General features: G+C 45.1%; 3 protein-coding genes and 3 pseudogenes across 6 annotated transcripts; 3 read left to right on the top strand and 3 right to left on the bottom strand.

Annotated features, from left to right (window-relative positions):
• Nucleotides 1-28792: 28792 nt before the first annotated feature.
• Nucleotides 28793-62388, top strand: LOC308519326 (zinc finger protein ZPR1-like; annotated as a pseudogene). The gene is made up of 3 exons: nt 28793-29022; nt 46885-48229; nt 62209-62388. The product of its transcript is annotated as a zinc finger protein ZPR1-like (transcript).
• SNAP47 (synaptosome associated protein 47) lies at nt 61916-155209 on the bottom strand. The gene is made up of 5 exons (XM_081091955.1): nt 154990-155209; nt 135942-136485; nt 81204-81694; nt 75165-75289; nt 61916-62582 (listed from the first exon to the last, which is right to left on the bottom strand). The coding sequence occupies exons 2-5, from the start codon at nt 136439-136441 to the stop codon at nt 62436-62438; spliced, it is 1263 nt and encodes a 420-aa protein (XP_080948081.1). The 5' UTR covers nt 136442-136485; nt 154990-155209; the 3' UTR covers nt 61916-62435.
• On the top strand, nt 145543-147305 carry LOC308519327 (beta-1,3-galactosyl-O-glycosyl-glycoprotein beta-1,6-N-acetylglucosaminyltransferase 3-like; annotated as a pseudogene). The gene is made up of 2 exons: nt 145543-146796; nt 147278-147305. The product of its transcript is annotated as a beta-1,3-galactosyl-O-glycosyl-glycoprotein beta-1,6-N-acetylglucosaminyltransferase 3-like (transcript).
• A 178-nt stretch (nt 155210-155387) lies between the features above and the next one.
• JMJD4 (jumonji domain containing 4) lies at nt 155388-160376 on the top strand. Its single transcript, XM_081093252.1, has 6 exons — nt 155388-155947; nt 156201-156366; nt 158260-158385; nt 158729-158975; nt 159495-159641; nt 159964-160376. The coding sequence occupies exons 1-6, from the start codon at nt 155683-155685 to the stop codon at nt 160261-160263; spliced, it is 1251 nt and encodes a 416-aa protein (XP_080949378.1). The 5' UTR covers nt 155388-155682; the 3' UTR covers nt 160264-160376.
• Nucleotides 160377-192831: 32455 nt separating this feature from the next.
• ZNF496 (zinc finger protein 496) lies at nt 192832-250109 on the bottom strand (the record flags this gene model as incomplete). The annotated part of the gene is made up of 7 exons (XM_081092070.1): nt 192832-195113; nt 198335-198448; nt 199460-199567; nt 200016-200148; nt 245952-246028; nt 249166-249349; nt 249720-250109. 7 exons carry the CDS (start codon nt 250107-250109, stop codon nt 194356-194358), a joined length of 1764 nt encoding a protein of 587 aa, XP_080948196.1. The 3' UTR covers nt 192832-194355.
• On the bottom strand, nt 201211-203612 carry LOC308519807 (polyadenylate-binding protein 4-like; annotated as a pseudogene). Its single transcript has 4 exons — nt 203513-203612; nt 202639-203232; nt 201787-202406; nt 201211-201651 (listed from the first exon to the last, which is right to left on the bottom strand). The product of its transcript is annotated as a polyadenylate-binding protein 4-like (transcript).
• Nucleotides 250110-288358: the final 38249 nt, after the last annotated feature.

A 288358-nucleotide genomic window follows, 5' to 3' on the forward strand; every position in this document is an offset into this window, starting at 1 on the left:
ATATATATTTTTTGTTCTGACCCTAAACAGGCAGGCGGACATACCTCTCACAATTCAGGACTGCTGGCTTCCAACCGCTTGCCTGCCTGCCTATCTGATTGCCCCTAATTGCTCCCCTGCCAGCCTGATAGATGCCTAACTGTTCCCCTGCTGGCCTGATCACCCCCAACAGCCCTCCCCTGCCAGCCTGGTCACCCCAACTGCCCTCCCCTGCAGGCCTAGTCACATATGAGGATCTGGGAAGTTGCACTCCATCCTAACAAGTTAAATGCTGTACAAACTTAAAATCAACAACTCTTCTTTGATCCTTTAGAGAAATGAGGGCATAGGGCAAACCCACAAAACTAGAGAGACAAAGGTGAATCTAGAGAATCACAACTTACCAGAGAGAAACCCATGAGCAGAAACATCCTGGGAAACCAGTGCTGGGGCAGGAAACCCTGAACTATCCTATATAATAAAAGCCTAATATGCTAAGTGTCCAGTTGTCCAGTAATCTGTTCAACTAATCAAAGCGTAGTATGCTAATGATATGCTAAGGCCACTCAACCACTCGCTATGATGTGCACTGACCACCAGAGGGCAGACGCTCTGACCCGTAGGTTAGCTTGCTGCTGGGGTCCAGCTAATCAGGACTGAGTGAGATGGGTTGGACACGCCCTGGAGCCCTCCCGTGTCCCCTCCCCAGCTGGCCAACCTCCCGCATCTCTCCCTGGCCCCGATCATACACTGGTGGGGTCCCTCAGCCTGGCCTGCACCCTCTCACAATCCGGGACTTCTTGGGGGATGTCGGAGAGCTGGTTTTGGCCCAATCCCGCAGGCCAGGTTGAGGGACCCCACTGGTGCATGAATTCATGCACCGGGCTTCTAGTAACAGATAAATGCTGGAGGCTCAGTGTGAATAAGACTGAGTGCAAAACTCTAGGAGAGCCTGCACTTTTATGAGTTTTAACTCCAGGAGCCACATCAAGTTCTCACACTGAAGATGAGAGAAAAATCCTTTACTCCTTCAGGTGGAGTGCTGGGGGAAATAGTCATTGTGAGTACACCAGAACATCTGTTCTTCTAACAAGGGTAACCCTGAGGAGAAATCATTCCACCAGAGCCTGACCACCTTGGGGGAGGGAAATGCCCACCCCAGTCCCTTTATCTTTCTTATCCCACCTAAGAGGGGCTGAGGAACACATGTGAAGGTCACAGCTCAAGGTACAGGCCCACAAATACTGAGATCTGCTCATAGCAGGAAAGTAAGAAACTAGAAAAATCCCTGGGCTATTGGAATGGGGAAATGGAGACAAGAAGATTAAACAAGGCCAAACAGATTGGGCAGCTTGCAGCCAGCTTGGGAATCACAAGAACTTATCCTCCCAAACCAAGGACACTTGAGAGCAAATGGTTTATACCTTTCTCCCTAACCAGAAAATACATAGCTTAAATCACCCTGGCTGGGGAAAAAGAGAACAATGACCCAACTAATGTGATTTGTGCCAGCTAAACCCAGGGACAGATGAAGTTGGGGAACAAATAGCAATAACCCCATTAAAGCCAGACAGACCCTGGACAAAAGCAAAACAGCCCAAAGAATAACCCAAAACTCCCCTATACACTCATTTTGATGCATCAGCATATTTAAAATGCAGCTGAAAAACTGATAAATAGGAGAAAAAAATGGCGACTAGCAGGAAGGTAGGGAGGGAGAGAGTGTGAGAGCGCAAGGAAGTGATAGAGGAGTGTGTGGACGCGTGTGGTGTGTGTGTATGAGCTAGGGACAGTTAGATTCTGCAGGTCTTCTAAGGGGCTGCTAAACCGGGCAGTCTTAGGCGGCAGCATCCCGCTCCCTGCACGGACACTCCTGGGCGGCCAGCACAGGCACAGCGACCACGCCATCTTGGGAAACAGAGCTGCTTGAGACTAGGATCCTGGCCTCAGCACCACCCAGTCAGATCTCAGACGCATACCAGGACCCTGCAGCCACTGGGGACAGAGACCAGTGACCACAGCTACAGACCTGCGGACACCAAAAGTTCAGAAATCCCCACGGCAGATCCGTGAGTAACAGAGCCCATCCCCCCTTCCCGCAGGCTCGTGGGCAGTGCCAGAGTAACTAACAGATAGACCCACCCCTTGCCAGGGCCTCAGCACTGCAGGAACTTTGGCCTGGAAGTGCGGGAGCACCTTGGAACTGATCCCGCCTAGGGCCGGGTTCAGGAGTCCTGGGCTGGGAGCAAATGCGCGAACCCCAGGAACTGAGCCTACACGCACTGCCAGCTTCTGAGCCCTGGGCTGGGAGAAATTGCGCGAACACCGGGAATTTGTCCCGCTTAGCACAGGCCCAGGGACCCCGATTCTCTGGGCAGGAGGCAGCACCAAGCACCAGTGACTTGACTGTGTTTCTTATCACCTGCACCTGAGATCCTGATTCCCTGTGCATTCATACTAAGAGCCAGTGACTCCAATTCCTGGTGCAAGGGCACACAGGGAACCTGATTCTCAAGGCGAGATCGTGAGAAGCAACAGAGACTCTGATACTGGATTCTTGGGGAACTCTGACTCCTGGCACACGCTAGGGGGCTCTGGTTTTCAACACGCTCCAGGGGGTTCTCTGTTTCAGCATGGTGCAGGCAGGGTCCCTGATTCTAAGGGCACATATGAGACCACATTGAGCGCTGACTACACTGACTCTGAGCGAGCCTGGTTCCCACCAACCCACAACAACCACACATCTTAGTGTCAGAGCTCTTCAGTGACACTAGGGTGGTGGGAGGCTCCCACTGCACATGGCCCAGGCCCACGCAACTCGACGTTTGAACCATTGGGGGATAATCAGAATGAAGAGACGACACAACACCCAGAGAAAAGACAATGAGGAGTGGTCAAGAAAGGAAATTAATGAAGTTGAAGCATGCAACATGACAGAAAAAGAATTCAGAATAATGGTTGTACAATTCATTCACTGGATGGATGAGAAAATCAACAACCTATGCAAGAATCAGGAAGAAATGAAAAGTGATATAGCTACAATCAAAAACACCATGGAAAGTTTCAACAGCAGACTAGAAGAAGCAGAGGACCGAATTAGTGAGTTAGAAGATAAGGCAGAGAAACAAGCTCAATCTGAACAGCAACTGGAGAAAAAAATTAAAAAGCAGGAGGAGAGCCTAAGGGAGCTTCGGGACATGAAACGGAGTAATATATGCAAAATAGGGCTGCAAGAAGGACAAGAAGAGCAGCAAGGATTAGAAAATCTATTTGAAGAAATAATGTCAGAAAACTTCCCGGATATGGGAAAGAAAAAAGTTACACAAGTACAGAGAGTCCCAGGCAAGATGAACCCCAAAAGACCCACACCAAGACACATCATAATAATGATGGCAAATGTACAAAACAAAGAGAGAATCTTAAAGGCTGCAAGAGAGAACAGAGAGTTACCTACAAAGGATCCCCCATCAGATTATCAAATGATTTCTCAACAGAAACACATCAGGCCAGAAAAGAATAGACAGAAATTTACAAAGTGTTGCAAAGCAAAGGACTGAATCCAAGAATACTCTATCCAGCAAGGCTATCATTCAAAATTGAAGGGGAAATAAGAAGCTTCACAGACAAAAAAAGGCTAAGGGAGTTTATCACCACCAAGCCAGCAATGCAAGAAATGCTAAAGGGACTGGTGTAAAAAGAAGAACTAAAAAGCCCAGAAAGAAAACAGCCACAAAAAAATAGAAATGGCTACAAACAAGTACCTTTCAATAATAACTTTAAACGTAAATGGACTAAACGCTCCAATCAAAACACATTGAGTGGCTGAATGGATAAAAAAAACATGACCCATATATTTGCTGTCTACAAGAGACCCACCTCATTAGAAGGGACTCACACAGACTGAAAGTGAAGGGATGGAAAAATATCTTTCAGGCAAATAGGAAGGAAAAGAAAGCTGGGGTAGCAATACTTATATTGGACAAAATAGACCTCAAAGTGAAGGCCATAACAAGAGATAAGGAAGGCCACTGCATAATACTAAAGGGATCAATACAACAAGAGGATATAACCCTGATAAACATATATGCACCCAATGCAGGAGCACCCAAATACATAAGAAAACTCCTGGAAGATATCAGGGGAGAGATCAATAACAATACAATCACAGTAGGGGACTTTAATACACCACTGACATCACTGGATAAATCCGCTAGACAAAAATTCAGCAAAGAAACAGCAATCCTAAATGACTCACTAGATCAGATGAACTTAATAGACATCTTCAGAACACTTCACTCCAAAGCCACAAAATATACATTCTTCTCAAGTGCTCATGGGACATCTTCAAAAATAGACCACATATTGGGTCACACACAAAGTCTCCCCAAATTCAAGAAGATTGAAATCATACCAAGAATCTTCTCAGACCACAAGGGCATAATATTAGAAATAAACTACAATAAAAACAACCCAAAATACTCAAACACTTGGAAGCTGAATAGCATGTTATTAAATATTGATTGGGTTACCAATGAGATCAAAGAAGAAATTAAAAACATCCTGGAAACTAATGACAATGAAAACACAACAATCCAAAACCTTTGGGACACAATGAAAGCAGTCCTGAGAGGGAAGTTTATAGCTCTACAGGCCTATCTCAAAAAACAAGAAAAAATGGTAGTAAATCATCTAAATCTACAGCTCAAAGAATTAGAAAGAGAGCAACAAGAAAAGCCCAGAGTGAGCAGACGGAAGGAGATAATAAAGATTAGAGCAGAAATAAATGACATAGAGACCAAAAAAACAATACAGAAAATCAGTGAAACCAAGAGCTGGTTCTTTGAAAGGATAAACAAGATTGACAGACCTCTAGCCAGGCTCACCAAGAAGCAAAGAGAGAGGACCCAAATAAACAAAATCAGAAACGATAGAGGCGAAATAACAACAGACCCCACAGAAATACAAATGATTGTTAAAAAATACTATGGACAACTCTACTCCAACAAACTAGACAACCTGGAGGAAATGGACATATTCCCAGAAAAATACAACATTCCAAAACTCAATCAGGAAGAATCTAAAAATCTCAACAGGCCAATAACTATGGAAGAAATTGAAGCAGTCATCAAAAAGCTTCCAGCAAACAAAAGCCCAGGACCAGACGGCTTCACAGGGGAGTTTTACCAAACATTCAAGGAAGAACTAAAACCTATCCTTCTCAGACTACTACAAAAAATCCAAGAGGAAGGAACACTTCCAAGCTCATTCTATGAAGCCAGCATCACCCTAATATCAAAACCAGGTAAAGACAACACAATGAAAGAGAATTACAGGCCAATATCCCTCATGAACATAGTTGCCAAAATCCTCAACAAAACCTTAGCAAATCGGATCCAGCAGTACATCAGAAAGATCATACACCACGACCAAGTATGATTTAACCCAGGGATGCAAGGATGGTACAATATCCGCAACTCAATAAACGTGATACATCACATAAACAAATTGAAAGAAAAAACCACATAGTTATATCAATTGATGCAGAAAAAGCATTTGACAAAATCCAACACCCATATTTGATAAAAACTCTCAGCAAGGTGGGAATAAAAGGATCATACCTCAACATAATAAAAGCCATATATGACAAACCCACAGCCAACATCATACTTAATGGACAACAACTAACACCATTTCCCCTAAGAACAGGAACAAGACAGGGATGCCCACTCTCACCACTCCTGTTCGACATAGTACTGGAAGTATTAGCCATTGCAATTAGACAAGAAGAAGAAATAAAAGGCATCCAAATTGGAAAATAAAAAGTAAAACTGTCCTTATTTGCAGATGACATGATATTATACTTAAAAAACTCTAAACACTCCATCAAAAAACTATTAGACTTAATAAAAGAATTTGGCAATGTAGCAGGATACAAAATTAACGCCAAGAAATCTATGGCATTTCTATACACCAATAGTGAACTTGCAGAAAGAGAGACTAAAAAAGCCATCCCATTTACCATCGCACCAAAAAAATTAAGCTACCTAGGAATAAACTTAAGTAAAGAGGTAAAAGACCTCTACTCAGAAAACTACAGGACGTTGAAAAAAGAGATAGAGGAAGACATAAACAGATGGAAGAGCATACCATGTTCTTGGATTGGTAGAATAAACATTATTAAAATGTCCATACTGCCCAAAGCAATCTATAAATTCAACGCACTTCCCATTAAAATACCAATGGCATATTTCACAGATCTAGAACGAACTCTCCAAAAATTCATCTGGAATAAAAAACAACCCCGAATAGCTGCAGCGATTCTGAGAAAGAACAAAGTAGGTGGGATCTCAATACCAGATATCAAGCTGTATTACAAAGCCACTGTTCTCAAAACTGCCTGCTACTGGCACAACAACAGACATATAGATCAATGGAATAGAATAGAGAACCCAGAAATCAGCCCCAACCAATACGCTCAATTAATATTTGATAAAGGAGGCAAGAACATACAGTGGAGTCAAGATAGTCTCTTCAATAAATGGTGTTGGGAAAATTGGACAGATACATGCAAGAAAATGAAACTAGACCACCAACTTACACCATACACAAAAAAACTCAAAATGGATAAAGGACTTAAATATACGATGGGAAACCATAAAAATACTAGAAGAATCCAGAGGCAACAAAATCTCAGACATATGCCGAAGCAATTTCTTCACTGATACAGATCCTAGGGCATTGGAAACTAAAGAGAAAATAAACAAATGGGACTACATAAAAATAAGTTTCTGCACAGCAAAAGAAACCATCAATAAAACAAGAAAGCCCACTACATGGGAGAACATATTTGCCAATGCTATCACTGATAAGGGTTTAACCTCCAACATTTATAGGGAACTCATACAACTCAACAAAAGGAAGATAAACAATCCAATCAAAAAATGGGCAAAGGACCTAAATAGACACCTTTCAAAAGAGGACATTCAGAAAGCCAACAGACATATGAAAACATGCTCAAAGTCACTAATCATCCGAGAGATGCAAATCAAAACTACAATGAGGTACCATCTCACACCTGTCAGAATGGCTATCATCAACAAATCAACAAACGACAAGCGCTGGAGAGGATGTGGAGAAAAAGGAAAACTTGTGCACTGCTGGTGGGAATGCAGACTGGTGCAGCCACTATGGAAGACAGTATGGAGTTTCCTCAAAAAACTACAAATGGAACTCCCATTTGACCCTGAGATCCCACTTCTAGGAATATATCCCAAGCAACCAGAAACGACAATCAGAAAGGATATATGCACCCCTATGTTCATAGCAGCACAATTCACCATAGCTAAGATCTGGAAACAGCCTAAGTGCCCATCTGTAGATGAATGGATTAGAAAACTGTGGTACATCTATACGATGGAATACTATGCTGCTGTAAAAAAGAAGGAACTCTTACCATTTGCAACAGCATGGGTGGAACTGGAGAGCATTATGCTAAGTGAAATAAGCCAGTCAATGAAGGAAAAATACCACATGATCTCACTCATTCATGGATAATAGAGACCATTATAAACTTATGAGCAAAAATAGATACAGAGGCAGAGCTGCCTCGAACAGACTGTCAAACTACAGCAGGAAGGCCAGGGAGGATGGGGGGGGGGTAGGGAGGGGGTAAGAAATCAACTGAAGGACTTGTATGCATCCATATAAGCATAACCAATGGATATAAGACACTGGGGGTAGGGGAGGCCAGGGGATTGTCAAGGGTGGGGGAAAAAAAAGGAGACATATGTAATACTCTTTGTAATACTTTAAGCAATAAAAAAACCACAAAAAAACTGATGAATATTCTACAGAAACCCTCCCCTGAGATTCTCCCCTACAGAAAAAAAAAAGAATAGAAAGCCCTCAGGATAAAGATTCAAGGTGGGCTCACTCTAGAGCACCTCCATACCCCTACCCAGGCATAAATTTTTTATTTCTTCCTTAATTCTAAGGGTCCCCATGAGACTTGCAGCTAGGGAAGCAGTGAGCAGTGGCAACTTGACCCAGGCTCACCCCTGATCCTGTCTCCAAGGTCCTCTTTTTCTCTGACGTCCCATTGAGCTAAAGCAGCCCCACCCAGGCTCACTCTGTTACTGCGACCTTTCCTTTCCAGTGAGCCAACAGCAGCCCTGCCCAGGCTCACTGCTTTCCTAGAGCATTTCTAAGGAGCCAGAGCAGAGCACCTCCTATGCTCTCCTGCTGCTTCTACCCTAAGTGCTTCCTTTGTTTCACTATCCCCAGAATTAAAAAACACACACTCAAACCCATCTGACTCCTGATGCAAAATCTTTTCTACACAAAGTCAGAAATCTGCATACTACAGGCTGGCCTGAGGTAGACCTGCTCAGGGCCGGCCTCTGTCCGGTAGCAATAGAATTATGGAATGCTCTCCTGTCCCACACCTCACCACCACATTGAAATGACCCCCGGGTAATAATAGAAATACAATTTTTAAAACTATGTTTCTCAGACAATACTTAAGTCTCTGGGGAATCTCATAGATCAAAGAGGATAAGGGAGACAAAACAAGGACAGCACAGGAAAGTTTGTCCTCTGACAAGACAGCTACAGCATCCAAAACCTCATACAAACCTCACACAAAATTGTTTTTACCTCAGTTCCTTTTACTTGTGCATCTTGTCAGTTTTAACAAAAAAGTATAAGGCATACTAAAGGGCAAAAACACAGTTTGAAGAGACAAAGCAAGCATCAGAACCAGACTTAGATATGGCACAGATGTTGGAATTATGAGATAAGGAATTTTAAAACTACTGTGATTAATATGCTAAGGCCTCTAATGAGTAAAGTAGACAGCATACAAGAACGAATGGGAAATATAGGTAGAGATGGAAATTCTAAGATAGAATTAAAAGAAAATGGAAGTGAAGACTGTTTTTGATGAGCTCATTAGTAAACTGAACACGTCCAAGGGAATAATCATGAGCCTGAAGATATACCAATAGAAACTTCTAAAACTGACATTGTAATAGAAACAAGGAAAAGAAACAGAATACCCCAGAACTGTGGGACAATCAGAAAGGTGCAACACAGCCATGACCAGCGTTTCTCAGTGGTTAAAGCATCAGCCTGCACACCAAAGGGTCTTGGGTATGATTTCTGGTCAGGGAACCTACATAGGTTGCAGGGTCGCTCCTTGTCTCTAGTACGGGTGCATGTGAGAGGTAACCAATTGATGTGTCTCTCTCACATCAATGTTTCTCTCTCTCTTCCTCCCTCCCTTCCACTCTGAAAAAGCAATGGAAAAAATATCCTCAGGTGAGGAGTAACAAAAAAAAAACACACTTTTTTTTTTAAAGATGCAACATACACATAATGGGAATATCAGGAGGAAAGAAAAGAGAGAAAACAACAGAAGAAATAATTGAAGCAACAATGTCTGAGAATTTTCCAAAATTAATGATAGGCCCAAACCACAGATCCAGGAACCCCAGAGAACATCAAACAGGATGAATACCAAAAAAGTCTACAACTAGCCATTCAATACCGCAGAAAATTAAAGACAAAGTCTTGAAATAAGTCAGAGGGGAAAAGCTCTACCTATAGAGGAGCAAGGGTAAGAATTATATCAGACTTTGCCTCAAAACCAAGCAAACAAGAGGAGTGGAGGAACATATTTTTTAAAATATATTTTATTGATTTTTTTACAGAGAGGAAGGGAGAGGGATAGAGAGTTAGAAACATAGATGAGAGAGAAGCATCAATCAGTTGCCTCCAGCATATCCCCTACTGGGGATGTGCCTGCAATCAAGGTACATGCCCTTGACTGGAATCCAACCTGGGACCCTTTTCTATCCACTGAGCCAAACTGGTTAGGGCAAAATATTTAAAACGTGGAAAGAAGAAATCTCACTAATCTAGAATTCTATATTCAATGAAATTATACTTCAAAAGTGAAACAGAAATAAAGACTTCCTCAGGAAAACAAAAATTAAGGAATTTTGTCACCAGTAGACCTAACTTGCAAGAAATATTACAAGAAACTTTTCAGGAAAACAGGGAAAATTATATAGATGAGATACTTGGATCTACATAAAGAAACACTGGAGAAGGAGTAAATGAAGGCAAAATAAAACATACCAAACATTATTCATAGTAGCCAATAATGGTAGCTAGAAGGCAGTGAATAAAATATTCAAAGTGCTAAGAGAAAAAAAAAAACTATTAACCAAGAATCTATATCCAACAAAGCTATCTTATCTAATAAAAGAGAAACATGGTAATTAGCCGTAACTTCGCTACCCTTCCCATTGGCTAATCAGCGAGATATGCAAATTAACTGCCAACCATGATGGCGGCCGGCAGCCAGGCAGCTGACGCGAACAGGGAGGCTTGCTTGCTCCAGTGATGGAGGAAGCCAGGTTCCCCGCCTGCTCCTGCCGGCCTCTCAGCTGCTCTCTAAGAAACATTGTTACAAATATAGAAGCTAAACAAAACCCCAGAAACCTGCTTTCAGTCAGCCGGGATCTCAGCTGGAGTCGCAACAAAGTTTCAAATACAGAAGGTAAAGTCCAGAAACCTGCTTTCAGCAGCCGAGGTCTCTGAGTTGGAGCCGAGCCTCAGAGCTAAAGATAGCTCTCAGCTCCAGTGACAGCCATAGAAGGTAAATAAAATCCCAGAATAAAAAAGAAAAAAGAAATAAAAGAGAGGTTGGGAGCTTCAGTCACCCGCCAGCCTGAAAACGGGCCTCAGCCCCTCACCCAGACTGGCCAGGCACCCCAGTGGGGACCCCCACCCTGAAAGGGCTGTGACCAGCTGCAAACAGCCATCATCCCCTCATCCAGACTGGCCAGGGACCCAAGTGGGACCCCCACCCTGATCTGGGACACCCTTCAGGGCAAACCAGCCGGTCCCCACACATGCACCAGGCCTCTATCCTATATAGTAAAAGGGTAATATGCCTCCCAGCACCGGGATCAGCGGAGCAGCGAGGCCTCCTGAACCTGGGATCAGTGGAGCCATGAGGCCTCCCGAACCCGGGATCAGCAGAGCAGCGAGGCCTCACTGCCCCTGTGTCAAGCGGAGCCATGAGGACTCCCAGCACTGGGATCGGCGGAGCTGCGAGGCCTCCTGGCCCCTGAAGCAGCATGACAGGGGGCAGCGCCCAAACCCCCTGATCGGCCCTGCTCTGTGTGTGACAGGGTGGAGCCGCAACCTCCCCATTGGCCCTGCCTTGAGTGTGACAGGGGGTGGCGGCCCAACCCCCCAATCGGCCCTACCTTGAGCGTGACTTAGGGTGGCATCACAACTTCCTGATCTGCCCTGCTCTGTGCATGGCAGGGGGGATCCCAACCCCCTGATCGGCTCTGCTCTGTGGGTGACAGGGGGGAGCTCCCCAGCCCCTTGATCAACTCTGCTCTGTGTGTGACAGTGTATGGAGCCCCAACCCCCCTGATGGGCCCTGCTCTGTGCGTGACAGGGGTGGCGCCACAACCCCCTGATCTGCCTTTCTCTGTGTGTGACAGGCGGTGGCGCTGCAACCTCCCCATCGACCCTGCCTTGAGTGTGACAGGAGGCGGCACCCCAACCCCCCAATCGGCCCTACCCTGAGCGTGACTGAGGGTGGCATTGCAACCTCCTGATCCGCCCTGCTCTGTGCATGACAGGGGGTGGTGCCCCAACTCCCCAATCGGCCCTGCTCTGAGCCCGACCAGGGGCTGCGGGGAAGGCACCTAGGGATTGGGCCTGCCCTCTGCCACCCGGGAGCAGGCCTAAGCCAGCAGGTTGTTATCTCCCGAGGGGTTCCAGACTGTGAGAGGGCACAAGTGGGGCTGAGGGACACACACACCCCTCCCACGCCAGTCACAAATTTTTGTGCACCGGGCCTCTAGTCTATAATAATAAAAGTCTAATATGCGAATTAGACTGGACAGCTGAACAACCTTCTGGACGTCATTCCAGACGACCTTCTGGACGAAGCCTCTTTCGTGTTAGTGAATTTTATTGTCAATTGCCTTAACAGTAAAATATACATTGCAGTAAAATACACATCACATAGCATTTACTATTTTGACAATCTTTTTAAGTGTTCAATTCAGTGGCATTAAGTGCATTCTCAATGCTGTGCAACCATCACCACCATCCATTTCCAGAAGTTTTTCATATTTCTAAATAGAAATTGTGTGCCTATTGTTAACTCTTGCTACCCCCTACCGAAGCCCCTGGAAACTTCTATTCCACTTTTGTTTCTACTAGAGGCTCGGTGCACGACATTTGTGCACTAGGGGGGTGGGAGTGGAAGGGAGGGGTCCCTCAGCCCAGCCTGTGCCCTCTTGCAGTCCAGGACCCCTCAGGGGATGTCCAACTGCCAGCAGGGAGTGGGCCTAAGCCAGCAGGCGGACATCCCCTGAGGGGTCCTTAGTGCTGCGCGGAGGCAGGAGACGCTTCCGCCACCATGGCTGCACTCACCAGCCGTGAGCCCGGCTTTCCCTGTGAGAGTTCCACTCAGCCAGAAGCTGGCTCGCTGCTCCTTAGTGCTGCCTTGGAGGTGAGAGAGGCTCCTGCCACTGCTGCTGTGCTTGCCAGCCATGAGCCCGGCTTCTGGCTGAGCAGCACTCCCCCTTTGGGCCCACTGACCACCAGAGCACTCCTGCATTGAGCATATGCCTCCTGGTGGTCAGTGCATGTTATAGCTACTGATCATTCCACCATTTGGTCGATTTGCATATTACCCTTTTATTACATAGGATAATTTCCCTATTCTAGAAACTCCATATAAGGGGGATGGTACAATAGTTGATTTTTTGTGTCTGCCTTATTCCATTTACCACAGTGTCTTCAAGGTCCATCCAAGCTATAGCAGGTGTCAGAATTTCCTTCCTTTTTAAAGCTAGGTAACATTCCATTGTATGGATAGACCACATTTTGCTTATCAATTCATTTGTCCATAGGCACTTGGGTTGTTTCCATGTTTCATATTGTGATTAATGCTTTCATGAACATGGGTGTACAAATACATGTACACCCTGCTTTCATTCTCTTGAATATATCATAGAATTGTTGGATCATACGATAATTCTAAGTTTAAATTTTTGAGGAACCACCAACCTTTCCACAGCACCATTTTTCACTCCCAGCAACAATGTACAAGAGTTCCAATTGTCCACATCCTAGCCAGTACTTGTTAATTTCATTTTCTTTTTTCCTTTTTATTGACTTTATTGGAGTGGCACTGGTTAAAAAAATTATATAGGTTTCAGGTGCACAATTCCACAACACATTCTCTGTATATTGTATTGTCTGTTTATCACTCAAGTCAAGGCTTATTCCATCACCATTTATCCCCCCATACCCTCCTCCACTTGCCCCCACCCACTCTCCTCCTGGCAATCACCACATTGTTGTCCAAGTCCATGAGTTTTTTCTCTCTCTTTTTTCCTCTCAGTTCCATCACCCGGCTCCAGCCCCTTAACCTCTCCCTTACAGGTGTCAGCCAGCTCTCTATCTATGAGTCTGTCTCTATTTTGCTTGTTAGTTCAGTTTGTTCATTAGATTCCACATATGAGTGAAATCATATGATACTCTGACTAACTAATTTCACTTAACATAAAGCTCTCCAGGTCCATCTATGCTGTTGCAAAGGGTAATTTTTTCTTCATTTTACAGCCAAGTAGTATTCCATTTGTAAATGTACCACAGCTTTTTTATTCATTCATCTACTGATGGACACTCAGGCTGTTTCCAAATCTTGGCTATTGTAAATAATGCTGCAATGAAGATAGAGGTGCATATATTATTTTGAATTAGTGTTTCAAGTTTCTTTGGATAAATTCCCAGAAGTAGAATTGCTGGGTCATAAGGCAGTTCCATTTTTAATTTTTTGAGGTAACTCCATACCACTTTCCACAGTGGTTGTACCAATCTGCATTCCCACCAACAGTGCACAGGGGTTCCTTTTTCTTTACATCCTCACAATATTTGTTGTTTATTTATTGATTACTAGTGGCCTGGTGCATGGATGTGTGCACAGTGAAAGGAAATTAATTAGAAGAAATATTTTAATATTGCTATAAAATGAGATTTAGTCTCATCCCATAATTTCGACATAGCAAAACACATGTGTGTGAGAGCTTTATATATGGTGCATGCACAAGTCAATGTTTATTTTTAAATGTTGTGCGCATTATATGCACTGGCTGGTCGGTCAGTCAGATGGTCGGACGGATGTACAGTCGTTCACAGCTTTTTATAGATAGATAGATGATAGATAGATAGATAGATAGCACTCTGACAGGTGTGGGGTGATATTGTGGTTTTAATTTGCATCTCTGTGATGATTAGTGATGTTGAGCATCTTTTCATATGTCTATTGGCCATCTGTATGTCCTCTTTGAAGAAGGGTCTATTCAAGTCCCTTTTCCAAATTAGATTGTTTTTTGGTGTTGAGTTTTATAGGTTCCTTATAAATTTCAGATATTAATCCCTTATCAGATGTATCATTGGTGAATATGTTCTATCTTCAGTGGGTTGTCTTTTCATTTTGTTGATGGTTTCCTTTGCTGTCCAAAACATTTTTATTTTTGTGTAGTCCCATTTGTCTTTTTTTTTTCTTTTACTCGCCCAAGGAGATATATCAGAAACAATATTGCTATGAGAAATGTCCGAGATTTTAGTGCGTATGTTTTCTTCTAGGATGTTTATGGTTTTGAGTCTAACATTAAGTTCCTATTCCATTTTGAGCTTATGCTTGTGTGTGGTATAAGAAGGTGGGTGGCTGACCTTCCCCTGGTGTATTTACCACTAGACTCTAGTAAGGCTGCTGGGGCTGACCAGAAGCCCCTGAACAATGGATGAATGGATTACTCCAACAGTTTCACTGTGAAAGAGAAGGCTATGGGACAGCTGGCAGAGGAAGCCAGGCAGCCTCAATTGCCTGCATCGTTAGCCTTTTATTGTAACAGCAGTTTGAGATAAAGTTTATCTTTTAGATACAATCAGCAGGGTAAGTAATATTGGGAGGACACATGTGTTTGTAGTGTCTTTAAAGCAAGGACACCCAAAAGATTAAGCATAAGGATTCCAGTAAACACCCGGGGGTCTACACCTGCACAGACTTGTTTGGAAAGGTCAAGGAATAATGAGGGGCACGCCTTCAGCACTCCCATAAGTCTCCCCTAAGTCAGGATTCCAATAAACAGGGCAGGAATCCGCACACTTCCCTTTTCTCAGAATGTCCTCCTTACAAACTTTCCAACCAAGTCTTGTGTGCTCCCCAACACAGGGCCTTTACTCGGCCTGGGGGGCAGGACCTAGACAGCGGTGAAAACAAGACCCCATGGCCACAGTGTAATTGCAAGGGCAGCTTCCACTTTGGGGGATGAAGGCCCTCTGCTGGCAGAGGGGCCAGAGGTCCTTGCACTTGTCCAACCGCAAGCCTGGACTCCTGCATGCTGCGCCCAGAATGCCCACCTGGCTATAAGGAGTATCAGTGACCACTGTCCCCTGGGAGCCACATGGCCCGTGCACCAGCAGATGGGAGCTCCTCTGTGCAGGGTCTGGCTCCCCTCCCCGAGTCTCTGAAGGCAGGGGCAGTGCCACCCCATCTCCCGACAGTGCTCAGGGGTGAGGAACGGCCTTGGCCTGGTCAGGTGTGTGCTGACCTGAGCTGCGCTCTGCTCCCTGTGGGCAGCTGGTCTGCCACAGGTCTGGCGTGGCTGTGCCTGGGGGCCGGCAGCGGTGTTGGCGGATGTTCCCTTAATCTGTTCCCTACATAGCCAGGACGGCTCAGCCCAGGTGTGTTCACTCCAGCACCACAGCCACACAGCCAAGACTGTCCAGGCTCCTCCAGGATGTGTGACCAGGGTGAGGCCCCACAAACCCACCCCATGGAGGAGGGTGGTTATGTGCAGACACAGATGAAATTGGGTGAGAAACCCCTCAACACACAGGGGGATGCTCTGCAAAACCGGCACACCCTTTTACAGATGTCAAGTATCTCAACAACTTTCCACTGTATAGATCATGCCCCATTCTGCACACCAACACATATTACTTTGGGATGCATTTTTTAAATACATTGGCTTATGGGAGTGTCTGCATAGATAGAGCTTGATGGACAGATTCCCCTAAAAAGGCTGTACAAGCGTCAACCAGCAGACTGAAGGGTCTCGAGTTTGATTCTGGGTCAAGGGCATGTAGCTGGGTTGCAGGCTCAATTCCTGGGGCACCCGTGTGGGAGGCAATCAATCGATGTGTCTCTCTCACATCAATGTTTCTCTCTGTGTGTGTGTTTCTACCCCTCCCTTCCACTCTCTAAAAATCAATGGGGAAAATATTCTAGAGTAAGGGATTAAAGGAGAAAAGGCCGTACTAGCTTAAACTCCCACCCCATAGGCCAGCTCCTTCCAAAACCAAACTGTTCCTAGTACCTGTTCCTTGCTCCCTATGACCCCTCCTATACCAAAACTGTCCTCAACTGACCTGCTCCTTCTACACCCATGTCCCTCCTCCACCCCACGTGTCCCCATAGACCTGCTCCTTCAACCCTATATATACTCCTGTATCCAAACTGTCCCCAAGGGTCTGCTCCATGTACCCCATATCCCTTCTATACCCCAGCTGCCCTACAAGCCTGATCTTCCACCTTTATGTCCCCTTCTGTACACACTTGTCCCCCACTAACCTGTTCCTTCAACACTAGGTCGCCTCCTGTCACCCATCTAACCTTATAGCCTGGCTCCTTTCATCCCCACATCTTCTGTTCTATCCTACTTGTCCCTGAACACCTAGTCCTTCCACCTTTATGTCCCCTTCTGTATCTCATTTATCCCTCACTGGCCTGCTTATTCCACCTTCATGTCCCCACCTGTACCCAACCTTTTCCCCATTGGCCAGTTATTTTCACCCACGTGTCCTTTCCTGGATGTGCTGCATGGGTAGCTGTCACTCCCCACACGGTCCTCTCTGGTCCTTCCCAGAAACCGCCCTCAGCTCATGGGCCAGGTACAAAGCCTGTGTCCCTGGGAGACCTGGGGTGGGAGAATTATTCCTCCTGAGAGCAGGTAGATGGAGCAGGCTGAGAGCAGTTGTGACTGTACCAAAGTGGGGGTACCTGCTAGGGAGGCCTCACGGGCTCAGGGACCAGATGGGTGGCCCTGCACAGGGAAAGCCAGGTGGAGGAGCAGTTTTCCTTGGCCTGAGGACAGGCCTCTGGGCAGTGATCGTGAAGCCACCACTGGCCCAAGGAGCCCTAGACATGGTCTTCAATTACTGCAGCTGTAGAGCTACCCAGGTCTTCCCTGGGAGATGATGTGAGCATGGAGACATGGCCTGCTCCCGTCTAGACAGCATTCCTCCCACAGCTGGTTCCCATCAGAGCAGGGCTCAGCTGCCCACCCCACCCCACAAGTGAACTTGTCAGGCAAATGTAAAAACCCCCAATAGTCATCTCCTTTACCACATTCCAACCCTGGGAGCAGGAAGAGCAGCACTCCTGTGTCCCCAGCTAGTCCTTGGAGACCTTCACTGTCCACTGGCTCCAGAGGGAAGGGCTCCAGAGAGAGGAGCTGGGATGTGGCCCACTCCATTGGAGGAGCAATAGGAGCTCCCCCATCCCCCTTCCCCCCAATGTCTTTGGGCTGTGACTTTGGGCAGGGAAGGGTTGCTTGCCCACCCCCCCCTTTCAGGGCTAGACCAGTCCATCCTCTGATGCTGGTGGGTGGGGCTCCAACGCATCAAAGAGATGCTCCCATCCCCTTGCCCTTTGAGGACCCACCAGCGTGAAGGACAGAAGCTGCCCCTGACTCCCAGTAGTTTACTCTGCTTATGCCCCTGGGGCCATAACCCGAGAGCTGCTGCATCCCCACTTCTTCACCTGCCTCAGCCAGTTTCTCTCCCCACTCACTGGCCTGGCAGCGTCTGCCCTTGGCCTGGCACAGCCCTGGGGCACAGTCTCCTGTCTAAGCTGGAGCTGGAGTGATGGGAACCCAGTGTTCTTCATTGCTATAGAGCTTCTGCCTGGGGTGCTGTGTGCTCCCTACCCCAGGGGCTCCTTGGCATTATATAGACAAAGGTTAAAGAGACAGTAAGGACTGTCCCCCAGGCAAACTGGTTGAGACCATGACCATACTATACATGTGTGTGTGAGCCATGATGTGTGCTGTGCACACCTGTGTGGGTGCCATATGTTGTATGGGTGCATAGGTCTGGTTCTCAGCCCTGATCTGGTCCTGGGGAGGGTAGCAAATACGGGCATGTTCCTCTGGAGAACAGAGGCCTCAGCCCGACTCCCCAGGGCCATGAGGGGAGCTGCCCTGACTCTACTCTATAGATCAGGAAATGATGCTTACCCCTGGCTGGACATACTGCTCCCTTTCTGGACCCTGTGGCCTCTCAGTGAGCCCTACTGGGAGAAGGTGGGCTAGGGGAGTGGGGGGAGCACGGGGTTCCTCAACCCCCTCCTGCCTGGGGCACATCTCCCAGGACTCCCTAATCAGAGGCCTGCAGGGTGGCACTGGGCCTGGCTGATGAAAAAGCTAGAGATGGATCCAGGTCCTGGGGATTCTCTGCCTTCAGGTCCTGGGACTCCCGCTGTTGGTGGGTGGCTGGTGGAGTGGAGGGTCCCAGTCATGGACTGAGGGGCCTGGGGACAAGTGTCAGCCAAATTGCTGGAAAAGTGGCCCAACCCCAAGGAAGACCAACAGACACTCGGGAGCTGGTACTGGACTCCACCTACCCTGCTTTACACTCTGGGAGCCAGCCAGGACCCCTCCCTAGTGGGGTTCTCTGGGCCCAGGTCCAGCCTGGCCCTGGGTTCTGTGATTCCAGCATACCTGGAGTCTGGAGTGACGGGTCTCTTGCCCCCAGATCCTATCCCTCTCATCCCTTAGCTAAAGGTCACCACTGCCCAGAGATTCTGCCCAAACACCCACCTTTCCATCTGTTCCATCTGCTCTGGGCTTGTCCCCCTTACTGCCTGGTCCATGGCCCTTCAGCCTCCATCTAACCCTGCTCCCCACCGCCAGAGGCCTGCCTTCAGCATGCTTTGCAGTTCTGCTCCGTCCCCTGGCAGGCATCACTGCAGCTGCAGGACAGCCACCTTGAGGGTGTTGCTAGACCCCTGCCCTCTGTCAGCTATCCAAGGCATCAGTCCACACCAGACACACAGGCAGGCATGCTGGAACATACAATCTCACACATGCACACATGTAATCACACACTTGCAGGCATGCAATCACAGATGAGCCCTGGCATACATGCACGCATGCACTTGTGCGTATGCATGTGTGTACACTGCATATAGATGCATATTTGCATATGCACTGGCACATTGGTACTCATGCTGTATAGAAGTAGATGGGGACAAAGCCAACTCCATCTTTGTGTCCCAGATTTCATTTCATGTGTTAGTTTCATGTTGTCACCTCTGACCAACCTCACTGTCCTCAGTGAGCATATCAGAGCTTTCTATTTGATGATTATCTGTGTTCCTTTAAATGCAGCCATGAATATTTTGTTAGCAACAGCCAGAATGGCATGACAACCAACATAAATATCAAAGTGGTGATAGTATTGATTATAAACAATCACTTACCACAGGCCACCAGGAAATGGCTCTTGCATTACTGCATTCTTTGTGTTTTCCTGTCAGTGCCCGAGTTGTGCTATATATAAAAAAAACAAACAAACAAAAAAACAACAACAACAACAACAAAAAAAACGGTACAGTAACAGGGGTTTGTGAGCTGAGATAATCTGCGCAGAACTGCTGGGTCAGTGCCCTGTCTGACCCAATCTTCCCACGTGAATAGATCATCCTGTAATAAATACCATTATACTTGTGGAGTTGCCTGCTTTGTTCGTTTGTCTGAAAATACCTTCTTGTTATGGTGGCCATTAAACTTTTGCCCCACCATTGGACACATGCAGTCGCACACATGCACATGCTCTGGCACGCGTGCACACATGTGACATTCATGGCACTCATGCACACATGTGCTCTGGCCACACCAGCCAGGCCCACTTTCACTCTCTCCTTCTCTGGACTTTGAGTTTCAGCTGTCCCCCTGCCTGGTCAGCTTATTGTCAGCACTCAGCGTCCACCTCACATGAATTTCCTCTGTGTAGCATCCAGCCCGCAGGTGAACCCCGGGGCAGTGGTCATCTTGAGGGCAAGAGTGCTCCAGACGCACACACCCCTCCAGCAAATGCCTGCCCAGCTGGGTGGACATGACTCATCCTGACTGCTGTCATCCTGAGGCTTCAGGGTTCATACTCAGGAGGGAGCAGGAAAGACAAGCTCAATCCCTCACAGCACTAGGTCACCCTCCACTATAAGGGCAGGTGGCTACTGGCCCAGGGTCAGGGCACAGAAGCAGGTGAGCTGGGATGTGAGCCCAGGGGTGCAGGTGTTGGAGCTAGACCAGCCGTGGGCAAACTACGACCCACGGGCCAGATCAAGCCCATTTGAAATGAATAAAACTAAAAAAAAAAAAAGACCGTACCCTTTTATGTAATGATGTTTACTTTGAATTTATATTAGTTCACACAAACACTCCATCCATGCTTTTGTTCCGGCCCTCCGGTCCAGTTTAAGAACCCATTGTGGCCCTCGAGTCAAAAAGTTTGCCCACCCCTGAGCTAGAACTTCACACCTGCACATTCTGGCTGGGAGGATGCTGTATGCTGGGAACTGGGCTGCCTGATGGCCCCAGAGCTTGACGGGGCCACACTCTTGGCCAGGACAGTCCCTGGATGAGGGATGCTGGACCAACACTCTGGGTCATGAGGATGGAGCAGGAGCCCATGTCCAGCCCACCTCAGGAAAGGTTCATCTCAGTTTTGCATGGTGACAGAGGGAGGGCAGGAAGATGAGAAGGAGCCAGTGGTCTCCCCACGAGTGGGGTCGCCTCCATGATGGACATAGGTCACACTAGTGGAGAAGGGCCAGTGCCAACACCTGCAGGCTGCTACTAAAGTGGCCTTAGAGCAGGGGTGGAAAAACTCTTTTACTCGAGGGCCACAATGGGTTCTTAAACTGGACCGGAGGGCCGGAACAAAAGCATGGATGGAGTGTTTGTGTGAACTAATATAAATTCAAAGTAAACACCATTACATAAAAGGGTACGGTCTTTTTTTTTTTTTTTTTTTTAGTTTTATTCATTTCAAACGGGCCAGATCTGGCCCACGGGCCGTAGTTTGCCCACGGCTGCCTTTAGAGTGAAGTATTTGTAACATACCCCGCCCCTCCCTCCATCCTGCAGATGGAGAGACTGAGGCCCAGGCTGGGATAGTGAATCAGAGATAAAGCTGGGGAGGGGCCTGGGACGCAGATACCTGGGAAAATGGGAGCTCTGGTGAGAATGAGGGAACAGCAGTGGCTCAAGTGCAGGGGCAGGTCCTGGCATAGGGACAGACATAGGAACAATAAGATGAAACTGGGAGTCCAAAAACACACCAGGCAACTACGGTCAATGGATTTAGCCAGGATTGCCAAGTCCATTCAGGGAGAAAGAATTGTCTCATCAACAAATGGTGCTGGGACAACCGGATAGCCACATGCAGAGGATGGGACTCCGGCTGCACCTCAACACCCAAATCAGCCAAAATAGATCAGGGGGTTAAAACTATAAAATGTTGCCAAAACCGGTTTGGCTCAGTGGATAGAGGGTCAGCCTGCGGACTGAAAGGTCCCAGGTTCGATTCCAGTCAAGGGCATGTACCTGGGTTGCGGGCACATTCCCAGTAGGAGATGTGCAGGAGGCAGCTGATCGATGTTTCTCTCTCATCGATGTTTCTAACTCTCTATCTCTCTCCCTTCCTCTCTGTAAGAAATCAATAAAATATGTTTTAAAAAAACACTATAAAATGTTTAGAAGAAAACACAGGGCAAATCATCATGGCCTAGGATTTGGCAATTAATTCTTAGATATGACACCAAAACACAAGCAATAAATTAAAAATAGATTAGTTGATATTCATCAACATTAAGCACTTTTGTAAATCAGAGGACATTATTAAGCAAGTGAAAAGACACTGTACAAAATGGAAGAAAATATTTATGTCATATATCTGAAAAGAATCTAGTATGCATCACATATAACGAATTATTTACAATTCAACAAGAAAAAGACAAACAACCCAGTTAAAATGGGCAAAGGACTTCAACAGACATGTCAAACAGACGCACAAACAGCCAGCAAGCACATAAAAAATGCCCGCCATTACCAGTCAGTCAATAGGGATGTGCAAATCAAAACCATAACAAAGTATCACATCTAGTATCACATCTAGATGGCTAGAATAAAACATAAAACTAACAAAAATAACCACACACACACACAACAAAACCCAGAAAATAACAGGTGTCAGTAAGTACAGAAATTGGAATCCAGGTGTCATGCAGGTGGGAATACAAAAGAGTACATTCATTATGGAAAATAGAATGATGATTTCTAAGAAAGTTAAACATGGAATTACCATGTAATCCAGCAATCTTACTCCTAGGGAATGGAGTTTCTAGAACTGAAAACGGACTCAAGTAAACACACATACCCATGCTGACAGCAGCATTATTCACAATCGCCAAAAGGTAGAAACAGCCCCGTGTCCACCAATGGTGAACAGGTTAACTCGTGTCAAAGAAAAATTATAAATGGAGCCACTTTAAAATGGAGTTAGAGCTGCCATCCCAGAGGAACTGCCTTTCAAGTCTTATGCTTCAAATCTTTGGGATGTTAAAACAGGGCAGTACAACCTTTGAACTGAGCCTAAGCAACATTGTGTCCCAAAGAACTGCTTGCAAGGATAGTAAGAAAGCAGATATTATGACTATTGGACTGATGGCCGCTTACTGAAAATTAAAAACATTGTTTAAAACTAGCGGCACTATGTTGGTTTATCTGCACCAATACAAATGCCTCCTTCCACTGAGGTAATTGTTCCCCTTCTTCTTCTCATAAACACCCTTTGCCTTTGTCTCCTAATCAGGACACTCTCTGGGCTTCTGCCTGAATCCGTGTCTCACAGCTTTTCTTATGATTTCAATAAATGTGTGTTGCATTTTTAAAAAATCCTCACCCAGGGATGTTTTTTCCCTTTGATTTTCAGACAGAGTGGAAGGGAGGGAGGAGGGGGGAGAGAGAGAGAGAGAGAGAGAGAGAGAGAGAGAGAGAGAGAGAGAGAAATATCAACATGAGAGAGACATCAATTGGTTGCCTCCTGCACAAGCCCCAACTGGGGCTGGGGATTGAACCCACAACTGAGGTACGTGCCCTTGACCAGGAATCGAAACCACAACCCTTTGGTCCGAGGGCTGATGCTCTAACCACTGAGAAAGCTAGCCAGGACTGTTGCCTTTTTCTGAAAGGCCTTTTATTTTTAGGTTAACACACAGAATATCATACAGCCACAAAAAAGAGCGAAGCCCTGACACAAGCTTCAATATGGATGAACCCTGAAAATATCATGCTCAGTGACACAAGCCAGACCCAAAAGGCCACATTTTGTGTGATCCCACTTATATGAAACTAGGGGCCCGGTGCACGAAATTCGTGCACTGGGTGTGGGGGGGGGCGGGGAGAGTGTCCCTCAGCCCAGCCTGCCCCCTCTCACATACTGGGAGCCCTCAGGCGTTGACCCCCATCACCCTCCAATCGCCTGATCGGCCCCTTGCCCAGGCCTGACGCCTCCACCAGAGGTGTCAGGCTTGGACAGGGGACCCCCATCTCCCCCCGATCACTGGCTCTGGCCCCCGCCCAGGCCTGAGGCCTCTGGCCCAGGAATCATGCCTGGGCAGGGGACCCCCATCTCCCTCTGATCGCTTGCTCCACCCCGCGCCCAAGCCTGATGCCTCTGACCCAGGCTTCAGGCCTGGGCAAGGGGACCATCATATCCCCCCAATCCCCGGCTCCGCCCCCCGCCCAGGCCTGATGCCTCGGCCAGAGGAGTTGACCCTCATCACCCTCCGATCACCAATCACCAGATCGGCCCCTTGACCAGGCCTGAGGCCTCCGGCAGAGGTGTCAGGCCTGGGCAGGGGACCCCCAGCTCCCCGCGGTTGCAGGCTCCGCCCCTGCCCAGGCCTAACGCCTCTGGCCTAGGTGTCCGGCCCAGGCAGCGGGGACCTGCAGTGGCAGTGGGGGGCGCCGCGATCGTGGGCTTCGCTTTAGGCCCAGGCAAGGAACCCCTAGCTCCTGGGACTGCCAGCTTCGACCGTGCCCAGCTCCCATCGCTGGCTCCACCCCTACTTCCTTCTATCACTGGCCAGGGCAGCAAAGGCGCCTGATTCTCCGATCATGGCTGGGGGGCAGGGCAAAGGTGGCCCCAGGGCAGCCTTTGCCCTGCCCCCCAGCTCTTAGCTCCCCCCTGGGTTTCCGATCACTGTCAGTGGCAGGGGGCTTCTTCCTGCTTTCCCTTTCGCCTCCCTGCATTGTGCCTACATATGCAAATTAACCGCCATCTTGTTGGCAGTTAACTGCCAATCTTAGTTGGCAGTTAATTGCCAATCTTAGTTGGCAGTTAATTTGCATATAGCCCTGATTAGCCAATGAAAACGGTATCGCCGTACACCAATTACCATTTTTCTCTTTTATTAGTGTAGATGTCCAGAGTAGACAAATCCATAGACACAGAAAGCAGGTTGGTGATACCAGGGACCAGGGAAGGGATGGGGAGAAACTGCTTATTAGATACGGGTCTTAATTTGGGGTAATAAAAATATCCTGGAACTAGACAGAGGTGATGGCTTCCCAACACTGTGAACGTGCCAAATACTACTGAATTGTTCACTTAAATGTGGTTAATTTCCTGTTATGTGAATTTCACTCTGTCCTGTAGCAGCATCAGTGGTCTTTTCAGAGACTGCTGACAGCCCACCCAGAGTGAACCCTGGCCTTCCTCCAAGCCACCTCCAGCCTCACTCACACCTTTGCATACCTGACCCCTACCTTGACCCCAGGAAGGGTAAGAGGCTGGTGAAGAGTCAGACAGGACCAGGCCATTTCTATCTAGGGCAGATAGCCATGGGGCGGGGGCGGGGCAAAGCCTTCCTGGGACATTGTCTTCCCACTTGGCCTGAAGGTGGGGCTGAGGCTTTGGCAGCCCTTGTGGGCTGGGTTCCCCAGGCCCAGTGCCATCAGCCACCCATGGCAGTCCAGCTTGTCCTGCAAGCTCAGTGATACCCATCTCAGTGGCTCTAGCAACCCCTCAGGGGAGCTTCAGAGCTGTCCACAGTTGCCAGCATCCCAAGCAACCCTTCTCTGAGAGCCATGGGCCACACCTTCAAGACCCTGCCACAGGGAGTCCTCCTGCCTGCGGTGCCCTGACCCCCGCCAGAGAGCCCTCAGCCCGAGCCTATACAGCCACGACAGGTGGCCACTTCCTGGGTGTGCAGGTCCTGTGGGAAAGGAACATTTCTGTCCCTTTTCAGGGGAAGGGGCTTAGTAACAGGTATGGTCTCTTTTGGAAAAAGGAGTTCACAGGTCTACAAGCTTTAGGGTGTAGAAAAGGGTGTTCATCAGGCTACAGATTCAGATCCCTGGGTTCTCCGGGGTTCTGGGCCCGGGAATCTGTGTGTACCTCTCAGCCCAGATGAAGTGGTGAGGGGTCAGAGTCCCACAGACCCTGAGTGAGTGGGCGGAGAAGCTGGGGGACCACACTCTCCAGCCCCCCCTTCAGTGACCCGGGACTCCTGCAATGTGTTGGGTGCACCAGCCTTCAGAGAGGATGATACACAGAAAGCACCTCTGGCCTGCAGATGCAGACTGGGGCTCTGTGGGACCTGGAAGACCATCCTGCTAGGCAGACCCCTCACACTGAAGCACAGTATGAGGATGCTTTGCATCCCTCGCATTTAGTGCATTTTTTAAGTGAGAAATATTTTTTAAAGGAGTTATCCAAGTTTACTTTGGAAATCAGTAATTTCAATTTAGCAGCTTTCTTTGTATATTTAAAGGCCAATATATGTGGAGGGTCTCAGACATCCTAGCAGGTTTTAGGAAAGGCTGCAGGTCCCAGCACTGGGAGGCAGGGCCTGACCTGGCAAGTACCATACACCCCTGATCTCCAAGAAGCTTTGCAAGTGGGTTGAAACACATTCATCTGCAGACTCATATGTGTGTGTGTCCATGCACACACATGCACACACACAGAGAAACACACATATGTCCATGCACACACGTAGAGACTTGCACACATAGATCTATGCACACATACACATTTAGGTCCATGCACAGAGACCAACACCAATGGTTGTTGGTGCTAATTCGACATCAAGAGGAATCCTTAATTTGGGGTGTGGTGAGAAGGGAAATTATTTAGTGCAAAACAGTTTGTGATACAGCGTGGCTGTAAATACAGGATGGCTGTGGAGACAGCAGGGCTATGGAAAAGCTCAACTGGGATACAGCAAAGCTGCAGGACAGGTCTGGGGCCAGGCAGCCCTGGGCCAGGCTCCTCTCCAGCTATACAGTCTGCTGTGCTACAGCCCTCCTGATGCTCTGCTCCATGCTGGTCTGCTTTGTGCTGCACTGGTTTGCTCTCAAGAGACACCTTGAGTGCTTCTGCTCACCAGGGACACACAGCCTTCCCCCTTCAGTGGAAAAGGAAAGTGTGCTCTCCCAACCCAAGGGGAGCTGATTTACATGGACAGAAGTCCCCACCCAGGGTCCCTGATTGGTCCTTTTTCAGGCAAATGAGGACTCCAAATCCTTGCAGTTTGATTGGTCTAAAGGGACACTGTCTTGATTAGTCAAAATAGAGCTGCTCTGATTGGGTGGAGAAAGCCTCAGTCCTATTGGTTGAAATAGGATTTTAGGAACTCCTTTATAAGGGCTGGCTCAGGTGGCAGAAACAGTGCAGGCAGACACAGTGCAGGCATATCTGTGAAGTGTGATTTGCTTGAGAGGCCCTGTGCAGGGATGGCTGCTAGGCTCTGTTTTTGTTTTGTTTTATTTTGTTTTTAGCCAAGTTAGCCACCAGGGTTCAGAATACACACATGATTTTAGATGGTCACTGTCCTTGAGCTGGTGCGTGGGGTGGGAGAAAAATGTGAGAAGCTTAGCCTCAGAAAGCCCACACTCACAGCACTGAGACAGGCTCACCCCACAGAAGGAAGGAAGCAAAGAGCCTGGCTGCTCCTGCACTTGACGCTTGTTGGGGGAGTTTGAAATCACCTACTTTGAGGACCCTACCATTTACAACTTTGGGGAACGTTCAAGCAACAATGCAGAGCCAGGAGCAGCAACTCTGGGTGAAAGCCAGGGCACTAGCCCGCCTCTTTCTATTCCTTCTGAAGGATGGGACCTGGGGCCACGTAGCTGGGTGGCTCTGTGGAGGAGCCTGAAAGAAGGAACTGACCAGGTGGGCTGCGGTCTGGTCCAAGCATGGACAGCAGGAGAGGGCAGCAGCCAGAGCCCCTGCCTAGGAGAGCGTCTCTAGAGAGTTAGGGTAGAGGCAGGGGGGACTGGTGGGTTTCTAGTACTTGGGGTAGGGAGTCTAAGGGAGGGAGGGCAGAGCCTGGGGTAACATGATGGGCAAGCAGGGGCTGCATACCTACCTGGGCAGAAAAGCCAGATGCTGGGGACACCTGGGAGACCCCAGCCCATGGCTGCCCCAGTCCCGTTCAGGCCTCTCTCCTGCCTGTACAGTGGGAGTTTTTTATTCATTCACACAGCACTTACTCCTCAGTTTGGGAGGCTGATCCCTGTGCAGAGAGAGCACAGCCAGCCTGGGGTGGGGGATGTGAACTGCTCTAAGAGCAAGGGGCAGGTTAAAGGGAATGATGGGGTGTGTCAGGCCTGAGCAGCTGAGAAGTCATCTAAACAGGAGGAAAACCCCCACAGCAATCCAAGGCCTGACTGCTCAGAACAAATCATGTCCCTGGGGCCCAGGACCTGGCAACCCAAGGAGGGCTGACTGTTGACCCTTGGCCCTCTTGTGAGTGACCTCATATGGCCCCCATGGTCCCACCCCACCAAGGGGTATAGGGGGTGCAGGAGGGCGGCTCCACCCTTCCTGGAAGCAGCATGTCAGTCCCCTCTGGTGAGACCACACATATTCTCTAAAGTACATTCCAGGGCCCATCAATGGCCCGAAACCCTCTCCTGCCATTCCACCCTGTGGGGCCCATAGTGCCCCTCGGCATCTAGGGGCCTGAGTCTACATTTCCCCAAGAGAAACAGGATTCACAGTGGCCTCCTGCCTTTTGTTGGGACTGAGAAAGGGTGTGCAGCCAAGAGATGGTTCCAGCTGTGTAGCCACATGGCCACAGCTTCCCTCCCTCTCCAGGACTGGCCTTGCTGCCACCTCTATCCAGGAAGCTCCAGCATGTCCTCTAGAAAAAGGACCTCTCAGCCAGCTCCAGCATGTCTCAGCTTCATCAATGCTCCATGGACACCTGGGATGGCTCCCTCTCACATGGCTGCTCACCTCACACAGCTGTTATACCTCACCCAGCTGCTCCTTCTCTCCTAGGCTGCTCCCTCTCTCCCAGGCTGCTCCCTCTCACCAGACTGCTCCCTCCCACCAGGGTGCTCCCTCCCACCCAGATGGCTAAAGATGGGAAGGGCCTGGAGAGAGAGGGAAATGCTTGTGGCCATATGGCTGCACAACTGGAACCATCTTTTGGACGTCCACCTTACCTCTGTCTCAACAAAGGACAGAGAGATGGTGACATAAGGGTGTGTCCAAACCTGTCTCCAGCCTGTCCTCAGAGTACCCTCTCTGATCCCCAAACAACACTCAGCTCGAAAAGACAGCCCCTCACGACCCAGCAATGGCCCTTTTCAATTCCAAAGCCACCGCATTCATCTGGAGCATGGAGGACACTGACAGCACAGCAACCTCAGGTGGAAGGCCTGTCCTGTCACTAATAGGCACCAACGTGTACCAGGTACGCCTGGTGCTGGTCATCAACATCGCTGAGAGCAGCTCCTGCCGGAAGGTTCTGCACTTCACCTGGGGACAGCATCAAAAGATGCAGAACAGGCTCCCGGGCCTGCAGATCCTCACCTGTGACATGTGGAACAGTTATACCCATCAGCTCAGGTGCATGAGGACTGATTCAGGAACCTGGCTATCACCACATTGTCATCACTGTGTCTCTGCTTTCATTCCCAGCTCTATGTGACATCACTGTCCTTTCTCCCATTTTCTTTCTTGTAACTAATCTATTTTCAGAGAAATTCTGTGTCCTTTATGAGCTGTTCTAAGATCTTTCAGAACAAGGTGCACTGAGTATATGCTGTGTATGCCTATCTGCATGTCCCCATGAGCCTACCTATTTTCATGTGGGCCTCCATTCTTCTGTGCATCTTTGTGTTTCCTTCCAGGTGGGTCTGTGAATTTCCATGTGTTTCAAGTTTTTATGTGTCTGCCTGTCTTCATGTGGGTCTGCAGGGCCCCTAGTGTTTGTGTAATTTCAGATCAGTCCATTGATGCATTCAGCCCTGTCTGTGTGTTGACACTGGCCCATTCACGGAGGTGGCAGGGAGGAGGTCACGTCTTCATCAATCTCAGCAGTTTATTTCTGTGGTCGGACAGTAAATTCAATGGTGTGTTTTTTAAACTTGCCTTGCAATATCAGGACACATTTTAACTATGCTAATCCAGAAGCTCAGAAGGAAGAGAGAAGGGAAACAAGGCTTAACATGGCTGTTTGCATTTCTGCTTACAGAAAAATAAAAATCAGCCAGGAGCACCAGCACTTACAAGACCCTGGAGTCCTCCCTAATCTAATAGATGTTCAGTTCCAACATTTTCAGATTACAGAGGCAACTGGCAGCTTCCAGGACAAGAGTGTGGGGCACTTGCCCCAATCCCCCCTCAAAGATCAGCCCTGGCAGCTCAGGGGGATGAGGCTTCTGGAGAGAGCCTGCTTCTCTGGGACCACTGCAGTGGCTCACGTCCCTCCAGGGCCATCACACACCCGCTCATGTGGCCTCCACCCAGGGACTCCGGAGAGACTCCCCCAGGTGTCTCTGCCCCCTTTCCTGGTCTGTCTCCTCAACAAGAGGGTGAGAGCTCCCTAAGCCCTAATCCAGTTTTCAGTGTTGCATAGATGTTTCATTGTAAGCCAGCATGATCCTTTGTGAGAGGAATGGAGCACAAACCATTAATTAGTCCATAATGTATTTATTAATCATAGTAGAGCCTCGTCATTTGAAGATTCTGTATCAGTGAATTTTCCTCCTTTTTAATTTAGACTTCCTTCAGCTTTTTGAAACTTGTTTGGCCTCTTTCAGTGATGACCCAGAAATACAGGACTGGAGTTGAGGAGAAAGGCCTGCCCTGCTGAGCCGATCTGCACTGCCCAGAGAGCCGCTCTGAGCCCGTTTTCTGCTCTCGCCTCCGCAGGGGTGCGGTGGGGCCTGGGGCTCACTCCCTCCTGTCTGTAGGTGATGGGGAGTAAATCAAGGATCTCTCCTCATATCCCTCCCGCAGCTTCTCCCTCAGGGAAAAGATGTGCGGGCTTGGGAAAGTTCAGAACACTCTCCCACTGGCCCCTTTGCCAGGGAACCAGACTGACCCTCCCTCTGTCCCCTCACACTGCTGTCCCACTGTTCCTGTGGACCGTGCCAGGCATGTGTTCCCTAACCAAACATAGCTCTGGAGTCAGCAGGGAAAAGGCCAGCCCTAGGTAGGGCTCCTGGTTAGTCTCCTGTGCAAATCCTGGTGGCCAAAGCCCAAGGAGCCAGAGGTCAGGGATCAAGCAGGCCATAGATCTGGTCAGAAGTTGGCATCCTCAGCAAGGGCCCAGGAGCCTTCTGATGCCCTCCTAGGCTGTGGGCAGCCTGTCTGCAGACATGTTTGTGGAGGACCCTACAGTGTGGGCAGGTACCACTGTCACCTCCTAAGCTCATTCGTCGGGGTTCCACCGGTCTCCCTGCCGAGGCTTGGCACTTGGAAGGTGTGGGTCCTTTGCTCCCCTCGCCCATGCTTACTGAAGGCCTGCCTCATAAAGATGGCTCAGCATCCACCCCTCCCTCTTCCACACACTCTGGGTTCCAGCTGCAGTGAGATAGCACCAAGCTCTGCACTCCCCTCTGTCCCCTACCGCCTTTGCCTGGATGCCCTCCCTCTGCCCGGGTCCAAATCCCTGGGGTAGGCCACTCCATCCTTCTGCCCCACTGTGGCCATCAGCTGGCTCTTACCTCCTGGGGACTGGTCAGAGAGCAGGGCATAGACGTGCTCACACTTGCAGGTGAGTGTGCTCAGCAAGCGAATGAGTGAAATACTTCCTGCTGCACAGAATCTATCCAGTCTTTTCAGCACCATGTGGACAGCAGGGCCTCAGTCTGCACCTCCTTCTATCAGACTCTGAACATAAGGAAATAATTGAGTTGAAGGGGGTATCATTTCCAATCTAAGCAGATTTCTGTTTTGGAACCTTCTCCTTTGAAATTCACAGAAAGCCATTCCTGACAGGAATGCTTTCTTCTGAAATTGCAGAGTAATTTGTTTATTTGTTCAGGCTATGCACTCAATGGGATGGCATCTGGAGATAAACATCTGCTTTTGATGAGAGTCTGCCATTTAGTCATGTCCCGCACACTGTGACTTTGGCCACACAAATGCAGAGTGCCCAGCCCTCTTTCTGAAATAAGAGACAGGTCAGAGTCAGGCCAGGCATGGGGTCTTCCACAGGACAGCTGATTGCAGAAGGGACCTTGGACCATTCATCCTCCTCTCCCCAGGACCCTGCTCCGAACCTTCACCTTTCTGCTTGTCCGCCCCCCTCCAACCCAGTCACCTCACCCACCAGGCAGAAAGCAAGGATGGTCTCATCCCCACGGCCACAGCCCTCACGATGGGCTTCATCTGTTCCTTCTGTCTCTTCAAGTGCACGAGAGAGAGTAAGGGGATTCCCAGGACCACAGAACTAAGGGACTCCTGGGACAGGAGCGGCGTCACTGTCTCCCACTTCCTGGAGCCCCAGGAGGACACCGATGATAGCAGAGGCGGTGCAGTCTGGGCCAGGGGTTCTGCCTGGTTGTGACGCTGGGTCTTCAGGATCCCCACACTGCAGCTGCAGAAATGGATGTTCAGAGGCAGGATGTAACTTTCTGAGGCCCTACAGATGGAGAGGAGAGCCAGCATCAAGGCTCAAGCATCTATTCCCTGTGGGTAAGGGAGGAGTGAGGGTGGACCCCGGCTGTCCTTGGGTGGAACAGAGAGGAGCAGATCTTAAGAGGCCCTGACATTCCTGTCTGGTGCACACAACTTCTCCCAGTTATCCAATCAAATGCTAATTAGGTGCTGCCATCAGCTTCTGCAGATGGAGTCATGGTCCCTGATCAGTGGGGCGGACGATCACTCCCCTGGTGGGCCTGACCTGATAGCAGGGCCCTTTAAAAATCAGAGTTTTCCCTGGCTGATTGCAGAAGGAAGTCCAGGAGTCACAGTGTGAGAAGGACGTTACTGCTGCTGTGGTGTGAAGACAGAGGGGCCACAGGCTGAGGAATGTGTGTGACCTCTGGGAGCTCAGCGCAGCCCAGCTGAAGGCCAAGAGGAAATGGGGATCTGGATCCCACTGCCACAGGAGCTAAAACCTGCCAACAACCAGGACGAGCTCAGAAGAGCCCAGACCAGGCCAGATGAGGGCCAGATGAGGACGCAGCCCGGCCAACACCCTCCCTAATTTCAGAATTCCAGCCTCCAGAACTGTGGGGGGAATAAATTTCTGTTTTTTTCAAGCCTCCCAGTTTGTGAAACTCTGTTATAGCAGCCCCAGGAAACAAATACAAATCCTGTCACCTGGATGCAGCAAATACCTGAAAATGTAGAAGTGCTTTGGAATTCAGCAATGGCTTGAAATTTTTGAGACAGAGGATGGAAAAGGCCTGGACTGGCTTGAATAGACTGTTGGTGGAAATACGGACATTGGCGACACTGCCAGTGAGTGCGCAGAAGGGAGGGAGGGACACGGCACTGCAGACTGGAGGGAACTGGTTATAAAGTGGAGAGAACTTGGGTGAAAAGTGAAAAGCAGAACTTGTAAATAATAAACCTGAGAAGATTTCTAAGCAAAATGTTGAAAATGCAGCCTGATTTCTCCTTGTGTATAGTAAAATGTGAGAGGAAAGAGATAAATTGAGGAAGAAATTGTCAAGCAAAAATGAACCAGCACCTGATGGGGGTAATTCTCAGTATGTCCAAATAGCAAAAGATGCTCAAATTAGGATATTGTGTTTGGGAAAGTGTGCATTGCACAAAAAGCCAACAATGTGGCTGGAGAAATTAAGTGTGTGACTTGTGTTTGCGCTCAACCATCTCGGCAGAAGCCGGGAATGGGATGGGCTTGCCCAGGAAAGATCTGTGGAGGACCCTCTTCTCTGATGGTGTGCATCCCCTTGACAACCACGGGAGACACACAGGTATTTGAGAATGTTGTATCAGCAGAAAACTCATGTTTAGACTGAAAGGGAGAAAGTGAAAAAGGGCAGTGGTTGGACTGCCAACATTCTACAGGCAGGAAATAGGCAAAGAGAGCTACTGAGCTGCAAATATGTTCTACACTTCAAGAAAATGGAGTGATTCCAAGAGGGGAGTCATGGGTGCAGAAGGTAAGGCCTTAGACCACAGGGATTCTACTCAGATCTTGAGACCTAATGGAATCTGCCTGCTGGGCTTGGATATCCTTCTTTTACCTCCATCCTTTCCTTCCCTCATTAATTTTAAGTACACTTTTTTTTTAAAGAGCAGTTTTAGGTTCACAGCAAAATTGAATGGAAGGTACAGAGACTTCCCATGTACTCCTGTCCCCACATACAAGAAGCATCTACCACTGTCACCATTCCACATGGAAGAGTTACATTTGTTACAGTAGGTGAGCCCACACTGACACATCATTATCACCCAAAGTCCATAGTTTACATTAGGTCCACTCTTGATGTTGTACGTTCTATGGGTTTGAGACAAATGCATTCACCATTACAGTATCACACAGAGTAGTTTCACTACCCTGAGAATCCTCTGTGCTCCACCAATTCATCCTCTTTGCCCCCAGCCCTGGCAACCACTGATTCTTCCACTGTCTCCATAGTTTTGCCTTTTCCAGACTGTCATACAGTTGGAATACGATATGTGGCCTTTTCAGATTGGCTTCTTTCACTTATTAATATGCATTAAGGTTCCTCCATGTCTTTTCATGGCTCAACAGCCAATTTCTTTTTAGAACTATATAATATTCCATCGTATGAATGTAGCACGATTTATTTATCCATTCAGTCCTTTGGATAACAGTCCTTTATCTGATGTGTCATTTGCAAATATTTTCTCCCAGTCTGTGGCTTGTCTTCTCATTCTCTTAACAGTATCTTTAGGAGTGCAGAATATTTAAATTTTAATTTAGTTCAGTTTGTGCCTTTAGTGTTCTATCTAAAAAGTCATTACCACACCAGAGTTTTATAGTTCTGTGTTTTACATTTAGGCCTATGATCCATTTTGAGTTAATTTTTGTGAAGGGTTGTGCCTAGATTATTATTTATTTATTTATTTATTTATTTATTTATTATTTATTTTTGTTGTTAACCCTCACCTGAGGATATTTTTCATTGATTTTTAGAGACAGTGGAAGGGAAAGGGAGAGACAGAGAGATAGAAACATCTATGTGAGAGAGACACATCCACTGGTTGCCTCCTGCATGTGCCCCGACCAGGGCTGGGAATCAAGCCTGCAACTGAGGTACATGCCCTTGACCAGAATCAAACCCATGATGCCGCAGTCCACAGGCTGACACTCTATCCACAAAGCCAAAACAGCTAGGGATTCATTCATTCATTCATTCATTCATTTACATGTGGATGTCCAGTTGTTTTAGCACCATTTTTTTTCTTTTCTTTTTTTTTATTGCTTTAAGTATTACAAAGAGTATTACATATGTCTCCTTTCCCTCCCCCCCCCCCGCCCTTGACAATCCCCTGGCCTCCCCTACCCCCCAGTGTCTTATATCCATTTGTTATGCTTATATGGATGCATACAAGTCCTTCGGTTGATCTCTTACCCACTCCCCTCCTGCCCTCCCACCCTCCCCGGCCTTCCTGCTGTAGTTTGACAGTCTGTTCGAGGCAGCTCTGCCTCTGTATCTATTTTTGTTCATAAGTTTATAATGGTCTTTATTATCCAGAAATGAGTGACATCATGTGGTATTTTTCCTTCATTGACTGGCTTATTTCACTTAGCATAATGCTCTCCAGTTCCATCCATGCTGTTGCAAATGGTAAGAGTTCCTTCTTTTTTATAGCAGCATAGTATTCCATTGTGTAGATGTACCACAGTTTTCTAATCTATTCATCTACAGATGGGCACTTAGGCTGTTTCCAGATCTTAGCTATAGTGAATTGTTAGCACCATTTTTTGAAAAGACTATCTTTACTCCATTGTATTGCCTTTGCCACTTTGTCAAAGATCAGTTGACTATATTTATGCGGGTCTATTTCTGGCTTTCTATTCTGTTCATTGACCTATTTGTCTATTCTTTCACCAGTACCACACTGTATTGATTACTATAGCTCTGCAGTAGTGTCAGTTCTCCAACTCTGTTATTCTTGTTCAATATTGAGTTGCCTATTCTGCTTCTTTTGCCTCTTCATATAAACTTTAGAATCACTTTGTTGGTATCCACAGGAAAACTTTCTGGAATTTTGACAGGGATTGCATTCAATCTATAGATCAAGTTGAGAAAAACAGATAATATTGAGTCTTTGGGGATCCAAGATGGCTGCCAATGGGATGGAAGGCTGCAAGATAGTGTGTGAGTGAGAGAACGGAAGGAGAGTGCGTGGACGTGTATTTGTGAGAGAAGGACAGCTATATTCCACAGGACTGCTGTGGACTGGCGGACCAGGCTCCCCTGGATGGGCAGCCTCTACTGCTGCTGAAATCTCTCCCGGAGCACCGGCTCTGCCATAGAGATCATGCCATCTTAAAGGGGAGACCAGCTGTGATCAAAAGCCCAGCCTTACCTTCAACTGGGGAGACCTCAGATACCTCCCGAAACCCTACAACCACAATGTCCAGGGACCAGCTGCCTCAGCTGCGAACCCACGAACACCAGGACTCCAGCCTCCCCGACTGCAGGCACCAAGAAAGTCTGTCCAGGGGACTGAATATGCGGACAGGCCCTGCACCTTCTCACAGAGCAAATAGAAGGAACAGCTGAATCAAACAACACCCACCTGGAATTGGCGAATTAAACATAGCTGGTGAGGCAACTGGTGGATGGAAAGGTCAGATATCACCTAGAGAAAGGTAAGATCTGGGATCCAGGCTGGAGGGAGAAATGCGCCCAGCGGGGACTAGTCTCAGAGGAAGACTGCGCTCCACAAAATCCGCGGCCAGCCGTTGGGGTCAGTGTAGCTCTCAAATGTGGAAGGGGGTCCACAGGGCTGCTGGCAGAAGGGGACTCTAGATATTAGCCCACAGCTGGGCTGGGCCCAGAAAGGCAGCCTGAATTTCTATACCAGCTGCACAGTGCCAGGGGAGTCGGTGCACTTCCTTTGGCTTTTTTCCTTTTTAACTCCTTGCTTTTGCTTGCTAAGTCCAGTACATAGGATCTTCCAATTAAAAATACTCACCGAGACTGCAGGGGAAAGTTGTTTTTATGGAAACTGGGGATCAGAATAAGGAGAGATGAGCAGGAAACCAGCTCTAGGGCAGTCCGTCCCTCCAACCAAATATTAAGTGCAGCAGAGAAAGAAAAATCTAAACACTGGGTAGAGGGGACTTTTAGCCCTGGCTATTAACACAGAAACACTGCCACCCAGGGGTTGTATCAGAAATTGACTCTTGTGTAAATACAACTAAAGGCAGGCTGAGAAACAAAGGGAGCAGAGAGATCCTGCCTGCTTGAAAATAGGGTTGTGGCTTATGACACAGAGGAACGGTTGATCGAAGGGAACTTCAATACTGTGCTGACTACCTGATAGGAAACAGATGTGCCAAGCAGAACAGTAGAGGAAGTAAACAACCTTACTACTTCACTTTTTTATTTTTTATCTTTTACTTAAGAAACCAAAATGTTTTTCTCACTTAATTTTACTTTTATATTATATTTTTATTTTTAATTATTATTATTATTACTACTATTACTTTACCTTTTTAAAGTTTTATTTTATTTTTTCTTTATTTTATTTTATTTTATTTTAGGATTAGTGTTCTACATTTCATTTTTATTTTTTAGGATTATTTTACTCTATCTGAATTTTTTCTTTATGCCAACACTCTCTTCCTCACTTTTCCCCTTTATCACCCTGTTTCTCTTACCCTGTTCCTGCTTTAGTTTTTCTCTATCCTTTCTTTTTACTCCCTGTTAAAAATTGATTTTATTCATATATCTAATTTCCTCTCCCCTGCTCCAAGTCCATGCACACTTCTCTCTTCTCTTTCTTCACTATCCAAAATATTTTTCTTCCTCTTTTTTTTTCTTTTTCTTTCTTTCTGTCTTGTTGGTGTTGTTTCTTTAATGGTTGGTTAGTTAGTTTGTTTGTTTTTTACTTCAGTTTTTCCTCTCCTCACTTGTTCTCTTCTTCTACTAATAGCTGAATTAATTTCAATCACCACCTCAGACCTATTGTTTTCTAATAGTAAATGAATACATACATAGACAGATTAAAGGAAGGGGAAAATTATATATATATTCTTTTATATATATTTTTATACATAGTTTCTTTTAAATATTTTTTTATTTTATTGTATTTTGTTTTTTACTTTTCTTCTTACACTCTCATTCTCTTTCTACCTCCTCTATACTGAATTGTGGCTATTTCCCCATTCATTCAATTCCTTGACCATACCTTCTGGAAATAAGCTCTGCCTTCTCAGATTCATCTGGGTGTTTGTTGTTTGGGTGTCTGTTGTTTGCATTTTTTGGATTAGTTGTTGTTTTATTGGAGTTTTCTCCCCATATACATATATTTTTCCCTTCTTTTTTCTTCACTTTATTCTCTCTCTTACATTTTTTCCTTTTCTCAATATCATTTTTGCACTCCTTTCTTTTCCCTACTTCTCTTTTCTCTGATGGTCACCTTTATTTGGGATTATTAGTATTGTGAACACATTTGTGTTTGGTGCCCTGTACGTTGTGTCTTGTTGTGTTGTATTTTGTGCCTTTAAGTCAACACAGGAGAGAGCTACATAACCAGACACACTGAGAGAGCAATCATGGGGAGACAAAGAAACAGCCTGCATATGAAAGAAAAGGAGGAATCACCAGAAAAGAAAGTAAATGAAATTGAAGCAAGCAATATGACAGAGAAAGAATTCAGAGCAATGGTCATAAGGTCACTGAAAAGGATGGAAGACAAATTCACCAATGTAAGAACCAAGAGGAAATGAAAAATGCTGGGGTCCAACCCCAGCAGGTCCAGGGGTCCCCAAAGGTGTAGACGGAGTCAGCAAAGAAGGAATGACATGGAGACAGCGTTCAGTTGATCAGCAGCCTAGCCAGGATCTCTAGCCAGGATCTCCAGCCAAGTTCTGGTCTGGATCTCCAGCCAAGTTCTGTTCAGGATCTCCAGCGAAGTTCTGGTTAGGATCTCCAGCCAGGTTCTGTGTCCATGTTCCCTCACTAGGTTCTCCAGCCAGATTCAGTCACCAGGTTCTAGTCAGGTTCTCTTGCCATGTTCTATCCAGGTTCTGTAGCCAGGTTCTGTCTCTAGGTTCTTCAGCCAGGTTCTATCGCTAGGTTCTGTCTCTAGGTTCTGTGGCCAGTTTCTGTCCAGGATCTTTTGCCATGTTCTCTCCAGTGAAGTTCTTCTGTCTCTAGGTTCTTTGTAGGTTCTGTGTCTAGGTTTTGTGTTCTGTTGTCTTGTTACATCTGTATTTATACCAGTTGATTCCAATCCTATCAATCTCTATTCCAAAGGTTAGGGTGTTTCTTATCTCCATTCCAGGGAGTAAAGATTATGTAGCTTAAGCATGATTGTTCGTAGATAAAGTGATTAATTACCCGCCTGGCACTTAGTTAAGGGGTTTTATTCCCTCCCTAACTTCAGGGGAAAATCCCTACCTGGGAAACAACCTTTCTCAGAGAGGTGACCTTGGTTAAAACACATAGTGCCAAGAAGGTGAGCAAACATATTAAGAACAGTATGCCATATATGCCAGGTCCCTTGAAACAGCAAGGATGGACTGGCTCCCAGCAGAAAAAGAACCAAGAAGAAATGAAAAATGATATCACTGCAATAAAGAACTCAGTAGAAAGCATCAACAGTAGACTAGAAGAAGCGGAGGACCACATAAGTGAACTAGAAGACAAGGTAAGCAAAAATACCCAACCAGAGCAGCATCTAGAAAAAAAAAGTTAAAAAACCTGAGGGGAGCCTAAGGGAACTTTGGGACAACACGAAACGAAACAACATCCACTTAATAGGAGTGAGAGAAGGAGAGGAAATTGAGCAAGGAATAGAAAACTTGTTTGAAAAAGTATTGACAGAAAACTTTCCTGATATAGGGAAGAAAAAATTCACACAAGTACAAGAAGCTCACAGAGTCCCAAACAAGATAAATCCCAAAAGACTGACACCAAGACACATTATAATTAAATTGGCAAACACCAATGACAAAGTAAGAATCTTAACGGCTGCCAGAGAGAGACAGAAATTTAGGTACAAAGGATCTCCCATCAGACTATCAACTGATTCCTCAACAGAAACACATCAGGCCAGAAGGGAATGGAATGAAATATACGAAGTCGTGCAAAGCAAGGGTCTGATTCCAAGAATATTGTACCCAGCAAGACTATCAATAAAAATTGAGGGTAAAATCAGGAACTTCACAGATAAAAAGGACTAAGGGAGTTTATTACCACCAAATCAGCAATGCAATAAATGCGAAAGGGTCTGCTATAAAAAGAAGAAATAGGAAGGGAAGAAGGAACACTGGCATAAAGAATGAAAATGGTGGCAAACAAGTACCTATCAATAATAACTTTAAATGTAAATGGATTAAATGCCCCAATCAAAAGACATTGGGTAGGTAAGTGGACAAGGAAACATGACCCCTACATCTGCTGTCTACAGGAAACCCACCTCAGAACAAAGGCCTCGCACAGACTGATGGTGAAGGGATGGAAAAAGGTTTTTCAGGCGAATGGAAATGAAAAAAAGCTGGGGTAGCAATACTTATATATATGAAAAATTAGACCTCAAAGTGAAGGTCATAACAAGAGATAAGGAAGGCCACTTCATAATACTAATGGGAGCAATTCAAGAAGAAAATATAACACTGGTAAACATATATTCATCCAATACAGAAGCACCTAAGTACATAAAAAAAAATTCTGGATGATATCAAGGGAGAGATTGACAGCAATAAAGTCATAGTAGGAGACTTTAATACCCCATTAACACCACTGGACAAATCCTCTAAACAAAAAATCAGCAAAGAAATATCAATCCTAAATGACTAACCAGATCAGGTAAAATTAATTGACATCTTCAGAACATTTCACCCCAAAGCCAAAGAATATACATTCTTCTCATGTGCACATGAGTCATTTTCAAAGACAGACCACATATTGGGACACAGGCAAAGTCTCTTCAAATTTAAGAAGATAAAAATCGTATCAAGCATCTTCTCAGATCACAACAGCATAAAACTAGAAATCAACTACAATAAAAACAATTTTAAAAAATCAAACACCTGAAGGTTAAATAGCATGTTATTGAACAATGATTGGGTTACCTCAGAGATCAAAGAAGAAATAAAAAGCATCATGGCAACAAATGACAATGAAAACACAACAATACAAAATCTATGGGACACAGTGAAAGCAGTCTTGAGAGGGAAGTTCATAGCTCTACAGGCCTACCTCAAAAAACAAGAAAAATGGTAATAAATTATCTAACCCTACAATTCAAAGAGTTATAAAGAGAGCAACAAGAAAAGCCCAGTGTAAGCAGAAGGAAGGAAATAATAAAGATCAGAGCGGAGATAAACGACATCCAGACCAAAAAATCAATACAAAAGATCAACAAAACCAAGAGCTGGTTCTTTGAAAGGAATAACAAGATTGATGAACCTCTAGCCAGGCTCACCAAGAAGTAAAGAGAGAGGACCCAAATAAACAAAATCAGAAATGAAGGAGGTGAAGTAACAACTGATCCCACAGAAATACAAACAATTATGAAATTACTATGAACAACTCTATTGCAACAAAATGGACAACCTAGATTAAATGGAAATATTATTAGAAAAATACAAGCTCCCAAAACTCAATCAAGAAGAATAAAAAAACCTGAATAGGCCAATAACTACCAAAGAAATTGAAGCAGCAATCAAAAATCTTCCAGCAAACAAAAGCCCTGGTCCTGACGGCTTTACTGGGGAGTTCTACCAAGCATTCAAAGAAGAACTAAAAACCTATCCTCCTCAGACTATTTCAAAAAATTCAAGAGGAAGGCACACTTCCAAGCTCTTTCTATGAAGCCAGCATTACCCTAATCCCAAAACCAGATAGACACCACAAAAAAAAGTGAACTACATGCCAATATCCTAGATCAGGGGTAGGCAACCTTTTTGTGAGTGCGTGCCAAAACCAGCAAAATCTCTGACTCAAAATTCTTTTGCGTGCCAACCCAAATTTTTTGAGAACATGTTACGCCTACTTGATATCTCTTACGGTGTTCGTATGTGAAGAAACTTGAAGAAATAATAAAATTCATTCGAGCGACAAAAACACAGTATATGATGATGAAAAATACATTCATTTTTTAATGTACACTGATAGTCTGACAGAAAACTTTATGACTCCGTTTGATATTATCAGTGGGACTTTTGCTGCTGCATCACTGATGACAGAGATTTTACATCAAGTTTATATTTCGTGACCTTCAGAGATATGCATGAGCTACTACTTTTATCCGTCAGGCTACTCCTATTGCGAGACTTAACAAAATTCATCACTGAGAACAAAGATTCACAATTGTAAATGGAAGATTATAAGAGAAGGTTTTGGGTGCCAGCAAAAGACTGGTGTGCCATGTTTGGCATGCGTGCCAGGTGTTGCCCACCCCTCTCCTAGATGAACATAAATGCTAAAATCCTCAACAAAATTCTAGAAAATCGAATTCAGTATTACATTAAAAAGATCATACACCATGACCAAGTGGGATTTATTCTGGGGATGCAAGGATGGTACAATATCTGCAAATCAATACATGTGATACATCACATAAACAAACTGAGAGACATAGGTCACATAATCATATTAAGAGATGCAGAAAAAGCATTTGACAAAATCCAACACCCTTTCTTGATAAAAACTCTCAGCAAAGTGGGAAGAGAGGGATCATACCTCAACATAATAAAAACCTTATATGACAAACGTATAGCCAAAATCATACTCAATGGGCAAAAACTAAACTCGTTTCCCCTAAGAACAGGAACAAGACAGGGATGCCCACTTTCATCACTCCTGTTCAATATAGTACTAGAAGTGCTAGCCATAGCGATCAGACAAGTAGAAGAAATAAAAGGCATCCAAATTGGAAAAGAAGAAGTAAAACAGTCCTTATTCGCAGATGACATGATACTATACATAGAAAACCTCAAAGACCCCATCAAAAACCTACTAGACCTAATAAATGAATTTGGCAATGTAGCAGGATACAAAATTAACATCCAGAAATCTATGGCCTTTTAGTACACCAATAATGAGCTCACAGATAGAGAAACGAAATAAAACAAAAACAAAAAACAACAACAACCACAATCCCATTTATCATGGCACACAAAAAATTAAGATACTTGGGAATAAACTTAAGTAAGGAGGTAAAAGACCTGTACTCAGAAAACTACAGGACATTGAAAAAAGAGATAGAGGAAGACATAAACAAGTGGAAGAACATACCATGTTCATGGATTGGTAGAATCAACATCATTAAAATGTCCATACTACCCAAAGCAATCTACAGATTCAGTGCAATCCCCATTAAAATACAAATGGCATATTTCAAAGATATAGAATGAACTCTCCAAAAATTCATCTGGAATAAAAAAAAGACCTCGAATAGTCACAGAAATCCTGAGATAGAAGAACAAAGTTGGAGGGATCACAATACCAGGTATCAAGCTATATTACCAAGCCACGGTTCTCAATACTGCCTGGTACTGGCACAAGAACAGATATATAGACCAATGAAACAGAACAGAGGAACCCAAAAATTGACCCAAGCCATTATGCTCAATTAATATTTGACAAAGGAGGCAAGAGCATACAATGGACTCAAGAGAGTCTCTTCAGTATATGGTGCTGGGAAATTTGGTCAGATACATGCAAAAAAAATGAAACTAGATCACCAACTTACAACATACACAAAAACAAACTCAAAATAGCCAAAGGACTTAAATGTAAGACAGGAAACCATAAAAATCCTACAAGACTCCATAGGCAGTAAAATAGCAGACATATGTCGTAGCAATATCTTCACAGACACAGCTCCTAGGGCATTGGAGACTAAGGAGAAAATAAACAAATGGGACTACATCAACATAAAAAGCTTCTGCACAACAAAAGAAACCATCAACAAAACAACAAGAAGCCCCACTGCATGGGAGAACATATTTGCCAATGTTATCTGCGATAAGGGTTTAATCTCCAAAATTTATAGGGAACTCATATAACTTAACAAAAGGAAGATAAACAATCCAATCACAAAATGGGCAAAGGACCTATATAGACACTTTTCAAAAGAGGACATGCAGAAGGCCAAGAGATATATGAAAACATGCTAAAGTCACAATCATCCAAGAAATGCAAATCAAAACAACAAAGAGGTACCATATCACACCTGTCAGAATGGCTATCATCAACAAATCAACAACGACAAGTGCTGGCAAGGATGTGGAGAAAAAGGAACCCTCGTGCACTGCTGGCGGGAATGCAGACTGGTGCAGGCACTGTGGAAAATACTATGGCGTTTCCTCAAAAAATTAAGAATGGAATTTCCATTTAACCCAGTAATCCCACTTCTAGGAATATATCCCAAGAAACTAGAAACACCAATCAGGAAGGACATATGCACCCCTATGTTCATAGCAGCACAATTTACAATAGCTAAGATTTGGAAACAGCCTAAGTGCCCATCAGCAGATGAGTGGATTAGAAAACTGTGGTACATCTACACAATGGAATACTATGCTGCTGTAAAAAAGAAGGAATTCTTACCATTTGCAACAACCTGGGTGGAACTGGAGTACATCATGCTAAGCGAAATAAGCCAGTCAGAGAAAGATAAATATCACATGATCTCACTCATTTGTGGAATATAATGAACAATATAAAGTGATGACAAAAATAGAACCAGTCACAGAAACATTGAACAGACTGTCCAACCTATGAGGGAAGGTGAGGGGTGAGGGGGTAAGAGATCAACTAAAGGACTTGTATGCATGCATATGAGCATAACCAATGGACACAGACTGGGTCAGGGAGGGAGGGAGGGCATGTGCGGGGGGAGGGGGCAGCTGGGTAGAGGTTAATGGGGGAAAGGGAGACTTATGTAATACTTTAAAGTTTAACTGAGTTAAACAATAATGTTTTTTTAAAGTATGATGCTAGACAGACTTTTTGTAGATTTCTTTATGAAGTTGAAGAAGTTCTCTCTGTTCCTAGTTTTCTGGGAGTTGTCATTATGCACAGGCATTGGATTTTGTCAAATGCTTTTTCTGCATACATTGATGTCATCATGTAATTTTTCTTCCTTAATTTGTTAATAAAGTGGGGTTATATTGATTTTTTTTTAATAATTTTTATTTCTTGAAGTATTACAAAGAGTATTACATATGTCTCCTTTTTTCCCCCCATTGACATTCCCCCGGCCCCTACCCCCTAGTATCTTGTGTCCATTGGTTATTCTTATATGCATGCATATAAGTCCTTCGGTTGATCTCTTAACCCCCTCCCCCCCCCGCCCCACCAAACCCTCCCCAGGCTTCCCACTGTAGTTTGACAGTCCGTTCAATGCTGCTCTGCCTCTGCATCCACCCCTGTTCATCAGTCTATACTGTTCCCCATTATCTGTCCCAACCTCACTGGAGCCCTCCCAACCTCACCGGGGCCATCTTGGCCTCACCGGGGCTGTTTCAACCTCACCGGGGCTGTCTCGACCTCACCGGGGCCATTCCGACTTCACTGGGGCCGTTTCGGCCTCACCGGGGCTGTCCCAGCCTCACCGGGGCCGTCCTGACCTCACCGGGGCCATTTCAACCTCACTGGGGCCATCCCAACCTCACCAGGGCCATTTCAACCTCACTGGGGCCGTCCCGACTATTGATTGATTTTTGAATGCTGAACTTGCCTTGCATTCCTGGGATAAACCTACTAGGTCATTATGGGTAATTACTTTATACATTGGTGATTTGCTAATATTTTGTTGAGCATTTTTGCATCTATGGTCTGTAGTTTCCTTTTCTTGTAATGTCTTTGTCTGGTTTTGAATTAGAGAAATGCTGGCCTCATAGAATGAGTTTGGAAGAATTCCCTCTCCTTCTATCTTCTGGAAGAGATTATAAAGAATTAATATGAATTCTTCATTACATGTTTGGTAAAATTCACCAACAAACCCACCTAGCCTGGTGCTTTCTGTTTGAGGGAGTTATTAATTATTGATTCAATGTATTAACAGATATAGGCCTATTCAGATTGTCTATTTCTTTTTATGCGAGTTTTAGCAGATTCTATACTTCAAGAAATTGGACATTTCCTCTAGACCAGCAATCGCCAACCTTTTGGACCTCACGGACCACCAGTGGTCCGCGGACCACCGGTTGGCGACCGCTGCAGACTATCAAATTTGTGGGCATAGAGTTGTTCATAATATTTCTTTACTATCATTTTAGTGTCTACAGGCAAATAAGGTGATTTTTCCCCCCCTTTGGATCCTTCCAAGATTTTTTCTTTATCTTCGAGTTTTTGAAGTTTGAATATGCCTAGGTATAGTTTTTTGGTTTTGTTTTGGCATTTATCCTGCTTGTTCTATTCTGAGGTTTCTGGATCTGTAATTTGTTGTCTGATATTAATTTGGGGGAAATTTTAAGTCATTATTTCCTCAAATAGTCCTTCTGGTTCTTTCTGTCTTGCTTCTCCTCCTGGTCTTCCCAATAATTACACTTATATGTCACCTTTTGTAGATGTCTCATCCTTGGGTATTCTGTTCTGGTGTGTGCGTGTGTGTGTGTGTGTGTGTGTGTGTGTTTCAGTCTTGTTTCTCTTTGCTCTTCCATTTTGGAAGTTTCTGTTGACATGTCCTCAGGCTCACTGATTGTTCAATGCCATGTCCAGTCTACTAAATGAGCCCAACAAAAGCTCTCTTCATTTTTGTTACAGTGTTTTGATCTCTAGCATTCATTTCTGATTCTCTCTTAGAATTCCCGTCTCTGCTTATATTGCCTATGGGTTTTTTCATGCTATCTACTTTATCCATTAGAGCTGGATATTAACAACAATTGTTTTAAGTTCCAGCATCCTTGCATATCTAATTCTGATGCTTGCTCTGTCTCTGCAGACTACTTTTTGTCTTTTGGAATGCCTTGTAGTTTTTTCTTGATAGTCAGAAATGTGTTGGATAAAAGGAACTGCAGTAAACAGACCTTCAGTGATGTGGTGATGAGATATAGGGATGGGGCATTTGATTATGCCCCATATTTGTGAGTCTGTTGCCTGGGCTGTGGCCTTTACATATGCTCCTCAGCCCTCCTTAGGTAGTACAAGAAAGATAAAGGAGCAGGATGGGCATTTCTCTCCCCCAGGTGGTCAGGATCTGATGGAATGATTGCTCCTGAGGGCAGGCCTTGTTAGAACACATGATCTGGTGTATTCACAATAGCTACTTCCTCCCCACACCCAGCCTGAAGCAGGAGGGGATTTTTCTCCTGTCCTCAGTGTGAGAATCTGGTGTGGCTTCTAGAAGTAAAACTCACAAAAGTGGGGGCTACAGCTGTGTCCTCGCCCACCTCGGCCCCAGCGGCCTGTTTTTCCAGCCCATCAGCGCTGAGGACGAGGGCCAGCAGCCCAAGGAGATCGAGTCACTGTGCAAGAACAGCTATGGGATGGTGTGACGCGCATGCTGTTCATCACGATCCCCTTCTTCAGAGAAGTGATCCGTCAGCTCCTTTTCCTGCGAGCACTGCAGCTAGAATAACATGGAGGTCCAGTCACTGGGCAGCATCCAGGGCCAGGGAGTGCACTACACTCTGACGGTCAGGGCAGTTGGAGGACATGAACCGAGAAGTAGTGAAGACTGATTGCCAGCCACCACAAGGATTCTAGAGTTAGATTTTGAAATTCCTGCCTTTAGCCAGAAGGGAGCTTTGAACACTGTTGAAGGATTGATCAGCCGTGCTATCTCTGGCCTGGACAGGATCAGCCCACACGAAAGGCAAATGAAGGAGCTATAGCTGAAAAACTTGATGAGTTCATTGTCAAACTGAAAGAGCTAAAGCAGGTGGCCTCTCCTTTCACCATGATCATTGATGACCCCTCAGGGAACAGCTTGATGGAAAACTCGCATGCTCCCCAGAAAGATGATGCCTTGCTGATCACATATTATATCCAGACTCCGCATCAAAAGGAGATGCTGGAGCTCCAGGCAGAAGCACCAGAAGAGAAGCCACAAGAGGAAGATCTCAGAAACAAAGTACTGCAGTTCAACACAAAATGCAATGCTCCAGCTCAGACCAACATGAAGCTAGTTCAAATCTCCCACTTTAAGAAGGTTATCATCATGGCTACCAACTGCCAGTACTGTGGTCATCCAACCAATGAGGTAAAGTCTGGAGGAGCAGTAGAGCCGTTGAGCACCAGGCTCACTCTCCATATCACAGATCCCTCAGATATGACCAGAGACCTGCTCAAGCCTGGGACATGCAATGTGGAAATCCCAGAACTGGAATTTGAATTGGGAATGGCTGTTTCTGGGGGCAAGTTCACAACACTGGAGGGGCTGCTGAAAGACATCTGGGACCCGGTGACCAAGAACACTTTCACACTGTGTGACAGTTCCAATCCTGGCCAGATGGACAAACTGCAGGAGTTTAGCCAGAAGTTGGACCAGAGAATAGAGTAAAATGAAGGCCCACTTTATTATAAATGATCCAGCAATAAACAGCTATTTGCAGAATGTGTATGTATCTGAAAATGATCTAGAGATGAAGGTGGGATGTTAGAAGTGCACGTTTGACCAAAATGAGGAGCTAGGGCTCAATGACATCAAGATGGAGGGCTATGAGAAAGGCCTGGCCCCACAGTGGATGGTTTCCCGGCCAACCTCCTGTGCTGCTCAGATCACAAGCATATTTATTACTATTGTAAAAGTGGGAGTGACCTCCTCACCTGCTCATGTGGGGAGGGCACCTGGTCTGAATCAAAGATACTGGCACACTTTTTAAAATGTGTGGTGCAAGTGCACACCTGTTGGGTTATTTGACTTTATTTTGGAGGTTGTGAGTTAGCTTGGGAGGAGACCTGGAAGTGAACTATGAGGAATGTCACTATCACTTTTTCCCACAAGTCTTCACCCTCTGTCCACAATGTGCTCTCCTCTAGAGCTGGAACTCTGAAGTTGAGGAAGGTGGAAGACAGCTGCAGCTGGAGTTTAGGTGTTGGTTTTGGATGTACAAAATACTGATTTCCACACAAAGGAAGTCTTCTGAGGAAGGAAGTCCAGCACAGGTGAAGAAGTTCTCATTAAAATGATGTCTGTCAAACTGCACTGGCAAGGAATTCACTGTCTTTATTTGATATGCTGTTAGACTCTACCTCCTGAAGAAAAATTTCCCCAATGTGGCCACTGTAATTTGGAGATTGGAGCTGGCATTTCATTCATTCCTTCACAGATGTGCCAAGCACTCACTGAACAGTGAACAAAACAAGGCGCTGCTGTCACAAAGCTTGAAGTCTAGTGGGGAAAATTGACAATGGGGATGGATTGATAATAAACCAATTAAGTTAAAAAAAAGAAAAAGAAAAGAAAGTATTACATAGGTTGCCCCTTTCCCCCCATTGATTCCCTCTAGCTTGCCAATGGCCCCAACCCCAGGCCTTCACCACCGTATTGTCCGTGTCCATGGGTTATGCATACAGAGTCTTTGGTTGATTAGTTCCCACCCACCCACGTGTCCCCGCTTTCCTTTGAGATTCTGCACTCTGTTCCATGCTTCCATGTCTCTTGATCCACAACATTCATCAGTTTATTTTGCTACTTAGATTCCACATATGAGTGAGATCATGTGATGCTTGTCTTTCTCTATTTCGCTTAGCATGATGCTCTCCAGGTCCCTCCATGCTATCTCAAACAGTAAGAGATTCTTCTTTTTCACTGTTGCAGAGTATTCTATGGTATAAATGTACCACAACTTTTTTATGCAGTCATCGACTGATAGGCACTTGGGCTATTCCAGATCTTAGCTACTGTAATTGTGCTGCTATAAACACAGGGGTTCATACATTCTTTCTGATGGGTGTTTCAGATTTCTTAGGATATATTCCTAGAAGTGAGAGCACTGGGTCAAATGGCAGTTGCATATTTAATTTTTTGAGGAAACTTCATACTGTTTTCCATAATGGCTGCACCAGTCTGCATTCCCACCAGCAGTGTACTAGGGTTCCCCTTTCTCCACATCCTCGCCAGCACTTGTCATTTTGTTGATGACAGCCATTCTGACAGGTGTGAGGTGATATCTCATTGAAGTTTTAATTTGCATCAATCTGGTGATTGGTGACTTTGAGTATTTTTTCATATGTCTCTTGGCCACCTGTATGTCCATTTTGGAGAAGTGTCTATTTAGTTCCTTTTCACATTTTTTATTTGAGTTGTCTTCCTGTTGTTAAATTGTATGAGTTCCTTATATATTTTGGATATCAACCCTTTATCAGATGTATCATTGCCAAGTATGTTCTCCCAGACAATGGGCTCCCTTTTCATCTTGTTGATGGTTTCTTTTGCTGCACAGAAGCTTTTTATTTTGATGTAGTCCCATTTGTTTATTTTGTCCTTATTTTTCTTTAACTTAGATATACCTGTAAACATATTGCTGAGATGTCTGAGATTTTGCTGCCTATGGTTTCTTCTAGGATTTTTATGGTTTCACAATTTATATTTAAGTTGTTTATTCATTCTGAGTTTATTCTTGTATATGGTGTAAGTTGGTGGTCTAGTTTCATTTTTTTTTTGCATGTATATATCTAATTTTCCCAATACCTTTTACTGAAGAGACTGTCTTGACTCCAATGTATGTTCTTGCCTCTGTTGTCAAATATTGAGAGCAATAGCTTGGGTTGGTTTCTGGGGTCTCTGCTCTGTTCCATTGATCTATATACTTGTTCTTGTGGCAGTTCCAGGCTGTTTTGATCATGGTAGTTTTGTAGTATAACTTGAAATCTGGTATTATGATCCCTCCTACTTTCTCAGGATTGCTGCGGATATTCGGGTCTTTCTTGATTCCATATAAATTTTTGTGGTATTTGTTCTAGATCTGTGAAATATGCCATTGGTATGTTAATAGGGATTGCATTGAATCTATAGATTGCCTTGGGTAGTATAGACATTTTCATGATGTTGATTCTACCAATCCATGAACACTGCAGGTATGTTCCTGCAGTTAATTTATATCTTCTTCTATCTCTTTTATTCAACATCCTGTAGTTTTCCGAGGACAGGTCTTTGCCTACTCGATTTATTCCTAAGTATCTTAATTTTTTTGTTGCAATGGTAAATGAGATTGTTTGTTTAGTTTCTCTTTCTGAGAATTCATTATTGGTGTATAAAAAAGCCATTGATTTTTGGGTATTGATTTTGTACCTTGCTACATTGCCAAATTCATTTATTAAATCTAGTAGTTTTTTGGTGGAGTGTTAGGATTTTCTATGTACAATATTATGTCATCTGCAAATAATGAGAGTTTTACTTCCTCCTTTCCCATTTGGATGCCTTTTATTTCTTCTTGTCTGATGGCTATGGCTAGGAATTCCAGTACTATCTATACTAATAAAAGGGTAATATGCTAATTAGACTGGACATCCTTCCGGACAAAGCCATGGTGGTAGGGCCAAGGCAGAGGCAGTTAGGGATGATCAGGCCGGCATGGGAGAGCACTTAGGGGGATCAGGCTGGCAGGCAGGCGAGAGGTTAGGAACCAGCGGTCCCGGATTGTGAGACATCCCACAAGGGGTCCTGGATTACAGAGGGTGCACGCTGGGCTGAGGGACACCCCACTCCCATGCATGAATTTCATGTACCGAGCCTCTAGTCTATAATAATAAAGGTGTAATATGCTAATTAGACTGGGACGTCCTTCCAGATGACCTTCTGGACAAAGCCAGGGCTGGAAGGAAGCCCAGATCCTGGGTGCCTGCTGGTGGCCAGAGGGAAGCCCAAGTCTTGGGTGCTAGATGGAAGCTGGTGCTGGCAGCCAGGGGAAGGAAGGCCTACTTCTGCACAAATTTCATGCATCAGGCCTCTAGTGTTGAATTAACAGTGTTGAAAACGGACATTCTTTTCTTGTTCCTGTTCTTAGGGAAAATGGTTTTTGTTTTTGCCCATTGAGTATGATGTTGGCTGTAGGTTTGTCATATTTGGTCTTTATCATGTTGAGATATGCTCCCTCTATTCTCACATTGCTAAGAGTTTTTATCAAAAATGGGTGTTGGACTTTGTTGAATGCTTTTTCTGTGTCTATTTATATGACCATGTGATTTTTGTCTTTCAGTTTATGTGATGTATCACGTTTATTGACTTGTGAATATTGTAACAACCTTGCATCTCTGGAATGAATCCCACTTGGTAATGATATATGATCTTTTAATATATTGCTGGATCCGATTTGCTAATATTTTGTTGAGGATTTTAGCATTTATGTTAATCAGAGATATTAGCCTGTAATTCTCTTTATTTGTAGTGTCTTTATCTGGTTTTGGAATGAGGATAATGCTGTCCTCATAAAAAGAGTTTGGAAGTGTTCCTTCCTCTTGGATTTTCTGGAATGTTTTGAGGCGTATAGGTGTTAGTTATTTTTTGTGTGTTTGGTAAAACTCACCAGTGAAGCAGCCTGGACCTGGGCTTTAGTTTGCTGGGAGTATTTTGATGACTGCTTCTATTTCGTCAGTTGTTATTGGCTAATTCAAGTTTTCTGATTCTTCCTGATTCAGTTTTGGGAGATTGCATTTTTCTAACAATTTGTCCATTTCATCTACATTGTCTGGCTTGTTGGCATATAGTTGTTCATAGTATTTTCTTACAATCCTTTGTATTTCTCTGGTGTCAGTGGTCATTTCTCCACTTTCCTTTCTGATTTTATTTATTTGGGATCTCTCTCTTAGTTTCTTGATGAGTCTGGCTAATGGTTCATCAATCTTGTTTATCCTTCCAAAGAACCAGCTCTTGGTTTTATTGATTTTTTATATTGTTTTTTAGTCTCTATGTCATTTATTTCTGCTCTCATCTTTTTTTATTTTCTTCTTTCTACTTACTCTGGGCTTTTCTTGTTGTTCTGTTTCTAGTTCATTAAGTTGTAGGATTAAATAGTTTATTGTTAATTTTTCTTGTTTTTTGAGGTAGGCCTGTAGTGCTATGAACTTCCTTCTCAGGGCTGCTTTTGCTGTGTCCCAGAAATTGTGTGATGTTGTGTATTCATTTTTATTTGTTTCCAGGAAGTTCTTGATTCCTTTTTTTTTTTTTCAATCTCACTGGTAACCCATTCATTGCTTAATAACATACTATTAACCTCCATTTGTTTGAATATTTTTGGGTGTTTTTACTGTACTTGATTTCTAATTTCATTCCACTGTGATCTGAGAAGATGCTTGATATGATTTCAATCTCCTTGAACTTGTACAGACTTGTTGTGTCCTAACATGTAGTCTACCTTTGTGAATGACCCAAGTGCACTTGAGAAGAAATGTATATTCTGCAGATTTGGGGTGAAATCTACACTAATAAAAGAGAAACATGCAAATTGGTGTCACTCCACTATGCCCACCAGCCAATTGGATGAGTATACAAATTAACCCAACAAAGATGGCGGTTAATTTGCATACACAGGTGCAGAGCAAACACTGAAGGCTCCGGCCAGACTGAAGACCGAAGAGGCTTGCCTTCTCCGCTGCAGCCAGACCAAAGGCCTGGGTCCCAGGTGCCGGAGGATTATCGGTGCCGGCAGCCAGGGGAAGGAAGGCCTATTGCACGTATCACTTCGTGCAACAAGCCTCTAGTATTCTGTAAATGTCAATTAAATCCATCTGATCCAGTGTGTCATTTAGAGTCACTGTTTTCTTGTTAAGTTTTTGTCTGGAAGGTCTATCCAGTGAAGTCAGTGGGGTTGTTAAAGTCTCCTACTATGACTCTTCCAAGTCCTGTAGAAGTGTTTTTTTATATTTAAGTACTCCTGTATTGGGTGCATGTATGTTTACCAGGGTTATATCCTCTTCTTGGATTGATCCTTTTAGTATTAGGTAGTGACCTTTATTGTCTCTTGTAATGGCCTTCACTTTGAATTCTGTTTTTTCAGAAATAAGTATTGTTACTCCAATTTTTTTCCCATTCGCATGGAAAAATTATTTTCCATTCCTTTACTCTCATCTTGTATCTGTCTTTTGTCCTGAGGTAGGACTCTTGCAGACAGCATATAATTGGGTCATGTTTTTGTATCCATTCAGCAACCCTATGTCTTTTAATTTGAGCATTTAATCCATTTACATTTATTATTGACTAGTGGCCCTGTGCACAAAATTTGTGCACATTAAAAGGAAATTAGAGGAAATATTTTAATATTGCTATTTGCCCTTTCTCTATAGTAGAAGTGTCAGAGATGAAAGAAAATTAGTAAAATGTATATGAAAATCTTCCTCCTGTCAGAGTCTGGGGCACACCACGGGACCCAGAGTCAAGTCCCCGCCCACCCATGTGCACCTCGAAATAGCGGGCAAGATCCAGACCCGGCCGGCCCCACCCCCATCAAGCTCCGCTGGGTAGGGGGCACAGCCTCAGGTCCCCCATCAAACCCCACTGGGTGGAGGGCGCAGCCGCAGTTCCCCCATCAAGCCCTGCTGGGTTGGGGGCTGTGGCCTGAGGTCCCCCTTCAAGCCCCGCCTGGCAGGGGTATGGCCTGAGGTCCCCTGTCAAGCCCTGCTGAGCAGGGTGGGCGCAGCCTCAGGTCTTCTGCCCCAGCCCGGTGCCACGCAGCCTCATGTCTCTGCCGATGGCTCGTTAAGGCTCATTATGGGAACCCTGCCTCCTCTGTGGGTGCAGCCCACATCTTATGATGGTATGCCAGAGTGAGGGTCAATTTGCATATTGCCTATTATATAGGATAAGTACTTATTTATTGCCATTTTAATTCTGTATGCATAGGTTTCTGTCTCTATTTCTTCTTCTCATTACAGCAGTCCTGTTAGCATTTCTTGTAATGCTGGCTTGGTTGTGATGTACTCCTATAGCCCCCCCCCCCTTTTTTTTTTTTGGTCCGGGAAGCTCTTAATTTCACTATTTTGAATGATAGCCTTGCTGGATATGGTAATCTTGGTCTCAGATCCTTGCTTTCCATTACCTTGAGTACTTCATGCCATTCTCTTCTGGCCTGTAGAGTTTCTGATGAGAAATCAGGTATCAGCCTTATTGGAGCTCCTTTGTAGGTAACAGTTTGCTTTTCTGTTGATGCCTTTAAGATTCTTTGTCTTTAATTTTTGGCATTTTAATTATGATATGTGTGGGTGTGGGCCTGCTTAGGTTCTTCTTGCTTGGAACTCTCTGACTCCTGAATTTGTGTGATAGCAAATGTCTGCATGAGAAAGATGACCTCTGCAGCATGAGGGAATGACTCAACACAGGATACTGGGGTGTCTGCTTTCTGAGCTCTAACCCTTGAGCACCCCATTCTGGCTTCTTCTCACACATCTTCAGTCCACTCTGCCCTCCTTCTGCTGGAGCACAAGGTGAGTGGCTGCACAGGGAATGTTGTGTGTTGGCCCTTTAAGAGGGTTCCTGCATTTCCAGCTGTCTCTCCCTGGTGGACAGTAAACCTCACTGCTCTTCACAGCCAAATGTGGGTATCCTTCTCAGTTCTGGTGCCTCTGCTGGAGGCCCTGGCTTGGGGATTAGACCCCAGATTTCTCAGTGGGAACCCCCCACAGTTGAGATAGCTCTTTGGAATTTCAGTTCTGTCTGTGGAAGCCAGCCATCCCTTTCACACCTCCACCCCTCCTACCAGGCTCTATGCTGTCTCCACTTTCTGTTTTTGGTTATCAAGTTCTTTGTAGCAAGTCTTCCATTGATTATTCAGAAACTTTTTCTGTATTTTGGTTGTAATTGCAGTTTGGCCCTGGGAGCATGTCTTGAAGCACATAACTCTACCCCTATTTTTAAACCCTCTCTCTCCTAGAGTTTTGCACTCAGTCTTGTCCACACTGAGCCTCTAGCATTTATCAGTTCTGGTTCAGGGCTTCCTGCCCCAGCACTGGTTCCCCAGGATGTTTCTGCTCATGGATTTCTCTCTGGTAAGTTGTGATTTTATAGATTCACCTCTGTCTCTCTAGTTTTGGAGGTTTGCCCTATGCCAGCCGTGGGCAAACTACGGCCCGCGGGCCGTATCCGGCCCGTTTGAAATGAATAAAACGAAAAAAAACAAAAAAGACCGTACCCTTTTATGTAATGATGTTTACTTTGAATTTATATTAGTTCACACAAACACTCCATCCATGCTTTTGTTCCGGCCCTCCGGCCCAGTTTAAGAACCCATTGTGGCCCTCGAGTCAAAAAGTTTGCCCACCTCTGCCCTATGCCCTCATTTCTCTAAATGATCAAAGAAGAGTTGTTGATTTTCAGTTTGTACAGCTTTTAACTTGTTAGGATGGAGTCCAATTTCCCAGATTCTCACATGTCAGAACGAAACAGGAACTCTGGTGCCCTTTCTAATTTTCGTATTTTTTCTCTTTGAAGTAGGAGCACCCACCTCTATATCTAGAAATTGCTCATTTTTCTGACTTCACAAAGTTGGAGAGGAATTCTGCCCCAGGATGGACTGTACTATCACCCATATTGGACTTAGAGATTAAAGCAGATGATATATAGGTGAGATTTTTGGACAAAGATCTGATGTGTAATAGTTGAAAATTTTGGAGATGTTGGGATGGAATAAATATATTTCATATGTGGGATAAATGTAAATTTGGAAGGGATAGAGTATCATAGGTGGAATTGTGCTCCCCAAAATATATATGTCCAAGCCCTAATTCTAGGAACCTGCAATTTGGTATTACTTTGAAAAGGTGTCTCTGCAGATGCACTAAGGTTAAGGTTCTTGAGATGAACAGATCATGAGGAATTATCTGTTGGAAAGGAAGATCCTGAAGTCAGTGGAGAGTGAAGAGCCAGGAGATAGGGCGACCCCACCATGATGTAGGGTCTGTGCACAGTGAGGGCTGGGTTACAGGGAGACCCAACATGCTGTGGGGTCTGTGCACAGTGAGGGCTGGGTTACAGGGAGACCCAACATGCTGTGGGGTCTGTGCACAGTGAAGACTAGGTGACAGGGAGACCTCATCCATGGTGATGTTCCTGTGTTGGGCAGCAAGATAAAGCGGAGCTGGGCAGGCAGTAGGCTGAAGGCAGCCTTAGGCCAGTCTGAGATACCCAATAGGCAGAGTCTATTTTGCATGATCCAGAGGTGAGAGCTTGGATGAGATCCTATCACACACAGCTGCTGCCCTAAGGTACCAGCACTGTAGGTGATATGATGTGATAGGATGTGTGATAGGATGGCAGCCACAGCTTTAGAATGCATGCCCACATCCGCAGGAGCCCGGGATATGCAGTGGTCTTTCCTCATGACCGCACACTCCAGCAATGCACACAGTGATGAGGCTGCTGGTTCAGGTATTTCTCTGATTTTGGTTTGTGCTGGAGAGACCAAGACACCCTGTACCTTCGAGGGCATCTTAATCCACCCACCCACCAATCCACCATACTGCTCCTACCTTGCCGGGGCCATGTCCCACATGGATAAGATCACTGGAAAGAAAGGCATTGTGTGAGTTCAGCAGGCAGCTCCCACCTCTGGTAGGAAACTAGTTTACTCTGAGATGGTCCTTGAATAGGTGGGTTTGCATCTGTAGACTCTGGTATGTATGTGCACCCTGAGCAGCTTTGGCCTGTTCTGGCCATATCTCACAACCTGGGACCCTTTTCCTTCTCACCACTGTCCACCCTGCAGGCTTGCTCTCCTGAGCAGTTGGGACCTAGCGTGTAGAGAAGACAGAAGCTGCCAGAGACTCAAGCACGGACCCTCGGCGGATGCAACTGTCTGTCCCCTCACCTATACGAGGAGTAAACAGACCTTCCTACTGGGGACCCTCTGAGCACTGGAGCAGACATGAACATCTGATTTTCAGAGGAAGCACTTACTGGGTACTAGGAATGGGCCCTGTCTGACCCGCTCCCATCATCCTCTTTTCTAATCTTCACTCCCAGTGGAGGGTCTCAATGTTGTCCCACATTCATAACCAAACCACCCTCTGGAGCAGCGGTGGCCAACCGGTGGTCCGTGAGGTCCGAAAGGTTGGTGACCGCTGCTCTGGCACATCACTTCCACTGGAAAATGCAGCCTAAGGCCCAAGCTACTGTATCCCAGGGACCTCATGAGGCTGTGCTTTGTGTTTGTCCTCACCCCCATGGTGCAGGAGCCCAGCAATGGCTGCTCCCCCTTTTCCAGGGCATCTTCCCCAGAGCCTCTGGGACATGGACTGGCCTCATTAAATTTCCAGCAGCAGCTGCATGGCCGAACATGGAACAAAAGGATCGCTGAGGCAGTGGGGCAGTTGAGAGTATGCCAAGGAGGAGACCCCCCAAGACAGCAGCCTCAAGCCATTGGTGCACATCCAGGGACACCCACCAGGCCCAAACCCTCCTTTGCATCCAGCTGGGCTTCTGCAAACATACCATGGGCGAGAGCCCTGTACTCATCTAGGAAACATGACCCTGCTTGAGCAGAAGGGACACTTCCCTCCCCAGGATTTTACCAGGTCAGGGAAGTTTTCTGCCATTATTTCTTCAAACATGTTCTCTGTCTCTTTCTGCCTTTCTGCCTCTTCGGGCAAACCTGCTATTCGAATTTCACATTGTTCTACAGCTCCCTTAAGCTCTCCTCCTGTTTTTTGTTTATTCTTTATGGTTCTCTGATTTTTTTCAATCCTGTCTTCTAATTCACTGATTTGATCCTCATCTTCCCTTAGTCTATTGTGTATTCCTTCCAATGTGTTCTTTATTTGTGCTATGTCGTTCTTTGTTTTCATAGTTAATAATTTTTTTTCTCATGCTGTTGAGCATCTTTACCACCATTACTTTAAACTCTATATCAGATACATTTCTTATCTCCATTTCATTTAGCTCTTCTTCTGGAGAATTCTCTTGTTCTCTCATTTGCGGGTTCTCTGTCTCCTCCTTTTGGCTGCCTGTTGGGTTTGTGACTATGTATTTTACATAGACCTTCTCCTCTCAATATCTACTTCAGGACAGTGTAAAACACTGTTTCTGACTAATTAGATCAGGCAAAGCCTCAAAGCCTCCAGAGACCACCTCTACCTACAGACTGATAGGAAGGAACAGAGGTGGGGATAAGAGATGGTGAATAAAATTCAAGGGCCCTGAGGAGCAGGTGCTGCTTAAGACTCAATGGGAGACTGTGCTAGAGGAGCCTGTGGTACTGGTACCTTAGGGTAGCAGCTGTGTGTGACAGGATGGCAGCCACAGCTTCAGGATGTGTGCCCACATCCACAGGAGCCCTGGTTGTGCAGTCAGGGCCATGGAGCACACCTCGAGCTGGTCTTGCTCCTAGGGCCTGGCCCAGTAGCCTAGGTCTCTCTGTCTGGGCTCAATGGCCTTCACTCTAGAAACTATACATGGTCCTCTATGGCTCTCCCAGCAGCAAGCAGCTCCTGGTGCCTAAGAATGGATGTCTTCCCCGCTCTGCCTCACAGACCTGCTTCTCACTGAGGAAGCTGAGGGGAGGATAAGACCAAATGACCCTCTGGGAAGCAGACCACCCTTGCCTTCTGATGAGTTGGAGGACCAGCCCTGTGGCTTTTCACTTTCAAAATGAATCAGGGAAAATTGCTTCTTCGACAAGTCCATTGCTATCCCACGTTTCCAGAAGGATGCCAAAAGCTGGAAATACCATGTGGATATGTGGAGATCAGTTGCAATGTGAAACCTAACTACAATTTGGGTGTCTTTCAAGTTTTAATAAAACCTACAGCTAATAATTAAACTGGCAGCAGTGAAAGGGTAGGGGGCTCCTTCTAGGTGAGGCTGTGGGGCCTTGGAGGGGCCTCCTTGTAAAGTGGTCTCATGCCAGGGTAAATGCCTCAACCAATACAGCTGCCTCCTGGAGGGCATTTCACCCAACCCCAAACCAAATCAAGCCCCCACCCTGATTGCATACAGTTGAGTTTTCTGTGGTTTTGGAAATATCTCAAGGACTGATGGGTTTTTGTTTTTTCTTCTCTCCTAAAATTTGTGTGTGCTGATTTGGGGCATCCAGGGAAGATCACTTGTGAAAACCAGCACAGGCCTTTCCTCATCTTGCCGCCCCCCACCCCCCGGACCCGCCCTTTTCCACTGTACCCCTATTCCAAGCTCTGCTTTCGCAGGAATAGAACCAAATGTCTACAAAGCTCTGGACAGAGGAGCACAGCCGGAAAATGAGGTGGCGAAGGTCTCCAGCTGTAAACCTGGACTGGCACTGGCAGCAGTGTCATGATGAGGGCTGAGGCCACTCTGCAGTTGGGGGCTAAGAAGGGCAGTGAGTCACCCTCCAGCACAGACATTGCTGAACCTTGGAGGTCACACCTGCTGGGCAGGTGAGCAAGCACAGCAGCCTGCTCCCCTGCGGCCTGCATGCGAAGGACCTACTTGAATTTTTACTGGTTGAAAGAAAATCAAACAAGAATACCATTTCGTGGCGCATGGAATTCCAATTTCACAGGTAGTTTTATTGGAACCAGCATACCCATTGCTCACAAGTCCAGGCCATCTTCACATAAACAGCAGACCTAAGATGTCGTGACAGACACCAAAATGGCTCAAAAGATGAAGTTACTCCCTGTACTTTTACAGAAAGTCTGCTGACCCCTACTCTAAGCTAACAAAAGAATCAGCCCCCTCTTTTATTGATTTTTAGAGAGAGAAGAAGGGAGAGGGATAGAGAGAAACATTGATGAGGAAAAACATCATTGACTAGCTTCCTCCTGGACATTCCTGAGCCCACAATCCAGGCATGTTCCCTGACCAGAAATCAAACTGTGACCTCTTGGTTCATGGGTTGATGCTGAATTACTGAGCCACACCAGTAGGGCAGAATCAGCCTTTTCTGATGAAATGTCAGAGCTGTTTCATTTAGCTGCATTCGAAGGACTTACACTGTGTCTACCTTGATATAGAGAGTAACTAAGCTCACATTAAGTTTTAGGAACTGCAAACATCTTACAGGGTGATAACAAACTGATAAAAATACTGACAGGGTAAAGGGCAAACAGATTTTGGTGCAGGAATGATGCATGTGGAGAGCCCCATGTATGCATGCATGGCCCCACACACAGCCCCAACATCAGTGTCAGAAGGTAAGCTCCAACTCAGGAGAGGGAAAGCAGGACTGGAGACAACATGCTCTATGCCAACTAATGATGATGATGACAATGGCTCTAGAGGGTCTAATAACCTGATCCACTTGGTGGGAGCCATCAGGGCACGTGCTATCTGGATGCAAGAGATCATTAGCCTGCCTGCTGAACTCCTTTCTCCGGTCTAGCATCTGAGCATCATAAGGTCCACTCCCCTCATGTTTCTCCCTAGGGTGAAAGTGTAAGGTGAAGATAGTGCACCAGGTGAGGGGGACAGTGAAGATGAAGACAGAGAACTGGCAGTGGGAACCCTGGAGGGTGAAGTTGCATCGCCCTGGATGTGCTAGTCTAAGGAATTGGTATTTGTGCTCCTAGTGTGGAGGGGCCAGGAAAGGTGGAGTTAGTGCACCTAGGGTGGGAAGCAGTGGGAGGAAGAATTGAGCACCTGGGGGGGAGCAGGGGCTGTGGGAGTTCTTAGTGTCAGGGTTTTTGGCGCTTTTGCCTCAGCCTGGCTATTGTTAGTGGGTTTAAACAGATAGGTTTCTGTGTTTTGGGCTCGAGTCATCAACTCAGATGGATTTTCTGCTACTGGAAGCTTCTAAGTGCCTCAGGAGGAAGCGTAGCCCTGCAACACCCTGACCTTGGACTTCTGGCCTCCAAACCTGGAGAGCATACTCCTGTTGTCGTATACTCTGTGTGGAATTCCTAAGGTCAGCTCAGAAAGCTAGCACTGCCCAGGGCAGTTCCCCGAACCCACCTAGGACTCCAAACACAGCAGCACAGGGACTGAAGGCGCAGTTCCAGGAACTGTAGACACTCCTCAAGATCCAAGGAGCCTCTCTGTGTACAGCCTCCCAGGATGCTTTTTCAAAGCAGTCTGGGAGATGTACGCTCCTCCACTTACCCCTCATCCCCCAAGGGGCCCTCTCATGGACACCAAACCAAGCAAAAAGCAGCATCAATGTGTATCTTCACAAAAAATCCTAACACTACCATTTCTCTTTTGTTTCTGGACAGAAATGGGACAGTAAAAGCAAAAATCAAAACCTTTTAAACAGGTGCAATATATACTATTTTCACCTTTGGCTAAAAACTGAGCAATGAAATAGTATTTCAGGTGTTTACTAGTATATGATGACCTCAAGGTATGCTAGACTCTTAGCTTTAGTTAGAAAATGACAATACAACCAAAAAGAAACTGGCCTTCCCACCAGAGAGATGGAACAAGTGAGGGCGGTGGGTTGCTTAGCGGCCCACAGAGGGGAGCAGGCTCAGGCATGTGGTCCTGGAGAAGGGACTGTGCCGATAAAAGGTACACGTGCAGTGCTTAGACCCACAGTTAAAAAAAAAAGCAGATTTTATTCACAGAGGCTTAAACCTTCCTTTTACGCCCAACAAGAGTGGAGAAAGGATGATAATGCAGCTACTGGTGATGCTGGAGACCTGGGATAAGGCCATGCAAAGTGGTCCCTCAGTGCTGGGTGCAGACCAGCCTCTGAATGAAGAGCCACCACGCAGCTGTGCAGGGCTCACCAGGGTTCAGCCACGTGCTTGAGTGCATGGGTGCTCCTGACGGCACCAGCAGCTCGAGAGGGCCTTGGCGGGATACCGTTTGCTGTGTCCACAGGCAGAACTCCTCTCCTGCAGCTGCACCTTCAGGGCCCTGCAGAGGACCCCTCCGTGGCTGCCCAGGTCCTTCACAGCAGCCTTTGTCCTGAGGCAGGACCGCAAGTTTTTCTCTGGCACTGAGAATGACCTCCTGTGGTCATCTGAAGGCAGCATGCAGGGGTTGAGGACAACATACTAAGATGCGATTCTCATCAAAAGCTCTCACCTCTACCCTCTCTTGTCCTTCTAGGTCAGTTTTTTCACTCGTCGATTGTGCTTGTCAATGGTTAAGGTTGCCCGGTCCACAGCAGTGGCGATGCCATCCAATGCCTCATCCTGTCTCTCCAGCTCCGCCTCAGCATCCAAGGCAAGACCCTTCAGCTTCCCAAGGATCTGGAGAGAAGCACAAAGACAGGAGGGGCTTACTTTCCTTAAACTCTCAAAATAGACTTCTTTCCACCATTTTTACAATGCTTAAGGAATTTTGTAAGTCAGTGGTGATAACACACCCTCTGTCCCACGGTGGAGCCGAGCTACAGCTTGGGTTTGGGTCTCAGCTCGACTCTGCCACTGACTGGAGAGCTGTTGGAAGATGATGCATTTGCCCCTGGCCTTGCTCCAGACATGGGCAGCACTCTGACCTCGAGTCCCTGGGGCATTACTGTTCCAGCCCGCAGTATGCTGTGTCACCAATGCCTTACCACATCCATGAGGAATTCCAGCGGTAGTAGAGGGGCGACAGACACAGGAGAACCAGAGAGCTGGGGCCAACAACTAGGATCCAAGTTCCAGCTCCTGCCCAATCACTATGTTCATTACCTGTCTACCCCCAATTACCTAACTGAACACTGAAGCTCAAAAAACAATATGTAAAAAGAAAAGCAAAATCCTTTTCTTGTCTGTGTGTTTGAAATATTTCACATACAAATACAAAAGGCAGCACAGAATACAGCACTAATAACTCAAATCACACAGCACAGGCTGCCCCCCCCCCCACCCCCACCCCCCCTACCCCCGTCCCACATGCCCTGAGCCTGAGAAACTGAGAAACAAGGGAACTAACCAGGGGCTCCAGGAGGTAAAGAAGGGACCAGGGCGAGGACACAGAGAGGGCACAGTAATGCCACAAACCACAGTGATGCCATAGGGGAGGCTGGTGGGCGCCCACAGGGTGGAGGCTGAACTGAAGGCCCTCCCCCACTTGTGATTCATGCATGTCAGCCTTCATACCATTAAGAGTGGCCGTTTTATCACAAGTCTATTGAGACAAACTGCATTGTGAAATGTACTTTAACTATATTCTTACTGAGTCTGGGTTGAAACATTTAATATTCTCAAGCTGACAAAAGGAATGGTTTTAAGAGAAATTATAATGACCAACTACTTGCTATAAATGTTAATGCCTCTTTTAGGGAAACTTTCAATCACTGGTTAGGCCAAGTGGCAGGAACACAGAATAGCAGTATGAGAGACTGCGGAGCCTTGCTTGTCCCAGGGGATCAAATGCCATGTCACATAGGGATGGATGTCTGCAGTTATCAGCCTGGATGACCACCCCAAAAGACCCTAAGTCCAATCCTACATAATAAAACCCTAATATGCAAATCAACCGAACAGCAGAACAACTGGTTGCTATGATGTACACTGACCACCAGGGGGCAGATGCTCAATGCTGGAGCTGCTCCCCTGGTGGTCAGTGCACTCCCACAGGGGGAGCGCTGCTCAGCCAAAAGCCGGGGCTCACAGCTGGCAAGCACCGTGGTGGTGGTGGTGGTGGTGGGAGCCCTGCCTCCACAGCAGCCCTAAGGGTCCCTCGGGGGAGATCCACCAAGGGGTCCCTCCCCATCACCCCAGTGCATGAATGTTGTGTACTGAGCCTCTAGTATGTTGATAATACATCATGCCCCACAATGACAACAGCCCCGGGTCCCACCAGGTGGTCCAGGACAAATGCTACCCCCAGGGGAGCAGAGTGAATGGCCCCATACAGTGTCAGGAGGCGGGGATGGTACCTGTGCTGTCACACGGCAGCTCTACGCTTAGAATCACAAGAAATGCCTGATCACCTGGCCACCACCCACTGCCTGGGAGGACTACTTCGTCTGCTTAACAAGAAACAGAGTCAAGGCAGGATGATGGCCAGAAGGATAATAAGATCAGCCAGGAATGATAAGGCTCCAATGAGGTTACAAATGTGAAAACTGTGAGGTGCTATGTGTGGTACTTCAGCCAAGCCTCAGTATGCTTGGTCTGCAGGTGCCCAGTGCCAGCCCATTTGTGGAAGGGACAGGGACGAGCAGAGCTGAGGTCATCCATGCAGTCACATACAGGTTGGTGGCAGAGGCAGGACTACCCCATATCTCTCTCCAAACACAGCATCATTACTGAATCTTCATCCTGAGACACCAGCAGATCATAACTGGGCCATTCAGCCCCAGGCACTACCTTTCTGCACCCTCTTGGAGCTGGTGGAAACTCCCATCAGTTGAATCACTTGAAAAACTGGACGGTGCTCTGGAAAGTATACCAAAGGGTCAGCCGGCTCTGGAGGGGTTGGGCTGGATGACCTAATACAGGAGGTCTTTTCCATCTCTCATTCGAATGATCTCACAGGGCTGAGGCCCAAACAGCGTACTAAAAAAATCAGAGCTCACCACCATGTCATGCAGGTGCTTTCATGACGTTTTCTCTGGTCAACTATTCCCTCCTAACTTACCTCCACTGTTAGTATGATAAGAAGACTGCTCTACCAGATACTTGCACAAAATGTTCCCTGGATGATTGGCCTTTGCCGCACATGTGCAGCTGGTTTGACACCCCGAGGTCTTTCTCCTGAGCTGAGTGATCAGGCTGCACAGACCCCTACAGCTCTCTCTGCACCCTCTGTCGTTGTAAATCATATCAAAGTGTGGTCAAGTTCATTTCCAGTTGAACTGTTCTTTAGGCCCCGGACTGTAAACAGCCACCCTTGTGCTGTGCTGTGCTGTGCTGTACTGAGCGTGGAAATGGGCTCTCAGCAGGCAACCATGGTTCCCTTCAGTGCAGATCAGGATATAGAACTTAGAGAAGAGTCCACCGAAATCCACATCCAGACCGGGCCTGTGAGCGACTCTGGTGGCACCTTCCTTCTACTTCCTTCCATCCCAACAACCACTCCCACAGAAAATTAAATTGGCTTTAGAGTGTGTACACCGATTTGTTTTCTGTTTCCTCATTCCCTAGTCATCCTAAATAAGGCTGAGTTATGAGGCCTTGAGGTGTGGCTGAGTTATGGGGCCTGGAGGTGTGCCCTAACTGTCCTTTCTCTGTTAATTCTCAAAGTCACTCTGCTTCACAAACTAGGCTGAGGGTGCTGGGTGACTTGTATGTTTCCTAAGCTCTCAGGATGCATCTCCTGGTGTAACCCTGACATGACTGTCACACAGATACCAGAGGTCACAGCGCAGTGACTCAGAGGTCACATACCAGGACACTGAGAGAAATCAAAAACATCCCTTAAGAAAATGGCAAAAGAGCCACCACCAGGATTGGCAAGTCATTCGCACACCAAGGGAGGACCGTGCCAGCTCATAGAGCCCTCAGCAAAAGTGGCAAGAGGTCCAGTATAAGGAGAACCACACTTGTAATTTTAAATTTTTTAATACAGTCAAACCTCAGTTCTTGAATATCTCCCATCTCGAATAATTAAGTTCTTAACCAAGTTGTTCACAGAAAATGTCATGGTTGTTGAACAAAACTTCGGTTCTTGATCTGACAAGCGACAAAACAGAATGAGCAAATATGAGTCAGTTTACCGCTAACCTTGCATTGTTAATATCTCAGGAAATTGTGCTGTGAATCTAAGGGGAAAAAATGATTTGGTTTTGGAATGAATCACTTCTCAAAGAGCCTTCTGGCCTTGGCCAATTGCTCAGTGGTCAGAACATCGGCTCTCAGACCAAAGGGTCATGGGTTCGATTCTCAAAGGCACATACCTTGGTTGTGGGTTCAATTCCAGGCCCCAGTATGTGCAGGAGGCAATCAAGTGATATGTCTTTCTCACACCAATGTTTCTCCCCCCACACCCCCACCACCCACCATCCTTCCCTCCACTTTGTCTGAAAATCAATGGGAAAAATATCTTCAGGTGAGAATTTAAAAAATTAAATAAAAAAGTCTTCTGGAACAAATTAAGTTTGAGAACCAAGGTTCCACTGTACTCACATTTTAAAAACCAAAAAATGAGTGTAATTAATTTTAGTAATATATTTTATTTAACCAAATCAACATCAAATAGTATCGCATCAACATAAAATCAATGTAATTAATGAGATATTTTATAATCTTTTTTATATGAAGTCCTAGCAAGATGGTGTGAATGAGAAACAAAGGAAGTAAGCAGGTGCTATATATACATAGCACATCTCAGGTTGGACCAGCCATTTTCCAAGTGCTCAGTAGCCACATGTGGCTATTGTGCCACATAGCATTGTACCACAATGCCACATGACGGTCCCTGTGTGTCCTCCATGTCCCGTGGCCGGCCACCTTCCTTAGGAGGATGAATTGACTTCGTCTTTCCCAGTCCACAATTAAACAGTGGCAAAAGCAAGAATACCTACTTCCCCGAGTCTATGTTTAAGCAGCACAGTAGTAACAGGCACATACCACTTATTTTGTGAGCAAGAACAGCTGACATGCCTAAAGAAGTTGAGCATTTTATTGAGTCTGTAGTGCAAACAAGGGCTGGTTCCTGCCAAATTCTTTGATTTGGAAAAAGTCTCCAGGATGATGGCCTTACCTATAGCACGCATTCTATGCAGCCTGTTGAGACCCTTGGATACTCTGACAAAAATGTACTTGAAATTAATTTTGCAAAAATACTAGAGAGATCTTTACAGCTACTAAGTGTACAAAGACAATTCCTGAGTAAACCTCTAAATTACTATACCTCAGAATACTGTGTCTTTTTCCTTTAAGACAGGGATTGAAGTAATTAAATGTCATTGCGTGCATTCCATATAACATGGGATGGAAAGAATGGAGAATAGGAAGACTGGCCAAACCACAGTTGTTACTTCTGTGGCCCAGGATGACAAGCTGTCTAGTCATCTACATAAGACGCTGCCAGCCTCTAAATATCAGCTGGCCTCTCAGATGGGCCCTCACTGGGTTCTGAGTCTAAGACCAGGCTCAAAGTGGGCTCTTCTCCGAGTCCATGTGACACTGATAAATAAACCAGGAGCCTTCTTTCCAGCCATATTCATACCTATGTTGAACTACCAGGTTTAAAGGGCATTGAGTTTTACAAGAAAATAACCTTATAAAGTCCAAAGAAATACACAGTGCATTTAGTACAAGAAGACACAAAACCACATATGCTAGCGCTGCCCAGGCACAGGGTCATGAAGAAACAGGAGCACTCGGTTTCCTTAGCGCGAGGGTCACAGGTGCCCACAGAGCCAGTGCAGGAGGCTCAGTCCCACAAGCAAATACTGAGCGCGTTCACCAACGTCAGTGATTAGGGGTGGGGCAGCTAAGAAGACTCATGTAGAAGTGGGAGGCACTAGGTGGCTCAGGGAAGAGCAGACATTACTGGAAGGGTAAGAACCTCTACTTGAGTCACATACTATGGCGCCTCCATCCTCCAACACCACAGATCTCAGGACTGCAGCACAGGCACCATCTGGGTCAACACAAGAACAGACATGGAAGCATTTTAGCCTTCTAACCACTTCCATTCTGTTTCTAAAAACAAAAAATAAGTTATGGAAAAATAGCTTACTCAGTAGAGTAGGTCCACTCACCAAAACAGACATGTTTACATGTCTGTGCCTCACCAAGCCATCAGAACCCTGAGCTCTGCTGTGAGCTGCGCCCCTGTGGAGCCCTGAGGCATGTGTGCCACTGAAGCAAGGGAAGAGCATGGTGCACAGAAGGAGAGCCTGGACATTTCCAAAATATCTACAAAATTCTAGTTGCTGTCTCAACTTATAGTCAGGAAAAAAGTAAGTTTTGCTCTACTTCATGATAAAAATCCAGGATTCTGAGTTTTACTATATTAATATTAAGCACTTAAAATGAGTTTAGTATTAGCTAGATTGTCTGCCCTCATCTTGTTATTAAGCTGACTCATTGCAAAACTGTGAATTTTCTTGCAGTGAGAAATTAGCAACCATTTAAGAACAGAGTTGGGATAAATCAAGCTGTCTGCAACTCCAAATAGTTCTACCAGTCGGGGCCATTAATATGCTATAGAGAAGGGTAAGAGGAAAAAATTGGCTTCTAGCACAGCCAAAGCTTTAGAGGCTGTAAAGAACATTCTGAGCTACAAACTGTCACATTCAACACTCATAGACCACCCCTATGTCCCATAAGATACCCCTGCTGCATTCCTGAGCCCCAGCACAGGATCTTCTTCTAGGAGCCCCTGCGTGCTCCCTTCCTCATGCCCCCAGAGGGTAGAGCTGAGCACAAACCCACTTGATGAATCAGGGCTGCAACCACACAGCAGGGAGTGGTCAGTCCTCAGTTTTAAATGGCCTCTCCAACTGAAGCACAGGTGAGCACCTCCCATGACAGGAGGGGGTCCTGGGAGCCAACCTGCTACCAGACCCTAAACAGAGCTTCCCATGACAAGAACCAGGTTTTTAAGAGAACAAAGAATTCCCACTAAGTAAGACTCAATTAACTGAAGGTTCCTCTTACATGTGAAAGTAAATGCCTCAGTGGGGCAATTCTCAGAGTATGAAACATATGGAAAATGTATTAAGTTTGTGGCTTTTCGGAGCTGACAGGGTCACGGTCAATCAAAGCCCCACTGACATGTTTGTCTAGAGCTCACAAAACAATTCCACCCCACACAGTGCAAGCCTCCTCACCTCATCCCTACACAACCTTGAGGAGGGACCCTGTCTTAGAAAATGCGACAGGAACACTGAGAAACATGCAGCTTGCTGAAGGTCACACAGCTAATGTGGCAAAGTGCTCTCTGGCCACCTCAAGCCAAGTCTACAACAAATAGTCCCCAGACCTTGTGCTATAGATGGGACAGACAGAAATATGCTGCTGAGGACACAAGGCTAAGCATTCTCCCCAACACTAGCTCACAAACCATACAAACCAACTTCCCAGCATGAGCTAAAAACCACCTAATACCTGCTATTTTAAAAAGTTAATAAAATGAAATTGGTAATGGATAAGACACCCAGACAAAAGATCAGTAAGGAAATAGAGGATGTAAACAACATTATACATCAACTGGACCTAACAGATATGTAGGTACAGAACACTCTACTCAAATCAGCAGAACACACACATTCTTCTTAGGGTTTCCAGGACAGACCATATGGTGGGCCACAAAACAAGCCTCAGACATAAAAAAGACTTAATAAGAAGTAAATTCCCTTGCCACAGGGGAATAAAACTAGAAATCTAGAAAACTAGAAAATTCACAAATATGTATAAACATATTCTTTTTTTAATCCTTTTTTCCATTGATTTTTTAGAGTGGAAGGGAGGCAGGAGGAGGAGGGAGAGAGAGAAACATCGACATGAGCGAGACACACACTCTAACCACTGAACAAATTGCCCAGGGCTAAATTAACATATTCTTAACCTATGGGCCAAAAAGAGAAATGAGTAAAATTCTTTGAGACAAATCAAAACAAAACACAACATACTAAAATACTAGCAAACCAAATCCAGGGATTTATCCCAGAATACAAAGGTGGTTCAATGTAAGAAAATCAATCGATGTGATAAACCACAGTACTAGAACACCATCTCAAATGATGTGGAAAAGACACCGATAAAACCCAACATCCTTTCATGACAAAATCAGTCAGAAAATGAGGAACGGGACTTCTTCATGAACCTAAGTAAAACTGTGAACACCCAACACTCAGTGAAGCCACCTGGCTGGTGAACACACTGGTATGCCAAGAAGAGTGGCACACCAGTTCTACTGGGGAGGGCACAAAGCTCCAGGTGGGCCTCTTCCAGACTTCACCCCAGATGTCTCTTAATTTGGCTGTTTCCGATCTGCATCCTCTGTAGTCTTAAGAAGAGTGAGTTCCTGAATTCTGTGAGTAGCGCTCATGAGCTATCAAACCTCTGAGGGTTCATGGGAACCCCCCTACATTTGTAGCCCATTGGTCAGAAGTTGGACCCAGTGCAGCTGGTGTCTTAAGGAGGAGCAGTCTTGTTGGGGGCCAGGACCACTGTGGGGTCTGCTCTAACAATGGGTAGTTAGTGCCAGGATTGAATTGCAGTTCACTAGCGGGGCTTGAGATTAGAATTGCGTCAAAGGGCATTATCAAGAAAGTCAAAAGACAACCCACAGAATGAGACAAGTATCTGCAAACCACAGATTTGATAAGGATTTAATATCTAGAATTTGTAAGAAACTCCTACAACTTAAACAAAGAGACAGCCAATTAATAAATGGGAAAAGAACTTGAATATACATTTCTCCAAAGAGAACATACAAAGGGCCAAGAAACCCATGAAAAGATGGTCGACAATGTTAGTCACCAAGGATGTGCAAATCAAATCCATAATGAGATGGCTCTTCACATCCACCAGGATGGCGATAACAATTTTAAATTTTTCAAACAGGAAAATAAGTGTTGGTGAGGCAACATTTTGAATGTAATTAATGCTACTGAATTATACATTTAAAATGGTTAAAATGGCAAAATTTACATTATGTTGTTATTTTACCACAATAAAAACCGTGGTCATAATATATATAAATAATACATATTCATTACATATACAATAATAAATATATGTAACCATCCAAAGCCAGGCACTCAATAACAAAAAAATTAAACACTTGATTTTAAGACTTGAGGATCATTTAAGTGCTGACTGAGAAGACAGGAAAATGTTCCAGGGAGAACAAGTCATCCTTTTAATCCTGCCTCCACATCCCACCCCCTGCAGCCATGAAGCTGCTCTAGAAGAGGCTCACCCGGACACTGGTATGGTCTGGAGTCCTCGAGGTCCTTATCTGGCAGGTCCCTCCCTGTCCACAGTTTCTGGGGCAATGGAAGGGACAGAATGCATCCCAAGATTCATGTGCACAGGCACCTGGACCATGTAGCTCAGATTTAGCCATGGCTTCTATGTGAGGGAGGTCCAGCACACCTGCACAGCCTTCTGTCAGCTGCAAGGGACACATAGCCACATGCTTGAACAGGCCCTCCCACTCTGAACAACCATTGCCACAGACAGCATGGGTCTATGCCAAATAGGTGACCATATTCAGTGTGACAAGAACTCTGACGCTGTTCCTGGAATTTCAGAGGGACCACAGCAGGCAGGGTAGGGTGGGGTGGGGGGTGTTGCATGTCTGCTGTCCTTCAAAGCAGTGCTCATTGTTACCAGTGACCTAGTTAACCAATAGAGCAGACAGAAAAATCATGAATGGATATTTAAAAGGCTTGACACTTTTTGTAATTCAGCTTTCATTTCATCATGGTAGTTTCGGAAGTAGACAGTGGGGACTGGAAGCCAGGGTCTCGCCTTTCAGTGTTGGCGGCTGAGACCAGGGAAGGAGCAACCTGTCTGGGTCTATGGACCAACAGAGCAGGGCCAGAAGTAGCACCAGGACCCTAATTCCAAATGCAGGGCTCATTCTAGGGCAAATGTCCTCTTATCAAAATGTCAATGGTGTGTGGATGTCAGAAGTTACTAAGCACTTTTTCTCAGTTAACTAGTATGGTTTAACATTTAGAAATGACATAGGATGTGATGTAAGGAACATTTATTAATAAATCACGATTAAAGTAACAGATATTGAAATAAGTGGCCCAGCTCACTGGTAATATCTCAACTGGTGTCAAAGCCATAAAAAACAACAACAGCATCATAACCACACCTCCTCCCCCAATTAATAAGTGAAATTAGCAGTCTGGAGAAGGTTCAGAAGGCACAGGACAAGAAGAGAACCAGAAGAGGTATTCAAGTCTGAAATTATCCCACCACACCTCACTCAAAAAATCCTCAGTGACTCCAAGCTGCTTACAGGACACACTTCTGACTCTCTGGCTGGCATGAAAGTCCCACTGTCTGTGCCACACCCCTTGCAGGTCCTTCCTGCCTGTCCACTTTCGAGGGTCCCCCAGCCCAGCCACACTGTGGCCCTCTTCATTGGGAATGACAAGGGCATCAGCTCAAGTCTCCTGTCGTTGATGTTTTCAGCGCCTTCCCTGCAATCCACCAGGGTGGGAGCCTGCCCCGAACCTGCCTGGATAAACCAAAATACCAGACTCGTGCCACATTCTTATCTGGTTCTTTCCTGGTGAAAGAGGGAGGCAGGATGAAGAAAGACCAAACGCAGGACAAGACAACAGAGTTGATAGGTTCAGAAGTTATAAAGAAAATGCCATGAAACTGAGATGCCCTCAGAGGAAGCCAAATGTGGTTTGGTTTTGTAATCTCCAAATGCTGCATCAAACATGTGGCAGTCACAGACTGTAATAAAGAGCCACCGTTCTGAGGCAGGGGAAGTTGGCCCATCCCACCTTAGACAGGAGTCAGGGCACACTGCCAAGCCCGTCCCAGCCAAGCCACGCTCTCCAGCCCCCACAGGGGTCCTCTTGCAGTGACACAGCCATGGCCACCACAAGGAGCTGCCACCCCAGGAAGTCAGGCGCACCATCTCTCAGCACCAACTGCAGTTTGTCACCAAGACCCATTTCACATGACTTTAATAGTATTTGTAGCAGAAACCACAGCTGAATTGAAGATGCATGTGCATTTTTTTCTCCCCAGAAATTTAACTCATTCCTCCATATGCTCAAGTTTCATCATACAGTGAGATCTCCTCTCTAAGGAAACATGAGATTAACCTCTAAAAGATCATCTCTTGAAACTAGGCTCTCCCTACAGGAGGAAGAGTGAACAGCTGACAGTAGAAAGCCCTGCCCCTCCCGCAGCAGCACTGTCTAGTCACTGGTTACCACTTCCTCGGCCCTGAGGCCACTCCTGACTCACTACGCAACTGTTTCCAGCACTAATGCACAGGCTCGCTAATAAGACTTATTGACAACAGTCAGGACAAGCTACACAGAAATGTGCTCTCAGGGGCTGTGGGTGAATTTATCCTGACCTCTCCCATCACTCATGGCTTTCAGAGGAAGGGTCCTCTCAAATTGCATAGCCACCTTCAGAATTAACAGATAAAATCCCTACATCCCCCATCACAAAGCCACAGGTTCCTTCCTCAGCCTCAATAACGTCATGGGAGGAGGGGGCAGATTCCAGATCCCACCGGCCTGAGACCTATGCTCCCATCCACTCCCAGGAGCATGGGCACGTCAGCCTTTATAGATCAGGGGCTCTCAAGCCCAGAGCAGACAAGAGCCACATGTTCTGGAAGCAATTAGGAACCTGCCACACTTGCTAGTAGCAGCTAAAAAGCAGCATTTCTATGTCATTACAAAAAATGACTAAGTTAGACCAGGAGGAAAAAGTGACAAAACATGTATATTTAAATTACCCCACAGTAAAGATGAACACTTTTTTTCCCCAAAAGGAAAGGGCTAAGCTTAAGGACTCTATGCCTGGGCAGACACATAGAAAACAGGCTTGCAGGTGTGTCTGCAGCACCAATGAACTGGTCTCTCCAAAACAGAGCTAGGTCTGATGGGGCCTTAAAGCTATATACTGACCTACAGAGAGCATACTGCTCACCCTGGGGAAACCAAGTCAGGAAGACACAAATTGCAAAATGCTGATTTCAATGAATAAACTGCAAAGGAAAAAGAAAAGATGACAGAGGGAAGCTATGCATTAAGGTGTTTCACCGGGCCCAGAACTCAGGTCTCACGGGCTCCTGAACTACAAATGCACAACACACTCCTGAAGTAGGATGACAGGGAGATGTCTGATGACAGCAGAAACTACTTTTTTTTTTAAGGTAAGCTTGGTATGATGTTGGTTTTTATTTAATTACTTATTTTTATTTATTTTTTCAAAATATATTTTCATTGATTTTATTTGATACCTGTTTATTGTCACTTTAGGTAAATAACTAATTTAATACTGCTTCATAATGATATATGATCCTATTTAGCCAAATGTCCAAACTTTACTTTTTAATATATTTTTATTGATTTCAGAGAGAGGAAGGGAGAAGGAGAGAGGGATAGAAACATCAATGATGAGAGAGAATCATTGACTGGCTGCCTCCTGCATGCCCCCTACTGGGGATTGAGCCCACAACCCAGGCACATGCCCTGACACTCAACCACTGAACAACACTGGCCGGACAGAATGTTGGTTTTTTAAAAACAGTTATCTTTTAAAGATACATACTGAAATATTTAAAAATAAAAAATAATGTCTATGTATTTGCTTCAAAATTATTTAAAAGGGTAAAAAAGCCATTTTATTGCCCAGCAATAACATAGGGAAGACAAATTATAAGTATTTCTATCAAATATTATTTAAATTTCAACTTCCTGGATACAAAGTAGCCAGTCTCTTCAGAATCTAGTTGAGCACTTGAGAGAGATGACAGAACAAATGCCCTCAACTGGACGCACACACACAGCACACCTGTGTATACACACACACAAAAACCTAACAGCACATACACAGTACACATGTACACATATGTATGCTGCACAGGCTCACACACATACACAGACTCACAGCACACACACATACACCCACACAGCACACACGTACAGACTCAGCAGGCACAGCACACACATGTACACACGTACCAACTTAGCTCATGTACACATAGCTCATGTGTTTACATACGTGCATGGGTAGAAGCATAGGAAGGCTGTGCTGTCTGCATGCACAGAGCACAAGGACTCGGGATGTGCACTGTCTTTCTCAAATGGATGTCTCAAATGGGTATCTCAGCAGCTCCTATGGGTGAGAGGCAAGTACAAGCCAGGGAGAATCCTTTTCAGGCAGGAAAGAGAAGAGAGTCACCTGCAAGGGAGGATGGAGCCCCCAAATGCATGTTACCTGTCTAAGTTCCTGGGTGTCCTCCTCAGAAATGAGTGGCTCGCTCATCTGTAGTTGAAGCAGCCTGCCCTCCTGGTTCCCCAAGGAGGGCTCTCGGTGCCTGGCGCAGTCCACTGGCCTGGACGCTGAAACACAAGTCAAACAGCAGTGACCTCTTCCATGATGCACACAATGCAGAAGTACTTACGACTTTACAAAGATCGCTCCTGCTCTCCGGGCCAACGGCATCTCTCCATCTGCAGTCTCTGCCTGCTGGTCCCCGCCCTGAGCCTCAGCTAAGCTGAGTGGCTATGGGGCCTGCCCAAGCCTAGCCTTCCACTCCAGTCCAGGGTGGTTTCCTTAACCCACCCCAATCCCAGTGAAACACTGTAAATACCTGGGGTCAGGTTCTATAACTAGCTCTCAGAAGAAAGGGCCCTATCCAGGAATAATCATTTTCTTTATTAGAAAAGACTATAAATTTAAAGTTTAAGATAGTACTTGTTGAATCCTCATAAACCCACAGGCCGCTCTGGGTCTGGAGAGCACTGGGATGGCCAGCTGACTGGCCAAACAAAGGTAACTGTAGAGCCACGAGGGAGGGAAAGTCTGAGAGCACAAGGCCAGGCATTGCTCAGAATGGGTTTCCGCTCCAACAGCATCTGCCTGCGTAATGTCCCCGAGGAGCAGAAGGGCAGCCTGGTTAGAGGCTGCTAATCAGGTGGCTCACAGCCCCTCCCATGGTGTGCCACCTGTTCTTTATTTAAAGAACTGACTCCACCTGTACCCTGGCACTGGGAACCCAGATGAGGGCATCACTTAGAGTCTGCTGCCTACTCTTCTGCACAGACCACCTCAGGTACACAGTAGTTACTGATTAGGATTCTGGAGAGGAGAGCAGGTGGCAGGAAGTGTACAGATCTGAGAACCAGCACCAGATGCTCCAAGCAGCCTTCTCTGCTTTAGTGGAATGGGGGCACAGCAGGGTAACAGGTGACCCCCACCTCCTTCCCAGCACCCTAGTGGTGGTGAGCCGAGTGGCTTGGAGCAGCTGCTAAGGAATGGAAAAGCAAGTCTGTCTCGGTAAGGCTCTCACCGGCCTGAAGGGCTGAGGCCCAGCTGGTGGCCTTCAGGACACACCGACTGCAAAGGTCCCTCCTTGGTGGGAGAGGTCAGCCACCCCAACCTGCACACAAAGGTGCCCCCTCTAATCCTATTTCTTAAAAAAAAAATAATAATTCTTACAAATAACACTCCCTGAAGAGTGCCTGGAGGAGGAAGATGATGCTCGGCCTGTGGTCAGCAGACTCCTATCCTGCCTCAGGATAAAAGCAGGTTGTGATGAGACAGGAAGCAGGTTCTCAGGATCCCGGGAAGAAAAGGGCCAGGCCAAAGGAGTAAGCTCAGGCAACAGAGGAGTAAGTCTGCCGAAGGCAAGACCCCAGCCCTACCCCAGCCCATCTCTAACTGAGCGAGTGAAAAACGCGTCCTGTACAGAGCCACCACACCTGGACCTCATCTCTAGGTCTCGAAAAGTCGCACAAGACAAAACATTACTGCAAACCATGCACTCGAATATCTGCTGTTCTAGGCCATTCTTTATGAAAATGCTAGTTGAAGCCCTTCTAAACAATGTCATAACTTGTGTTCTATACTTGCTAAAGCCCCACCTACTCCAACATCCTGGGAGGCTTGTTCATCAAAATGGTCCCCATTGTTCCAATGTGGTCTAGTGTCCCTCACTGGAACATCACATATGAAAAGTCCTTTTCTAAAGTGTCGGTCAGCAGCAGAGCACTGTCAGAGCTGGGTTGAAAGCTATCATGGCAGAACAGAGGGAGTATTCTACTAGTTATTATGAGCCTAAAGGAGAGGCCACCTTACGCATGCCGTTAAAGCATTACCTGTGATGACACAATGGCAAAGTGCACTTCACATGCCTGAGAATAGCAGTTCTCTGGCCTCACTCAGCATGTACCTGTGCTCAGTCTGCCCCCTCACCCACCCCCAGCATGCTGGCCCCACCTACCTCTCCACCCCACACAGGTCCTGCACTTGGCCCTTCCATCTGCAGCAATCCTAATGTTATTCCATTTGCACACCTTTTAATGAACTTGCTTGGAACTGCCCTGCTGTTTATTTTTTCAGCATCACTCCAGGAACTCTCTGACTAGCTTCTGTGAGAGATGGTCTATCCACTCACACTGTGCACAGGACTGTGCTCTGGTGTCCATTTCAACACCTATAGCTATATTACTGACCAAGGCATACTCTTTTTGAATGTTTAGCGAAAGAGTATTATTTAAACAACCAGAAAGCCAAAATGGAGGAAATTCTTCCTAGACTATACTAAGTCAGAGATGTTTTTCAGGACAAGCCATGGGCTCAGTGGAATCCCGCCCAGCACAAGGCTTTGGCCACCCCCAGTGCTGTGTTGACACTGGAGCTATTGACTCAGTTACCTCAATGCTTTGAAATATCTTCTGAGAAAAATTAGTTTGGTTCAGTATAAGATGGTTTTTGACTCTAAAGTCATTAATTATCTCTGTTAACCAAACTAAGCACACATTGTTCCAGCTAAAAGGACACTTACAGATGATTTCACTTTCCAGGAAGGAGAAGACATCGAGGAGGGCCTGACTGGGCAGTTGAGGCGGCACCAGAGGGCAAGTGTGAGGCAAGATTTCCATGGGGTGAGTGAGCAGGTGACCAGGGTGTCTTTAATTAGGTGGTCAGGGAAGGACTCTCTCAGAAGGTGCCAGTCAGTAAACAACAAGAACAAAAATCAGTTCCGGAACCCTTAACAGTGCCAGGCATGGCCTGCTCTGATGGAGAAGGATCTGTGGGCTTCCTCCCACAACTGTCACTCCAGGACCATGAAACAACCTGGGAGCATGCTACGACTGCTAAAAACTATCAAGACCGCCAAAGCAAGGAGAGTCTGAGTAACTGACACAGTCAAGAAGGGTACAAGGAGATGCGCTACCTAAATGTCACATGGGATCCTGAAAGAGTAAAATGTAAAACAATCTGGATAAAATATGGACTTAGGAGAATAGCAATGTATCTGTATAGGTTCATTAGTTATGACAACAAAGGAAGCTAATGTTGGGTGACAACAAGAGTGTGGAAGACATGGGAACTCTGACTATCCTTGTAATTTTTTCTGCAAGTCTGATACTATTCTAAAATTTGAAAGGTTATTTAAAAGATATTATGCAGAAAAATAGCACTTTGCAACTGCTCTTCCCTAAGGTGGAAAGTGCCCACCTGTGTCATTCAGGGCCCTCAGAGGTCCACACAACACATTACCTCAGAGGTCTCTGGAAAGTTCTACTCACCCAAGGCAAATACCTGTCTCCTGTTACTAGACTGCCACCTACTGGCCACATGTTTTACCCAAATACCTCATCAAGGAGAGGAATCCATTTCTGAGATGTCAGTCACTGTTTCCACCTCCACTGTCTCTGCAGTTTCCAATGTGGAACAGCAAAGACAGAGGTGATGGCAGACACAACACAGGCGACAGTGAGAAATTGACCCTCGTCGCTAGGCTTGCAGAGGACACAGTGAAGTTTCTAGCAAGTCAGATGCCATCTCACTTGCTAAACTCAACATGCTGGCTTCTTCCAAATACATCACTTCTCATTACCTGAGCCTCTCCAAACCCATAGCTGTAAGGTGTTCCTACTCTGTGAGGCAGGGTGGCCTCGCAAAGGGAGGATGGAACTTCTTGCTCAGAGCAGAAGACACTCTGCAGGGAGCCCACCCAGGGGCTAAAGTTAGCACCGAGATGAAAACCCATCTGTCAGCTCATTCCACACACATTGGATCCATTACCATGAAAGGCCAGGCCACAGCTATTCAATCCAACCCTAATCTAGGTGTTTATAGTGTGGATAGAGGAGGCCTATAATCACTGACTTTAGGTAAGGGAGACTGTCCTAGATAATGTGGTGGGCCTGCTACAATTAGTTAAAGGCTTTAAAAGCAGACCTGTGGCTTCCTGGAGGAGGAAGATGATGCTCGGCCTGTGGTCAGCAGACTCAGCCTGTGCCCAGGAGGTTCAGCCTGCCCTTCCTGACGACAGGCCTGTGGAACTTGCACGCACCTATCTTCCTACAGCCTGCCTGCTCCTCTCCAGCCCTGTCTGCCACCTGGGCTCTAGCGTCAGGGCCTGCCATCCTACCTTTCATGGCATCCCTGACAGCAGGCCCAGCAATTTTGGGCAGTGTGACCTCTGTGCTACACATAGCGTGCTCGCATCTGCCATCTCATCCATTACATGCTGTGCCCTATTTTCTATCAGAAACCCCATGTCCAACAACCCACAAACATGGTGGAGCTCTGTGACAAGGAGGGTTGTGGATTTTATTTAGCATTTTTTCCCAAGACTATAGGTGCCGAATACCATGCCTGGCTCTGCAGGGTTCTCAGTGCTGGCGGAACCAGTGGCTGATGGTTCTGTGTGTCTCATCCCTACAGAGCCTCCTCCTCTCACTGCTGAGGCCTCTCCCATAGGAAAATGCAGTTGGTGACTCAGTCAAAACTTGGGGCATCAGAGCAGCTGCCCAGCTGGGCTTGTACGTGGCCTTGCCTGAAGGGTCCTCTGGTCAGGGTCTCACATTGGCTGCCACAGCCCACCATTCTTGCCTATTTTGTGGGCCAGCTTCTGAGTCCTCCTTGAGTGAGGGGGCCAAAGAAAAACCAGAAATGCCAAGAAAGTAAGTTTTTAAATTAAGTTTTTACATTAATATTTCTAACATTTTGGATCTCATGAGACCATATCTATTATCAAGTATATATTTTTTGGAAACTCGAAGTCATCTAGAATATGAACATATTCATGTGTTAGGGAAATAGGTTACATATTAGAATTAAAATCAATCACTTAAGAGAAAAAAGAAAAGGAACCAGAATAGTAACAAACATCTCTCTTACTTTAACAGACATGCAGGAATCAAAGATACATGTAAAAAAAAAAAAAATCACATTAAATACAGAAGTAATATTACCTATAATTCTAGTATTAGAAAATATCAGAATATTTTATGACTTTAGTATTTCTTAAATGGGGCTCACAAACAAACTTAAGGGAGGAAATGGTGGATCTGACCACAGCAAAATTAAAGATTTCTGTAATGGAGGCTGACAGTCTGGAAAAGTACTGGCAGCCTCTCAAATCAATAAGGAATGAAAATCTAGAATACATAAAGAACTCTTGCAAATCAGACAAAACAATAACAACAAAACACATAGAACAGGCAATCCACAGAACAAAACCTGTGGGCTTAAAGAGCAAATAAGCATCAGATGCTCTATCTCACAATCAGTGAAAGAAATTAAAATACCATCAAGATGCCACAGAGCACTTGTAAGAATGGCAAAACTGAGAGGTCAAACATCAAGTTATCCCGTGCTATGGAGGACGCTGTGACCCAAGAACCTCGAGATGTGTGGACATGTAATATATCCGCATGTCCTGCCTCCCACACTCCACCCCACTGGACATGCCAGCTACACCCTCCACACCCCAGAGACCTGCAAGAGAACACCACAGAGAAAGAAAGTTTTTCAGAATACCTCACGGATGCCCCATAAACTACCCAAACTATGCTGCATAGTTTTCAAAGATTCTGATACCTGAACACACACCTGGAAGGTGGTCTGGGAAGACCTCGATCAAATGTGAAGGAAAACAGGAGTGAGGCTGAGTAAGTTACTGATGGGGGGACTGGAGACTCAGCAAAGCAGGTGGGGGCTACTGCTAGTTAAGACCCTGAAATGCTAATTCTCAAATCAAATAGAGGAAAGAGTGAAAACACTTAACTTAGACCTCTTTGTTCTGAAAGGGTCACCAAAACTCTTTCTGATCTACTTGGAAATCTCTATAGCTTTCCAGTGTATGATAAACCAAAGTGATTTGAGATTCACAGTTGACAAGTACTAAGGAAAAGGGTCTGAAATTATTTTTATTTACAATGCATCATGTTAAGTACATACCACAGGCAGTCTGAGACTTCCCAGGTCTGTGCACAGGCTGTGTTGATGGTCACTTACCTGCCTGCCAGACTGAGTAGCCCTTCTCTGCTGGGGAAGAGGTTCCAGGGCTTCTGAGCATCAGGGCATCTTCTAAAAACTCGATCTTCTTGCTGAACTGCATTTCCAAAATGGGGACAACTTCTGGCATCTTGGCAGATATCAAACGAAAAGTTATGTCTGGCTTCCCAATGAACCGCTGGCGGATGCTAACTTCATAATGTGTGTGAACCTTAATGTCATCTACATCTTCTCTTTCAAATCTGTGTAACAGCAAAGAATTTGAGTCATGGATTTCCAACCCAGAAACAAGGATGGTGAGCCTTCCTGGTTTAACATGAGATTCTGTTCCTTGGGAAATAACAGCAGGAATTCTGATCACTATCCCTTCTTTTCCAAGAGCTTTGGTACTACCCATTGAGGAGCCTCCCCTGGAGTTTGTGTCTGATGGCATCTTCCAAAGCTTGAAGCTAAAGGGCCACCAAGAATGAGATTCCAGTTCTTTCAGCAACCTAGAAGATGAAACAACATAGTAAAAACTAGGCCATGCAATTTTTAATACTTTAACTGCTTTAACCTTTATAAAGCACTTTTACCATCTTACAGTTTTCTTTTCCACAAATACTCCATGAAACAGAAAGAGCAGAAATGGTTATCTCCACATTTTAAGAAAAGAAACCTAAGGCTAAAAGCAGTAGTGTTATTTGCCTACAGCATGTATACAAAGCTATTTGCAGTGGACACATTATCTTCAGATTCAAATATTATTACTCTTACCACACTAACCCTGGGTAATTCTGACTCAAATCCTGTTCTTAATCTCTAGAGAGGTAATAGAATTCTGGCAGTGATCTGTACTGTCCAATACAGTAATAGGCACATATGGCTACCGGATACCTGAAATTTAGCTAATGTAAGGAGGAACTGAATTTTAAACTTAAATTTAATGTAGTTCCTAGCTACCATATTGGACAGCACAACTCTAAAGTAACGAGGAACAGATATATCTAAAAAGTCAATAAAAGGTAAAAAAAATAGAAGCAGGACTGGGAAAGCAAAGGAATAAGGATCAAATAAAATAAAACAAATAAGATGGTGGAATTAAACACAACCATATTAGTAATCATATTAAATAAAAATAGACTAAATTCTTTAATTAAAAGGCAGATTATCAGCTTGGAAAAAAACAAGACTCAACTCTATCTTGTTTACAAGAGACACTGTGAAATATGATGACACAGATACACCAAAAGCAAAGGGATTGGAAAAAAGATATATCAAACTAAAAGTAAACTTTTAAACAAGCAGTGTACCAGGAATAAAGAGGGACCGTGCATAATAAGACGGTTGAACCAACTGAAATATTTAATACTAGTGGCCCGGTGCACGAAATTCATGCACGGAAGGAGGGTGTCCCTCAGCCCAGCCTGCACCCTCTCCAACTCGGACCCTTTGGGGGATGTCGACTGCTGGCTTAGGCCTGATCCCAGGATGTCCGACTGCCGGGATCAGGCCTAAACCGGCAGTTGGACATTCCTTTCACAATCCTGGACCGCTGTCTCCTAACCACTCACCTGCGTGCCTGCCTAATCGCCCCCTAACAGCTCCCCTGCCAGCCTGATTGACGCCTAACTATTCCCCTGCGGGCCTGATCATCCCCAACTGCCCTCCCCTGCTGGCCAGATCACCCCCAAGGCTTTTATTAATATAGATATGGCCCTTCACAGAAAATTTCACTAACCGTGCTTTACAATAAGGGATTGACGATTGAATCATTGGGGCCAGGCATCAAGATTTCCTTTCTTTGAATAGTGGAGGGAATAATTGTCTTGTCTTTAAATTGCCCTGAACATCAAATGAGATAATGACTTAGAAAAGCATAAAAGCACCATATAAAGACAACTGTCTTTTTCATATACTGAAAAGACAATAAAGTGGTAAAATGAAAAACACTATTTTTATTCTCCCCCTTCCTTCCTTTGCAGCCTTTATTTAAACTTGAAATTTAGAAAAATGTCACTCCTATTTTCATTTATTTACACTCAGTATTATTTTGTATTAGTTTCAGGTTTTATATTAGTTACAGAATAGTGGTTAGGTAATCATATACTTTACAAAGTGTTCCCTGATATTTCCAGTACCCACCTGGCTTCATACCATCATTACAACACTATTGACTCTATTCCGTATTTAAGTGACAATAGGCTTATAGGTTCTTTCCAATCTTTCTTTTGTGTTGCCCGCCCTTCCTTTTCTTTCTCATGTCTTCCCTCATTTTCTTTATATAGTATCTCAATTGGCCCTCAAAGCTCAGTGAAGGCACTGGGACACGCTTAACACATTTTACAGAGCAGGAATCTGAGGCCAATTCCAGTTGGCCATGGAACTGGACTCCTTGCGCAGGAGCCCTCACAGCCGGCTCTCCGCCTTTCCTAAGGGACAGCCGCGGGGCAAGCAGAACAAACCTCCCCGTGAGGCTTCCAAGCCTCATTCTCCAGCTCCTCTTCACCATGGATGCTCCACATTCTTTCCTCTCCCCCGCCCCACCCCATTCTTTACTGCCCCCCCCCTTCTGGGGAGCAGGTGGTAGGCTTGCACTCACCGTGCAGGTGTGCACCCCCATGGGGCGGGGCGAGAACTGGGGGTGGGGCGGACGCAGGCTTGTTTTTGGGCCAAGGCGGGAACAGGAGTCCTGGCCTCTCAAGTGTGCAGGCCGCGCTGGGAGCTTCACCAAACCGCCACAGTGGGTTACCCAGCAGTGCGGCACTCCTCCACTGAGGTGGCGCTGCCCCCCCCCACCCCCGCCTCAGGGCTGCGAGTCTGCGCCCCTCCGCCCGCCCGGGCATCCTTCCACGCCTGCAGTCATCGCCTCTTGTTTCCCACTTATTGGGGCCACTACAGAACCTCACTCTCTGCAGGTGAGGCAGATCCCCATCCGCCAGCACCCTGCCCAGGCCTGAGCCCTTTCCAATGCACCCCACCTTGGTGCCGCTCTGCGCCCCTTGGGCCGCCCGCCTCCTGGCCAGCCGCTTCCCCGAAGCCATGGCGCTTGCCCAGGATCGCCCATCAGGCGGAAGCCTGTCCGTGTGCCTGCAGACCCCAGGGCCACGGCTCATGACGGCCGCTTTGCCAAAGGTTCCTCTACATTCAGGGCTCTCTCCTCAGACCCCCGCCCTCCCGTGGCTCCCTGCAGCCCCCGGTCTACTGGCTCTACTGCCGCCCACCTGTGGGTTAGCTGCCGGGCGCCTTGCTGAGGGCAGTGTGGTCCTGGGGCAGGGGCTGGGAGTGTGGGGAGCAGCTCCAGTAAAGTTTAGTAAACCCCAGGCCCCTAGCCCCTCCTTGAGCGTAGCCCAGGGCAGGCTGGGGCCCTGGGTCCAAACACTGCAGCTGCGGAGGCCCGGCCCGCCCAGGGCCTCACACAGGGGTCCCGCTGGCATTGGGGCTTATACGGCTTGTTCGCGCAGCCAAGCCCCCCGCCACCCGGGGCCCCACACAGGAGTCCTGGCTGGGGGTGTGGTTTAGGCAGCTTGTTCAGGCCTGCCAAGCCCCCGCTGCTCAGGGCCGCATACAGGGGTCCCGGCTGGCGGCTGGCATTGGGGCTTAGGCACCACACTGGCCAGATGGGAGCTCGAGCTGGCCCTCCCTGCCTGCGGTATGCAAATTAGCCACGATCTTGGTTGGCAGTTAACTTGCATATCACCCTGATTAGCCAATGGGAAGCGTGTCAGAGGTACAGTTAATTACCATGTTTGTCTTTTATTAGATTAGAGGCCCGGTGCACAAAAATTTGTGCACTTGGGGGGTAGGGGGGTCCCTCAGCCTGGCCTGTGCCCTCTCACAGTCTGGGACACCTCGGGAGATAACGCCCTGCTGGCTTAGGCCTGCTCCCGGGTGGCAGAGGGCAGGCCCAATCCCTAGGTGCAGCCCCTGGTCGGGCTCAGAGCAGGGCCGATTGGGGTGTTGGGGCGCCGCCCCCTGTCATGCACAGAGCAGGACTGATCGGGAGGTTGCGATGCCACCCCCAGTCACGCTCAGGGTAGGGCCGATTGGGGGGTTGGGGCACCGCCCCCTGTCACGCTCAAGGCAGGGTCTATGGGGAGGTTACGGCGCCACCCCGTCACACACAGAGCAGGGCCAATCCAGGGGTTGGGGCACTGCCCCCTGTCACACACAGAGCAGGGCCCATCAGAGGGGTTGGGGCTCCTTACCCTGTCACGCATGGAGCAGGGTCAATCAGGGGGTTGGGGAGCTCCCCCCTGTCACGCACAGAGCAGGGCCCATCAGGGGGGTTGGGGAGCTCCCCCCTGTCACGCACAGAGCAGGGTCAATCAGGGGGTTGGGGAGCTCCCCCCTGTCACGCACAGAGCAGGGCCCATCAGGGGGTTGAGGAGCTCCCCCCGTCACTCAGAGAGTAGGGCCGATAGGGGAGTTGGGGCGCCGCCCCCTGTCACACACAGAGCAGGGTGGATCAGGGGGTTGGGACGCCGCCACTGTCACACTCAGGGCAGGGCTGATGGGGAGGTTATGGCTCTACCCTGTCACACACAGAGCAGGGCCGATCAGGGGGTTGGGGCACCACACCCTGTCACACACAGAGCCGCAGGGTGATCAGAGGTTGGGGAGCTCCCCCGGATCAGGCACAGAGCAGTGCTGATCAGTAGGTTGGGGCGCCTTCCCCTGTCACAAACAGAGCAGGGCGGATAGGGAGGTTGTGGCCTCGCCCCCTGTCACACACAGAGCTGCAGGGCGATCAGGGGGTTTGGGCGCTGGCCCCTGTCACGCTGATCCCGGTGCCGGGAAGCCTCTTGGCTCCGCTGATCCCGGTGCTGGGAGGCATATTACACTTTTACTATATAGGGTAGAGGCCTGGTGCATGGGTGGGGCTGGCTGGTTTGCCCTGAAGGGTGTCCTGGATCAGGGTGGGGGTCCCCACTGGGGTGCCTGGCCAGCCTGGGTGAGGGGATGATGGCTGTTTGCAGCTGGTCACACACCCTTCAGGGTGGGGGTCCCCACTGGGGTGCCTGGCCAGTCTGGGTGAGGGGCTGAGGGCTGTTTTCAGGCTGGCAGGTGACAGAAGCTCCCAACCGCTCCTTTTTTTTTTCTTTTTTTAATTCTGGACCAGCTTTAGCTCTGAGGCTCCAGCTCTTAGGCCTCCGCTGCTGAAAGTAGGTATCTGGTTTGTTTTGGTTCGAAACAATGTATAACTCCAGTTCTTACTCCAGCTCTGAGATCCCAGCTCGCTGAAAGCTGGTTTCTGTGGTTTTTTTTAGCTTCTATATTTGTTAAAATGTTTCAAACTGCAGGCTTAGAGGCCTGCAAGGCAGGCGGGGAACGTTGGTTTCCTCTGTCACTGAAGCAAGCAAGCCTCATGTTAGTTTCAAGCTGCCTGGCTGCCGGCCGCCATCTTGGCTGACAGTTAATTTGCATATCGCCCTGATTAGCCAATGGGAAGGGTAGCGGTCGTACACTAATTACCATGTTTCTCTTTTATTAGATAAGATTACTAAATATGTATGTATCTAATAACAGAACTTCAAAATTCATTAAGCAAAAATTGATATTATAAAAGGAGAAATAGATAATCACAGCTGTAGATTTCAACAAATTTCTCTCTATGATTGATCCAGCAAGAAAACATAAGTAATTAGTATGAATACAGAAATTTTGAGCAACACAATTTAACCAACTCAACCTGATTGGTATTCATAGAAACAGCATCAACTGCTGAATCATCATTCTTTTCAAGTGTATTCAGAACATTCAAAAAAAAGGAAAAAAAAAGAGTGCCCTGGCCAGTGCACTCACGCAGTGGTTCTCAACCTTCCTAATGCCGCGACCCTGTAATACAGTTCCTCATGTTGTGGTGACCCCCAACCATAAAATTATTTTCGTTGCTACTTCATAACTGTAATTTTGCTACTGTTATGAACTGTAATGTAAATATCTGATATGCAGGATGTATTTAGGCGACCCCTGTGAAAGGGTCGTTCAACCCCCAAAGGGGTCGTGACCCACAGGTTGAGAACCGCTGCACTAGAGGGCTGAGGGTGGTGGTAGAAATTACTGAATAGAAACCAGGGATGTTCCTAACATTGTATAATTCATGGCACTGCCTACACACACACACAATTTTAAAAAGTAAACCCCTAGCAAGAAATGCTCAAGAAAAAAAAATAAAGAAAATGCAAATTACCAATATCAGGAATAAAAAGGGGGCCCTAGCTGGTTTGGCTCAGTGGACAGAGCGTCAGCCTGCGGACTCAAGGGTCCCGGGTTTGATTCTGGCCAAGGGCATGTACCCTGATTGTGGGCACATCCCCAGTAGGGGGTGTGCAGGAGGCAGCTGATCGATGTTTCTCTCTCATCGATGTTTCTAACTCTCTGTCCCTCTCCCTTCCTCTCTGTAAAAAATCAGTAAAAAATATTTTTTAAAAAAGCGGGGGGGCACCACCATAGATCCTTCAGCCATTGAAAGGCTATAGAGTAGAGGTGGAAAACCTTTTTTTCTGCCAAGGACCATTTGGATATTTGTATCATCATTCACGGGCCATACTAAATTATCAACTTAAAAATTAGCCTGCTATATTTGGTCAAACATTTAATTAACTCACCCCTTAATGCCCTGGCAGGGCCAGATCAAATGATTTTGCAGGCCTTCTATGGCCCGCAGGCTGGGTACTCCTCAACCCTGCTATAGAGGATGTTATAATCAACCGATAAATTTGACAACTTACATGAAATATACAAAACACTTGAAAACCCACATGTGAAACCGAGGAAAGAAAAGGTTTAAGAATAAGAATAGCTGCCCAGCCAGTGTGGCTCAGTGGTTGAGCATTGACCTATGAACTAAGAGGTCACAGTTCAATTCCCAGTCAGGGCACATGCCTAGGTTGCAGGCTCAGTTCCCAGTGTGGGACATGCAGGAGGCAGGCGATCAATGATTCTCTCTCATCATTGATGTTTCTATCTCTCTATCCCTCTCCCTTCCTCTATGAAATCAATAAAAATATATTTTTAAAAAATAGCTCACAAAGAAATTGAACCTGTAACTAAAGAGCTTTCCAAGGGGAGTGGAAGTGGGCTATGGTTTAGGTGGCTTCACTGATGAATTCTGTAAACATATAGAAAAAATAATAATTGTGCCGAAACCGGTTTGGCTCAGTGGATAGAGCGTCGGCCGGCGGACTGAAAGGTCCCAGGTTCGATTCCGGTCAAGGGCATGTACCTGGGTTGCAGGCACATCCCCAGTGGGAGATGTGCAGGAGGCAGCTGATTGATGTTTCTCTCTCATCGATGTTTCTAACTCTCTATCTCTCTCCCTTCCTCTCTGTGAAAAATCAATAAAATAAAAAAAAAATTAAAAAAAAAGAAAGAAAAAATAATAATTGTATACCAACTTTTTCAAAGACTAGAGCAAAAAGTGAATGCTTTGCCCATTCAGTTCATAAGACCACTCTAATTTCTATTCCCAAACCCGGTAAGGACATTATAAGAAAACACGAACATAGCAATATCCATCAATAACACAGATGCAGAAATTCCTTATGAAAATACCAGTAAATCAAATCTAACAAAATATAGAAAATACTACATTAAGTGGTATTAATCCCAGGATACTGAGACTGTTTTAACATACAAAAATTAATCATTGTATCTCACTGGTGGAAAACCACAGGGAAAACTGTAAGAGTATCACAAAAGATGCAGAAAAGGAATCTGACAAAATTGAACATCCACTCATGTACTTCCAGCAAGCTAGAAACAGAAGAAAATTTCCTCAATCCGATACAGGACATCTATAAAAAACTTACAAGCATGGTTAATGTTGAAAAAGTCAATGTCTTCCCTCTATGGTCAGAAACAAAGTTTAAAAAAATGAACAGATTTCTGAACTATCTGAATTTCGAAAGCATTCCTGAAGTCACACACAGAACCAAAGCAGAGCCTTATCAGCACAGGGTGTAAAAGCACAGCTTCGATCTGACCAATGGCTGACCATTAAGCTATGCTGATGCCAGAACAATCCAGAGGAGCCCATGTAAGTTTAAAAATTAAAACATTTACAAACAAAAATAAAAGCCTGAGCAGATGACAAATATTGCACACTACAGTGTAAATACACTCTGTCAAATTAGTTTGGGAAGTTACTAAATTGAACAAACAAAAACAGCCACCAACGACACACTACCCTGTGGTAAAAAGGGAGATCAGAATAAAAAATTGAAAAAATATATATATGTTTGTTTATTGGAAAATACTTAAATTTTTAAAAAACGAACACATTTTTAAAAGAGCTTTGATGGGAGATATAGCCGTTCTAGGGCTCCCAGTCCACATCGAACACCAATAATATATATTTTAAATGCCAAGTTTTCTAACAAAAAAAGTGACTCAGCTGGTGAGACGGTCTGCAGCAGGGAAGGGCAGAGCTCCCCTGGAAAGGTAAAAAACCAGGGATCTGGGCAGGAAAGTTTGCCAGACCTCTGAGCCCAGAGGTATAGAGGCAGACCGCGCGGCAGACAGCCACGTCCCTTGGGACAGGCACAGCCCCTGACTGGGGAAAGGAGATCCGCGGGATTCCTGGTGCCGCCAGGGGATTTGAGAGCTGGGTTCTGTGATCACGGAGGACTGAGCCTAAAGGGGGCAGCCTGAAGAGCTGACCAGAGCATGCAGTGCCGGTAGTAGAAGAGCTTGTAAGAAAGTCAGCCTTCCCCGTTTCCGCGGCCGGCATTTGCTTATTTATTTTCACTGAATCCTGTTCATAAGACATCTCGGATACAGACACTCACCTGTGCTGAAGAGAGGGAGAGTGTGCGGACGAGTGGAATCTGGGGAGAGACTGAGGAGAGCGGGGGGGGGGGGGGGGGGGGGGGCGCGGGAGAGGTGGCAGCGAATTGAGTGCTGAGACACCCCTGGGCCCAGGATCCGGGCAGCCATTCTCTCCAGAGGGTGGGACTCCCCTACCTAGCCCCCAGGCAAGGAGCACAGCCACACCCAGATTCCACTGTGAACAAGATCAAGGATTAAAATAATCTGATCAGTCCCTGGGAGTTAACAGGATCTGGCCTATAGAGGGATTTTCAATCCCAGTGATAGAGAAGCCATATAGCCTCAGAGGCCAACCCCAGAACACTGCCACCCAGAGGCTGAGCCACAAACTGATTCTTTGCTAAACACAAAATAAGGCAGTCTGGGAAACAAATACGGCCTGCTTTAAAATAAGGACTGTGGTTTACAACACAGAGGAACAGGGTATTGCAGAGAAATTCAACACTCTCCTGAATACCTGGCAGGACTAAGGCGAGCCAGACTGACGAGTAGAAGAACCGAAGGACCTTCACTACTGCAATATTTTTTTCTTTTTTCACCTTTTAACTAAGACACCAATTTTTTTTTCTTCTTTTTCCATCACCTGATTTTACCCTTTTAATTACTACATTCTTATTTTTAACCAGTATTATTACTGCTACGATTTTACCATTTTTTAAAGTGCCATTTCATTTTCTCTTTATTTTATTTTGGGATTAGTGTTCTCCATTCTATTTTCATCATTCCTTTAGCAACAATTTTCCCTACCTCAATTTTACCTCTATGCTAAAACCCTCTCCCTCACTTTTCCCCTATTGTTGTCCTGTTTCTCGTATCCTATTCCTGCTCTAGATTTTGACTATTCCTTCTGTTTACCTACTGTCAAAATTTCACCCTACTTATATATCCTATTTCCAATCCACAGCTCTAAATCTTTATACACGTACCCCATATCTTTCTTCACTATCCAAAAATTTTTTCTTTTTTTCTTCTTTTATCTTTCTATTGTTTCGTTGCTGTTTGCTTGATTGTTGAGTATATTGTTTTTTTGTTGTTGTTGCTAATTTTTTTGTGTGTGTCTGTCTGTGTGTGTGTGTGTGTGTGTGTGTTTTAGGACTTGTTGTGAGGCTGTTTTGCTTTTTCTTCTTATTTTTTTTCTGCTGGTTTTTCCCCTTCCTACACCCATCCCCCCGGTTATTTTTGTGCTTCTGTTTTCCCTTGCCTCTCTTGATATTATTGGTTGTTTCTAGTTTGCATTCATCTCCAGGGAGTTGTTGCTGGAATTTGTTGGGATTAGTGGCGGTTCTATAGGAGTTTTCTCCTCATATTAATAGTCTCTTCCCCTCTTCCACTTCATTCTCTCTTTTCGCTCATATTTTTTCTTTTCTTTTCTTTTCTTTTCTCTCTTTTATTTCCCCCCCTCCTTTTTCACAATTTCATTTCATTTTTGCACTCCTTTTTTTTTGGTCCCTACTTTTCTTTTTTCTCTTTTCTCTTTTTCTCTTCCTTCTTCCTTATCCCCTAATTCTCTTAATTCGGGTGGTCACCTTTATTTGGGGTTATTAATATCGTGAATATATTTGTGTTTAGTGCCTGGTACGTGGTGCCTTGTTGTGTTGTATTTTGTGCCTTTAAATGAACGCAGCAGATCCAAGAAACAGCAGACTCCTGAGCACCACACCCTCTGTCTGAGGAACAGCAGCTGTACATGAAACCTCCCCCCACCAGCCAGAAGAGCCACCACAGCTGTGAACAGCACCCACCAGAGGAGCTGCTGCCAACTGAGGAGCAGCTGCTACCGCAACCGCCCGAAGAGCAACCACAGCCCAAGGAGTCACTGCCAGCCAGGGAGCAGCCACTGAAGGACTCAACGTCTAGATATGTCAGTGAGATCAAACATGGGTAGACAAAGAAACCCCCAAAGGAAAGAAAAAGAGGACTCGCCAGAAAAGCAGCTAAATGATACAGAGGCATGCAACATGACAGAAAAATAATTCAAAATAAGGGTCCTAGAGTGCATAAACCAGACGGAGGAAGAAGTCAACAACTTATGCAAGAAGCTAGAAGAAACAGATGAAAAAGTCAACTACCTATGCAAGAAGCAAGAAGAAAAAGATGAAAAAATCAATAACATGAAAGAAGCTAGAAGAAACAGATGAAAAAATCAACAACTTAAGTAAGACCCAAGAAGAAATGAAGAGTGATATACTACAATAAAAAACACCATTGAAAGTATCAATAGTAGACTAGGAGAAGCGGAGGACCGAATTAGCGAATTAGAAGACAAGGAAGCAAAACACACCCAAACTGAACTGCAACTGGAGAAAAAAATTAAAAGACAGGAAGAGAGCCTAAGGGAGCTTTGGGACAACATGAAACAAAAAAACATACGAATAATAGGGGTGCCAGAACAACAGAAAGATGAACAAGGATTAGAAAACCTACTCGAAGAAATAATATCAGAAAACTTCCCTGAGGTGGGGAAGAAAAAAGTCACACAAGCCCAGAGAGTCCCAAACAAGGTGAACCCGAAAAGACCCACACCAAGACACATCATAATTACCATGGCAAATGTTCAGGACAAAGAGAGAATCTTACAGGCTGCCAGAGAGAGACGGAAAGTTACATACAAGGGATCTCCCATTAGATTATCAAATGATTTCTCAACAGAAACACATCAGGCCAGAAAAGAATGGACGGGAATTTACAAAGTGATGCAAAGGAAACGACTGAATCCAAGAATACTCTATCCAGCAAGGCTATCATTCAAAATTGAAGGGGAAATAAGAAGCTTCACAGACAAAAAAGGCTAAGGGAGTTTATCACCACCAAGCCAGCAATGCAAGAAATGCTAAAGGGACTGGTGTAAAAAGAAGAACTAAAAAGCCCAGAAAGAAAACAGCCACAAAAAAATAGAAATGGCTACAAACAAGTACCTTTCAATAATAACTTTAAACGTAAATGGACTAAATGGTCCAATCAAAAGACATCGAGTCGCTGAATGGATAAAAAAACATGACCCATATATTTGCTGTCTACAAAAGACCCACCTCATTAGAAGGGACTCACACAGTCTGAAAGTAAAGGGATGGAAAAATATCTTTAAGGCAAATGGAAATGAAAAAAAAGCTGGGGTAGCAATACTTATATCGGAGAAAATAGACCTCAAAGTGAAGGCCATAACAAGAGATAAGGAAGGCCACTTCATAATACTAAAGGGATCAATACAACAAGAGGATATAACCCTGATAAACATGTATGCACCCAATGCAGGAGCACCCAAATTCATAAAAAAAACTCCTGGAAGATATCAAAGGAGAGATCGAGAACAACACAATCATAGTAGGGGACTTTAATACACCACTGACATCACTGGATAAATCTGCTAGACAAAAACTCAGCAAAGAAACAGCAATCCTAAATGACTCACTAGATCAAATGGACTTAACAGACATCTTCAGAACATTTCACCCCAAAGCCACAAAATATACGTTCACCTCAGGTGCTCATGGCACCTCTTCAAAAATAGACCACATATTGGGTCACAAACAAAGTATCCCCAAATTCAAGAAGATTGAAATCATAAAAAGCATCTTCTCAGACCACGATGGCATAATACTAGAAATAAACTACAATAAAAACAACCCCAAATACTCAAACAATTGGAAGCTGAATAGCATGTTATTAAATATTGATTGGGTTAACATTGAGATCAAAGAAGAAATCAAAAACATCCTGGAAACTAATGACAATGAAAACACAACAATCCAAAACCTATGGGGCACAATGAAAGCAGTCCTGAGAGGGAAGTTTATAGCTCTGCAGGCCTATCTCAAAAAACAAGAAAAAAATGATAGTAAATCATCTAACTCTACAACTCAAAGAATTAGAAAGAGAGCAACAAGAAAAGCCCAGAGTGAGCAGAAGGAAGGAGATAATAAAGATTAGAGCAGAAATAAATGACATAGAGACCAAAAAAACAATACAGAAAATCAATGAAACCAAGAGCTGGTTCTTTGAAAGGATAAACAAGATTGACAAACCTCTAGCCAGACTCACAAAGAAGCAAAGAGAGATGACCCAAATAAACAAAATCAGAAATGATAGAGGCGAAATAACAACAGACCCCACAGAAATACAAAGGATTGTTAAAAAATACTATAAACAACTCTACTCCAACAAACTAGACAACCTGGAGGAAATGGACAAATTCCTAGAAAAATACAACATTCCAAAATTCAATCAGGAAGAATCCAAAAATCTCAACAGGCCAATAACTATGGAAGAAATTGAAGCAGTCATCAAAAAGCTTCCAGCAAACAAAAGCCCAGGACCAGATGGCTTCACAGGGGAGTTTTACCAAACATTCAAGGAAGAACTAAAACCTATCCTCCTCAGACTACTACAAAAAATTCAAGAGGAAGGAACACTTCCTAGTTCACTCTATGAAGCCAGCATCACCCTAATACCAAAACCAGGTAAAGACAACACAATGAAAGAGAATTACAGGCCAATATCCCTCATGAACATAGATGCCAAAATCCTCAACAAAATCTTAGCAAATAGGATCCAGCAGTACATCAGAAAGATAATACACCATGACCAAGTAGAATTTATCCCAGGGATGGTACAATATCGGCAAATCAATAAACATGATTCATCACATAAACAAATTGAAAGAAAAAAACCACATGGTCATATCAATTGATGCAGAAAAAGCATTTGACAAAATTCAACACCCATTTTTGATAAAAACTCTCAGCAAGGAGGGAGTGGAAGGATCATACCTCAACATAATAAAAGCCATATATGACAGGCCCACAGCCAACATCATACTCAATGGACAAAAACTAACACCATTTCCCCTAAGAACAGGAACAAGACAGGGATGCCCACTCTCACCACTCCTGTTCAACATAATACTGGAAGTATTAGCCATCGCAATTAGGCAAGAAGAAGAAATAAAAGGCATCCAAATTGGAAAAGAGGAAGTAAAAGTGTCCTTATTTGCAGATGACATGATATTATACATACAAAACCCTAGAGACTCCATCAAAAAGCTACTAGACTTAATACATGAATTTGGCAATGTAACAGGATACAAAATTAACCTCAAGAAATCTGAGGCATTTCTATATACCAATAGTGAACTTTCAGAAAGAGAGATTATAAAAACAATTCCATTCACCATCGCACCAAAAAAATTAACCTACCTAGGAATAAACTTAACTAAAGAGGTAAAAGATCTCTACTCAGAAAACTACAGGACGTTGAAAAAAGAGATAGAGGAAGACATAAACAGATGGAAGAACATACCGTGTTCATGGATTGGTAGAATCAACATCATTAAAATGTCTGTACTACCCAAAGCAATCTATAAATTTAATGCACTTCCCATTAAAATACCAACGGCATACTTCACAGATCTAGAACGAACTCTCCAAAAATTCATCCTGAATAAAAAAAGACCCCGAATAGCTGCAGCGATCCTGAAAAAGAACAAAGTAGGTGGGATCTCAATACCAGATATCAAGATGTACTACAAAGCCACTGTTCTCAAAACTGCCTGGTACTGGCACAAGAACAGGCATATAGATCAATGGAATAGAATAGAGAGCCCAGAAATCGGCCTGAACCAATATGCTCAATTAATATTTGACAAAGGAGGCAAGAACATACAATGGAGCCAAGATAGTCTCTTCAATAAATGGTGTTGGGAAAATTGCACAGATATATGCAAGAAAATGAAACTGGATCACCAACTTACACCATACACAAAAATAAACTCAAAATGGATAAAGGACTTAAATGTACGACAGAAAACCATAAAAATTCTAGAAGAAGCCAAAGGTAACAAAATCTCAGACATATGCCGAAGAAATTTCTTCACTGATACAGATCCTAGGGCACTTGAAACTAAAGAGAAAATGAACAAATGGGACTACATAAAAATAAAAAGCTTCTGCACAGCAAAAGAAACCATCAACAAAACAACGAGAAAACCCACTGCGTGGGAAAACATATTTGCCAATGTCATATCTGATAAGGGCCTAATCTCCAAAGTTTATAGGGAACTCATACAACTTAACAAAAGGAAGATAAACAGTCCAATCAAAAAATGGGCAAAGGACCTAAATAAACACCTTTCAAAAGAGGACATTCAGAAAGCCAACAGACATATGAAAACATGCTCAAAGTCACTAATCATCCAAGAGATGCAAATCAAAACAACAATGAGGTACCATCTCACACCTGTCAGATTGGCTATCATCAACAAATCAACAAACGACAAGTGCTGGAGAGGATGTGGAGAAAAAGGAACACTTGTGCACTGCTGGTGGGAATGCAGACTGGTGCAGCCACTATGGGAGACAGTCTGGAGTTTCCTCAAAAAACTAAAAATGGAACTCCCATTTGACCCTGTGATCCCACTTCTAGGAATATATCCCAAGCAACCAGAAACGACAATCAGAAAGGATATATGCACCCCTATGTTCATAGCAGCACAATTCACCATAGCTAGAATCTGGAAACAGCCTAAGTGCCCATCTGTAGATGAATGGATTAGAAAACTGTGGTAGATCTACACGTTGGAATACTATGCTGCTGTAAAAAAGAAGGAACTCTTACCATTTGCAACGGCATGGATGGAACTGGAGAGCATTATGCTAAGTGAAATAAGCCAGTCAATGAAGGAAAAATACCACATGATCTCACTCATTCATGGATAATAGAGACCATTATAAACTTTTGAACAATAATAGATACAGAGGCAGAGCAGCCTCAGATTGTCAAACTGCAGCAGGAAGGCCGGGGAGGGTTGGGGGGCAGGATGGAGGGGTGTAAGAGATCAACCAAAGGACTTGTATGCATGCATATAAGCATAACCAATGGACATAAGACACTGGGGGGTAGGGGAGGCCAGGGGATTGTCAAGGGCGGGGGAAAAAAAGGGACACATATGGAATACCCTTTGTAAGACTGTAAGCAATAAAATAAAATTTCATAAATAAATAAATAAATAAGTAAGTAAGAGGAAACCAAAATGTGACCTATACACCGGGATAAAAACCCCACAAAAACTAAACTAAACAATCAATAGAGTCCATTTCTGAAAGCATTCATATAGTGTATTTAATATAGATTTCAAAACATGTATTATAAATATTCAAGGAATTAAAGGAAACCAAGTTAAAAGGATTAAAGGGAAGCATAATGATGATGATTCATCAAACAGACTATTAATAGAAATTACATAAAAAAAGAATCAAATAAAAATCCTAAAATTAAAAAGTTACAATTACCCAACAGAGAGTCCAGGAGCACATGGTTTTAGTGGTGAGTTCTACAAAACATTTAAAAAAGAATTAATACCAATTTCTATCAAACTTTACCAAATCCAAAAGAGGAGAAAGCAATTTCAAACACATTTTATAAGGCCAGCATCACCTTGACACTAAAACCAAACAAGGACACAACAAGAAATTTCTAAGCAAATATTCCAGATGAACACAGATGCAAAAACCTCAGCAAAGTATTAGCAAATCAAATTCAACAATATGTAAAAAGGATCATATACCATGACTAATTAAGATTTATTCCAAGATGCAATGATAGTTCGACAACCAAAAACCAATCAATGTTACATATACCATGTTAACAAAATAAATAATAAAAATCATATGATCATCTCAATAGATGACAAATTATCAAGAAGTGGCTATGGAAGGTTTGTACTTCTACATAATAAAGGCCATATATGACAAAAACCACAGCTAACAGCATAAGTAACAGTAAAAAGCTGAAAGCTTTTTCTTTAAGACCAGGAACAAGACAAGTATGAGGTATGAGATATATAAGAAAAGCACTTTTATTCAATATAGTATTGGAAGTCCTAGCCACAGCAATCAGACAAGAAAAAGAAATAAAGAGCATCCAAACTGAAAAGGAAGAAGTAAAACTGTTTCTATTTGCAGATGACATGAAATTATATATAAAACCCCAAAGACTTCACCAAAAAACTGTTAGAATAAACAATTTCAGTAAAGTTGCAGGATACAACATTAATATACAAAAATCAGTTGCTTCTATACACTAATATCAACTATCAGAAAAAGAAATTAAGAAAACAATCCCATTTACAATTGAATGAAAAATAGTAACTTAACTAAGAATAAATTTAACCAAGGAAATGAAAAACCTGTACAATCAAGACAATAACACACTGAAGAAAAAAAACTGAAGACATAGTTAAGTATAAAGATACTCTGTGCTCATGGATTCAAAGAAAACAGTAGTCCCACTCGTATCTATCATTTCCTTTCTGCAGTTTATTACCCATGGTCAGCAGTCATCAAAAAATATCCAGAAATAAACATTCATGAGTTTTAACCAGTGTGTCAGACAACCGATACACTCTCAACTTTATAATAGATCTCTATTTGCTAAATCTACGCTGTAAAGGAGGGTGAGGTTAAAAATGGTGGCAAAGTAAGTCAATGCTGCAGAGACACGATCTCAGGACCAAACTGGAATTACAAATAAAATACAGAAAAACTTCCTGAATAATTAAAGGAAGACTCATTGGAGGAAACCCTGATAACCAAAGACTGAAAGTGGGGACTGCATAGAGACTGGTAGGAGGAACGGAGGCATGAAAGTGCTGGCCAAGCTTCCACAGACAGCAACTGAAGTTCCAGAGATATATCATAGCTGGGGGTGTTGCCACTGAGAACTCTGGGATCTGATCCCAAATCTGAGCCCCTCAGTAGAAAGCCAGAACTGAGAAGGGTACCCACATAACATCTAGCTGTGAAAAGCAGCAGGGTTGCTGTCTGCCAGGGAGAGACAGCTGGAAATTCAGGCACCCACAAAGGGCCAATGCACAAAATCCCTGTGGAGCCACTCACCTTGTGCTCCAGCAGAGTGGACTGGAGCTGTGTGAGCAGAAGCCAGGATCAGGGGCTTTGGGGTTAGAGCTCAAAAGTCAGACACTCAGGTTTCCAGCGCTGAGTCATCCCCTCATGCTGCAAAGGTCATCCTCATGCAGACATTGGCTATAAAGGCAGCCTTGCCTGAGGGGAAAACATATGACACACCCTATTGGAAAAGACCTTGCCCCATGGTGTGGAGTTAAGGAGGCCCTTTAAGGGACCAAGAATAACAATTAGCCTCCAGACAGAAGCAATTGCCCAACACATGAAAAAAAAAAAACTTACCACACCTGGGGATGATTGCCTGAGGGCAATTCAAGAAAAAATCCTATCCCTCTATAGACAAGGGTGGTCTCCAGAGGCTTTGAGTCTTTGACTGATCTAATTAGTCAGAAACAGCATTTGACATTGTCCTGCACTAGAGATTGAGAGGAGACGCAGATCTATCTAATACATAGTCACAAACCCAAACAGGCAGCCAAAATGAGGAGACAAAGAAACAACCCCCAAATGAAAGAACAAGAGAATTCTCCAGAAGAAGAGATAAATGAAATGGAGAAAAGAAACTTATCGGATACAGAGTTTAGAATAATGATGGTAAACATGCTCAACTGCATGAGAAAAAAAATATAGTAACTATGAAAACAGAAATAAAGAATGACACAGCACAAGTAAAGAACACTTTGGAAGGAATACACAGCAGATTAGGGGAAGCTGAGGATTGAATCAGTGAATTAGAAAACAAGGTTGAAATAATCACTCAATCAGAGAACCAAAGAGAAATAATAATTGAGAAATGGAAGACAGCTTAAGGGAGCTGAGGGACAGTGTGAAACATAATAATCTATAATAATAAAAGTGTAATATGCTAATTAGACAGGACATCCTTCTGGATGACCTTCTGGACGAAGCTGGGGCTGCAAGGAAGCCCGGATCCCGAGTGCCTGTCGGCAGCCAGAGGGAAGCCCGAGTCCCAGGTGCCAGAGGGAAGCCGGTGCTGGCAATTGGGGAAGGAAGGCCTACTCTTGTACAAATTTCATGCATCGGGCCTCTAGTATTCACATAATAAGAGTGCCAGAAGAGGCAGAAAGGGAAAAAGGGACAGAGAACCTGTTTGAAGAAATAATGGCACAAAACTTACCTAATCTGGTGAAGGAAAAAGTCATACACCTTTAAGAGGCACAGAGCGTCACCAGCAAGAAGAATCCAAACAGGCTCATGCCCGCACACATCATAATTAAAATGCCAAAAATTAAAGACAAAGAGAGTACATTAAAGGCAGCAAGAGAAAAGCAAACAAAGGAGCTCTCATCAGAAACTCTACAGGAAAGAAGGGAATGGCATAAAGTATTCAAGGTAATGAATAGCAAGGATCTGAAACCAAGATTACTATATTCAGCAAGCTGCCACCTCAGAACAATAGACTCACACAGTATGAGAATGGAAGGATAGAAAAAATTCTCCATGCAAATGAAAACAACAACAAAAAAAGCTAGGGTAGCAAAACTCATATCTGACAAACTTCAAAATGTAAGCCATCACAAGAGACAACAAAAGTCACTATATAATACTAAAGGGACCAATCCAGCAAGAGGATATTACCCTGGTAAACTTCTAGAAAACTTTAAGGGAGGGAACGATAACAACAGAGTCGTAGTAGAGAACTTTAACACCCTGTTGAATTCACTGGATAGATTTTTCAGACAAAAAATTAACAAGGAAACAGTGACTTTAACACAGCAGTCGCCAACCTTTCGGACCTCACAGACAACCAGTAGTCTACAGACCACTGGTTGGTGACCGCTGCTCTAAGGACACACTGGATCACATGGATTTAATTGACATTTACAGAACATTTCACCCCAAAGCTGCTGGCTGAATATATATTCTTCTCAAGTGCACATGTAACATTCACAAAGATAGTTCACATGTTAGGACACAAAACAAGTCTCTACAAGTTCAAGAAGATTGAAATCATATCAACATCTTCTCAGATCACAGTGGAATGTAATGAGAAATCAACAACAGTAAAAACACCGAAAAACATTCAAACACATGAAGGCTGAATAGCATGTTATTAAACAACTAGAGGTCCAGTGCACGAATTCATGCACGGGTGGGCTTCCTAAGCCTGGCTGGTGATTGGGGCCAATCAGGGGGCTCGGGGGGTGCCCGGCTGGCCAGAGGGAGGGACCCTGGGAGGTTGGCCGGCTGCTGGAGGTTGACTGTGGGAGCACACTGACCACTAGGGAGCAGTTTCTGCTTTGAGCATCTGCCCCCTGGTGGTCAGTGCACAACATAGCTCTGGTCATTCGGTCAACCAGTCATAACAGTCACTTAGGCTTTTATATAGAGAGATGAATGGGTTACCAACGAGATCAAGAAAGAAATCAAAAACTTCCTGGAAACAAATGAAAATGAACACACAGCCAACCAAAATCTCTGGGACACAACAAAAGCAGTCCTGAGAGGGAAGTTCATAGCACTACAGGCCTACCACAAAAAACAAGTAAAATTAATAATAAATCACTTAACCCTGCAACTTAAAGAAATAGAAAAAGAACAACAAGAAAAGCCCAAAGTAAGTAGAAGGGAGGAAATAATAAAGACCAGAGCAGAAATAAATGACAAAGAGATTAAAAGAACAATACAAAAAATCAATGAAACCAAGAACTGGTCTTTGAAAGGATAAAAAAATGGATGAACCATTAGCCAGACTCCTCAAGAAACAAAGAGAATGGACCCAAGTAAATAAAATAAGAAAAGAAAGCAAAAAAGTAACCACTGATACTACAAAGGATTGTAAGAAAATACTATGACAACTATATGCCAACAAGCTAGACAATATGGATGAAATGGACAAATTCCTAGAAAAATACAATCTCCCAAAACTGAATCAAGGATCAGAAAACCTGAATAGACCAGTAACAGCTGATGAATAGAAGCAGTAACCAAAAAACACCCAGCAAACAAAAGCCCGGGTCCAGAAGGCTTCACAGGGGAATTTTACCAAACATTCAAAGAAGAACTAACACCTAAATACCTCAAACTATGCCAAAAAAATCCAAGAGGAAGGAATATTTTTCATGAGGCCAGCTTTAGCCAAATTCCAAAAACAGATAAAAATACCTCAAAGAAAGGGAATTACGGGTCAATATCCCTGGTGAATATAGATGCTAAAATCCTCAACAAAATATTAGCAAATCAGCTCCAGAAATATGTTTTTTTTAAAAAGATCATACACCATGACCAAGTGGGATTCATTCCAGGGATGCAAGGCTGGTACAATATTCACAAATCAATAAACATGATATATCCCATAAACAAATAGACAAAAACCACATGATCATATCAATAGACACAGAAAAAGCATTTGACAAATTCCAACACCCATTTTTGATAAAAACTCTCAGCAAAGTGGGGATAGAGGGAGCATATCTCAACATGATAAAGGACAAATATGATAAAACAACAGTGAACATCATACTCAATGGGCAAAAACAAAAACCATTTCCCCTAAGAACAGGAACAACACAGAGATGTCCACTTTCACCACTCTTATTCAAAAAAGTACTGGAAGTCCTAGCCACAGAAATCAAACAAGAAGAGAGAACCAAGATGGCGGCATAAGGTACAAACCTGTACGTGCTGCCCCCATAACATTAAAACCACAACTATAAGACAAAACAGCTATCATCCAGAACCATGGGAAAGCTGACAGAGTAGAAGTTCTACAACTAGAAGGAAAGAAAAAAGCGCACTGAGACCGAGTAGGAGGGGAGAGGCGCCAAGAACAGAGGTACGGAGGCGTGCGTGAGACTGCTGTACCTGGGTGCACGGATTTTTTCAATCGGAAAGGGACAAGCTCTCGAACGCACTGAACTTATTTACGGCGAGATGCTGGGGTCCCAGGTTCCTATGGGGAGAAACAGGACTGTCTTGCAGCGGATCAGAAAGCGAGGGTGACTTTCTCACAAGCTGCTCGCAGGGATCATTGTTGCTGTGGGGGCGCGCGGTACTCGGGGAGTCGCGGAGTCGGAGTCGTGGGGTCGCTGACGACACCATTGCTGTTTGCTCCACCCTGGGGACTCTCTGAGACCCCACACCATTCAATTTACATCCCCTCCCAAGCTGTGCTTGGTGGCACAAAGGAGGCACCTGTGCTTTTGCAGCCTAACAAACTGCAGTGAATCAGAGAGCTCCAAAACTTCCAAACTCCAAACAAAGAGGAGAAATCTGTTGATATTGCTGTAGCCCCTGCTGGGTGGACCCACACAGTGGTTGACTTGAAGATGCAGGAGCCAGGGTACGCTGGATCAGATACTAGATTTCAACTCTTCACATCTATAAGGGACACACTCAAGAAGCAGACTCAGTGAGCACCAAAGCCCCACTGAAGCAAGTCCTACCGCATAAGGGTGTCTTCAGCACAGCAGTTCTTATAGACACAGTGGGTCCTTGCCGTCAGCCAAAAATGCGAAGACAAAGAAACATGTCACAAATGAAAGAAATGGAGGGAAGCAAACTAATGGAGGACATAGAGTTCAGAACCACAGTTATAAGGTTAGTCAAGAATCTTCTACGAACCTCCAAGGAACTTATTGAGACCTTCAAGGATCTTAATGAGAATGCCAAAAAAAATGTAAAAGGACCAGTCAGAAATTAAACATACACTGACTGAAATAAAGAATAATATACAGCGATCCAACAGCAGACGAGAGGATCCCAAGAATCAAGTCAAAGATCTGAAATACGAAGAAGCAAAAAACACCTATCCGGAAAAGCAAAACGAAAAAAGATTCCAAAAATATGAAGATAGTGTAAGGAGCCTCTGGGACAAATTCGAACGTACCAACATCCGAATTATCAGGGTGCCAGAAGAAGAGAGAGAGCAAGATACTGAAAGCCTATTTGAAGAAATTTGAGAGAAAACTTCCTCTACCTGATGAAAGAAATAGACTTACAAGTCCAGGAAGCGCAGAGAACCCCAAACAAAAGGAATCCAAAGAGGACCACACCAAGATACATCATAATTAAAATGCCAAGAGCAAAAGACAAAGAGAGAATCTTAAAAGCAGCAAGAGAAAAACAGTCGGTTACCTACAAGGGAGTACCCATATGACTGTCAGCTGATTTCTCAACAGACACTTTGCAGGCCAGAAGGGAGTGGCAAGAAATATTCAAAGTGATGAATAGCAAGAGCCTATAACCAAGATTACTTTACCCAGGAAAACTATCATTCAGAATTGAAGGTCGGATAAAGAGCTTCACAGATAAGAAAAAGCTAAAGGAGTTCATCACCACCAAACCAGTATTATATGAAATGCTGAAAGGTATCCTTTAAGAAGAGGAAGAAGAAGAAAAAGGTAAAGATACAAATTATGAACAGCAAATACACATCTATCAACAAGTCAATCTAAAAATCAAGTGAATAAATAATCTGATGAACAGAATAAACTGGTGAATATAATAGAATTAGGGGCATAGAAAGGGAATGGACTGACTATTCTCGGGGCGGGGGGGGAAGGGGTGTGGAAGTGCGGGAAGAGACTGGACAAAAATCATACACCTATGGATGAGGACAGTGGGGGGGAGGGGTAAGGGCAGAGGGTGGGGTGGGAACCGGGTGGAGGGGAGCTATGGGGGGAAAAAAGAGGAACAACTGTAATAATTTGAACAATAAAGATTTAATTAAAAAATTAAAAATTAAAAAAAAGAATTATTTTAAAGTAATAATATATAAAGGGTGTCCAAAAATTCACGCAAGAAGTAATTTTGATAGAAAACACAGGTTTATAATTAAAAATTATAAATTTTTTATTGATTCATAAAGTATACAGTATAGGGTGATATATGGAATAGCATATCGGGTAAATGGCCTCCACGGCTTTGCTGGCACATACGCACTCTTTTGTTGAAATTTTCCAAGACCGTCTTGCATAAATGTGGCTGAATTTCGATGAGGCTCATTTTCATCTTGATGGCTTGGTTAATCGACAAAATTGTCGCATTTGGGGTTCAGAAAATCCACGACTGATTGTTGAGAAACAAATGCATCCACAATGTGTCACTGTTTGGTGCGGATTTTGGGCTGGAGGCATCATCGGACTATTCTTTGAAAATGCGGGTGGTCAGGCAATAACAAAAGAGTGCATATGTGCCAGCAAAGCCGTGAAGGCCATTTACCCGATATGCTATTCCATACATAACCCTATACTGTATACTTTATGAATCAATAAAAAATTTACAATTTTTAATTATAAACCTGTGTTTTCTATCAAAAGTACTTCTTGTGTGAATTGTGGGACATCCTTTAAATCTAAGCTATAAGGTAGTAGAACATAATGAATATGTAAAAAGGAGGGGAAATGGCAGCCAAATAGGCAAACCTGTTGTGCACCTCATCCCAGAGCCAGAGTGGAAATACAACTAAATTGGAGAATATTCACCTGGAATTACCAACTGAGGTTCAGCTGAGGAGACTTACATCAAGGGAGGACAGAAAACACCTGGAGACCAGTAGGAAGGGCAAGGTCTCAAGGGGAGCTGACCCAGGTCCCAGGGGCGGAAGGCCAGCAGGCCAAGAGAGGAGGTAGCGCTGGGCTACAGAGGGTCTGTTTTCTCAGAAGATAGAGGCCCAAACCCAGGCTGCGTTCCACAGCACGGAGCACCAGAGCCAAGACCCCCCAGCCCATGTAACATCCAGCGGTGAAAGGTGGCAGGGCTGCTGGCTGCAGCAGAGCCCGGAAACTGTAGACCAGAGCTGGTTGGAGAGAAAGCCAGTTTTGTGATCTTTTGTTTGTTTGTTTGCTTTTTCTCTAAACCTAGAACACAGTTTTCATTTGCAGCTACTCACTTGAGGCTTTGGTGCAAGAAGGAAGGTGTGGACTTGAGGTGCTAAAGAGAAGCTGGGGTGGGAAGCAGTGCAGGGAGACGTAGAAAAGCAGTAGCCAGGAGTCCTGCATTTGGTCGTTTCTATACACCCAAACCAAAACAGCCATTTTTCCTGAGAGGAGCTTTTCAGAGGAAACAAAAGCAGAGGCCAAGCCTATGGGTTTGAAGAGTCTCAGGGAGCTTCAGTGACTGGACTGGGAGAGAGGTCTTTCTCTTCACCATCCCAGGAACCTGAGGGTACTTTCCCCTCTCGGGAGAGCTAGTAGAAACTCCAGGTTTCTAGCTGATCCCACTAAGTTGCATACAAGGATCTCTGCCCAGCCGAGAGCAGAGTAATATTTTGGGCTGCTTGCAGAGGAGTTGCTATGGGACAAGGAAACACACCAACCACATTCCTTGAAATCTGAACCAGCACCTGCGTCCCCCCTCCCCCCACTAAAGTCCTTTCAGAAACAAAGTTTTGAGTGATTAAGATTGACAGCTGATTAAAAGACAAAGATGGGCAGAGACTGAGCCTGGAGAACCAAGGGAAATTTGCTGACCCAGCCCTGGGCCACTGCTAACAACTGTGCTTTAGAGAGCTGATTGTCCCTTCCTGCTTGCAGCCATGTTCTGTTGAGACAGACACAAACTGTGGATCGCTTGGAGCTTCAAGCAGGTTGCTGAAAGCCAAAGGAGGACAATTTCTGAAAGTGATTAGTTAGCACCTAAATATCTCATGGAAAACCCAGAATTGGCAGACAGAACAGTCAGCCACAGTCATCAGAAGAGTAGGATCTAAAGGGAGATGCCATGGAGCATGAAACTCAGCTGAAAAGAATGCCACTTCATTTTTTTGTTCTCTTTTTCTTTCCTTTCCCCTTTTAAAACCTTTTCCTCTTTCCTTTCTTTTTTTATTTATCTACTTTAACTACCTCCTTAATTGATTTGCAATTACTGTAGTCTCTATTGTTTCATTCATATATCTAGTTTTCCTCTTCCCTTTTCCTACACAGTCTCCACCCCCACCCCCTTTTTTTACTTTTATTTTCTATTTTCTTTTTCCCCTACTGTCTCATATTTTTTTTCCTTTTCTTACTTTAGGTCTATCTGTTCTCTCCTCTATTTTCCTTAAAAAAAATTTTTTTTGGCTTTTCTTCCTCTTTTATTATAAACTGTTTTCTTTCATCTATTCCCCTAATTCCTTATTCTTATTTTCTTCATTTCAGCTCTGCACCTACATATTCCTCCCTTTTTGCTTTTCTTTTCTTCCTCCTTTATTTTAAACTGTTTTCCTTCCTCTATTCTCCTAATTCCTTATTCTTATTTTATTTCAGCTCTGCACCTACATATTCTTTTATACCCACCCCATGTTGTTTGTTTTTGTTTGAGTGGGGTTATTTTGTTGGTGGTGGTTGGTTGGTGGTTTTGTTATTTCTCTCCTCATATTTTTTTCTTTCTTTTCTTCTAACACTCCTGTTTTCTTTCCTAATTCTCTCCTCTCTGGTGGTTGCTTTTGTTGTTGCTGTAGGAGTCTTGTTTTAAGTCTATTTTTCTTTTGCTTCACATTTTGTTGTGTTGTATTTTGTTCTGTTCTGTCAGCAACTCCACAATAGCTTACACAATGTGGTCTGGGGTAAGGCACATAGTCAGCCAGCCTGAGAGGAGATTCCATCCATGAACGGTACAACAACTACACTAGGAGAACCCAAATAACTCAAGTAAGATGTTTTTGTGCAGCAACCAGCTCAGGAGATGTAAGACACTGCACCACTTGGTCCCACAAAATATCTACTAAATAACACCACCCCACAAAGACTGGGAGGCATAGCAATTTGACCTAATACATAGAAACAAATGGACAGCAAAAAAATGGGGAGACAAAGAAATAACACCCATATGAAAGAAAAGGAGGAATTGCCAGAAAAGGAACTAAATGAAATGGAGGAAGGCTTTACCTGATTAATTAATCAGGTAAAGAATTCGGAGTAATGGTAACAAGAGTGATCAGACAATTCAGTGAGAATTACAAGCAGCTGAATGAGAAGTATAAGGAAATTAATGAGAATATTAAGGGCCTTAATGAGAACTACACCAACGAAAATAGAGGTTGAAACAATGAATAAAAATCTATTGAAAATGAGGAACAACATAGCTGAAATAACACTCTGGAAGGATTCAACAGTAGACTAAAAGAAGCTGAGGACCAAATCAGTGAATTAAAAGACAAAGTAGAAAAAAAGACAAAAAAATAAATAAAAAGAAGACAAAGTAGGAAAAAAACAAAAAACACCCATCCAGATAATCAAATGAAAAAAAAATAAAAAAAAGGACGAAACTTTAAGGCAGCTTTGGGACAACATGAAAACTAACAACATTAACATCACAGGGGTACCAAAAGGAGAAGAATCCGAACAAGGGCTGGGGAACTTGTTTGAATAAATAATGGTGGAAATTTCCCAACCTGGTGAAGGAGAGTCACTCAAGTTCAGGAAACACAGAGAGATCCCAGCCAAGATGAACCCCAAAAGATGCATAACTGGGCACATAATAATTAAAATAGCAAATGTTAAAGAAAAAGAAAGAATATTAAAGGCTGAAAGAGGCAGAAAGTTACCTACAAGGGAGTTCCCATTAGACTATCAGTTGTTGTCTTAATAGAAACATCTCAGGCTCAAAGGGAGTGGCACGAAGTAGACAAAATAATGAAAACCAAGGGACGAAACCCAAGACTACTCTATCCAGCAGGACTATCATTCAAAATTGAAGGTGAAATAAAGAGCGTAAGCAGAAATAATAAGGTTAAAAGAATGTATTACCACCAAACCAGCACCACAAGAAATACTAAAGGGACTGCTATAAGAAGAAATAGAGAGAAAGAGAAGAACAGAAGAATAAAGATTAAGAATGGCAACATGTAAGTACCTATCAATTATAACCTTAAATGTAAATGGCTTAAATGCTCCAATCAAAAGACATAGAGTAGCTGAATGGATAAGAAAACATGACCCATATACACTGAGTGGCCAGATTATTATGACCACCTGACATTTGTAGGCAAATTAGCCATACACTGCATCGTATGAGATAGGGAAGTGGAAGGCCTGTTTGAACACCTTTGCTGTCTGCAGTTACCAAGATAAAACGTCTCCAATTCACACAGGAACACAAGGATTGGACAGTTGAGCATTGGAAAAAAGTCATGTGGTCCGATGAATCACGTTTCCAGTTGCATCATGCAGATGGCAGAGTGAGAATTTGGCGGAAACAGTATGAAAGCATGCACCCCACATGCATGAGTACAACCCTTCAAGCTGGTGGGGGCAGTGTTATGGTTGGGGCATGTTTTCCTGGCATGATTTGGGTCCTTTAATTCATGTACAACATCTGAATAGCAAAACATACCTAAGTATCATTGCTGATCAAGTTCATCCTATCATGTTGATGGCATATCCCAATGGAGAGGGCTTCTTCCAACAAGACAATGCGCGTATTGTGCAGGAGTGGTTTCAAGAACATGAGGGAGACTTTACCTTGCTTAGGTGGCCCCCACAATCACCAGATCTCAATCCAATTGAGCAATTGTGGGATGAAGTTAAAAGCCATCAGGCAGCTGGTTCCACAACCATCAAATCTCACAGAACTGGACCGTGCTATTCATCAGGCATGGTGTCAGATTCCTCCCATCACCTTTCAACATCTCATGGAGTCAATGCCAAGAAGAATCGCCACAGTATTGAAGTCAAAAGGTGGCCCAATGAGTACTGATGAGGTGGTCATAATAATCTGACCACTCAGTGTATATGCTGTCTGCAAGAGACCTCAGAAAAAAAGATTCACAGAGAATGAAAGTGAAGGGGTAATAAAAAATTTTCCATGCAAATAGGAAAGAAGAAAGAAAAAAGCTGGGGTATCAATACTAATATCTGACAAAATAGACTACAAAGTGAAGGACATAACAAGAGACAATGAAGGCCATTTCATTATACTAAAGGGATCATTACAACAAGAGAATATAACTCTGGCAAACATATATGCACCCAATATTGAAGCATCCAATATATATAAAAAAACTTCTGGAGGATTTTAAGGGAAAGATCGTCAACAATACAATCATAGTAGGGGACTTTAACATCCCACAGACATCACTGGCTAGATCTTCTAGACAAAAAAAAAAAATCAACAAGGAAGCAGCGATCCTAAATGACACATTAGATCAGATGAAATGGACATTTACAGTCAAGAGCAGAAATTTTCTGCCATTATTTCTTTAACCCTTTTCGGTCCAACATGGAGGCTGACTCGACAGACCAGGTGCTAGGAGCAGGTCCAACGTCGAACTGAGGTCTAGTGAGACAGAAAACTTAAACATTCAATCTCGTCAATTAATTTGGACCAGACTGCTTGAATTCCAAAAATAAAATTGGACCGCAAAGGGTTAAAGAGGTTCTTTAATCCTTGCTTGGACTCTTCTCTTTCTGGTACTCCTGTGATGTGAAAGTTCTTACTTTTCATGCTCTCCCAGAATATACATTCTTCTTAAGTGCACATGGGGCATTTTCAAAGATAGACCACTTGTTGGACACAAACTAAGGCTCTACAAGTTCAAGAAGAATGAAATCATATCAAGCATTGTCTCAGATCACAATGGCATGAAATTGGAAATAAAGCACAATAAAAACACTCAGAAACATGCAAACATGTGGAGGCTAAATAGCATGTTACTAAACAATGAATGGGTTACCAATGAGATCAAGAAAGAAATAAAAAATTTCCTGGAAATAAATGAAAATGAACACACAACAACCCCAAATCTCTGGGACACAGCAAAACCAGTCCTGAAAGGGAAGTTCATAGCACTATAGATCTACCTCCAAAAACAAGAAAAACTTTTACTAAGTTATATAACCATACAACTTAAAGAATTAAAAAGAGAACAACAACAAAAGCCCAGAGTAAGTATTAGGAAGGAAATAATAAAGATCAGAGTGGAAATAAATGACATAGAGACAAATATATATAAATATATAAATATATATATATATATATATGGAGAGAGAGAGAGAGAGAGAGAGAGAGAGAGAGAGTGAGTCAATAAAACCAAGAGCTGGTTCTTTGAAAAGATAAACAAGATGGATAAATCTTCAGTCAGACTCATCAAGAAACAAAGGGAGAGAAACCAAATAAAATTAGAAACGAAAGAGGACTAGTAACAACTGACCCCACAGAAATACAAAGTATTGTAAGCAAATATTATGAACAACAGTATTCCAACCAGCTGGAAAACCTGGACAAATGGACATATTCCTAGAAAAATACAATCTTCCAAAACTAAATCAGGAAACCTGAACAGGCCCATAACTACTGATAAAATTAAAGCAGTAATCAGAAAAACTCCCAGCAAACAAAAACCCTGGTCCCGATGACTTCACACAGGAGTTTTACCAAACATTCAAAGAAGAACTAACACCTATACACCTCAAACTATACCAAAAAATCCATGAGGAAGGAATATTTCCCAGCTCTGTTTTTACAAGGTCAGCATTAGCCCAATTCCAAAAACAGATAAAAATATGTCAAAGAAAGAATTACAGGCCAATATCCCTGATGAACAGATGCTAAAATCCTCAACAAAATATTAGCAAATTGGATCCAGCAAGACATTAAAAAGATCATATACCATGACTAAGTGGGATTCATTCTGGACATGCAAAGCTGGTACAATATTCCAAAATCAGTAAACATCACCTAGACCAGGGGTCCTCAAACTACAGCCCGTAGGCCACATGCAAATACAAATACTGTATTTGTTCCCGTTTTGTTTTTTTACTTCAAAATAAGATATGTGCAGTATGCATGGGAATTTGATCATAGTTTTTTTTTAAACTATAGTCCGGCCCTCCAACGGTCTGAGGGACAGTGAACTGGCCCGCTGTTTAAAAAGTTTGAGGACCCCTGACCTAGACAAATTGGGAGACAAAAATCACATGATCATATCAACTGACAAAAAAAACAAACAAACAAAAAAAAACATTCAACAACACTTTTTTGCTAAAAACTCTCAGCAAAGTGGGCATAGAGGGGTCATATCTCAACATAATGAAGGCCATATATGACATAACTACAGTCAACATCATACTCAATAAGAAAAAACTAAAACCATTTCCCCTAAGAAGAGGAACAAGGCAGCGTTGTCTGCTTTCACCACCCTTATTCAAGTTAGTACTAAAAGTGCTAGCCACAGCGATCCTACAAGAAGAAAACATAAAAGGCATCCAAATTAGAAAGGAGAAAGCAAAACTCTCATTATTCACAGATGACATGAAAACCCAAAAAACTCCCCAAAAAACTACTAGGTTTAATCAATAAATTCAGAAACGTAGCAGGAAAAAAGGATACACAAAAATTGATGACATCTTCATACACCAATAATAAATTCTCAGAAAGAGAAAATAAAAAAGCAATCCCATTTACCATTGCAACAAACAAAATTAACATATGTAGGAATAAACTTAACCAAGAAGGTAAAAGATCTGTACTTGGAAAACTATAGGACAATGAAAAAAGAAATAGAGGAAGATATAAACATGTGGAAGACTATGCTGTGTTCATGGATTGGTAGAATTAATACCATTAAAATGTCTACACTATCCAAAGCAATCTATAGAGTCAACGCAATCCCTATTAAATTACCAACAGTATATTTCACAGATCTAGAACAAATACTCCAAAAATGTATATGGATGCAAAAAAGATAGCTGAAGCAATCTTGAGAAAGAAGAACAAATTTGGAGGAATCACAATTCCAGATATCGTTATACTTCAAGGTCACTGTACTCAAAACAGGCTGGTGCTGGCAAAAGAGGGGGCATATAGATTAATGGAACAGAACAGAGACCTCAGGAATTGAGCCAAGCCATTATACTCAATTAATATTTGACAAAGGAGGCAAGAGCATAAAATGGGGTCAAGGCAGTCTCTTCAATAAATGGTGTTGGGTAACTGGACAAGTACATGCCAAAAAATGAAACTAGATCATCAACTTACACCATACATAAGAATAAACTTAAAATAGATACTGTAAAAAACCTAAATGTAAGTTGTGAAACCATAAAAATCTTAGAAGAAACCATAGGCAGCAAAATCTCAGATATCTCTCGCAGCAGTATGTTTATGGATACATCTCTTAGGGTGAAGGAAACTAAGGAGAAAATAAACAAATGGGACTATACATCAAAATAAAAAGCTTCTGTACAGCAAAAGAAACCATCAACAAAGTGAAAAGAGAACCCAGTGTAGAGGAGAACATATTTGGCAACGATAAGGGGTTACAAGGAACTCAAACAATTTAACAAAAGAAAGACAAACAGCCCTAGCCGGTTTGGCTCAGTGGATAGAGTGTCAGCCTGCGGATTCAAAGGTCCCGGGTTCGATTCCAGTCAAGGGCATGTACCTTGCTTGCGGGCACATCCCCAGTAGGGGGTGTGCAGGAGGCAGCTGATCGATGTTTCTCTCTCATTGATGTTTCTATCTCTCTATTCCTCTCTGTAAAAAATCAATAAAATATATTAAAAAAATAAAAAGAAAGACAAACAATCCAATTGAAAAATGGGCAAAGGACCTAAATAGACACTTCTCCAAAGTGGACATACAGTAGGCCAAGAGACATATGAAAAAAATGCTCAAAGTCACAAATCATCTGAGAGATGCAAATTAAAACGACAATGAGGTATTACCTGACACCTGCAGAATGGCTATCATCAACAAATCAACAAAAAACAAGGAACTGGAACCCTAGTACATTTCTTGTTTTAATGCAGACTGGTGCAACCATTACAAAAAACAGTATGGAGTTTCCTCAAAAAATTAAAAATGGAACTCCCATTTGACCCAGTGAACCCACTTCTAGGAATATAGCCTAAGAAACCCAAAAACACCAATCAGAAGGGATATATATACACCCCTATGTAAATAGCAGCACAATTTACAAGATTTAGAAACAGCCGAAGTGCCCATCAGTAGATGAGTAGATAAAAAAGTTGTGGTGCATTTACACAATGGAATACTATGTAGCAGTAAAAATGAAGGAAGTCTTATCATTTGCAACAGCATGGATGGACCTGGAGAGTATTATGGTAAGTGAAATAAGCCAGCCCGAGAAAGATCAGTATCACATGATCTCACTCATATGTGGAATCTAATGAATAAAATAAACTAATAACAAAACAGATCCAGGGATATTGAACCATGTAACATACTGAAGAATTCAGAGGGAAGATGGGGGTAAGGGCAGAGATTGATTGGGGAACTTATACGCATATCCCATGGGCACAGACAATAGTGTGGTGAAGTCTTGGGAGGAGGGTGTCAATGGGGATGAAAACAACAAAGATAATAAAAATAAATATCTTCAAAATAAATAAATCTCTTATTTAACTCTAAATAAATAGATAAATTGCATGCCATTCTGAGTGGTGTCATGAGATATCAAGCTGTCCTTTATAAAGGGATAAATCATCACTTTATCCAGCATATCTATACTGCATATGCTACCTTCCTGCCACTTACTTAGTAGACATCTAGATTATCAGATCAACTCTTGTGGTACTGCAGTGCTAATGTTCAAGTCACCCTTATTCTATTCAAAAATGTCCCCAAAGCAAAGGAGTAGTAATGCTGGCAATTTCAATATGCCAAAGAAAAGCCGTAAAGTACTCCCTTTAAGTAAAAGGTGCAAGTTTTGGACTCAATAGGAAAAAATTTTATGCTGAGATTGCTAAGAACTGTGGTTAAAAACAAATCTTGTATCCATAAAATTATGAAGAATAAAGAACTTTGTGCTAGTTTTGTTGTCCCACCTTAAACTGCAAAAGTTAAAACCACAAGTGTGTGATAAGTCCTGAGTTAAGCTGGAAAAGATTAAATCTATGGGTGGAAGATAGGAATAGAAAACGTGCCAAATGAAGGCAACATGTTGTCCCAGAAAGCACTGAGCCTATATATGATGACTTCAGCAAGAAATCCCCTTATATGAGTGACACAAAGCGTTCTACTACTGTGATTAAGGGATGGTTACACATATGCAGGAATAGGTTTGGACGAAAAATATAAAAGTTAATGTAGATGCTGCACCTGCCAATGAAGAAGCTACTGCCACAGCTCCAGAAGACTTGAAGAAAATGATTAAGGAAGGAGAAAGGATACCATCCAAAGCAAGGCTTCAAATGCAATGAAAACAGGCTCTTCTGGCGAAAACCGGTTTGGCTCGGTGGATAGAGCGTCAGCCTGCGGAATGAAAGGTCCCAGGTTCGATTCCGGTCAAGGGCATGTACCTGGGTTGTGGGCACATCCCCAGTGGGGGATGTGCAGGAGGCAGCTGATCGATGTTTCTCTCTCATCGATGTTTCTAACTCTCTATCTCTCTCCCTTCCTCTCTGTAAAAAATCAATAAAATATATTTAAAAAAAAAAAAAAGAAGAAGAAAACAGGCTCTTCTGGAAGAAGATGCTCAATAGCACCTACAGTTATAAAAGTGGAAAGGAGAGGGCGAGCTGTTGTGGTCTTTGGCTCCTGCCCTCAAACAGGAAGATCTGGGCTCTGGAGTTAGAGATTATGAAATCATACACCATGCTCTTCCTACAGACACGCCTGCAGAACACACCTAGTTTTGAAACACCTGCAAGAAAGGGCACAATACTTTTCTATTAATAAAGCAGATGCTTCATTCTACTCTGAGAACCAACACAATGGCTTTACTCCCAGTGGTGGTGTTTCTGACTACTGTGCTGCTTCCACCTTTACCTTCAGAAGGAAAGGATCCAGCCTTTACTGCTTTGTTAACCACTCAAACACAAGTTCAAAAAGGCATTATAGCCGAAACCGGTTTGGCTCAGTGGATAGAGCGTCAGCCTGCGGACTGAGAGGTCCCGGGTTCGATTCCGGTCAAGGGCATGTACCTGGGTTGCGGGCACATCCCCGGTGGGGGATGTGCAAGAGGCAGCTGATCGATGTTTCTAACTCTCTCTATCTCTCTCCCTTCCTCTTTGTGAAAAATTAATAAAATATATTTTTAAAAAAAGGCATTATAAATACACACAATGAACTAAGAAAATCAGTCTCTCTATTTGTCAGCAACATGCTAAAGATGGAATGGAGCAGAAAAGCAAAAGCTAATGCCCTAAAGGGGGAAAACAAGTGCACTTTAGAACACAGTAATGCAGAAGACCAGAAAATCAGTACAAAATGTGGTGAGAATTTCTGTCAAGTGGCCCTATAACAAAGGATAAAACTTTATACTACTAACCATAGCACTAAAGATAAGAATGTACTACCCCTATTAAAATACCAACAGCATACTTCACAGATCTAGAATACTCCAAAAATTTATACGAAATCAAAAAAGACCTCGAGCAGCCATAACTGCTCGCTCCGCCCGCCCTGCAGATCCCCGGGGACCCGCACCGCCCAAGCCCTGTGCAGAGCCATTTGCCGGATAGCCTCAGGCAAACGCTAGATTAGCACCGCCCTAGAGATCCAGCACAGAAGCTCTCCCACTGCAGACACTGCGGATTCTCATAGCCAGTTAGCCTGGAGGTCAAATCAACCCCAGTATTGCCGACAACAATCAAGGCTTAACTACAAGACAGCGCACAAAGACCACTAGGGGGTGCACCAAGAAAAGATAAAAAAAATGCGGAGACAAAGAAACAGGATGCAAATGTCAGAAATGGAAGATATAGAGCTCAAAACCACACTTTTAAGGCCTCTCAAGAACTGTCTAGAAGCCGCCGATAAATGTAGTGAGATCCTCAAGAAATATAATTAGACCCTCGATGTTGTGATAAAGAACCAACTAGAAATTAAGCATACACTGAATGAAATAAAGAATATTATACAGGAGAAACTAAGATGGCAGCATAGATAAACACCGGGAAATTGCTGCCTCCCACAACAATTGAAAAATACAACAAAAACACAAAACGGACATCATCCAAAACTACAGGAAGGCTGGCTGAGTGTAAATTCTACAACTAGAAGGAAAGAAAAGCACACTGAGAGCCAGAGGAGCTGCGGAAGTAAAGTGCAGAGGTACGGGGGCTCGCACCTGAGGACGCGGCTGTCTTTTTGAATCCGGAGGGAGTCACAAGCTCCCGACTGCTCTGAACTCCGGTTCCGGGAAGTGTCTGGGAACCCAGGACTCATACGGGGAGAAACTGGACTGTCTGGCAGCGGGGGAACTTGAGGGCGGCTTTCCCTCAGAGGTGCTTGCAGCCATTACCGGGACACTGAGACGCGAGACTCCGTAGGGCAGGGCTAAGGATCCGCCATAGCTGCTTGCTCCGCCCTTTGATTCCTTGAGACCCCGCCCCACCCAGGCTGCAGCCGAGACTTTTGCATATGAATGCCCCGGCCCGTTGCAACCTGATAATTACCTAACTGCAGCCAGGCCAGACAGACCCAGAACTTCCAAGAGAAGGCCCAAGGCCCCACAGCGGCTTGCATTGCTTCACAGCTGAGCCTCCTCAGGGCACCTCCAAACTCCAAAAAAGGAAGGGGAATCTGCAGTTCTCTTCCTAGCTCCTGCTGTGTAACCTCAGGCAGAGGCTAAGTTAGCACCTCCTTAGATCCAAGAGCCACTGTACCCAGTGGTCAGAGGGGGACCATCCAGATCACAACTCCTCAGATCCATAAGGGACACACTCAGGGTGCAGACTCAGTGAGCACCAAAACCCCACTGAAGCAAGTCTTGCCCCAGAAGGGTGTCTGCAGCACAGAAGTTCTCCCACTGCAGACACAGCTGATTCTCACTGCCAATTGGACTGGAGGTCAATTCCTCCCAGTGATCCTACAACAACCAAGGCATAACTACAACAAGACTGTGCACAAAGCCCACAAGGGGGTGCACCAAGAGTGTCCACCTCAGGTAACTGGGAAGGCTGAGACACTGGGCCCTACAGGACACCTGGCGCGCAGGGACACTCTATCAACACAGGGAAGCAGCCAAAATGCGGAGACAGAGAAACAGGTCACAATTGTCAGAAATGGAGGAAAGCAAACGACTGGATATAGAGTTCAAGGCCACGTTTATAAGGTTTTTCAAGAATTTTATGGAAACTGCCGATAAATTTAGTGAGTCCCTCAATAAGTATAGTGAGACCCTGGAGGATATGAAAAAGGACCAACTAGAAATTAAGCATGCACTGACTGAAATAAAGAATAATTTACAGAGATCCAACAGCAGACAAGAAGATCCCAAGAATCAAGTCAAAGATTTGAAATAAAAAGAAACAAAAAATACCCAACCGAAAAAGAAAAAGGAAAAGAGATTCCAAAAATATGAAGATAGTGTAAGGAGCCTCTGGGACAACTTCAAGCGTACCAACATCAGAATTATAGGGGTACCAGAAGAAGAGAGACGGCAAGATATTGAAAACCTATTTGAAGAAATAATGACAGAAAATTTCCCCTACCTGGTGAAAGAAATAGACTTACAAGTCCAGGAAGCGCAGAGAACCCCAAACAAAAGGAATCCAAAGAGGACCACACCAAGACACATCATAATTAAAATGCCAAGAGCAAAAGACAATGAGAGAATCTTAAAAGCAGCAAGAGAAAGACAGTCAGTTACCTACAAGGGAGTACCCATATGACTGTCAGCTGATTTCTCAACAGAAACCATGCAGGCCAGAAGAGAGTGGCAAGAAATATTCAAAGTGATGAATAGCAAGAACCTGCAACCAAGATTACTTTATCCAGCAAAGCTATCATTCAGAATAGGAGGTCAGATAAAGAGCTTCACAGATAAGAAAAAGCAAAAGGAGTTCATCACCACCAAACCAGCATTATATGAAATGCTGAAAGGTATTCTTTAAGAAGAGGAAGAAGAAAAAGGAACTCTTACCATTTGCCACAGCATGGATGGAACTGGAGAGCGGATAAATACCACATGATCTCACTCATTTGTGGAATATAATGAACAACATAAACTGATGAACAAGGACTGATCCAGAGACGGAGAGGCATTGATTGGACTGTCGAGCCTGGGAGGGAAGGTAGGGGAAGGTGGGGGTAAGGGGGAAAGATCAACCAAAGGACTTACATGCAAGCATATAGGCCTAACCAATGGACAGGGACAACGGGGGGTGAGGGCATGAGCAGGGGGGTGGGGGGGCGGGGTAGAGGGTAACGTGGGGACAAGGACACATATGTAATATCCTAATCTAGAAAAAATATATTTAAAAAATATATATATATTATACAGACACCCAACAGCAGACCAGAGGAGCACAAGAATCAAGTCAAAGATTTGAAATGCGAAGAAGCAAAAAACACCCAACTGGAAAAGCAAAATGAAAAAAGAATACGAAAATAGTGTAAGGAGCCTCTGGGACAGCTTCAAGCGTACCAACATCAGAATTATAGGGGTGCCAGAAGAAGAGAGAGAGCAAGATATTGAAAACCTATTTGAAGATACAATGACAGAAAACTTCCCCCACCTGGTGAAAGAAATAGACTTACAAGTCCAGGAAGCGCAGAGAACCCCAAACAAAAGGAATCCAAAGAGGACCACACCAAGACACATCATAATTAAAATGCCAAGAGCAAAAGACAATGAGAGAATCTTAAAAGCAGCAAGAGAAAGAAACTCAGTTACCTACAAGGGAGTACCCATACGACTGTCAGCTGATTTCTCAACAGACACTTTGCAGGCCAGAAGGGAGTGGCAAGAAATATTCAAAGTGATGAATACCAAGAACCTACAACCAAGATTACTTTATCCAGCAAAGCTATCATTCAGAATAGGAGGTCAGATAAAGAGCTTCACAGATAAGGAAAAGCTAAAGGAGTTCATCAACACCAAACCAGTATTATATGAAATGCTGAAAGGTATCCTTTAAGAAGAGGAAGAAGAAGAAAAAGGTAAAGATACAAATTATGAACAACAAACATGCATCTATCAACAAGTTAATCTAAGAATCAAGTGAATAAATAATCTGGTGATCATAATAGAATCAGGGACATAGAAAGGGAATGGACTGACTATTCTTGGGGGGGAAAGGGGTGTGGGAGATGCGGGAAGGGACTGGACAAAAATCGTGCACCTATGTATGAGGACCGTGGGTGGGGAGTGAGGGCGGAGGGTGGGGCGGGAACTGGGAGGAGGGGAGTTATGGGGGGGAAAAAGAGGAACAAATGTAATAATCTGAACAATAAAGATTTAATTAAAAAAAAAAAAGACCTCGAATAGCTGCAGCAATCTTGAGAAAGAAAAACAAAGTTGGAGGAATCAGAATACCAGATTTCAAGTTATATTACAAAGCCACCATCATCAAAACAGCCTGGTTCTGGGACAAGAACAGGTATAAGGATCAATGGAACAAACAGAGACCCCAGAAATTGACCCAAGTCATTATGCTCAATTAATATTTGACAAAGGAGGCAAGAGCATACAATGGAGTCAAGAGAGTCTCTTCAGCCCTAACCGGTTTGGCTCAGTGGATAGAGTGTCGGCCTGTGGAGTGAAGGGTCCCAGGTTCGATTCCGGTCAAGGTCATGTACCTTGGTTGCAGGCACATCCCCAGTAGGGGGTGTGCAGGAGGCAGCTGATCGATGTTTCTCTCTCATTGATGTTTCTAACTCTCTATCCCTCTCCTTTCTTCTCTGTAAAAAAAATCAATAAAATATATATTTTTTAAAAAAGACAGTCTCTTCAATAAATGGTGTTGGAAAAATTGGACAGATACATGCAAAAAAATGAAACTAGATCATCAACTTACACCATACACAAGAATAAGCTAAAAACGGATAAAAGACTTAAATGTAAGTCGTGAAACCATAAAAATCCTAGATGAAACCATAGGCAGCAAAATCTCAGACATCTCTCACAGCAGTATGTTTATGGATACATATCCTAGGGGCAAAGGAAACTAAGGAGAAAATAAACAAATGGGACTACACCAAAATAAAAAACGATCAACAAAATGAAAAGGGAGCCCACTGTATGGGAGAACATACTTGGCAATGATACATCTGATAAAGGATTAATATCCAAAATATATAAGGAACTCATACAACTTAACAAAAGACAAAAATCCAATTTAAAAATGGGCAAAGGACTTAGACACTTCTAAGCATGTATGCTGAGACATGTGAAAAAAATGCTCAAAGTCACTGATCCTCAGAAACATGCAAATTAAATGACAATGAGGTATCACCTGACATCTGTCAGAATGGCTACCATCAAGAAATCAACAAATGACAAGTGCTGGCAAGGATGTGGAGAAAAAGGAACCCTCACGTACTGCTGGTGAGAATGCAGATTGGTGCAGCCATTATGGAAAACAGTCTGGAGTTTCCTCAAAAAATTAAAAATGGAGCTCCCATTTGACCCAGTGCTCCCACTTCTAGGAATATATCCCTAGAAATCAGAAATATGAATCAGAAAGGACATATGCACCCCTATGTTCATAGCAGCACAATTTACAATAGCTAACAATTTACAACAGCCTAAGTGCCCACAGCAGATGAGTGGATTAAAAACTGTGGTACATCTACACAATGGAATACTATGCCGCTATTAAAAAGAAGGAATTTTTACCATTTGCAACAGCATGGATGGAACTAGAGAGCATTATGCTAAGTGAAATAAGCCAGTCGGAGAAAGATAAATCACATGATCTCTCTCATATGTGGAATATAATGATCAACGTAATTTGATGAACAAGAATAGATCGATCTAGAGACAAATGGTAGGGGAGAGGAGGTTAGAGAGCAACCAAAAGACTTATATGCATGCATATTAGCATAAACAATAGACACAGACACTGGGGTGGTGGGGACTTGCCCGGGCTGGGAAGGGATGGGGGAGGGGATCAATTGGGTGAACAGGAGACTATGTAAAACTTTAGACAATAAAAAAACAGGAAAAAAAACCGATGGTACATCTATACAATGGAATACTACACTGCTATAAAAAAGAAAGAACTCCTTTCATTTGCAACAGCATGGATGGACATGGAGAGCATTATGCTAAAGCGAATAAGCCAGTCGGAGAAAGATAAATATCACATGATCTCACTCATTTGTGGAATATAATGACCAACATAAACTGATCCAGAGACAGAGAAGCATCAAACAGACAGTCAAACTTCAGAGGGAAGGCAGGGGAGGGTGAGGGGAGGTGGATAAGAGATCAACAAAAGAACTTGTATGCATGCATATGGACACAGATACTAGGGGGGATGAGGGCAAGTGCTGAGGGGGGGAGTGGCCGGAGGGAGGTCAATGGGGGAAAAGGAGACATATATAATACTATATGTAATACTTTAAACAATAACGAATTAAAAAAAGCAGTGGTATATTTATATCATGGAATACTATGCAGCAGTAAAAAAGAAGTATCTTACCCTTTGAGACAGCATGGAGAGACCTGGAGAGTATCATGCTAAGTGAAATAAGTCAGTTAAAGAAAGACAAGTATCACACGATCTCACTCATATGTGGAATCTAATTAACAAAAGAAACTGATGAACGGAGTGGATCCAGAGACAGGGAAGCATGGAACAATGTGTGGAATCTCAGAGGGAAGGTGAGGGAGGGTGGGTGAGTGGGAGCTAATCAGTAATCAACCAAAGACCCTGTATGCATATATGCATAACCCATAGAAACAGACAATAGAGTGGTGAAAGCAGACTTTAGTTGACATTAAAGATCTCCACTGGGACTGGCGAGAACACTGCCTGTACATCCACAGCTCCCTACCCCTGATTTCTTTGTTCTGCTTTCCCTTTCCTTCCTGATTAAAAAAAAAAAACCCTGCCTGCACTAAGATGTTAACATAGTTTTACAGGACAGGAGTCCACCACCTTCTCAGCTCACAGACGCTTAGATAAACTACTTTTTTCCCCACCAACACCTGTCTCACAAGCTTGGCTTTCGTTGTGGCAGACAGCTGAATCTGCATTCAGTTTCAATCCTACTACCTGGTCAAATGCAATTCAAAACCAGTAGGATGACAGCCATGATTTTGTCTATTGTGTAGGACCAATTAGTTCAAGCACAGTTGGGTGTTATACCCAAGTTATTCACTACTAATCTTATCATATTGGATAAGGAACTGCCTATTGTCCCAATCAAGACAGTCTAAATACTATATGTTTGTCAACAAAATACTATATGTTTGTCAATATTGTTCTGTTGATAATGTTATTAAAAAGAATACCTCTTACAAACAAGAAACATCTTGTGCCAATTGCCCCAGTAACTGTGATAATTAACTATGCGCCAATAGTTGCCAGTATGAAGATCTCCTTAATAACTGTGGTTCCTTAAAGACAACAGCTGGCAGTGAATAAGAATTGCCCAAGGAAAAGTGCAAGGCCACTCACCAAAATTTACTGAAATGCTCAACGATCATTGCACAAGACTAAGTGGATAAGGGATATACCACTTAACTGACACACCCCAGAGGAGAAATTGCAGTCTAGTTACAAATTTGGTTCCCAACAGTTTTTCTCTTGAATCTTTACAGAAATCTCTCTCATACATCAATTTACAAAAGCAGTACAGTCTATGATGACAACTTTGGATTTTACAAATTTGGTACTTTAAGAAACTGCATCAAGTTAAGGATTTTTAAAATTGTATAACCTTAAAACTTAGATCACTAGAAGTTTGAATTAAAATGAGGAATTACTCTGCCCGGGCCAGTTTTGCTTAGTGGTTAGAAAATTGGCCCATAGAACAACGGGTCGTGGGTTTGATTCCTGGTCAAGGGCACCTACCTTGGTTACAGGTTCAGTCCTGCCCCTGGTTGGGGCGTGTTCAGAAGGCAACCAGTCAATGTGTCTCTCTCACATCAATGTTTCTCTCTCTCTCTCTTCCTCTCCTCCCTCCCTTTCACTCTCTCTCTGAAAAATCAATGAAAAAATAGCCTTTGGTGAGAATTAAAACAAACAACAAATAAATTACGCTCTCTGAAACAAAATGCAAAAACCAACTAACATCACTGTCATTCCCACTACATGATTTTTTTTTACATGTATAAAGAATGAATTCAGTGATCACTATCTACTTTTTCTTATGGCCTCCTCTTTAAAAAAGTAATCAACTCTTAGAATAAAGAATTTATCTGCCGAAACCGGTTTGGCTCAGTGGATAGAGCGTCGGCCTGCAGACTGAAAGGTCCCAGGTTCGATTCCGGTCAAGGGCATGTACCTGGGTTGCGGGCACTTCCCCAGTGGGGAGTGTGCAGGAGGCAGCTGATCGATGTTTCTCTCTCATAGATGTTTCTAACTCTCTATCTCTCTCCCTTCCTCTCTGTAAAAAATCAATAAAATATATTAAAAAAAAAAGAATTTATCTAAGCAACCACATAGATCTGATTCTTATGCTTTATTTTATAGTATTTACTAGAGGCCTGATGCACGAAATTCATGAAAGGGGCTCGGCCCTCACGGCCCTGGCTGCCTTGTGACCCCACCCCCCACCCACTGGTCATTCCAGAAGGTTGTTCCGGAAGGTCATTCTGTCATCTAGTCTAATTAGCATAGTAGCTTTGTATTATATAGGATAATTAACTCCAGCTGGACTCAGCCTAGATAATAATTATTCAGAACAAAATTTCTAAAATATTTGCCTATAAAATTAAACTTTAACCAAAAAGAGGAAAAAAGTAGAATGGAGGCACCAGCATGGAAGAACAGGTTAACTGTGGTTCTGTGTAGTAATACTGCAGGAAATATGATAAAGCAAGACATAGTGTACAGTGTGAAGAAATCACATGCTCTAAAACATACTCCAAAATTATCTGCTCATATTTTGGCAACATAATAAGAAGCATGTTGACAGCCATCTTATTTATGGAATGGTTCCATCAATGCATCACAAGAGCACAGTACAATATGAGATTTTGAGAGAGAAAGAGAGAGGTCACGTTCACTTAAGTTTTATGACAGCATATCATTACACTTATTCTATTTTATTACTGGTTATTGTTAGTATCTTATGGTACCTAACTTATAAACTCATCATTATCATAGATATGTACGCATAGTGGGGGGAAATGTAATAAATATATATAGGGATTGGTACCATTTGTGGTTTCAGGTATCCACTGGAGGTCTTGAAACATATCCCCCACAGATAGGGGGCAACTACTATGTTGTTAAAATAACCATACTACCCAAAGAAATCTATAGATTCAAAACAACCCTTATTAAAATGCCAATGGAATATTTTCAGTAATAGAACAAACAATCCTAAAATTTGTATGGAACCACAAAAGACTCCAAATAGCCACAGCAATCTAGAGAAAGAACAAAGATGTAGGTATCACACTTCTGGAGTTCAAACCATATTATAAAGCTATAGTATTTAAAACAGAATGGTACTGGCATGAAAACAGACACATAGATAAAGCGAACAGAATAGAGAGCTCAGAAATAAACCCACACAATTAATTTACAACAAAAAAGCTAAAACACACAATGGAGAAAGAAGAGCCACTTCAATACATGGAACTAAGGAAACTGGACAAATAAATACATGCAAAAAAAAAAAAAAACAGAAAGGAAGAAACTAGACCACTTTTCTTTTTTTTTTTTCTTTTCTTTTTTTTTTTTTTACAGAGAGGAAAGGAGAGGGATAGAGAGTTAGAAACATTGATGAGCGAGAAACATCAATCAGCTGCCTCCTGCACACCCCCTACTGGGGATGTGCCCGCAACCAAGGTACATGCCCTTGACCAGAATCAAACCTGGGACCCTTCACTCCGCAGGCCGATGCTCTATCCACTGAGCCAAACCAGTTAGGGCTAGACCACTTTCTTATACCATACACAAAAATCAAGTCAAAATGGATTAAAGACCTGAACATATAACCGGAAACCATAAATTCTTAGAACAAAACATAGTAGGTAAGCTTCTAGACCACTGATGGCGAACCTATGACACGCGTGTCAGAGGTGACACGCAAACTCATTTTTTTTGGTTGATTTTTCTTTTTTAAATGGCATTTAAATATATAAAATAAACATCAAAAATACAAATCTTTGCTTTATTATGGTGGAAATATCAAAAAACTTCTATATGTGACACGGCACCAAAGTTAGGGTTTTTCAAAATGCTGACATGCCGAGCTCAAAAGGTTCGCCATCACTGTTCTAGACATTAGTCTTGGCAATGATTTTTTAAGATGACAATAAAAGCAAAAATGAGTGGAATTATATCAAGCTAACAGGCTTGTGCACAGCAACGAAAACCACCAACAAAATGTAAAGGCAACCTACAGAATAAGAGAATATTTGCAAATCATTCATGTATTTGATAAGGAGTTAATACCCAAAATATCTAAAGAACTCAGTAGAAAAAAACAAACAAACACCAATCCAATTAAAATATGAGAACAGTATTTGAATAGATATTTTTTCAAAGGAGGTATACATACAGATGGCCGATAGACACATGAAAAGGCATTCAACATCACTAATCATCTGGAAAATGCAAATCAAAACCACAATGAGATATTACCTGACACCTATTAGAGTGGCTAATATCAAAAAGAGAAGAAATAACAAGCAATGGCAAGGATGTGGAGAAAAGAGAGCCCTATGCACTGTTGGTGGGAATGTAAATTGGTGCAGCCACTATGGAAAACAGTATAGCGGTCCCTCAAAAAATTAAAAGTAGAACTACTATACTAATCCAGCAATTTCACTTTGGGGTATGAATTTGAAGAAAACAAAATAACTATCCCAAAAAGATATCTGCACCCCAATGTTCATAGCAGCATTATTTACAATAGCCAAGACATAGAAACAACCTTAAGTGTTGACTGAGAAAAGAATGGATAAAGAAAATTTGATATTATAAATTTGATAATAACACAGATATTATTCAGCCATAAGAAATAGGGAAATACTGCCATCTGTAACAACATGGATGGACTTTAGAGCATTATTCTAAGTGAAACAAGTTATATGGAATCTGTGTATATAAAAGCCTAAGTGACCATCGCAACCGAAACAACCGAATGACGAACGGGCTGCGTGGGGTGACCAGGCCGGCAGGGGGGTTAGTGAGGAACAACCAAACAACTGAGCAGCCAACGTACATGCCCTTGACCGGAATCGAACCTGGGACCTTTCAGTCCGCAGGCCAATGCTCTATCCACTGAGCCAAACCGGTTTCGGCATAGAGCTAACATTTTTTAAAAAGCATGTTAAAAATTACCATTTGTGTGTGCATACACACACACACACACACACACACAATACTTTTACAGTTTGAAAGATAGTCCAATGGTTCCAACAGTTCATTTAGGGATTTTAAAAATATTTTCCCCTTCCAGATTCTTTGTCACTCCCTTGGCTCTGCCCTAACCTGGTCTCACCCTGTCACCTACCTACTAAATCAAGTAAATGTCCATTTACCCCAGTGAGCACAATCTATCTCAGTGCCTGGAGAGTGAGGTTCCTAAAAGGACTGGTATATGCTGAAGTGGTAGAATAGGTGTTCAAACAACTGAGCAGCGGGCTGCGTAGGGATGACCAGGCCGGCGGGGGGTTAGTGAGGGACGACCAAACAACTGAGCAGCGGGCTGCGTGGGATGACCAGGCCGGCGGGGGGTTAGTGAGGGCCGACCAAATGACTGAGCAGCGGGCTACATGGGGAGACCAGGCTGGCAGGGGGGTTAGTGAGGGATGACAAAACAACTGAGCAGTGGGCTGCATGGGGAGACCAGGCCTTCAGGGGGGTTAGTGATGGCCGACCAAACAACTGAGCAGCAGGATGCGTGGGGTGACCAGGCCGGCAGGGGGTTAGTGAGGGGCGACCAAACGACTGAGCAGCAGGAAGCGTGGGGTGACCAGCCACCGAGGGGTTAGTTAGGGCCAACCAAATGACTGAACAGCAGGCTGTGTAGGACGACCAGGCCTACAGGGGGGCAGTGAGGGGTGACCAAATAACCAAACAGCAGGCTATGTGGGGTGACAAGAATGCAGGGGGGGGGCAATTGGGGGTGACCAGGCTGGCAGCAGGGGGGAAGTTGGGGGTGACCAGGCCAGCAGGGGGGGCAGTTGGGGGTTACCATGCCAGCAAGGGGGGCAGTTAGGGGTGATCAGACAGACAGGCAGGTGAGCAGTTAGGAGCCAGTGAAAGGTATGTCCAACTGCCAGTTTAGGCCCAATCCCCAGGACCTAGTGACCGAGGGGTCACGGATTGAAGAAGGTACAGGCTGGGCTGAGAGGGACACCCCCCCCCCCCCGGTACGAATTTCGTGCACTGGGCCTCTAGTATTGGTGGTTGCCAGAAGCAGGGTTTGGGGGAATGAGTGAAATGGGTGAAGGTGGTCAAAAGGTACAAACTTTTGTTATAAGACAAATAAGTGTTGGGACTGTAATGTACGGCATGGTGAATATAGTTAACAATATTGTACTGTATATTTGAAAGTTGCTAAAAGAATAGATTTTAACAGTTATTTTCATAAGAAAAAAACAATACGTGGTAATCAATGTTAACTAAACAAATTGTGGTGATCATTTCACAATATATACAGACATCAAATCATTATATTGTATACCTAAAACGAATACGATATTATATGTCCATTATGTCCCAATTTTAAAAGTACAGTAATGGAAAAAAAACTTCACTAGAGAGGTTCAATAGTAGATTTAAAATGACAGAAGAATCAGTGTTTGAAGACAAAAAAATAAGTCATACAATCTTAATATCAGAAAAAAAGAATTAAGAAAAATGAACAGTTCCTTTGGAGGATACCATTAAACACACTACCAACATACATATAACATGGTTGAGAGGAGCAGGAGAGAGAGAAAGGTACAGAAAAATTATCTGAATAGTCTAAATCCCCCAAATTTGAGGGGGGTGAAAGCACAATAACTTATGAATCCAAGAAGCTAAACAAACATCAAGCAGGTGAAACAAGGAGATTTACATCTGATACATCTTAGCCAAACTTTTGAAAACCAAAAAAAGAACGCTTTGAAAACAGTAACAGAAAAATGATTTATCATGAATAAGAGAACCATATTATGATGACCTCTATCAGAAACAATGGAGACCAGAAGTTACTGGGATGATATATGCAAAGTTCTTAAAGAAATAAAACTGTCAGTGGAGAATTCTATATCCAGCAAAACTATCCTTAAAAAAAAAACCCACAAAGCAAAATAAAGACAATTCCAAACAAATACTGAGGGATTCACTGGTCGCAGGCCCGCCTCACGCAAAAACAAAAACAAAAATGAAAACGAAAACCTAAAGAAAGTTCTTGGGCTGAAATGAAATGACACCCCCAGAAGGAAACTCAAATCCCTACAAAGAAACAAAGAACACTGGTAAAGGGAACCATGTAGGTAATTAGATAATATAAATGTTCTTGTTTACTTTTCCTAACTGATTCAAATGACAACTGCATAAAATACTGCTTTTAAAATTATACTGGAGGATTAGTAACATATAAAATACAATATACCTCCTTGGGATGAGGCCGCATGGAGCAGCAGTGGCTAGGTGCCCAGCCTCACCATCACCCAGACTAGCCGCAGCCTAGGCCTGAAACCACAGGCACCCCACCCTAGACCCTACCCCCACCCCAAAGACACAACCCAGACCCCGGGTGCTCAGAGCAGACACTGCCTGGACCGTGCACCTAAGTAAGTGAACACCAGCAGGACCCTGCGTGCCTTCAGCTGACATCTGTGGGACCTCGCACTACTGCCACAAGGAACCGCTGCTGCCACCACAGGCACTCCCTGGGATCTCTTACCCTTTGGAACAGCATGGATAGACCTGGAAAATATTATGCTAAGTAAAATAAGCCAATCTGAGAAAGACAAATATAACATGATCTCACTTATTTATGGAATCTAATGAGCAGAATGAATTGACAAACAAAATACGACCCAAAGCAGGGAGTCATGGAACAGACTGACATACCTCGATGTGGGATTCAGGGGACGAGAAGAGATAAACCAAAGAACTTATATACTTACTAGAGTATTTCGTGCATGGGTGGGGTCCCTCGGCCTGGCCGGCAATCAGGGTCATCTTGCCCAGTCCCAATCGAGGCCAGCCAGCCGGGGAGAGGGAGGGATTGCGGGAGGTTGGCTGGCCAGGGGAGGTAGGCTGTGGGAGCGCACAGACCACCTGGCCGGCCAGGGGAAGGGACCACAGGAGGCTGGCTGAACAAGGGAGATTGGCAGTGGGAGCACACTAACCACCAGGGGGCAGCTCCTGCATTGAGTGTCTGCCCTCAGGTGGTCAGTGCGTGTCATAGCTACTGGCCGGTTGTAATGGTCACTTAGGCTTTTATATAGAGAGCCTAGAGGCCGGGTGCACGAAATTTGTGCACAGAAGGGGGCTGTTTCCTCAGCCTGGCCTGTACCCTCTCACAATCCAGGACTTCCCTGGGATCGGGCCTAAACTGGCACTCAGACATCCCTCTTACAGTCTGGGGCTCTTGCAGTCCATGACCCCTCCCTCCTTACCGCCCGCCTGCTGTGGAGGCGGGAGGGGCTCACTCTACCTCCGCCACACTCACTAGCAGTGAGCCCGGCTTCTGGCTGAGAGGGGACGAGTGCCACGCAACCAGAAGCCAGGCTCACTGCTCCTTAGTGCTGGCCCTGCCCCCCGCCCACTGGTGAGGGGGAGTGATCTGGGACCGGCCTGGCCAGGGGAGGAGCCGTGGGAGGTTGAGGCGCCGTGGTCGCACCCTGTCCCGCCTCTGCGGAGGCTCTGGGAACTGTGCTGCCCCGTCCCCCCCTCCTCTACAGAAGGTGTGGCACCAGGACCAGGCCTGCACCACAGCCTCTCCAGTCACCTCTGCGAAAGGAGTGGTGCCGGGATGGGTGGAGGTGCAGGCCTGGTGCTGGTGTCACCTCTCCTGCCGCCTCTCCGGAAGGAGTGACGCAGAGACTGGGCTGCACCATGGCCTCTTCCATGGCCTCTGCAGAGGGCGGGGGGGAGGGGGGGGGGTGCTAGGACCACCATGGCTGGCCTGGCGGTACAGGCTCGCTGGTCCTGCCACCGCCCACTGGTGGTTCCAGAAGGTCATCCGGAAGGACATCCAGAAGGTCATTAGGCTGTCCTGTCTAATTAGTATATTATGTTTTTATTATTATAGACTAGTGGCCCGGTGCACGAAATTCGTGCACGGGAGGAGGGTGTCACTCAGCCCAGCCTGCACCCTCTCCAATCTCGGACCCTTTGGGGGATGTCGACTGCTGGTTTAGGCCTGATCCCAGGATGTCCGACTGCCGGGATCAGGCCTAAACCGACAGTTGGATATCCCTTTCACAATCCTGGACTGCTGTCTCCTAACCACTCACCTGTGTGCCTGCCTGATTGCCCCTAACTGCTTCAGCCTGCCAGCCTGATCACCCCCTAACAGCTCCCCTGCCAGCCTGATTGACGCCTAACTACTCCCCTGCCGGCCTGATCATCCCCAACTGCCCTTCCCTGCTGGCCAGATCACCCCCAAGGCTTTTATTAATATAGATATGACCCTTCACAGAAAATTTCACTAACCCTGCTTTACAATAAGGGATTGATGATTGAATCATTGGGGCCAGGCATCAAGATTTCCTTTCTTTGAATAGTGGAGGGAATAATTGTCTTGTCTTTAAATTGCCCTAAACATCAAATGAGATAATGACTTAGAAAAGCATAAAAGCACCATATAAAGACAACTGTCTTTTTCATATACTGAAAAGACAATAAAGTGGTAAAATGAAAAACACTATTTTTATTCTCCCCATTCCTTCCTTTGCAGCCTTTATTTAAACTTTGAAATTTAGAAAAATTTCACTCCTACTTTCATTTCTTTACATTCGATATTATTTTGTATTAGTTTCAGGTTTTATATTAGTTACAGAATAGTGGTTAGGTAATCATATACTTTACAAAGTGTTCCCTGATATTTCCAGTACCCACCTGGCTTCATACCATCATTACAACACTATTGACTCTATTCCGTATTTAAGTGACAATAGGCTTATAGGTTCTTTCCAATCTTTCTTTTGTGTTGCCCGCCCTTCCTTTTCTTTCTCATGTCTTCCCTCATTTTCTTTATATAGTATCTCAATTGGCCCTCAAAGCTCAGTGAAGGCACTGGGACACGCTTAACACATTTTACAGAGCAGGAATCTGAGGCCAATTCCAGTTGGCCATGGAACTGGACTCCTTGCGCAGGAGCCCTCACAGCCGGCTCTCCGCCTTTCCTAAGGGACAGCCACAGGGCAAGCAGAACAAACCTCCCCGTGAGGCTTCCAAGCCTCATTCTCCAGCTCCTCTTCACCATGGATGCTCCACATTCTTTCCTCTCCCCCGCCCCACCCCATTCTTTACTGCCCCCCCCCCCTTCTGGGGAGCAGGTGGTAGGCTTGCACTCACCGTGCAGGTGTGCACCCCCATGGGGCGGGGCGAGAACTGGGGGTGGGGCGGACGCAGGCTTGTTTTTGGGCCAAGGCGGGAACAGGAGTCCTGGCCTCTCAAGTGTGCAGGCCGCGCTGGGAGCTTCACCAAACCGCCGCAGTGGGTTACCCAGCAGTGCGGCGCTCCTCCACTGAGGTGGCGCTGCCCCCCCCTCCCCCACCCCCGCCTCAGGGCTGCGAGTCTGCGCCCCTCCGCCCGCCCGGGCATCCTTCCACGCCTGCAGTCATCGCCTCTTGTTTCCCACTTATTGGGGTCAATACAGAACCTCACTCTCTGCAGGTGAGGCAGATCCCCACCCGCCAGCACCCTGCCCAGGCCTGAGCCCTTTCCAATGCACCCCACCTTGGTGCCGCTCTGCGCCCCTTGGGCCGCCCGCCTCCTGGCCAGCCGCTTCCCCGAAGCCATGGCACTTGCCCAGGATCGCCCATCAGGGGGAAGCCTGTCCGTGTGCCTGCAGACCCCAGGGCCACGGCTCCTGGCAGCCACTTTGCCAAAGGTTCCTCTACCTTCAGGCTTTCTCCTCAGACCCCCGGGAGCTTGGCTCCCCCAGCCCAGCCCTTCCATGGCTCCCTGCAGCCCCGCTCTACTCAGCTCTCCTGCTGCCCACCTGTCAGGAAGCTGCCAGGAGCCTTGCTGCAGGCAGTGTGATTCTGGGGCAGGGGCTGGGGTGTGGGGAGCAGCTCCAGTAAAGTTTAGTAAACTCCAGAACCCCAGACCCTCCTTGAACAGAGCCCAGGACAGGCTGGGGGCCTGGGTCCAAACACTGCAGCTGCAGAGGCCCCGCCCACCCTGGGCCTCACACAGGGGTCTCGGCTGGGGGCGTGGTTTAGGCAGCTTGTTCGCACCTCCAAGCCCCCGCCGCCCAGGGCCACACACAGGGGTCCCGGCTGGGGGCGTGGTTTAGGCAGCTGTTCCAGCCGCCAAGCCCCCCCGCCACTCAGGGCCGCACACTGCGGTCCCGGCTGGCACAGGGGCTTAGGCGCCACACGGCCGGACAGCAGCTCAAGCTGGCCCTCCCTACCTGCGGTATGCAAATTAGCCGCCATCTTGGCTGGCAGTTAATTTGCATATCGCCCTGATCAGCCAATGGGAAGGGTAGCGGACATATGGCTAATTACCATGTTTCTCTTTTATTAGATAGGATAGGCATAGTATGGACATATGTAATTGGGTAGCGAAGACATGGGGGGTTGGTAGAGGCTGGGAGGATTAGAGTAAAGGGGGTAAAAAGGGGAGATATCTGTAATACTATCAACAATAAAAAATACAATAAAAATAGAGAAAGAAAAACTAAATCCAAGGTTCAACTGCCTGTCACCACAAAAGCCAAACTTGTGAGGCAGGTACTAGTGAAAGTGAGGTTTATTAAAGTGCTGGTCACCTGAGAAGACGGGGGACTCTCGTACCAAAGCCCATCTTAGTATCTCAGTGCAGGCAAGGGTTTTATAAGGGCACTGAGCACTCACTGCAGCAGCAGGCATGGGAACCCAATGTCTTCTGCTAAACCTCACTTTACAGAGGTGCAATGTCTCAAACAGTGCTATTCTTCACTGAACAGGTTATTATGTAATACTAGAGGTCTCATGCATGGATTCAGGCATCAGTGGGGTCCCTCAGCCTGGCCTGCACCCTCTCACAATCCAGAACCCCTTGGGGGATATAGTAGTACCAGTAGCAGCAGGCGGCTGGGGAGGAGCCTAAGCCCGGGCCAGGCGCCTGCTACTGTCGCCGCCACTTGATAGCACTTCTGCGGAGGCAGGAGAGGCTCACGCCGCCACAGCGCTTGCCAACTATGAGCCCGGCATCTGGCACCCAATGGTCAGTTGAGCGGCACTCCCGCTGTGGGAACACACTGACCACCAGGGGCAGCTCCTGCGTTGAGCGTCTGCCCCCTGATGATCATTGCACATCATAGCGACTGATCGACCAGTTGTTTGGACATTCGGTCTTTTAGGTTTTATATATATAGACTAGAGCAGTGGTCGGCAAACTCATTAGTCAACAGAGCCAAATATCAACAGTACAATGATTGAAATTTCTTTTGAGAGCCAAATATTTTAAACTTAAACTATATAGATAGGTACATTGTTATTAACTTAATTAGGGTATTCCTAAGGCTTAGGAAGAGCCTCACTCAAGGGACCAAAGAGCCGCATGTGGCTCGCGAGCCACAGTTTGCCGACCACAGGACTAGAGGCCTGGTGCACAAATTCGTGCATGGGTGGGGTCACTTGGGGTGGCCTGTGGAGATCAGGCCCCAGCTCGCACCCCCAGCCTCGCAGCCACAGCTTGCACCCCCAGCCTTGCAGCTCTGCCTGGCTCCCCGCCTTGGCCTGGCACTGCCCCCTCACCTGCTCCACCATCCCGCCTGGAGGATGATTGATCGGGGTCATGCCCCCACCCAGTTCCCTCAGCACCAGGGAGCCAGGTGGCAGCCCCGCTCCCACCGCCGCCGCTGGTCACCACCTGCGGGACAATCAGTGGAGCGATTGGGCCCCCGCTCACACCTGCCTTGGCCTGGCACCACCCGTCCGCTCACCTGCTTCACCTTCCCCCCGTGGTCCTGCTCTCATTGGGGCCCATCAGGGCTGGCAGCACCTCCACTGCTGCCCACTGTCAGCACCACATCGCTGATGCCTGCCATGTTCCACGCCGTCCCCTGGTGGTCAGCGCACGTCATAGCAAGCGGTCGAATTCCCAGTCTCCCAGTTGAACTCCCGGTCAAATGACCACCCAAGGGGCCATTTTGCAAATCAACCAAACGGTGGAACGATCAGTCGTTATAACACGCACTGACCACCCAGGGGGAGACACTCAACGCAGGAGCTGCCCCCAGCCCACAGGCCCCAGGCCAGCCAAGGCAGGTGCCAGTGGGGGTCCCGCCCCATTGCCCCGCCGGTCGCCTCCCTGGAAGAGACCAGCAGCAGTGGCAGGGGGCAGGGCTGGCAAATGGGCGGCACCAGGCTGGCCAAGGCAGGTGCCAGCAGGGGCCCCCGCTCACTCCACTGGTCACCCCACAGATCAGCCCTGATCGCCAGCCATTACTAGGGACCCTACCCATGAACAAATTTCGTGCACCGGGCCTCTAGTAATAATATAATAATATAAAGGTGTTATTTTTTTAAATGTCACTTACATTACTAAGTCATGAGTTTATTATTTTACTCTTTAAATGATAATATTTTTAATTTTTTAGTTTTAGAAAACATGGTCAATATAACATAACCCATAAAAGCTCTTTGGAGCCTCAATTTTTATGAGAATAGAAGTGCCCCAAGACCCAAGCTTTGAGAGTTGCTGGTCCCGCAGCTCAGGTGGTAACTTCTGCAGCCAAAATGTTTCCCTTGAAACCTGGCTGCTCCACAGATATATTAAAAAAAATAAACTACTAAAAAAATAAACTATGCTAACAAACTTAGTGTGTGTGATCTCAAACAAATTCCTTGGCCTCTCAGACTCAAGTTTCCCCATGCTCTTCTTTGCTTGTCTGGTGACTGAATAAGTTGATCCTCATTAAAGACTTACACTAAATCTGGCAACAGTGCCCTTACTATCTGCATGCCCAGAGCATCCAGCCCAGTATAACTGTCCACAGCAGGTATAACCCATGTTTTCTGAATGTGTATTAAATATGAGATATGGAAGACACCAAAAGAGCAGCTTAAGGCTGCAGTACTTTTCTCTACCTGTCAGCCACATCCAGGTCAGACTCCATATTGTCCAGGCTGCTCGTTATGCTGTCCAGCTGCTCACCCTGATAGTGTAGGACTCTGGCTGCATCTTCTAGACGCTTCTGGGAACAGGCCATTAGACCAGTCAGCTCCTTCCCCTTGGTCATGTGGGAGGATGACGCCTCCACAGCACCCCCTGGCTGAGATAGCAGCAACTCTCTCCAGAAGTGTTCGATGATATGGAAAACGACATTCCGATTAGGCTGCAAGGAACTGAACCAGTGCTTGACATGGCCCTTTTCCAGGATGGTGACAGAACTGAAGATAAAATGAGAAGCTTCTTTCTTGATCTCAATTATATCAGCAAGAGGAAAGCTGACAAGAAAGTCTCCAGTTTTATCAGTCAGAAATTTTAGTGAGAGTGAAGTTAACCAAAGTTTTCCAGGAACCCATCGCTTCTCAAGTTCCAAATAATAGGAGCATGGCCAGGTATGGACGCAGAAGTCTCTGCTCATCTGGTTCCTAGGTCAGTCTCCACCAAGGTCAAGACCACCCTGTTCTGAAGGAAAAGGGACAAATTAGTGGGTATGTCAGGCTAAAATGTATCATCACACTTGACCTAGAGACACTAGGACATCAACAGCGAGGGAATGGTTTGGATTCAGAACAAACCTAAGACACCAGCACATAGTAGGGTCCTTGCCTAGCAAGAGCTCTCACCCCACATGTGATAGGCAAGACGAAGTCTTTGTCCTGCTTAGCAGAGAGGACATGGCCATGTCTCAGACTTGTGTTCTTCCCAAAGCCCCAGGGTCCCCGGGCTCTATGCCCACCAGAGCACCCCTCACTCAGACCAGAGTCCACAGCTGGATGTAACTGAAGGAAGAAAACTGCTGGGAACCACTACACCAAGAGGTGTAATGACCCCTATCACTACACATTCTTTACAAGTTTCTAAGCTAACAAAGAGTCTCCATTTGAAATTTTTATAAACTTAACTTCATAGAGAAAAATATTAAACTGATATGAACAGATACTACACTTGATCTTAGCCAAAAAGCGATCACAGAGAAAATAATCTGACAAACTTCTCCACTCTTGTAACTCCAACTAGTTTTTATAGAGTTCGATACAATTATGGAGTGATATGTGTATATTTATAGTTTTACTAGAGGCCTGGTGCATGAAATTCGTGAATGGGTGCAGTCCCTAGGCATGGCCAGCAATTGAAGCGCAAGTGTCTGGCATGGAAAGGCAGGTCCCAGCTGACCTCTGGGCCCTGAGTAGCACCTGGGCCCCCGGGCCCCCACACACCCCGCTCCGCCTGAATCATCAGGCCCCCGACCATCGCTGCTGGTCATCGTCGACAGGGCAATTGGCGGGGCGATCAGGCCCCACTAGCACCCACCTTGGCCTGGCGCCGCCTGCTCACCTGCTCCACCATCTAACCGTGGTTCTGCTCTCATCGGGGCCCATTGGGGCCGGCAGTGCCTCCACTGCTACCTGCTGTGAGCGCCAAGTTGCCAACGCCCGCCATGTTTCACGCCGCTCCCTATTTGTCAATGTACTTCATAGGGAGCGGTCGAACTCCTGGTCAAGGTGGCAATTTGCATATTAGGCTTTTATTATATAGGATAATTTTATCTATAATTAGCATTTATCAATGCAGTTTGAAAAGTCATGATGGATTTGAAACAACCCTAATAGAGCATTTAGCCTAACCCTGTCATACGGATGAAGAATACAAGGCCATGAAAGGATGAGGATCCTGTACAAGCATGTCAAACTTGCAGCCCATGGGCCACAATGAATATTTTTGCAGCCCAGTCCATATAACGGTATGTAAGAAACATTTTAATAAAAATTTCGTGCCGGAACCGGTTTGGCTCAGTGGATAGAGCATCGGCCTGTGGACTGAAAGGTCCCAGGTTCGATTCCGGTCAGGGGCATGTGCCTGGGTTGCGGGCACATCCCCAGTAGGAGATGTGCAGGAGGCAGCTGATTGATGTTTCTCTCTCATCGATGTTTCTAACTCTCTATAGCTCTCCCTTCCTCTCTGTAAAAAAATCAATAAAAAATATATTTAAAAAAAAAAAATTTCGTAACTTGACAGAGAAACCAAGATGGCGGCATAGGTAAACACCAGAGTTTGCTGCCTCGAACAACCACTTCAAAAATACAACTAAAAGACGGAACGGACATCATCCAGAACCACAGGAAGGCTGGCTGAGTGGAAATTCCACAACTAGAAGGAAAGAGAAAAGCATACCGAGACTCAGAGGAGGCGCAGTACGGAAGTAAAATACTAAGGTGTGGAGGTGCATGCGGAGCGGGCTGGTGGCTGAGGGCGTGGTTGTCGTTTTCAATCGGGAGGGAGTCTCAGGCTCTGAGCTCCAGTTCTGGGCGAGTCTCTAGGGACCCAGACTCATACGGGAGAAGCGGGACTGTCTGGCATCGGTCGGAACTCAAGAACAGCTTTCTCTCGGAGGGGCTTGCAGTGATTACCAGGACATTGAGAAGCAGAGCCTCTGGGAGCAGCCATAACTGCTAGCCCCGCCCTGTTGATCCCATGGGATCCGCCCAGCCCAAGCCCTGCAGGGAGGCTTTTGCTGGATAGCCTCAGGCAGAGGATAGATTAGCACCTCCTTAGAGATCCAGGAGCCAGGAAACCCAGTGGTCAGAGTGGGACCATCCAGTTTGCAGCTCCGTGGAACCATAAAGGACACACTCAGGGGGCAGACTCAGTGAGCACCAAAGCCCCATTGAAGCAAGTATTGCCCCAGAGGGGTGTCTCCAGCACAGAAGTTCACCCACTGCAGACACAGCTGATTCTCACAGCCAATTGGCCTGGAGGTCAATTCCTCCCAGTGATAACTATAACAGTCAAGGCTTAACTACAACAAGACTGTTCACAAAGACCACAAGGGGGTGCACCAAGAGTGTCCTCCTCAGGTAATTGGGGAGGCTGAACCACTGGGCCCTAGAGGACACTCAGCACAGAAAACCAGTTTATCAACACAGGGAAGCATAAAAAATGTGGAGACAAAGAAAAAAGACACAAATGACAGAAATGGAGGAAAGCAAACTACTGGATATAGAGCTCAAAACTACACTTTTAAGGTTTTTCAAGAATTTTCTAGAAACTGCCGATAAACTTAATGAGATCTACAAGAAATCTAATGAGACCCTCGAGGTTGTGATAAAGGACCAACTAGAAATTAAGCATACACTGACTGAAATAAGGAATATTATACAGACTCCCAACAGCAGGCTAGAGGAGCGCAAGAATCAATTCAACGATTTGAAATACAAAGAAGCAAAAAACACCCAACCAGAAAAGCAAAATGAAAAAGGAATCCAAAAATACGAAGATAGTGTAAGGAGCCTCTGGGAAAGCTTCAAGCGTACCAACATCAGAATTATAGGGGTGCCAGAAGATGAGAGAGAGCAAGATATTGAAAACCTATTTGAAGATATACAGAAAACTTCCCCTACCTGGTGAAAGAAATAGACTTCCAAGTCCAGGAAGTGCAGAGAACCCCAAACAAAAGGAATCCAAAGAGGACCACACCAAGACACATCATAATTAAAATGCCAAGGGCAAAAGACAAAGAGAGAATCTTAAAAGCAGCAAAAGAAAGAAACTCAGTTACCTACAAGGGAGTACCCATACGACTGTCAGCTGACTTCTCAACAGACACTTTGCAGGCCAGAAGAGAGTGGCAAGAAATATTCAAAGTGATGAATAGCAAGAACCTGCAACCAAGATTACTTTATCCAGCAAAGCTATCATTCAGAATAGGAGGTCAGATAAAGAGCTTCACAGATATGAAAAAGCTAAAGGAGTTCATCACCACCAAACCAGTATTATATGAAATGCTAAAAGGTATCCTTTAAGAAGAGGAAGAAGAAGAGAAAGGTAAAGATACAAATTATGAACAACAAACACACATCTATCAACAAGTGAATCTGAAAATCAAGTGAATAATCTGATGAACAGAATGAACTGGTGATTATAATAGAATCAGGGGCATAGAAAGGGAGTGGACTGGCTATTCTTGGGAGGGAAAGGGGTGAGGGGGATGCAAGAAGAGACTGGACAAAAATCGTGCACCTATGGATGAGGACAGTGGATGGGGAGTGAGGGAGGAGGGTGGGGTGGGAACTGGGTGGAGGGGAGTTATGGGGGGAAAAGAGGAACAAATGTAATAATCTGAACAATAAAGATTTAATTAATAAAAAAATAAAAAAAATTCCTAACTTAATTTTTACAATATCCTGTTATACGTAATTAATAACAAATTACAACATTCGCTAATGACTGATTACTACAAGGGTCCTCAAACTTTTTAAACAGGGGGCCAGTTCACTGTCCCTCAGACCGTTGGAGGGCTGGACTATAGTTTTAAAAAGAACTATGAACAAATTCTTATGCACACTGCACATATCTTATTTTGAAGTAAAAACAAAATGGGAACAAATACAGTATTTGTATTTGCATGTGGCCCGCAGGCCGTAGTTTGAGGACTCCTGGATTACTATAATCATGTTGCATTCATTTCCCTTACATCATGCCTGCGCACCATTTCTCTCCACTAATACTAGCAGCGAATATTTTAGCAGCCCACTGCCATGACATTAGTCTTGGACTGACCTGTTTGGTGTGCGCAACAGGAAATATTTCGCTTTCAGAAAACAAGAAAAATGTGTTTATTTGCATTACGCTTATTAATTTCTGCAGTTATTCAGTGTCTGGTAAGTTAATGTTAAAAAAATTAATTTTTATTAAAACGTTCTATTATTTTATGTTAACGGTTACTCATTTATTTCAGCCCTTTGTATTCAGCATGTCTATATCAAAATAAACCTACGTTTCTATGAAAATTGAAGCTTTTGTTTTTTTGCAGCCCACATAAACTTAAACCTTGTTTATTTGGCCTGTGTTAGCCTTTGAGTTTTACCTGCTTGCTGTACAAGGTCAAACCACAAGGAAATGACATTGACGTGGCTAGAGCTAGACCTTCTAAGGCTCTTCCAAGTAGAGGTCCACCGGCAATACTGCATATCTTCCACTTCTCTCTGTCTCTCACATACACACTCTTCAATGATAATACAATTTCACTTATAAAAATGAAAACAAATCACTAATATTATCTCTTAAAATGCTGACAAGTGTGGCTTTCTCGGTCTGGCTAGGGGCCAAAGGGATTCTCTGCATCTGGTCAACAAGTTTTAGCCACCATACCACACTGGGCTGCAAGGAAAAGAGAAACAACACTGACATAAGTCCCAGGCTCCTGGAGCTTAGAACCCAGTGGAAATCTATGGATTTCCTCACTGAGCTACATTCTAAAGACCCAGACTCTTCAGTGTAATTGTACAGACACCACATCAAGCAACACAAGGCCTGACAACAAAAAAGGTAGAACCTACACCTAAAGAACTTGTGTGGAATTGATTTTCCTAATTATAAAGAAACAGTGATTTGAGAAAAGGCAACATATCATCAAATACAAAGGCAGTTAACACAAATGAAACCCCCAAGTTCATAGGGCTGCAGACATGATCAGGACCATGGCAACAGTCTAATGGGTCTCCTGCCTTTGGCATTTGACAGCCCAAAGCATCCTGCACTGCCACCGCAATCTCTCTAGAATAGGAGACCCTGGTGCACCCAGCCCTTATCTCTCCCGCCCTTCCCTCCCCATGAGGCTGTGTAGACCTGGCACACTCACTATACCTGTATGAGGCAGAACGACCACTTATTTGACTGTAAGCTCCCAGAGGACAGGTATTTTGTTCATAATCCTAACTCAGAGAACACTTTGTGACCAAATGAATGGAACAGAAACTCATGGTTTATACTGTTGTCCAGTGAGGACCCTCAGCCTGGCTGAGGTCAATGTTGCAGGCTGGCTTCATCCTGCTGTTTGGAATCCTACTCATGGTAGCCTTGATACTGTTATACAAACTGCACAGATCTGGTCCCAGTCAAATTAACCAGAGTGGCTGATGGAGTGAAATGGGAATATTCATCAAGGCTACGATGATACAGAAACAAGAGGTGGACATTATTGAGAGGCAATTCTCCATGGTATTTCTCCACATCTGGTGTCAGGGTCTATCCCAGACTATCTTTCTCACAGCTGTAGATGGTGTTTCTCTTCTGGTTGACCTGGGTAACAGCATACTGTCCTCTTGGAGATAAGGGTTAGGAAGGCTTGCTAGCAGACCTCTTATAAATCTGGAGGGTTCCTTGCTGTAACACAAACCCACACTATGTGCAGCATGTACTAGGGTCCTGAAAACCTGGGGCACAGGGTAACAGATGCACATAAAGCCTGCTGTACCATGCATAACAGGCCCTTTCTCTCTGACCAGAGTCCCTGTCTGCTGCCACATCTAGAAAACTGTGGCAGGTTCACTGCTAGCCTGCCAGTCACCCTTCCTTCACAGATACTGACAGTGATGTACACCACAAAGATCATTCTACTCAGGGTATAAGTTCTTCACACCAGAATCCTATCCTATATAATAAAAGCCTAATATGCTAAGTGTCCAGTCGACCAGTTGGCCATTCAACCAATCAAAGTGTAATATGCTAATGATATGCTAAGGCCACTCAAACGCTCCGTATGACGAGCACTGACCACCAGGGTACAGACAGTTGACTGGTCGACCAGTAGCTACGATGTGCACTGACCACCAGGGGCAGAGTGTCAACCAGTCGCTATGATGTGCACTGACCACCAGGGGGCAGATGCTCCGACACATAGATTAGCTTGCTGCTGGGGTCCGGCCGATCGGGACTGAGCGAGATGGGTCGCACACGCCCTGGAGCCCTTCTGCGGTTCCTCCCTGGCTGGCCAACCTCCTGCCTTTCTCCCTGGCCCAGATTGTGCACCAGAGGGGTCCCTCGGCCTGGCCTGCACCCTCTCGCAATTCGGGACCCCTTGTAGGATGTCGGAGAGCTGTTTTTGGCCCGATCCTGTGGGCCAGGTTTAGGGACCCCACTGGTGCACAAATTCATGCACTGGCCTCTAGTCTCAAATAAAACTAAATATTTAGGAAGCAAACTCCAGAAACCCACTCAATTCATAACACCCTAGGATGTTTCTATTGGACTTAAAGGAATACTAAAACTTTCCCCAAATTTTGATTCACTTTAAAAATAAGCGTACTGACGGCCGGCATGGCTCAGTGGCTGAGCGTCAACCTATGAATGAACCAGGAGGTCACAGTTCTATTCCTGCTCAGGGCTTGGGCTGCGGGCTCAATTCCCAGTGTGGGGCTTGCAAGAGGCAGCCAACTGATGATTCTCTCTCAGTATTGATGTTTTTATCTCTGTCTCCTTCTCTCTTCCTCTCTGAAATAAAAATTTAAAAATAAATAAATAAATAAAGCATACGAAAAGTTCAGAAACAAGAAGTCAGAATGCTGCTTACAATTGGGTAGATGGGAGGGAGCCTATATATAGGTGCCTCTGTGGCTGGTGATATTCTACTTCTTGTCCTGGGTGTGCTCATTTTGTAATAATTCAAAATTGTGCATTTTCTTTTCTTGTGATTTATTCATTATTTTGCATTAATACTTCAATAAAAGGTTTATTGAATGTTTAGCAATATAAACTGTATTAAAAAGTACTAATAAACGTACATATGAAAGGTATACCAGAACTGAATTTCAACTGGATGCTACAATTTCACAAACATCTGAAATCACTATCCTAGGCAGAAGCACAATTAGAAGACACACCACCACATGGCTGTCACACTAGTAACAGCAGATGTGCCATCATATTTGCATGTGACTCCTTGTCAGTTACTTACTTCTCTGCCTCCATTTCCTGATCTGTAAGTGGAGATAGAATTGTCCCTATCCCACACCACAGTGGTAAACTTTAATTGATTTGATATATCAAAGACACTTAGAAGAGCACCTGGCTCCTATACGCTACATGTGACATTATGATCGTATTTAATCATACAAAATATCTAGAACTAACTCTGCTCATCGTTTAGAAGTGGGAAAAGTCTATAGCTTCCTCTGGACTCTTTTTTTTTATTTCTTATATGACTGCTAGAATGTCTCATCCAAAATCTGCCATTTGGCCTAACTGGTTTTTACTATCTGATCAGAGTTGGCTACAGACAGCACCTAGCCACAAAAACAGACACACACAAACATGATGATGAAGAAAGAAAAGATGGAAAAATGTGCCCAGTGAACACAAAGTTAAGGTGCCAGGTTAAATTAAAGCAAGACAACTCGATCCCACCACAGAACAAATAAATTTAACTTCTATGTTAATCCAACTCAAGTACTTCACTAGTGCATCCTGGAACTTCTCTTCATCACCACAGGAAGGGCAGGCCTACTCATCTCAGATGCACACATGCCAACCAGCTCCTGGTACTCATCGGTACAGATCATCAGCTGGGCTAATCACTAATACCTGAAATTAAGACAAGCCTAAAGAAGATCTGCCATATTAAGTGTGAGAACTCTGTCATCATTGCAAAATAAAACATGGTACTCAGAAGTACTATCTATATAGATATCAGGGCTGGCGGGATCACAGAAACCATCTGCCCAACTCACATTTCATAGATGAATGTGCATAGCATGTCATGGCAGAAGCTCTGAAGTCCACTGAGAGGCTGGTCAATACTCACTCAAGAGTACTAACATCAAGTGTTTTGCACAAGTGTCAATTCTGAGAAAGAATCAGCCTTAGGATCTGGATATTTAAGGAGATACAGTACAGTTCAGACACCAGAGTAATACAGGTAAGGAGACATAACACTTACAAATAAGAAACAGTAAGACTTCACATACTTGGACTAAAGAACAAAGATAATATGTGGTAATCCTAGAACAGGCTGCTGTGGATTAAGACGATAGGGAAGGCAAGCCTTCTACTTGAAGAATGTGGTACAACTGGAGCAGAAAGCAGCAGGTCCAGTGCACCTTTTCGCATTGATAAGCATCACCACCCAGGCCACAGAGAAGGACCTGAGGCTGGCAGGGTCAGAAATTTGCCCAAAGAGACAAACCCAAGAATCTGTCTTCTTAGCCAGGATGACAATTAATGCCAGACCAAGGAAAATCACAACACTAAAAATGCAGGCAATGGAAAAAGGCTGGTGATTTATCCATCGTGACAACGTAATGAAGTTTCTATAAACGCCCAAGAGGATGGGGCTACAAGAGCTTCCGGGTTCATGAACTTCTGGAGATGCGTGGAGAGTGGCGCACCTGGATCAGGCATGGAAACTTTGGGCCCCTTCCCACATACCTTTCCCTGTGCATCTCTTCCATCTAGCTGTTCTGAATTATATCCTTTTTACAGCAAACCAGTGACCCAAAATTAAGGAGCCCGAGACAGTTTCTTGGACGCCCTGTGAATATCAGAAAGTATATTTTGGAGGGTTAAAAGAAGACCAAGGGATATGGTTTTCACATCTGCTTCCATGGAACCCAACCAATCTTCACTGGGAAACAGAAACAAACCATGGCAAGAGATCTACCCTAAATAGGAAAGAAGCTATTAAAGGATTCCAATCTCCTCTTCCTTCCCTGTGCCCAAACTCTACTGATCTCCCATACCATAAAGATGATTTGGTGGAGGAAGAAACTCTGTCGGCAGCCTAACCTGTGGGCCCTGGGCTCTATTTGCTGTTGGCCATTGTTGCTCTGAGATTCTCTCTCAGATTGAAATGTGACTTTGATTCCCTGGATCTGGAGTCCACAGACTTTCGAAGCAAAGCACTATAGAGACATCTTGTACAAGTCCCTGCAGTTGACAGCAAGGAGATCCATCAACTCTTCTAGAATCATCCAAGAGGACAAGGAAGCAATGATTGAGGCTCTTCTGGACAGGCTGGAAGTTAAGAAGTGGGAGCCTTTTATAGACACTGACTGCATCAACATGGCCAGAGACGGTGAGTACTTTAAAGCCAAAAGGAAGTTCATACTGTACCCACTCAGCAAAGAAGAGTGAAACTTCCCTACTGCACACTCTATGGTGGTCCACAAGAAGACTGAAAACTTTGAAAGGCTGCTGAGAGCTGTGTATACTCCTCAGAACATATATTGTGTTCACGTGGATGAGAAGTCCCCAGAAACTTTCGAAGAGGCATTCAGGGCAATTATTTCATGCTTCCCAAATGTCTTCATGGCCAGTAAGTTGGTTCGGGTGGTTTATGCCTCCTGCTCCAGGGTACAGGCAGACCTGAACTGTATGGAAGACTTGCTCCAGAGCTCAATGCTATGGAAATACTTCCTGAATACATGCGGAACAGACTTTCCTATAAAGACCAATGCCGATATGGTCCTGGCCCTCAAGACGTTGAATGGGAAGAACAGTATGGAGTCCGAGATACCTACTGAGTACAAAATATCACTATGAGGTAACAGACACAATATACATAACTAACAAGATGAAGGACCCTCCACCTAATAATTTACCTATTTCATGGGGAATGCCTACATTGTGGCTTCTTGAGGCTTTGTCCAGCAGGTCTTCAAGAACCCCAAAGCCCGGCAACTGATTGAGTGGGCAAGATACCTATAGCCCTGATGAACACCTCTGGGCCATGCTTCAGCGTGCCCCATGGATGCCTGGCTCTGTTCCCTACCACCCCAAGTTTCACATGTCAGACACAGCTGCCACTGTCAGGCTGGTAAAGTGTCAGGGCCATAAAAGAGACATCAGCATGGGGGCACCTTATGCACCTTGCTCTGGAACCCACCAGCAGTCTATCTGTATTTATGGCGTTGGGGACTTTCACTGGATTCTTCAGAACCATCACCTGTTGACCAACAAGTTTAACCTAAAGGATAATAATGTTCTTCAGTGCTTAGAACAGTGGTTCTCAACCTTCTGGCCCTTTAAATATAGTTCCTCATGTTGTGACCCAACCATAAAATTATTTTCATTGCTACTTCATAACTGTAATGTTGCTACTGTTATGAATCGTAATGTAAATATCTGATATGCAGGACAGTCTTAGGCGACCCCTGTGAAAGAGTCATTCGACTGCCAAAGGGGTCGCAACCCACAGGCTGAGAACCTCTGGCTTAGAAGAATACTTACGGGATAAGGCCATCTACAGACTGAACTCAGATACACTGAGAGAACTGCTACCTCAGATTGAAATGCAGGGCAAGAACATGTGCAAACATGCCCAGAATGTTCTGGGACAGTGTGAGTGGGAGACCAGGTCTCTGGAATCCATGGCATCCCGCAGGGTTAGGGGGCTGCTACTGGAGTGTGGGTAAGTAGATCTGTTGCTTTGCAAATTGCTATCCCGGATGAACACTGACTTAGCTCTCCCCATTCCCAGTAGCCTCTCCACTGATTTTCTCATAGAGTGAGCTAGCTATTTGGGAGAGCCTGGGAGGGAAGTGTGACAGGGGACCCTGGACTTTAGTTGAATGCTTGGTGTACAGCTTTTCCATTCTGTGGAGATGCCATTCCTAATAATTCTAGGCCTGGTAGTGGGGAGGGGAGTTTAATGAAAAGAGGGCCTTCTCCTGTACTATTAACTTAAAAATATATAGCTCCTAATTCAAACTTCTCCCTCCGCTTTCTGTTTGGGAAGCCAGAAATAAGACAAAAGTGTGATACTTTTTTTCATGACTATTGATGGCATTTAAAATCCCTCGTGGCTAGCCAGAGACTCCCCATTATTCCAAAATGATCATGGCAGGCTGTATAAATAGCAATTTCAAAAAAATATAGAGGTACAGAGCTGATGCTTTCATTGTTGAAAGCCCCCCTCATGTTGTTTACATTGCCAGATTCGTGACTCTTCTGTATGGGAAAAGGCAGGGTGATTTAACCAATCTGACCACTGTATCTTTATGGTGAAATTACAACCCTAATTTAGTTGGCTTCACAGCCAAAGCTTAACGTTCTATAACAAAGATAATAGCTAGTTTAGCTAAGATTACCATATAATTTTTTGTCCAAAGTGGAACACTTTTACAGGAGGGCGGGCGGCTATACTATTAAAATTATGTGGGGAAACAAGAATAAACTACGACTGTTTAGCTAAACCAGAAAATCAGGTTATTTCACATTTACTAGTAGGCCTTTTGAGTGAAAACTCTTTTAAGTATGTGCATGGAAGAGTCACTATTTGTGGTTCTCTGGCTTATACATTTCCTCGTGGGGAGACAATTATGTGTGTGTGTGTGTGTTTGCCACCACTCCCCCAAAATGTTACGCAGTGAAACGACGATCTCTGAAGCTCCAGAAATAATTGTCAGAGTATTATGACAACTGGCTATTGGCTATTAGAAATACTCTTCTGTGATGGAAAGGGGATACTACATAAAAAGAAGTATATCTTGTATATTGTACAGTTGATCTTCTGCATACAATATGCTTTGGAAAAGTGATTTAAACACAAATTAATTTGTGTAATTTGAAAAAAAAATGCAGGCCATGACAGGGAGAACCAAGATGGTGGCATAGGTAAATGCCTGTACTCTCCGCCTCCCACAATCACATCAAAATTACAACTAAAATACAGAACCATCATTCAGAACCACCTGAAAGCTGGATGAATGTAAGTTCTACAACTAGAGAAGTAAAGAAGAAAGCACATCAAGACCGAAAGAGGAGCAGAGACGCAGAACAGGCTGGTCTGACACCAACATGTGCTGTTTTTTTAATCTGGAGGGAGATCATCTCTGCAAAGGCCACAGGTGAGAAGCAGGGGATCCCAGCTGCACACCGGAACCCAAGGTTCCAGAGCTGGGAAGAGAAGTCCCAGTAACTTCAGGCTGAGTGATACGGAGGCTGCTGGAGAACCAGGTGTTCTTTTAAGAGGCTGACACACAAACTTACTTAGACTTGATCTCTCTGAGCTCCAGCGCTGGGAGGCTTTGGGAGACCCAAAAAAATAAGGGGAGTAACTGTATTGTCTGGCATCAGGGCAGGAATTCAGGGGTGGCTTTCTTCCAGATGGGGGTGCTTCCAGGGGTCATTGTTCCTGTGCTGGGTCCTCCCCCATTGCAGAGATGGCTGGCAGCCATATCTGAGTTTCCATCAGCATGACTCACACTGTTTGCTGAACCCTGATGATTCCCTGAGACCCCACCCTAACCAATTTGCAGCCCCACCCAAACTGTTTTTCCATATGAATGGTCTGTCTGGCTCAGGCTTCAGACTTTGCTAAAATCTCTCAAACAAACTGCAACTGGCATCAGTGTGCCCCAATAAAAGGCCCAAGACCCAGCACTAGCGCAAGTCTGCCTTGCTTCACAGCTAGGCCTCACCTGGGCATCAGAAGTGCCCAATACAAATAGTAGCAGTCTGTGGATCTCTCTGTAGCTCCTGCTGGGTAGCCCCAGGCAGTGGCTGACTTTGCACATCTCTGGAGGACCTAGAGCCAGTGGACAGCTTCAGACCATAACAGATTACAACTCTACACATCCACAAGCAATAAAGGGGCTGACTCAGTGAGCACCAAAGCCCCACTGAAGCAAGTCTTGCTCCACTGGGGTGTCTCCTGTGCAGCAGCTCTCCCACTGTGGTTGCAGCTGGTCCTCACAGCCAACTGGCCTGGAGGTCAACTCCTCCCAGTGACATCAACAGCAATCAAAACTATGCACACAGCCCACATAGGGGTACACCTAGAGTGCCCAGCTCAGGTGACTGGGAAGGCTGAGTCACTGGGCCCTACAGGACACCTAATACCCAAAGCCGCTCTAAGCCTAAGAATTCTAAGAGACATTGCAGCTCTGCCAAATACATAGAAACAAACACAGGGGAACAGCCAAAATTCGGAGACAAAGAAACATGTTCCAAATGAAAGAATTGGAAGCATACAAACTAATGGATACAGAGTTCCAAACAATGGTTATAAGGTTACTCAAGGATCTTAATGAAAGCTTTAAGGGACTCAAAGAAAGCTTCCAGGGACTTAGTGAGACTTTCAAGGATCTTAGTGAGAATGTCAAAGACATGAAAAAGGACCAGTCAGAAATTAAGCATACACTAACTCAGTGGTCAGCAAACTGGCCCCTTGAGTGTGGCTCTTCCACAAAATACCAAGTGCGGGCACGCACGTACAATGCGATTGAAACTCCGTGGCCCATGCCACGGGGCCAAAGAGCCGCATGTGGCTCGCGAGCCGCAGTTTGCCGACCAATGCACTAACTGAAATAAAGAATAATTTACAGGGATTCAACAACAGAGGAAAGGATTCTGAGAATCAAATCAATGATTTGGAATATGAGGAAGCAAAAAACACTTAATCAGAAGAACAAAAAGAAAAATGAATTAAAAAAATATGAAGAGAGTGTAAGGAACCTCTGGGACAACTTCAAACATACCAAAATTTGCATTATGGGGGTTCCAGAAAGAGAAGAGAAAGAGTAAGATACTGAAAACCTACTTGAAGAAAGAATGACAGAAAACTTCCCCTACCTAGTGAAAGAAATAGACTTATAAGTCCAGGAAGTGCAGACAGTCCCAAATAGGAGGAACCCAGAGAGGCCCACACAAAGACACATCAGATTAAAATGCCAAGGGTTAAAGACAAAGAGAGTATCTTTAAAGCAGCAAAAGAAAAACAGTCCATTACCTACAAGGGAGCATCCATACAGCTATCAACTGATTTCTCAACAGAAACTTTGCAGGCCAAAAGGGAGTGGCAAGAAATATTCAAGGTAATGAATAGTAAAGACCTACAACCAAGATTACTTTACCCAGCAAAGCTATCATTGAGAATTGAAGGTCAGATAAAGAGCTTCACATACAAGAAAAAGCTAAAGGAGTTCATCACCATCAAACCAGTATTACATGAAATGTTGAAGGGTATTTTTTTTTTAAATATATTTTATTGATTTTTTTACAGAGAGGAAGGGAGGGAGATAGAGAGTTAGAAACATCGATGAGAGAGAAACATCGATCAGCTGCCTCCTGCACATCTCCTACTGGGGATGTGCCCGCAACCCAGGTACATGCCCTTGACTGGAATCGAACCTGGGACCTTTCAGTCCGCAGGCTGACGCTCTATCCACTGAGCCAAACCGGTTTCGGCGAAGGGTATTTTTGAAGAAGAGGAGGAGGAGGAGGAGGAGGAAGAAAATAAAAAATATGAACTATAAAATGGCAATAAATACATATCTATCAACAATTAAATCTGAAAATCAAAATAAACCAACAAGAAATCTAATGAACAAAATAAACTGGTGAATAAAATAGAATCATAGGCATGAAAATATGGAACAGACTGACAAATCTCAGAGGGAAGGGGGTAGGGGGCAGGAAGAGATTAACCGAAGATCTTACCTATGGACACAGACAAAAGGGTGGTAAAGGCCTGGGGCAGGGCGGGATAGGAACGGGAGGGGAGGGGGGGGTGGCGCGGGGGGGGGGGGGGGGAATGGGGAAGAAAAATGGGAACATCTGTAATACTCTCAACAGTAAAGATTTAAAAAGAAAAAAATGGGTGAAAAGATAAAATAAAAATGCAGGCAACAACAGCCTCACACTCTCATCCCACGAGACTCTGAAGGAGCCAGAAAGTCCATGCTCTTATGTCACTGGCAAGTCAGCAAGGAGTTCCTCAGCTGTCTGACTCCTGACCTCTGAAGAGAGGACAGTGTTATCTTCTTGAAGGGCCTGACCTATGAGCTCTCCACACACGCTGGACCTTGCAGAAGCTCATCGTGGGAGCAAGGTCTTGCCTTTCCTCTATGCCAACGGCTCAAGCAGGAGACAGGGAACCTTAAGGCACCTGCATCTTCATCAGCCCTTTCTCCCTAGTGAGAGGGGCACTCATCTGGGTATTCTGAGACAAGCACAGACAAAATGCCGAACATTGCTGCGTGGGACTGACCTCTCACAGGACAGGACGCAGGTGCCACAGGCCCCAGCCAGTTATGACCAATATACCTACCATGCACACAACCTGCTAGATTGTGAAAAATGCCAAAGGTTTCTACTTTCAGAATTAGGGGTTGACTATGACATCAGTGTCACCATGGTTTTCAGTGTTTTCATGTCTGACAAATGTTGGGGGCCAAGTATCTCAGGCCTCCATCACAGCAGCATGCTCACAGCCCTGGTCAACCCTGAACCTGCTGCTCCGGAACACTGAATGGCCTTTGCCCCAGTGACATCATCTCTCCCAAAATGGAGCCTCATTATGGAGCCCTCATCAACCACAGCACTCACCACAACTCCTAAGAGCCTATAAATGTGCTCACATGAGGGGCAACTGAGTCTACATACTGGAGAAGCAATCATGAGGAGATTGCCTTGTGCACAGTGCCAGCACATCCAGGCACCCAGAAAGTATCTGCTAAGTCAGTGATGGCGAACCTTTAAGCTCGGCATGTCAGCATTTTGAAAAACCCTAACTTAACTCTGGTGCCGTGTCACATATAGAAATTTTTTGATATTTGCAACCATAGTAAAACAAAGATTTATATTTTTGATATTTATTTTATATATTTAAATGCCATTTAACAAAGAAAAATCAACCAAAAAAATGAGTTTGCGTGTCACCTCTGACACGCGTGTCATAGGTTCGTCAGCACTGTGCTAAGTGAATCCCATGCCATGTGGAAACATCAACTGTCCACTGTGGACTGCTTTCCTCCTTTATGTGCTGATGCAGGTCCAATATATGCTGAGTTCTGGAGTCCTTACTTGGTCCTCACCCGCTGTAATCTAGAACCTACATCTTCTAGTGAAAGACTTACAGACTTGCATGAACCCTGAAAATAGAGCTGAAATGGGAAGGGAAGGTCATGACAAGGCTCCCAAGGATGTTTGGAGCTCATCGGCAGAATGACGCTCTAGGTTACTGGACCACACTTATGATACACGGTACTTAGTATAACATCTCTTTCAGTTCTTGCATCAGAACTGTGCCTACAGTGAAAAAGTATCAAGTAAACACCTATTTTTAGTTAATTTCCAGAGTAACAGAACCAGCAACATTTTACACACCTTCCAATAACTCCTGACCACAAGAAGGCTTAGAGTCAGAACAGTGGGAGCAGTGTCTCCAGGTGCCATGGCCAGCCTTTTCCATTACCTTCATCTCCTGCTCCTCAGAGGCACCCACTTTCAACCTGGGAGGTTCCAAGTGCTATTTGGATGTTTTACTGTAGCAGCATGGTGTATTCACAGGGTGTGCCCCATCTTACTAGCTCCTCAGAGTAAATAGGACTTTATGTAATTCCCACTGCATTTCCTACAAAAGTAAGCACTACAAAGTGCTTACTTTTAAACTCCCTCCTGCTGTTTTCTTGCTGACCCTCTGAGGGGTGTTTCACAGGGAAGTACCCAACCCGAGGGATGTGACTCCCCAGGATGTGACCACAGTATGTCTGAGTGGGGCCCAAGCATGTACATTTCTCACCAGTTCCAGGTGATGCTAAGGCTGCCGTCTAGTGGCCTTTGAGGGACACAGACCTGCTCTCACTGGTTCTGTCAGAGACTTGTGTGTACAGTGGTGTTGACACTGCTCGTGCTAGGTCACCGTGTGGGCTAAGCGAAATACAACACAAATGCCTGGAACAGCCAATGCTCAAAAAAGGGCCTATCTCTTACCCTTGAGGGACAACCTTGGGGAGCATGTGGACCTACTGGCCCAAAGCCTCCCCTTTCTTAGGAAATTTACTCTCAACCACACACCTTCAGGAGCTGGATTCCTCCCAGGCAATACCCAACTGAATTTCATTTCTCCCATGGGGAAAACTGACCCATATTTCCCAAATCTTTATACTAGCATACTTGTGAATACTTTGCCCCGCTGCCCCCCATGATCCACAACTGGGTGAGTGTGCAGGGAGGAAGAGAATACAGAGGAATGAATAAATGAATGAACACATATCTGGAATGATAGCTCTACATCAAAACGGAAAACATGCTCATCTCTGGATGGGATTATGGGTGACTCTTATTCTCCATTTAGCCTTCCCCTTGTGTTCTCACTGTCTGCCCTAAACTAACCAGCCCAATGAAGAATGCCACACCTTAAGCACACAGGCAGATGGGACACAGATCACACACCTTCCACTGCTCCACTTGCCACACAATATCCACCCCCAGTCCCATCTCTCCCATGTTCTTTTTTGTTGTTGTTAATCCTCACCCAAGGATATTTTTTCCATTGCTTTTTAAAGAAAGTAGAAAGGAAGAGGAAAGGGGAAGGGGAGGAAGTGGAGGGGAAGGAGGAGAGGGAGGGGAAGGGGAGAAAGGGAAAGGGGAAGGGGGGAAGGAAGCAGGAGAGGAGGGGAGGGAGAGGGGAGGGGAGGAGGAAGGGAGCAGGAGGGGGAGGGAGGATGCATCTTTCCCTCCAGGAAATGGGAGAGGTCTTGTTTGCTTTTTCTTCTGCCTTACTATGTTGGAGATGTGTGAAGTGCCCAACTCTGTTCTCTCTTGCTGACGCTCCACATACGTATATTCAATCTGACAAGTTCACACAGTAACGAGTCTGGTTTCTTTCTTTCCATGCTGAGGTGGGTAGGTTTGTGAGGGTAGGACACTGATTTCTCCCATATGTTGAGACGTGACATGTCACCCCCACCACCTTTCCACTCATGTCCCTCCATTTTAGGCCTGTGGGATATGCAAGCTCAAATCCCCATCCTTGATCACCACACCCTCTTTTCAAGTCTTCCTATTACTCCACAATCCCTCCTAGCATCTTCCAGGCAACTACCAACCCCTCCAAGTCCCCGCTCTCTCTCCAACCCCCCTCCCCCATCCTTCAGGTCTCCGCCATCCCCCCTAGGCTCCCATCATCCCCTCCAGGTCCCCCTGGTTCCTCTAGGCTCCTAGAGTCCTCCTTGACCTAGCGTCTAGGGCCCTTCATTATTCCCTCCAGGTTTCCACCAGCACCATACGCCCCCATTATCTCCTCTAGATTCCCACAATCTCCCTAGTCCTAGGCCCTCTTATTCCCCTTGCGTCCCCACCGTGCTCTCCAGGTCCCCCATCATCCCCTTAGTCCTTCACTATCCCCCCAGTACCCCACCTTTGGCCCTTCTGTCCCTTTCTCAGCCCGGCCCAGAACCCATCACCTACCGCAGTCCCTGGGGCACTGGAAAGAGGAGGGGTCCTCACTGCCAGATAGACTAGGGACGACGCGCTCCTGAGTCTTGAGGCGCGAAGATGACGAGACACGGGATCCCGGGCGCCGTTTGAAAAAGCTCAGGCGCGGCGTGGACCGGAGCTCGGTCGGGTGTTTGAGAGGGGCGTCCCAGGCCGCCGTACCGGCACCGGGGAGGGCCGCCGCGTTGTGCGCATGCGCTCAGGGCCCGGCGCTCCGCGGCACCTGCTCCGGCAGGAACTCTGTCTGGGCGTCTTGGTTCCTCTGGCGCTGGTGTGTGCCTCGCGATCTCGTTCCCGCCAGCGCGCGGGTACCCAAGGCGTCTGCGCGGAAGTAGTTTTAAGAAGTACTTCCTTTCACCTCCCAGGTTAACGTGCCTGGCGGTGGGAGTCCCGAGGCCGGCTTCTGGCTTCCGCCGTCTCCCGGCGGCGGCGGCGGCGGCGGCGGCGGCGGCACTGGCACTGGCATTGGCATTCAGTCCTCCGAAGCTGCCCGGCCCCGGACCCCCCCCCCCCCAGCCCCTCAGCTCTCGGTAGACCCTCTCCTCCCCTCCAGACCCTCCCCGCCCGAAACTTCTCCATCCCCCGATAGAACCCTTTATTCCCTCCTGAGCCGCTCCCTCCGCCCTCAGCAGCCCCGCACCCCATGGATGCAGCGCCTGGCCTGGCATGGACAGGGAGACGCGCGTGTTCGCCGAAAGCCATTTCCGAGGCCTCCGGGGGCGTCTCCCCAGCAAGGTCTGCCCGACCCCGGACCGCGTGGACTTTATCGAGAAGCCCGACTCCTTTTCCTACACGGACTTCTTCAAGAGTTACCTGCTCCCCAACGTTCCCTGTGTTTTCTCCAGCGCCTTCACCGAGGACTGGGGCAGCAGGAAGCACTGGGTGACACCCAGTGGGAAGCCCGACTTCGATTACCTGCTTCAGAATTATGGTAGGACTGAGGGCGAACGCAAGCACAGGGCTAGAGCAGGGTCCTCTTATCCTCCTCCTGCCAGATTCCCTTAGTCATATTACAAGGGCCGCAAATGAGGGTAGCCACCGAGGGTTTGGGGAGAAGGCATGAGTGGGTTCCCAAAGGAATTCATGCGGAGACGGTATAAGCAGTGAGTTGGAGGGTGGGCAGGATCAGAGAACGAAGAAGCTGGAGGACTCAGAAAAGTATGTGCCTGACCCTCCCTTTTCAGGAGATGTAGTTGTACCTGTGGCAAACTGCGGGATCCAGGAATACAACTCGAACCCTAAAGAACACATGCCCCTCAAAGATTACATCAGCTACTGGAAAGAGTTCATCCAGAGAGACTACTCCTCTCCTCGGGGCTGTCTCTACCTCAAAGACTGGCACCTGTGCAGGTAAAGGTGTGGCGCAATGGCCACGGCACTGCTTTTTCCAGGCTTGAGTGAGTCCTGGCTGCACACAGGGGATCTCCTCTTTTCCCCAGTTAGGAATTTTAATCCGTATTAAAAAAAATCCAGCTCTGCAGCACTGTGTGGCCAAATCATGGTATGCACGCAGTTGGCTGCTGTGGAGAAGCGGGATTGGTGGAGGTGCAGGTGGGCTCTGGTAATTACATCTTTGTCACATTTGCTCAGCACTTCCATCTAGCTGGCAGCACCCAGCCTGCCTTCCTCTGCTCAGATGCCCCCTGGAATCAGCCTCCCTTTCCAGCCCTCTTTCTCTAGGTCCAGCCTGTTGTGCTGCCAGTCTCCTGACTGGCTGCCTGCTGAGCCCTGCACCCCACTGCTAGGCTCACTAAGGTCCAACTGCTCTTTCCAGCAGAACTGTGACCCACCTGCTTAAAATCTCCATCACTGCTGAGCAGCACCAACTCTCCAAAGAGGACTTTCTTTGCTCCCTTCTACACACTTCCACCTGGGAGCTCAAGCGATGCTGCTCTGAAAACATCTCACTTTCACTGTTGTGACCACTTTCTAAGGGGTCTTCTGGTTTTGTTTCCATCTCCCCTACCCAGGGGCATGCTTTTCACCAGCAGAAACCATCCTAATCAGACTCCCCTTAGCTGGCACAAAGGTGTTTAATTATGTTGGATGAATGAGTGCACAAATTGAATTCTTGTTTGCTGATGTGGAAACTAAGGCTCACAAAGGTAAAATGAGACTAGAACTAAGGCTCATGTGATTCTAAGACCACTGCCAGAGTACGCGAGACACGCCAGCGCCAGCCCCCACCCACAGCACCATAGCATGTCCTCCGTGTTCCTGCCACAGCTCTTTGTATTGGGCATGGAACTTTCTGTGTAGACAGTGGTTAAGGTGTGACCAGACACTGATCCTGGCCCTCGGGCACTCATAGGCCCTGATGCTTATGCAGTGTGGATTTGAGCTTCAGATAAGCAATGAGTGGGTTTTTTTTTTTTATTTGTTTATTGTTTTTTGGTGTAAATATATCCCAAGTGTGCATGGGGCACACTTGTACTAAAAACTTCATTGTTTGTTTGAAATTAGGTTTTGACTGAGTGTTCTGGCAACAGTAAAATGAAGAGAGCAGAGCAGGCCTGAGCTAGGCAGACATGGGAGGCACTGTCTGAACAGGGTTTGTGAATGGGCAGGGGTCTGAGTGCACAAGGCGTGGTGTTGGGGGAACTCCAAGTGGTTTGGTGGTACTGGGTTCTCCTCCTGGCCTCTGACCAAGCATGATGTGTGAGCCTGCCTGGCATTCTCCCTTGGGCAGGTTTAACATGCTCCTGTGTTTGAGAGCCTATAGTTGGGTTGTGGGATCCACCAGTGGAGTAAGGATTTGAGAGGCTCAGGGTGAAAAAGACCTTGGTGTTCATGGCAGTCCTTGTGCCAGGGCCCGTGGCCTTGTGTCTGCTCAGCAAAGTCAAGGTCATGGTATGGGTAAAAACACCGAAGCGACCCACAAGTTCAGAAGACAGTGTAATTCCAATAATGCATTTAGAACCGAACTCTAAAATCCAACAGTCTGAAATCCTGGACCATGTGTTGGAGGGCCCAGAGCACATGGGTTGCTACCTCCATGGGTGGTCTAACCCTGTCACAGCACCCCTCGGCCGTCTCATCTACTTATCACACTGGTTCAGATATTTGGGTGAGCTCAGCTAGGGTCATCTGATGGACGAACCAGGGTTGGGTCATATGAGGTGGCCCCACTCAGCCTGGCAGTTGGTGCTGGCCTTGAAGGCAGCTCAGGGGCCCTCATATCAGTGACCATTGGGTTTGGGAGCATGGAGATGGCAGCATCCTCATGCCACTTGCTCTCTGAAGGTACTCCTCTGCCGAGGGCTTATTCACCTTGCCCGTGTACTTCTCGTCCGACTGGCTCAACGAGTACTGGGACACCCTGGACGTGGACGACTACCGTTTCATCTACATGGGGCCCGCTGGCACCTGGTAACCGTGTATCCACTCCCACCCACTGCCCTGCACCTTGTCCCTGATCACTCTCCTGAGCCATGTTGGCACTCTCAGAGCCTCTGTGAGATTGCTCTTGGCCAGGCCAGGGAGTCAGCTGCCAGGTCTGGCATTTCCAAGCCCATTTCCTTCTTTCGTGGCTCTGCTCAGAACCTGTGTCCCTCCTGCGGGATATTCTGAAGTGGGGAAGGTCTGGCTCACCCCTGTGGCTCACAGATAGGTGTGAGAGCTGGGGACCTTGAGCCTCTGAATGTGGCCAGTCTATTTGGAAGAACCAAAGCCCATGCCCAGGCCATGAGACATCAACAGGGACTCTTCGCAGGTCGCCGTTCCATGCCGACATTTTCCGCTCCTTCAGCTGGTCTGTCAACATCTGCGGGAGGAAAAAGTGGTTCTTCTTCGCACCAGGGCAAGAAGAAGCCCTGCGGGATTGCCACGGTGGCCTACCCTACGATGTGACCGCCCCTGAATTCCTGGATAGCCACCTGCATCCTGTGCTAGAGGTCACGCAGGAGGCAGGCGAGATGGTGTTTGTGCCCAGCGGGTGGCACCATCAAGTCCACAATCTGGTAGGGTGGGTACACCCTGCTTCACGTGCCCAAGGGGTAGTCCAGGCAAGCAGGGAGAGATGCCATGGGGTTTTACCAGGCTGGCCTTGACCCCCTTTCAACTGGGCCTCTCAGCCTGCTCTTGGACTTTTCTTGATGCTTCCTGAGGATAGAGGGCTGTGGCGTCCCTACTGACTCCACAGTTGGCAGGTTGTCCCTCTGGGTGGTAAGGCAGGCCATAGTGAGGCTGGGCCCATGTGTAGGCTTGTTGACCCCACACAGCACTGCTAAGGGTTCCATCCCTCCCACATTACTTCCCTAGTCCTCACACAGTAGGGTTGTCCAGCCCCTGGGGAGCCTCAACCTGGACTAGCTATGGACTCAGATGGTCCCAGACTTGGTTCCCTCTTGCCTGCTGACACCCACTGGGAGATAGGAGGGTGAGCCTTTCTCAGCTGAGGGCTGGGAGGGCCTCAGGATGCGGGAGGGAACAGTGCCCCTGTGGGCTTTTGGGGACAGCATGCAATCTGCCTCTTCCAGAAGGACACTATCTCCATCAACCATAACTGGGTCAATGGCTGTAACCTGGCCAACATGTGGCATTTCCTGCAGCAGGAGCTGTGTGCCGTGCAGCAAGAAGTCAGCGAGTGGAGGGACACCATGCCAGACTGGCACCACCACTGCCAGGTGGGGTGTTTGGCCTGGACAAGACTGGGGACAGGGCGAGGCCAAGGCGTGGGAGGTTGGCGGGAGCTCACCAGAGACAGGCTGCAGTGGGGGGTGAGGTGGCTACCTGGTCTGCTGGTAAGAGGGTCAATCTGGGGCTGAGGCAGATAACCAGGGCTCAGACCAATCCATCACTGGCTGGCCCCCAGGTATCTGTCTCCATCCTCAAAAACTGGTCCATGGCTTGGGATCCTTTGCAGCAGGGACTCTGTCCACTGTCAGCAGAAACTTGCCTGGAGTTGCAGGTGAGCAGTAGCTCACTGGCCTCTCCTTTCTGCTCCAGGTCATCATGAAGTCCTGCTCTGGAATTAATTTTGAAGAATTTTACCAATTCCTCAAGGTCATTGCTGAAAGGAGGCTCCTCCTAGTGAAGAAGATAGGCCCTGGTGAACTGCAGTGCAGTGAGGACTCTGGGCTGGGCCTCCAGCACACCATTTTTGACATCAGCCGGATTGCTGAGGTGCTGGCATCTGTGGTGGTCAACCCCGACTTCCAGAGAGTGGACACCAGCAGGTTTTTGCCGCAACCAGAGGACCTCCTACAGCAGCTGCAGGAGGCCCTGGCCACCACAGAGCCTCTTTAGTGTGTGCCATGAGCGTTAGTTGGCAGCCTGACAAGGACCCTCAAGGCCCTGCGCCAGGGTCCCTTTCAGAAATAAAGCTCCATCCTCTGTGGGCTGGGGCATGTAGCCTCCCAGATATGGTTCCTGCTCTTAAAGGGTCTGGTACTGTCCTGGCATCCCAGACTTCAGTGCCTGCCCAGAGGGTCCAGGTTCCTTGTCCTTGGAAGGCCCAGCAGGACTGAGGACTCAGATCTGGTGAGAGGGTGGGTGAAGAGTTGGTAGCTTGGACCTGTGGCAAGGCTGTGGGTATGCTGGGGACTCAGGAGTGTGAGCAGCATGTGGCTGATTTTTCTTGGTGTCCCTAGCCTGCCCTTCGCAGAGACCAGCACCAAGCTGATGGGCTTCCCATCCACAGCAGCACAGGGTAATGAATTGTCTTGCAGGCCCACTCTACAGTAGCATCACACCCCCCAGAGTCCACGCCAATTCCTCTGGAGCAAGCCCCCTGGAGTTGGGTAGAGCCGGGCCCAAGGCACCTCCATGCTGCAGGACCTATGTCTATCCCACATTCGAAGCACTGTTCAAATAGCTCCCTCCTTTCCTCCACTGGCCCCTGGCCCCCTTGGCAAGGTCCTGAGCCAGAGATGTCATATTGGTCTGTGCTCTAGGCCAACCGTCTAGGTATCACAGGCACTGTATTCAGGGGACACTCAGCCCTACTGACAGTAAGTGGCAAGTCAGAACACCTGTTGCCTCTCTTTTGCTTGCTGCAGCAACACCTTCCCCTTCAGAGACTTCATTCAGGGACAGCCCTTTGCTCCCAACCAGCAGTAAGAGGATCTACCTGTAGGCCAGATGGAGCCCAGGCCTCTTCCACACCTTGCACATCCATTCTGCACCATCCACCTACTTGTTGCAATCGCCATTCTGCACACTCATTCTTTCCATCTATTTCCCAACACTTACACATCTCTTCTGTGCCAAGCAAATCAATTATTACACACTGTTCTACATTTTAACCTCTGCATGCTTATCTGCACCATCCAATTGCTACCCCCTGCACACCTGTGTGCCACTGTGATGGTATGAATGCTCTCCAGGGAAGCAGAACCAAGCTGTATGAAAAGAGATGGGGCTGGTGAGTGTGAATCGGCAGAGAAGGCTGGAGCCCCAGAGATGAGTTGACATTATATTCTTGGATCCAAAGGCTGGACTCCGGCAAAGTTTCTGTGTTGTAGTCTGGAGGCAAAATTGCTTCTTCATAAACCTTGGTCCTTGCTCTTAAGGCCTCAACTGATTAGACAGGGCCCACCCACATTATGACAGGTTCATTTGCTTTACTCAGTCTGCTCAGTTAAACATGAATCTCATCTAAAAACCTTTGAGGGCGTATCCACACTGGTGTTTGACCAAGTGGTGCTGTGGCCTTGCCACTTTGGCATATAAATGTGACCAGTGTCATCACCCTGCTTGTTCATTTGGATTCAGCAGTCACTGCTTACTCCAGCACCCACTTCTTAACACACCCACACTGACATTCAGCAGTCTCCTTGCACAGTTACTACAGGCAATCCAATAACGCCCCCCTTGGTGTACTCGCCTGCACCCATGCTCTTCCATTTGACTCCCTCAGTACAATTCCCTGAGTGTTTTGTTTGTTTTTAATCCTCACCCGAGGATATTTTTCCATTGATTTTTAGAGAGAGAGAAATATTGATGTGAGAGAAATACATCGATTGGTTACCTCCTGCATGAGCCCCGGCCAGGGCCTGGGCTGGGAAGAAGCCTGCAACCAAGTTACGTCCTTTTGACCAGATTCGAACCTGGGGCCCTTCGATCTGCAGGCCGACGCTCTATCCACTGAGCCAAACCAGCTAGGGCTCCTGGGTGTTTTTCAGCCACGGGTTTGCCACAGTGTGTAACTAAACTATTCATATCGCTGTGTAATTCTGCAACCACCCATTGCACACTTGTTCTATACCAACCAACTTCCACTGTTTGCATGCCCTCTCTACTATTTAATAACTGCACACTCTGTGTAACTCAAGAGTCACGGTCTCATTCTCCATTCAACCTCACACTTTGCACACCCAGTGTTTGCCATTCACAGTCAACTTTTACCCACTCACCATGTGCAGCTCAACAACCAATCTGTGTGCATGCATCTCACTCCGTCCAACTTTTCCTCCAGCACACCCTCTGTGGCATTTAACAGCTGCTTTTCTAATGCTCACAACTCGCTTTTCACAGCCACCGTGTGCTGTTAAACAGTATCTTATTGCACACTCCCTGTGCAAGAGCCACTCTGAACACTTTCTGGTTACCATCCGCTATTCACCATTCTGCTCTTTCCAGCTCCCATACTGCACCACTGTGAACCAGTGCTTGCACATTCACTGCAAGTCAACAACTACTGATGCATGTCAATTCAGTCTTTCCTTGCACATTAGTCCTACACTATCTGAGTTCCACTAAGCCATCAATAATCACCTCACAATCACTGGTTGAACAGTCACTTGCACCATTTTGCTCTCTACTATGTCTACTTGCACAGTCACTGGGCCCTGCACAGGGGATAATTGTAGCCATCATGGGGGAAGGAATAACTCAACTGCCCCACATTTCACCCTGCTCCTGCCTTTACATGCTGTATATTCTGGAGCTCTTAAAATAAGTGATAGACTGGAGGTTGTGTCTGTCCCAGAAGCTCCCTGCTGAGTCTGCTGTTAGCCCTTAAGCCCTGATCCTGGGGAAAGCCCCAGAGAGTGCTCATGTGAGCTCAAGATAGGTGTCTTTCCCTAGGGTTGGAAGCACTGCAGTATTCAATTGGTAATGATGTGTCCTGCTGCTTGTGACATCAGTCCTGCTTGCACTCCCCACTGCCCACCAGGCTACATCTATCAGCCCACCCCACTGCAAAGGTTACACCCCCATGACAAAACGGAAGCACATTCCTCAGGGCGAGCAGGAAGGGAGTGAACACTGTACCTGAATTGAGGGGGTGGGCGGCTAGAGGCTCTCTCCCAGGATGATTCAAATCTAGGTGAAAGGCCAACTGCAGGGCCCTTGGGACAGGATGGAGTCCTGCCTGCCCTCATTTTCTTGGCTAATCTTCCTCTGGCCTTTTCCTTTCTACATTGTATGTTTTAATCTATTTTACAATTTTTCCCATTTAGTGCTGATGAATTCCAGTTTGACCTTAAAAACTACAGTTCCCCAATTGGCAGTCAAAAGATACCTCAGCAAGGGAAGCAGAAAGTGTCCCTTTTTCCTCAAAGTGTAGAAAGGCAACCACTGTTCTGGGGCAGGAAGTGGCCCTGACAAGTGCTATTTTTAAAGACGCCCAAATTCAGGGGCTGTAGCTCTGCCTGTGTAAGTACCTTCAACCTCTAATCCCAGGAATTCTGAGGGGCTGTCTCTGCTCCTTGCCCAGGTTCACAACACTGGAATGAACCCGTCCTCTGAGGAAGTGGGACTTGGGCATGTGCCTCAGGTCCAGGGAGGGAGCTGGCCCTTCTCCCACCTAAAATAAATGAATGGTTCTGCAAAACTTACAAGGAATGAGTCTGATTTAACAGGAAATGAAGAGCAAAACCACAACTTCCAGGCTATAGTAGAAACATCCTAATATGTAAAAACCCTGGTCCATCATGACCAGAGGCTCAACCAACCGGAAGTCAGTCCTGCAGTCAGTGCTGGGTTGCCATGGCGACCCAGCACTGACTGCTGAGGGGTGTGCAAATCAGGCCTGGAGAGAGGCTTGAAGAGAGAAGCAGGGTCTAATCCGTAGCCTCTGTGGCAGCTGTTGATCAGCACTTGCCTCTCTCTTTCTCTCCAGCAGCTGTGCCTCCATTTCTCTCCAGGCCTCCACTAGGGCTGCTGATCAGCCCCACCTTTCTGATCAGGCCCCATTGATAGGCCCAGAGACGCTGACTGGCATAGAAACCGACCAATCAGAACCAAATCTGGGTGAAGTGTGAGGAGCCAATGGCTGCCTAGGAGGCGGAGCTTTTGACGCTGACTGGCATAGAAACTGACCAATTAGAACCAAATTGGCCAGCAGAGGAGGGCCACTGGGGGTGAGATCAGGCCAGCAGGGGAGGGCAGTTGGGGGCAACCAGGCCAGCAGGGGAAGGCAGTTGGTGGGGGGGGGGGGCGGGGGGGGGGGGGACCAGGCTTGCAGGGGAGGGAAGTTGGGGGTGAGATCAGGTCGGCAGGGGAGGGCAGTTTGGGGCTACCAGGCCGGCAGGGGAGGACAGTTGGAGGCGATTGGGCTGGCAGGGGAGCAGTTAGGTGTTAATCAGGCCATCAGGGGAGCAGTTAGGGGGGATCAGGCTGACAGGCAGAAGCGATTTAGGGGTAACCAGGAGGGCAGGCAAGCGGTTAGGAGTCAGCAGTCCCGGATTGTGAGGGATGTCTGACTGCCAGTTTAGGCCCGATCCCACAGGGATCTAAATTGGCTGTCAGACATCCCCGAGGGGTCCCAGATTGGAGGGTGCAGGCTGGGCAAGAGACACCCCCCCCCCCAACTGCACTAATTTTGTGCACTGGACCTCTAGTACTTCAATATAATACTCAAGTGTAGCTTTCACTTTTCACAACCAATATTGTAATAAGATTTTTTTTTTTTTACCTTTTATACAAAAATCCAATCATACCTCCTCTGAAATCTTCCCTTCCCACTGACCCCACCTCCTGTGGTCTCAAAATCCTTTGTGTCTGGCACTTGCAGGGGAGCCAGAGAACATCAGTGGGACTTAGCTGTCTCCTATTCACCTGGTGAAGAGCCACTTATGTGATGGGTGGGTCTCTCCCAGAGGAGGGGTAGGCGAGACTTGATGATAGGATCTTTGCAATTCCATGTGCTGACAAAGGCTAGAGAGGTGAGAGGCTGGGCCAGGACCCTGGGAAGTTCACAGGCAGGTAATGTAGACATGAGAACTGCAGTCTTCAGACCTAGTGGGTGCTCTGGCTGCCTATGGGCCTAGGTGACAGGAACCCACCTGTACCTGCAAAGGGACAGCTAGTCCTCTGGTTCCCAGAGCAATAGGCACCCAAAGCAGCAAGTGAGCCCTAGGAATCCAGGTCAGCCTGTCAACAGTCTGGCATCATACACAGCCAGAACAGAGGTCTAATGGTGAGACAAGTCTGGAAGTGGCCTGGGCTGGGCAGGTTGGGAGGGAGGTGCCTGGCTGGCTAGGGCCACTTCTGTCTAGCTACCTGATGAGCCACACCCTATAGAAGTGGTCCTGAGGCTGGCAATTGCCAAGAGTCAGAAGATGCCCATTGTGAACTAAAAAAGTAAAGCTAAAAAATATTAGAAAAGAAGGGGAATAATAGAGAACAGAAAAAAAAATAAAGCAAAAGTTGTTCTTCTGAAAATGATAATAACTACAGCCAGAGCTGGATCTCATCCTACCTCTGGATCTGGTGCTGGAGCTGACTAGAGCCCAGGAGTGCATGCTAAAGCAGGCCCTAGCTGTGGATCTGGTGATGGAGCTCTGGAGTTGCTGTTAGAGCTGGCTGGTGCTACAGCTGGCTTGGGAGGTAGTGATAGGGCTGTCTCTATCTCGGGTTGTTTGTAGACCTGGTGCTGGACCTAATTCTGGTGCAGGTGCTAGAATTGGTACTGAGACTAGTTCTAGTTCAGGATTTGGCACTGGCTCTAGCTTTGTAGCTCATGCCAGAGCCTCCTGATGGAGAAGCTGGCACTGGTGTGGACTCCAGCTTGGAACTAGTGTCAGAATTGGTGTTGGATTTGATTCTAGCTCAGAATTGGTGCTGACTCTGGCTTTGGAATTAGTTTTAGAGATGATTCTAGATCTATAGCTGGAGCTGACATAGGAGTTGGTGATATAGCAGTCTCTGTCTCTAGCGTTGGTGCCAGAGCTGACTCTTACTCCGGAGCTGATGCAAGAGCTGGTGCTGAAGTTGGCCCTAACTCTGGTGTTCACTTCAGCTCTGGCAAAAATGGTGAGGCTGGCTCTAGCTCCAGAGACGGTGCTAGAGCTGCTTTAAATATGGCACTGGAGCTGGCTGTAGCATTGAAGCTGGTGCTGAAGCTGGCTTTGGCTTTAGAATTTGTGCTGACGCTAGAGCTGACTCTGCCTCTGAAGCTGTTCTAGAGCTGATGCTCATGCTAGCACTGGTGCTAGAAGTGGCTAGCTCTAGAATTGTTGGCAGAGTTGGTGCTGGAGCTGGTTCCACCTATGCTAGAACTTGCTGTAACTCTGGAATGGGTACTGTCTCTAAATCTGGAAGTGATACTAGAGCCAGATTTGGCTCTGGTCGAGCTGGTGCTATAGTTCTAGCTCTGGGGCTGATGATGGCTCTAACACTTGAGCTGTTGTTGGAGCTGGCAATGTAGCTGGCACTAGCTCTGGAGCTTCAGGTAGAGGAATGTTCACCAACGTGATCATCTTTCCATGCAACATTTAAAAGACATAAAACACCCTCTTGCCTTGAAGAGAAACCCCAGTGCCACATCCAAGTAAGTATTTCCAGGCTGAAGTCCACCACTGAAACCCTAGTCATGCACAATTCCCTTGGATGTTAATAGTGAGACCAGGAGACAGACCTGGTGCAGGACTCCTGTCCCTAGAATCAAAGATGCAGCCACAGATATCAGGAGAAAGCACCTCTCCTTAGTGATTTGATGGAATGTGACCCTGGAATCTCAGCAGAAAGCCTTTGAAGGAATAGCCTGGAGAGTTCCCTGCCCGTCCTGGGACTTCCTTTATTTGCTGATATTGGGGGTGGTTTATTCTGGCCAAACAATGGTTCAGCAGCAGGACATACTGATCCAGTCAGATCATCCACAGATAACCCAGCACCCATTTCTCACATCCATGGGCACCTTGTTTCCACACCCTCCTCACACGCACTGTTACTCAACCCTAAATGATGCCTCCTCCTAATATAACCTAACACCCACTCGGTTACCCATATCCCATTGACAGAGACTTTTCCCTTGGTTGGTCACTATGTGAGTGATGCTGCCCAGAGGAAACAGATTGCTCTTTCAATGGTTTATCCACATGAAAAGCCACCAAGGAAGTTAACTCTTATCGGGTCTGAGGATTCTGCAGAGATTCTGAGATACCAGAAGTGTGACACTAGTTCTATCCCTACAAAACCTCAACCCTACCCTCGCCATTACCCCTAACCCCTCTCCCTAACCCTTAACCCTATCCCTAGACCTAACTTTAGCCCTAACATTAACCCCTTGCACTCACCCTCACCCTACCACTAATCTTAACCTCTTATCCTCACCATCACTCTAACCCCCAAATTCTCACCTTAAAACTAATCCTAACTTAAAATCTAACCATAACCATAACCCTAAACCTAACTCTAAGCCTAAATCTATGCTAACAATAATCCGTAAACCTAATTTAAACCTAACCCTCTATCCCTAACCCCCTGACCATTTACCCTTAACCCTAAACCTAACCCCCTAACCATAATCCTTTAACCTTGACCCTGGCTCTTAATTTTAACCCTAATCTATAAACCCAAGTCTAAGCTCAAACCCCTAAACTAACCCCTATTTATACTTTCTGCACACTCCCCCCCGCCCAACCCCCTCCCTCCACACACAGAGGAATACTTTCTGTTTGGAACAATGCATGGGTTTGGGGCCTGCAAAGGAACAGTCAGTCAGCTGGAGTTGAGAAGAGGATCAAGAAAGTAGTTGGGGATGTGAGGGCGATCTGGCTGCGACATCTGTCACCCCATTGATCGCCAGGGTTGATTCGGCTGATCTGGCTGGCTAGGCGGGTGTCCCCCTCCTCCCTCACCGATCCATGTGCGTCCCTCCCGAAGCTATGCGCTGGGTCGAAGAGGACGACCTTCCCCCCCACCCCTCCCCGAGGAGAGGACCGGTCTTGGGTCAAGGGTATACGAGTAGCTGCACTTCCCTGCTAGAACCTCCAAACAAGCTCTCAAGAAAGTAGTTGGGCCCTGACCAATATGGCTCAGTTGGTTGTGTAGTAGAGCTCAGGAAGTATGTCTCAGCGCTGTGGCTGTTGCAATGGTGTGAGCACACTCCACCATGACATGCTTCCTCAGCACACCAGGAAGTAGCAAAGCCCGCCTGAACTAACTCCTAGAGCCACATGCATAGTACCCCAGCCTTTCAGCCATTGGTTGCCTATAGCAATGTGTCTCCCTCTGATTGGTCGCCTATAGCAACGTGTCTCCCTCTGATTGGTCGCCTATAGCAACGTGTCTCCCTCTGATTGGTCCCCTCATGTTATATATACCCCTGTAGTTCCTCAATTAAAGGGATCTGCGTCAATGAACCTGGTCCCCGGGGTCGTGCATGCAGACGCCCTAGCGCGTTGGGGCCCGTCGTCCTCACCCCCGAGGGATCCCCTGCTTCATCTGGCGCCCGAACGTGGGGCCCCCGGAATGCCTGGACGGGTGAGCGACCCTCTACAGTAAAATGGGAAACTTTCCCCCTTCGGCGAGAGCGCCACAAGCGTGCGTGCTCCACGCCTTACTGCAGAGCAGGCAAGTTAAGGTATCTGAAAAGGAACTCCAAACTCATTGGGAATAGCTATTACAGTCCAATCTGTGGTTAATCAAGGCCCCCATTTGGGACCCCTCCACTTGGGAGAAGGTCTTGAAAAGGATTCGACCCGCTGAGGTCCACAAGGAAAAACCGTTACCCCCTTCTCTGACATTCCGGCCCCGTTGCCCGGAAGCTGTGTCTCCATCCCTCCCTCCACCCTGGGCTCAGCTCCCAAACCATCATGGTTTTGTTACTGTTGGTGGGATTCGCAAAAGGCACCACCAACTCCTCCATTCCACCTCCAACTGTCAAAGGCTCCCTTAAAGGGCACCAACTCCCGCATTCCACCTCCAACTGTCAAAGGCTCCCTTAAAGGGCACCAACTCCCGCATTCCACCTCCAACTGTCAATGGGTCCCTCAAAGGGCACCCAGTGCCTTCACTGACGCGGGGAAGCATTACTGTGCAGCAATAATAAAGTCTCCTAAAACTTCCACCAACCCCACTTACCTTAGATACACTTATCAAGGCTCAGCACAAGTAGGAGAACTCAGAGCTATAATATACGCCCTTCTCTACTGTCAAAATAGTCCAGTCAACTTATTCTCAGATAGTGCTTATGAAGTGCATACAGCAAAAAATATAGGTATTCCACCTTAAGAGCTAAAGATACCCCGCTAGATCAGAGCCTCAAACTCTTAAAGGACATCCTAGAGAACCGTAAACAGCCCTGGTATATCCAACACTTACGGTCTCATACTGGCCTACCAGGCCCACTTTCCCTAGGCAACGCAGAAGCAGACAAACTAGTTCTTACCCTACAACCCAAGCCTTAACTACCCTCAATTATTTTCATTTTGATGAGCATGGATTAACCCCTATGTATAAACATTGGGGGGGACTCTGGGACATACCAACACCTCTTCCTTTGGTCTGGTGGAGAGACCCACTCACTGGAGCCTGGAAAGGCCCCGACCCACTCTTAACCTAGGGGAGAGGGTTTGTTTGTATTTTTCCAGAAGGCGACAAAAGTCCCGGGTGGATCCCTGCTCATGACGTCAAACCCTACACCATCAACGATGAGCCGTAGATTGGCACCATCGCCTCCCGTGGAGGAAATGGAGGACCTGACCATAGAAGAGAACCAGCCCCGACGGCGGAGACTACCTAGACACCGACGAGCTCACCCCATCACCTGGGGTGACATCAAGGCTCTACAAGACCAAGCCGCACACATGGCGCCAGAGGGGAACCTGTCGGCAGGAACGTTATTCTTATTAATGTGTGCCATCATCACCGCTAATAGCACGGGTGCACACAGATAAGGACTGTGGACTGTGATACCTCACCCTGGCGTTCTCATGCCAGTTGGTGTTCCCAGTTTCCAGTGGCACGTGCCTCTGCTACTCCCTTTACCCCGTCTATAAGGCCACCCTTCTACCTCCTTCTGAGTAGTGACAACTCCTTTGCTTTGGCGCTAATTAGAAAGGAAGGGGGAGATGTAGTAGAGCTCAGGAAGTATGTCTCAGCGCTGTGGCTGTTGCAATGGTGTGAGCACACTCCACCATGACATGCTTCCTCGGCACACCAGGAAGTAGCAAAGCCCGCCTGAACTAACTCCTAGAGCCACATGCATAGTACCCCAGCCTTTCAGCCATTGGTTGCCTATAGCAATGTGTCTCCCTCTGATTGGTCGCCTATAGCAACGTGTCTCCCTCTGATTGGTCGCCTATAGCAACGTGTCTCCCTCTGATTGGTCGCCTATAGCAACGTGTCTCCCTCTGATTGGTCCCCTCATGTTATATATACCCCTGTAGTTCCTCAATTAAAGGGATCTGCGTCAATGAACCTGGTCCCCGGGGTCGTGCATGCAGACGCCCTAGCGCGTTGGGGCCCCGTTGTCCTCACCCCCGAGGGATCCCCTGCTTCAGGTTGGGCATCATCCCATGCACCAAAGGGTTGCTGGTTTGATTCCCTGTCAGGGCACATGCCTAGGGATTGTGGGCTCAATCCCTGATAGTGTGTATGCAGGAGGCAGCTGACCTATGTTCTGCTCTCCCATTGGTGTTTCTTTCTCTCTCTCTCCCTTCCGCTCTAAAAAAAATCAATTAAAAAAACAGTGGTTGGAAGCAGCTTTGTCATGGGGCAGGGCTGCCTAGTCTCCCAGCAGCGCACTCACAGCCCCATATTTGGGAGAGGAAGAGATGCCAGTCTGACAGGCAGGGGAGTCCCCAAGTCTCTCAGGGGCCTTCTGGCTGGTGCCATCTGCAGAGCAACCTGGAGAGGACGGATCTAGGGTCCTGTGTCTACCTCTGTGGAACCTGGAACAAGGATGAGCAGCCCCACTAAGTGTGATGGAGCTACAGGGGAGGAGGCCTCAGGAGCTCAGAGTGGTGACCCTAGGTTTCCGCATGGTTGGAGAAGTGTTTGATGGACTCGGTCCTTCACAGATGGTCCACTGTGCCTGAGCTCCCTGGTGGACCTCTAAGCTGAGAGCAGTTCGCGGACTTGGGGGATTGAGGACCTGGTATAATATAGAATGTGGCTGAGCATGGACCACGAGTCTAGTCAGAGTCCAGGACACAACCATCCTTGTTGTAGCCTCGGGTCCTCATTTGGAAGTGGGGTCAGGGTCTTTGTCTAGGCCTAGTGAAGGAACTGGACACCTAGGGCCAGCAGAGGAAGAATTGAAGTTCCTTTCATTATCCCAGGAGGCTCCCACCACATGGACCGACATGAGGCACAGGGTCTGATTCTAAGTTTAACAGGAGGCCACTGGAAGGTTTTATGACGTGGATAACAATGTTTGAATTTCCTCTCCTTTTAATCCCTTAAAGATGTAGCTGAGATCAAGCTGGGCAGTGACTTCCCAAGTTCACATGGCTGGAACCCAGGCCTGTTTTGAGTGGTGTTTCATGCTATGTCCCACTCAATCTTGTAATTCTTCCACCTGTATGTTTATGCATCAGTTTTCTGTGACACCAGCCCATGGAGTTATAGGTATTATCTAAACCTGATGATATCCCTAGAAAATGGTGTCTAGCGCCAACCTCATTGTGCAGGTTAGGAGACTGGGGAGGCCCTGAGAGGCATAAAGGCTTTTCCAGGACACAGAATTTGTAAGAAAAAAGGAGGTATAAACTTGGCTCTTTACTCAAAGCTGGGAACCTGGTACATTCACAAGAATGGATGGGGCGGGCTGTGTTGGATATTCATGTTCAATTTTGAAGATGACATCATCAAGGAGGGTGAGCTTTTAACATCCCGGAGATGCTTTGGCTGAGTCTGATTGGAGAAAGGAGCCTAGGGAATGGAACCTCAAAGAAGTGACCTCATATCCTTAGTGGTACTGTTAACTAGACACCACCATCTAGAGACCACCTCCTGTCCAACTCACTTGACCAGAAGTCAACCAGAGCAGGATGTTTTCTCTTGACTTTCCAAGTCTCTGGCTGAGGACAGCCCAGAGTGAGAGATGTGTCTGTTGCTGTAGACATTGCCTGATCCCTCACCTCCAATGCCTCTGGCCATTTGGCTCAAGGCAGCCTAAGGTAACACAGTCCAAAGTAGGGGAATCCAGGCCAGGCAACAACGGTGATTCCACCTGGGCAGCCGCTCACCCCTTTCCCCTCATTTTGCACATTTGTGTATATATGTGTGTTGGAGGGTGATAAGGGAAAAATTGGGGTGAGGGGTGCCCATTCCGGACAGAAGCAGGTTATTAGGTATTGGATGCCTGGCAGTTCTGTTATGTTTCTACCCCAGGTCATGGCTGGCAGGATAGGAAGCAGAATGCTGGAGATCAAGTTTCTCTACCCACTATTACACCTGAGCTCTGGAAGCATCTTTTTGTTTCCTCCCTAGCTGGAGATCAGTGTAGATGTGCCTCTGTGCCTGACTTAAAGGACAGAATTTATGATGGGTGTTTCCCACTGTTGTGATGCCTTGAAGCCTCCTTGCTTGACTGCTGAGCACTCTCTTTGCAGAGCTTCATTCCAGAGATTCAAAAGGAGTTGGTGCATGGGGACAGGGGACAGATGCCCCAGGCCACCAACTATAGCCAGGACAGAGAGGTCTGGTACACCCAGGACCCCAAAGATGACCAAGAAAGGTGGAGAACCCAGATGCAAATCTGAGGACTCCCCCAGGACCTCCCAAGGCTTTCACACTAGAGTGTCTCACAGTTCCATTCCTAAAGAATCTGGACTTCCACTCCTCCATCCAGCTACAGGAGAGGATAAAAATACACTACAGTAGAACCTTGAAGTAATGGACTAATTCAGGTGAGGAGGTGCCCGGTAAAGCCAAAAGTCCATTTTCCAAATGAGTATGATTTAAAAAAATGGCAAATTAGGGAGAAACCAAGATGGTGGCATAGGTAAACACCTGAAATTGCTGCCTCACACAACCACTTCAAAACTACAACTAAAAGACAAAATGGACATCATCCAGAACCACAGGAAGGGTAGCTGAGTGGAAATTCTAAAACTAGAAAGGAAAGAGAAAAGCACACTGAGACTCAGAGGAGGTGCGGAAGTAAAGTGCAGAGGTACAGAGGCGCATGTGGAAAGGGCTGGCAATTGAGGACACGGTTGTCTTTTTCAATCAGGAGGGAGTCTCAAGCTCCTGACTGCTCTGAATTCCAGTTCCAGATGAGTCTCTGGGGACCCAGACTCATACAGGGAGAAATTGGACTGTCTGGCATCTGTTGGAACTCGAGGGTGGCTTTCTCTCAGAGGTGCTTGCAGCGATTACTGCAGGACACTGAGACCCGGGGCCTCTTAGGGCAGGGCTGAGGATCATCCATAGCTGTTTGCCCTGCCCTGTTGATTCCCTGAAACCCCACCCCACGCGAGCTGTGCGCAAAGGCTTTTGCATATAAATGGCCTGGCCCTTTGCAATCTAAAACTACTTAACAAACTGCAGCTGGGTCAGAGAGACCCAGAACATTCAAAAGAAGGCCCAAGACCCCATAGCAGCTTGCATTGCTTCACAGCTGGGCCTCATCTGTGCACCTCCAAACCCCAAACAAAGAAGAGGAATCTGCAGATCTCTCTGTAGCTCCTGCTGGGTAGCATCAGGAAGAGGCTAAATTAGCACCTCCGTAGAGATCCAGGAGCCAGTGTATCCAGTAGTCAGAGTTGGACCATCCAGATTACAACTCCTCAGATCCATAAGGGACACCCTCAGGGGGCAGACTCAGTGAGCACCAAAGCCCCACTGAAGCAAGTCTTGTCCCCTAAGGGTGTCTCCCGCACAGAAGTCCTCCCACTGCAGACACAGCTGATTCTCACAGCCAATTGGCCTGGAGGTCAATTCCTCCCAGTGATACCAAAAACAATCAAGGCTTATCTACAACAAGATTGTGCACACAGCCCACAAAGGGGTGCACTAAGAGTGTCCACCTCAGGTAACTGGGGAGGCTGAGCCACTGGGCCCTATAGGACACCTAGCACAGAAAGCCACTCTATCCACACAGGGAAGCAGCCAAAATGCGGAGACAAAGAAACAGGTCACAAATGAGAATGGGAGGAAAGCAAACTACTGGATATAGAGTTCAAAACCACACTTTTAAGGTTTTTCAAGAATTTTCTAGAAACCGCCGATAAATTTAGTGAGACCCTCAAGAAATCTAGTGAGACCCTTGAGGATATGAAAAAGGACCAATGAGAAATTAAGCATACACTGACTGAAATAAAAATATTATACAGAATTCCAACAGCAGACTAGAGGATCGCAAGAATCAAGTCAAAGATTTGAAATACAAAGAAGCAAAAAACACCCAACCGGAAAAAAAGAAAAAGAAAAAAGAATCCAAAATTATGAAGATAGTGTAAGGAGCCTCTGGGACAACTTCAAGTGCACCAACATCCGAATTATAGGGTTGTCAGAAGAAGAGAGAGAGCAAGATATTGAAAACCTATTTGAAGAAATAATGACAGAAAACTTCCCCTACCTGGTGAAAGAAATATATTTCCAAGTCCAGGAAGTGCAGAGAACCCCAAACAAAAGAATCCAAAGAGGACCACACCAAGACATATCATGATTAAAATGCCAAGAGCAAAAGACAAAGAGAGAATCTTAAAAGCAGCAAGAGAAAGAAACTCAGTTACAAGGGAGTACCCATACGACTGTCAGATGATTTCTCAACAGAAACTGTGCAGGCCAGAAGGGAGTGGCAAGAAATATTCAAAGTGATGAATAGCAAGAACCTACAACCAAGATTACTTTACCCAGCAAAGCTATCATTCAGAATTGAAGGTCAGATAGAGAGCTTCACAGATAAGAAAAAGCTAAAGGAATTCATCACCACCAAACCAATATTATATGAAATTCTAAAAGGCATCCTTTAAGAAGAGGAAGAAGAAGAAAAAGGTAAAGATACAAATTATGAACAACAAATACACATCTATCAACAAGTGAATCTGAAAATCAAGTGAATAAATAATCTGATGAACAGAATGAATTGGTGAATATAATAGAATAAGGGGCATAGAAAGGGAGTGGACTGACTATTCTCAGGGGGGAAAGGGGTGTGGGTGATGCAGGAAGAGACTGGACAAAAATCGTACACCTATGGATGAGGACAGTGGGGTGCGGGTAAGGGCAGAGGGTGTAGTGGGAACTGGGTGGGAGGGAGCTATGGGGGGAAAAAGAGGAACAACTGTAATAATCTGAACACGAAAGATTTAATTAAAAAAAATAAGGAAAGCTCTTCTTTCAGTAATATGATAACTAATAAAAATGCAGAAAAAATGACAGAATTAGAGAATTACCATTTTGCAACCATCCTATCTAATAATAGACAAACATGGTTATTGACTGTACCTTTGCTATGCCTCCCATCGGCTAATCAGTGAGATATGCAAATTAACCGCCAACAAAGATGGCGGTTAATTTGCATACGTAGGCATGAAGATGCGGAGCAAAGACTGAAGGTGGCTCCAGCCGGAGCAGCAAAGGCTTGAAGGTGGCTCTGGCCAGAGCAAAGGCCTGGGTCCTGGGTGCCAGAGGAAAACTGGTGCCGGCAGCCAGGGGAAGGGAGATCTATTGCATGAATCTTTTCGTGCAACAGGCCTCTAGTTAAAGTAATAATTGATTCAGGCATGAATTATTAATGGATAGAAAAACTAGCAAATGAAAGTTCAAAGAAAAAATATATGGTCAAAATATTGCCCCACTAATCAGTTATCCTATCTAATAATAGACAAACATGGTAATTGACCATACCTTTGCTACACCTCCCATTGGCTAATGAGAGTGATATGCAAATTAACTTCCAACAAATATGGCAGCTAATTTGCATACTGCAGGCAGGGTGAGACAGCATGAGTGCGAGCTGCCATCCAGGCCCCCCTGTGTGACCCCAGAAGCCTCCTGCATGCTGCCCGTGATGGATCCATTCCCAGGCCACAGGCGGGACCCAGAAGCCCCAGAAGCCATCTGCCACCTGTGATGGATCCAATCCCGGGTCGCAGGCCGGCCCTGGAAGCCCCAGAAGCCGCCTGCCTTCCACCCATGATGGATCCTATCCCAGACTGCTGGATGGCCCCAGAAGCCCCAGAAGCCACCTGAAATGGCAGTAACTCTGAAAGTCAGTGGCATAAATGCATCAATTAAAATACAGATTATGAAGGTGAATCAAAAACAAAACCCACTTTAAATATAAAGACACATATAGATTAAAAGTAAATGAATTAAGCTGCAGCCTGTTTTGCTCAGTGGATAGAGCATTAGCCCATGGACTGAAAGGTCTCAGGTTCAATTCCAGTCAAGGGCATGTACCTCAGTTGCTGGTTTGATCCCCAGTCCCTATTAGAGCATGTGCAGGAGGCAACCAATCAATGTGTCTCTCCCTTTCCCTTCACTGTCTCTAAAATTCAATGGAAAAATATCTTTGGGTGAAGCTTAACAAAAACAAAGTAAATGGATTAAATAACATTAAGGAGATTATAAGAAAAATATATTCCAAATTTTGTTAGTTGTAAATGGTTATGTTTAAATTATTAACACCTAAGAAATTGGGTGAAGGGTACATATGATATGCTATAGTATTTTGTAGGGTTTTTTTTTTTACCTGTATGAGATTATTTCAAATTAAAATATTAAAAAATTAAAAATAAAATATTAATTAAAATGTATCTGCATTACATGAAAAAATCTCCTAATTGTTTCTAGCATAATTTATTAAATTGTGCTAAAATTTACAAGGGTTCAATTAAAAGATATCTTAATTCTAAATGATATAATAGAAAATATATAATAGTGCAGTTATAAGCACTTATCTGAAAATAAAAATTTAAAGAAGTGAATTTAAAGAAGGGATTAGCCAAAGAAAATATATGCAGAACCCATGGACACAGACAACAGTATGGTGATGGCCAGAGAGAAGTGGGGGGCAAGAGCTGGGTAGAGGGGGCAAAGGGGAGGAAATAGGGACATCCTATATAATAATAATAAAAGGCTAATATGCAAGTTGACTGAACAGCAGAATGACCGGTTGCTATGATGTGCACTGGCCACCAGGGGGAAGACACTCAATGCAGGAGCTGCCCTCTGGTCATCAGTGCACTTCCATATGGGGAGTGCCACTCAGCCAGAAGCTGGCTCATAGCTGCCCAGCGTAGAGGTAGTGGCAGGAGCCTCTCCCACCTCTGTGGCAGCACTAAGAATGTCCAACTAACGGTTTAGGCCCGATCCCTTGGGGGCCTAAGCCTTTAGTCAGACATCCCCCGAGGACTCCCTGGCTGCCAGAAGGATGTCTGACTGCAAGCCTAGGCCTGATCCCCCCAGGGAGTGGGCCTAAGTCAACAGGTGGACATCCCCCAAGGGGTCCTGGACTGCAAATGGGCGAAGGCCGGTCTGAGGCACTCCCCCCGCCCCCGAGTGCACAAATTTTTGTGCACCGGGCCTCTAGTCTATCTATATATATAAAAGGCCAATATGATGTGTCCCTCCACCCATCCAACTGGTTGCTATGACCTGCACTGAACACCAGGGGCAGACGCTCAATGCAGGAGCTGCCAAGCTGCAGTGGTTTGGCAGTGGTGGTTTTCGCGTGACGCACCCTGGAAACCAGAGAGGAGGGAGCCTGATTCCTTGTGGGGCTGCGCAATTGCACCTTTGGCCATGGGTTATGTTGTTGCTGGGGCACTGTCGCCCTGAATCTGGTTTACTGCACACTTGCATTTGCATTCTACACCCTGTATGACAGCAACTTTGCAGATTGCCCTTTCCTACTCCAGGACTCCTGGGGGGATGTTGGAGAGCTGATTTCAGTCCTATCCTCGCAGGTCAGGCGACCCCAACTGCCAGAGGGATGCAGCTCACTCCGCAGACCCCCTTCGAGCCACAGCACCACCCCAGGTGCAGCCAGCTGGGGAGGGACCAGGGGAGGTTGGCTCCAGGGCGTGTCTGGCCCATCTCACCCAGTCCTGCCCCGCCGGCCACCTTCTAATTAATTTCCTTTCAATGTGCACAAATATGTGCACTGGGTCACTAGTTAATTATAAAGAAAGGTACAGTAACTTTATAGTGGGTAAACCTGGTACCATGTTAACTAAGTAGTCAAAGTTAACATTACCAATAATAGAACAATCATTGATATGATGCATTAAGGAAGGGTAAAAACTTCACTGAGTTGGTATTCTTGCTAAAAAAAAAAAATCTTTTCATGAGGAAACAGACAAACCCAAACTGAGGATATTGTACAAAATAATGTTTGCTTTTTAATGACAAACTTGCTCAAATTGAGGGTTGCATCAAAAGTTGCATTATCAAAGACACCACTAGATGTCACTGTGGTTTTACCAGTTGCACAAGTTTTATTTGTTTTAGTAAAGAATATCAAATTCCTTTGTGGCTTGGCTCTTAACTTGGATACCTTTGAAGACAGATACATTTAGCCAAGTCCAATATATAGCTTCTGAGAAGCCTACAAGTTAAATAATGGTAAAAGCATTGGAGGAAGAGGCATCCAGCTTACATTAACACCTGTCTCTGGCATCACAAATTGACCTTTGCTCATCATTTCTGCCCTGTCGCTGGGCCTCATTCTCTTTATTTGTAAAATGAACAGATTTTACAAATCTGTTCATCAGCTCTGACAGTATATGATTTTTAACGTGACATTTTCTTTCTTTTTTTTTATTAATTCTTTATTGTTCAGATTATTACAGATATTCCTCTTTTTTCCCCCATAGCTCCCCTCCACCCAGTTCCCACCCCATCCTCTGCCCTTACCCTCCACCCCTCACTGTCCTCATCCATAGGTGTACGATTTTTTGTCCAGCCTCTTCCCACATCCACCACACCCCTTTTCCACCGAGAATTGTAAGTCCACTCCCTTCTATGCCCCTTATTCTATTATAATCACCAGTTTATTCTGTTCATCAGGTTTTTTATTCACTTGATTTTTAGATTCACTTGTTGATAGATGTGTATTTGTTGTTCATAATTTGTATCTTTACCTTTTTCTTCTTCTTCCTCTTCTTAAAGGATACCTTTCAGCATTTCATATAATACTGGTTTGGTGGTGATGAACTCCTTTAGTTTTTTCTTATCTGTGAAGCTCTCTATCTGACCTTCAAGTCTGAATGATAGTTTGGCTGGGTAAAGTAATCTTGGTTGTAGGTTCTTGCTATTCATCACTTTGAATATTTCTTGCCACTCCCTTCTGGCCTGCATAGTTTCTGTTGAGAAATCAGCTGATAGTCGTATGGGTACTCCCTTGTAGGTAACCGACTGTTTTTCTCTTGCTGCTTTTAAGATTCTCTCTTTGTCTTTTGCTCTTGGCATTTTAATCATGATGTGTCTTGGCGTGATCCTCTTTGGATTCCTTTTGTTTGGAGTTTTCTGCGCTTCCTGGACTTGGAAGTCTATTTCTTTCACCAGGTAGGGGAAGTTTTCTGTCATTATTTCTTCAATTAGGTTTTCAGTTTCTTGCTCTCTCTCTTCTTCTGGAACCCCTATAATTCAGATGTTGGTGCACTTGAAGTTGTACCAGAGGCTCCTTACACTATCTTCATAATTTTGGATTCTTTTTTCTTTTTGCTTTTCCGGTTGGGTGTTTTTTACTTCTTTGTATTTCAAATCTTTGACTTGATTCTTGCGATCTTCTAGTCTGCTGTTGGAACTCTGTATAATATTCTTTATTTCAGTCAGTGTATGCTTAATTTCTAGTTGGTCCTTTTTCATAACCTTGAGGGTCTCACTAAATTTATTGGTGGTTTCTAGAAAATTCTTGAAAAACCTTAAAAGTGTGGTTTTGAACTCTATATCCAGTAGTTTGCTTTCCTCCCATTCTCATTTGTGACCTGTTTCTTTGTCTCCGCATTTTGGCTGCTTCCCTGTGTGGATAGAGTGGCTTTCTGTGCTAGGTGTCCTATAGGGCCCAGTGGCTCAGCCTCCCCAATTACCTGAGGTGGACACTCTTAGTGCACCCCTTTGTGGGCTGTGTGCACAGTCTTGTTGTAGTTAAGCCTTGATTGTTGTTGGTATCACTGGGAGAAATTGACCTCCCGGCCAATTGGCTGTGAGAATCAGCTGTGTCTGCAGTGGGAGGACTTCTGTGCGGGAGACACCCTTAGGGGACAAGACTTGCTTCAGTGGGGCTTTGGTGCTCACTGAGTCTGCCCCCTGAGGGTGTCCCTTATGGATCTGAGGAGTTGTAATCTGGATGGTCCCACTCTGACTACTGGGTACACTGGCTCCTGGATCTCTAAGGAGGTGCTAATTTAGCCTCTTCCTGATGCTACCCAGCAGGAGCTACAGAGAGATCTGCAGATTCCTCTTCTTTGTTTGGGGCTTGGAGGTGCACAGATGAGGCCCAGCTGTGAAACAATGCAAGCTGCTATGGGGCCTTGGGCATTCTTTTGGAGGTTCTGGGTCTCTCTGACCCAGCTGCAGTTTGTTAGATAATTTTCAGATTGCAAAGGGCCATGCCTTTCATATGCAAAAGCCTCAGCACACAGCTTGGGTGGGGCGGGGTCTCAGGAAATCAACAGTGCGGAGCAAACAGCTATGGCTGATGCTCAGCGCTTCCCTAAGAGGCCCCGGGTCTCAGTGTTCCTCAGTAATCACTGCAAACACCTCTGAGAGAAAGCCACACTTGAGTTCCGACCGATGCCAGACAGTCCAGTTTCTCCCCGTATGAGTCTGGGTCCCCAGAGTCTCACCTGGAACTGGAGTTCAGAGCAGTCAGGAGCTTGAGACTCCCTCCTGATTGAAAAAGACAACCGTGTCCTCAGTTGCCAGCCCTTTCCATGTGCGCCTCCGTACCTCTGCACTTTACTTCCGCACCTCCTCTGAGTCTCAGTGTGCTTTTCTCTTTCCTTTCTAGTTTTAGAATTTCCACTCAGCCACCCTTCCTGTGGTTCTGGATGATGTCCATTTTGTCTTTTAGTTGTATTTTTGAAGTGGTTGTGCGAGGAAGCAATTTCAGGTGTTTACGTATGCCGCCATCTTGGTTTTCCTTTCTGCTTCTTTAGTAGGTGGGCTTGGAAAAGCTCCTGTGCAGGGTGTGAGGGGTGAGCAGGAAGGATTAGAAGAGGGATTGGTGGGTGGTGAGAACAGTAGGGCTGAAGCTGGCAGAGGGGGAGGGAAATGGACCAAAGGGATTGAAGGTTCCTGCAGCACCTATTCTTTCAGACCCTCACGTGGTAGGTTATGGAAGCTGAGAGAGAAGAAGGCAGGTACTTGTTTGGCCCTTTGGGCGGACATGAGTGTGGAGCGGGGTGGGTGGTCAGGGGTACAGCCTTCTGAAACCTGGTGGTGGGTGCCTAAAGAGTCACCATGTCCACCTTCCCATTTTATGCTGCCTTGAGTACTGCCCAAAGCATGGGATGGTTGCCACTAGCCAGTGCCTCCTGGGCCTATTTAGAGCTCATCTGAAGAAACTAAGGAGGCCCCTCTACCAGCCAGGGCAGATATCCCAAGGATGTGGCATCTTAGAACCCAGGGAAGGTTAATCTCACTTCTTAAATCCATCTTCCTGACTTCCAATTATGTATCCTATGGAGGTTTGATCATTCATTGAAAAATTTCATGCTGAGAACCTCCTTTTCACACCACAGTGATAATAAAGGTGCTCTCCTCACTTCTTTCTTTCTAAAGCTGGTGAGCAGTGTCAGGACCCTGGAAGATGTAGGACAGGAGGGTCAGTCTTCCTTGGCCAAAAGTGGGTGTGCATCCCTGACTCCTGGCTTCTGTGCCGAGAGCTGGCTGTGGCTGACCCTGTCATGACAGTGCCCTAGACATTCAAGGGACTATGAGAATCTCAGCAGGAGACAAATCAAGAGACTTGGAAATAAGCTCTGTCTTGACCAGACCCAAATTTACTTTCATGATGAAAAGCCAACTCTAAGCCTCATCATCTGTTAGCCTGGGCATAGGACTTATTTGGAACCCAAGTTTTGCACTCACTCAAGACTTCCGTTCACCAGCTATCTGAGAAAGTAGGCTTTGGCTTTTGTTACACAGACCTGAAGAAATGAGTGTGAAGGTTGATTTCATGTGTCAATGTGGCTGGGCCATAGTCCAATGCTTTTTTTAAAAATTTATAATATTTCCATTTAAATCAGCAGACTTTGAAGAAAGCAGATTGCTCGCCATAATGTGGGTGGGCATCACCTAAACAGCTGAAGGCTGCTATGAAGTGAATGTTTATGCCCCCTCAAAATTCACACATTGAAACCCAATCTCCAATGTGATGGTATTAGGTGGTTGTGACTTTAGGAGGTGATTGGATTATGAGGGTGAAGTCCTCATGAAATTCAGTGACCTTATAATAGAGATCTAATGAACTTCTTCACCCAAATGATAACACAGCAAGAAGATGGCTATGAACTAGAAGTGGGTTCTCACTAGACACCAGATTTGCTGGTGCCTTGATCTTGGATTCCTGGTCTCCGAAACTGTAAGAAATAAATTTTTCTTTTAAGAAACATTGTTTACTCACCTATTTTATGGTATTTTTGTCACAATAGCCCAAACTAAGACAAAGGCCTTAATAAAGCAAAGACCTACCTTCCCCCAAACAAAGGAATTTCTCTAGCAGAGTGTGTTAAAACTGGAACTGCAACTCTTCCCTGGGTTTCCAGCCAGTCGGTCCATCCTGTAGATTTTATTTTTATTTATTGATTTGAGAGAGAGTGGGAGAGAGATGTTTATGTATTGCTCCACCCATTTATACATTCATTCATTGGTTGACTTTATAAATAATATTTATTTAGTGCTTAATAATGTAAGCTTTTTGTTGTTGTTGGATATTTTTTCCATTGATTTTTAGAGAGAGTAGAAGGGAGGGGGGAGAAAGAGAGAGGGAGGGAGAGAAAGAAGAGAGAGAGAGAGAGAGAGAGAGAGAGAGAGAGAGAGAGAGAAAGAGAGAGAGAGAGAGAGAACACATTGATTTGTTGCCTCTCACATGCAACCCAACCAGGGCTGGGGATCGAACCTGCAACCAGGTACATGCTCTTGACCAGGAATCAAACCTGCTACCCTTTGATACACAGGCTAACACTAATCACTGAGCACACCAGCCATGGCTCATTGGTTGATTCTTATATGTGCCCTGACTGGAAATCAAACCCACAACTTTGGTGTACTGTGAGGACACTCCAACCAAGTGAGCTACCTGGCCAAGGCTTGCCTGTAGATTTTAGACTTGCCAGCCCCCACAATCATGTGAGCAAATTCCTTGGAATCAATCTCTTTCTGTATACATACACATGCTTTTGGTCCCATTTCTCTGGAGAATCCTGAGGTATACACTGAGGTATTTCCCTGTCTCTCCTCCAATCCTGGCCCACTGCCAGAAATCTTGCATTCTTTCCTCTAATTATCTCTGATCTCAGACAAAATGTTAACCGAATGGTCCCTACCTGTCAAGGAGGACTTCAGGTAACTCACTGTGTCTCTTTCAGGGTTAACACGAATTTTTGACTGAGAGAATTATTTCCTGAGGGAGAATGAATGTCAAGGGCAGCTTTGATTTGCCAGAGTCCTAGATTATTGATCACCTGGCTGGTTTTGATGTTATTCCTCCCTTGAAAGGATCAGATCCTTGATAATCATTGTAGTGAATTGAATGGGGCCCCCATGAAGATCTGTTCATTGGAACCTCTGATTGTCACCTTAATTGGAAGAAGGATCTTTGCAGATGTAATTAAGGATTTTTAGATGTGATCATTAGGATTGCTTGGGTTGGCTCTAATTCCAATGATGTGTGTTTCTAAGACACAGAGAAGTGTCATATGAAGACAGAGGCAGAGTTTGGAATAATGTGGCCACAAGCTCTGGGATGCCTGGCACTACCAGAAGCTGATGTGACAAATTGCTACAAACTTGGTGGCTTAAAACAACAAAAATGTATTCTCTCATAGTTCTGAAGGCCAGAAGCATGAAATCAATGTATTTAAGGCAGTAGGGACAGATGCCTCTTTGCCTCCTCCAGCTTTGTTGGCACCAGCAGACCCTCAGCTTATGATCATGTCACTGTAGTCTGCCTCCATCTTCATATGGCTATCTCTTGTACATCCTCTCTTCTGTCATGTTTACTCATCTTAGAAGGACATTTTTCATGGGACTTAAGGCTCACCCAGGTAACCCAGGGTGATCTATTCTCAAGATCTTTAACTGGATTACATCTGAAAAGGCTCTTTTTCCAAATAAGGTCACATCCATAGGTTCTAGAAGTTAGGACATGGACTTATCTTTGGGAGGGGTGTGGTACACAACTCAACACACTGAACGTGCCTTCATCCCCAACCAGTTTCCCAGTGTCTTCTCTTCCTCTCCCTGGGGCCATGTTTCAATCTTATTTTGTTTTTTAAAATGTTTTTTATTGACATTAGAGAGAGGAAGGGAGAGGGAGAGAGAGATAGAAACATCAATGATGAAAGATAATCATCGATCGGCTGCCTCCTGCACTACTCCTACTGAGGATTGAGCCGCAACCTGGGCATGTGGGTGTATTGAACTGTGACCTCCTGGTTCATAGGTCAATGCTCAACCACTGAGCCACACTGGCTGGGCTCAATCTAATTTTATATGCAGGTTGTGATTATTACTACTGCCTGCTTATACTAGGTTCTCAGAAATTTTGAATGAATGTTCTCTCTCCCAAGGTTATTTGCTATAACATGGGATTTGTTCCTAAGAGTGAAGCCTATGAAACTCCTGGGGTCTTCGTCGCTACTCAAGGAGGAGGGAATCACAGGAAGGGCACTCAGGAGCCGTGGCCACTGGTCTGAATGGTCTTGCATTACTCAGCTGATCAACCCTGGAGTCATGATATCTGGACCTTGACCCAGGTGCTCACAAGCCTCACGTTCTAATGCTTTCTGGCTCACCAGAAAATTGCATGAGCAAATTGCTTTTTGGTAAAAACCTCCTTCCTTGAATCTTGACTTTTTATAATGTGCTTCTGTGCTGAGAGCTATGTGGAAGGGCTTGGGAGATAGGCTCCCAGATTTTGTGGATAAACTATGTGATGATTAGAAATGCATGAGAAGCCCGGCCAGTGTAGCTCAGGGGTTGAGGGTAAATCCATGAACAGGGTATCAGGGATAAATTCCCCGCCAGGGCACATGCCTGGGCTGTGGGCTTGATTCCCATTAGGGGGGCATGCAGGAGGCAGTGGATCAACAATTCTCTCTCATCATTGATGTTTCTATCTCTCTCTCCTTTCCTCTCTCTGAAATCAATAAAAACATATAACTAAAAGGAAAAAAAAAAAGAAATGCATGAGAAGGCCTGTTGCCTGGGAGGGGGAAAATGGGTCAGATACACATACCTTGGCCTAAATTACTTCACGTTTTATGAGCCTCTGCACTTGATTTGCTTCAAAACGAGAGGCTAGAAGCAGTTACCTGACTCTCATCTCCTTGGGGCGTAGGAGCCTGCCTTTCTTGTGAGTGTGCCACTTTGCTGAGAGTTGTTTGCAATGTGGCATCAGGAAGATTCCATGCCCACAAAAAGTGGGCCTCATGGAAAAGTGCTCCAATCATATTAAAGTTTTGGTGAATACAGCCAAGTAAATTGATGTGCTCAATATATTTCTCTTTTTTAGACAATGAAGAATTTGCAAACATAAACCATCCAAAAGACACTTGAAGGTACTACAATTCTAAAACCCAACTCTGTGGGTGTTCCCACAGCTGTGGACTGGAGAAAACATGATGGGTGACTGCTGTTGAAGACCAGGTATCTACTGTCAGCTCCACTTCTCGGGATTAGAACACAAGTTTACTACAAACTGTGGAAGTTAATCATGGACGGGAACTGCAGCATTGCCACTTCCTGTGGCCTCATGAGATGTTCATCTAAAACATGTGTTTAATTACTATTGTCTAGTGTTTCACACCATTCCTCGCACTTCCATTCACTTTATTTTTTAATTTACTATTATTATTTTAATGTATTTTTATTTATTTCAGAGAGGAAGGGAGAGGGAGAGAGGGATAGAAACATCAGTGATGAGAGAATCATTGATTGGCTGCCTCCTGCACGTCCCCTACTGGAGATCAAGCCCACAACCCAGGTATGTGCCCTGACCAGGAAATCGAATGGTGACCTCCTGGTTCACTGGTCGATGCTCAACCACTGAGACACACTGGACAGGCTCCATTCACTTTAGACTTTTGTGAGTCTCCTAAAACAAGTAGAAGAAATGGATACTCCCTGTTGTAGACAGAGGAAATTGGGTACAGACAGGGTCTCTAAAATCACTTGGCATCCAGACCCATCACCTGCAACAACTAACCAAAACCAGGCTAATTCCCTGAGGGTGAAGAAAGATGTCTCCAAAGATGTTCTTTAGGGCGGAGTAGGGGGGTTGTCTCTGGTTACAAATGTTTAGGATTTGAAGGCCGATGCATGAGAACATCCACCTGTAACAGAGAAATGCTTTGTCTAACTCCTGATTGTTCAAACCTGCTTTGTTTTGCATATAGACAAGCTAATCATTAGAGGAATTCTGCTTACAGCTTGAGTTTTTACAAAAGCAGCCCCTCCCATTCCCCCTACCCTTGACATAAAAGAAGCCTGAACTTAGTATTTTCTTAAGATGAATTTGAGGAACTACTAGGACTCCCATCTTCTCAATCATTAAACCTTTCCCGCCCAGCCAGTGTGGCCCAGTGGTTGACCATTGACCTATAAACCAGGAGGCCATGATTCAATCCCAATCATGGCACATGCCTGGGTTGCAGGCTCGATCCCCAGTAGGGAACATGCAGGAGGCAGCTGGTTGATGATTCTCTCTCATTGTTGATGTTTCTATCTCTTTCCCTCTCCCTTTTGCTCTAAAATAAAAAATATATTTTAAAAGTAAAAAATAAACCTTACTCTAAACTGACATTTAAAATTTTTTTTTTTTAATTTTGAGAGAGAAAGGGAGAGGAATCGAGATATGGACATACTGATGAGAAAGAAACATCAAAAGACTGTTTCCTGCACACCCTCTACTGGGGATTGAGCCCGAAACTTGGGCATGTGCCCTAACCAGGAATCAAACTGGTGACCTCTTGGTTCATAGATAGATGCTCAACCACTGAGCAACACTGGCTGGGCCAAATTCTGACATTTTTAGTTTTGACTTTCTAAAGCATCAGTACATGGGCTTTGGGCCAGTAACACACCTGTACACATTCCTTCCCAGTGTTGGCCTGGATTATTTAGATAATCTGCACACTGGAGTCACAAAGCTGACTGGTGGGTCCCTCTGCAGTGCCCACCACTGTGCACATGCAGAGTGCCCCGAATATGAAGCCACATGTCCATAAGGAGGTGTCCACTATCTTTGAATAAAATCCTAAGAACAAAGGCCGCTTTGGTCTTCTAGTTCCTAATTGTGTAATCTCCTTAGCTGCCCCAAATTGCAGCTTGTCAAAAGTACTAATGAGAGCAGGTATTCATAGGAAACTCGCATTCCAGGGTACATGCAGTTCTCATTGGGCAGCATTTCTGTGATACCAGCAAGCTGGTGTCCTTAAGTGAACAAGCCCTGGTGGTCCGCAGCCAGCACAGAAGGGCAATAGGGGCAGTGAGAAAGATGCCTAGGTTTCAATCTCCAGGAGGGGCGCATGTGGGAGGCAGCTTGAGTTTCATGGCATGGGGCATCGACATGAAACGTGCTAAGAATCCTGGACAGTTCAGCTCAGCTCAGCTCAGCTCAGCTCAAGGTGACTGGCTGAGAGCTGGCTGCACCCTAGTCTACAGAGGGAGGGCATGGAAGCTCTGGCTTTCGAACACCCCTCCCGACATCACCCAGTACATCCCTCCCTTTTTGCTGTTCCTTGGTTGTATCTGTTATAATAAAAACTAACCATAAGGATAACACTTTCAGTGAGTTACTGAATGTCATTGTAGTGAATAATCAAAGGGGTCTTTAGAACCCCCATTTGTAGCCATCTCAGCATTAGTCCGTATGGCCCCCAAGACATCTTACTGGCATTTGAAGTGGGGTAACTTGTGTAGGACTTCATCTTCATCCTATGGGATCCAATGTTCTCCCAGATCATTAGTGTCAGGATGAAACTGAGTTGTTTTGACACCCAGTTGGTGTCAGAGTATTGGCATGAGGATAGCACAGGCTTTGCTTGGCACCTGGCCAAGCTAGCTTCTAAGGCCCTGCTCTGGCAGGAGCCAGTGCCTCTCAGGAAGGCAGACCGGACAAGGTATGCCTTATACGTCACATAACAAGGTTCCACTTCGTTTCAGACTTTGTAAACAGGAACACGATGAGGTCTCCATTCTTGGTGACTAGTAGTAGGGAAAGTGTTGAGAGGTGCACCAGGTATCTTCTGACAATATGGGTCTGCATTCACCCTCTCTGAGCCTCAAGACTGCCTACAAGCCACCGGGCTAACTTTGTTATAAGACAGAGTGTGTGTAAGCCAGAGGTCTCTGCTATTAACAGCAGCAGCTAGGTGAAAATCCCCACAGGGATGGAAGACTGCCTTAAGAATGTTGGAGCCCTTGGTCTTCCCATCTTGGTGGCCATTTTTTTATTTTTATTTTTAATTAAATCTTTATTGTTCAGGTTATTACAGTTGTTCCTCTTTTTTCCCCCCATAGCTCTCCTCCATCCAGTTCCCACCCCACACTCTTCCCTTACCCCTCCCACTGTTTTCGTCCACAGGTGTACGATTTTTGTCCTCTTCCTGTACCCCCACACCCCTTTCCCCCCAATAGTCAGTCCACTCCCTTTCTATGCCCCTGGTTCTATTATATTCACCAGTTTACTCTGTTCATCAGATTTTTCATTCACTTGATTTTTAAATTCACTTGTTGATAGATATGTATTTGCTGTCCATAATTTTTAACTTTACCTTTGTCTTCTTCTTCCTCTTCTTAAAGAATACCTTTCAGCATTTCATATAATACTGGTTTGGTGGTGATGAACTCCTTTAGCATTTTCTTATCTGTGAAGCTCTTTATCTGACCTTCAATTCTGAATGATAGCTTTGCTGGGTAAAGTAATCTTGGTTGTAGGTTCTTGCTATTCATCACTTTGAATATTTCTTGCCACTCCCTTCTGGCCTGCACAGTTTCTGTTGAGAAATCAGCTGACAGTCATATGGGTACTCCCTTCTAGGTAACTGTCTTTCTCTTGCTGCTTTTAAGATTCTCTCTTTGTCTTTTAATCTTGACATTTTAATTATGATGTGTCTTGGTGTGGTCCTCTTTGGATTCCTTTTGCTTGGGGTTCTCTGTGCTTCCTGGACTTGGAAGTCTACTTCTTTCACCAGGTAGGGGAAGTTTTCTGTCATTATTTCTTCAAATAGATTTTCAATATCTAGCTCTCTCTCATCTTCTGGCACCCCTATAATTCGGATGTTGGTGCGCTTGAAGTTGTCCCAGAGGCTCCTTACACTATCTTCATATTTTTGGATTCTTTTTTCTTTTCTGGTTGGGTATTTTTTGCTTCTTTGTAGTTCAAATCTTTGACTTGATTCTTGCAATCCTCTAGTCTGCTGTTGGATCTCAGTATATTATTCTTTATTTCAGTCAGTGTATGCTTAATTTCTAGTTGGTCTTTTTTCATATCCTCCAGGGTCTCACTAAATTTATCGGCGGTTTCTAGAAAATTCTTGAAAAACCTTATAACCATGGTTTTGAACTCTATATCCAGTAGTTTGCTTTCCTCTCATTCTCATTTGTGACCTGTTTCTTTGTCTCTGCATTTTTTATGCTTCCCTGTGTTGGTAGAGTGGCTTTGTGTGCTAGGTGTCCTATTGGGCCCAGTGGCTCAGCCTCCCCAATTACCTGAAGTGGACACTCTTGGTGCACCCTTTGTGGGCTTTGTGCATAGTCTTGTTATAATTAAGCCTTGATTGTTGTAGGTATCACTGGGAGGAATTGACCTCCAGGCCAATTGGCTGTGAGAATCAGCTGTGTCTACGGTGGGAGAACTTCTGTGCTGAAGATACCCTTCTGGGGCAAGACTTGCTTCAGTGGGGCTTTGGTTCTCACTGAGTCTGCCCCCTGAGTGTGTCCCTTATGGATCTGAGGAGTTGTAATCTGGATGGTCCCACTCTGACCACTGGGTACACTGGCTCCTGGATCTCTAAGGAGGTGCTAATTTAGCCTCTGCCTGAGGCTACCCAGCAGGAGCTATGAAGAGATCTGCAGATTCCCCTTCCTTGTTTGGGGTTTGGAGGTGCCCAGATGAGGCCCAACTGTGAAGCAATGAAAGCTGCTGTGGGGCCTTGGGCCTTCTCTTGGAAGTTCTGGTTCTGTCTGGCCCAGCTGCAGTTTGTTAGGTAATTTTCAGATTGCAAAGGGCCAGGCCTTTCATATGCAAAAGCCTCTGTGCACAGCTTGGCTGGGGCGGGGTCTCAGGGAATCAACAGGGTGGAGCAAGCAGCTATGGCTGATCCTCAGCCTTGCCCTAAGAGGCCCCGCATCTCAGTGTCCCGGTAATCGCTGCTAGTACTTCTTAGAGAAAGCCGCCCTCAAGTTCCAAGTTCTGCCCGCTGCCAGACAGTCCAATTTCTCCCCTGATGAGTCTGGGTCCCCAGAGACTCACCCGGAACTGGAGTTCAGAGCAGTCAAGGGCTTGTGAGTCCCTCCCTATTCAAAATGACAGCCGCATCCTCAGTTGCCAGCTCTTGCTGGGTGCGCCTCCGTACCTCTGGACTTTACTTTGGCAGTTCCTCTGAGTCTCAGTGTGCTTTTCTCTTTCCTTCTAGTTTTAGAATTTCCACTCAGCCAGCCTTCCTGTAGTTCTGGATGATGACCGTTTTGTCTTTTAGTTGTATTTTTGAAGTTGTTGTGCGAGGTAGCAATTTCCAGTGTTTACCTATGCCGCCATCTTTGTTTCTCCCGGTGGCCATCTTTTTAAAAAATATATATTTTTATTGATTTCAAATAGGAAGGAAGAGGGAGAGATGGAAACATCAATGATGAGAATCATTGATCAGCTGCCTCCTACACACCCCCCACTGGAGATCAAGCCCACAACCCGGGCATTGGAATCCAGCCTTGATTGGAATAGAACCTGGGACTTTCAGTCCGCAGGCCGACACTCTATCCACTGAACCAAACCAGTTAGGCCTTAGTGGCCATCTTTGCTGGAGCACCTAGTTCTGTTCAAATTTAGTTAATGCACATCTGGTCAGACTTTTGGCTTTTTGAGCACAGAGGGTTAGTGAAGCCTTTATATCATGGCCACAGAGTATCATCCTAATTTTTTAAAAAGCCAAGCCATTTTAGATAAATGGGATAACCAGACGGGAGACCAAGATAAATATGGTTTACCTATCCTCAGCCCCCCATTCCCCAACTGGGTGGGTCAATGTTTGCTGAAAATGCAAAGTGCTGGTAAAATTTCCTCAAGTTTATACTCTTTCTCACTCAATCTTCTTCTGGGAAAACACTTAAAAATATCCAGAAATATGCCTGGCTGGTGTGGCTCAGTGATTGAGCGTTGACCTATGAACCAGGAGGTCAGAGTTTGATTCCTGGTCAGGGAACATGCTGGGATGCTAGCTCAATCCCCAGTGTGGGGCATGCAGGAGGCAGCCGATCAATGATTCTCTCTCATCACTGATGTTTCTATTTCTCTCTCCCTCTCTGAAATCAATTAAAAAAAATTAAAAATCTAGAAATCTCACTCTGAATTTACCTTCAGTGAGCTGGAGGCAGGTCCTGTCTCTTCTCAGAGCACACAGACACATTCAAAGGGGCTCCAGCTTAATTTGGATGGAGTAGACTTACCCTGACTCTCAGATGTGCCTTTTCTGACCAGCAACATTTTCTAGGCAAGTGTTCCAGCCCCTCCATATTTTGACAAGATGTAGCAACATAAGTTATCATCAAATCCCCTACATTACACTCTGAACTCTGCTTCTGGCAGAAAGGGAAAACCATCTTATGGGAGAAAAGTGACAGACTACCAAAAGTTTTATTTTGGGCGAAGGTTTTTTAATAACCTTTACCAACTTAGGCTCTTTGGGAGAATAAAGACCACACTCCACAGTGGACTATATCACTAAACATATAGCCCATTACTATTTTGTGGCCTACATTACAAAAAAGAAATGAAAAAAAAAGTGACAGACCGATATCCAAGGCAGGCGTAGACTCATACCTTCTCACCACTGGTCACATCACTCAGCTAGGGGGAGAGGTTGGGAGAAAGGATATAGGACAATGGTGAGGTCAGGTTAACCAGCTATAGTGTGACAAGGAGTACCCCTGGTGTAGTGACTTCCTCTGTACTTTGGACAGGGGTCAGATCAGGTGAGCAGGCCATCTATCTGAGGCTTAAATGTGCCACAAGGTGAAGTCTGACACCCAGAGGACTATTTTCATCCTTATACCTCAAGCTCACCTTGTCAGGCCAATCAACTATGTCAGCTGTGCAGCACATTACTTTTTAAACTACATGGAAAGTCTAACATGAATATTAATTCAGCAAGTTAATTTTTATTATGTACTTATGAGTTTGTGGAAACAATGTCCAGAGATCCAAGGAAGAGAGAGGGCAGATGCTTCTCAGATGTGGGCCTGCACTTACATAGTAAGGTGGAGATGTAGCTTACCTGCCTGCCCATCCCCCAGGGAGGGAGTAAGTGGTCAGTTCTCCGGTGCCTGGAAGAGCAGGTAACCCCACTGGCCTCTTTGGAATGGGATGAACGGGATTTGAGCTACATCACCCTGGAGGGCTTCTGAATCCTAAGTGACTGACCTTCCAATTAGGTAGGTACTAGGTGTATTGGGTCAGTGAGTGGGGGGTTCCCCACAGTATTTGGTGGGGACTCAAGACGCAGTCACATCCCCTTGGTGTTTTTTTTTATTTAGGATCTGGTTTTACAGGTAAGACACAACAGTAAATGGGGCAATGTTCCCCAAATTCATATTTATGTCCTAACCCCAATACATCAGAATGTGGCCTTTCTTAGAATATGGTCATTGTGGATGTTACTAGTTAAGACAGGAATATACCAGAGTAGGCATGGGGGCCCTGATCCAATATGGTGTCCTCATAAAAAGGGGAAATTTGGAGACAGACATGTACACAGGGACACGACATGAAGATGAAGGCAGAGATGGGTTAATATTTCTACAAGGAACATCATCGACTGCCAGCACCACCAGAAACTGGGGGAGAGGTGTGGAACAGACCTTCTCTTACAGGGAACCAACCCACTGACCCCTTGACATTGAACTTCCAGCCTCCAGAACTGAAGCAATATATTTCTGTTGCTCTAAGTCACCCTGTTTTTGGTATTTTGTTAAGGCAGCCCTAGCAAATGAATATGAACAGCAGACTAAGTTACTATGTATGAAGAGCCCAACCTCACAGGAGGTTTTTTCCACTGCCCCTCATCCAGACAACAGAACCCCCCACTGGGGCTGAGCTCCCCATTCCCGAACACAATGGGATGAGCAAGGGAACTTAAGTGCCTTTCGAATGATGACAACTGCTTCTACCCCACAACCATTTACTGGGTCCTTCAGGTACAAAGAAATGACATTTGAGCAGGGTGTGCAACAAATAAAATGTGGGCATTGCCCTCAGTGAACTCAAAATCCCTAATAAGCAGCTGCCTTCGCAAATAAAAGTATGACACAATTCTCCTTCGCAAGCAGCTGTACAGCGCCCCAGAGGCTTCTGACCCTGACAGGGCTGCCTGGTAACAGCGGGTGTTCTTTGGGTCAGCTGGTTACATGGCAGGATTGGTGTGCCTGGCCTTGCTGCCCACATGCACTCCCTGCCTTTTTCTCGCCCACAGCTTCTTGCTCTCAGATGGGAAGTACAGTCACCCTAGAACCTCAAGATATGGGCAGGGGTTCAGACAAGGCAGCATGGGAGTATAGTGAGTTGGTGGCAAGGGACAAACCCCAAATGGTCACTGCAGTTGGGGCAGTCCAGTCCCTTAGACTGCTTGGGAAGCACTGGACAGGGCTCTCCTCTGACCCAGAAACACCGGGCGAGTCCAAGCTGGTTATGCACCTCCCTCCCTGCTTTTTGGCACAGCAGAGACAAAAGAAATGCTCAGTTGATCACTATCTCATTTCTACCTGAGAGCGAAGGGTGGGAAGGTGAGGTCTGTCCAGGGGCAGGCATGTCCCGGGAGTGCCTGGCGTCAGTCAGTAAGAGTTGAGAGCCTGCTTGGAGCGGCGTTTCATATGCAGGCGCTGGTGGCGCAGGAGGTCGGAGTTGTGCAGGAAGCTTTTGACGCAGTACCGGCACCGAAAGGGCCGTGCCCGGTCCTTACTGTGCACACTGCTGCGGTGCCTCGCCAGGTGTTCCGGTCGCTGGAACAGCTTCCCGCAGTCACAGCACTGGATGCTCAGCCGGGCCCGGCCCTCAGCCAGAGATGCATCAGGCCCCCCACCTGTGGACTCTGCCGCCCCCTGCTCGCTCCCAATCACCGGCAGGGGCCCGGTAGGCGGCAGGTGGACCCGCCTGTGGCAGAGCAAGTGCGAGTTGAGGCGGAAGCTCTTCCCGCAGGCGCCGCACCGGAAAGGTTTCCGGGCCTCGTGGGCTTCCAGGTGCCCGTCCAGGTCCTCGCTGTCACTGAACAGCTCCCCACATACCGAGCACTCGTGCAGCTTCTCCTGCTCCCTGCGGCTGCGCAGGTGTCGGATGAAATTGACCCTCCAGCGGAAGACCTTGCCGCAGTTGGGGCACACATAGGACTTCCCAGAGGTGTGCACCTCGCCCCCCACAGACAGGCCATTTTGCTGAGGCATGGGGGTGCCGTTTTGCTTCCCCAAGGGGCTCCGTGTCTCATTTGTGCAGTAGGGGCCCAGTTGGGAGTCTTCATCCCCAGAGCTGGATAGGACGATCTCGATGGTCACCTCTTCATCTAGGCTGTTCTTAGGGGGCGGTGGGTCATCTCCAGCTGCACGAAAGCAATGTGGAAGTCACTTAGAGTTGCTGATGGAATAGGTATGACATTGGGGGCTATGGGGAAAGGCGGAATGTATTTTGAATGTGAGGACATGAACTTAGGGGATCCGAGGGTGGAGTGCTAAGGGCAGAACTGCATCCCCCCAAAATTCCTATTATGCTTAAGTCATAACCCCAAATACCTCAGGATGTGACTATATTTGGAATTAAGGTCTTTCAAGAGTTAAGTTAAAATGAGATTATTAGAGTGGCTTGTAAGCCAACTGGCATCCTTCCAAGAAGATATTAAGAAACAGACACGTGGAAGCTCAGGGAGAAGACAGCCGGCAAAGAAGACTTGCTGCAGGAGAAGCCCTTTTGATACCTGGACCTCAGACCTCCAGCATTTTGAGAAAATCAATTTCTGTTGTTTGAGCCTCCTTAGAAGACTAATACAGTGCACACAGGATGACAACCCCTCAAATCAGCTAAAGTGACAAAAAATAAATGCAATTTCTAAAACGGGGCATAAACAACCCTTAGTGCTCCTGTGGGCTATTTACACAATGTTAGGAATTATTGCTAGATGAGGTGGGATTCAGCAGTGAGCTCCAAACACCAGAGAAACAGTAAAATCAGGGAGTGATGAGTATAGAAGGGGGTGTGTGGGGGGACACAAACACTGAACCCCGTGATAGGTACTCTTGATGTTTTCACTCTGCCCCTGGGGCTCCTGAACAGAAGTCGCTGACCCGGGGTGCACCGTGACAGGCCATGGGTGTCAGACTGAGGATCTGAATGTGAGCTGTCAAGCCCCAGGTTCGGGCTTGACTCCACATTGCCCAGCCATAGCCTGCCTTTTCTATGAAGTCAGAATTATGGGTCTGAATCTGTTGCATCTTATTTGCACATAATCCCTCCCACTTTTTTCTTTCTTTTTTAAAAAATTTTATGTATATTGTTTCGGCACATTTGTTTTTCACAGTTTTAAAATGCAACACATTTATTCATCTCCTTTTTGGTTTTGTCTTACAAGAAAGCTTCCCCATCCTAACATTGTAAAAATATATCCTTTATAATGCCTTTGTCTTTTGTTTTTCACATCTGGCTTCCTAGCCTCCCTGCTTTTCTCCTCAATCTCTCCAGCTCACAGGGAACCACCCATCATCCATCCCCAGGCCACGCACAGCATGGCCACAGGCTTCAGTATCCCCAATCCCCCGACTGAGCTCAATTCCCCTGACACGTTGGGCAACTTTCTTTCTCTTTTAAATTTTTTTCTGTAAAACAAAGCTAGGAATCAGAACTGCCTTTTGGGGTTACTGTTGAAGATTACACATGATTTAATACATATGCAGGCACCGACCCTGTATATCATGAGGCTGCTATGGGCAGGCAGAGGCCAGAGAAGGCCGGAAGTGCACATGTGGCAACAAGCATTCAGCTAGCCCCACTGAGATGGCCACCCTCATCCTGGGGAGGGGCCATCCTCAGTTATGCAAGGCCACTCTCAGCCTGTTGCAGGCACCTGAGAAAACCAGGAGTGAGGGAGCTCAAAGTTTTGGGGAAGGGGCTATTCTCCTTCTGGATCTGTTGTAAATGTAGAATTCCTTTTGTCTACACATGACGGGGTGAACAGAAATAGCAGGGAGCCCTGCACAGAGCTAGGTGGAATTATCACAATGCCAGACAACTCTTTTTTTTTTTTTTTTCTGAATCTTGGCTTCACCCCAGAATCATCTGGAGAATTCTTTTTTTGTTTTTTAAATTATTTATTGTTGAAAGTATTATGTCCCCCTTTGACCCTCTCCAACCCGCCCCATCCCCCCCCCCCCCGTCCCCCGCCACACACACAGGTCTTCAGCACCCTACTGTTTGTGTTATGCATGTATGCATACAAGATCTTTGGTTGATTACCTCCCACTCACCCATTCTCCCCCACCTTCCCTCTGAGATTCCACACTCTGTCCCATGCTTCCATGTCTCTGGATCCACTCTGTTCATCAGTTTCTTTTGTTAATTACATTCCATATATGAGTGAGATCATGTGATACTTGTCTTTCTCTTAACTTATTTCACTTAGCATGATATTCTCCAGGTCTCTCCATGCTGTCTCAAAGGGTAAAAGATTCTTCTTTTTTACTGCTGCATAGCATTCCATGGTATAAATGTACCACAACTTTTTTATCCACTCATCTACTGATGGGCACTTGGGCTATTTCCAGATCTTAGCTATTGTAAATTGTGCTGCTATGAACATAGGGGATGCATACATTCTTTGCCAGACAACTCTTGCTCCAAAAGGCATCTTGGGTAAAAGACTGTACATGAGTCAGACCTCACAGCTGTGGAAAGTCTCATCACACAGTGGGTTTGAGTATGAACCAGAGACTAATATAATACTGTATGTCAACTGGAATTTAAAAAAAGAACCAGTGACTCAGGTTTGGTGTCTGGAAGAACACCTTAACCCCAAGGACATTAAAGATGGCCACACTGCCCGCTGGTGTGGCTCAGTGGTTGAGCATCAGCCCATGAACCAAGAGGTCACTGGTTTGATTCCTGATCAGGGCACATGCCTGGGTTTGTGGGTTCAATCCCCAGAATCAGGTGTGTAGGAGGTGGCCTATTGATGTTCCTATCTCTCTATCCCTCTCACTTAAAATATTCCTCTTTCTCTAAAGATCAATAAAAACATATTTTTAAAAAAATGATGGCCACATTTCAGTCTTTGCCTCTGGACTTTTACCAACATGACCCTATGAGGCAGGTGGAGGACACTCAGAGTCCCTTTCGCAGGCATGCCACACTCCTGCTCTTTAGGTCCAAGACTTTGCCCAGGACTCTGGCTTTTGTGCTCAGGGAAGAAACACACCCCTAATGGCCAGTAGCACTGTGGTGCACCTGCTTCAACCTGCCAGGAGAAGGCCAGGAGGGGAGGGTCTTGGCTGGAGCTCAGCTGGGAGAGACCCTAGCAAAAGGGAACCCAGCACAATAAGCTGACAACTCACAGGAGCCGTCAGTCAGCAAGGACCTCAGAGAGTTCAATCCCTGACCGCACCCACACCAGCAAACGTGCATGCACACACCATACACGTTCACACTTCCACACACAACATACCAGACGCTATACACACACAACATGCACATGTACAAACCACACAGCAGATACCACATGTACTCATATGCTCACATATGTATCACACACCCCATACCCTCTCAGGCCCTCTTTACCTGGGCAGGTGCTCTGAGCAAGTGTCGTCTGCTCGCAGGCCTGGGACTCTGGTCCCTGTAGCTCATCCTGTTTTCCTCTTTCTTCGACCTGGAATGGCTGGAGACTTGGAAAGTCTTTCCAGAGAAGAAAATAGAAAGGTAGATTTGTCATGCAGCTGTGGCACTACCTGAGGAGGCATCTTAACAGATGCCAGGCTGTGATCCAAGGGCAGCTCTGAGCTCCCTTCTTGGGCAGCAACTCAGTCAATGTTTGTGGAGCAAATTAATTTGCAGGCAAAAAGATTCTGAAGCTATATGGAGTAAGCATGAGTCCTGGATCTGCCTGTCGACTTGCCTGTGAAGAAGTGACTGCCACCCTTATGGTGATTTTCACTTCTGTGGTGGGATTTCCACAGGCCCCAGGACCTCTCGCAGATCCTGCATAAACACAGTCTGCACAAAGCCTGCTGGGCTGACAGGACAGGAAGCTGGCCACCCCAAGGCCCTGCATGCTCGTCCAGGTGGGAATGAAGACCCACACTTGACTGTACTGTGCCAGCTCTAGGTCCTGAAGGGGAAGGAGTGGGGTCTGCTATTGAAACCATACAAAGCCTTTTGTCCTGAAGGAGCAGGGTCTCAGGCATTATGGCAAATGGTTAACAACTTACACAGAAAGCCCAGATAGGGGGACTGGGAAATGCTGTTGCCAATGCTGTGCTGTTGTCAGCTAAGCCCCAGCACCCCGTGCCTTGGTTTCCTCACACTCGCAGCATGTGGTGGAAGGACTAGAGAACGAGACACCTGGAGGTCCTGCACTAGTGCTCCTTCTCTACCTAACCTATGGAGAATGTGACCTCACCTGTGGGCGGGCTGCTGGCTTGCCAGTAGAGCCCAGGTGCTGTTTATAGCAGAGAAGGATGTTCCCACTGTGTCCTAGTCCCTGGTTGATGAGTGTGATCCCACACCCACAAAAAAATATACCTACATTTTTTTCTGGGAAAAGTCATGGAGGAGGCAAAACATGCTCTACTGAGACAGAGCCTGGGGTTACAGAGGGCTGCAGAGAGATGGCAGGGAGTGGCCCACCTCTGGCCAGCACCACCTACCACCCTACTCTGTCCACCCAGTGGTGGAATCATGACTCACCCAAGTAGGAGACCTGGGTAGCACCCTTGCCCTGGAGGTCCTGCAGCTCGGGAACACATGGCTCGTTCTCCTCACCCTGGGCGAGGTCCTGCTGGGCTGCTGGGTCACCTGTTCACAGAAAAGGGGAGGACACACATTCCTCAGTGAACTGGAGGGACACAGGCCAAGCCATGGCAGTGACAGGGTGACGCAGGGCTTCAGAGAAACTGAAAGGCTTGAGCAAGCAGAGAGGGCGGGGGGGGGGGCATACTAGTGGGGGAGCTATGGGCTTGGGGCAGCTGCTGGCCCATGAGACAGAAAGCCAGAACTTCAGAGGCCATAGGATCAGAATAACAGAAGGAAAGTGGGGGCACAGGAACCTGTTATGTTTGGTTTCAAATGCAAAACAGCCAGTAAGCCTAATTTACATGTGATAGTGGCAGGTCAGGATGCCTCTAAGGGCCCTCAGTGTCGCTGTGTGCAGGTGACCTCATGTCAGGGATGGAGGGTGGTCGGCAAATTCAGATGTGGGCCCCCAGCTCCCTGGTCTCAGGAGAGGGTTGGAAGGGCGTCTTACTTGGAGGCAGCGAAACCCCACAGTCCTCTCCAATGATGAACTCCCCGTAGAAGCCAGTCTGGGCAGGGTCTAGAAGGGACCAGTCCTCTTCCGAGAAACAGAAGATCATGTCCTCGAAAGGAGAAACCCGTTTCTGAAACCGCAGAACAACAGGGACGCCTCAGTCCAAGGACAAGCTAGGGAAGGGTCGCTGCAAACAAGGGAAAGAGCTGGGGCTGAGGGCACACACCTCCACTGTGTGTGCACGGGAGAGCAGAAAGCTGCTCTCCAGCCCTCGCCTGGGATCCACCTCCTTCCTATCTGGTTTGGCCGAATGCAAACCATGGTGACTCTAATGGCCAAGATTGTGGGCAGGGCACACAGTCCCATGCAGCTAATGAAGGCCGAGACACCACCAGGCTCAGCCCAGCAAATGCCACGCCATTTCTAGAGTTTATTTTGCACATATGCAGTGTTAGGTCTGGATCAGCCTAGTCACAGCAGCACTGATAATCACAGATACTATATTATCAATACATTTTGATCATAGATAATAAAGACTGAAGATGCTGTTTATAGCAGAGAAGAATGTTCCCACTGATGGGCTCTCTGCCCATCACCAGAGCATGGATTAACTCCAGGACAGTCTGGCAGGTTCAAGCAAACTCCCATTAGGAGCGAGGGTCCTCTCTGCATGACCAGAAAGCCCTCCAAGCTGTGTGTCACATGATCTAGACTACTCAACAACAAAATGTCCAGAAGTCTGGATCACCAGCAGTTTAGCAGTGGGACCTGGGGTAAGGCACGGCTGGGAGACTTCGCTTAAACTTGAATCACAGACCATGGTAATATGTCAAATTAATATTAATTAATTAATTAAAAATATTTCTATGGAGACTTTTTTTTTAATTGAGAAACTTAAGACTTGGATACATCAAATAAAACCAATTTCGGGGGGGGGGGGGGAAGGGGAGGATCAAAACTCACAACAGGGAAAAAAAAAGTTAACACTGCCTGAGCTGTAGCAGAACCCAGAGAATACATTCTTTTAACTAAAAAAGGTGCTTCATAATCGACCTTTTGGTACTAAACGACCTATTATATTTGCAATTTGTGGTTCTTAGTGTTCAGGTCCATAGGGCAAGCTAGGAAATCTTCAAACCTTGAGCTGAATTTCATGACGGGGTATTTGGCTTCTGAACCGTTTTTTCCTTGCCTAAGAGGTAGCAGCAGCAACAATGCCCACCTGGGCAGCTTCTTTCTTGGCATGATGAGCCTGTAGAACCGCCACAGCTTCATCCACCTCAGAGCAGAGAGACTTGGGGGACTCCAGGATGTGCAGCAGCTCAGAGTTGTTGATCATTCCCATCATCTTTCCAGCCAGGTTCGAATGCATGGTTTGGATGAGAATGAACAAACGTTCGCCCAGCATCTGCTTCTGTTCCTGGGGGGGTGGGGGGGGGTGCTGCGGCCAACATGGAGGCGGTCAGGGGCTCCTGCCCCTGCACATGGGCCACAGGCTGAGGTGCCTACAGAGGTGGTATGGCAGGGAGAGGGCTGCAGACACTGGAGGCATACTTGTAAGGTGCAACAGCCCGAGGAGCAGCTGCAGCCACAGCGGTGCGAGGTGCTAAGTTCTGCACAGCTGTGGGAACACCTCCAGACCAGCAGCTGTCAGTCAGCCCTTGCTGGGTGGCACCAGCCCCACCAAAGTCCATAGCCAAGCGGTCTGGGCACTCAGACCCGACTCTCTGAGTAGTAGTAGGGAGGCCAGGAGAGGCCGGATCATTACCAGTTGGAGCCAGATAGCGAAGAGTTGGACGAGGCTCAGACTGGTGTACAGCACTTGGCATTCCTTGGAAGCCTTGCTGCCAGCATGGACTAGGTCACATCTGTGCTAACTGGTTAGGTGTGTAACATGGAGGCCTTCTCTGAGCCTGTGGAACTGCTGGCATGAAGTAGCCACCAGCTGCAGGCTGGAACTGACTTAAGATGGCATTAGCAGGGAGTGCTCTCATTACGGCCACCCTCCGCATATACAGTGGCTTGGAATCCATGATGCATCCATTCATCACAGTGACTGCTTTGGTGGCCTCTTCAGGAGATGAGAAGCCAACAAAGCCAAACCCCTTGCTTCTCCCATCCTCCAGCATTACCTTAGAGCTGGTGATGGATCCGAAAGGAGAAAACTTTCCATAACTTCTCATCGGCAATGGTGTTATCCAAGTTCTTAATGTAGAGATTCACCCCTGGTATCGACTAATTCTCTCTTGCTTCAGCTGTTCAAATTTCTGTTTTAACTTGGCCTGCCATTCCACTTTTTTCTGTGCACAGCCTACAAAAATGACTTTCCCACTGATTTCTTTTCCATTCATCTCTTCACAGCCATATTGGCATCCTCGTGTGTGTACGCTTTTTAAATATATTTTTATTGACTTCAGAGAGGAAGGGGAGAGGAGAGAGAAACATTAATGATGAAAAAGAATCATTGATCAGCTGCCTCTGATCAATCGCCCACTGGGGATTGAGCCTGCAACCTGAGCATGTGCCCTTTACCGGAATCAAACCTGGACCCTTTAGTCCATAGGCTGACACTCTATCCACTGAACCAAACCAGCTAGAGCTATCCTCATGTTTTTTTAACTCACAAAGCCAAAGTCTTTGGATTTCCCATCACCTTGACACTTAAGGTCTTACCAAACTGGCTGAACAGCTCTTTCAGAATCATCCACCTCTTCCCCAAAGTTTTTGATATATATATTAGTCAACTCCTTGGCTTTGGCCCCAAGTTTGGCTTCCCATTCTTTTTGAGACTTGAATCTGCCCACAAACACTTTGTGGTCATTGAGGAACATGCCGTTCATCTTCTCGATGGCCTTCTCTGCAGCCTCTTGGGTCTCGAAGAGAACGAAAGCATAACCCTTAGAGCCGTTCTTGTCACACACCACCTTGCAGGTCACAATGTTCCCCAAAGCAGAAAAAGTATCATAAAGTGCCTTGTTATCTATAGATTTTTCCAGGTTCTTGATGAAGACGTTTCCCACACCAGCTTTTCTCAAAGAGGGATCCCTTTGAGATCACATGATTCGGATTGGCTTTCCCTTAATCACATCAAAGTTCACAGTATCCAAGGCCCGCTCAGCGCCAGCCAGCTGCTGGAAGTTGGTGAAGGCATAACTCAGCGAGCAGCAGGTGATCCCATTGTGGCAGACCCGGGTGGAAGCCAGGCCCCACAGGGCTGAACTCAGGCCCCCCCCCCGCCCCCCACATTGACCTCCCCCCAGCCTCCCCTACCCCCTGGCACCTGTCCTTGTCCCCTCGAACCTAAGTGTCTTGCGTCTGTTGGTTGTGCTTATATGCATGCATACAAGTCCTTTGGATGATCTCTTACCCCCACCCCCCCAGCCCTCCCCTACCTTCCCGCTATAGCTTGACAGTCTGTTCGATGCTTCTTTGCCTGTCTATTTTTGTTCAAGAGTTTGTAATGTTCTTTATTATCCATAAATGAGTGAGATCACGTGGGCTTAACTTTTCATACAGCATGGCCTCAGTGACATCCCTGTGCAAGTTACCCACATACAGGGAGGCCATGGGGTAGCTGCTGGTGGCAGCATTCATCTCCTCAGCCCCCAGGACCCCAAGCCCTGCCAGGACTTCTTACAGGGCCCACAAAGGATAAAAGGGGTTCTTCCCCAAGCAGTGCGCAACTGGCTCACAGGTGGCAGAGCAGGAGGGACCCAGAAGTTTGGGGTGGCTCACTCGAGACTACAGGACCGCAGACAAAAGGCTCTCAAAAACAATATGGCTCTCCCTGGGAGCTTGTAATTTTCAGCTCCAAATTTCCAAAATAAATGTATTAAAATGGGGACTTTCCTCCAAGTTACAAAAATTCTTAAAGGGCCAGCTGAACGGTGCCCACGCAGCCTCTGGGATACGTGTTTCTCTTTAAATATAGGCCCCGGGCTGCTGACACTATAAGATTACAGCTGCAGAAGAGGGATGCAAAATATTTGTCAGTTTGCAAGCCTGGGGGGCCGAGCGCGCAGCTGCCTTCACACGGGCTGCCATGGGCAGCGCAGACACGTGGTGCTCAGGGAGGACAGTGTGGGGCTGCCACGAGGCTGGGGCGTGGACACGCGTGGCTCTCCACTGACGCCCAGGTGCAGTGGAGGCGGCAGGCAGGCCAGAAGCGTGCAAAAGTGACTTCCCTGTAGGTTCGAAGAGGATTCACTTTTTCTTTCTCTCTTTTTTTTCCTTTTCCAGATTTTAAAGCGTTTTCGAGGTTTTTTTGGTTTTGTTTTTTAAATTTTTTCGTTTTTCCTTCAGGCTACTGAGCCCCAAAGCAGCAGAGACTGTGGCAACCCAGGGCGGAGAGCTTAAAATATATTTTTATTTATTTCAGAGAGGAAGGAAGAGGGAGAGAGAGGTAGAAACATCAATGATGACAGAGAATCATCGATCAGTACCTCCTGCATGCCACCTACTGGGGATCAAGCCCACAACCTGGGCATTTGCCCTTGACCAGAACCGAATCTGGGACCCTTCAGTCCACATGCCAATGCTCTATCCCTTGAGCCAAACCAGCTAGGGCAAATTAATTTTAATTTTAAAAATGGTGACATATCCATATTATATGAGAAGGCCATAAAAATAAAGAAGTCCTTTACAAAATGGAAATAGATATTTGCCCATTGAAGCATGAAGTTATTTGGGTCTCAAATTTTCTATAAATATTAATATGACAATAAATTGATAACAATAAATGTCACTAAAAAATTATTCACTTTGTTTGAAATAATCTGGAACCTTGATTATTTGAAAGAACATGGAGAACATGGAGAACTCCTGGTCTAGCTGACATTTCTGTTCATACTGTCTAATCCGAGAAGAGCAAACACACAGCATATCTCCACTAAGTATGTCACACTGTACGTGTATATATGGTTGCAGGAACTGCCTGCATGTACATTCACTAGATATTGGCAGGTGTGAATGAAGCAAAATTATACCTATTTTTTTTGTCAGATTGACAAAAAATGTGTTCCATGAAATGAGAAAGGCTAAAAATTGTGGCTCTAGAGCAGTGGTTCTCAACCTTCCTAACGCCGCGACCCTTTAATACAGCTCCTCATGCTGTGGCGACCCCCAATTTCATTGTTACAAATTGAACATAATTAAAGCATAGTGATTAATCACAAAAACAATATGTAATTATATATGTGTTTTCCGATGGTCTTAGGCGACCCCTGTGAAAGGGTCGTTCGACCCCCAAAGGGGTCGCGACCCACAGGTTGAGAACCGCTGCTCTAGATGATCACCAGTTACCTGGATGGTTGCTCTGGGGCTAGGATCAGGTGTGTGTGGGGGGAACAGCCTGGGAAAGGACAGTTTTCAACGAATATCCTTTGGACTCTTCCTCCCCTACGTACATAATTGTTTTCACATTAACCCAGAGACAGCAGAGAGTAGAACAATGAGCATAAAGGGCCCAGAACCCTTCAACTAGATTTACTAAGTTAACATCTTGCCTATCTGTAACATTTCCCCTGTCTCTCATATATGATGGGTGGGCATGTTCCCTCATCCCCTGGGTCACTGGGGACTTAAGGCATTACGATACGTTGCTCCAATTAAGTGCCTGCATGAATCTTCTAAGAAAAAGGTTATTCTTCCACATCAGCACAATTTCTATGGCACTGTGACTCTGCACCCAGAGGATATGTGGCAATGCCTGGAGACACTGTCACTACTGGGATGGGTACTACAGACATCACAGGGATGGAGGCCAGGGACGCTGCTCAACACCCCACAGTGCCCAGGACAGCTCCATGTGACAAAGAACTGTCAACCAAAATGTCAATAAAGCCGTGGTCTAGAAACTGCTCTATAACATCAGAAAAATTTAACATGGGTTCAACAATAACATTTAGTATCTTTTGAACTATGAAATAGTATTACTTTATCAAGGTAAAGAATTATGAAGACTTCCAAAGGTGACCACGGCAAGAAGTCAAGATTGGAAATTGCTGGGTCAAAGCTTTCTAATGGGCCCTAGAAATCTTGTTAAACGTGTCTTTAAATGTCAATCATCAGGTATACAAGTGAAATCCAACAGTCTTATGTTTACACTAGAGGCCCAGTGCACGAATTCGTGCACAAGTGAGGTCCCTTGGCCTGGCCAGCGATCGGGGGCGAATGGGGCCGTCAGCCGGGGAGGGGCTGCAGGAGGGCTCCAGGGTATGTCTGGCCCGTCTCACCCGGTGTCGATCAGCTGGACCCCAGCAGCAAGCTAACCTACCGGTTGAAGTGTTGGCCCCCTGGTGGTCAGTGTGCGTCATAGCAACTGGTGGAATGGTCAGACGAATGGTCGGACACTTAGATTACGTTTTTATTATATAGGATGACAATAGTCATGGGCTTACAAACACTTGTTTTGTTTTGCCCAAGCCCATCAGGAAAAAGATGAGATTAAGTGTAATATTCCCATGGGTCCTTGGAGAAATTTCTGGACAATTGGGGAGAAAGTAACAGAAGTACACCCTGTGACTCATTAATTCCATTTCTAGGACATTTTCCTAAAGAAATCATGAGGATGAATGCAAAAGTGTGTGCAAAAGAATGTAGAAGATAATGTTTGGTAGAATCGAGGTTTTTTCTTTATGCCTTTTTCTCGTGTCTGAAGATTTATCCTAAGCATGGAACATTTAAGTTTCATTAAATGTTGAAACAAAATACCCATGCACCTCTAAGATACAAACAATGTAGACAGGCTGCAGTCTTTGCTTCAGGTTTTCCTTGAAAGGTGTGGTGTTTAGGTCACAGACTGCACTGGGTTGAACTCTGAGCTTTTCCTGCCCCCAGTGCCACCTGCAGACCTCCCCAGAGGGAGGTTGCCATCTGGGTTTGGTGTAAATATTAGTGCATGCCTTTTAAACTCTAACTGCATCTCAATATAACTTGAAATGATGTCACAACACTGTTTTGTATGGTTTTAAATGTTGAACTTGACTCACATTCCCATTCTGTTTAAGACTTATTCATGTGCATACATGTTGGTCTAGTTCAGTGGTCGGCAAACCGTGGCTCACGAGCCACATGTGGCTCTTTGGCCCCTTGAGTGTGGCTCTTCCACAAAATACCACATGCAGGTGCACACGTACAATGCGAAGTTGACTTAAAACTTTAAGTAAAGTTTATTAAGTTAATTTTAGGGAACATTGTGGAGTGAAAGAAGATGTACTGTCGAGGATTGAGAAAGGTATGTTGAGATGGTGTGGACATACAGAGAGGATGAACGAAAGGAGATAGATGAAACAAGTATACAAGACCAGTGTGGATGGGAGTGTTGGAAGGGGTCGACCTCAGTGAACGTACCTCAATCAGATTGAGGACGATGTTTTTAACAAAGGCCAGCTTAGGAGTACCCTAATTAAGTTAATAACAATGTACCAACCTATATAGTTTAAGTTTAAAAAATTTGGCTCTCAAAAGGAATTTCAATTGTTGTACTGTTGATATTTGGCTCTGTTGACTAATGAGTTTGCCGACCACTGGTCTAGTTCATTGACTTAAACTAATGTGTAGAATTTCAGAGTGCAGTGATTTCACCCATTCTTTTATCAATGTTTAGGTTTTTCCCAGGACAGATGCTCCTCAGCCAAGATGCGGTTGCATCCTGATAATCTCATTGTAAATTGAAAATATCCTAAGTCGAAAATGCGTGAAATATCACACTGTTGATCACTTGGCTGACAGGGTCTGTGCTCACTGCCCTTTCCAGCACCATGAGAGGGCATCCTTCTGCAATTGGCCAGCCCATGAAAACACCTAATTTCAAAATCTGAAACACCATTTTTATTATATGTCTATCACTCTCCTACCATAATAAAGTTGAGCCATTCTAAGTTGGGACCGGCTATACTTTGCTATTACAAGCAACAGTTCAGTGAACTCTCTTTTCTGTCTCCCAGCCCATGTGTAAGTGTTTCTAAGTAGGAGAGTTACTAGACCGCGGGGAAACACGTCTTCACTGAAGTGACACACTGCCACACGGTTCCTCAAGGGGAGGCACCAGCCAGTACTGGGGCTGTCAAAGGTCTATGGTTTTGGCTCCTTGGTGGGAATGAACTTTTATATTAAAAATTCTAAATGTGTTATAATTACTTAACAGTGGTATAACTAATCAGTAACATTAGTGGTATAGAACAAACTTCAACAAAATGTTTAACAAATTGGTATAGTGAGCCTGGTTGGCATTACTCAGTGGTTGAGTGTCAACTTATGAACCAGGAGGTCATGGTTTGATTCCCAGTCAGGGCACATGCTGGGGTTATGGGCTTGATCCTCAGTATGGGGCATGCAGGAGGCAGCTCACCAATGATTCTCTCTCTTCATTGATATTTCTATCTCTCCCTTCTTATCTGAAATCAATAAAATATATTATAATAAAAAGAACCCCCACAAAAACAGACCATTTTACAGTAGCATAAAAAAAAAAACCATGGAATTCTTTTTTGTTGCTGTTTAAATATATTTTTATTTAAATGCCTCCTACTGGGGATTGAACCCGCAACCTGGGCATGTGCTCTTGACCAGAATTGAACTTGGGGCCCTTTAGTCCATAGGCCAACACTCTATCTACTGAGCAAAAACAGGCCAGGGCAAAAACCATGGAATCCTTAAGGAAAACGTGTATATATGTGTCCCACTTGAACAAAAAGAAATGACGCATTTAACAAGATGTCAATTTGGCCCACAACACCCTATAGGTTCAGTGCAATCCCAAGCAAAAACTTCAGGAAGATTCTAAAATTTATATAGACATGCAAAGCACTTAGAAGCAGCCAAAAGAATTTTGAAAACTGGAGGACGCACAGTACCCAATTGCAAAACTTACTATACCACTAACATTACAGTAATAATGACATAAAGGATCAAAACAAAGCTCAACTGAGGTTGAGCCCAAATGTTCAGACATATGTGGACAACTGATTTTTGAGAAGGGTGCCAAGGAATTCAACAGGGGAAAGAAAAATCTTTTCAGTGAGTGGAGATAAACAATTAAATATCAAGGGGGAAGAGCAAGGATCTGAAACCAAAATTATTATATCCAGCAAGCCTATCATTCAAAATAGATGGTGAAATAAAAAGCTTCCCAGACAAAAAAGGCTGAAAGAATTTATCACCACCAAAACAGCACTACAAGCAATGCTAGAGAGACTGCTGTAATGACAAGAAATAGAGAGAGGAATGTAGGCATAAAGAATTAAAATGGCAATAAATAAGTACCTAACAATAATAATCTAAACTGTAAATGGAATAAATGCTGCAATCAAAAGACATAGGGTATGCCGAAACCGGTTTGGCTCAGTGGATAGAGCATCAGCCTGCGGACTGAAAGGTCCCAGGTTCGATTCCGGTCAAGGGCATGTACCTAGGTTGCGGGCATATCCCCAGTGGGAGATGTGCAGGAGGCAGCTGACTGATGTTTCTCTCTCATCGATGTTTCTGGCTCTCTGTCTCTCTCCCTTCCTCTCTGTAAAAAAATCAATAAAAAAAAAAAAAGACATAGGGTAGCTGAATAGATTAAAAAACATGACCCAACTATATGATCTCTATATAAGAGATCCACCTTAGAACAAGTCTCACACAGGATGAGAGTGAAGGGATGGAAAAAAATTTTCCATACAAATAGAAATGAAAAAAAAAAAAAAAGCTGGGGTAGCAATACCCATAATATCTGACAAAATAGACTTCAAAATAAGGCCATCACAAGAGACAACAAAAGTCACTACATAATACTAAAGGGATTAATCCAGCAAGAGAATATAACTCTGGTAAACATATATACACCCAATATAGGAACACTTAAATACATTTAAAAAAAACTTCTAGAGGACTTTATAGGAGAGACTGACAGCAATATATCCATAGTAGGGGATTTTAACACACCACTGACTTCACTGGATAAATATTTCAGACAAAAAATTAACAAGGAAACAGTGACACTAAAGGACACACTGGATCACATGGATTTAACTGACATTTATAGAACATTTCACCCCAAAGATGAATATACATTCTTCTCAAGTGCACATGGGTCATTCACAAATATAGAACACATTTTAGGACACAAAACAAGTCTCTATAAGTTCAAGAAGACTGAAATCACACCAAACATTTTTTTCAGAACACAGTGGAATGAAATGAGAAATCAATTACAGTAAAAACACCCCAAAACATTAAAACACATGGAGGCTTAAATGATATTAAACAACTAGAGGCTCAGTGCACAAAATTCATGCACTGGGGGGTGGGGGTGGGGCAGTCTGTCAGCCCATCCTGCGCCCTCGTGCAGTCCAGAACCCCTTGGGAGATGTCCAACTGCCTAAACTGGCAGGAGGCCAGGGAGGAGCCCGAATCGCTCGCGCTCATCCTGGCCTGCTGTGCCTGCTGCCACGGCGTCGGGAGAGGCTCCTGACCTTGTGGCAGCTGCGCTTGCCAGCCACAAGCCCGGCTTCTGGCTGAGTGGCACCCCCGCTGTGGGAGTGCACTGACCACCAGGGGGCAGCTCTTGCGTTGAGCATCTACCCCCTGGTGGTCAGTGCGCATCATAGCAACTGGTTGTTCCGCCGTAACACTCGCTTAGGCTTTTATTATATAGGCTAGAGGCCCGGTGCATGAATTTGTGCACCAATGAGGTCCCTTGGCCTGGCCTGCGCCATCAGGCTGAAGGACTCCACCAGTGCATGATTGGGGCTGGGGAGGGATGCGGGAGGTTTGCCAGCTGGCAAGGGGCAGCAGGAGGGTTCCAGGGCATGTTCGGCCTGTCTCATTCAGTCCTGATGGGCCGGGCCCTGGCAGCAAGCTAACCTACCAGTTGAGCGTCTCACCCTGGTGGTCAGTACACATGATAGCGAGCAGTTGAGCAATTAGGCTTTTATTATATAGGATGAAACAGATACCAATGAGATCAGGAAAAAAATAAAAAACTTCCTGGAAACAATGAAAATGAACACACAACAACACAACATCTCTAGGATTCAGCAAAAGCAGTCCTGAGAGGGAAGTTCATAGAACTACAGGCCTACCTCAAAAAACAAGAAAAATTAATAATAAACTATTTAACCCTACAACTTAAAAAATTAGAAAGAGAACAACAAGTAAAGCCCAGAGTAAGGAGAAGGAAGGAAATAATAAAGATTAGAGCAGAAATAAATGACATAGAGACTAAAAAACAATACAAAAAATCAATGGAAGCAAGAGCAGGTTCTTTGAAAGGATAAACAATATTAATAAACAGCCAGATCATCAAGAAACAAAGAGAGAGGACCCAAATAAATAAAATCAGAAAGGAAAACAGTGAAGTGACACCACAGAAATACAAAGGATTATAAGAAAATACTATGGACAACTACATGTGTACAAGCTGGACAATGTGGATGAAATAGACAAATTCCTAGAAAAATATAATCTCCTGAAACTGAATCAGGAAGAATCAAAAAACCTGAATAGGCCAATAACAACTGATGAAATAGAAGCAGTAATCAAAAAATTCCTAGCAAAGAAAATCCCTGGTCCAGATGGCTTCACGGGGAAGTTTTACCAAACAGTCAAAGAAGAACTAACACCTATCCTCCCAAACTATTCCAAAAAATCCAAGAGGAGGAACACTTCCAAGTTCTTTTTATGAGGCCAGCATGATGCTAATTCCAAAACCAGATAATGACACTACAAAGAAAGAGAATTATAGGCTAATAACCCTGATGAACGTAGACACTAATATCCTCAACAAAATATTAGCAAATCTGATCCAGCAATATATTAAAAAGATAATACACCAAAACCAAATGGGATTTACTCCAGGGATGCAAGGCTGGTACAATTTTCACAAATAATAAACCTGATACATCACATAAACAAACTGAAAGACAAAAATCTCATGATCATATCAATAGACGCAGAAAAAGCATCCAAAAAAATACAACACCCACTTTTGATAAAAACTCTCAGCAAAGTGGGAATAGAGGAAGCATATCTCAACATAATAAAGGACATATATGACAAGCCTACAGCAAACATCATACTCAATGGCAAAACCTAGAACCATTCCCTAAAAACAGGAACAAGACAGGGATGTCCACTTTCACCACTCTTATTCAACATAGTACTAAAAGTCTTAGCCACACTGATCAGACAAGAAGAAGAAATAAAAGGCAACCAAGTTGGAAAGGAGGAATTATTTGCAGATGATGTGATATTATACATAGAAAACCCTAAAGGCTCCACAAAAACCCCTCTCTAGATTTAATAAATAAATTTGGCAATGTACCAGGATACAAAATCAACAGGATGTTTTTTTAATACACCAAAAATGAATTCTTAGAAAGAGAAACTAAACGAACAATCCCATTTACCACTGCAGCAAAAAAAATGAGATTCTTAGGGATAAACTCAACCAAGGAGGTGAAAGATTTGTACTCGGAAAACTACAGGACATTGGAAAAATAGAGGAAGATATAAAAAGTTGAAGAATATACCGTGTTCATGGGTTGGTAGAAGTAACATCATTAAAATGTCCATACTACCAAAGGCAATCTACAGATTCAATGCAATTCCTATTATAATACCAACAGCGTATTTCACAGATCTATAACAAATACTCCAAAAATTTATATAGAACCAAAATAGGCCCCGAATAGCCACAGCAATCTTGAGAAACACGAACGAAATGGAAAGAATCACAATACCAGATACGAAGTTATACTACAAAGTCAGCATAATCATAACAGCCTAGTACTGGCACAAGAACAGGCATATAGATCAATGGAACAGAACAGCAACTACAGAAATCGACCCAAGTCATTATGCTCAATTAATATTTGACAAAGGAGGCAAGAACATACCATGAAGTCAAGACAGTCTTTTCAATAAATGTGTTCGTAACATTGGACAGATACATGCAAAAAATGAAACTAGACCAGCAACTTACACCATACACAATAATAAACTCAAAATGGATAAAACACTTAAATGTAAGTTGTGAAACCATAAAAATCCTAGAAGAAACCAAAGGCAGCAAAATCTCAGACATTCCTTGTAGGAATATGGTTACAGATACATCTCTTAGGGCAAAGGTAACTAAGGAGAAAATAAACAAATGGGACTATATCAACATAAGAAGCTTCTGCACAGCAAAAGAACCCACCAACAAAATAAAAAGGGAGCCCAGTATATGGGAGAACATATTTGGCAATGATACATTTGATAAAAGGTTAATATCCAAAATATATAAGGAACTCATACAACAACCCAATCAAAAAATGTGGCAAAGGACCTAAATCAGTGATGGCAAACCTTTTGAGCTTGGCGTGTCAGCATTTTGAAAAACCCTAACTTAACTCTGGTGCCGTGTCACATATAGAAACATTTTTATATTTGCAACCATAGTAAAACAAAGACTTATATTTTTGATATTTATATTATATATTTAAATGCCATTTAACAAAGAAAAATCAATAAAAAAAAAGAGTTCGCGTGTCACCTCTGACACGCATGTCATAGGTTTGCCATCACTGACCTAAATAGACACTTTTTGAAAGAGGACATACAGAGGGCCAAGAGACATATGAAAAATGCTCAAAGTCACTGATCATCAGAGAGATGCAAATTAAAATGACAATGAGGTATCATCTCACACCTGTCAGAATGTCTATCATCAACAAATCAACAAACAACAAGTGCTGGCGAGGATGTGGTGAAAAGGGAACCCTAGTACACTGCTGGTGAGAATGCAGACTGGTGCAGCCATTATGGAAAACAGTATGGAGTTTCCTCAAAAAATTAAATATGCAACTGCCTTTTGACGCCGGGATCCCACTTCTAGGAATATATCCTAAGGAACCCAAAACACCAATCAGAAAGAATGTATGACCCCTATGTTCATAGCAACACAATTTACAATAGCTAAGATCTGGAAACAGCCCAAGTGCCCATTAGTAGATGCGTGGATAAAAAAGCTGTGGTACATTTATACCATGGAATACTATGCAGCAGTAAAAAAGAACAATCTCTGCGGGGGGTGGAGGGCAAGAAAAGGAAAACCAAAGAACTTATATACTTTTATGCATAGCCCATGGACATGGGCCATAGTGTGGTGAAGACCTGGAAGGGTGGGTAGGGCCTGGGAGGAGCGGGGAGAAGGCGGAGAGAATGGAAGATATTTGTAATACTATCAACAATAAAATATATATTTAAAAAAATTAAATTAAACTTAAAAAAAAGGATCTCTTACCCTTTGAGACAGCACGGAGGGCCTGGAGAGTATTATGCTAAGTGAAATAAGCCAGTCAGAGAAAGGTAAGTATCACATGATCTCACTCATATGTGGAATCTAATGAACAAAATAAACTGACAAACAAAATAGATCCAGATAAGTAGAATCATGGAACAGAATGAGGAATCTCAGAGGGATGTTGGGGGAGGGTGGGTGAAGGGGAAGAAATCAACCAAAGAACCTGTATGCATATATGCGTAACTCATAGATACAGACAATAGGGTGGGGAAGGCCTGGGATGGGGGGCAGGGGTGGGTTAGAAGCGGCCAATGAGGGGGAAGGAAAAGGGACACAAGTAATACTTTCAACAATAAAGAATTTTTAAAAAACAAAAAGAAAAATAAAGCTATAGAGAGACAGAAAAAAAACTATAAATTATACTCAAATTTTATAAATGTCATATTAAAAATTACCTAGGAACCCTGCCCTGGTGCTCAGCGCTATCAGGAGCCCTATGTGGCACACTACTTCGATGCCACCCCTGGAAGGACATGACTCAGCCCAGCATTCCCACCAAAACATGTGACTTGAACCTCAATAGGAATTAAATCTTACTAAGGTCTAGTCTTCACTCTTCAGAATTATTGATGCCATGACAAACATGGACACCCCAAGGAGGAAACACTGGAGCCAGGATAAAGAAATGAGAAGCACAACCCTGGTGTATGTTATTTAAATGTTAAATTTCCAGAATATGACACACACACTAATAAGTCCCTACTTAACATTGAAGATAGGTTCTTGGAAACTGTGACTTTAAGCAAAACGATGTATAAGGAAACCAATTTGATCAGGGGCATTGGCATAAACTAGACTAAGTTCCTATGGCATATTTCTGGTCACAAAAAAAATCACCAAATTTCTAAATGAAGACCCAAAATACTTCTCATATCAAACACTGAAATAAATGTGAGCTATACAGACATTTAAGAAAGATTAATAAGAACAATTAAGAACATGACTTTCCCACATGCTGACTCAGGGTCATGGTGGCCAGAGTGGAGCCTCTCCGGCAGGTTGGCCCTGGCAGGACCCACTGACCCTGGACAGGATGGCCTTCGAGTTCTTCCATCACAGGGTACTTACACCCACCCACACTCAAACTACAATGAGGCAGACACACCAACTGCCCTCATGCACATCTTTGGGACAAGGAAGGAAAATGGAGTCTCCAGAGAAAAACCATGCAGATGTGGGGAGAATGGGTCAACTCCATATGGAAATCGATTCTCCCTCCACATCAACGTTATAATGGCTGATGTGGCTCAGCGGTTGAGCGTTAACCTATATGACCCAGGAGGTTAAGGTTTGATTCCCAGGCAGGGCACATGCCCAGGGTTGTGGGCTCGATCCCCACTGTGGGGCGTGCAGGAGGCAGCCGATCAATGATTCTCTCTCATCATTGACCTTTCTCTCTCTCCCCCTAACTCTGAAATCAATAAAAATATATTTGAAAAAAAAAAAAAAGGGTACTGAATGATACAACTTTATTTGAGAACCTGCTGTATTGTGGTTAGGTAAGCAACCATCCTAGCTTTTAGAAAATATGCTCCCATATGAATAGAGAGACACAGTCTCTAAAAATTCAGGAAAAAATGTATGCAGAGGCAAGAGGTGAAACAGACAGGGAAGGGGAGAAAATGAATATACAGAAATTAAAGTGAAGGGCATTTGGAAATCTCTGTCCTATTCTTATAATCTCACCAAGTTTGAAATTAATTAAAAAAAAAGTTAAAATAAATAAATAGTATATTTCAAAAACAAAACAAAACAGTGAATAAAGAAAACCATGAAATATAGGAAAGAATACACATTCTGCCTCAGTTGGTCTGGGGTGCAGACTGAAAGCTGCATTTGAAGAGGACCCCAACTGGCTTTGCTGCTAGAAAGAGGCAAGCCTTGCCCTAACCGGTTTGGCTCAGTGGATAGAGCGTTGGCCTGCGGACTGAAAGGTCCCAGGTTCGATTACAGTCAAGGGCATGTACCTTGGTTGTAGGCACATCCCCGGTAGGGGGTGTGCAGGAGGCAGCTGATTGATGTTTCTCTCTCATCGATGTTTCTAACTCTCTATCCCTCTCCTTTCCTCTCTGTAAAAAAAATCAATAAAATATATATTTTTTTTAAAAAAAAAGGAAAGAGGCAAGCCTGGGGGAAGCCTGTCCCCCGGGACAAGTCCCTCAGAATGGAAGCCAGGGGCTTGTAGAAAATAATTTGATGTTGGCCTCAAAGGGGATCAAATATGCTACCCCAAAATGAGCAAGCTTGGAAAAAGACTGTTTTGAGCTGAAGTGAACAGAGAAACAAAGTCTGAATTTCCCTTTATGCAGGAATACCATTTCCCCTCCTCCCAGGAACGGCACAATAACTCTGGATTAGCAGACAGAAGTTTAGACTTTTATCAGTCCAAGGTAGCATAACAAACCACTAAATAAACCTTATCTTCCATAAGTGTCCACGTATATTTACCTGCCCACAACTTACTGCCCCTTGAAGCTCAAATTCATTTTCCTTTGTCTTGTCATTTCTCCATGAAAATGGTATATAAGCTCTGACTGCTGTCTCGAGATTTTCATTTCATTTCTGTCAGGCACCCCATAGGCATATGAAATCAGTCTTTTTTCTCCTGTGAATCTCTCTTGTCAGTTTGCAGGGCCCCGGCCACTGAACCTAAGAAAGTAGAGAAAAAGAGTTTTTTCCCTCCCTGACAGTCCCTTAATGAGGAAAAGATGCTAACTGCCACCATCGATGAAATATGAGAGGAATTTGGTCTCTGGGACAGCACCGGGAGGTGTCTGGCTCTGCAGTTCCAAGAAAAAATTGGCAGCATATATTATCAAAAGAAATGTGGGTCTTGTTTCCCTTTGACCCTTGGTGGTGTCTGCGAAAACAGTAGGCAAGGATGTTCACAAACTATGGAAGCAAACCGGAGTGCCAGCACAGGTGAATGGCCAATGGCCTCCAGTTGCCACCCGGACAATGCTGACACAGCCACTTAGTAGGACACCCAGGGAGCTTTTGTGTCAAATGGGGAAAAGCTTACATTTGGAGAGAAGCATAAAAACATGGCACAATGATCTACAGAGTGACCACAGCAAAACCCAAATCCAGAAGAAAGTGCATCAAAACATTTCTTCTGAGGTAACTGGGAACATGTAACATACTCTCACTTTCTAAATCTTGCCAATTTTTCAAAATGGGAGAATGGATGGGGGAAATTCCGCTGCCTCCTCAGAGATGGGGCAGATGTGCCTTTCCCTGGTTCCTCCACTAAGGACAGCTCAAACCCTGACAGCCTAGGGGTCTGGGGTCCCGAGGAACCGCATGGTGTTGAGGACCCTGGTTTTCCTTATGCCTCAAATATCAAACTTGAAGCTGAAGGAGCTGGCAATCCAGAAATGCCAGCAGGCACAGATAAAAATAAAACCCAACAGAATCTATTCACTCAGCCACAGAACCAGGAAAGGGCAGCAGAGTCAGACAGACAATAACTGCTCTACTTCCACCAAGCACCGCACAACAAACTGGGGAAGCCCAGGCTTCCCCCAAACCAGGCTGCAGTGAGGGGTCTCAGGAGGACCAATGGGGAGCCAGGACTTTTGTCCCTGCAGGCCAATGGCAGCCCCCTGCCACATCCACATCCACACCCACACCCACACACACACCCACACCCACACACACACCATCGGTGAGCTCCCACCTCCACTCAGAAGCCCCTTTCAGAGACAATGAAGTCCACAGAGGAATCTCAAACTGGAGGGGAAAAAGACCAACCGATGTGAGCTGTTAAGAACCATCCGACAAGAGAAGAAGAAGCCTTGATAAAAATGCTTCAATGAACAATTACAAACATACTAAAAACAAATAAAAATCCTCAGCAAAGACATAGTCTCAGCAAAGAAAACAGAAGATAAGAAGAATAACAAAATGGAACTGCAGGAATTGAAACCACAACACAGGCATACCTGGGCTTACTGTGCTGCATGGACACTCCATTCTGTGCAGGATGGAGGCTGATGGCACCCCAACAAGCAGTCTACTGGCACCGATTTCCAACAGCATTTGCTCACTTTGTGTTTCTGTGTCACATTTTGGTAATTCTTGCAATAATTTAAACATTTTTATTACTATGTTTGTTATGGTAATCTGTGATAAGTGATCTTTGATGTTACTACCATAACTGCCTAGGGCATCACAGACTGCATCTACTAGTATATAAGAGGGTGAACATAATCAATAAAGGTTGAGTGTTCTGACTACTCCACCAAGGGGCTGCCCCCCATCTCTCTCCTGCTCCCCAGGTCTCCCTGTTCCCTTCGACACAATAATGAAATTAATCCTGTGAATAACCGTACAATGGAATCTAAGTGAAAGAAGAGTCACGTTTCTCACCTTAAATCTAAATCTAGAAATGATTAAACTTAGTAAGGAAGACACGTAGAAAGTCAAGATAAGACTTACATCTTCCCAATAACAACATGAAAATTAGAGCTAAACTACAGAACCATCATTCAGAACCACGTGAAATAGAGCTGAATGGAAGTCCTACAACTAAGGATTTAAAGAAGCCACATCAAGACTGGTAGGAGAAGTGGGAACACAGAACAGGCTGGTTCCACATCTATGTGTGGGGGACAAAAATTGGAAGGGATATCCCAGCTACAAAGGTCACCCCTCAGGAAAAGGGGTCCCAGCCCCACACCAGACCCAGACCAGGGTTCTAGTGTCAGGAAGAGAAATCCTCATAACTTCTGGCTGTAAAAACCAGCGGTGATTGAGGCTGAGGGAGACAGGGCTGCTGGAGTCCCAATCAGTTCCTCTTAAAGGGCCCATGCACAGACTTACACAGGCTCACTCCCGCTGAGCTCCAGCTCTGGGGCAGCAGCTTGAAAGCACCAGAAACATAAAGGGAGGAACTGAATTGTCAGGCATCAGAGAGTGAGCTGGAGAGGCAGCTTTCTCCCAAACAGAAGTACTGGCAGAAGCCACTGTTCCTTTTATAAGACTCCACTTTCCACAGAGCCCACAGGCTAGTGTGCACCATATCTGAGGCTCTATCAACTTGGCTCACCCTGGAGAGTCCCTGAGACGCCACCCTACCCAACTTGTGGGTCCATTCAAGCTGTTTCCAGTGGCTTTTCCATACTAAGGGCCTATCTTGGCTCGTGCTCCTGACTTTTGTAAAATCTCTCAAACAAGTAGCATCTGGCTTCAGTGTGACCCATACCTCTCGCTAAGTGGCCTCATGCCTGGCACTAGCAGCAGCTAGACTTAGATCACAGCTTGGCCTCTGGGCACCTCCAAACCCAGCACAAGTAGCAGCCATTTGCAGATAGCTTTGTAGCTCATGCTGGGTGGCTCCAGGCAGAACACTGGCAGAAGCTGACCTTGGCCTGCACCTCCTGGGAGGCCCCAGAGCCAGCACACATGGTAGGCAGCTCCAGAACATATCAAAGCACCACGTAACCACCTCCACAACCAATACACTAAAGGGGCAGACTCCGTCGGCACCAGAGCCCCTCTGAAATAAGTCCTGCTCTGTGAGATGGTCCCATGTACAGCTAATCCTTCAAGAAAGAAGCCAGATGAAAAAAAAAAAAAAAGAAAACTAGCCAAGATAAGCTGATCTCTAGGCCTCTTGCACCAAACAGACAAGTTATGGATGCAAAGGAAAAATTCTTGAGGTAAATTAAAAGTGATACTCCAATAAACACACAAATGGTAAGAAAGTGAAACCCTCATTGTTGATATGGAAAGTTTTAGTGGTCTGGATAAAATCCCAACCATCCACAATATTCCCTTAAGCCCAAGCCTAATAACAGAGTAAGACCCTAACTTTCTTCAATTCTATGCAGGCTGAGAGAATGAGGCAGCTGCAGAAGAAAAGGTGGAAACTAGCAAAGATTGGTTCATAATGCCCTAGCTGGTTTGGCTCAGTAGATACAGCGTTGGCCTGTGGACTGAAGGGTCCCGGGTTCGATTCCAGACAAGGGCACATGTCCAGGTTGCGGGCTCGATCCCCAGTAGGGGGTGTGCAGGAGGCAGCTGATCAATGATTCTCTCTCATCATTGATGCTTCCATCTCTCTCCCCCCGCTCCCTTCTTCTGTGAAATCAATACAATTATATACATATATATATGACTGGTTCATAAGATTTAAGGGAAGAAACTGTCTCCATGCCATAAAAGTGCAAGGTGAGGCAGCAAATGCTGATGTAGAAGCTGCAGCAAGTTATCCAGAAGACCTAGCTAAGATAATTAATGAAGGTGGCTCAACTAAATGTAGACAAAACAGCCTTATATTGAAAGATGTCATTCATACAGGATTTTCATAGCTAGAAAGGCGAAATCAATGCCTGGCTTCAAAGGACAGGCTGACTCTCTTGTTAGGTGCTAATGCAACTTGTGACTTTAAGTTGAAGCCGTACTCATTTACATTCTGAAAATACTAGGGGCGTATCTTGGACCCCACTGTACAATGGATGACCTCACCTTGGAGAGTCCCTGAGACCCCTCAAATAAAGAATTATGCTAATCTACTCAGGTTGTGCTCTATAAATGGAACAACAAGTCTAGCTGACATTCACATCTGTTTACAACATGGTTTACTGAATATTTTAAGCCCACTGTTCAGACCTACTGTGCAGAAAATATTCTTTTTAAAATGTTACTGCTCACTGACAGTACACCTGGTCAAACAAGAGCTCTGTCCGATAAAGATGTACAATGAGACTGTGTTGTTTATATGCCTGCTAATACAGCATCCATTTTGCAGCCCATGAATCAAGGAGTAATTTCAACTTTCAAAACTTAAGAAACACATTCCATAAGACCATAGGTATCATAAATGGTGACTCCTCTGATGAATCTAAGAAAAGTAAATGAAAAACTTCAGGAAAGAATTCACCGTTCTAGACATCATTAAAAACTCATACAAGTTAACATAAAAAGGCAACAACAATCCAATTACAAAATAGGCAGAGGATCTGAGTAGACATTTCTTTAAAGAGGACATACAGCTGGCCAATAGACACATAAAAGATGCTCAATATCACTAATCATCAGGGAAATGAAAATTAAAACCAGAGTGAGTTTTCGTCTCATACCTTTCTGAAAAGATATCATCAATAAATCAATCAAATGCTGGCAGGATGTAGAGCATGTCAAACTCGTGGCTCGCATGCAGTCCACAATGAATATTTTTGAGGCCCAGTCAATAAAACATATGTAAGAAACATTTTAATAGAGAGATTAAAAATGGTGGCAGAGTAGGAGGATGCTGTACCGACATGCTCCCAGGAACAAGCTAGAATTACAACTGAAATATAGAAAGGCTTCCTGAATAGTCAATGGAAAACTCACAGGAGAGAATGCTGATTCCCAAGGACTGAACGTAGAGACCACATAGAGACTGGTAGGAGGGGCAGAGGTGTGAAAGGGCTGGCTGGGCACCCACAGACAGCAACTGAAGTCCTGGAAAGATATCTCAGCTGTGAGGGGGGCGGGGGGTGCCACTGAGAACTCTGGGATCTAATCCCGAAGCTGGGCTCCCCAGCAGAGAGCACCAAACTGAGGAGGGTACCCACATAACATCTAGCTGTGAAAAGCAGTGGGGTGCTGTCTGCCAAGGAGTGGCAGCTGAAAGTTTGGGCACTCTCTTAAAGGGCCAACACACAAAAATTCCCTGTGGAGCCACCCACCTTGTGCTCTGGCAGAGGGAGGGTGAAGTGGACTGGAGCTGTGAGAGCAGAACCCAGGACTGGGGACTTGGGGGATAGAGCTCAGAAGGCAGATACCCCAAGTTTCCTGGGCTGAGCAATTGCCTTATACAGCAGAGAACATCTTTCCCACACAGACAACTACCTTGCCTGGGGGAAAGATAGTCCACGCACCCTTTTGGGGAAAAAACCTTGTCCTGAGGCCACTTAAGAGATTAAAAGTAACAATTAGCCCCCAGGCAGAAGCAATTGCCCCACCCTGTTGAAAAAACTCTCCCTGCCCTTGAGGACAATTGCCTGGGGGCAATTCAAGTCAGAATCCTTGTAGTCTGTAGACAGAGGCAGTCTCTGGAAGCTTTGAGTCTTTGCCTGATCCAATTAATCAGAAACAGCCTTTAACACTGTCCTGCACTAGAGATTGAGAGGTGTAGAGGATCTACCTAAAACATAGTCACAAACCCAAACAACCAAAACGAGGAAACAAAGAAACAACCCCCAAGTGAAAGAACTAGCAAATTCTCCAGAAGAAAAGATAAATGAAGCAGAGATAAGAAATTTATCTGAAACAGAGTTCAGATGTTAAAAGTGCTCAACAGTATGAAAAAAGACATAGTAACTATGAAAAAAGAACAGTCTGAGATAAAGAATGACATAACATAGCCCTAACCGGTTTGGCTCAGTGGATAGAGCGTCAGCCTGCAGACTGAAAGGTCCCAGGTTCGATTCTGGTCAAGGGCATGTACCTTGGTTGCGGGCACATCCCCGGTAGGAGGTGTGCAGGAGGCAGATGATCAATGTTTCTCTCTCACTGATGTTTCTATCGCTCTATCCCTCTCCCTTCCTCTCTGTAAAAAAAATCAATAAAATATATTTTAAAAAAATGATATAACACAAATAAAGAACACATTGGAAGGAATACACAGCAGATTAGGGGAAGCTGAGGATCAAATCAGTGAATTAGAAGACAGAGTTGAAAATATTACTCAATCAGAGAATCAAAAAGAAAAAAATAATTAAGAAACAGGAGGACAGCTTAAGGGAGCTGTGGGACAATGTGAAACGTAACAATATTAGAATAGTAGGTGTGCCAGAAAAGGCAGAAAGGGAGAAAGGAATAGAATTGTTTGAAGAAATAATGGTAGAAAACTTCCCTGACCTGGTAAAGGAAAAAGTTATACAAGTTCAGGAGGCACAGAGAACCCCCAAACAAGAAGAACCCAAACAGACCCACACCCAGACACATCATAATTAAAATGCCAAAAATTAAAGACAAAGAGAGAATCTTAAAGGCACCAAGAGAAAAGAAAACTGTTACCTACAAAGGAGCTCCTATAAATCTGACACCTGATTTCTCATCAGAAACTCTACAGGCCAGAAGGAAATGGCCTAAAGTACTCAAGGTAATGGAAAGCAAGGATCTGAGACAAAGATTACTATATCCAGCAAGGTTATCATTCAAAATAGAAGGTCAAATAAAGAGCTTCCCAGACAAAAAAGGCTAAAGGGTTCATCACCACCAAGCCAGCATTACAAGAAATGCTAAAGGGATTGCTGTAAGGGATTGCTGAGAAGAAGAAACTGAGAGAGAAACGTAGCCATACAGAATTAAAATGGCTATAAATAAGTACCTCTCAATAATAACCCTAAATGTAAATGGATTAAATTCTCCAATTAAAAGGTTTAGGGTAGCTGAATGGATACAGAAACATGACCTAATTATATGCTGTCTACAAGAGACCCACCTCAAAACAAAAGACACACACAGGATGAAAATGAAGGGATGGAAAAATAATTTCCATACAAATGGAAAAGAAAAACAAAGCTGGAGTAGCAATACTCATATCTCACAAAATGCCCCCGTGTGCCCCCTAAGCCTCGTCCCCAGCCGGGACCCCCGTGTGCAGCCCTGAGTGGGCGGGGCTTGGCGGTGCGATCCACCCAAGGAAGCCCTATTCTTGCAGGAATCTTCCTGCAACGGCTTCTAGTGTTATTATACTTAAAATCCTTTTATTCTTGAAATATTAATGTATATTGCAAGTAATATTATTATATGTAAGATGATTTTTTCTTGAATATAGTAGGCCCTCAGGTTATGTCGGAGATCTGTTCCTATGGTGCCATGTAATGTGATTTTCGGCGTAAGTCAGAACCCACTTACGTAAGCACCTACGTCACTCACATGGAGCACATACACAGCAGTAATGAAGTGAAATAGTAAAAAAAAAAAATGTAAAAGAAAGATAACAATTCCTGACCTTTACTTATGGTAAATAAATAATAAAAAACATAAAGCACATATGTACACACGTCGAAAAAATGACGGAAATTTTTTTTAATAAATGGGAGATGGCGATGTAACCACGAAACCAGAACCTGCAGACTTCCTATAATTGGTGTTTATTTCATGTAACATTATTATATTTAAAATCGTTTTTCTTGATATTAATGTTTATTGCATGTAACATTATATTTAAAATCATTTTTCTTGAAATTAAAAAAGACGTTTTAATAAAAATTTCGTAACAATTTTTACAATACATAATTATTAATAATGAACTATGTTTGCTAATGACTGATTACTATAATTGTGTTGCATTCATTTCCCTTACACGCCTTACGCACAGGCGCACCACTTCTCTCCACTAATACTAGCAGCGAATATTTAGCAGCCGATTGCGATGTCATTAGTCTTATTCTGACTTTGTTGTGTGCAATAGAAAATATTTCGCTTGCAGAGAACAAGAAAAATAGGTTTATTTGCGGTACGCTTATTAATTTGTGCAGTTATCCAGTGTCTGGTAATTTAATGTTCAAGAGAAATATTTTTATTAAAATGTTCTATTATTTTATGTTAACGATTACTCATTTATTTCAGCCCTTTGTATTCAGTATGTCTCTATCGAAATAAATCTATGTTTCTATGAAAATTGAAGCTTTTGTTTTTTTGCGGCCCACATAAACTTAGCACCTTGTTTATTTGACCCGTGTTAGCTTTCGAGTTTGACATGCTTGATGTAGAGAAAAGGAAACCCTCATGCACTGATGGTGAGATTGCAAACTGGTGTAGCCACTATGGAAAACAGGATGGAGTTTCCTCAAAATATTAAAAATAGAACTACCATATGACCCAACAGTCCCACTTGTGGGTATTTATCTAAAGAAATCCAAAACAGTAATTTGAAAAAATATATGCATCCTTATGGTTCCTTGCAGAATTATTTACAATAATCAAGATATGGAAGCCACCCAAGTGCCCATCAATAGATGACTGGATAAAGATGTGATACAAGCCTTGGTTGGGTAGCTCAACTGGTTAAAGTGTCCTCCTGATACACCAAGGTTGAAAGGTTTGATCTCTGACCAAGGCACATATGTAAGAATCAACCAATGAATGCATAAGGAAGTGGAACAACAAATCAATGTTTCTCTCTCTCTCTCTCTCCAATAAGTAAAATTTGAAAAAAGATGTGTTATCATATCTATATCTATATATACATATACATATACATATATATGGTGGAATATTGTTCTACCATAGAAAAGAATGAAATCTTACCATTTGTGGTGTGCTCTATCACTCAGGAGCGCACCTGTGCCTTTCCCCATCCTTTCTTCTACCCCCGCAGGCACGTTACCTTTCCCTTCTCCTAAGCTCCAAGGTCTCTTCTTCTTCTGTAGCTTGTTTTGTTAGCCTATGGAGCCCAGCTGGCTCACTTCTACTATCTCTGTAACTTTCAAAATAAACTTGCTCTTATAATTTGAAAAAAAAAAAAAAAAAAAAAGGGAAATCTTATCATTTGCGACGTTTATAAAACTAGAGCAGCTGTGGGCAAACTACGGCCTACAGGCCGGATTCGGCCCGTTTGAAATAAATAAAACTAAAAAAAAAAAAAAAAAAAAGAGACCGCACCCTTTTATGTAATGATGTTTACTTTGAATTTATATTAGTTCACACAAACACTCCATCCATGCTTTTGTTCCGGCCCTCCGGTCCAGTTTAAGAACCCATTGTGGCCCTCGGTCAAAAAGTTTGCCCACCCCTGAACTAGAGGGTATTATACTAAGTGAAATAAGACAAAGACAGATACCATATGATTTCACTTATACATGGAACACAGAAAACAAAATAAATGAATAAACAAAACAGAAATAGAGAACTGATGGTTGCCAGATAGGTAGGGCTTTGGGGGGCTGGGTGAAAAAGGTGAGGGGATTAAGTACAAATTGATAGTTACAAAATATTCATGGAGATGTCAAGTACAACACAGGGAATCCTATATAATAAAGCGATAATATGCAAATTAACCCTCATGCCCTCACAAGATGGCTGCCCACGACCAGGCCAGCAGGGGGGATAGTGAGGGACAACCAAACGACTTAACAAGCAGGCTACGTGGGGCAACCAGACGAACAGGGAGGTTAGTGAGGGGTGACCAAATGACTTAATAGCTGGCTGCATGGGGTGACCAGGCTGGCAGGGGAGGGGGGATGGGATGCAGTTAGGAGTGACCAGGCCAGCAGCAGGGGGCAGTTAGGGGGGACCAGGCTGGCAGGGGCGGCAACCAGGCTGGCACGCATGGCATGCAGAGGCAGTGAGGAGCGATCAGGCTGGTGGTGGGGAGGTGGGGGGGGGGTTGTGGTGGTGGGTGCGGTGGGGGGGCAATTAGGGGCGACCAGGCAGGCAGGCAGCCAGGCAGGCGAGTGATTAGGAGCCAGCAGTCCAGGATTGTGAGAGGGATGTCCGACTGCCGGTTTAGGCCCGATCCCCAGGATTGGGCCTAAACCAGCAGTCAAACATCCCCCAAGGGGTCCCGGATTAGAGAGGATGCAGGCCAGGCTGGGGGACACCGCCCCCCCGCCCCCACCCCAGTGCATAAATTTCATGCACTGGGCCTCTAGTATAGTCAATAATATTGTAATTATTTATGATGTTAGGTGAATACTAGACTTATCAGGGGGATCACTTCATAAATTATATAAATGTCTAATCACTATGTTGTACACCTAAAACGAATGTAATACTGAATGTCAACTGTAATTTAAAAAAATAAATTTCTACAGCCACCCAAACTTTCAGCAATCACCACCCTTATCAATCAGCAGCTATAAACATACAAGCTAAGACCCTTCATCAGCAAAAAGATTATGACTCACTGAAGACTCAGATGATGGTTAGCATTTTTAGCAATAAGAAATTTATAAATTAAGGTATGTACATTGTTTCTTTCAACAATGTTATTGTACTTAACAGACCTTGATACAGTGCAGGGGTGGGCAAACTTTTTGACTCGAGGGCCACATTGGGTTCTTAAACTGGACTGGAGGGCCGGAACAAAAGCATGGATGGAGTGTTTGTGTGAACTAATATAAATTCAAAGTAAACATCATTACATTAAAGGGTACGGTCTTTTTTTTTTTTTTTTTTTTAGTTTTATTCATTTCAAACGGGCCAGATCTGGCCCGCGGGCCATAGTTTGCCCACAGCTGGTATAGTGTAAACATAACTTATATGAGCTGGGAAACCAAAATATTATGTGACTCACTTTATTGCAATTTAGCTTCCTGGTGGTAGTCTGGATCGGAAGCACAGTATCTCCGAGGTCTGCGTGTACTAAAATAAAGAGCTCAGGGGATGTATGTATTCAACAGCAGAATTGATGGGACAGAGAAAAGGATCAACTTGAAGACAGGAAGGGAAACTGTCCAACTGAACAACAGAGAGAAAATAGACAAACTTAAACAGAGTGTAAGGTATGTGTGAAACTTATAAATCTGTGTACTGAGAATCCTGAGAAAAGAGCAGGTGGGGCTGAATAAGCACCTGAAGAGAAAAATGGCTCGACTTCCCTGATTCAGAAAGAGACATAAAGCCAGATTCAAGAAGTAGAAAGAACCCCAAAACAAAAATCCAAAGAAATCCATACCAAGACACATCATAATAAACTTCTGAAAACTAAAGATGAAAAGAAGAAAAAACCCTTAGAAGTCACCAGAGAAAAAAACACTATCTTTCCTCTAGGAGAAAAGGAAATCCAGAGAACAGCCAATCTCTGATCAGAAGCCATGGAGGGAAAAGGAAGGGCTCATATTCCCAAGTGAGAGGAAACCGTCAGCCATGGATACCACCTCCAGTGAAAACAGCCCTCAAGAATGAAGAGGGATCAGGACATTCTCAGATGAATCCAAAAAAAGTGCATTTGCCACCAGCAAACTTAACCTAAAAGAACGGCAGAAGGAAATGTGTTAAACAGAAAGAAAATGATTAAAGGAGTTCAGAATAGGTGTCTAAGATGGGCCACTCTGCATGTGGGTTGCTTTGAACTAAAGGCATTTGAGGCCATGCAGGCTCAGGAGACACTTCTCCCATGAAGAATTTAAATTGGGGTCTTGCCCATAATAATTATCACCAGAAATAACTATTTTTAAGCTCTCTATAGGGCAGGCAAACTAACTTCTAATTACTGAATACCTGCTCTTCTTGTCCTGCAATGACCCTCCTCCCCCTGTAGCTCCAGGTGTCTGACCTCTCCCTTATCTCAGAATGTCACATCTATTTCATTTTATCTTTCTGTGTGGAACTGATACTGTTACAATAACCTGGTTATTATTTAACAGTAAAGGAGTAAAGACTAGTTAATATAGGCATGCCATTTATACAGCTCTGCTAATTTAACACTTTCCAAGTCCGTTCTCTGCTGATGGATGGGAGAAGGGACTGAACAAAGGCAGTTTGGACACGTGCCCAGTAAGATCTGATTGGAAAAGTGCCTGTCAGTCACACCAGGATAGGTGTGGTCAACTGCAAGGTCTGGAAACCTGAATATTTAAACCTCTGAACAAAGGGGCACTCTCTCGCCCTAGCTGGTTTGGTTCAGTGGATAGAGCAATGGCCTGTGGACCAAAGGGTCCCGGGTTCCATTCCGGTTAAGGGCATATAACTTGGTTGCAGGCTCTTCCCTAGCCTGGACCATGGTCGGTGCAGGAGGCAACCAATCGATGTGTTTCTCTCATATCAATGTTTTTCTGTCTTTCCCTCTCTCTTCCACCCTCCCTAAAAATCAATGGAAAAATATCCTCATGTGAGGATTAACAAAGGGGCACTCCCTCCTGATTTTTACCCTCTTGGCTCTTGCCTCTCCTGCTTGCCTGTGCTCCTGTTGTAGGGGGTGCCCTCCCCTGTGCCCACATGGCTCATGGACTCTAACTGATGTTGAACTGGACCCAGCTGCAACATGGAACAGAAGCTCTGGACACTGGTCCTCCTTTTGGCTCTACTGGAACCCCAGTTGCACCTTTTTCAGGATCGGGTCAAGGGGTATGGGACTTTGCAACCTGAGGAATGTAACACCATGAAAATAAAGTCCTCTACCACACCTCACTCTCCCATGGGGGCTTCTTAAAGTGCTCATTTCAGTGGTACCCCCAAGAACCTCATGCCTACTCGAATCTAAGAAATCTGACCCTCTGGTTCCTACGGCAACAGAAACTCTCATGTGTGTGTGGTTCCTGTACGTATTAAATTTGGTTATTTCCTCTTGCTAATCTGTCTCATGCAGATTTAATTAGTAGACAAATCGAACAAACCTAAAATAGCAGAGGAAAATTTCTCCCTCCCTGTCACAATGAAGGAAGGAAATGTGGAACAGAAGAAAATGGTAAGCCAAAATATGAGTAAATGCAACAGCCTTTCCTTTGCCTTTTAAGTTTTCTAAATAAGGTTTGATAGTTAAAGCAAAATTTGTAACATTGGAATGTGCTTCTAAATGTGTTACAGAAACTATTTAAATTGATTATGTTAGAAAGGGAAAGGGTGAAAGAGAAGTCAAGAATGTGGTAGGTTATGCATATATAATGTAATATCAGAGTAATCTCTAAAAATGCTATATTATCTCTCTCCCAATTTTTTTTTTTGGAAGGCAACCAAAATTTTTGGTGGCCTTGAAAAAAATAAATAAAAATGCCATATTGACAAATATTCTTTGGTTGACAAACTTTAGGCTCTTAAACCTATCCTGGGCTCATTTGTGCACTTCCTTGTAAAAATCCACCCTTCATATCTGATCATCCTGGATTTCTGATCCGGTTCTTTTCCCTCCACCACTTCCAGATGACATTGATAACCCTGGCCTGTCTTCAGCAAGAATCCTGATAGGTCAGTTTAGCTAGAATCCCCACTGTGATGTGATTTATAATATTTGGTCTATGCCACTTTCTGGCACAGAGTTCCTGAAACTCTAGGAATTTCCTAAGTGATGAGAGCCACAAAGGTATCTTTAGTTATGTTAGTGTGGTAACTTTGAACCCTACCTAAGGATGGGGCATTGTTTGCCAGGGGAACCAACCAGTGATTAGAGGGTTAGAACTATCAGTCCCACATCCTCCCCCAAACTCCAGAGAAGGAAGAGAAGCTAGAGGTTGAATCAACAGCCAACAGCCAATTGGTGGACACATGGAGATGCAGGGAGAGTGGAGAGAGCATGGAAGCTCCTTCTCCCTTCCCACATACCTTGCTCTGTACATGTCTTCCATCTGGCTATTCTTGAGTCTTATCTATATGCATGATGTGCACTGACCACTGGGGGACAGACGCAGGAGCTGCTCCCTGGTGGTCAGTGCGCTCCCACAGCCAACCTCCTGGATCGCCGGCCAGGCTGAGGGACTCCACTTGTGCACGAATTCATGCACCGGGCCTCTAGTTCTTTTATAATGAACCAGTGATCTAATAAGTAAAATGTTCCTCTGAGTTCTGTGAACCGCTCTAGCAAATTAATCAAACCCAAGAAGGGGGGTTGTAGGAATCTCTGATTTACAGCCAGTCGCTCAGAAAGATAGGTGACAACCTGAGCTTGTGACTAGTGTCTCAAGTGGGAGGAGTGGGTGTGAAGTCTTGCAGGACGGAGTCTTTAGGTTGTGGGATCCATGCTCTCTTTGAGAATTCTTTGTGAATATAGGGGAACTCGCCCCCCCCCTTTAGAAACACCCAAAAGTCCCCCTTATGCCCTGATGTTTCCTCTTAATAATTTTCTATTCACTGACCCCCAAATCCTGCTCCTTGGCTATAAATTCCCTTTTGTCTATATTTGGAGTTTAGCCCAATATCTGTCCCCTACTGTAAAATCCCACTGCAGTGGTCCCTACATCTACCACAATGGTCCTGAACAGTTTGCCTTACCATCTTTAAACAAGTATCACTGGATATTTTTTCTTTAGAAATATAAATAAATACACTCAATAATACACTACGTAAATCAAAATGGAATTATAGGAAGGCAAGAACAAAAAAACAGAGAAATAAAAAACGGAACAAATGGGAGAAAAGCCAGATTTAAGCCCTAACATGTCAATAAATGATTATGTTAAAATACAAATGGTCTAAATACATCAGTTAACACAGCAACTGGAAGTGGAATAAAAAATATGACTCAACTACAGCATATCTCAAAGATACTGAGGTTTGTGGGTCCTGACCACTGCAATAAAGCAAATATCGCAATAAAGCGAGTCACATGAACTTCTTGGTTTCCCAGTGCATATAAAAGTTGTGTTTACACTACACTGTAGTTGTTAAGTGTGTAACAGCATTGTCTAAAAATACAATGTACACACCATAATTTTTTTAAAATTTATTGCTAATAAATACAAACCATCATGTAAGCCCTCAGTGAGTAATAACGTTGTTGCTTGTGGAAGGTCTTGCCTTGATATTGATGAAAACACAGTAATATGAGGTCTACCTGTGGCTGCTATTTAAACAAAACTCACTGCAGCCCGACCAGTGTGGCTCAGTGGCTGAGTGTTGACCTATGAACCAGGAGGTTAAGGTTCAATTCCTGGTCAGAGCACATGCCTGGGTTGTGGGCTCAATCCCCAGTGTGGGGCGTGCAGAGACAGCTGATCAATAATTCTCTCTCATCACTGATGTTTCTATCTCCCTTTCTGAAATCAAAAATATAAAAACAACAAAAAAATAACTCACTTCAAATACAATGATGTAGGCAGGTTGAAAGTAAAAAGATGGAGAGTATATGTTACATAATAATTAATTAAAAGGAAAAGAAGTAGCAAATGCCAAAAAAGGTAGAATTTAGCAAAAGAAAATTATAATACTAGTAAACTAGAGTCCTGGTGCACGAAATTCATGCTCAGGAGGGGGGTGGGGGGGTAGGGTGGGGGTGGGGGTGGGGTTCTCTCAGCCCGGCCTGCACCTTCTTACAATCTGGGACATCCCTCTCACAATCCGGGACTGCTGGCTCCTAACAGCTCGCCTGCCTGCTCGCCCCTAACCGCTTGCCTGCCTGCTCACCCCGAACCGCTCACCTGCCTGCCTGATCGCCCTAACCACTTCTGCCTCATCCCCTGCTGTTGTGGCTTCGTACAGAAGGACGTCTGGAATGACATCTGGAAGGTCGTTCGGCTATCGGGTCTAATTAGCATGTTATGCTTTTATTATTATAGATGGATAATTTAATAATTTACTGAACAGAAGCCATGGAAGGAAAAGGAAGGGCTCATATTAAATTATTAAATTACCCATCCTATATAATAAAAGCCTAATATGCTAAGTGTCTGGTCGTCTGTTCAACCAACCAAAGCGCAATATGCTAATGATATGCGAAGGCCGCTCAACTGCTCGCTATGACGTGCACTGACCACCAGGGGGCAAACTGTTGACGGGACTAAGCAAGATGGGCCGGACACACCCTGGAGCCCTCTTGCAGTCCCTCCATGGCTGGCCAACCTCCTGCGTCCCTCCCTAGCCCCGATTGTGCACCGGTGGGGTCCCTTGGCCTGGCCTGCACCCTCTCGCAATCTGGGACCCCTCGGGGGATGTCAGAGAACCGGTTTCGGCCCGATCCCGTAGGCCAGGCCGAGGGACCCCACGGGTGCACGAATTTGTGCACCGAACCTCTAGTTTATTATAACATTTGGTTATTGGCAAATGTTTGCAAGGATGTGGGGGATGTGGAGAAAGATACCAGAGTGACTGCACCACGGGTTCATCCCCTAAGAAGACATTTCTAAATATACATGTAATATGTGAGTAGCAATTCTAATGCATATGCACCAAACAGAGAGCTGCAAAGGCAGAAACTGACAGAACCGAAAGGAGAAACAGACAAATCACTACAGTCGGAGATGTCAACATTCCTTCTCTCAAGAACTGGAAGAACAATCAACTACACAGAAAGTCAGGAAGGATATAGAAAACTCAATAGCAGCATCAACCAATAGGCTCTAATCAACATTTACAGAACACCCAATGAGAACAGAATATATGTTCCTTTCAAATACCAACAGAACATACAACAATACAGACCACACACTGGGCCATTGAGGTCCCAGAAAGAGAGAAGAACCCCCCCCCCCAAATCTAAAAGTACTGACATCATACATTGTGTTATCTGATCATAATGGAATCAAACTAGAAATCAATAACAGAAAGCTCAGAGGACAATCTGCAAGCCTTGGAAATGAAACCACATTTCTAAATAATCCTTAGGTCATAGAAGGCGGCTCATTAGAAATACAAAATATACTGAAATTAATAAAAATAAAAATGTACCTTATTACAATTTGTAGGATGTGACTAAAGCAGTGTTAAGATGGACATTTATGGTACTAACATGCCTGCATTAGAAATGCTTACATAAGAGGGAAAGTCCCACCTCAAGCTGCTTAATGTAAGCTTTCCACCTCAAGAACCAAGAAAGGGAACAGTAAAATAAACCCAAAGAATGCAAGATGAAGAAATAATAGATGATACAAAAACTCAATAAAATTGAAAACACAAAAACAGTAGGAAAAAAAAATCAATGAAACAATGATGATGGAATAGAATACCACAAATAACTCCACACGCATAAATTTGACAATTTAAGATGAAAACTACCAATCCTTTGAAAAACACAAACCACTACAGCTCATCTACTATGAAGTAGATAGTATGAACAGCCCCCATTAAGGATGTTGAACCTATAATTAAAATATAACTTAGAGCCCAGCCAGTGTGGCTCAGTGGTTGAGCATCAACCTATGAACCAGGAGGTCACAGTTCGATTCCCAGTCAGGGCACATGCTCGGGTTGTGGGCTTGATCCCCAAGGTAGGGCATGCAGGAGACAGCCAATCAATGATTCTCTCTCATCATTGATGTTTCTTTTCTATCTCTCCCTCTCTCAAATCAGTAAAAACAAGAAAAAAAAATAAGCTTAAAAAAAAAAAAAGAATACCACTTCTGCCACAGCCCTTCTAAGTCTCCCAGGTCATAGATTTCACTAGAGAATTCTAACAAGTGTTCAAAAATTAACACCAATTTTGCACAATCTACACTAATAAAAGAGAAAAATGGTAATTGGCGTACGACGCTAGCTTTTTCATTGGCTAATCAGGGCTATATGCAAATTAACTGCCAACTGAGATGGCAGTTAACTGCCAACAAAGATGGCGGCTAATTTGCATATGTAGGCACAATGCAGGGAGGCGAAAGGTAAAGCAGGAAGAAGCCCCCTGCCACTGACAGTGATCGGAAACCCAGGGGGGAGCTAAGAGGTGGGGGGCAGGGCAAAGGCGGCCCCCCGGCCATGATCGGAGAATCAGGCGCCTTTGCCGCCCTGGCCAGTGATAGCAGGAAGTAGGGGTGGAGCCAGCGATGGGAGCTGGGCACGGTCGAAGCTGGCAGTCCCGGGAGCTAGGGGTCCCTTGCCTGGGCCTAAAGCGGAGCCCACGATCGCGGGGCCGCTGCAGCTGCGGGTCCCCACTGCCCGAGCCGGACGCCTCAGCCAGAGGCGTCCTGCAGGGGCAGGGGCGGAGCCCACGCGTTCGCGGCACCCCCCGCTGCCACTGCGGGTCCCCGCTGCCCGGGCCGGACGCCTCAGCCAGAGGCGTCCTGCAGGGGCAGGGGCGGAGCCCGCGCATTCGCGGCACCCCCCGCTGCCACTGCGGGTCCCCGCTGCCCGGGCCGGACGCCTAGGCCAGAGGCGTTAGGCCTGGGCAGGGGCAGAACGGGAGATCGCGGGGAGCTGGGGGTCCCCTGCCCAGGCCTAATGCCTTGGCCAGAGATGTTAGGCCTGGGCAAGGGCAGAGCGGAAGATCGCGGGGAGCTGGGGGTGGAGCCTGCAACCGTGGGGAGCTGGGGATCCCCTGCCCAGGCCTGACACCTCTGCCGGAGGCCTCAGGCCTGGTCAAGGGGCCAATCCGGTGATTGGTGATCAGAGGGTGATGAGGGTCAACTCCTCTGGCTGAGGCATCAGGCCTGGGCGGGGGTCTGGGGGTCCCATGCCCAGGCCTGATGCCTGGGCCAGAGGCATCAGGCCTGGGTGGGGGGCGGAGCCGGGGATTGGAGGGATATGATGGTCCCCTTGCCCAGGCCTGAAGCCTGGGTCAGAGGCGTCAGGCTTGGGCGCGGGGTGGAGCAAGCGATCAGAGGGAGATGGGGGGTCCCCTGCCCAGGCATGATTCCTGGGCCAGAGGCCTCAGGCCTGGGTGGGGGTCAGAGCCAGTGATCGGGGGGAGATAGGGGTCCCCTGTCCAAGCCTCAAACCTCTGGCGGAGGCGTCAGGCCTGGACAAGGAGCCGATCAGGCGATCGGAGGGTGATGGGGGTGTACGCCTCTGGCCGAGGCATCAGGCCTGGGCAAGGGGCAGAGCCAGCAATCGGAGGGGTCTGGGGGTCCCCTGCCCAGGCCTGACGCCTGGGCCAGAGGCATCAGGCCTGGGTTGGGGGCAGAACCAGTGATGGGGGGAAATGAGGGTCCCCTGCCCAGGCCTGACGCCTCTGTCAGAGGCATCAGGCCTGGGCAAGGGGCCGATCCTGCGATTGGAGGGTGATGGGGGTCAACGCCTGAGGGCTCCCAGTATGTGAGAGGGGGAAGGCTGGGCTGAGGGACACTCCCCCGCCACACACCCAGTGCACGAATTTCGTGCACCGGGCCCCTAGTCTCTTATAATAAGAGGAGGGGACACTTCCAAATTCATCTTATGAAGCTAGTATTACCCTAAAACCAAAGCTAGACAAAGACAATAAAATAAACACAGACCAATTTCACTCCTGAACAGATATAAAATAATAGCAAACAAAACTCAGCAATATATAAAGAGATTTTATACCATGACATTAAGGGAATGCAAGGCTGGTTCAATAATTAAAAATCAGTCAACACAATCCAGCACATTAACAGCCTAAAGAAAATTCACATGTTCATTATCAACTGAAGCAGAAAAGACTTTGATTAAACCCAACACCCATACACAATAAGAAATCTCAGGGGGAAAAAATTGAGGTGCTTCATCTTGATAAAGAGAATTACAAAAACTTATAGCTAACAGCATATTTAATGGTGAGATGACACTTTCCCCCTAAGACTAGCTACATGGCAAGGAAATCCTCTCTCACCACTGCTATTCAACATTCTGCTGGAGGTTCTAGCCAATGGAATGAGGCAAGAAAAAAAAAAAGGCATAAAAGCTGGAAAGAAATAAAACTGTCCTTATTTGCAGATTACGTGGTTGTCTACAAAGAAAATCCAGGACTCTATTTAAAAACAAGCAAATACACACACAAAAAAAAACAACCCTCCTTAAAACTGATACAGTATATGAATCTGGCAAGGTCAAAGGATAAAAAATAAACATACAAATATCTGTTGTGTTTCTTATACTAGAAATGATTATATTGTCATCAAAATAAAAAATATAATTCCATTTGCAATTGCTTAAAAAATGAGGTGCTTATATATAATAAAACATGTATAGAACTTGTGCATTGAGAACCACCAACCAGTGATGAAAGAAATCAAAGAGAATGGAAAGGCATATCACATTCACAGATCACAAGACCCAGATAGTAAAAATGTCAATGCTCCCTAAATTGACACACACTTTTAAGAGAATTTTTTATCAAAATCTCAGTGGGATTTTTTGCAGATATGGGCAAGATTATTCTAAAATGCATAGAGAAAAGCAAAGAAATGAAAATACATAATTTCAAAAAAGAAGAATAAAATAAGAGGAGTCAGTCTACATATAAACTATGTACTATTAGTGGAAAGACAAATACATCAATGGACCAAAACGGAGAACCCAACAATAACCCACACAAATATGCTCAACTGATTTTTGACAAGAGAATAAAAGCAATTCAGTGGAAACAAACTTTTCTGCCAAGAGGGCCGAAGCAACTGGACATTCACTAGCAAAAATAAAACAAAACAAAAAAACAAACTGTGACCTAATTCTCCACCTTAAACAAAAATTAGAGATATAGACTTAAATGCAAATGGACCACAGATTGTAGACTTAAATGTATTTTGGACCAAAATGTAAAGTGGATAACTAAAGGAAAAAACATAGAAAATCTTTGGGATCTAAAACGAGGCAAAGAATCCTTAGACTTTATACCAAAAGCATGATCCTTAAAAGGAAAAATTGATTAACTTAACCCAAATTTAAAACTTTTGCCCTGCTGAAGACCCTGTGAAATGGATGGGATGAGAAGAAATATTTACAAAACATACATCCAACAAAGGACAAGTATGTAGACTATATATAGAGTTCTCAAAACTCAACAGTAAAGAAACCAAAATGGACAATTAGAACATGGGCAATAGTGTGTTGAAGGCCTGGGAGGGGTGGGTGTGGGGTGGAGTTAATGGGGGAAAAAGGGGAGACATCTAATACTTTCAACAATAGAGATAAACCCCCCCCCAAAAAAATGGACAAAAGTCATAAAGAGACCTTTCATGGAGAGTATATAGATTGCAGATGAGCACATGAAAAGACATCTAACTTCATTAGCCATTAGAGAATTCAAATTTAAGTCCACAAGAGATATCAGTATGCATCTATCAGAATGGCTAAAATAACAAATGGTGAAAGCCAGCCAGTAAGTCTGCTTACCTGAATGTGTTTCTGCAGAAATTTAGATAAAGCTGGCAATAATAAAGTCATATTACGAGCCTTAAAGACACTGAAGTTATTAAGGTCCCTGAAAATGGCAATAAGGAAATAAATTAATTAATTAAATTAAATAAAAAACAGTGACAACATCAAATGTTCGCAAGGATGTGGGGAATATAGTGGAAATGTAAAATGGTACAGTCACTTTGGAAAAAGGTACCAGACAACCCAACAATGGATACCTGGGCATGTGTCCCCAGAGAAATGAAGACTGACGTTCACACAAAACTGTACAAAAATGTTTACAGCAACATTATGCAAAATGCTCTAAACTGGAAACCACCCAGATCTCCTTCAGCAGGTGAATAGTTCAACAAACTGTGATACATCCATACAATGGGGTCTTTCCTTAGTAATAAAAACAGAACGGACTACTGACACAGGAAAACACTTGTTGAAGCTCCACAAAATTATGCTGATTGAAAACCATACCCTACAAGATTGGTACCATATCTGGAAATCATTAAACATTATACACCACATAAACAAAATGAAAGATAAAAGCCACATGATTATATCAATAGACACAGAAAAAGGCCTGGCCAGCATAGCTCAGAGGTTGAGTGTCAACCTATAAACCAGGAGGTTAAGGTTCAATTTCCGGTCAGAGCATATGCCCGGGTTGCTGGCTTGATCCCCAGTGTGGGGCATTCAGGAGGCAGCCGATCAATGATTCTCTCTCATCACTGATGTTTCTATTTCTCTCTCTCTCTGAAATTATTAAAAATATATATTTTTTAAAATTGATGCAGAAAAAAAAAAACCAAAAAAGAAAAATGCAGGAAAAAGCATTTGATAAAATAGAGCACCCACTTATGTAAAAACTCCCTGCAAAGTGGAAATACAGGGAACATACCTCAATGTAATAAAGGCCATTTATGACAGACCCACAGCCAAAATCATACTCAATGGCAAAAACTATAAGCATTTCCCTTATCATAGGGAACAAGACATGGATGTCCACTTTTACCACTCTTATTCAACATGGTACTGGAAATCCTAACCATATCAATCAGACAAGAAGAAATAAAAGGCATTCAAATTAGAAAGGGAGAAGTGATATTGTCATTATTTGTGGATGACATGACACTGAATAGAGAGAACCCTAAAGATTCCACCAAAAAACTACCAGAACTGATCAATGAATTCAGTAAAGTAGCAGGATACAAAATTAATATCTAGAAATCAGTTGCTTTTTTCCCCCCCATCACCCAAAAGTATTTATTAGGAAAAAGAAAGGATTGCAATACAAAACTTGCAGAATTGGTGAGCCATGTGCAAATTCCTCAGTTGCATTTATACACCAATAATAAACTATCACGAGGAGGAAAACCAAGATGGCGGCATAGGTAAACATCAGAAATTGCTGCCTCGCAAAACCACTTTAAAAATACAACTAAAAGACAAAACGGACATCATCCAGAACCACAGGAAGGCTGGCTGAGTGGAAATTCCACAATTGAAGGAAAGAGAAAAGCACACTGAGACTCAGAGGAGGTGCGGAAGTAAAGTGCAGAGGTACAGAAGCACACGTGGAAAGGGCGGGCAACTGAGGACACGGTGGTTGTTTTTTTTCAATCGGGAGGGAGACACAAGCCCCCAACTGCTCTGAACTCCAGTTCTGGGCGAGTCTCTGGGGACATATGGGGAGAAACTGGACAGTCTGGCATCAGTCGGAACTCTAGGGCGGCTTTCTCTTAGAGGTGCTTGCAGCGATTACCGTGGGACACTGAGACCCGGGGCCTCTTAGGGCTGAGCTGAGGATCAGCCATGGATGTTTGCTCTGCCTTGTTGATTCCGAGACCCCGCCCCACCCAAGCTGCGACAGACGCTTTTGCATATGAATGCCTTGGCCCTTTGCAATCTAAAATTACCTAACAAACTGCAGCTGGGTCAGAGAGACCAAGAACATCCAAAAGAAGGCCCAAGGCCCCACAGCAGCTTGCATTGCTTCACAGTTGGGCCTCATCTGGGCACCTCCAAAACCCAAACAAAGAGGAACCTGCAGATCTCTACATAGCTCCTGCTGGGTAGCCTCAGGCAGAGGCTAAATTAGCACCTCCTTAGAGATCCAAGAGCCAGTGTACCCAGTGGTCAGAGTGGGACCATCTAGATTACAACTCCTCAGATTCATAAGGGACACACTCAGGGGGCAGACTCAGTGAGCACCAAAGCCCCACTGAAGCAAGTCTTGTCCCCTAAGGGTGTCTCCAGCACAGAAGTTCTCCCACTGTAGACATAGCTGATTCTCACAGCCAATTGGCCTGGAGGTCAATTCCTCCCAGTGATACCTACAACAATCAAGGCATAACTGTAACAAGACTGTGCACAAAACCCACAAGGGGGTGCACCAAGAGTGTCCACCTCTGGTAATTGGGGAGGCTGACCCACTGGGACCTATAGGACACCTAGCACTCTATCAACACAGGGAAGCATAAAAAATGCAGAGACAAAGAAACAGGTTACAAATGACAGAAATGGAGGAAAGCAAACTACTGGATATAGAGTTCAAAACCACACTTATAAGGTCTTTCAAAATTTTCTAGAAACCGCCGATAAATTTAGTGAGACCCTCAAGAAATCTAGTGAGACCCTTGAGGTTATGAAAAAGGACCAACTAGAAATTAAGCATACACTGACTGAAATAAAGAATATTATACAGAGTTCCAACAGCAGACTAGAGGATTGCAAGAATCAAGTCAAAGATTTGAAATATGAAGAAGCAAAAAACACCCAACCGGAAAAACAAAAACAAAAAAAGAATCCAAAAATATGAAGATAGTGTAAGGAGCCTCTGGGACAACTTCAAGCGTACCAACATCCGAATTATGCGGGTGCCAGAAGAAGAGAGAGAGCAAGATATTGAAAAGCTATTTGAAGAAATAATGACAGAAAACTTCCCCTACCTGGTGAAAGAAATAGACTTACAAGTCCAGGAAGCGCAGAGAACCCCAAACAAAAGGAATCCAAAGGGAACCACACCAAGACACATCATGATTAAAATGCCAAGAGCAAAAGACAAAGAGAGAATCTTAAAAGCAGCAAGAGAAAGAAACTCAGTTACCTACAAGGGAGTACCCATACGACTGTCAGCTGATTTCTCAACAGAAACTATGCAGGCCAGAAGGGAGTGGCAAGAAATATTCAAAGTGACGAATAGCAAGAACATACAACCAAGATTACTTTACCCAGCAAAGCTATCATTCAGAATTGAAGGTCAGATAAAGAGCTTCACAGATAAGAAAAAGCCAAAGGAGTTCATCACCACCAAACCAGTATTATATGAAATGCTGAAAGGTATCCTTTAAGAAGAGGAAGAAGAAAATGGTAAAGATACAAATTATGAACAACAAATACACATCTATCAACAAGTGAATCTAAAAATCAAGGGAATAAATAATCTAATGAACAGGAAAAAAAAAGAATAATAAATTATCAGAAAGGAAAACTAAGAAAACAATATCACTCACAACCACTTAAAAAAAAATTTAAATACCCAGAAATAATATTAACCAAAGAATTAAAAGACCTGTACTCGGAAGATATAAGACACTGAAGAAAGAAACTGAAGATACAAATAAGTTGAAGCATATACCATACCATGTTCATGGATAGGAAGAATTAACATATAATTAAAATGTCCATACTACCCAAAGCAACCTATAGATTCAATGCAATTCTTACCAATATATCAATGGCGCATTTTACAGTACTAGAATATTCCAAATATTTATAAAGACCCCAAATAGCAACAGCAATCTTGAGAAAAAAAGAACAAAGCTGGAGGAATCACACTACCTGATATCAAACTATATTACAAGGCCATAGTAATCAAAACAGCATGGTAATGGCACAAAAATAGACATATAAATCAATGGAATAGAATAGAGATCCCCAAAATAAACCCACACCTTTGGGTCAATTAATATTTGACAAAGGAGCCCAGCTGGCGTGGTTCAGTGGTTGAGCATCGACTGGGCTGTGGGTCGATCCCCAGTGAGGGGTGTGTAGGAGGCAGCTGATCAATGATTCTCTTTCATCATTGATGTTTCTCTCTCTCTCTCTCTCTCTCTCTCCCCCCCCCCCGCTTCCTCTCTGAAGTCAATAAAAATATATTTTTTTAAAATGTTTGACAAAGGAGGCAAAAACATACAATAGACTAAAGATAGTCTATTCAATAAATGGTGTTGGAAATACTGGACACAGTATGTGCAAAAAAATAAAACCAAAACAACTTCTTACACCACACACAAGGATAAACTCAAAATGGATCAAAGACTTAAATGTTAAACTTGAAACCATAATAATCCTACAAGAAAACATAGGTAGTAAAATCTTGGACATTTCTCACAACAATATTTTCTCTGATATGTCTCCTCGGGAAAGGAAAACAAAAGAAAAGTAAACAAATGGGACTATATCAAACCAAAAATTTTTTGCACAGCAAAGGCAACCATCAACTAAATGAAAAGACAACCCACTGAATGGTAAAAAATATTCACCGATACATCTGCTAAGGGGTTTATATCCCAAATGTATAAAGAACTTATAAAACTGAACACCAAAAAACCAAACAATCCAATTAAAAAATGGGCAAAAGACCTGAACAGACACTTTTCCAAAGAGGACACACAGATGGCCAATATACATAAGAAAAGATGTTCAATGTCAGTCATCATCAGAGAAATGCAAATTAAAACCACAATGAGATATCATATCATGCCTGTCTGAACGGCTAGCATAAATAAATCAACAAGTGTTGGCGAGGATGTGCACTGTTGGTAGGAATGCAGACTGGTGCAGCCACTATGGAAAACATGGAGCTACCTCAAAAATTAAAAATGGAACTGCCTATGACCCAGTGATTCCACTACTTCTGGGAATTTATTAGAAAAAACACGGCACACTAATTCAGTGGTTCTCAACCTGTGAGTTATGACCCATTTGGCGGTCGAACAACCCTTTCACAGGGGTCGCCTAAGACCATCCTGCATATCAGATATTTACATTATGATTCATAACAGTAGCAACATTACAGTTATGAAGTAGCAACGAAAATAATTTTATGGTTGGGTCACAACATGAGGAACTGTATTTAAAGGGCCAGAAGGTTGAGAACCACTGAACTAATTCGAAAGAATATTTGTACCCCTATGTTCATTGCAGTGTTATTTACAATAGCCAAGATTTAAAGCAGCTCAACTATCCATCAGTAGATGGGTGGATAAAAAGAGCTGTGGTACATTTACACGATAGAATACTACTTGGCTGTAAACAAAACAAAACAAAACAAAAATGGAAATCTTAACATTTGCGACAGCATAGATGGACCTGAAGAACATTATGCTAAGTGAAATATGCCAATGAGAGAAAGACAAGTACCATATCATTTCACTCATATGTGGAATCTAATGAACAAAATGAACTAACAAGCGAAACAGAGACAGACTTACAGATAGAGAGCCGACTGACAGCAGGGGGCGGTGTTTGGGGTGGGTGTCTGAATATTAGGTGGAGGGATTGAGCAAAAAAAAAAAAAACACCAAAAAAACAGAGGCCCTAACCGGTTTGACTCAGTGGATAGAGTCTCGGCCTGTGAACTGAAGGGACCCAGGTTCGATTCCGATCAAGGGCAGGTACCTTGGTTGTGGGCATATCCCCAATAGGAGGTGTGCAGGAAGCAGCTGATCGATGTTTCTCTCTCATTGATGTTTCTAACTCTCTATCCCTCTCCCTTCCTCTCTGTAAAAAATCAATAAAATATATTAAAAAAAAAAAGGAGACAAACGAAGAAACTTATGGACAGCGACAATAGTGTATACTGAAGAGGGGACGGGGACTAGAGGAAAGGGAGTAGGTTTTAGGAGGGATAAATGGAGACTTGACTTGGGGTGATGAACACACAATACAGTGTACAGATGATGTGTTGTAGAATTGTGCACCTGAAACCTGGATAATTGTTAACCAGTGTCACCATAATAAATTTTTTAAAAAGTCCATACCCAAATGTGACATACTAGTGTTGTATGAACCCACCTACTTAATGTTCTTAAACAACACTATCAGATGGTTATCAGAGACCAATGAGAGGCTAGAGTGAGAGCAGTGGGTATGACCGAAAAAGGCAATAGGAAGGATGCTTCTGAAAGCAAATGTTCTGTATCCTGTGTGTATTATTGTCAGTATGCTGCTTATGACATTGTATTGTATTTGTTATTTCTTACATCTGAGGTGAATCTATGATTACCTAAAAAAATAAATAAATAAATAAATGCACCTATATTCATAGCAACATTATTCACAGTGGCCAGAAGGTGGAAGCAACCTAAGTGTCCATCAAAGAATGAAATGACCTCGCCGGTGTGGCCCAGTTGGTTGGGCATCGTCCCATACACCAAAAGGTTGCTGGTTAGATTCCTGATCAGGAATGCCAGGGTTGTGAGGTCAATTCCCAGTGGGGAGCCTGCAAGGGGCAGCGAATCAATGTTACCCTCTCACATCAATGTTTCTCTCTCTTCCTTCCTTTCTCTCTAAAAATCAGTAAAAATATTTTATTTTAGAAAGAATGAATGGATAAGCACAATGGATTACATACACACCACAAAATATCATTCAGCCTTCACGGAGGAGAGAATTCTGACACATGCTACATCATGGATGAGCCTTAGGACATTACACTGAGGGAAGTAAACCAGACTCAAAAGGACAAATGCTGTATGGTTCCATGTATGTGCTCTCTATAGTGAGTGAGATGGTGGGTGCCAGGGCCAGCAGTATGGGGGAATGAGGAATTATTACTAATGGTAAGGAGTTTCAGTTTGGAAAGATGAGAAAATTCTGGAGATTGGTTGCACAACAATGGGATATACTTAAGATTACTGAACATTTAAAAACACCACTGTACATTAAAAATGGTTAGAATTGTAAATTTTGTTATTTGTATTTTACAATTAAAAATTCAAAAGAAAAAGCCCTAAAAAATAAGACCTTCAGGATGGTGACTTAGTGCATTGGGCAGAAACAATCTTCAATGGAGTGATAAAGAGCACTGATTTATCAGAATCTGTCTCTTCTGCTCACTGTGGCATCTACAGGGCCCTGGATAAATTCAAAGGTGAACAACTGAAACTCAATAGATACTAAATTCATAGCATCACTTTGCAAGTTGTACTGGTCAAAAGTATCAGCACATGCTGTGTTCCAGGGGTACAGCTCCAAGAGAATGGACAATCCCCCACTTCATGTGCCCAGCAAATTCCCTCTCGTCCTGAGCTGAACCCCCTCTCAAGTTTAAAGTCCTGCTAAATGCACTGTGCAGAGAACAAATTGCTGTCCTTCAGATAGTCTTCCATCTGCTGAGAACCAGTAACAACAGGGTCCAGCCCTTTACAGCACCAACATTCTTGTGATAACTGAATTTCATGCCAACGAAAGGAGAGTGTTCAGTAGGAAAACCAAGGGGGTGTGGTCAGAAACCCCAGCCCCAGGCAGAAACTGGGATGGAAAGAGGTGAGTGAAGACACCTGCTAAACCAAAAACAGCTCCCACCACCTGAGAGAGCAAGGCTTACGTGGAAACCCCCTAACAGCCCTCTGCATGGCTACGTGATGGTACCAATGAAATCTATGTTTTCCCCTCCCCTTTTTCACTGGAGGGGACACCAAGATGCCAAGAGGAAGAGAGATGGGGACTGGAGGATGTTTGTTGTCCACCACCATTGTCCACACAGGCTCCCAAAGGTGATGGCACAGCCAGCATGGTAAGCAGCCCAGACTCAGGGACAGGAGGAGGGATAGGAGTCACATAAACTCACATCTGTCCTTTTATTTTTTCTAGACGGGGGCTGAACAGCCTGTGTGGCAGAGAGAAAGCTGGCCAGGATCTTGGCAAAGCTTCCCTGTAGCTGACAGAGAGGCAAAGTGGGGTTTTCAAGGGTTCTTGCAGAAGTCACTCACCAGGGGCAGCTGGAGAGAGGTCATCTGCTGTCCATCCCTCATGCTCACTTCCTGAAGGAGAGATGGGTCCTGAGGAACTGAAAGAGATGAGAAAAGGGTGTCTCATAACCCTGGGTCTCTTTTCTTACCTGGGAGGACAAGATAATGCAGATAAAAAACTTTGGGCAGACTTTGCTTTCAAACACAACAAGGGAGGCTTTAACAGGGAGTGCCTGGGCTTGAGGTGGCCCTGCCACAAGTCGCAATGCAACTTCCCAAAGATGCAGAGGCTTCACCTTCGTGATCCGAAACATGGGGAAAATACTCAGAGGTTAGAGCTCTGAGTCAAGACATCAGTAAGAGCTGCCAGCAATGAAAATTACTGTGGGTTCCAGGGTCATAGAAATGTATACACCTGGAAGTTTATAAACTGTAAACTCCAGAACACTGTGTCCCTGTTATCCCCCCTCTTACCCTCCCAGAAGAAGCACTTGTTGAAGTCCACTAGAAAGTGCAGAGTATAGAACTGGGACCACCTCCCTTAGCCTGACCTTGAGGCCTGGAGGCAGGGGTTGCTATTCCAACAGACTTCTCTCCCTGACGGGCAACTACACCTTGCTCAGGCTTCTGTAAGCAGTGAGCCACATACCTTGCCCAGGGTGCAGCCATGTGAAAATAAGTTGTTTCAAAAGGTGCTCCTTTCACAGAATAAGACTTGGAAAGCTGCACTATCGTTTCTTGGTCTTTTGAAGGTTGATCCTGGTCACATGTTAAATCAGCCTCAAAGCTAACACAGAAGCCAGCATCTCTCACCAAGATGCAGCCGGGAAAGGTGTAACTATTTAGATCAAGGGTCCAAACAGGAGGCAGAACAAGAGACAACTTAGCCAGCAGTGACACTGGGGGTCCCCGAGGGAGGCAACCTTCTCACTCTGCTGGGGAAAGCTCAAGCAGGGTGGGTGTGGATGTGAGGGGCGAGTTCATTCTGCTCTCTCACACCTGCCACCTTCTGGGGGATGAATGACAGCCTCTCCCTACCTTTCCCATGGGACATGAGTACACAGACACTTTTACAAATCATTGTAAGTCAGATTTAGCGTTTTGGGAAGTTTTTCAAGATTAGAAACTACAAGGTTTTTACTGGCGGCTCATCCCAACAACAAATCACTTTAAGTCTTTAAGGTCTTCCTAGTAACAAACTCATCATGGCTCCTCTGTCCACTCATTATTGCTCAGGGTAAATGGAGGAGCTGAGTCTTTGGACCAGAATCCTATCAGTGGTAACTGGCTTATCTCTGAACTTCCTCAAGAAGCACCAGCTTAGGCTGGGGCAGCTACTTCTGAGGGCATTCTTGCTACCCACAACCTGCATATCACAAGCTGCCTGCACATACAGTGTTTATTTGGACCAATGGTTGCTTCCCTTCAGCTTGTCGTTAGACTAAATTATGTCCCCACCAAATTCACATGTTGAAGTCCCAACCCCTAAGACCATAAAATGTGACTGTATTTGGAGATGGGGATCTTTCAAGAGGTAATTAAGTTAACAAAATTTTTAGGATGGCCCTAACCCAGTATGACTGATATCCTTTTAAGAAGAGATTAAGCCCTGGCTGGTACACCAAAAAGTGGCAGGTTTGACGGCTGGTGTGGTTCAGTGGTTGAGCATCAACCCATGAACCAGGAGATCATAGTTCGATTCCCTGTTAGGGCACATGCTAGGGTTGTGGGTTTGATCCCCATTAGGGGGCGTGGCAGCCAATCAATGATTCTCATCATTGATGTTTCTATCTCTCCCTCTCTCTCTGAAATCAATAAAAAAATATTTAAAGAAGAAAAAAAAAGGTGGTGGGTTTGATTCCTAGTCAGGGCACATGCCCGGGTTGCAGGCTCAATCCCAAGTAGAGGGCATGCAGGAGGCAACCAATCAATGTTTCTCTCTCACATCCCCCTCACCCTTCCTCTCTCTAAGATCAATTAAAAAATTTTTTTAAATAGTTAAAATGGTAAATTTTATTTTAAAAAGAGATTAAGACACACATAAAGGGACAAACACATGAGGACATAGGTAGATGATGGCCATTCACACACCAAGGAGAGAGGCCTCAGAAGGAACCAGCCCTCCTGACACCTGGTCTGGATCTTGCAGCCTCCAGAACTGGAAGAAAGTAAATGTCTGTTGTTTAAGCTGTCCTGTCTGTGGGACTTTGTTCAGACATCCCTAAAAAACTATCTGGACTTTCAACCAAGGGGAGGCTGAAGAGTTTGATTTATACAGAAGTCAATATAGTTTAACCCATAAAGAAATTTAATATGCTATTTTTTAACTGAAAAACTTATGACAATGTTAAGGACGACTGTGAATCTCAAGAATACTCTCTCTTCTGGCACCCTCCCTCCTTTCATCTGTTATCTATAGCACAATGTAGCAAGTCTGCCCAAAACAACCCTCAAACCACAGAGGTCACTTAACCACAGGGCAGCATATCTCCCCATAGGATTACTTCAACTGATAATCATGACTGCTTAGCATTTTACAGATATAATCCTTTAATCCTCAAGAAAATCAATAAGAATGATTACCTCCTTTGGATGGACCAGTAAACTGAGGCTTGCAGAGTTTAGAAGCTGGCCTGGGTTATAGCAAGAGGATTCAACATCAAGTATACCTGGTGCCAAAACCACCTGCCTGAAGCCACCAGCACATTTTGTACAGATATTTAGACATGGCTAGGTGACATTCAAGCCCCAAACCCTGAGACATCAACCTGTTCCCTCTACGATTTATTTCTGTATTTCCTTGCAGCATCATAACAAGCCTGAGATCAGGGGCTGTTTTGCTGGGAAAGAGAGGTTCAGGGAGACAAGTGGATATGGCCACACTCGGCTCCTGACACAGCCCTACTGGGACAGCCAATAGTGCCCAGCTGTCCCCACAAAATGACAAAGCCCAGAAATGCACCCTCACAGAGAGAAGATGGTGCAGCTTCAAAGACAGCCCCTTACAACAGAGTCTGCACTGGGAGACAGAGGTCCCTCTGAATGAATGGGGCACCATGAAAAGAACAGACACCCTCAGGAAATTCTGATTCACTCACTCTAGGGAGGAACTCAGACCTTGAGAGTTGTTTATGGCTCCTCAGGGGATAAGAGAGAACTACTGAGGTCAAGAGCCACCTCTAAGGCACAAGGTGGGGTACAAAGGCCGGCCTGCCCCCCGCCCCAGACCCCCTACCTGGGTCCCCGCTGAGCTGGCCTGGCAGTCTGCTTGGGAGCCCAGGGCCCTGGGGCAGGGCCACTGGCTGGGCTTCCTGGCTCTTTGCAAGGTGGCTCTGGGCCTCTGCTGGCAGCCGCTCCTGGTCCTGGTCCAGAGGGCCATCCCCATCGTCAATCACCACAGGGTCCTCACAGTGCTTGAGCTGCAATCCCAGAAAGAGCTTTTCAGGACTCACAGAGAGGTCCCTCGCCAGCAAGGGCCAGAGGCTGTGCAAACTCCCTCCCTTGGCCTACTGACCATCACCTCCACAGCTGATCACTGGAGGCTCAGCCCAGGCCTTGGACAGGGCTGTAAAGGGGAAGGACTTATCTTCCTAGTTAGAGCCTTTAGGGGATATAATCTGCTCTACTGAGAAAACAACACTCATGTGTACTTCACCAAAGCAAGAGCTCTGGAGAGAATTCCTCATCCCTGCCAGGGGACGGGGAAAGTGTGTGTGTGTGTGTGTGTGGAGGCTCTTACCCTCTTCTCCTCCCAACCTCCAGCCAGCCCAGAGCAGCTGCTCCACTCACCCACTGCCAGGGTCTCCCTGGCTCCCTTTCTAGTGCCTCCACAGCAGCCACAGCCTGCTCTCCGCTCTCCGGCTCCTGGGCACGCACCCAGCCCTGGATCTCACGAGGCAGGATGGCTAGGAATTGCTCCAGCACCAGCAACTCCAGGATCTGCTCCTTGCTGTGCCGCTCGGGGCACAGCCAGCCCCGGCACAGGTCCCAGAGGCGCTGTAGAGCCTCACGGGGGCCCGCCGCCTCCTGGTAGCGGAACCGGCGGAAGAGGCGTCGGGAAGATTCGGGGCTGGGAGGCTCGCCCTGGGGTCCAGGGCTCTCTCCCGGTGGGCTCCTCATTTTCCTGGGCTCCTCACTTTCCTTCGGAGCCAAGACTCGGGGACACAGGGCTGTGGGCATGATGGGATTTGATGGGGGTCAGCAGCAGAAGACGACCCTATTTCCAAACAGAAATCACTGGCTTCAATACTCTGGTCTCTTGTAAGTAGGTGTGGAGGGTGGTGATGGGGAAAGTGACAAGGCCCAAGGACCAGCCCTTGGGAGAAGCCCTGGGACATGTGAGAAGTGTCAGTGTGACTGGTCCTTATACAAATGGAGAGAGGGAACTGCCACCCCCAACAGCATCATTGCATGGTCCCCCTAATTGGTCAACCTGACAAACAAGGTAGGGAGTCCGGGAGAAAAGTAGTGTCCTTTCAATGTGACAAAGACATTCCGAGCATCCCAGGACAATGACAGGGCTACATGCAGGAGAGAGAAGGAATTAAGACTCTGTGGTACCTTCGGTGGCCAGATCCTCCTGGAGAAAACCCAAGAGGGCCGAGCTAAGCAGGCTGCTATCTTGGGATTTCTGAGCCAAAGTCACCGCTCCTGCCCTTGAGACCTTTACAACATGAGTTGGAAAGACAAAGACAGATGTTCCAGATAAGAACCATGAAGGCATGTTGAGGAAGGGAAACCCACACTGCTAATGGCCAGGGCAGACTACTGGTTTATCTAGACTGCTGGATCCACACAGCCAGAACCAGCTCTGACCCATAGAGTCTGCATTGGGAGACAAGGGTGAAGCACATTGCCGAGAAGATACCCAGACAAGCCCTGGCCAGTGCAGCTGTGTAGGTTGGAGCGTTGTCCTGTACACCAAAGGGTGGCAAGGTTCAATCCCCAGTTGGGGTTTGTATGAGAGGCAACTGATCCATGTTTCTCTCTCACACCAATGTTTCTTTCTTCCTCTCTTTCTCAAATCAATTAATAAAAACATATCCTCAGATGAGGATTAAAAAAGCAACAAAAAATGGGACAGTCAAAAACAAAAAAAAGGGGGGGGCAGTTAAAAGTGACAGCCACACCTCAGTTTCCAGGAGAAAAGTAATGCTGTGCATTTATAAATACCAGTACTGCCTGGTCGTGTCCTCAATGGCTGAGCATCAACCAATGAACCAGGAGGTTCATTCCCAGGTCAGGCTGGATCCCCAGCAGGGGGTGTGCAGGAGGCATCAGAGAGATGTTTTTCTCTCATCAATATTTTTCTCTAGCTCTCCCTCTATCGCTAAAATAAATAATAAAAAAAATGGAATAAACGCCACTACTCAGAGACTATGGGGCCCAGAGAAAGTCCCTCCCCTTCTCTCAGGCTGGGTAGTCACTGGACTTCCATACCCAGACCAGAAGAACCACAAAGTCACGGAATAGCAGTCAGAAAAACCCGGTGTCTGGACTGCTCTGCTTTCCAATGGAAAAGAGACTAGCAGAAAAGGACTCAAGAAGTCTGGCTGGGCACCTTAGCGCCTGCCCATGGCAACCTTCCTTCAGTGCCTGCGCCTGCATTTGGAACCAGCCCCCTAAAGTCCCTGAGCTCAGCCACCACACAACGGCAGGGCCTCTGGGTTCCCAGGTCGGCTCCAACCTAGGGTACCCAGGCCCCACCCTCAGCACTCAGTGTGCGCTGGGAACCAGCCCTCATCAGACAGTGGCGCTCCTCTTTGTCACCCAGTGCTAGGAGGCTCGGGAGTGACGCCTGATGAATGAACGAGCATGGGATTCCCGTGGAGCGGGGCGGGGCTTAAAGCAGCTGATGGAGGAGGGACAGCGCGGGATCAGCAGAAGGAAAGGGAGGGCATTTTAGGCCAGGGGAAGAGAGAGCTTTTCCTCGCTCTCCCTCTCCCGCTTCCCTCCCAGCGCGCGCACGCACACCCCGCGCGCGCGTCTCCGGAGTAGCCAGCTCCCGGCTCCTCACCTCACACGTCTGGAACTCCTTCCCGGCGTCTAACTCAAATGGCTCCTGCTGCGGCGTTAGTCTCCACAGCCGCTCCTCATCCTTCCCAGCCCGTCTCCCGGTGTCCTTCCCGAGGCGGGCTCTCTGCTGGGCCCGACTCCGTCCCTGGCCAGCCAGGCCACGTCTCCAGCTCATCCAGAAATCCACGACTCCACCTGGGAGGGAAGAATAGAAAGAAATGCAGGACCCCGAAATCGCCTTATCTCCTCGCCCGCAGAGCCCCGACTGGCTCCGCGATGGGGAACGAGCGAGGCCGACGGGCGCGCGGGGTCGGTGCGGGGCCGCGAGTCCGGGGTGCTTGGGGCTGGGAGAGGCGGCGCGGGGGCGCCGCGCGGGCCGTAGGGGCCCGGCCGCACTCACCGCCGGGACGCGTCCTCGCTAGCCGGCCGCGCAGGCTTGGCCGCCGCTGGAGCCCGCCGGACGCGGAGGAAAGGAAAGGCCGGACCCTCCTGCTCCCTCCCCTGGGACACTTCCTGCTCCACTCTAGGACGGCGGAGGTCTCGGCGTCTCAGTGGTTCGCTCCCCGCCCCCCGCCCCCCCTCCCCCCCCTCCCCCCCCCCCAAGCCGAGGTGTGCGCAGGGGTGACATCCGACACCCCCAGCCCGGCCCGCGCGCCGCCCCGCCCCGCCCCTCTCCTCGCGCGTCCCGGCCTCGGCGCCGCCGGGACGTGGGCCCCGTCGCCAGGGCCGGCCTCCTCGCGGCCCGGGGGCGCAGAGGGGACGGCGCCCGCATACGGTGGCCGAGGACACAGTCGGCACGAGGGCTCGTGGGGCGGGAAGGTGCCTGGGCTATCCTTTCCGCTGTTCTCCCCACTCCCCGGCCCCCCGACTAGAGGATGCCCGGAAGGGCAGATGGGGGCCATGCTGAAGACTGGAATGGGAAAAGGAAGCCGTTCCATTTAGGAATCCTTGTGACCGCCCCCGGATGGCAAAACCCTTTCTCTCAGCCAGCTGCAGCCGCTGAAGAGGCCAGAAGGTCGAGAGAGACGCAGACACCCCCGCCCGCCCCCCCCCCCACCCCCCACCCCCCACCCCGCCGCCCCCCGCCACTCCCCACCCCATCGCCTCCTCCGCCTTGGAAGGTCCAGGTGTCAGTTTGCGCTTTCTTGGGGTGAAACAGTTTTGCGGAGTTTCAATTTAAGGAAGGTTGCCCTCTGCATGGCCTTTCTGAGCGTGAGGACAAGGCTGGGGAGTGCGCAGAGGGCCCCGATGAATCTCCCACCCCCACAGCGGTTGGTGGGGGAAGCTTGTTGCTCTTGGTTCACACTGAGCCAGAGGCACAGGGAAAGGTTAGAAGGCTTTGGAAGTTAAGTGTCAGTGAAGGGCGGGGCCAGCAGGAATTAGGGCCTTCGGATCCCCCAAACACTACCCTATGCTGAACATAACCCGAGTCAGGAGGGGTTTTCCTGGGTCATCCTTAATCTTCAGATTCCGGAGTTTGAGAGAAAGAGTGCCTCAGGTCCCCTCAAACCTCTCCTCCATAAACCCCGCATTGAAGTTAAACTCTCCCACGGAACAGAAGGCAGAGAAAAGTCTCCATGTACCAGAGAGTCACCCGACTGCAGACACCTCTGCTTTCTGTCAGACACCCTTCCTTCCTTCCTTCCTTCCTTCCTTCCTTCCTTCCTTCCTTCCTTCCTTCCTTCCTTCCTTCCTTCCATATATTTTTATTGATTTCAGAGAGGAAGGGAGAGGGAGAGAGAGAGAGAAAAATCAATGATGAGAAAGAATCAGTGATCAGCTGCCTCCTGCACGCCCCCACTGGGTATGGAGCCAGCAACCCTGGCATGTGCCCTTGACCTGAATGGAACCCGGGACCCTTCAGTCCACAGGCCCAGACTCTAGTCTAGCCACTGAGCAAACGGCTAGGGCATCTGTCAGACTCTGTTTCAAGGGCAAGCAGAACAAACCAGTTCCCTCAAAGAAAACGGCCTGGCTAAATGGGGAGGAGATGAGTGGGCCAAGACATCAGACCCTTGCCCTGCATGTCTTATAATTCCATGGCCTGGTGTCTCCTGTTTCTTCCTTTAAATTACAAATTATCACTCCTGACTAGTGGAAGTTACTGGTAGCCACATTTGTCAAATGCCTGGACTCTGACATCAGTAGGAAATGAACAAAGCAAAGGATTGAAGCTCTTTTTAGTGAACAGTGATTATATTCCCCCAAATGTCAGATACTGGCAGGATCACCCAGAGATCTCATCTGGAGCCTACAGATACCAATGGGAGCCACCCCTATTTAGCCTCACTGAACTCAGTGGTAAACCCCCCGCCCCCCTGCCCCCCCCCCCCCCTCAGGAACACCAGCAGCACCATTGTGGCATGGAGTAGAGGAGAGGCTCCCCATGGGAGGAACCAAGGACCAGTGAGGTAGGCTGGACTTAGGTGCTTTAGCAAACAGCCCAGCCTGTGGCACTGCTCTGGAGGTCCAGACCCTCTGCAGGAGCTCCCAGTTCTGTGACTGGCTGGGGAACCAGCTGTTGAGTGTTGGGAATTTGTGCTCCTCTTTCTGCCTAGAGCAGCCCTAAAGCAGGTAAAATGCAGAGCCCAGAGATGCTAGCACACAGCAGCAGGTCCATCCCCACTGCCCAGCCCAGCTCCTTCCCTGAACAGATACCTCCCTGCAAATTGTTGACCCATCTTATCTCAGAACTTGCATTTCTCTTGTATTTTGCTAAGCACAGGGTTTAAGAGTCAGAGCACCAGAGTTAAATCCTGCCTCCCCGACTCCTCACTAGATGATTTCAGGCCAACTTAACCTTTCTGTGCTTTAGTTTCCTCATCCAGAAAACAGACATGATGGTGGCCAGTGAACAAGGGGAGTGCTGTTGTCAGAGTGGGGATGGGACGGGGGCACTGAGTGCCATGGGAAGGTGCTTTCCTCTGCAACAAATGGGATTGTGTTATTTGTCACAGGTGAAGCACCAGCAGGGAAACCCTGCTCTAAACCCTGCTGAAGGCCCACCAGCTAATGTGTATTTGGTTTATATTACTGCTGCTGATTGTGTATGTTTTTATAAAATGCTTGCTGTGTGCCACTGATTATTCCATTCTTGGGGAGACCACGATGGACAGAAGATCCTGGCATCTGGAAGGGGAATCCGATAGTAAATAAATGACCCTTCAATATAATGCCATTGTTGATAGATGCCATAAAAATAAATAAAATAAAATGGTAAGGAGGAGCCTGCCATGGCAGTCAGGTAGGATCTCCATGAGGAGGTGGTATTTGAGCACAGAGCAGGTAGATGGAGAGCACAACAGAGGTATGCGGAAAGAGCATGTCAGCAGAGGGAACAGTTCATGCAAAGGCCATGAAGCAGGAGTTTGGTCTCCTTGGAACAAGAATAGTGCAAGCCCGAGTGGTGTGGCTCAGTGGTTGAGTGTTGACCTATGAACCAGGAGGTCACAGTTTGATTCTGAGTCAGGGCATGTGTCTGGTTTACAGTCTCCATCCTCAGTAGGGGGCATGCAAGAGGCAGCCGATCCATGATTCTCTCTCACCATTGATGTTCTATCTCCCTCTCCCTTCCTTTCTGAAGTCAATGAATATATATATTCATTGTGGCAATTCTTCTTGGCATTGACTCCACAAGATGTTGAAAGGTGATGTGAGGAATCTGACACCATGCCTGATGAATAGCACTGTCCAGTTGTGTGAAATTTGATGGTTGTGGAACCAGCTGCCTGATGGCTCTTTTAACTTCGTCCCACAAATGCTCAATTGGATTGAGATCTGGTGATTGTGGGGGCCACCTAAGCAAGGTAAAGTCTCCCTCATGTTCTTGGAACCACTCCTGCACAATACGAGCACCGTGGCTTGGCACATTGTCTTGTTGGAAGAAGCCATCTCCGTTGGGATATGCCATCAACATGATAGGATGAACTTGATCAGCAATGATACTTAGGTATGTTGTGCTATTCAGACATTGTACATGAATTAAAGGGCTTAAATCATGCCAGGAAAACATGCCCCAACCATAACACTGCCCCCACCAGCTTGAAGGGTTGTACTCATGCATGTGGGGTGCATGCTTTAATGCTGTTTTTGCCAAATTCTCACTCTGCCATCTGCATGATGCAACTGGAAATGTGATTCATCGGACCACATGACTTTTGTCCAATCCTTGTGTTCCTGTGCGAATTGGAGATGTTTTATCTTGGTAACTGCAGACAGCAAATGTGTTCGAACAGACCTTCGGCTTCCATATCCCATATGATGAAGTGTACGGCTAATTTGCCTACAAACATCAGGTGGTCATAATAATCTGGCCACGCAGTGTAGTTTGAGAATGTCCAGGCTGGATTCAAGTAGGGTGTGGCCTGATGGGACCATCCTTTACCATGATCATTATTCAGAAGATGTTGGAGCAAAAGAAGCAGGTGCCACATTATAAGGGGCAGCAGAAATGCAGGCAGGAGATGGTGATCCTTAAGTCAGCTGGTGGAACAGCTGTGGTTGAGCCTGAATTGGGTCCAGACATGGAAGTAGGTATCTGGGAGGGAGGTGGGAGATGATGGTGGGTTTGGTCCAAAAGACAAACAGTGATGACCCTCCTGGAAGAAGGCTGGGGCAGTTGAGACCCTAGGATGGACAAGGTTGATGGAGAAGCAGCTTCAGAATGGAGAGGGCTGACCACCAGGATCATGCCAGCTTTGGAGACAGGAGAAGAGGGCAAGAGGAGGTAAGGGAGAAGAGGGAATAAGGTGGGGGGGGGTGGGGGAGAAGGGAGGAGTAACCACCCGGAGATGCAGGAAAACATAGACAGTATCAGAATCCAGACAGGCAACTTCGGTTCAAAGAAGAGGGCTGGTCAGTGGGGGTGAGTGCTGTTTTGAGGTCCAATTAGATAAGGAGAAAGCGCTGATGAGATCACTGACCCAGGATTTGGTAGAGGCCCTGGGCAGAGCAGAAGTGCTGAAACTTCTGGGCTAGAGCATAGTTTAGAGAAGGGAGTGAGGGAGTAGAGATGGCTGGTGGAGAAATGTAACTGAGTCCCATATTAAAAATGAGAGAAATTACAGTGTAGGCCTAAAGGGAAGGACTGGGCAGACACCAAGGCCCAGCAGACAGGAGGGGTCTGGGTTCCAGGGCCATGGGAGCAGGGGAGGCTAGACAGAGATGGGCATTATGAGTGTGGGGTGGACTTGTAAATGCTTAGACACTTTTATGTGTGTCTACTTGCCCAGGCCATGGTGCTCAGGCATTTGGTCAAACACTATTCATTTTAGATGAGATTCACATTTAAATTAATAGATTCTGAATAAAGCAGGTTACTCTCTGCAATGTGGGTGAGCCTCATTCAATCAGCTGAAGTCCTTAAGTGTAAAGACTGAGGTCCCCAATGAAGAGGAATTCTGCATTCAGCCTGCCTTAGATTCAAGACTGCAACACTTCTTCCCTGTGTCTCCAGCTTGTAGATTTCAGACTTGCCAGCCCCACGGTTACGTGAGACAGTCCCTTGTCTATATCTCTCTCAGAATCACAGAGAGCAGGCAGACAGCTCTGGTGGTGGTGGTATTTTGGGAAGATGGAGGATTGAGAAAAAAAGGAAAAAAAATAAAAGGAGAGAGAACTCATGGACATGGACAACAAGTGTGATGATTGCAGGGGATGGGGGTGGAGGGGATAGGGGAAGTGGAAGAGAACATGAGGATAGTGATGGAAAAATAAAAATAAGCCTCTTTCTTTCTCTATCTCTCTCTCTCTCTCTCTCTCTCTCTCTCTCTCTCTCTCTCTCTCTCTCCCCTCCACACACCTCACTGGTTCTGTTTCTCTGGAGAAGGCTGACCAACACATGAGGTCTGAGCTGACAGGGAGAAGAAGGTATGACATGTTCATATTGCTGAGGAAGGTGAATGGGCTGTAACAAAGGGAATGACAAGTTCAGCCAAACACAAAATGAATAGTGCATGGTGAAGTAACCATGTGTAGCTTTCCTAAAACCCAGCATCTATACACAAAAGGGCAGCAATACATCTCCCTGCAGCAGGAGGTCAGCATTCCACAAAACATGCTTATATGTAAAGATAAGCCACCTTGCCCTGGCAGGTGTGGCTCAGTCGTTTGGATTGTCGTCCTGTACACCAAAAGGCTGCAGGTTCTATCCACAGTCGGAGCATGAACATGAGGCAACCAATTGATGTTTTCTGACACATCAATGTGTGTTTCTCTCTTTCTCTCTCTCTCTCTCTCTCTCTCTCTCTCTCTCTCTCTCTCTCTCTTTCTCTCTCTCTCTCTCTTTCTCTCTCTCTCAAATAATAAGACATATACTTGGGTGAGTATTAAAAAAAAAAATACAGGCCGAAACCGGTTTGGCTCAGTGGATAGAGCGTCGGCCTGCGGACTGAAAGGTCCTAGGTTCAATTCCGGTCAAGGGCATGTACCTGGGTTGCGGGCACATCCCCAGTAGGAGATGTGCAGAAGGCGGCTGATCGATGTTTCTCTCTCATCAATGTTTCTAACTCTCTATCTCTCTCCCTTCCTCTCTGTAAAAAATCAATAAAATATATTTTAAAAAAAATACAGGTTCTGGCCTATTTTTAAAAAAAGATAAGCCACCTCACCATCTGGTCCAGACCTGCACACCTGCCTTCCCCAGAAGCACATTAAAAATAGAACCCTAAGGCCTCAAGCACAGCCTCCAGCTAACTAGGCACCAGGACTGAGAGTTGTGCTCTGCAGTGGATACACTCTGTTGTGAAGGGTTCAGCAAAGGGCCAGGGCATAGTAGCTGCTTAATAAACTAGCTGTACAGGCAGTCCTAGGAATAATAGTACCAATATTACTCTGACTTATTCACAAGCTTCCAGGAGGCACAGACAGCAGGGCCTTGGTACTTTGGTATCTAGCAGAGGTTGTGGCTGATGCAAAGGCTTGGTGGGAATCCAGTGAGTGAAGGAACCGGGTGTTATTAAGGTTTTCGAAATGCAGACCTCCTAACTGTCACAAAAGGTACCTATTCATCACAATCCTCTTTCCTTTTCAATTAGCTGCATGTGAACTTTTAAACTTTTTAATGTTTTATACCTCCGTGTTAGCATATCTGTTTACTTTTCTGCTATTGAACAACTGGGTGCCACCACATATTTTTCCACCAGGCAGGAAGAATTTTTAATGGCTCCTCATTCCTCAAACACTCCAAGTACATCTAACCATTGAACAATGTGAGGGTTAGGGACTTTGACCACCTTACAGTAAAAAATTTACATATAACCTTAGACACACCAAAAAGTTAACTATTCTTGGTATCCATAGGGAATTAATTGGTTCCAGAGCCTGTCACAGATATCAAAACCTATGGATGCTCAAGTCCTCTATATAAAATGGTGTAGATCAATACTGAATTAGGAAGAAACTGAAAATCTAAACAAAACAATCACTAGTAAAAACATTGAATCAGTTATAAAAAAAACACCTCTGAACTAACAAAATTCCTGGACTAGATAGCTTCACAAATAAATTATACCAAATATTAAAAGAAGAATTAATATCTATCCTTAACAAACTATTCTAAAAAACTGAAGAGGAAGGAAAGTGCCCTGACCAGGGATCAAACCCACAACCTTGGGGTATTGGGACCACGCTCTAACCAACTTAGCCACCCAGCCAGGGCCAGATAAGACCTCTTGAGAACATTTGCTATTTGGGAGAGGAACTGTGTGGCAAAGTTGGAGATGAAGTCAGAGGTCCTCATACACCAGGCTTAAAAGGTTTACAACTTTTTTAAAAATATATTTTATTGATTTTTTCACAGAGAAGAAGGGAGAGGGATAGAGAGAAACATCAATCAGCTGCCTCCTGCACGCCCCCTACTGGGTATGTGCCTGCAACCAAGGTACATGCCTTTGACCAGAATCAAACCTGGGACCCTTGAGTCTGCAGGCCGATGATCTATCCACTGAGCCAAACCGGTTAGGGCAAATGGTTTAAATTTTATTCTACAAGCGTTTCTCACACTTTTTTTGCCTGCAGCCCAGAGAAAGGCACACACATCAAGATTCACTCTGATAATATGCTCTATTCTATTCTGCTAGTAAAAGGCTGGGCCGTTGTGGCAAAGAAAAGAAATGGGGGAGTGGTGGAATTTATGGAAAGTAACCTCACAGATGGTTTGATCATAAATTTCTAACTGGACAGATCATGGTGGGTAGTCATGCCTCAGGTATATAACGTTTTTAAAAATATATATTTTTATTGATTTCAGAGAGGAAGGGAGAGGGAGAGAGATAGAAACATCAATGATGAGAGAGAATCATTGGCTGACTCCTGCACGCCTTGTCCTGGGGGTCAAGCCAGCAACCCAGGCATGTGCCCTGCCCAGGAATTGAACATGACCTCTGGTTTGTAGGTCGATGCTCAATCATTGAGCAACACCAGCTGGGCTATATAACATTTTTAGTAAAAGTTTCATCTTTGTCTTAAGCCCTGTTTATTGTTTCTGTGCATCTATGTGGGTTAACACCCCTTTGCAATGCACCCTCCTTCTAAAGAGTGACCACTCTCAGTCCTGGCATGGGAACTCCGTTGGTTAGAGTGTCATCTCCATATGCCAAGATTTTGGGTTCGATCCCTTTTCAGGGCACATGCAAGAATCAACCAATAAATGCATAAATAAGTGGAACAATAAACTGATCAATCTCTCTCAAAGTAATTAAAATATTAAAATTGTAACTGTTTTGTTAATAAAATAAATCAATAAATTTAAAAAATAAAGAAACCTGTTTGGCTTAGTGGATAGAGCGTCGGCCTGTGGACTCAAGGGTCCCAGTTTTGATTCCGGTCAAGGGCATGTACCTTGGTTGCGGGCACATCCCCAATAGGGGGCGTGCAGGAGACAGCTGATTGATGTTTCTCTCTCATCGATGTTTCTAACTCTCTATCCCTCTTCCTTCCTCTCTGTAAAAAATCAATAAAATATATTTAAAAAATAAAATAAAAAATAAAGAAAATAGAGTGACCACCATCAAGAGAGGACATAATCTTTCTTTTGTTGTGTTTTTCTTTTTAATCCTCACCTGAGGATATTATTTCCATTGATTTTTAGAGAAAGTTGAAGGGAAGGAATGGAAGGAAAGAGAGAGAGAGAGAGAGGAGAGAGAGAGAGAGAGAGAGAGAGAGAGAGAGAGAGAGAGAGAAATGTGAGAGAGACACATCAATCGGTTGCCTTCTGCATGAGCACTGAATGGGGCCTGGGAAAGAACCTGCAACCCAGGTATGCACCCTTGACAGGGAACTGAACCCAGGACTCTTTGGTGCAAGGGCCAAAGCTCTACCAGAGACTCACACCGGCCAAGGTGAGAGCACATAATCTTATTATAATTGAATCTCCCACTTTCATGTAATCTTCCTTATGTTCCTTTTTAACCCCAAATGCATAAAAGAAGCTGCAGCCCTTGCCAGGTATCTCAGTTGGTTAGAGTGTCCTCCTGATACACCAAAGTTGTGGGTTTGATCCCTGGACAGGGCACATACAAGAATCAACCAACGAATGCATAAATGAATGGAACAACAAATTGATGTTTCTCTCTCTCTTTCTCTCAAATCAATAAATAAGAAATTAAAGAAAAAAGAAACTGTAAAACTGTCATTTTCTGAAAATTTTGACATTTTTGCTTCCTGGCAACTGTAAGTTTGGCTCAAAGAAATTCTTATAAAAATTCTCTACAGGTTTAAATGTTCTTACATTGACAAATCTCTCCTGAACCAAACTCTACTCAAGCTTCCCTGGGCATTTTTTCTAGTAGAACTGACTTTTGGGCTTCTGTGCTCATCTCTGCATTGTCCTATTTTAGTAAGAATCTTGTCAGTTTAACCAGAACCTCCACCATCGAGATATCTGGCCACCCTAGACATCTGGTCAGATTCCTTATCCCCACCCTCTCAGGAAATCCCTTCAGCAGGAATCTCTAGAGGTCAGCTCAATTTAGTTAGAACCCCCATTGCCCTTTATGTTTCCTCTGAGTAATATTCTATCCTCTTACCCCCACCCTGCTTCTTGGCTACAAATTTCTACTTTTTTAGAATTTGAGCCCATAAAGCTCTCCCCGCACTACAGGACCCTACTGCAGTGGTCCCTACACCTATCCCAGTAGTCCCCAGAACAAAGACTGTCTTACAGTGCTCATCAAGTGTTATGGGTAATTAAAAAATTTTTAATGCTGTTGCAAGCCGTTGTGGTGGTTCAGAACCAGTCACCTCAAGATGTGTCTTTGTGGCATGTGGATTGTTTTGAACTAGAGGCAACCAAGACCCTGTGGGCTCAAGAGAAATGTCTGCCCTACTTAAAAGAACTTGAATTAGGGGCCTTGCCCATAATAAAAGAGTTATCAGAGATAACCCCCTATTTTTTAAAATGTATATATATTTTAAATATGTTTTTATTGATGTCAAAGAGGAAGGGAGAGATAGAAAACATCAATGATGAGAAAGCATCATTGATTGGATGCCTCCCCCACAGTCCCCACAGGGGATTAAGCCCCAAACCCAGGTATGTATCCTGAATGGGAATCAGAAGATGACCTCCCGGTTCACAGATCGACACTCAACCATGGAGCCACACTGGCGAGGCGAGATAACCTCCTTTGACCTGTCTGTGGTAGGCAGTTAGGCAGACATGAGCAGAGTAAGAAGGATGGGCCAGGTACAGATGGTCACCAGGGTGGAAAGCCCTGGGTGCCTAGCAAAGGATGATTGTAAGGTGGGACCTTGCCCCCAGGGTGACTTTTCCTGTCCTAGCATATCACTGGTCATGTGGTTTGGACCCCCTGACCTTTCCTCTCTAGAGATAACCTCTAGGCCTCGGTTGTATTTCTACTCCAGGCCCAATAAAGCAGAAAAACCAGACAAGCTTCACCACTGCTGACTTCAGGACCAGCTGCATTGGATAATGACCCTCTGCCCTGGCACCGACTAATCAATCAATGGAGACCTAGATCCTGAAAGGCCACACCTGGAAAGCTCTGAATTTTCTATTTAGATCTTTCCCTGGAATGCCCCTAAAATCTCTACCCTTAAACCCATAAGAGGGAGGACCCAGGGCACTCTCCCTTCCGGAGCATGCCTGCACTTTCCTCACTGCCAAGCTCCAAAGGCCCTCCCTTTACCTCTATAACTTGTTTCGTAAGCTCATTTTTTTTCTAGGAATTATTTTTTTCTACCTCTGTGATTTTACAAATAAATGTTATCTTATAGTTTGAATCTTGCCTCTGAATTCTTCCTGGCCAGAACTCAAGTACCAAGGTTGCTGAATCTAGGTCAGCCTGACCCCAATGGTCTAACACCTGGTGCCATTCCCGCTGCCTACAACATATCTATAGGGCAGGACAAACTTCTAATTACTAAACATCTGCTCTTCTTATCATCCAGCACTGGCCCTCTGAAGCTCCCGAGGTATCTTCCCTCATCCCTAGCTCAGGATGTCTTATGTACCACACATTTTCCCTTTCTATCTCTGAACCTCTCATGCATTTGGAGTCCCCATGCAAATGTATGTATTAGATTTTATCCTCTTGCTAATTTGTCTCATGTCTATTTATATTATTAGACCAGCTGAAATAATCTTGAAGGTAAAGGAGTTTCTTGTCTCCAACACTGTAATGGATCTTTTAATATAACAGAGTGTTGCCCTGGCCATTTTGGCTCAGTGGATAGAGCATCGGCCTCCAGACTGGAGGGTCCCAGGTTCGATTCAGGTCAAGGGCATGTACCTGAGTTGCGGGCACATCCCCAGTAGGGGGTGTGCAGGAGGCAGCTGATCGATGTTTCTCTCTCATCGATGTTTCTAACTCTCTATCCCTCTCCCTCTCTGTAAAAAAAAACAATAAAATATATTTTAAAAAAATATAACGGAGTGTTGATGAAAGGTTCTCATCAGGCCAAGGGGTACCAGCACTCTATACAGGTACCAGAGTTCAGTTAGCATTTTTGGAAAACCCAGGAGGGAGAACAGTGGGTTGCTAGCTCACTAGAGAGACAAGGCTACCCTATAACTGTTATTGAATATAGCAATCACTGAAGGGGGCCTTGTGGTAGGCCTCAGCTACTGTCAGGTTGTGAAAAGACTTTGTCAGGTAAAAATTCTCCGCAAAATGCAGGGAAAGTCTGGGAATCAAAAACTCTCAGGCTGGCCCAGCCAGATGTGGCTCAATGGTTGAGCATCAACCTATGAACCAGGGGTGGAGGTTCAATTCCCGGTCAGGGCACATGCCTAAGTTTCAGGGATCCATCCCCAGTGGGGAGTGTGCAGGAGGAAGCTGATCAATGATTCTCTCTCATCAATGTTGTTTCTATCTTTCTTTCCATCTTCCTTTCTTTCTAAAATAAATAAAAATATATATTAACCCCCTCCCAAACCTCTCAGCTTGGCCCTGGCAAGGTAACTTAGTTGGTTAGAGCATCCTCCTGATACACCAAGGTGATGGGTGTGAATCTGGTCAGGGAACATAAAAAGATTAACCAATGAATGCATAAATAAGTGGAACAACAAATCAATGTATCTCTCTCTGATCAATAAATAAAAACAACAACAACAAACAAAAAGTCTCAGTGTAATAGTTTGCAGATGTGAACAAAAAGGGGTGCTGTAATAAATCATAACTTCCTGTGATGGGCAGTCACATCACAGGCTTATAACTTCTTGAGTAAGAGATTGTTAAGCAGGTCTGTTCATTGTCCTTGTGTACCTAGGTTAACACATCTTTGAAATGCCAGAAGTAATATACTTCAACGGCATGACCACCTCAAGAAAGTACATTATCTTAACTGTCCTGTAATCCAATCCTGTTTTGCTTTTTACCACCTCTGTGGAATCCTCCTTATTTTCCTTCCTTAATTTCAAATGCAGAGATTTAAAATGGTGGCAGAGTAAGTGGAAGCTACATGGACTTGCTCCTGCTAGGGTGCTGCCCTAGAACTATAACTAAAATACAGAAAAAATAATCCCTAAAGCCGAAACCGGTTTGGCTCAGTGGATAGAGCGTCGGCCTGCGGACTGAAGGGTCCTGGGTTCTATTCCGGTCAAGGGCATGTACCTGGGTTGTGGGCACATCTCCAGTAGGAGATGTGCAGGAGGCAACTGGTCGATGTTTCTCTCTCATCGATGTTTCTGACTCTCTATCTCTCTCCCTTCCTCTCTGTAAAAAATCAATAAAATATATTTAAAAAAAATTAAAATTAAAAAAAATAATAATCCCTAAAAATCAACTAAAGACTCTCTGGAGAAACCCCTGATAATCAAGGATGGAAAATGGAGACCAAATAGAGACTGTTAGGTGGGGACAGAGTCACAAAGGGACTGAATGGTCTCCCACAGATAGCAACTGAAGTTCCAAGAGATATCTCAGCTATGGGGGTTGCCACTGAGAACTCTGGGGTATAATCCCCAAGCTGGGCCACAGAACTGAGCACCAGAACTGAGAAGGGTACCCACATAATGAGAGGATTAACTTGAAATGCAGGCAGATAGGGCAGGGGTCCAGTGGAAAACAAAGGCAGGTAGAACATAGGCGGAGCAGACATGGCAGTTTGAGCCAGCCTGAACACAGGAACCGACCAAGCAGAAATAATAAAATGTTTCTGGAGAAACTAAGATGGCGGCATAGATAAACACCGGGATATTGCTGCCTCCCACAACAATTGAAAAATCTTCTAGGAACACAAAACGGACATCATCCAGAACTACAGGAAGGCTGGCTGAGTGTAAATTCTACAACTAGAAGGAAAGAAAAGCACACTGAGAGCCAGAGGAGCTGCGGAAGTAAAGTGCAGAGGTACGGGGGCTCGCGCGCGCGGAAAGGGGCTGGCACCTGAGGACGCGGCTGTCTTTTTGAATCTGGAGGGAGTCACAAGCTCCCGACGGCTCTGAACTCCGGTTCCGGGAAGTCTCTGGGGACCCAGGACTCATACGGGGAGAAACTGGACTGTCTGGCAGAGGGCGAACTTGAGGGTGGCTTTCTCTCAGAGGTGCTTGCAGCCGTTACCGGGACACTGAGACGCGCGACTCCTTAGGGCAGGGCTAAGGATCCGCCATAGCTGCTTGCTCCGCCCTTTGATTCCTTGAGACCCCGCCCCACCCAGGCTGGGGCAGAGACTTTTGCATATGAATGCCCCGGCCCCTTGCAACCTGATAATTACCTAAATGCAGCCAGGCCAGACAGACCCAGAACTTCCAAGAGAAGGCCCAAGGCCCCACAGCAGCTTGCATTGCTTCACAGCTGAGCCTCATCAGGGCACCTCCAAACTCCAAAAAAGGAAGGGGAATCTGCAGTTCTCTTCGTAGCTCCTGCTGTGTAACCTCAGGCAGAGGCTAAATTAGCACCTCCTTAGATCCAAGAGCCACTGTACCCAGTGGTCAGAGGGGGACCATCCAGATCACAACTCCTCAGATCCATAAGGGACACACTCAGGGTGCAGACTCAGTGAGCACCAAAACCCCACTGAAGCAAGTCTTGTCCCCTAAGGGTGTCTCCAGCACAGAAGTTCTCCCACTGCAGACACAGCTGATTCTCACTGCCAATTGGCCTGGAGGTCAATTCCTCCCAGTGATCCTACAACAACCAAGGCATAACTACAACAAGACTGTGCACAAAGCCCACAAGGGGGTGCACCAAGAGTGTCCACCTCAGGTAACTGGGGAGGCTGAGACACTGGGCCCTACAGGACACCTAGCACACAAAGCCACTCTGTCAACACAGGGAAGCAGCCAAAATGCGGAGACAAAGAAACAGGTCACAAATGGCAGAAATGGAGGAAAGCAAACGACTGGATATAGAGTTCAAGGCCACGTTTATAAGGTTTTTCAAGAATTTTATGGAAACCACCGATAAATTTAGTGAGTCCCTCAATAAGTATAGTGAGACCCTGGAGGACATGAAAAAGGACCAACTAGAAATTAAGCATACACTGACTGAAATAAAGAAAAATTTACAGAGATCCAACAGCAGACAAGAGGATCCCAAAAATCAAGTCAAAGATTTGAAATACAAAGAAACAAAAAATACCCAACCGAAAAAGAAAAAAGAAAAGAGATTCCAAAAATATGAAGACAGTGTAAGGAGCCTCTGGGACAACTTCAAGCATACCAACATCAGAATTATAGGGGTACCAGAAGAAGAGAGAGGGCAAGATATTGAAAACCTATTTGAAGAAATAATGACAGAAAACTTCCCCTACCTGGTGAAAGAAATAGACTTACAAGTCCAGGAAGTGCAGAGAACCCTAAACAAAAGGAATCCAAAGAGGACCACACCAAGACACATCATAATTAAAATGTCAAGAGCAAAAGACAAAGAGAGAATCTTAAAAGCAGCAAGAGAAAGACAGTCAGTTACCTACAAGGGAGTACCCATATGACTGTCAGCTGATTTCTCAACAGAAACCATGCAGGCCAGAAGAGAGTGGCAAGAAATATTCAAAGTGATGAATAGCAAGAACCTGCAACCAAGATTACTTTACCCAGCAAAGCTATTATTCAGAATAGAAAGTCAGATAAAGAGCTTCACAGATAAGAAAAAGCTAAAGGAGTTCATCACCACCAAACCAGCATTATATGAAATGCTGAAAGGTATTCTTTAAGAAGAGGAAGAAGAAAAAGGAACTCTTACCATTTGCCACAGCATGGATGGAACTGGAGAGCGGATAAATACCACATGATCTCACTCATTTGTGGAATATAATGAACAACATAAACTGATGAATAAGGACTGATCCAGAGACGGAGAGGCATTGATTGGACTGTCGGGCCTTGGAGGGAAGGTAGGGGAGGGTGGGGGTAAGGGGGAATGATCAACCAAAGGACTTACATGCAAGCATATAGGCCTAACCAATGGACACGGACAACGGGGGGGGGGGGGTGAGGGCATGAGCGGGGGGGGGGTAGAGGGTAACTTGGGGACAAGGACACATATGTAATATCTTAATCAATAAAAAATATATTAAAAAATAAAATAAAATAAAATGTTTCTGGACACAAAGTGGGAGGTATGGGAAACCAAGGGAGGGCCTGCAGTAAACAAAATGTATGAACACATAGAAACAGAAAAAGTTCAGCATAGGAACAGAAAAAGAATGCATAGAAACAGGGAAAGTTTAGGTCCGTTGCTGGGCAAAAACAACTGAAGGAATCAATCAGGTGATGACACAGGTAGACATAGAGCAGGCTTATAGCAAATATGTACCCCTGGACTACAAGCCTTTAACAGGCAGCCCATTATTGGGCCCCTGTCCCCTTGCAGGGACTCTAAATCTGCTTATAAATTTTCCACACTTTTGCTTAAATCTTCTGGTCCATGTAGCTCATTCTTTGGGGTCAAGAAACATGACCCGGGAAAACACCTTGGCTCACCATTCCAGTCATCAATAATATCTGGCTGTGAAAAGCAGCAGGGTTGCCATCTTCCAAGGAGAGATGGCTGGAAATGTAAGCACCCTCTTAAAGGGCCAATGCACAAAATTCCCTGTGCAACTACCCACCTTGTGCTCTGGCAGAGGGAGGGCAGAGTGAACTAGAGCTGTGTAAGCAAAAGCCAGGTTTGGGGGCTCTAGGGTTAGAACTCAGGAGGCAAATACACTGGTTTCCTGTACCGAGTCATTCCCTCACTCTGTGGAGGTCATCTTTCTCACCAGATATTTGCTATCTAGGTCATTTTGCCTGCGGGGAAGATAGTTGACACATCCTATTGGAAAACCCCTCGAGACCAAGAATAACAATTAGCCTACAGGCAGAAGCAATTGCCCCACCTTGGAAAAACTCTCACCATACCTGTGAACTATTGGCTGAGGCCTATTCAAGACTAAATCCAATCAGTTTGCAGGCAGAGGCAGACTCCGTAGTCTTTGAGTCTTTGCCTGATCAAATTAGTCAGAAAAAGGTGTTTGACACTGTCCTGCACTAGAGATTGAGAGGTGTAGAAGATCTACCTAATACAGCAGCAGTTTTCAACCTGTGGGTCGTGACCCCTTTGGGGGTCGAATGACCCTTTCACAGGGGTCGCCTAAGACCATTGGAAAACACATATATAATTACATATTGTTTTTGTGATTAATCACTATGCTTTAATTATGTTCAATTTGTAACAATGAAATTGTGGGTCACCACAACATGAGGAACTGTATTAAAGGGTCGTGGCATTCGGAAGTTTGAGAACCACTGTAATACAGAGTCACAAACCCAAACAGGCAGTCAAAATGAGGAGACAAAGGAACAACCAGCAAAAGGAAGAACATAAGCATTCTCTAGAAGAAGAGATAAATGAAATGGAGATAAGAAATTTATCTGATATATAGTTCAGAATAATGATAGAAAAAGATGCTCAACAGCATGAGAAAAGACATAGTAACTATGAAAACAGAAATAAAGAATGATATAGCACAAATAAAGAACACATTGGAAATAATACACAGCAGATAGGGAAAACTGAGGATTGAATGAGTGAATTAGATCACAGGGTCAGAAAAAATCACTCAGTGAGAGAACCAAAAAAAACAACAACCAACAAAAACCATTAAAAACCAGGAGGACAACTTAAGGGAACTGTGGGACAACATAAAACGTAACAATATTTGAAAAGTAGGTATACCAGAGAGGCAGAAAGGGAAAAAAGGGTAGAGAACATGTTTGAAGAAATAATGGCAGAAAACTTTCCTAACCTGGAAAAGGAAAAAAGTCACACAAGTTCAGGAGGCACAGAGAGTCCCAAGCAAAAAGAACCCAAACAGGCCCACAGCCAGACACACCATAGTTAAAATGCCAAAAATTAAAGACAAAAGGAGAATCTTAAAGGCAGCAAGAGTAAAGCAATTTATTACCTAGAAGGGAGCTCCCAAAAGGCTGCCATCTGATTTCTGAGGCCAGAGGGAATGGCATGAAGTACTCAAGGTAATAAAAAGCAAGGATCTGAAACCAAGATTACAGCAAGACTATCATTTAAAATAAATGGTGAAATAAAGAGCTTCCCAGACAAGAAAAAGGCTAAAGGGGTTTATCACCACCAAGTGGGCATTGCAAGAAATGCTAAAGGGACTGTTGTAATGAAAAGAAGAAATAGAGAGAGAAACCTAGGCATACAGAATTAAAATGGCAATAAATAACTACCTATTAGTAATAAACTTAAATGTAAATGGATTAAATGCTCCAATCAAAAGACATAGGGTAGCTGAATGGATACAAAAACATGACCTGACTATATGTTGTTTACAAGAGACACACCTCAGAACAAAAGGCTCACACAGGATGAGAGTGAAGAGACGGAAAAAATTTTTTCCATGCAAATGGAAATTTAAAAAAAGCTGAGATAACAATACCCATATCTGACAAAATAGACTTCAAAATGAAGGCCATCACAAGAGACAATATGGGTCAATACATAATACTAAAGGGATCAATCCAACAAGAGGATATAACCATGGTAAAGATAAATGCAGAAGACTTTAAGGGAGAGATTGACAACAATACTATCATAATAGGGGATTTTAACACGCCACTGCCTTCACTGGGTAAATCTTTTTTTTTTTTTTAATTTATTGCTTAAACACTGGGTAAATCTTGCAGTCAAAAATTAACAAAGAAGGAAACAGTGATTCTAAAGTTTAAAAGGACACACTGGATTAGGTGGATTTAGTTGACATTTACAGAACATTTCACCCAAAAGATGCAGAATATACCTTCTTCTCAAGTGAACATGGGTCATCCACAAAGATAGACCACATGTGAGGACACAGAACAAGTCTCTACAAGTTCAAGAAGATTGAAATCATATCAAGCATCTTCTCAGATCACAGTGGAATGAAATTAGAAATCAACTTCCATAAAACACCCCAAAACATTCAAACACATGGAGGCTAAATAGCATGTTATTAAACAACGAATGGGTTACTAGTGAGATCAAGAAAGAAATAAAAAACTTCCTGGAAACAAATGAAAATGAACACACAACAACACAAAATCTCAGGGACACAGCAAAAGCAGTCCTGAGAGGAAAGTTTATAGCACTACAAGCCCACATCATAAAAACAAGAAAAATTAATAATAAACCTTTTAACTCTACAACTTAAAGAACTAGAAAGAGAACAATAAGAAAATCCCAGAGCAAGTAGGAGGAAGAAAATAATAAAGATTAGAGCACTAAAAAAAAAAAAAATCCAAAAAAAAAAAATCAATGAAACCAAGAGCTGGTTCTTTGATAGGATAAACAAAATTGATGAACCATTAGCCAGACTTATCAACAAACAAAGAGAGAAGACCCAAATAAATAAAATCAGAAATGAAAGCTGAGATGTGATAACAGACACCACAGAAATACAAAGGATTGTAATAAAATACCATGAACAACTATATACCAACAAGCTGAACAATGTGGATGAAATGGACAAATTCCTAGAAAAATGCAATCTCCCAAAACTGAATCAGGAAGAATCAGAAAACCTGCATAGACCAAAAAAACCTGATGAAATAGAAGCAGTAATAAAAAAACAACAACAACTCCCAGAAAACAAAAGCCCAGGTATGTTTTTCTAAGCATTCAAAGAACTAACATCTATAGTCATCAAACTATTCAAAAAAAATCCAAGAGGAAGGAACACTTCCAAGATCTTTTTATGAGTCCAGCATTATCCTAATTCCAAACCAGATAAAGACACTACAAAGAAAGAGAATTACAGGCCAATATCCCTGATGAACATAGATGCTAAAATCCTCAACAAAATATTAGCAAATCAGATCCAGCAATATATTAAAATGATCATACACCATGATCCTTTGTATTTCTGTGGTGTCTGTTGTCACATCTCAGCTTTCATTTCTGATTTTATTTATTTGGGTCTTCTCTCTTTGTTTGTTGATGAGTCTGGCTAATGGTTCATCAATTTATTCCAGGGATGCAAGGCTGGTACAATATTTGCATATCAATAAATATCTTACATCACATAAACAAACTGAAAGACAAAAATCACATGGTCATATCAATTGCTGCAGAAAAAGCATTCAACAAAATCCAACACCCATTTTTAATAAAAACTCTCAGCAAAGCGTGAATAGAGGGAGCATAACTCAATAAAATAAAGGTCATATATGACAAAACTACAGCCATCATCATACTCAATGGGAAAAAAACTAAAACCATTTCCCCTAAGAACAGGAACAAGACAGCAATGTCTGATTTCACACTTATTCAACATAATACTGGAAGTCCTAGGCACAGCGATCAGACCAGAAAAGAAATAAAAAGCATCCAAATTGGAAAGGAAGAAGTAAAACTGTCCTTATTTGCAGATGACATGATACTGTACATAGAAAACCCTAAAGACCCAACCAAAATACTACAGGATTTTTTTTTTATTGTCTAAAGTTTTACATGTCTCCTTTTCCCCCCAATTGACACCCCCCCTCAGCCATTCCCACCCCGGAGGGCAACCCCCCACCACCCCAGTGTCTGTGTCCATTGGTTATGCTAAAAACTACTAGATTTAATAATTGAACTTGGCAATGTACCAGGATACAAAATCAACACCCCAAAATCGATGGTTTTCTTATACATCAACTAGAGGCCCGATGCACGAAATTTGTGTAAGAGTAGGTCTTCCTTCCCCCGGCTGCCGGCACTGCCTTCCTGGGACCCAGGCTTCCCTCAGGCTGCCAGCAGGCACGAGGGACCTGGGCTTCATCCGGAAGGTCATCAGAAGAATGTCTGGAAGGATGTCTGGACTAATTAGCATGTTATGATTTTGTAATATGCTAACTAGGCCAAATTGCCAAATGATCTTCCGGATGAAGCCGGGGCTGTGAGGGCCAAGGCAAGCCTCTGTGGCTGAGAGGGCCGAGCTCCTTGCACGAATTTCGTGCATCGGGCCTCTAGTTATAGATAATAAATTCTCAGAAAGAGAAACTAAACAAACAATTCCACTTACCATTGATTTGCCATTGAAACAAAAAAATTAAGATTCTTTGAAATAAACTAACCAAGGAAGTAAAAGACTCGTACTTTGAAAACTACAGGACATTGAAAAAAGAGATACAAGTGGAAAAATATACCGTGTTCATGGATTGGTAGAATCAACATCATTAAAATGTTCATACTACCCAAGGCAATCTACAGATTCAATGCAATCCCCATTAAAATGTTAACTGCATATTTCTCAGATCTATAACAAATATTCCAAAAATTGATGTGGAACCCAAAAAGACCAGCAATCTTGAAAAAGAAGAACAATTTGGAGGAATCACAGTACTAGATATCAAGCTATATTACAAAGCCACTATAATCATAACAGCCTGGTACTGGCACAAGAACAGGCATATAGATCAATGGAACAGAACAGAGACCCCAGAAATTTACCCAAGCCATTTTGCTCAATTAATATTTGACAAAGGAGGCAAGAGCATACAATGGAATCAAGACAGTCTCTTCAATAAATGGTGTTGGGTAAATTGGACAGACACATGCAAAAAAATGAAACTAGATCACCAACTTACACTATATACAAGAATAAACTCAAAATGGATAAAACACCTAAATGTAAGTCCTGAAACCATAAAAATCCTAGAACAAACCATAGGCAGCAAAAGGTCAGGCATCTCTTGTAGCAATATATTTACAGATACATGTCCTTGGGCAAAGGAAACTAAGGAGAAAATAAACAACGGAACTACATCAAAATAAAAAGCTTCTGCACATGCCCTAGCCAGTTTGGCTCAATGCATGGAATGTTGACCTGTGGACTGAAGGGTCCCGGGTTATATTCCCATGAAGGGCACATGCCCAGGTTGCAGGCTCGATCCCTAATAGGGGGCATGCAGGAGGTAGCCGATCAATGATTCTCTCGCATCACTGATGTTTCTGTCTATTCCTCACACTTCCACTCTGAAATCATAAAAATATATTTTAAAATAAAGCTTCTGCACAGCAAAAGAAACCATCAACAAAATGAAACTGGAGCCCACTGTATGGAAGAACATATTTGGCAATGATACATCTGATAAAGGGTTAATATCCAAACTGTATAAGGAACTCATACAACTGAATGAAGGAAGACAATCGATTCAATTTAAAAATGGGCAAAGGACCTAAGTAGACACTTCTCCAAAGTTGACATACAGATGGCCAAGAGACATATGAAAAAATGCTCAAAGTCACTGATCATCAGAGAGATGCAAATTACAATGACAATGGCTACCATCAACAAATGACAAGTGCTGGCAGAAATATATATAAAAGGGAACCCTAGTACACTGCTGGCAGGAATGCAGACTGTTGCAGCCATTATGGAAAACAGTACAGAGTTTTCTCAAAAAATTAAATATGCAACTGCCTTTTGACCCCAGGGTCCCACTTTTAGGAATATATCTTAAGAACCCCAAAACACCAATCAGATAGAATGTATGCACCCCTATGTTCATAACAGCACAATTTATAATAGCTGAGATCTGAAAACAGACCAAGTGCCCATCAGTAGGTGAGTGGATGAAAAAGCTGTGGTACATTTATGCCATGGAATACTATGCAGCAGTAAAAAAGAATATTTTACCCTTTGAGACAGCATGGAGGGACCTGGAGAGTATCATTCTAAGTGAAACAAGTTAGTCAGAGAAAGGCAAGTATCACATGATCTCATTCATATGTGGAATCTAAGTAACAAAATAAACTGATGAATGGAGTGGGTCTAGAGACATGAAAGTATGGAACAGAGTGTGGAACCTCAGAGGGAATGTGGGGAGGTTGGGAGGTAATCAATCAAAGACTTTGTAAGCATATACGGATAACCCTTGGACACAGTAGGGTGGTGAAGACCTGGGGACGCCTGCCCTAAAGAGTCACCTTTGGATTTGTGGTCTGTCACTCATCCTTCATCTCTCATGGGTCATGCCACACTTCCTCTGCACACTCACGGGAGAGATCACACCCAAGTACCTCATTTTATTTTGTAACACTGTTTGGCCACCATAAACTAGATAATAGGTCTCAATGGCCTGAAAATGACACTTTCAATTTTAACACACTGAGCAATTTAGATAATTTCTGTAACTGCAATGAAAAATGGTCAGAGATTCCCTACATTCAGGCCTTTTGCAACCTCCGGTCCCGACCCTCTCTCTATCAGTCCTTCTCTACCCATCAGAACCTTCTCCTTCACATAAAACACCATACCCCTAACACTTCTGATTCTGAATCTACTTTTGACCCAGTAGATCATCAACTTCCACCCCATTCCCATCCCCTCCCTCACCTGCAGGAGATTCCCAAAACCCAGATCCTCCTAACAAGCAACCACTTTCTCCCCCAGCCCTGAGACCCAAATCCCAAGAATGCAAGCTCCAAAACAGCCTTTTCCCATGTAACAATTGCTCTTGGGCCACCCAAAGACCACCCTACTCAACAGCCTCTTCTATTCCCACGCCCATTCTTCCCCTAAAGGAGGTAGCAGAAACTGAGGGTATTGTCTGGGTACACATCTCATTTTCCATGTCTGACCTCACACAGATTGAGAGGAATCTCAGATCTTTTCCCACCAATCTGACCACCTTTACCAAGAAATTTGAGTATCTGACCCAGTCCTATGACCTGACCTGCTACATCTAACTCATCCTGTCCTCCTCTCTCACCCCAGAGGAGAAGGAGTGTATCTGGCTAGCAGCTCAGGACCATGCCAAGGCCATCCATAGACAGGACTCAATGGCCAATCTGGATGCAGTCCCCTGAACTGACCCGGGATGGGACTATCAGGTCAATTCTACAGGACACCAGCTCTGTGGTCATATGATCATCTGTATCATTGCCAGACTCAAAAAGGCTGCCCATAAGGTGGTCAACTATGACAAATTTAATTAAATCACTCAGGGCCCTGATGAAAACCCACCTCTGTACCTCTCCTGACTCATGGAGAAATTTACCACCTTAGACTCGGTGGAGGGAACCACCGAGGGAACCCTTCCTCTGAACACCCATTTTATATCCCATTCAGCCCCTGACATATGTTGCAAATTTCAAAAAAATAGACACAGGTCCACAAACCCCTCAAAAAGACCTTGTTAATCTGGCCTTTAAGGTCTTTAATAATAGAGGTGAGGAGACTCACATCAAAAAACAAAGGTGAGATCAGGCCAAGGATGAGGGCCAGAGGAGGCCTTCCAGCTTCTAGCCACCACTTTCATGAAACCTAAACAAAGTGCCAGTCTTCCAAGGGCAAGTCAGAGGCTAAGCCTCCTTTGGGCCCATGCTTCAAATGCAACAAAGAAGGACACTGGAACAAGTCCTGCTCAAACCCGAGACCCCTGCTGGGCCCTGCCCAAGGTGTGGAAGGGAAGGCCACTGGAAATCGGACTGTAGTCTAACCCCTCCGGGTCAAACAGTAGTCGGCCAGTCCAGCAAGGCCACCCTCTGGATCCAGTTTGGAGCTCCCAGGCCTCTTGGGACTGGCCACCAAAGACTGAAGCTGCCGAGGCCCTGACAGGGCCCCACAGATTTACATCACCAGAACAGAGCCTAGGGCTGTGGTCAGCAAACTGCGGCTCGCGAGCCACATGCAGCCCTTTGGCCCCTTCAGTGTGGCTCTTCCACAAAATACCACGTGCGGGCACGCACATACAGTGCGATTGAAACTTCGTGGCCCATGTGCAGAAGTCGGTATTTCATGGAAGAGCTGGTATTTTGTGGAAGAGCCACACTGAAGGGGCCAAAGAGCCACATGTGGCTCGTGAGCCGTGGTTTGCTGAGCCGCAAGTTTGGCAACTACTGGCCTAGGGTAACAATTGTGGTGGCAGGTAAGCTGATTGCTTGTTAATTAACTTGGGGGTTACATATTCTGCCCTCCCCGAATTTTCTGGGACCCTTGTCCCCTCCTCAGTCTCTATTATGGGGGTTGACGGATTAATCTCACAGCTATTAGCCACCTCACCTCTACACTGCATCTTACTAAATACTCCGATTCATTCTTTTCTTGTTCTACCTCTATGGCTGATCAGGGCTACAGCACATCCCCTCATAAAGCCCATTTGTCTCACACCAAAGAACTGAGCCATTATCTTGGACCTAAATGCCTTATCTCCTCCACCACTGTCCCCTCCTCTAGATAAGAAATAGGCTCCTTTTTCGGGCTCACTGGATACTTTTGCCTCTGGGTTCCCAACTTTAGTCTTCTTGCAAAGCCCCTCTAACACTCAGTGAAGGGACCACTCACTGAACCTTTAGATCCCAAGGCCAGCATTCTCACTGCCTTAATGCTCTAAAAACTGCTCTCACCTCAGCACCTTTTTACCCTCCTGCCTCCCAAAGAACAGTTTCTTTACTAAAACTGAAAAAGCTTACTTAACAGTGTGGCTATTATCAGAAGCTGAACTCATTATTACCCAAACCTTAGCATGTTATCTTTAAGGAAAAATGTGGCAGTTTTAAATCTAAGCAACTGGAGGCCTGGAAACTGCAGTCCTATAACAGGCTGTAGGGCCTCCTCTCCCCCCTACTCCCACTAGCCTTTTCTCCAGCCTCATATGCCTATTCATAATTTTCCAAAGTCTTCTTTGGCAACTTAAAAGCTTTGGAGCATTGCTGGGTTAAATGTTAAACAACTAAGTATTTCAGTAAGTGCCAAGTTCACCTGATTTTAGCTTTTGTTACAGAAAATCTATAAAGTAGATTTGGAACTGTTAATTTAATGTCTTGTGCTTTGTTAAAGGTATGTTTCTTGAAAGTGAGAATGTTCATAAATGTCAGTCTAAGAAATGCTGGCTGTTTACTTTTTTATTATCATTGGAAAATTAAGGTTTCTAAGAGTTGACAATAGAAGGCATAAGGCATGGACATGCATTCTGAAGGAAAAAGAAAGTGAGTTAAAATTGTAAGAATGTTTGTGAAATTGTAAGAATGTTTGTGAAAGTTGTAAGAAGGTTTGCGAAAAGTTGAAAGAAGGCTTGTGAATGTTAAATAAGGCTTGTAGGAAGAAATCTATCCTATATAATAAAAGAGAAACATGCAAATTAGCCATCCCTCTGCTATGCTGAAGCCACGCCCACCAGTCACACCCACCAGCCAATCCGAGTGACTATGCAAATTATCCAACAAAGATGGCGGTTAATTTGCATACGCAGGTGTCAAGCGCCCTAGGAGGCGACGGCGGCCGTGGCCATGGGCTCCCGGGACTTTCGCTGGCCCCGGGAGGCAAGACCGTAGCCACATCCGCAGGCTCCCAGGACTTTTGTTAACTGTCACTCTGCGACAAAGATGGCGGTGCCCATAGTGGCAGGGGCGGGATGCTGGCGGCGTTGCCCCAGCAACACAAGCCCAGCGTCTGGCCCAGCTGCGTGGAAGGAGGGGAGGGGAGGGGCCTCCAGCCAGAGTCCACTTCAAGGGATGCCCAGCGTCTGCACCCCGGCCAGGCAGAGGGAGAGGAGGGCAGGGGCCTCAGGCTGGAGTCCCTGGCGAGGAATGCTGGGCTCACGGTGATGCGTTCAGCTTTAGAAGTTATTTACTAACCATCAGTAAGTAAATAACTTCTAAAGCTGAACATATGTGCTTGGCTGGGTGAAGAGAGGTGAGGGCAGGGGCCTTGGCCAGAGTTCGTGGCGAGGGATGCTGGCATCATTGCAGGCCAGGCTGTGGGGAAACCCTCCCCCACCTGCACGAATTTCGTGCGTCAGGCTACTAGTATATATATATAATAGCTTAAGTGACCATTGTGACTGAACGACTGGAATGACCGGTTGAACAGTTGCTATGGTGTGAACTGACCACCAGGGGGCATATGCTCAGTGCACTCTCATAGCCAACCTCCCTCAGTTCCTCCCCCTCACTGGCAAACCTCCTGCGGTCCCTCTCCCTGTCCTTCCTGCCCCATCCAGCAGGCCCCGGCTGGCAGCTGGCAGGCCCCAACCAGCCTGGCCCTGGTCAGGACTGGGTGAGATGGCTCTGATAGGCCCTGATTGCTGGCCAGGCCTAGGGACCCCACTCATTCATGAATTTCTTGCACCAGGCCTCTAGTGTGATATAAATGACACAGGCCAGTAAGAGGACAAGCAGAATAGGGAAACTGAGATAGTATAACTGCAGTTTGCAACCATCTAGAAAATCCAGATGCCAAGAAGTTTGCAGTCATCTAGAAAACCCTATCTTCCCTAAACCAAGGACACTTAAGAGTAAATGATTTGGGGATAAACCTCATTTTGGTATATTAGACTACAGCCCTCCAAACCAATGTCTCTTTCCTTCCACCAGACCACTTATCATAATTCTTGTTCTTCTAGCTTTTGCCCCAGTAATGTTAAAATTTATAAAACAGTTTGTCTCCACCAGGTTACAAGCCCTACTTGTACTCAGGAAATTCCACCCCTTATACACCATCATAACTTCCTTTTGTGCCCAGGCCTCATAATCCCTTTGACCCCAGAGCAAGGATGATGGGCCAGATACAGGTATAGAAACTCACTGGGCCAGAAAGCTCTGGATGCTAAAACGGGGCAAAACTGGGAAAAGAACCTCGCCCTCAGGGTAACCTATCTTCCCATACCAAATAACTAGTCAGGCAACTAAGAACCCTGATCTTTTCCTCCCTAAAGATAACATCTAGGCTTCAGTTGTATTTTAGCTCCGGGCCCAAAAAGCAGCAAAACCAGACAAGTGATGCTGTGGCAGCCTCGGGAACATCTTTTACCTCCCAAGTCACTCAATAGGACCATTTTTGAGCCTTCACCAACCAGTCTCTTGGGGAAATCATGCTGCCCTGACCCGTTGTCCAGCCCACTACTATCAAATCCATTCCCCTGTGATCTCGACATCCCACCTCAGCAGAAAGTAAATACGGAAGATATGACTTTCATTTCTATTCCATAAAAAAAAAAAAAAAGCTGGAAGGTTAGGTCTGATCAAATAATTGAATCAATAGCCTCTCCCCTGGGAACTGCCCTTTAGGCCACCTCACAATGGACATTCCACTTGCTTAGACCACATTCTACTTGCTAAAACCATTATCTCTCCCCTCTGGAGTTTCCCAGAGTCTGGATCTGCACAGAGAATTTTCTGCCCAGAAAAAGCCCACCCAGAGTCTTTTAAAAACCTCTGACTCCCCATCTTTGGATGCTGGTGCCATTTTTTGTTTGTTTGGTTTTGTTTTTTTAAAAAATATTATTGATTTCAGAGAGGAAGGGAGTGGGGGAGAGAGATAGAAACATCAATGATGAGAGAGAATCATTGATTGACTGTCTCCTGCACGTCCTACAACCCAGGCATGCACCCTTGACCTGAATTGAACCCAGGACCTTTCAGTCCACAGGCCGACGCTCTATCCACTGAGGCAAACCAGCTAGGGTGCTGGTACCATTTTGGTGCTCAGCTTATCTGGTATCCAGATGACCTAATATATTTATAATCCCTTACCATTTTGGCCTTGTGTGTTCCTCCTTTGGAAACTCTAACAAATTTGAAATTAATGAGGAAATGTAAGGAAGATCCCATGAAGGTAGGAGAAAGCTAGGTGAGACTGGGTTACAGGGTAATATAAGATTAAGAGCTCTCTTGGGGGTGGTTCCTTAGTAGAAGGATAGGTCTGAAAGGGGGCATTTCCATGGTGTGTTAACCTAGATGTGTTAACCTAGAAACAATGGACAGGGCTTGCTTAGCATTAAGGTAAAGATAAGCCTTTTACTAAAATGTTATATGCCTGGGGCACGACTACCCACCATGATCTGCCCAGTTAGGGATTTATGATCTGATCACTGTGTGAGGTTACTTTCCAAAGAACCCCCCCATTTTTTTAAATTTGTTTTTATTTTGAGAGTATATTTTTAAAGCTGGAGACAGTGAAACAAGGAAGGGCTTAGGATAGAAGAAGCAATAGGAGAGAGCCTAGATGGGGCTGCTTTGGTTCACTAAGAAATAAAAGTTACAAACAGAAGAAAAGAAAAGAAAAAAATCAAAAGCAAATGAACAAAATAAATAAGAGTCACAGGGACAGAAGTGAGCCAAGATGGGGCTGCTATTAGTTCACTGGAAAGTGAGAGAAAAGGGGGCCTTGGAGACAGGATCAGGAGGCTGGCCCAGGACAGGCTGTAAATGCCCATTGCTCCCCTGAAAAGTGTTAGGTGATCAAATAAGTGAATCGATACTCTCTCCCCTGGGAAGTAACTTTTAGGCCACTTCACAATGGACATTCCCTTTTGCTTAGACCACATTCCACTTTCTAAGGCCATATTCCACTTGCTATGCCATTATCTCTCCCCTCTGGACATTCTCAGGATCCGGACCTGCCCAGAGAATTCCCCCAGCAAAAATCCACCTAAGTCCTTTAAAATCTCTGATTCCTGTCCCTGGGTGCTGGCACCATTTTGGAGCTCAGCCCATCTGGTATCCAGATGACCTAATACATTTAGAATCCCTTACCACTTTGGCCTCATGCATTCCTCCTTTGGCGACCCTAACAAAAAGAATGCCTTTTTTGCCCACACAGATTTCACACTATAGGAAGAGATGTTTTAAATGTTATTTTGTACTCCCATTTCTATTTTTTTTTAATAAGAGAAAGTTTGTTTGTTTGTTTGTTTGTTTATTTATTTATTTATTTATTTATTTATTTATTTATTGTGGTAAGGGATTATAAATTTATTAGGTCATCTGAAAACCCAGATGGCCTGAGCCCCAAAGTGGTGCCAGCTGAGAAAGTTTATTGAGAAAGTTACAGAGGCACAGGAAACAATTACAGAAGAAAAGGAAGGGCCCTTGAAGGTTAGGGGAGAGAAACATGTCTGGGGAGAAGAGGAGGAGGAAGGGAAAGGCATGGTCCTGCTCCCCTTTTTTTTCCTTTCTATATATTTATACGTATAGATACATATACATATCCTATATAATAAAGAGGTAATATGCAAATTGACCATCATACCCTCACAAAGATGGCTGCCTACAACAAGGCCAGCAGAGGGGTTAGTGAGGGACGACCAAACAATTGAACAGCAGGCTGTGTGGGACGACCAGGCCAGCATGGGGGGCCGTGAGGGGTGACCAAGCCAGCAGGAGAGACAGTTGGGGGTGACCATGCCAGCAGGGAGGGCAGTTGGGGGCAACCAGGACGGCGGGGTTGGGCAGTAAGAGGCAACCAGGCCGGTGGGGAGGGGGAAGTTAGGAGTGACCAGGCCAGCAGGGAGGGGGCAGTTGGGGGTGACCTGGCCAGCAGAGGGGGGCAGTTAGGGGTGATCAGGTGGCACGCAGAGGCAGTGGGGGCAATCAGGCTGGCGGGGGGGGGCAGTTAGGGGTGACTAGGCAGGCAGGCAGGTGAGTGATTAGGAGCCAGCGGTCCAGGAGTGTGAGAGGGATGTCCGACTGGGATCAGGCTTAAACGAGCAGTTGGACATCCCCCAAGGGGTCCCGGATTGGAGAGGGTCCAGGCTGGGCTGGGGGAACCTCCCCGCCCATGCACGAATTTCATGCGCCGGGCCTCTAGTGCGTGTGTGTATCTTATATAATAAAAGCCCAGCAACCGAACTGCAGAATGACTAGAATGACCTGTCAACCAGTTGCTATGATGCACTGACCACCAGGGGGCAGACGCTCAACACAGGAGTTGCCCCTGGTGGTCAGTGTGCTTACCACAGTGGAAGTGCTGCTGGGCTGACCGGGATGAGCAGCTGCTCCTGCTGTGAACCCCAGGCCACAGGCAGGAACCCAGGCTGCGATCGTCGCCTCCTTGCCCCAGGCTCCTCCTCGCTCCCTGCTGCCTCCTCTGGATGCCCACTCACAGAGCTGACCCCAGAGGCTGGGAAGCAGGTTTGTGGCTGCCACGGAACTGAGGCCTACTCCACCACTTCTCAGTGCTATTGTCCCTGGGCCCAGCCTTGACCAGGTCCCCTGGAGAGGCGAGTGCTCCAGCTCCATGGAAGATGCTGGACCAGGGAGCAGCCACTTAGAGGGTGGGTCGACAGCCACTCGGCTGACCGGGATGAGCAGCGCTCCCACAGTGGGCCAATCCTTGCAGGCCATCCCCCCAACCAGTGCATGAATCCTGTGCACTGGGCCTCTAAATATATATATATATATATATATATATATATATATATATATATATATATATATAGAGAGAGAGAGAGAGAGAGAGAGAGAGAGAGAGAGAAATATTGATGTGAAAGAGAAACATTAGTTGGTTGCCTACTGCACGCACCCCAACTGGGAATCAAACCCCTAACCTGGGTATGTGTCCTGACTGGGAATTGAACCCACAACCTTTGGTGTATGGGACAACACTCCAACCAACTGAGCTATAGCAGCCAGGTTTATTTATTGATGAGAGAGAAACATCAATCAGCTGCCTCCTGCACACTCCCTATTGGGGATGTGCCCACAACAAAGGTACATGCCCTTGACCAGAATCGAATCCGGGACCCTTGTGTCCACAGGCTGACGCTATATCCACTGAGCCAAACCAGTCAGGGCTGTTTTTTCTTTTTTTAATTTATGAAAACAAACACTTATGTTAAGGGCTGACTGTCAATAGATTGCAATGAGGGAGTTGCACGTATGAAACCCTGACCTTATTGTCACTTAAAAAGAAATCTGCATGTCTCAGGATCAGTTATTATTCATCCCACAACTATTTGGTATCATTCCTCTAAAAGGTTTTTTGTTTTGTTTTAATTTGCTACTTCTACTAATACAGAGTAATACCGTGAGAAATGATCCAGTATCCAACTCCTTAACTGAATTGAAACCAAGGCTCAGAAAAGTAAAGGACCCACACACAGGGCATTGGAGGAATTTCTGGGGGATATAACAGGTGCACTTCGCCCTGATTTCCAGGCTGTTTTGCAGGGATTACTGCGTGGCCTCACAATTTCAGAGCTTCCCCTTTGCTGGGCTGGACACTGCAGGCCCTTTGGTCTTCCTTTCTCTGGCCCTGTCAATTGGACCCTGGCCTCAACAGTTCCTCCTCTCCATCCCACTACCACAGTGGCTCTGGGAGTCCCTCCTGACCAGTCCCTGGGGATACTCCGTACAGACCATTCCCCGTTCCTGAAGTGGAGGGAGGGGTGTGTGGCCACCTCCAAACTCCTGGCTGGGAAGGTGAGGAGGGTGGGATGATCACATACCCAAAGTCTGTAGGCACCCAGACAGGAATTTATGATAGTTGAAAACTACAGAATTCCCCACTGTTGGTCACCAATGGCCACCGACTTTGGTTCTAGGTCTCAGTTGTAGTGGTAAGTGGAGTTTGACAAGCAGACTCTCCCTCTGAGTTCTTGTCTTACAACGTTTTGGAGAATAAAATTCGTGGACTAAAAGATTTTTAGGCAAAAGTGGGGAAATTTATTGGAAGCATATACAAATTTCCCCTGGTGAGGGGTCCCCAAAATGGGAAAACCTGCTCACTTTCTCTAAAATGGGAAAAAAAACTACTTCTCCGAGTCTTTTTATCTACTAGTTTATAAAGGGTGTTCCAAAATTCATGCAAGAAGTAATTTTGATAGAAAACACAGGTTTATAATTAAAAATTGTAATTTTTTTTATTAATTCATAAAGTATACAGTATAGGTTTATGTATGGAATAGCACATTGGGTAAATGGCCTCCATGGCTTTGCTGGCACATATGCAAAGCTGTGGTCTTCATTGGTCTTCATTGTCCCTGCTCCTGGGCCATCATTGGTACTTTGTAATGCTTACAAATTGAAGGGATTGAAATCAAAGGGCAAGAGATATTAGAATCTGATTCAGTAAACCAAGTAAAATTAGGCTTTTATTTTTTTGTTGTTGTTAATGTTCACGCAAAATTCAAATCTTGTGTGAATTTTGGGACACCCTTTATATGCTGGTAGCTTCCTTGTCTGAACATGATACTTTCTAATTGGACCCTTCCTTAATTTATGTCCCTTGTGCTCTCCTAATTGGCTACTTTATGGCAGGGTATCAGTTTCAAAGTTTAAAGCTCACCTGGTGCCCCCCTCTTCTTCTTCCCCTTATCTTGTAACATTCCTCAATCCTCTGTGTATGTATTTCTTCCTCCCCATTGGACTCCGTTTCCCTAAAACTGCCTTTCTTGTCTTTAAAATTCCATTCAATAGTAAGAAGGGGTAGGTAGGGCAGGCCCTTGCACACTGGGAGGGGTAGAACAGGTCTGAGGTAGCTCTCCCTTCCCCATAAATGAATGGAAAGAGAACTGGGGATGAACATTTATTTCCAAATTACTGTGTAAATACTTGAAATCAGAATCCACCAGCGTTTCAGCCCCCACTTCTAGGGCAGAAGGTTTAAAGAAATTTAAAAAGCAAATTGTTTTCTTAGGCAATTTCCTTTAAAAAGGAGGCTACAGCAGGGTAATCTGTCTAATCTGTGGACAAAAAAGGGGTGCTGTAATCTATATATACAAAAGCCTAAGTGACCAAATGACTGAACGACTGGTCAACTGGTTGCTATGATGCGAACTGACCACTAGGCAGCAGATGCTCAATGCAGGAGCTGCCCCCTGGTGGTCAGTGTGCTCCCATAGCGGGAGCGCCACTCAGCTGACCAATGGGCACCAGACGCCAGGCTCACGGCTGGCAAGTGCAGCTGCAGCAGTGCGTAGAGGGGCTTGGATGAGCAGGAGCGGTACAGCGCCTGGCCTGTCTTGGGCTCCTCCCCAACCACCTGCCACTTTGGGAACTACTACATCCTTTGGAGGATGTCAGACTGCTGGTATAGACCCGATGCCCTGGGATCTGGCCGAAACTGGCGGTTCAACATCCCCGGAGGGGTCCTGGATTGGGAGAGGGCACAGGCCAGGCTGAGGGACCCCACTGGGGCATGAATCCATGCACCCGGCCTCTAGTAAATGATAACATCTTAAACTGGGTGGGTCTTGGTGGGTAGTCACACTCCAAGTATATAATGTTCTTAGTAAATTCTTACCTTTGTGTCAACCTAAGAAACATTCAAACCTATAGAGAATTTGTGTGAGTTTATTTGAGCCAAACTGTTGACAATTGCCAAGAAGAAAAATCTCAATAGATTGAGATAGTATTCCAGAGAATGGCAGTTTTGCACCTTATTTTATACATTATATTCAAAAGAGAAGATGTGATTGGGTTAGATGAAATTTGTTGGTATCAATTAGGGAGGCTGGAGAATGCAAGCACGGAAACCTCTCAGATTGGATAAAAAATGAAATGATAGAAAAACACTTATTTTATTTCAGTGGGTATAGGATAGTTAAGAGTCAATAATTAACTCAGTAACAATGAGGGGTTTTGTGGTTTTCACCTGTACATTGAGGGTCTGGAAAAAGGAAAATGACTTTGACATTCCAAAGATATGTTATCATAGATGCAAAAAGACAATAGACAGGCTCAGTTAAGGTAAAGATTGACCTAGGACATAACTACCCATCATAAACTGCTTTTAGTTAAAAAGTTTTAATTTCAGACCATCCTTTGTGGTTACTTTATGTCTCTAAATTTGTAAGACTGCCATACAGGCCTGCCCTGAACTCGTAAGGTTTAGTATGTGGTCCCTTTTCGTCCACATTTGTTTTAGGCAATCCCTGACAGTTGTTGTATCTAGGTAACACATCTTAGAAATGCCTCCTTTTAGACCTTTCCTTTTATTTTTTTAAAATTGATTTGAGAGAGAAACATTAATTTGTTGTCCAACTTGTTTATGCACTCATTGGTTGATTCTTGTATCTGTTGTATGTGCTCTGACCAGGGAATCAAACCTGCAATTTTGGTGCAACTGAGCATCCCACCAGGGTCAGACCCCTCCTTCTAAGAGGGAACCACCCTCTAGAGCAGTGATGGTGAACCTTTTGAGCTCGGTGGGTCAGCATTTTGAAAAACCCTAACTTAACTCTGGTGCTGTGTCACATATAGAATTTTTTTGATATTTGCAACCATAGGAAAACAAAGATTTATATTTTTGATATTTATTTTATATATTTAAATTTTCTTTTTTTAAAAAGAAAAATAAACCAAAAAAATGAGTTCGTGTGTCACCTCTGACACGTGTGTCATAGGTTCGCCATCACTGCTCTAGAGAGCATAATCTTAAATACTCTGTAATCTAATCCCCACCTTGTAATCTTCCTTATGTTCCTTCTTCCTTACATTCTTTCCTTCCTCCTTAATTTCAAATGCATAAAAGAATCTCAAAACCTGTTGAATACTCCAGGGCATTTGAGATCTTGCTTCTTGGCATATGTTGTCAGTTTGGCTTTTTACAGATTTGGATGTGATTTCTTTTCTTTTCTTTTCTTTTCTTTTCTTTTCTTTTCTTTTCTCTTCTCTTCTCTTCTCTTCTCTTCTCTTCTTTTCTTTTCTTTTCTTTTCTTTTCTTTTCTTTTCTTTTCTTTTCATTCCTTTCATTTTCCTTTCCTTTCCTTCTCTTCTCTTTTTTTTTTAAAAAAATATATTTTTGTTGATTTTTAGAGAGAGAGAAGAAAGGAGAGGGAGATAGAAACATCAATGGGAGAGAAACATCAATTGGCTGCCTCCTGCACTCCCCTCCCCCTGCCCCGGGGGTCGAGCTGGCAACCAGGGTATGTGCCCAGACTGGGAATTGAACTGGGGACCTCTTGGTGCATGGGTCAATGCTCAACCAATTGAGCCACACTGGTTGGGCTGGATGTGGTGTTTCTTATGTGGACAAATCACTGTGCTGAATACCTGAGACTAATGCAATGTTATATGTCAACTGTAATTGAAAAACAAATTTTAAAAAAAGAAGAAAGCAACATGTCTATACCTCTCATTTATTCTGATGTGTTGTTATTGATGCAAATTAAAGGAATAAACACCAGCTGAAGGTGAAGTATGGTAGCAATCATGTCAGGTAGAAACTATAGTTTAACTTTAACCCTGCTGTTTGGCTTCTGTACTTATTTGCTTTGTTTAACAATAGAAAAGTTATTTTGATTTTCTGAATTATATAAATCATCCCATTTGACTGAATACCCTATTGATTGTAATGTGAATATCCCATTGGTTGTGGTCATACTGGTCTTAGAAAGCACATTCTTCTGTACCTGGGAAGGACAGCACAATTATCCTAAGGCCCGAGGGCTCCAGATAATGTGTCCCTGTTGACTGAGTGGTCCCAATACCCGAGGGCTCTAGATAATGTGTTTCTGTCAACTCAGTGATCCGGAGACCCAAAACTATAATTTAATTAACATGCTTAAGTCTGCTTCTGTAAATTGCTTTTTTTTTGCAAACCAGGTTTCTCATTTCAAACCCTGGGGTGTAATCAATACCTTTGTGATTTTTGCCTATATAAATCTGGTGTTGGTGCTGGGGCGGGCATTATGGCATTTGGGAGAGCAAAATGCCCCCTCATAGTCCCAGATTTGCAATAAATGTGACTCTTTAATTTGACTTCTTGAGGCGTCCTTGTGTGATTCGCGGGGCACATTACAACATTTGGAGGCCCCAGTGAGATAC

Source organism: Myotis nattereri, assembly GCF_964212035.1.
Source record: "Myotis nattereri genome assembly, chromosome: 5".
Taxonomy (NCBI): Eukaryota; Metazoa; Chordata; class Mammalia; order Chiroptera; family Vespertilionidae; genus Myotis; species Myotis nattereri.

Bases quoted from the DNA above. Each gene is read 5' to 3' on its own strand.
- JMJD4 (XM_081093252.1), top strand. From the start codon at position 155,683: ATGGACAGGGAGACGCGCGTGTTCGCCGAAAGCCATTTCCGAGGCCTC. The intron at 156,367-158,259 runs GTAAAGGTGTGG...TGCTCTCTGAAG, and splicing joins AAAGACTGGCACCTGTGCAG to GTACTCCTCTGCCGAGGGCT. The intron at 158,386-158,728 runs GTAACCGTGTAT...GACTCTTCGCAG, and splicing joins ATGGGGCCCGCTGGCACCTG to GTCGCCGTTCCATGCCGACA.
- SNAP47 (XM_081091955.1), bottom strand. From the start codon at position 136,441: ATGAGCAGAGACTTCTGCGTCCATACCTGGCCATGCTCCTATTATTTG. The intron at 81,695-135,941 runs GTAGAGAAAAGT...TTCATCTTCTAG, and splicing joins GACCTGGATGTGGCTGACAG to GTTGCTGAAAGAACTGGAAT. The intron at 75,290-81,203 runs GTAAGTGACCAT...CTTGTGTTTCAG, and splicing joins CTACTCAGTCTGGCAGGCAG to CGTCCAGGCCAGTGGACTGC.